The following is a 288,358-nucleotide window of genomic DNA, read 5'->3' as shown; positions in this document are numbered from 1 at the left end:
TTTTACTTACCTTTTGTCTTCTGCATTCTCCTTACCATTGTCTCCTGTTCTCCCCTCAGACTCGTCCCCCAGAAACAGTCCCACGGACCCAGCCCCAAACCCCATCTCTGCAATAATAATTAATAAAGGCTGGTTTAAAGTACTTCTTCCTGCCTCTATGTATTAATGCTCATGGGTAGCCTAAATGGGTTCCATTCAGACCTTAATATTAAGTATTTTACTGTTATATGTCAACAAGATTCAACAAGACATTTTCACCTGGCTAGACCCAATGTTTAGATTTGTTGTGGTATTTATGCAAATTAGACAAAATAAAGAAGTGTGAAGTCCGCACACTGAAAATTACTGCTCCAAAAGAGTTTATTCAAGCAACGTTTCGACCCTCAGGTCTTCATCAGGCTCAAGACTTCACACTTCTTTATTTTGTCTATATCATTTAGTTATCCTGCACCTGCGCCCAATCTGGGTGTTTGGGATGTGCACACCATTTTTGTATCTTTGATTTATGCAAATTAGCACATACGTAATTAGATTATGCACCGTTTGTCCATGTTAACAAACAATTAAAAAAAACTTGTAATACATTTTTTGTTTGTCTTGATGTAAGTAATCAACTCAGTAATTTTCATGGTGATATCTAGAGGTTAAAATGTTTACCCTATTCACGTAAGAAAAAGAATGAATAGGCGTATGAATAGGCTATATTTGGGTCTTTTTCGAAACTTTCCCCTAATGGGATTCTTCTGGGCTTTTTTTTCCTTACTCAGGACATATTGAGGATACAAACACAGTTGAGTTTGCTTCTGTTGCAATTTGTTCAAGGTTGACCCCCATTTTGGCTTAAAATGACTGGACTAAAGATGGCGAGTCGGCATCGTCTAAATCTTTGCAGCCGAGACTGACACAGAAAACACTTGTTTATTAATAAACATTTTAAATGTCTCCTTGCTATATTTACTTTTGCCGGCTCTTTGTCGCAAGCTTTATGCGTCCGCTAACTAATTGAATATTTGAAAATAGTGACTCATCCTTATTTTGTACCAAGCCATTTATGTTTGTTCATATTGTTCAATAAAGTTCTTGGTAAAAAAAAAGAAAAAAGAAAAGAAGAAGCTACTGAGCCTAGAGAATCACCTATTGCGGCTTTAATAAGAAAGGAAAAAAGTAGAATAAGAATCGTTTTGGAATCGGATCGTGCATGACTCTCGGAATCAGATCGGATCGTGAGGTGCCTATTCCCACCCCTACTGTATAGACCTTATGTAGCCCCGCCCTTTTTCAGCACTGCGCTCGTTGTCTTTTGTCTTCCGGTCTGTATTTTCACAGCGTTTTAAAATCTTTCCGGTCTACTGACATTTGTTAAGACATCTGCTTTAAACATTACAATCCTCATGATAACTTTCGTTAACTTTACATTAAGTAAATCCACTTTAAAAGCTAATTACTCCTGGACAGAAATGCCATAGAGATATACAGAGCGACCGCAAAAACGGAAGTTCAAAGACAATATTCTAAAGATGACTGCATCCTTGTTTCTCTGGCACATAAGGTCTATACTATGACTTATTGCTTGTCTTTGTTGAATAATACAGAAGATAAAGAGATAAAAAAAGAATCGCGTATTAAAAAATCGCAATTGCAATTAGATTATTTTCCAAAATCGTTCAGGCCTAATCAAGTCAAAAACAGATCTGCACTAATACATTTCAGAAACTGTGCGCATATTAAATGAACTTCTGGACATAAATATTAGATCTAAGACTTTAGTAAACCTTGAACAAAGCTTTACTTCAAACCCAAGGCCTTTGGTCTGGTATGCTCATCTATCCATCTCTATTTTATTCTGTGGTGACCAGATATTTCACTGGCTGAGAATTAACACACACTAACAGCAGCACAAACTGTTCCTGTCTAATAAACAACAATATATTTGACCTGACCCTCTGAACTGTGTGTCGCTGGTGTTGGGCGGCTGCTTCACAATAGCAAGCGGATACCGTCCAGATAACACTCAATGTTTTTTCAGGCAGTACTACTGCTGTGTTCTTTACGTAAGGCCATTACACACATCTAAAGAGTGGAGGATGAAACAAAACACATAAAAGAGCTCGACAAAGTCGTGAGCGAACGCAGGACATTTGCAGCCGGTTGGTCCAAAGAGGAAAATGATAGTGAATGATAATGTCAAACATTTAGTATTCTGTATGTATTTAATATGCAGCACTTAATGTTTCAGTTCTACCTCAGAGGATGCTGTCTCTACAAAACAAAAATGAGTGGAAACGTCTTTGCCATCACAAGTGCTTAATAACATTTTTGAAATATATTAAAATAGAAAACATTTTAAATTGTAACTATTTTACAATATTATATTATTATAGCATATAAACAAGTTCATGACGTTCCGTAAGATCACACACCACATGCTATTACATAATAAGCATGGGAAATTTCAAATCAGTTTTTGATACTAAATAACAATAACAGCTGGAAACAGTCCCTGAAATCAGCTTCCTACCCAAGATACCCATGATCTTGTCAGTCTCTGTGGCTTCCTCGAACTCCACTCACTAGCAACCAACTAGGTCAGGCTAAATTTAGCCATAACACACAAAGGAAATTAGCCCCATATGGCAGTATTGCTTTTGACTTACACTACTCAATGACATTCTCACTACTCAAACACATAAATGTGTGATTAAACTCAGCCTGAAATCAAAATTTACCTTCTTTTTTTTAATGCACATTAATGCTTTCATTGTGCACAAACACTGCACGAAAATTCCACAGAAAACCAATGATAACCATAATGATAACTTTATTAGCGTCTGAGGCTGCGCTCTGCACAAAGAGGGACACTTCAGATGCGGATTTTAAAAAGACAATGAAACGGTATGTAAACAGTACACTTCCGTACGTGTTTTCATCAAATTATATGGTATATCATTTGTTGACTAGAAGCTGCATTAGTGGAGAACAGCATTATGTGTGACAAAAACACACGCAAGTCCGACCCAAATGTTTAATGTCACGATCGTTACAATCTATTTGCATTAGTTTATATCCAGTCACTTTTATGCATTCGTTATGCAGCGAATTTCCATATTTAAAGCTAGCATCATGAGAAAGCAAACTATTGTCACGCAGCCGACAGAAACATTTAAACAAATCAGAAACGCATTCGATTTCAGTTCTCTTTTATCGTCACTGTAATACATATTTTGTTATTTTGATTAGATAATCATCTAGTGCTCTAAAATAGAGGCAAATAAAGTGTGAAAGTATACATATAAAATATATGCGTCTAATTTCAATGCTATGGCTTTTGTGTATTTATTTAAAGATGGCCATCTTTAAGCATGACTGTTCGGATTTATATGAAATCGTAAAACTTAAAATTTTTTAACATATTATAGTTATCGTCTTTGGTTTAAACTGGCTTTTTCTCCTCAGAGGTGCCCAAATTATTGTGCATTTAAAACAAAAACACCACACCATGTTTCCCATTTCCCACCATTTAAATACAGCTAACACCTGTATTATGCAGAAATTTCTCTAGAAATTATAGTTTAAATGTTTATTTGATTGATGATTTGAAATGCTGCTGATATTTGATTAATAAAAAATTATTTCTAATTCTTTATCTATGCATGACTCTCTGGTCATGTAAACACCCACAGACTGTAATTTCTATCTGACTATAAATGCTGCTATTAAAGGGTTATTTTCAACTTAATGTGTTTACTGCATCTGCACCTCATAGTAATTAGTATAATTTTGAGTCGTCCATCAGTTTGTAAAAACAAAAGACAAGTGGGTTTACAGTAGCACATTAATAATGTGTACAAAGTTACTAAGCAAGCCACAGATGCGTGAAACAGAAAATAACCTGCAATCTTCCTTTAATTCCTTGTTGACTTTGCCAGTTAGAGAATGAATTGAGCTTTGAAACTTGAGGCTGAGTCTCACTACAAACTATTACATACAATAGAAACAACAGGCTTCTGGAAGTCTACTGGTGGTGATAATGATCACTGAGCACAGCTGTGCCTGTGATAATAACAGTCACTGAAGTCAGCAGGAAACCGTGACTCCATTACGGATTCAGTAGTGTTTTATTATCACTGCACATGATGACAAATAAGCAGCAAGTGTGAAATCAACTTGACGTCGGTGTGGTGTGACTCATCTATAATGGACTCAATCCATTATAGGCCCTACATCCATAATGTGACATATATCCAAGTGAAACAGGATATTCAATTTAAAAAAATTAGAATAAGGTTATTACATTTTGATGGAAGACAGGTATTTTACTTTAGATTTATGTGCACTGATGAATTGCTCACAGATTGTATGAGGACTTACTGAATAATGAATACAACTTGTTAGATCTATAGAATTCTGTCCCCATTGGCAGACATGTCTGTTGAGCGTATGAATGCAGTGATCTCGTCAATGCAACTCGATTTCTGCACTTGACAATGCTGTCGTCATAACTAACAGTGCAAACACGATGTAGGCTAAATTAAAGATTAATTGTGCAGTGTAGACAGCGTCATTGATTATAAAGGGAATTTTGGCCAGAGTCACTGATACTCGCGCTGTGTGATTGACAGCTCCAGCAATTATTGGGAGAATTATTTGACCACTTTCTATATATCATTTAATCACAATTTAAATAACAGATTATTTTCATGCTACTAATGCTGGGTGGTATGACCAAAAATACGTATCACGGTATTTTTCAAAATTATACCAGTTTCACGGTATATGACGGTATTTTAAGCACGGTATATGACGATAATGTTAACCACATTTTCTACTGATTGAGATTGCCTTAGAATGCCCTATTTTACTGTCATGAGTGAATACTGTAGAAAAAATCCACACTAGTATTAATACAGGTTTGCAAGGCTGTATACAAAGAGGTGCCAGTAGGAGGCGCTTTAGCGGCAGAAATAGCGGTTTCCCCCGTAACGACTGTACACAAAGCAGCGCTCATAAACGCTGCTTTAGCAGGAAAGATAAAGAAAGATTGATAAATGAAAATAATATTGAAACTTTCCTAAAGAAAGTTCCCTTCAAAGATACATTACATAAATAAAAACACCCGTGCCGCGTTTTGACTTTGAAACGTGCCGTGCTCATGTTTATTCAACGATGTCAATGCCAACCACAAATAGATTGTCCAAAAGGCTGTGTTGATATTGTGAACCAATGTATGGGAAACACTGTAATATAATTTGACAGCTATCAATTATAGTTTAACCTATCCATCTTCACCATCAGGCACCATCGGTATGAACCGGTATACCGCCCAGCACAATATGCTACTAAGAGAAACAATGTGAAGTTGACGCATAAACAGCACGAGACAAAGAACGTATGACGACATGAACGAGGAATTTTGAGTTCTGAAACTTACAGAATGTTTTTATAGTACAACGACCTCTTCAAAAGATCAAGGAACATTTGATTTCTCAATTCATGACCCCTTTAAATGAACAAAAATGTCCTTCGATGGACACAAACAGTTCCGTATATCAATTACATCTGAGAAAAGACAGTCAAAGACTCAATGTTCTCTCAGAAGTGTAGTTTCCTGCAGGGTACCGGAGTAAAAAATACAGTTGTTTGTGAAAGAGTTTCCCAGCATGAGCGCTCTGACCTTTTTCCTCCCCAGAGAATAGAGACAATACTGAGGCATGATCAATGGAACAGCTCTAAGCGATGAGCCCCTTTCCTTTACAGGTAAAAAGCTAAGAAAACAATCAAATATAAACAACAACTGTGTTTTCTGTTCGTTTGTTTTTGAGGGGTGGGAAATTATTTCCTATTCTACCTTTTCAAGAATTGATTCATCAATGCAGTTTCAATAAAATGTCACAAAAACATGAACGCTCCACAAACTCCTAAATGCCACCTGTTCCAGAATGACATGCCAACCAGCAGGAATGCCCACAACTACCTGAGTACTCAGAACTGACAGCGATAACTGAATATAGAGATACACAATTCTGGACAAATTGAGAATGACGTGTTTTTAATATAAAGATTGAAATTACGATTCTGAATAGACAACTAAACAAAATACATGTAATTTAATAGAGGTTCTGACATAGGGCTGGGCGATATATCGCATGACATTGTTAGGCGCATCTTGTCAGTAAAGCCGGTTCCTTGATTAGTAGTAAATCGCCATCACCTGCTTTCAGATGGAGCGGCATTTACAACACAGAGCCGTAGTTAACTGACAAGCTGAGCCATATCGCATTAATTATCGCGGACGTATCGCCTGCGATAATTAATGCGATATGGGTCAGCTTGTCAGTTAACTACGGCTCTGTGTTGTAAATGACATCCAGACTATCTGATCCTTAGAACTCAATGATAAGTATAACTGTAGGTCATAGGCATAGGCATAACAGTGAAATTTTAGTTTTTAGTTTTTTTAGTTTTCTAATTACAGCACTTAGTGGACAAAGCTGAATTTAAATATCATTACTCCAGTCTTCACAATATGAAAAATTTCATTTCACGATAAAGATATATATCACAATATAGTTATTTTTTTATTAAAGATATGAACAAAAGCGAACTAAAAAAACAGGACAAATACAAGGTACGTTTTTTTTTTTGTTACAGAAAGAGTATTTAACATAGTAAAAAAATACTACAGAAATTGAATAATCAAATGTAAAAACTTTTTCATTCTAAAGTGTCAATAACTTTAGGTAGTACAGTGCTACATGGATTTATTTACATACCGTGCTATAAATTATATTATGGGTATAAGAATCTTTTGGAATCTCAGAATTGGAATAAAAATGATCAAATGAAAAGTTTTCGGTTTTTATTAAATTTCTCCTTGAAGCCATTATCCATCCTTATGTATAAGAATAAGGCCTTGAATCCTTATGTATAAGAAAACCTCTGTCCCAATTGATTGATTTTAAATACAACTCATAGGTGTAATTATTATTTTCTTATTATTATTATTACATTATCCCATGTTATTGTTTTACTTCATCAGTCAATACATAATATCTAAATACTTTATATTAAACTACTTTATTTATAATAAATTACATTTCCTGACTTTAGTTTTTTAGGATATTGGTAATACTAGTTATTGTTAATATTTGTTCCCTTGGTACAGTTTTGCCATGTCGGTTTATTATGTTGCACTTTTAAGGGGCTTGTTTTTTTTTGTTTTTTTATACCTGGCAAACCTGAATCACCAAGGAAGAGTTCCGAGAGCAAAAAACTTGAAACAACCCTATCCATCAAATGAAGATCCTCAGGAAAGGATAAACCTTTTAACATTACCTTTAAAAGTTACTTAAACAGCCTGGCTGAGTGAAACGCGAGGGCCTCTTCCCCTCGGGGGGGAAAGTTCATATAGTTGCCATTAGAGAAAGTGAAGTAACTTCGGTTACAGCAGGGTGCTTGATGAGAAACACTCTTTTTTTTTTTTACATGTCCAGGATGTCCGAGACAACAACAAAAAAGAACCATCTTAATGTGTATGTTTATCAAATAATGCTTTACTGCAATGGATGGATGGATGGAAGTCGAAAACACATTCGCACAACCAAAAAGACCGCCTGCTCTCCGCCTACTGACCTTATGTGTAAACGTTATGGGAAGCATGCTAGCGTCAGCTGAAGACTCAAGTTCGGTTTCAAGACATTTTTTTTTACCAAGTACAATGTTCTTTCACCATTCCTGATTTCGAGGTAGAGACGAAAGCTGCTGCTTTCCATATGTTTTACCGCCATCTCCAGTCACGTTCATATGTAAATTGCATGATCTTATTTAGTCTATTAGATCGAAAGATCTGAAAAAACAAAACAAAAAAAAAACATACATTTACCAGCCCATAGACCCTCCCCTCAAAGAAATCAGGACAGAAGTGGTTGAAAGTGGACAAAAGAGACATATTAAAACACTATACAGGAATTTGTCTTCCTCGTCTACTTGTGATCGGATCAACCAAAACGCATCTTAATACCAGGTGAAAACAGGGCCTAGGCCTAAGCCTCAGCATGTAGCTAAATAAATTAAATTGCATAAAAATGTAAGAAATATTACTTAACAGATCTTGACTGACACTTTCGAGCTTCACAAAATATGCAAAAGCACATAAAAAATATAATAAAAGTAGTCTATGACTTGTATGTGTGCTAATATTCCAATGTTCACAATAACATGAACAACATGAGGGTGAAACAAAATTATTTTTTCATAATTTTTCTACACTTTGTGGAAAATAACATTTGAAAAACCATGTATGAATGCTTAGAAAATCCATCAAACATTGTACACCATTCATGCAACTTTTCAAATACTACCAACATATTATGGTTTAGTAGCACTAATCACAATATGCAAATAGTGAATCAGTTACAAAGTTCATAGGGTTCTCAAAGTGTCTTATGCTCATGACTAATGCTGGGTAGTGGGTACACACCAAAAGATTTTGTACATCTTATAAGACACACAAACAGATTTTCAACCAGAGTCTCGACTGTGAACACAGGAAATCTCGCAAAATCTGGCGAGACTTCAGAATAAGCATGGCGGAAAATATATGCAGGAAGAAATTGCGATGATAGTGTTTGGAATGATTTTCACAGAAAATTCACTGGAAAAAAAGAAAAGTCTGCTGTCCACATCAATTTCATGTGCCATGTCCACGCCATGACTGAGTTTGTTATGCTTCCGTCTTCCATCATCTCGCTTTCTGATTGGATATTGTTTCGTTTCACGTGATAATCTCCAGAGCGTGCGTGCTCGGTAATTGTCCTCGGGGTTCCCCCCACACATCAGGATTTCTGATTTTCAACATGCTGAATATTTACGATTCGCGATCGGGGCGGCTCCGACGTTCTTCCGAGAAGGTTCGGACACTCTTAACACACCTCACACCAAGGGAAAATCTGATAAAATAATCTGTAGAATAGCTAGGATTGTCGGAAGGGGGGAAATCGGCCCAAAATCAGCCTGATTATCTTTTGGTGTGTACACAGCATAAGGCACTGAAGACAGAGCAGAAAACAACTCTTCAATCCAAAACAGACTGTGCGGGCCATATAAGTGGTTTACATTCCATTCAATAACTCTGGTAACGTCTGGTCTCAACCATCTTCAGGAAAACTATTACTGTGCCAACAGACCGTGGGAGCTCTCGCTAATGTGAGTAATAAACATAGATCAGCCTCGTAAGAATGATGTTCCTCTACAGGAGTGGGTGCTCGGATCGATAGGACATAATCAATAATGAATGTGGCAGTAACAGAGCTGAAGACTTGTGTAAACATCTACCAGTTGGTCTCATTTCTGTGAAGAGGAACTGAGGACTGTGTGTTCCCTGTATAGCGTGCGTCCTGGATTTCACAGCTGGTTTATGATACTAATTTGTGCTGAAGAAAACAAATTATGCTTCAACACTAATTTGCAGTTTGTTTTTTTGCTGCCACACAAAAAAAAAGACAACTATCAAATTTGAGACTCTGTAATAAACGGCAATGGACATCTTGGCTGATATTGAAAAACTGTATTTGTGTCTTTCTATGCATTTATACTTTTGGAATGGAGAAGAAAAATAACTGCTGTATGACCTCCAGAAATTGTACAGAAGGCTGCAATCTCCTCGGAACAGTTTTCAATGCAAAATGAAGAAACAAAATTCTTTGAAATTGCTCTGGATAAAAGCATCTGCTAAATGCATGTAAAAGCATAAAGAGGCAGCCATTAGATTTTCATTTCCATTCATGTGTGAAACTACAAAACCAACTAGGCAGTGAGTTGCCTGAATGACTCTGGTCGACTGTAAGGAAGGCCTGTATAATCGGCTAGTTTCAGGTTCTCCTGACCCTGATATTTATATTTCAAGTTGTGAAATGAACCTTGAACATCAGTGGAATGAACTGTTTTCATACAATTACTTAGAAAGTATCATGACATGCATTAAGGAGCAAACCAAGAAATATGAAAGCAAACCATGGTTCTCTGAGTAAATGTAAAAGTGGTTTAAAAAAATGTAGGTTTCATGCTTTTTTTATCCATTATTATGTTATGAAAGATATAACAGAAGGATTTGATATACCATGCATTTAACACTTTATGCAATATGCGTGTAAAACGTAAACATGGCCATAAATGCCATTCCCGTGCTATGCAATGCATCTGTCATTTGCATATTAATGTGTTTTTGATGCAGATGTATATTGATGTAGAATTTCTTTCCCTATTCACTTGTTGTGTCTCCAAAATGCCTGATATGCCATGATGTAAGTCCTGGTGTCCTCTACAGAGGTCATGTATGAAATCGATGCCCTGTTTCATAACAGAAAGCCATATTCTGATTTGAAACCCCATAACACTTTCCTAAAATGCTGATTTCTGACAAAAAAAATATATATATTTAAATGATAATTACAAAATATCATCATATTTTCTGTACATAAGTTCTGTACATTTGGTCATTCAGTCATTTTTAAAGACATCCAGACTTAAAACTGGCATGTACGCCCTCCTACGTACTATGTAATTTTTACCGGTCCAATCAGCAAACAGAGGGAGTGGCTGAGGTGACGTTGAGGTCGTGCGCTAGTTTGAGTTGTAGGGTTACGTCATGACCAAACGTTAGCGATTGGTTATGGCAGATCCAGACTGGCTTTGGGCAAATCCAATAGTTTTAAACTTTAACAGAGTACCCGCCTTCAAGAAAGTTAACGCTTGTCAATGGAAAGTGGCCAGACTCTCTGTACAACTGAAATGTATGAGAGTCTGGTAGGACCAGGCTAATGTTGCCAGGGAAATTCGCTAAAATAAAATGTCCTCTACAGAGGCCAGACGTCTATTCCTAGGTCTCGGGGGGGATATGGGAACAATTTGAACTTTGATTCTTTGTGATCTTTCCTTCTTTTTTCCATCTCCTCTAATATCTGCATGTGTAAATGTGAAGGGTTTTTCCTGAAACTTTTTTAAGTAAAACCTTTCTAGTAAAACCTTTGCACCTAACTTATAGATTCAACAGCAGTGAGCCTTTTCGCCAGGTTTACATAAAGCTCATGAAATCACACACGCCTATCCCTGTTTCATGTTGACAACTGGTTACTAAGTTACTCTGATCCCGGTGTATTGCTTAACCGGGAAAAATCCCTCCTAAAACTCATTCACTCTTAAAGGTTGAGTTCAGCTTTCCTGTGAAACAATCTCTTGAAAAGAGCCATTGACACAAGATGCATTTAATTCATACAGCGAGTTGATGAATATGGAGAGGATAGAGCCTTTGGGAAAAGAAAAGAAAATTATAAACAAGCTCTAGCCTGCCCAGTTCTTATCAGCTATATATCTGTTTAAACAATGTCAACTAATGACAACTAGTGAACTTTGTATTAGAAGAAATAGACTGAACAGCCAACCAAGGCAGTTTCGATGCTGTCTATCAGCTGTGCATGCAGGGAACAGAACTTGGATAACCAAAATATTATTAAAATATGATTATCTTCAACACCACTTATTCATAGTTAAAGTGCTTGCTTACATCTCCAAACTAACAGATTGGTACTGAGCAACATCTCAGCTGAATATCTAAATTTCCCTTCATGCGTTTGGATTCTCTTGCATTTCTACCATCACAAAACCTGTAGGTGGTTAAAATGTGTTGCTTTCATCCATATTCAAAAATCTGTTCTAGTGCGCTGGTCATTAAAGACTAAGGCCCCGTTTACACGATGGGAAAACGCAGATATTTCCCTGCGTTTTGGCCTGTCATTTACACGAAAACGCCGTTTTTATCCCAGAAACCGATTATTTCTAAAAACTCCGGCCAAAGTGGAGATTTCTGAAAACGCCGGTTATGTGTTGCCGTGTCAACTGGGAGAAACGGGGTTTTAGGTTCTCAAACGTCACATTATGCGCCAGAAAATGCTTACGTCATGAACCTCGCGCCATGTCTGTTGTTTTGAAAGGAACAGGAAGTCGCTCGTGCTATTCCTTGTTGTCGATTTTGAGGATTCTGATTGGCTTGCATGGCTTTATCCTTCTCCCACTGCCGCCCATAGGTTTGGCATAGTTATGATGGCGCTCGACAGTGGGTTGATGTAAACGACAACTTTTTTGAAAACGATGTTGTGTGCACGATGTTATTTTTGAAAACGGAGGGGGGGAAATATTTGTTTCTCTAGATACCCGGCTATGTGTAAATGTGGCCTAAAACACAGGGCTTTATTATAATGGCCTTGTACACAAGCAGCAATCATCCCATTAAAATTACTTTAAAAACTGAGCTACACTCTATATACAAACAGCTTTCTACAGCACACAATGGAAAATATCCATTTAAAGATGCCAAAAGACAAGTGTCATAATATTTTTAAAAACTGCTGCAAACCTGCTGGCGGGCACAGCGTGGGGCTCCAAAACAATAAAATGAGAAACAACAGCCACATTTGGAGATTAGCGTTGGTGAGCCTATGCATGCCACACAAAAAAAAAAATCTGTTTTGTTTAGTTTATGACTGGAATGATTATTATCTAGCTTGTGCGATAACGTGGCTTATCATAACAAAGCACAATGGCCAACAAGGAGCATCAAAATATATCAACATTGACTAGACAGCTCAAAAAGATTAAACAATATCCTGATATGAAATAGGCCTATACTGAGAATAAACGTACAAACAATAAATCTCTGATTCATAGTTGCACAAAAACTATAAAACTACTACTTAAAGAACCAACAAAGTAGTTTCCCACTGTAATATTCATTACATTTTCACTGTGCTGTATGTATAATTAGTGTTACCTTGTCTTTTTTTGATGTGAATTTAATAATATGATTCCCAGTGGGCACAAACTCAACAGATTTAACTTAACAGTGCCCTGTTGGTTAGAGAGTTTACTTTTTTATTCATTATTTTTTGTAACAATTTATTTATTTGTGAAAAATGCTGTAATTGGATTACAGAATCAAGAAGTTATACCGGCTTTATATCGGCCACTAGTTCTAAGTATTAAACTGATGGAAACCAACTCACTGCGGTACACGCGTGTGCACAGAAAGCCGCCTCTCAGACAGTCCGCGATCCCGAATTCAGTTCTCTTTCGGTGTTTATTACACTCGAACAGTCAAATACACACACAGTTGTGTCAAAATTCCTGTCTTGGTGAGTATTCATGTAAACACAGTTGGTTTTGTCTTAAGTGAACGTAAACAGTTGGGAAAGAAAGCAGATGAGTGTCAATAGGATCTGTGCATTAGGTCTTAAAGTGACAGCAGCCTAATACAGTAAACTGCTGCTGTCTGTCAAACAACAAGATAAAGAAACTCACTCACTACTCTTGACTGAATAACTTTTGTAGCTTTATTTTGAATCAATGTATATTTAATTCATGTGAAGACTACGCAATGTTTTAGTTTTACATTTGTCTGTTCAGTTTTTGTATCGAATAAAAGAAAAAAATATCATAATGTAACATAATTCTGACTCCCTGATCTCAATTTTTGGATGACACACTACAGGTTTTAGATCAAGTCAGGCTATATTATGCACGCGACGTAAACTGATTGCAGATTGTGAAGTGTTATGAATTAAAGCTTATGTTATGGTTTCAGATGACTGCAGTTGTAAATTACAGGAATTACAGTAAAGCATCAAACCACTAATTTGAGAGGTACAGTTGAAGCCTAATGATGCAGAACCACCTACTACCTGAGTTATGGCAAAACATTAATCAAGTAAAGAGGGATTTGACAGTTCTCCCAAACAAACACATGCAGATACACTGAATGTCTTTATTTAAAAAAAAAAAAAGAGGATACTAAACTCAGAATGGCTAAACATAGAAGGCTACTCACAGTCTCACACAGAAGTGAAAGTGTACAGTCTGAATGTGCCTACTGTTGGGGGTTTATCCAGCTGTTAAAATGGGATGTCTTTTTGAGAGGCAAAACAGCTGGGCTTTATTCATTAACTCTATAACATTAAGTGATGCCATATTGTGTGTTTTGTTTTTTCTTTGTTATGTCATAAAGAACCACTTACACAGTAAACAGCATTTGCGTAATGTAAATATTAAAATTGCGATGAAACAGAAGTAGTTACAGATCTTTTCCACCACATCGTGCCGTAAGCCCGAAAGTAGCGGATTATCGAAAAAGACAACTTCTGTGCATCGGTTGTTGATTGGATTGTGAGATGTGGGTGTTGCACTCAAAAGCGGAGGCAGATGAACACGGGCATGCAGGGGTGGGGCTTAAGCGCACTAAATGACTGGTGAAGTCCTGCAAACATCGCCAGAGAGAAGTTAGCCGTTTCACCGGAAAAGATTTAGTTATGACATTTTTATCATAAATTATGAGGTTGAAATATTAAAAGTGAAATATACATGGATGAATCATATTTCTTAATCAGAAATTCAGCAAATTTTAGATAGGGTAAAAAGATAAGCTCAATTTTAATTTCATGCCAACTATTGTTTCTAATAAAAATGATTACTCAATATATTAATATTGGCATCCTTACACTTTGGGCCACAGGTTTCAAGCACAATAAAATTGAACTCAGTAAGTGTTTTGTGTACGCTTAAGCTGGATCTTAATACTCATATCATTCTGACTCTTAGAAATATGAAGTTTGTGTAATGGCACTTCACCAAATCTGTTTGTTTATCTAATGTTTTATTCATTTTCATCTGTATTTTTTTTTTTACAGATTGTTGATCCAATTGTGACTAGTGACAACTAAAACTAGTACTAGTAGTTAAACTAGTAACGTTCAAAAACTTCTAAATAGAAATCACAATAATAAAGTGAAAAATGTTACTAGTGACAACTGGGAAACATACTCGTGACAAGTCCTCAAGTATTAATGGAACTGATACTGGTAACTACTTGAAAAGGTAACAAAAACATCTCACCACAGAATGGATCAGGTGATATCAACAAACACTATATAATTATTGTATACATTTCCTACTAGTAACAATAGCTAGTGGGTATAAACAATAGGATAGTAGCTTGTAGGACAGAATTAGTACTAGTATGTACTGAATAAGTCTTAGTGACTATTAAATAGATACTAGTAATTATTGGAATAAGTAGGTTAATAGTATTTTTTTCTTTTCTTCAAAACCTAAAACAAAAATGAACACTAGCAAGTTTTAAGGAATACATGTCCAAACGGTTTGCCATTGACCGCCTGGTCACACGTGACATCATAATAAAAAATGACATCATCATCACGCAACATGAGTCGTGATAACATCTCCACACTTCAGTTCTTGGGCATCCCCTATAGATTTTGATGATTATGATAGTCATAACAATACATTCAACACTTATTAATGAACACAATTACCAATTTCATTTAAGCAGGCCTCACAACAGCAAGCTGCGAGAGAATATGCAGACTAAAAGCTGTACAGTTAGGCTACATCACAATGAGCTGAGATATATATCAACAAAAGCGTTGATACAAAGTTGACAAATATTCAGATATGAAGTCAAGCGACGTTTCTGCCGCTCTGATGGGCCTCTTAAAGCACAAACCCCAACCAGACCACTTCAGATGACAATACATGAGTGCTTTCTCCACGGTCATCTGTCAAACCCCTCATAACTTAGGTATTAGACTATAACATAAACAGTGTAATAACTCGGGCGTCTCCTTACCTGACTCGCTTTGTGCAGCTGCTTCTTAAACCCCGCCACCGACATCCTCAAATAAAATGAAACACGAAGATAGATGACAATAAAATCTTCACGGGCAAAAGATGGTGATCCAATCCTTCAAAAAATCACAAATATTAATATTTTTCAAACGCTTTCGGTTTATTTCACCGCCGCTGGAAGATGGACCTGCATTTCGCGGTGGGGTTCTTTTTCCTCACTAACAAGTGCTAGTCGGTTATGTTTGTTTCGAGGATTGTGATTGGCGGAGAGGCGTATACGTCACGGCAGCATCTCGGAGAACCCCTTTACGAACAAAAACACTATATCAGGGTTTGACAGAAATAAGAAGAACCTTCAGCCGCTCCAGGAAATATGCGGCGACTCTACAAACCATTCTTTGTAGGCACTGATACAGAATCCAGACTATTATGTAAATATCTGCAATTGTGTAAGGAACACAGAGAGTGTGTGTGAAACGAAGTAGTTAGTGACTCCCAGCCCTGGTCCTGGCCAGTACTGCACATTTTAGATGTCTCCCTCCCCAATCAAACACATCTTATTCAACTCATCAGCCTAAGATAAGAGAGACATAAAAAAGTGCAGTGGGGTTACTCCAGGACCACTGTTGGGAGCCACTGATTTATTGAATTCGAGTACCGGTACCCGCAGAGCATTAGCAGCGATCCGCTGCCCCCTGGTGGCACTTCATGAACCCTACCGAGAGAACCGAGAGGGTTGGAATACATTGTGAACAAAAATAGTTGCATAGTGTACCTTTACATTTGTAATGATATTTCACAATATTAGTGTTTTTACTGTATTTTTTATCAAATAAATGCAGACTTCAGTCTGACTTCCAGCCACAGCCCTATATGAAATCAACTGAAGACATTAAATCTCTCAAGATCTTAGCAGAGGAGGATTAAACAACTCCACAAACAGCATTACCAGCTTCACTTATTGTGTAGTCAATTTATAAGCACACTTGTTTATTTTGTAGTCACCATGATGGTGGTAAGTGTTGGCTTTAGTTGGGCTCAGACATCAACAATCAGCATTTTAATCGCAACAAAAGGTGACACTCAAATGAAAAACATCATGTCACAATGCATGCTACCTCTACAGATCCCACCATGCATTGCAGCTTACAGCTATATTGTCTTATTTTCTTGTATTCTTACCATGTGCTTTGTTGTTGTTTTTGATGTGACTTTTAGTAGCTTGATTTGTGATGTTCAGAATTGATCTGTTTTTCTGAATATTTTGTGTGTGTGTGAGTGAGTGTGTGAGTGAGTGAGAGAGAGAGAGAGAGAGAGAGAGAGTGAGAGTGTGAGTGTGAGTGTGAGTGTGTGAGAGTGAGAGTGAGAGTGTGAGTGTGAGAGAGAGAAAGAAAGAAAGAAAGAAAGAAAGAAAGAAAGAAAGAAAGAAAGAAAGAAAGAAAGAAAGAAAGAAAGAAAGAAAGAAAGAAAGAAAGAAAGAAAGAAAGAGAAAACTTACAGTATCTTGAGATGTTTTGTGAATAGCATATATTTAAAACCCAAATGACCTGATAATGTCAACTGAACATCATGCTGTAAAATCAACAAGGTGAAATCTATAACACCTCTCCTTCATAACCAGAGAATAGACTCTGGCCTAAAAGCCACTAGATACACAACCATCAACACCTGATCATATTTTTCCTTGGCTATTAATGCCATAACAAATTCATCTTATGGACAAGGTTATAGCAGCCAGATAAAAATTATAATGTTAAATAAATCAAGAGTCAAGAGCCCAGCTAAAGCAAACACTGATCATGATCATGGTAACTTCAAATGAAATATTTTCAATAAATCATCAACATCTAAAACCTCTGTTATTTCTCATTAAGTACTTGTGATTATGACAGAAATAAAGTCAAACTGGTTAGTAATAAGTGAAGCTGGTAATGCTGTTTGTGGAGTTGATTAATCCTCCTCTGCTGAGATCTTGAGAGATTTAATGTCTTCTTTTATCTTCAGTTGATTTCCTCTAAGGCTGTGGCAGGAAGTCAGTTGTTTACTGTAAAATATCACAGTCAAATTTACCAAAATTCTGTGAATTACTTTATTTGATTTGATGTGTTTTTGCACATAATTATATAGTGGAGATCTGTTAGTGTTTAATGTTCTGTTGGGATTTAAAGGGTTTCTGTTGAGTTTTGTGGGCCACCATTGTGTTGAAGAGTAGAGCCTGTGCTTCTGTCCAGGATGAGCAGAGAAACAGTGTTGATATGCTGTGTGTTGCTTTCTTTAAAGGCAGTGACTGTGTAGTTGCTGATGCATTGATGATCTTTTTGTTAAGTTCTTCAACTTCAACGTGTGTGCTGTTGTTAACTAGCAGGATTTAGTTAAATTGATGTTTCTAGTTAACCCATTTAAGTCTTTATGTTAGTGGACTCAAATGAAATAAGCTCACAGTATAAATATTTAATGGCAACTGACCAATCGATTTCCTCAAATGAAATGAGTTATCTCAGGTTTTAATTCAGTGCATTGTTAATAACAGTAACATACTTTAAAGATTACAGTAAAGAACTGTAAATTCACAGCTGCTCGTTTTGCTGCTTTTACAGGTGTGCAGATTATGTTTTACAGTGCTCTTGTAAATTTACAGGCTTACTGGCAACCAAAATTTTTACAGCGTAAGAGACTTCTTTCAAAAACAGTAAAAAAATCTTAGCCCAAAAATTACATATTATACCCAAAAATTCTTCATACAGTGGACTACCAGTAAAATGTATAAAAATTTAGGACCAACAATTATTCAGACACTTTGACCTGACCATGTTTTGCTTAAATGTTTTTTCTTTAATTGCTAATGCGACAAAATTAAGCATTGCTTGGTAATTGGTTGACCTAAATTGGTATTATCTAATTGTACTTAAATTTAACAGCTGACAGCTATTCAACTTAATTCATTTGTGAGACAGTCTAACAGAAGGATGACCAAAACCAGTGAAATATATATACATTATAGTGCATATTTTTTTATAGAGTAGGCCTATCTATTAAATAAAGTAGGCCTATCTATCTATCTATCTATCTATCTATCTATCTATCTATCTATCTATCTATCTATCTATCTATCTATCTATCTATCTATCTATCTATCTATCTATCTATCTATCTATCTATCTGTTCAAAGTGAAAGTTATTTTTGAGAATGTGACTTTTTCTAGCCTTATACTTCTAGCCTGCAGCTTCATAAGTTCACCACTAGATGTCGTACATATAGTACTACAGTAATAGTTTTCTCTAGTAGGCTAACTATTATTCTTAATGGGTTTCTGTCTGTCTCTTTTTCCCATATTCATCAGCTCTGCCCCTGTGTAAAATATGTGTTTCATTTAATGCTAATTCATTCATATGTAACACAGCATGATCCTTCATTTTATCAACAATTTATTTGTACTTTATATTGGCCATTAGTGGTTGCCCTGCTCTTCAGATATCGGTATTGGTATCTATAGGGCATTGAAAAACGTATTAGTCAGTCATTAAAAAAAGTTCACTTTGTTGGATGAAAGTTGTCTGCATTGTGAAAAGACCCGTATGTTTTTTTTGGGTTTTTTTTACCTTTTTGAAGAAAGTATAAAGTGGCATTTAGTACAAACTAAAAAGTAGGTCGCTTTTGCCATGCAATTATACAACCTGGATTAGGATTTAGGCACCAAAGGAGCGGCTAGTGTACAAGAATATAGGGTTGTGCTGTCCCAGGATTTCCCAGGCCTGCATGTTCAGGAGTACAGGATGAATAAACCTAGGAATAACATTGCTGTTTTCTCCAAGATCCACAAAAATATTGCCTCTCATAGAAAGTTTAGTGGCCCAGGCCCAGAGATGAAAGTCCAGCCACTATTGTCTCACGCTGCTGCTTTTGTGTAGCTTTTTTGTTTGTCAATCAGGAACAGAAAAATCCCCAGTGAAAACGAAGAAACCTTTAAAACCAGCCCATGAATAACTGCGAATGACTTAATTGAGTTTATCTACACTACTACTTGTAGTTGATTTGAAATAAATTTGAAATAAATAGTATTTGCAAATGCAGTCAATGTCTTAGGCCTAATAGTTAATAGTTTTGCTGTTTGTGGGTTAGTCGATTCCGTAACATGCTGTGTTAATCGCACGATGAAACAAATCCAAAATGAATAGTTTTTATTAACAAATCCAAATAAACATGCAGGAGATCATGAGCAGATAACTATCAAACACAAACCACATTAGCATAAACGAGAACTGATCATGAGCAACAGAAGCACAGGACTATAATACAGGGATTGAACAAAGGAAACCAAACTAGACACAGCTGAAACTAATGGGTAACAAACAAGGACATATGCAGGAAAACAGGAACAGAACAAAACCAAATACATACTCTTGACAGTGTTGTCTTATATCTTTGTATTTTCCCAGACCTTGTATAATGTTACAAAAAATGCTTGTGGAGAAAATGAAAGGGTTAAAATGTTTCCAGAACCAAAGCCATTGACAAAATAAAATAAAATAAAAATTGAGTATGATGACTCTCTATTTGCTCTGCTTATTTCTAAATCTTTGCAAAAATGTATCTCATGCACAATGAGTATTTGTATACACTGTTAGAAAAATCTGTAGAAATTACAGTATTACTGGCAGATACTTGCCAGTAACTTACTGTAGATTTAAATGTATGTTATTTACTGGCAACAATTTGTTCAAAATTAAATGAACATTAAACATTAACAAGTCTTTATCTTTACAGAATAAAACTAAAATAACAGCCTCATGCAAAGCATTCTGGGAACCAAAATCTGAAGGAAAAAAAACAGAAAAACGTTGATGAAGATTTCTGGTTCCCAGAATGCTTTGCATTAGATTGTTATTTTATAGTTTTATTCTGTAAAGACAAAGACTTGTTAATGTTTAATGTTCATTTAACTTTGAACAAACTGTTGCCATGAATAACATAAATTTAAATCTACAGTAAGTTACTGGCAAACAGCTGCATAACTACAGCAAATTTTTTACAGTGTATGTATTAAATAATTATAGCTTTAAAAGGATTCATTATTTCTTAGTGAAACCGTTGGTTTCATTAAATGTAATCCTTTTGTAAATACTTCTAATTTCCAAGCCCTTTATGGAAGGCGGTGCCATGAATAGTAGTGAGAAAAATTTAATATATTATCTCAATTATATAATGAGATGATGTTACCGTTGCGTCAATTATGTTGTTTAGCGATCACACCTTAAAATTATCCACTTTTACTACTTCAAACAAACTGGTGTGAATTAGAAAACATGTCCTGTTATGGTTTACTAATGACCGACCTAAAATGCTTTGTCGACTCTTTATCATTTTACCCTTCACTACAAGACAGTACGATCTGTGACTTCACTTCACACTCTGTACTTTTTTCTTTTGTCATAATGCAAAGCTTCTGAAACAATTCTTGGATTGTGAAAGAACTTTGCTCAAGCTAAATTTCTTAACTACACAAGGGAATATATGAAGATGCTACAAATATGCAGGAGGGTAAAAAGTACAGTTTTTTTTTTTTATATATATATATAATAATAATAATTAAAGCTGCAAGCAGCATTTATCGGGGTTCAAGCAGTTAAGGCCTTTAAGGCCTTTAATCACACAAGCATCAAAAGACATTACGTTTTATTTAGCAAGCATTTAACAACTGCCATCATAGATGAAAAAGTCAATTTACAGCCAATACATGCAGTTTGCCATAGGAAATCTATGGTTTTAAAGCGTTTTTACAGTATATATTTTATTTTATTTTATATATTTTAGTTATAGCACCTTTTTGCCTGAGTCTTCTTACAGTCTTGCCTGATCTCCACCACTGTTATTAGTAGTACTCAAAGTGTGCCTATATATATATATATATATGTGTCAAATTTGTTGTAAATATGTAATTTTGATAAGGAGTTTAGACAATTATATTCAGTGGCGTAACGAGCCAACACCGGCCCTTAAGTAGGATTATCAAGGCGGGCCCCTTGATGACGCAATTGATGACATTGATGACGCAATGTCCGCGAGTAGGCTACCATGAATAGGGCAGGATATGATCATACACAGCATATAAGAGATGAGATGACTAACAAAATCAGGAGGAGCCTACGCTCACCAAAAAAACAACAATAAAAAAACACTGGTGACAGCGCACCATAACATTGTTAGGCCTAGGTCCAAATATGTAAAAAAGATGCTTTCTTACATTATAGCGGGATTTTCCGGGCTTTCCTATGTGCAACTGCAAAGTTGTCGATTAGATCAGGATTGTGCGCACGGGCATTGTCAATTGACCCTTCGCAGGGAGTTTGATTGACAGGCGATCTGACTAATCATAATCCTCCATTTTGTCCCACAAAGCAGTCAGGAGAGTTAGTAGATTAACTTTGGAGGATTTAAATTTGAAAAACAAAGTGTACTGACGTCTTAGCACTTTAAAACAACATTCCTTTTATGTTCATTCATGTTTATTTTAATGCTATAAATTAACTAGAAGGAAGAGATGATCGGTTCACGAGCAGCTTTAACTGAGCCTTGAGTCTACAGCGATCTGTCAGACACATTAAAGAGTCACAAAACGGTATTTATTGTTTAAATGACTCTAAAAAATGACTACATTTGAAAGGTGAGACTTTTGGCGCTTTTCCATTACCAGTACCAGCTCAACTCGACTCGGCTCGGCTTGCTTTTCGCTCCGTTTTCCATTGCAGATAGTACCTCCACAATAGTACCTGGTCGTCATAGCGACGCTGCAGGAAACTGCCGTGACTTAATCTTCTACGCGAGATACATCCGCTGTCACACACACAGGACAATGGAGGAAATCAAGTGTATGCTGTTTTTGGATGTTTTTGTTTTTGCTGTTTTTTATTCAGGATACTCCGTCTGGCGCGTGAATAGTGACGATTCTCTCTGACCAATCAGCAGTCTGCCGTGTTTTCACGTCACATTTTAGTATCGCCTCAGCTTGCTTAGAACCTTACCGGAGGTGGTACGAAAAAAAGTACCTGGAAGCAGGTACAGGCACAACTTTTACACAGTGGAAAACCAAACAAAGCCGAGTCGAGTCGAGCCAAGCCGAGGCGAGCTGGTACTGTGTAGTGGAAAAGCGCCATTTGTTTCATATCAAAAGTACTTGTCTGTCAGCACGCAGTCTCCTCTCTGATCTGCAATGTATTTTTCACTGCGTGAGAACTTGGTGTGGTGTGAGAGTGGCGTCGCTTGTCAGACATAGCAACAGTAAGTAAAGTGGGCGGGTCTTTGCGAATGGTCAATGACAGTATGGACGGGGATTTGCCACTCCCAATTCAAAACAAATTTCATCACAATCCATCATTGTTCGTTTCAAACATGTGAGAGCATCAAAATGATCCATGGGTGAATTTTTTTTGTCAGTTCCTATCATAAGTTTAACATTTTGGCATTATTGTTTAGCTATTTACCTATGTTTTCAAATTTCCTTTGTTTTTTTGTTGTTGTCTCGATCGGACTAACGGCTTTGAAGATAAACAATTTTTTAAAGCTCTAAATGACACTTACAAAAACCATAAAGCGAAACCTGGCATGTTTGGTATTGTTGGACTCGGCAAGGATTCAGGAGTCTTAGGAGGTCACTCCTGTGAAAAAACACTGGCTTGAAACTTTATTTATTTTATTTTATTTTATTAGTTTATTTGTCAGGGACAATGTACAAAATACATTAATCTTTCGAAAAGATGTTTTGTACCAGAATTAGCGAAAGCTATTTTCCATCTGTAGTCCCCGGGCAGGTGCACAATATTAAAACATTAAATAAATTAAAAAACGAATCAAAAAACCATAACATCCTAAAATATATACAACATAGTCAAAAACATTTACTTCAATATTACATTTGTAGACTTTAAATGAGCTGATGCTGACACAGCTGGTTATCAATTATGTAATTTTTTAAGTTTCGAGAGAAAACTTCTAAGGCTCCTTCAAGGCATTGTGCCAATGACGTATACTTGAGTATGAGTTTTTTTAGATACACCAATGTTCTCATAGACTATTATGGCACCCTGGACAAAGACACTGCGTGCCAATTTTCAGTAGACTAACAGTTGGGTGCGCTTATAGCTATTTTCATGATTTTTTTCACTGTTATAGCGCAACCAAGTGGCCAATTATCACGATTTTTTTCATGCCAACTCAGATTGAGCTTATGAACATGTGTCCCAAGTTTAGCGAAAATATCTCTTTCCGCTCACAAGTTATAACCATTTTATAGTGCCACCAAGTGGCCAATTGTCATGATTTTTTTTCACATGACCTCAGAATGAGCTCATGAACATGTGTCCCAAGTTTTGTGAAAATATCTCTTTCCGTTCACAAGTTATAACAGTTTTATAGTGCCACCAAGTGGCCAATTGTTGCGATTTTTTTCAAGTGATCTCAGGTTGAGGTCCGGAAGATGTATCCCAAGTTTAGCAAAAAAATTCCTTTCCGTTCACAATTTATAACCGTTTTAGTAAAAGTGGCCCTGGTGCCATCAAATATTTTGGTTCCCCTTATCGACCGTTAATTGAAATTTAGAATTTTTTGGATGATTATTGATTGTCAGACTCCAGAGAACATTCTTGCAGTGGTTTGGTTCCGATCGGGCCAAAAACCTAGGAGAAGTTCGCAAAAATAGGTTTTTCAAAAAAATGCAATTTACTCGAAATTGGAGCCTGAAGGGCGAGCAAATCGGAGATAGCCATTTTGTCCGCCTTGAGCCAAGGATTCCAACGATATAAGACACTTGATTCTGGGACAAACGGTCTAAGAGTTATGGGCGATTTTGAACTTTTGGTTGCTGTAGCGCCACCTATGGGCCAATCGGGGTCATACTCTGATAGGTTGTCCCCAAATTGAGGCCTACCATCTGGCCAGGTTTCAAGTCTCTAGGCCTTACGGTTTGTCCTGCACGATGCGTTTTACGAATCCTTACAATTACAATAGGGTTTCAGCATTTCATGCTTGAACCCCTAATAAGAATGAAGGCTTTTTGCCAGTTATAGCGCCACCTATGGTCCGATCTCCATGAAACTCTGCATGCTTCCTCGCCATGTTCGGACACATATGCTCATCAATTTTGGTGAAGTTCTGAGTTTTCATTTGGGATTTATAGGCTTTTTAGTGTACTTTGCCACGCCCCTTTTCTAAATGACCCTGTTACAGCCACCCACATGCCAAAGTTCAACTTTTTTTCGATAATTATTGATCTAGAGAGTCCAGAGAATTGTCCTAGACTGGTTTGGTTCCGATCGGGCGAAAAACCAGGGACTAGTTCGCAAAAGTAGGTTTTGGACAAAATGCGACATAGCAGAAATTTTTCCCTGCCTACATCCAAATCGGAGATAGCCATTTTGTCCGCCTTGAGCCAAGGATTCCAACGATATAAGACACTTGATTCTGGGACAAACGGTCTAAGAGTTATGGGCGATTTTGAACTTTTGGTTGCTGTAGCGCCACCTATGGGCCAATCGGGGTCATACTCTGATAGGTTGTCCCCAAATTGAGGCCTACCATCTGGCCAGGTTTCAAGTCTCTAGGCCTTACGGTTTGTCCTGCACGATGCGTTTTACGAATCCTTACAATTACAATAGGGTTTCAGCATTTCATGCTTGAACCCCTAATAAGAATGAAGGCTTTTTGCCAGTTATAGCGCCACCTATGGTCCGATCTCCATGAAACTCTGCATGCTTCCTCGCCATGTTCGGACACATATGCTCATCAATTTTGGTGAAGTTCTGAGTTTTCATTTGGGATTTATAGGCTTTTTAGTGTACTTTGCCACGCCCCTTTTCTAAATGACCCTGTTACAGCCACCCACATGCCAAAGTTCAACTTTTTTTCGATAATTATTGATCTAGAGAGTCCAGAGAATTGTCCTAGACTGGTTTGGTTCCGATCGGGCGAAAAACCAGGGACTAGTTCGCAAAAGTAGGTTTTGGACAAAATGCGACATAGCAGAAATTTTTCCCTGCCTACATCCAAATCGGAGATAGCCATTTTGTCCGCCTTGAGCCAAGGATTCCAACGATATAAGACACTTGATTCTGGGACAAACGGTCTAAGAGTTATGGGCGATTTTGAACTTTTGGTTGCTGTAGCGCCACCTATGGGCCAATCGGGGTCATACTCTGATAGGTTGTCCCCAAATTGAGGCCTACCATCTGGCCAGGTTTCAAGTCTCTAGGCCTTACGGTTTGTCCTGCACGATGCGTTTTACGAATCCTTACAATTACAATAGGGTTTCAGCATTTCATGCTTGAACCCCTAATAAGAATGAAGGCTTTTTGCCAGTTATAGCGCCACCTATGGTCCGATCTCCATGAAACTCTGCATGCTTCCTCGCCATGTTCGGACACATATGCTCATCAATTTTGGTGAAGTTCTGAGTTTTCATTTGGGATTTATAGGCTTTTTAGTGTACTTTGCCACGCCCCTTTTCTAAATGACCCTGTTACAGCCACCCACATGCCAAAGTTCAACTTTTTTTCGATAATTATTGATCTAGAGAGTCCAGAGAATTGTCCTAGACTGGTTTGGTTCCGATCGGGCGAAAAACCAGGGACTAGTTCGCAAAAGTAGGTTTTGGACAAAATGCGACATAGCAGAAATTTTTCCCTGCCTACATCCAAATCGGAGATAGCCATTTTGTCCGCCTTGAGCCAAGGATTCCAACGATATAAGACACTTGATTCTGGGACAAACGGTCTAAGAGTTATGGGCGATTTTGAACTTTTGGTTGCTGTAGCGCCACCTATGGGCCAATCGGGGTCATACTCTGATAGGTTGTCCCCAAATTGAGGCCTACCATCTGGCCAGGTTTCAAGTCTCTAGGCCTTACGGTTTGTCCTGCACGATGCGTTTTACGAATCCTTACAATTACAATAGGGTTTCAGCATTTCATGCTTGAACCCCTAATAAGAATGAAGGCTTTTTGCCAGTTATAGCGCCACCTATGGTCCGATCTCCATGAAACTCTGCATGCTTCCTCGCCATGTTCGGACACATATGCTCATCAATTTTGGTGAAGTTCTGAGTTTTCATTTGGGATTTATAGGCTTTTTAGTGTACTTTGCCACGCCCCTTTTCTAAATGACCCTGTTACAGCCACCCACATGCCAAAGTTCAACTTTTTTTCGATAATTATTGATCTAGAGAGTCCAGAGAATTGTCCTAGACTGGTTTGGTTCCGATCGGGCGAAAAACCAGGGACTAGTTCGCAAAAGTAGGTTTTGGACAAAATGCGACATAGCAGAAATTTTTCCCTGCCTACATCCAAATCGGAGATAGCCATTTTGTCCGCCTTGAGCCAAGGATTCCAACGATATAAGACACTTGATTCTGGGACAAACGGTCTAAGAGTTATGGGCGATTTTGAACTTTTGGTTGCTGTAGCGCCACCTATGGGCCAATCGGGGTCATACTCTGATAGGTTGTCCCCAAATTGAGGCCTACCATCTGGCCAGGTTTCAAGTCTCTAGGCCTTACGGTTTGTCCTGCACGATGCGTTTTACGAATCCTTACAATTACAATAGGGTTTCAGCATTTCATGCTTGAACCCCTAATAAGAATGAAGGCTTTTTGCCAGTTATAGCGCCACCTATGGTCCGATCTCCATGAAACTCTGCATGCTTCCTCGCCATGTTCGGACACATATGCTCATCAATTTTGGTGAAGTTCTGAGTTTTCATTTGGGATTTATAGGCTTTTTAGTGTACTTTGCCACGCCCCTTTTCTAAATGACCCTGTTACAGCCACCCACATGCCAAAGTTCAACTTTTTTTCGATAATTATTGATCTAGAGAGTCCAGAGAATTGTCCTAGACTGGTTTGGTTCCGATCGGGCGAAAAACCAGGGACTAGTTCGCAAAAGTAGGTTTTGGACAAAATGCGACATAGCAGAAATTTTTCCCTGCCTACATCCAAATCGGAGATAGCCATTTTGTCCGCCTTGAGCCAAGGATTCCAACGATATAAGACACTTGATTCTGGGACAAACGGTCTAAGAGTTATGGGCGATTTTGAACTTTTGGTTGCTGTAGCGCCACCTATGGGCCAATCGGGGTCATACTCTGATAGGTTGTCCCCAAATTGAGGCCTACCATCTGGCCAGGTTTCAAGTCTCTAGGCCTTACGGTTTGTCCTGCACGATGCGTTTTACGAATCCTTACAATTACAATAGGGTTTCAGCATTTCATGCTTGAACCCCTAATAAGAATGAAGGCTTTTTGCCAGTTATAGCGCCACCTATGGTCCGATCTCCATGAAACTCTGCATGCTTCCTCGCCATGTTCGGACACATATGCTCATCAATTTTGGTGAAGTTCTGAGTTTTCATTTGGGATTTATAGGCTTTTTAGTGTACTTTGCCACGCCCCTTTTCTAAATGACCCTGTTACAGCCACCCACATGCCAAAGTTCAACTTTTTTTCGATAATTATTGATCTAGAGAGTCCAGAGAATTGTCCTAGACTGGTTTGGTTCCGATCGGGCGAAAAACCAGGGACTAGTTCGCAAAAGTAGGTTTTGGACAAAATGCGACATAGCAGAAATTTTTCCCTGCCTACATCCAAATCGGAGATAGCCATTTTGTCCGCCTTGAGCCAAGGATTCCAACGATATAAGACACTTGATTCTGGGACAAACGGTCTAAGAGTTATGGGCGATTTTGAACTTTTGGTTGCTGTAGCGCCACCTATGGGCCAATCGGGGTCATACTCTGATAGGTTGTCCCCAAATTGAGGCCTACCATCTGGCCAGGTTTCAAGTCTCTAGGCCTTACGGTTTGTCCTGCACGATGCGTTTTACGAATCCTTACAATTACAATAGGGTTTCAGCATTTCATGCTTGAACCCCTAATAAGAATGAAGGCTTTTTGCCAGTTATAGCGCCACCTATGGTCCGATCTCCATGAAACTCTGCATGCTTCCTCGCCATGTTCGGACACATATGCTCATCAATTTTGGTGAAGTTCTGAGTTTTCATTTGGGATTTATAGGCTTTTTAGTGTACTTTGCCACGCCCCTTTTCTAAATGACCCTGTTACAGCCACCCACATGCCAAAGTTCAACTTTTTTTCGATAATTATTGATCTAGAGAGTCCAGAGAATTGTCCTAGACTGGTTTGGTTCCGATCGGGCGAAAAACCAGGGACTAGTTCGCAAAAGTAGGTTTTGGACAAAATGCGACATAGCAGAAATTTTTCCCTGCCTACATCCAAATCGGAGATAGCCATTTTGTCCGCCTTGAGCCAAGGATTCCAACGATATAAGACACTTGATTCTGGGACAAACGGTCTAAGAGTTATGGGCGATTTTGAACTTTTGGTTGCTGTAGCGCCACCTATGGGCCAATCGGGGTCATACTCTGATAGGTTGTCCCCAAATTGAGGCCTACCATCTGGCCAGGTTTCAAGTCTCTAGGCCTTACGGTTTGTCCTGCACGATGCGTTTTACGAATCCTTACAATTACAATAGGGTTTCAGCATTTCATGCTTGAACCCCTAATAAGAATGAAGGCTTTTTGCCAGTTATAGCGCCACCTATGGTCCGATCTCCATGAAACTCTGCATGCTTCCTCGCCATGTTCGGACACATATGCTCATCAATTTTGGTGAAGTTCTGAGTTTTCATTTGGGATTTATAGGCTTTTTAGTGTACTTTGCCACGCCCCTTTTCTAAATGACCCTGTTACAGCCACCCACATGCCAAAGTTCAACTTTTTTTCGATAATTATTGATCTAGAGAGTCCAGAGAATTGTCCTAGACTGGTTTGGTTCCGATCGGGCGAAAAACCAGGGACTAGTTCGCAAAAGTAGGTTTTGGACAAAATGCGACATAGCAGAAATTTTTCCCTGCCTACATCCAAATCGGAGATAGCCATTTTGTCCGCCTTGAGCCAAGGATTCCAACGATATAAGACACTTGATTCTGGGACAAACGGTCTAAGAGTTATGGGCGATTTTGAACTTTTGGTTGCTGTAGCGCCACCTATGGGCCAATCGGGGTCATACTCTGATAGGTTGTCCCCAAATTGAGGCCTACCATCTGGCCAGGTTTCAAGTCTCTAGGCCTTACGGTTTGTCCTGCACGATGCGTTTTACGAATCCTTACAATTACAATAGGGTTTCAGCATTTCATGCTTGAACCCCTAATAAGAATGAAGGCTTTTTGCCAGTTATAGCGCCACCTATGGTCCGATCTCCATGAAACTCTGCATGCTTCCTCGCCATGTTCGGACACATATGCTCATCAATTTTGGTGAAGTTCTGAGTTTTCATTTGGGATTTATAGGCTTTTTAGTGTACTTTGCCACGCCCCTTTTCTAAATGACCCTGTTACAGCCACCCACATGCCAAAGTTCAACTTTTTTTCGATAATTATTGATCTAGAGAGTCCAGAGAATTGTCCTAGACTGGTTTGGTTCCGATCGGGCGAAAAACCAGGGACTAGTTCGCAAAAGTAGGTTTTGGACAAAATGCGACATAGCAGAAATTTTTCCCTGCCTACATCCAAATCGGAGATAGCCATTTTGTCCGCCTTGAGCCAAGGATTCCAACGATATAAGACACTTGATTCTGGGACAAACGGTCTAAGAGTTATGGGCGATTTTGAACTTTTGGTTGCTGTAGCGCCACCTATGGGCCAATCGGGGTCATACTCTGATAGGTTGTCCCCAAATTGAGGCCTACCATCTGGCCAGGTTTCAAGTCTCTAGGCCTTACGGTTTGTCCTGCACGATGCGTTTTACGAATCCTTACAATTACAATAGGGTTTCAGCATTTCATGCTTGAACCCCTAATAAGAATGAAGGCTTTTTGCCAGTTATAGCGCCACCTATGGTCCGATCTCCATGAAACTCTGCATGCTTCCTCGCCATGTTCGGACACATATGCTCATCAATTTTGGTGAAGTTCTGAGTTTTCATTTGGGATTTATAGGCTTTTTAGTGTACTTTGCCACGCCCCTTTTCTAAATGACCCTGTTACAGCCACCCACATGCCAAAGTTCAACTTTTTTTCGATAATTATTGATCTAGAGAGTCCAGAGAATTGTCCTAGACTGGTTTGGTTCCGATCGGGCGAAAAACCAGGGACTAGTTCGCAAAAGTAGGTTTTGGACAAAATGCGACATAGCAGAAATTTTTCCCTGCCTACATCCAAATCGGAGATAGCCATTTTGTCCGCCTTGAGCCAAGGATTCCAACGATATAAGACACTTGATTCTGGGACAAACGGTCTAAGAGTTATGGGCGATTTTGAACTTTTGGTTGCTGTAGCGCCACCTATGGGCCAATCGGGGTCATACTCTGATAGGTTGTCCCCAAATTGAGGCCTACCATCTGGCCAGGTTTCAAGTCTCTAGGCCTTACGGTTTGTCCTGCACGATGCGTTTTACGAATCCTTACAATTACAATAGGGTTTCAGCATTTCATGCTTGAACCCCTAATAAGAATGAAGGCTTTTTGCCAGTTATAGCGCCACCTATGGTCCGATCTCCATGAAACTCTGCATGCTTCCTCGCCATGTTCGGACACATATGCTCATCAATTTTGGTGAAGTTCTGAGTTTTCATTTGGGATTTATAGGCTTTTTAGTGTACTTTGCCACGCCCCTTTTCTAAATGACCCTGTTACAGCCACCCACATGCCAAAGTTCAACTTTTTTTCGATAATTATTGATCTAGAGAGTCCAGAGAATTGTCCTAGACTGGTTTGGTTCCGATCGGGCGAAAAACCAGGGACTAGTTCGCAAAAGTAGGTTTTGGACAAAATGCGACATAGCAGAAATTTTTCCCTGCCTACATCCAAATCGGAGATAGCCATTTTGTCCGCCTTGAGCCAAGGATTCCAACGATATAAGACACTTGATTCTGGGACAAACGGTCTAAGAGTTATGGGCGATTTTGAACTTTTGGTTGCTGTAGCGCCACCTATGGGCCAATCGGGGTCATACTCTGATAGGTTGTCCCCAAATTGAGGCCTACCATCTGGCCAGGTTTCAAGTCTCTAGGCCTTACGGTTTGTCCTGCACGATGCGTTTTACGAATCCTTACAATTACAATAGGGTTTCAGCATTTCATGCTTGAACCCCTAATTTAGGCTAATAGTTCCCTTAACTGTAGAAAACACTGCCAATGAGCATGCAAAACCATTCAATTGCCACTTTCATCTCTGACTCAGACGCTTACTGTTACACAACAGAATGTTCCACAACATTAACAAGTTCTGGAAAACCTTGCTATCCACCATACGTCATATTCTACTACTGACTGCGAAACTGGATTGACCAATGTTAGGAATGAATAAGTGATAGTTTGGATAGTCAGCACTTTATAATATCACGTTTCCAGTGGCCATGCAGAGATCATGTGATATGATCATATGATCCACTGTACTGTTATCATCTTACAGCATTGTTTTGGCACAATAAAAGTTATGGCACATATTTAATGGCACATAAAAGTGCCAATGCCCGATAAAGATACTTATAATGTTACAAAAGATTTCTCTTTAATAATAAATGCTCTTCACAACTGCTTTCCACATTGATAATAATAATAATAATTAAAGCTGCAAGCAGCATTTAGCGGGGTTCAAGCATTTAGGGTCTTTAAGCACATAAGGCAGTTTAGTGAGTTGTCTGAGTTTTTGTTTAGGATTTACAGGCTTTTGAGTGTTTTTTGCCATACCCATTTTCTAAATGATCCTGTTATGGCTACCCAATGGGTAAAGTTAAAGTTTTTTATATAATTAATAATCTAGAGCTTCCAGAGAATTGTACTGCACTGGTATATTTCCGATCGGGCGAAAAACCTAGGACTAGTTCGCAAAAGTAGGTTTTTAACATAATAGCAAGTATTTAATGAACAAATTGATTGACAGCAGTAGTTCTTGAGGCAAAGTTGTTCAGTATGAGGAGATCTATCAAATGATATGCATCACGTGATTACATAGCCGTAAAACCTGTTAGCGTCAACTAGTGGCTGATTTTTCAAAATTCTTACAGACCTCTAGGGCCACGAGTCGAACATGCCCATCGAGTTTCGTTCTGATCGGCCTCCGTTAAGAGCAAACTAACAGCTTTGAATTAAAATGGTGAGGTATCCTGTTGTAAACATCAACCATGCCTGTTGACAGTTTTGTGGGAAGGGAATGAAAAGTTCTCAAATCCACAGCACAGCCTCAGACATAACATTTATATCCATGATCTGCCATTTTCACTATTGTCCTTGCTTGCTTCTTCACAATACCTGCAGATCTTCTGATGATTCGGCTGTGCAGGTCCACATTAACACTGCCTGGCCTAGAACATGGACTGGAAAATGCAAATTTGGGGGGTATAAATATTAATGATCCTGACTCCAACGTCACAGTCGGTGTTATGGTGGGATTCACTCATTTTTCAGCGGTCTTTTGCAAACAGGAGATTTACACAAGAAGGAGGAAACAATGGTGTTTGAGGCTCACGGTATGTCAGTTCCATGTCCAGAACTCTTATCATTCAACTATGCCAAGATAAATACAGTTTTCAATTGTATGGCACCTTTAAAATAGATGATTAGTAATGTAATGCTTACTTGGAGTCTGAAATGGCTTTAACAAAAGAAGAAAAATATTCTTAGATTTCTGTTCATTCTAATCATGTACAAATAAAGTAGCACAGTAAGATTACATTTATTTGAATGCATTAGTGAGTGTGTGATTGTGCTGTGTGTGCAGCGTGTCAATACTAAAAGTGAAGGTGTAGTTGATATCTTTGGTGATAATATCTGTAGTAATCATAAAAAAAAACACTTAAGAAATAAAGAATTAAAATTACAAATAATATTCTATTAAGATATGAGTTACAATAACATGATTTGCAATAGTAATAATATCAATAATATATGCACAATACACACAGATTAGACTATCAGGTCTGTGTTTTACAAAAACATTAGTATTGCAGCCAATGTGAGTCTGTGGGATTTATAAACAGACAAAATATGATTTGAAATGTTATTTTAATGATTTTATTAAGTTTAAACAATATTTCAAATGGAAAAAAAAATTAAAAATAATATTTTAGTGAGCAGAATGAACCAATGAGTGTTCTTCTTCTGGTGGTTAAAATGTAAATGAAAACAATAATACTTAAACAATAATACTTAATACACTAACCATGCTTGAACACACACATGCACACACATTTTGTTGTAGATGGAGATATTTAAAATAAAAGATAGGTAACAAAATGATAATTGCAAATCTCCTCTGTATAACACCATTTTCAGATTTCAAATTAATCACTGAGAGGCAGAATTGTTCAAACTGAGAGCTCAGTAAAAATGAAGTGATAAACTTTGACAAAACATGACTGTGTTATAATAGGTGATTTTCATGCAAGTAATTTGATATAGTCCAAAAACTAATGCAAAAGCACAGATGAAAATATTTTATTAAGTAGAATGTCCTGCAGAGGGCAGTAGAAGACCACTAATTGACTCACTTTCATTTGAAAGACTTTTTTATCCACCAGTAAAACAAAGCAGTTTCTTCATGTTCTTTCCATTAAGCATGCTTACACACACACACAGACACACACACAAACCCACACACACACACACACACACACACACACAAAGACAAATATGTTTTCAATGTTTTTAGGATGTGATATTGTGAAAATATCTTCATCTCCTCATCTTGAACAACTTTGCCTCAAGAATCACTAATGTCAATCAAACCGTTCATAATCATAATAAAAAAAATAAAATATATACAAATATCATAATAAAAAAAAAAACATAATAAAAAAGATTGCTTCTTAAAGCATTTGTTTATTTCCAATACTGAAGCGAATTAAAAGATCATGCGTAATCCTGCTGCTCCCTCTAGTGGACAACAGTGGTATTATAGCTTACATTTTACAGTTGAAGTGTTTGAATGAATGGGAATTTGTTTTTTTACTTATATCTCAGGAACCAAAAGGCGAAAAATTCTGAAACTCAGAGCATAGATAGTGCTTGAGGAGCCCTGTTGAATGAGACCATCAATGTGTTTTTGGGCGATTGGGGCTGGGAGTTATGACTGTTATAAGGCATATCTGTTCGGGCTATTATCTCTGGAATGCCCAGGGCAAATAACACCACATTTGAATCGAAGCTAGCCAAGGACGCGCCCTTTCCAACGAGCTCTCACACAATGTTCGGGGTGGTCTGGGTCGGGAGCAATGGCCGTTCAAAATCGGGGGTCCCGCGGATTCGCGATGCGCGGGGGGCGCGCTCCCGAGGCCCGCGACGACACGTTTCGATCAAGAGCCCGGAGAGGTCCTCACCATCAAAATTTGAGCGCGCAACGACTTTCCGTTTTCGAGTTATGAATGGATTTGTATTCGGGGGCGTGGCTTAAATGCCGTTATACTTTCGTTTCATTTCATTCATTTACTTTCGTCCATTTCCATATCTCAGTGTAACACAATTGTCAATAGTAATACTCAATAGATGAGTTTTGACAAAATGTGATTGTAAATGTTAAAATAATGATTTTAAAAAGTCTAAATATGAATTTTATAACAATATTAGGGAGTAGTATGATGAAATGACAGCAGGGGGCAGTAAAATACCACTTATTGGCTTAATATGTCATTATATTCATATAAAATCACCTTTTGAAGAAGTTAAACTTTTTTTCTGATAATTATTGATCTAGAGAGTTCAGAGAATTGTGCTGCACTGGTTTTGAACATTATGATATGAACATTATATGATAAAAGATAGAAGACATCATTTACAGCAAATACAGGCAATTTACCATAGGAAATATATGGTTTTAACAGTTATAGCGCCAACTATCGTCCGATCTCCATAGAATTTTTCATGCTTGTTAATGATGTTATGTCACATATGCTGACCAATTTTTGTGAAGTTCTGAGTTTTTATTTAGGATTTATAGGCTTTTTAATGTATTTTGACACGCCCGTTTTATAAATTACCCTATTACAGCCATCCAAATGCAAAAGTTCAACTTTTTTTTGATAATTATTGATCAGGAGAGTCCAGAGAATTGTCCTACACTGGTCTGGTTCCGATCGGGCAAAAAACCTAGGACTAGTTCGCAAAAGTAGGTTTTTAACATATTAATGAATAATTAATGAACAGTTTGATTGACAGCAATGGTTCTTGAGGCAAAGTTGTTCAGGATGAGGAGATCTATCAAATGATATGCATATTGTGTGGATATTTGTAACACCACGTGATTACAGAGCCGTAAAACTCGTTAGCGCCAACTAGTGGCCGATTTCTTTCAAAATTCTTACAGACCTTTAGGGCCATGAGCCGAACATGCCCATTGAGTTTCGTTCCGATCGGCCTCCGTTAACCTTGTCTAATAGGTGCTCAAACTTCGTTGGCCGATGGCGGCCATGTTTTTTGAGATACGCCAATGTCCTCATACACATACATGGCACCTTGGACCAAGACACTGCATACCAATTTTCAAGTCAATCGGACTAACGGTCAGGTGGTTATAGCCTGTTTTATGTTTTTTTCATTTTATAGCGCCACCATGAGGCCAATCGTCGCGATTTTTTTACTGTGACCCCAGAGTAAGCTCATACACATGTGTACCAAGTTTGGTGAAGATACCTCATTTATATCGGGAGTTATAGCCATTTTAGTAAAATAGGCCCCTCCCACAACGTACGTTTTGGCGCCCCTTAGCGACCGTGAATCGAAATTTCCACTTTTTTTCGATAATTATTGATATTCAGTCTCCAGAGAACATTTCTGCACTAGTTTGGTTCCAATCGGGCAAAAAACCAGGGACTAGTTCGCAAAAGTAGATTTTTGACAAAATTCAAAATGGCGGAAAATCTATCATGGCGGAAATGAAATCGGAGATATACGTTTTGTTCGTCAGGCATCCAGCTTTCCAATGATATAAGACACTTGAGTCTACGACATACGGTCTAGGAGTTATGAGCAGTTTCGCGCTTTTGGTTGTTATAGCGCCACCTATGGGCCAATCGGGGTCATAATCTCTGAACCTTTCCTCGATTTTTGTACTACCATCTGTCAAAGTTTCAAAGTTCCAGCTCTTACGGTTTGGGCTGCACGATGCGTTTTACGGCAGAATAATAATAATAATAATAATAATTAAAGCTGCAAGCAGCATTTATCGGGGTTCAAGCAGTTAAGGCCTTTAAGCACAAAAGCATCAAAAGTGATTAAGTTTTATTTAGCAAGCATGTAACTACTGACATAATAGATGGAAAAGACCATTTACAGGAAATACCATAGGAAATATATGGTTTTAAAGCTTTTTAGCAGTTATAGCGCCACCTATGGTCCGATCTCCATAAAAATTGGCATGCTTGTTAATGATGTTATGTCACATATGCTCACCAATTTTTGTGAAGTTCTGAGTTTTCATTTAGGATTTATAGGCTTTTTAGTGTTTTTTTGCCACGCCCCTTTTCTAAATGACCCTATTACAGCCATCTACATGCAAAAGTTCAACTTTTTTTTGATAATTATTGATCTAGAGTGTCCAGAGAATTGTCCTAGACTGGTCTGGTTTCGATCGGGCGAAAAACCTAGGACTAGTTTGCAAAAGTAGGTTTTTAACATAATTACGAATATTTAATAAACGGTTTAATTGACAGCATTAGTTCTTGAGGCAAAGTTGTTCAGCATGAGCAGATCTATCAGATGATATGCATTTTGTGACGATAAGTGTAACACCACGTGATTACAGAGCCATAAAACTCGTTAGCGCCAACTAGTGGCCGATTTCTTTCAAAACTCTTAGAGACCTCTAGGGCCATGAGTCGAACATGCCCATCGAGTTTCGTTCCGATCGGCCTCCGTTAACCTTGTCTAATAGGTGCTCAAATTTCATTGGTCGATGGCGGCCATGTTTTTCGAGATACGCCAATGTCCTCATAGACATACATGGTACCTTGGACCAAGACACTGCATACCAATTTTCAAGTCAATCGGACTAACGGTCACGTGGTCATAGCCGTTTTCATGTGTTTTTCATGTTATAGCGCCACCTAGTGATCAATCGTCGCGATTTTTTTACTGTGACCCCAGATTGAACTCATACACATGTGCACCAAGTTTGGTGAAGATATCTAATTTCATTCTCGAGTTATAGCCATTTTAGTAAAATAGGCTCCTCCCACAACATTAATTTATCACCCCCTGGCGATCAGGAATCGAAATTTCGACTTTTTTTCGATAATTATTGATATTCAGACTCCAGAGAACATTTCTGCACTATTTTGGATCCAATTGGACAAAAAACCTAGGACTAGTTCGCAAAAGTAGGTTTTTAACTAAATTCAAAATGGCGGACAATTTGCATACAGGAAATGAAATCGGAGATATACGTTTTGACCTTCAGGTTTCCAGCTTTCCAGTGATATAAGACACTTGAGTCTACGTCATACGGTCTAGGAGTTATGAGCAGTTTCGCGCTTTTGGTTGCTATAGCGCCACCTATGGGCCAATTGGGGTCATATTCTCTGAACCTCTCCTCGATTTTTGTACTACCATCTGGCAAAGTTTCAAAGCTCCAGCTCTTACGGTTTGGGCTGCACGATGAGTTTTACGGCAGAAGAAAAATAATAATAATAATAATAATAATAATAATAATAATAATTAAAGCTGCAAGCAGCATTTAGCGGGGTTCAAGCATTTAGGGTCTTTAAGCACATAAGGCAGTTTAGTGAGTTGTCTGAGTTTTTGTTTAGGATTTACAGGCTTTTGAGTGTTTTTTGCCATACCCATTTTCTAAATGATCCTGTTATGGCTACCCAATGGGTAAAGTTAAAGTTTTTTATATAATTAATAATCTAGAGCTTCCAGAGAATTGTACTGCACTGGTATATTTCCGATCGGGCGAAAAACCTAGGACTAGTTCGCAAAAGTAGGTTTTTAACATAATAGCAAGTATTTAATGAACAAATTGATTGACAGCAGTAGTTCTTGAGGCAAAGTTGTTCAGTATGAGGAGATCTATCAAATGATATGCATCACGTGATTACATAGCCGTAAAACCTGTTAGCGTCAACTAGTGGCTGATTTTTCAAAATTCTTACAGACCTCTAGGGCCACGAGTCGAACATGCCCATCGAGTTTAGTTCTGATCGGCCTCCGTTAAGAGCAAACTAACAGCTTTGAATTAAAATGGTGAGGTATCCTGTTGTAAACATCAACCATGCCTGTTGACAGTTTTGTGGGAAGGGAATGAAAAGTTCTCAAATCCACAGCACAGCCTCAGACATAACATTTATATCCATGATCTGCCATTTTCACTATTGTCCTTGCTTGCTTCTTCACAATACCTGCAGATCTTCTGATGATTCGGCTGTGCAGGTCCACATTAACACTGCCTGGCCTAGAACATGGACTGGAAAATGCAAATTTGGGGGGTATAAATATTAATGATCCTGACTCCAACGTCACAGTCGGTGTTATGGTGGGATTCACTCATTTTTCAGCGGTCTTTTGCAAACAGGAGATTTACACAAGAAGGAGGAAACAATGGTGTTTGAGGCTCACGGTATGTCAGTTCCATGTCCAGAACTCTTATCATTCAACTATGCCAAGATAAATACAGTTTTCAATTGTATGGCACCTTTAAAATAGATGATTAGTAATATAATGCTTACTTGGAGTCTGAAATGGCTTTAACAAAAGAAGAAAAATATTCTTAGATTTCTGTTCATTCTAATCATGTACAAATAAAGTAGCACAGTAAGATTACATTTATTTGAATGCATTAGTGAGTGTGTGATTGTGCTGTGTGTGCAGCGTGTCAATACTAAAAGTGAAGGTGTAGTTGATATCTTTGGTGATAATATCTGTAGTAATCATAAAAAAAAACACTTAAGAAATAAAGAATTAAAATTACAAATAATATTCTATTAAGATATGAGTTACAATAACATGATTTGCAATAGTAATAATATCAATAATATATGCACAATACACACAGATTAGACTATCAGGTCTGTGTTTTACAAAAACATTAGTATTGCAGCCAATGTGAGTCTGTGGGATTTATAAACAGACAAAATATGATTTGAAATGTTATTTTAATGATTTTATTAAGTTTAAACAATATTTCAAATGGAAAAAAAAATTAAAAATAATATTTTAGTGAGCAGAATGAACCAATGAGTGTTCTTCTTCTGGTGGTTAAAATGTAAATGAAAACAATAATACTTAAACAATAATACTTAATACACTAACCATGCTTGAACACACACATGCACACACATTTTGTTGTAGATGGAGATATTTAAAATAAAAGATAGGTAACAAAATGATAATTGCAAATCTCCTCTGTATAACACCATTTTCAGATTTCAAATTAATCACTGAGAGGCAGAATTGTTCAAACTGAGAGCTCAGTAAAAATGAAGTGATAAACTTTGACAAAACATGACTGTGTTATAATAGGTGATTTTCATGCAAGTAATTTGATATAGTCCAAAAACTAATGCAAAAGCACAGATGAAAATATTTTATTAAGTAGAATGTCCTGCAGAGGGCAGTAGAAGACCACTAATTGACTCACTTTCATTTGAAAGACTTTTTTATCCACCAGTAAAACAAAGCAGTTTCTCCATGTTCTTTCCATTAAGCATGCTTACACACACAGACACACACACAAACACAAACACATCCACACACACACACACACACACACACACACACACACAAAGACAAATATGTTTTCAATGTTTTTAGGATGTGATATTGTGAAAATATCTTCATCTCCTCATCTTGAACAACTTTGCCTCAAGAATCACTAATGTCAATCAAACCGTTCATAATCATAATAAAAAAATAAAATATATACAAATATCATAATAAAAAAAACATCATAATAAAAAAGATTGCTTCTTAAAGCATTTGTTTATTTCCCAATACTGAAGCGAATTAAAAGATCATGCGTAATCCTGCTGCTCCGTCTAGTGGACAACAGTGGTATTATAGCTTACATTTTACAGTTGAGGTGTTTGAATGAATGAATGGGAATTTGTTTTATTACTTATATCTCAGGAACCAAAAGGCGAAAAATTCTGAAACTCAGAGCATAGATAGTGCTTGAGGAGCCCCGTTGAATGAGACCATCAAGGTGTTTTTGGGCGATTGGGGCTGGGAGTTATGACTGTTATAAGGCATATCTGTTCGGGCTATTATCTCTGGAATGCCCAGGGCAGATAACACCACATTTGAATCGAAGCTAGCCAAGGACGTGCCCTTTCCAACGAGCTCTTACACAATGTTCGGGGTGGTCTGAGTCGGCAGTAATGGCCGTTCAAAATCGGGGGTCCCGCGGGCTGGCGATGCGCGGGGGGCGCGCTCCCGAGGCCCGCGACGACACGTTTCGATCAAGAGCCCGGAGAGGTCCTCACCATCAAAATTTGAGCGCGCAACGACTTTCCGTTTTCGAGTTATGAATGAATTTGTATTCGGGGGCGTGGCTTAAATGCCGTTATACTTTCGTTTCATTTCATTCACTTACTTTCGTCCATTTCCATATCTCAGTGTAACACAATTGTCAATAGTAATACTCAATAGATGAGTTTTGACAAAATGTGATTGTAAATGTTAAAATAATGATTTTATAAAGTCTAAATATGAATTTTATAACAATATTAGGGAGTAGTATGATGAAATGACAGCAGGGGGCAGTAAAATACCACTTATTGGCTTAATATGTCATTATATTCATATAAAATCACCTTTTGAAGAAGTTAAACTTTTTTTCTGATAATTATTGATCTAGAGAGTTCAGAGAATTGTGCTGCACTGGTTTTGAACATTATGATATGAACATTATACGATAATAGATAGAAGACACCATTTACAGCAAATACAGGCAATTTACCATAGGAAATATATGGCTTTAAAGCATTTTAACAGTTATAGCGCCACCTATGCTCCGATCTCCATAAAAATGTCCATGCTTCTTTAGCATGTTATGTCACATATGCTCATCAATTTTTGTGAAGTTCTGAGTTTTCATTTAGGATTTATAGGCTTTTTAGTGTATTTTGCCACGCCCATTTTCTAAATGACCCTATTACAGCCATCCAAATGCAAAAGTTCAACTTTTTTTCGATAATTATTGATCTAGAGAGTCCAGAGAATTACCCTAGACTGGTCTGGTTCTGATCGGGCAAAAAACCAGGGACTAGTTCGCAAAAGTAGGTTTTTAACATGTTTGCGAATATTTAATGAACAGTTTGATTGACAGTAGTGGTTCTTGAGGCAAAGTTGTTCAGCATGAGCAGATCTATCAAATGATATGCATAATGTGACAATAAGTTTAACACCACGTGATTACAGAGCCATAAAACTCGTTAGCGCCAACTAGTGGCCGATTTCTTTCAAAAATCTTACATACCTCTAGGGCCATGAGTTGAACATGCCCATCGAGTTTTGTTCCGATCGGCCTCCGTTAACCTTGTCTAATAGGTGCTCAACTTCATTGGCCGATGGCGGCCATGTTTTTCGAGATACGCCAATGTCATCATAGATATACATGGCACCCTGGACCATGAGACTGCATACCAATTTTCAAGTCAATTGGACTAACGGTCAGGTGGTTATAGCCCTTTTCATGTTTTTTTCATGTTATAACGCCACCTAGTGTTCAATCGTCGCGATTTTTTTACTGTGACCCCAGATTGAACTCATACACATGTGTTCCGAGTTTGGTGAAAATATCTAATTTCGTTCATGAGTTATAACCATTTTAGTAAACTGGCTCCGCCTCCTGCGAACGTTTTGACGCCCCTTAGCAACCGTGGATCGAAATTTCAACTTTTTTTCGATAATTACTGATAATCAGACTCCAGAGAACATTTCTGCACTGGTTTGGTTCCGATTGGCCAAAAAAACCCTCTACTAGTTTGCAAAAGTAGGTTTTAGACAAAATTCAAAATGGCGGAAAAATTTGCATACCGGAAATGAAATTGAAGATATACATTTTGTCCGTCTTGAGACAAGGATTACAGTGATATAAGACACTTGAGTCTGTGACAAAGGGTTAAGGAGATTTAAGCAAAACCGTGATTTTTTTTGGTTTTTGGCACTATAGCGCCACCTATGGGCCAATCGGGGTCATACTCTCTGAACCTCTCCTCGATTTTTGTACTACCTTCTGGCCAAGTTTCAAGTCTCTAGCACTTACGGTTTGGGCTGCACGATGCGTTTTACGGCAGAAGAATAATAATAATAATAAAAATCAGTACAATTACAATAGGGTTTCAGCACTTCGTGCTTGAACCCCTAATTAAAGCTGCAAGCAGCATTTATCGGGGTTCAAGCATTTAAGGCCTTTAAGCACATAAGCATTTAAGACATTAAGTTTTATTTGGAAAGCTTTTAACCACTGAAATAATAGATGGAAAAGACCATTTACAGCCAAAACAGGCAATTTACCATAGGAAATATATGGTTTTCAAAGCTTTTTAACAGTTATAGCGCCACCTATCGTCCGATCTTCATGAAATTTTACATGCTTGTTTAGAATGTTATGGCACATATGCTCACCAATTTTCGTGAAGTTCTGAGTTTTCGTTTAGGATTTATAAGCTTTTGAGTGCATTTTGCCACGCCCATTTTCTTTATGACCCAATATACCCATGCGAAAAATGCTAAAGTTCAACTTTTTTTTGATAATTATTTATCTAGAGAGTCCATAGAATTGTCCTAGACTTGTTTGGTTCCGATCGGGCGAAAAACCTAGGACTAGTTCGCAAAAGTAGGTTTTTAACATAATTACGAATATTTAATGAACGGTTTGATTGACAGCAATAGTTCTTGAGGCAAAGTTGTTCATAATGAGCAGATCTATCAAATGATATGCATTTTGTGACAATAAGTGTAACACCACGTGATTACAGAGCCATTAAACTCGTTAGCGCCAACTAGTGGCCGATTTCTTTCAAAATTCTTACAGACCTCTAGGGGCTTGAGCCGAACATGCCCACTGAGTTTCGTTCTGATTGGCCTCCGTTAACCTTGTCTAATAGGTGCTCAAACTTCATTGGCCGATGGCGGCCATGTTTTTCGAGATACACCAATGTCCTCATAGACATACATGGCACCTTGGACCAAGACACTGCATACCAATTTTCAAGTCAATCGGACAAACGGTCAGGTGGTTATAGCCTGTTTTATGTTTTTTTAATGTTATAGCGCCACCATGTGGCTAATCACCGCGATTTCTTTACTGTGACCTTAGATTGACCTCTTACACATGTGTACCAAGTTTGGTGAAGATAACTCATTTACTTCTGGAGTTATAGCCATTTTAGTAAAACTAGCTCCGCCTCCTTCGAACGTTTTGGCGCCCCTTAGCGACCGTGAATCGAAATTTAAACTTTTTTTTAATAATTATTTATATTCAGAGACCAGAGAACATTTCTGCACTGGTCTGGTTCCGATCGGACAAAAAACCTAGGACTAGTTCGCAAAAGTAGGTTTTGGACAAAATCCAAAATGGCGGAAAATTTGCATACCGGAAAGGAAATCCTTGAGGCCTTTTTTGTTCGGCTTGAGCCAAGGATTCCAATGATATAAGACACTTGAGTCTGTGACAAAGGGTTGGTGAGATTTAAGCAAAAATATGCCATTTTTTTGGTTTTTGCACTGTAGCGCCACCTATTGGCCAATCTGGCTCATATTTTGATAACCTCTCCTCGATTTTTGTACTACCATCTGGCAAAGTTTCAAGTCTCTAGCACTTACGGTTTGGGCTGTACGATGCGTTTTAGGGGAAAATAATAATAATAATAATAAAAATCCTTACAATAACAATAGGGTTTCAGCACTTCGTGCTTGAACCCCTAATAAAAATCAGCACAATTACAATAGGGTTTCAGCACTTCGTGCTTGAACCCCTAATAATAAACATTTCTTAAACAAATCAGCTATTGGAATGATTTCTGAAAGATTGTGTGACAGTGAAGACTGTAATGATGCTGAAATATGTCAAATGTTCTTCACTCAAAAAAAAAAAAGAAGAAAAAAAGGTTGTTAAGAATTGATCACTAAAAGGTTCTTGTTCTTCATGGCATCACTGGGGGAAAAAAACCTTTTGCAACCTTTATTTCTAAGAGTTTATATTGAAATCAGTGTGATATATACTAGTTATTCTTCAGGCATGAAATCAGAGGGTTTTTTTTTTGCTCTATTGCGCAAAAAAAGCCCTATAATCCGATGAACATGACTGTTGTTGAGTCAGCGAGATACTCAGATACTCCTGACATCCTGTGTAGCATCAGGCTATTGAATCCAAACCTCTTATTACATACCACTAACACGTGCAATACTGAAGCGTCTAGACGTTTTTCCTTCCCCTGTATGTTTATAGGACTGCAATTTTTGGTCATTTTAATACCCAGCACTTCCAAAGCATGTCATTAATGCTTCTCAAATATAGGCACTAGCGAAAAGGAAAACTCGAATTATTGTATAGAAACTTTTGGACTCCTCTTGTTGCTGCATGTTTATAATATTGGATATCAGAATTTAACTCTAACTCTGATTTGAACTTTAAGTTGGGGGGCACGAGAACTTTAGATAAAAAGTATTGTGAAGCAGTTTTCACTGTTTTAATAAAATATGAGAGGTTAAATTAAAGAAATATTAATTGTTTTTACTCTGTAAACCAGTTATAGGAATAATAAGATCTTAAAAAGCAAATTTGTAGTGCCTTGAATCTCTAAAGAATTTAATTTTGAGGGGGTTTTATTTATAGAGTTTTTGTAATTATTTATTTTAGATTATGATATTCTCTATGTTGTAGATTATATATATATAGAGAGAGAATATTATAATAATATATATATATGTTTATTTAATTTTTTTTAGTTGTTATATATGAATGTTTTTCACATTTGTCTTGCCTGGCTTTATTTTGGGGTGGATCCTGTGACTCGTACGTGTTGCGTCATTCAATGACTCTGCTGTACGTCATACAAATACTCCTGCGCCACTGCACTTGAGTTCATAATCGTTTCAGCCACGAGGACGGACTGAAGGTTACCTGCTTCAACAGTGCTTGAACGGCAACCGAAAATCTGTCTTTTCGCTTTACCATCAACCAACTTCTTTGATTCCACTCATTTTGTTTTCGGTCAAAATCGACAATTTGGTTTTAAGACGCTTGCTTTAAAAAAGAAAATCTACGCGAACCGGCGTCGTTGACCATCTTTACGAATAACACCATTTCAAAGCAGTAAAACATACTAAAAGGTAAGTCTTCCATCAGCATCAACACATTTATTCATATATTCAATTCAAATGGTTTATTTTTGTTTTGATACACGAATAGCCTAACTCGCTAGGCATAGATAGAGATTGCTGCATCCATCACTAGCGGGCGTTATGCTAAGGCGCCATCTTTGTTTGTTTTGTTTTTTTATCGGTTTAGTAATGCATGGAAAAAAGAATTTAATGAAATAAAACTGGATTAACTTCGACTGCCTAATTGTCGTTCATCTGAATTGATGTAATGTTTGTAAAGGCCACAGTGTTCTCAAATGGCCGCCCCGTGTATATGACTCCTAATGTATTTTTATGATGTTAACGTTACCATTTTGCGTTTGGTATTGCGTGTGTAACGTTAACGTTATAGATTGGATTTGGAGCATTTTTGTTATATTCGCCAAAGATATTCAATAACATCGAGCAATTTCTTTAAAAAAATGGTGACGGTACTTTCCAATAAAAGCGGGTGGGGACTTCAGTGTCCCAATGTGTACAACGTTAAATAATTTTACACGATAATATTGCACGTCTTCTGGCGTCATGCGAAAGAATTGGTTAAATGTTTGCTAACTTTGGGCATTTTTTTTCTAAATAAAAATTTAAAAGCTGTAATTTCACAGTTCATTTTTGCGTGCTTAACAGCTGTTTTCGATAGTTGCGTCACAATCTTTTGTTTTCACGGCTAAAATGTAATTATTGAGGAATTGGGCACTGCTCTTTTGATGCAATGCAAGTGGATGGGGACTGGCGTTATTACCATCCAAAACGCTCAGAAAACGGTTTAATGTTCCCAGGCCACAAAGGGTTTTTCCTAATCCTTTATTTAGTAAACATACTTCCAGATTGTCTAGTTTTTTGTTGAATATGTTGTATGAGGAGTTACCCTTGGCCAAATTTCAGATGCGTTCATTCTCAAGATGTTTTTTGAAGGTGTCATAATTATAGGTGAGTTAATTATAGATTAGACTATGTACATTGGCCAGATCTCTTGAGTAGGTGAGACTGGACCAACAGGCCAAACCTTGAGTAGAATTATCTGTGCCATGCAGTCATGTGCTTTTCCTCATAACAAACAAATAAGAGGGCTAAAGATTAACACCACCTGTCCTGAGAATGCAGACCTGCCAACCTGTACACATTTTGCGTAGCGGATATACGCATTTTGACTTCAAAGTACGCTGGTACGATTTGTCACTTTAAACTACGCAAAAACCTGGTGACGCCTCTGTGCACGCGCAGTCCTCAAATCAAGCAACAGCAAAAGAAGAAGAGTTCGACCAATCATAGCGCTGGGTTCATTCCCCAAATAGCAAGCGGGGATGATTGATAGATGCGTAAGGCCTATCATTAAAAAGAGACTGAAAATCGGCACCAATAAAGAATCCCGTTCGATCCCCCTTCCACTCCCGCGGCCGCCGTATGACTGATTTCATAAGCGAGGACAGTAGGCCTACAGTACTTCTCCTGAAGGTAAACGGCCTGAAGTCAATGTGGAAAGTTTATTGTTGAGTTAACTTAATCTTATGGATTCGATGATAACACATTTCGCATGGATTATCTTAAAATACTGTTAAGTTATTCATGGTCACTCAGAAAAGAGGAAGACATCATTCAGTCATGCAAATAATAAAATGCTCAAGTAATGCTGAACTATAAATCTTGAAATCGCTATGGCTTAACTTTGTGATTATGAAAGTGCTGTGATTTATGGATTAGCCTAATGATAAGCGCGAGCGATGAGAAACAGGCGTTTATTTATTTATTCATTCATTCATTCTCAGTGTTGAGAAATGTATGTGTTGCGTTATTTTATTAATTATAGCTAAAGTACCTAATTATGTTACATTTTTAATTTGTATGAAAACTAGCGCGTTAGTTACTTATGGATTAAAAAGTACCGTTGTATCAGTGTTGCGCGAGCTCTTTCACAAACACGGACACGCACACAGAGAGAGAAGATCATTGTAAAATGAAAATTGACTGGCTAAGTTTAAATTGTGTTCTTGTGAAGAAAAAAAAAAAAATGTGCACGGTTGGCAGGTATGGAGAATGTATTCAATTTCGTACAGCATCTTACAGAGTTGTGTGACTTAAACACCTGCTGCTGTGCCTGGAACAGACAATAGACCCTATTATTAGTGGGTTTGCGGTGAGCAACGATGCGTGGTAATGCAGAAGTTGATGATGGAGAGACTACAATGTGTTCGTTAATTACAGGGATGTCAGTTTTTTTACCTTCTACAATCGAAAGATTTAATCTGTGTCCTCTCTTACAGAAACATGAGCTCTCAGGTGCGACAGAACTTTGAGGAGGCCTGCGAGGCGGCCATCAACCGTCAGATCAACATGGAGCTGTATGCGTCCTACGTCTACCTTTCTATGGTGAGAGTCCAAGGCCATTACAACACTTCATTCCCATTTGGAGTAAAGTATAGTGTTCTAGGTGAAAGGGATGGTGGGAAGGAGCATTGAGTTCAGTATTTGAATGAACTTTGCTTGAAAGTTTGGTCAATGATTCATTTCCTTTATTGCTAATTGTCTGTTCTGATTGTTTTATTTCTCTCATGCAGTCATACTACTTTGACCGAGATGATCAGGCTCTGAACAACTTTGCAAAGTTTTTCCGCCATCAGTCCCAAGAAGAGCGCGAACATGCTGAGAAACTGATGAAGTTTCAGAACCAGAGGGGAGGGAGGATCTTTCTGCAGGACGTGAAGGTACGTCTGTGTTCACGTGATAGCATTACAGTTTGGCAGGACACAGAGATAGAGGAGTGAGTTGGGGTGGGGTTCTTATCTTTAACCGACACTGACTAAACTTCAACTGACAGTAGGCATGTTTATTAAGCTGCGCTTTGCCATCGTGAGAGATTAAAAAGCATAGTGGGCAACCACAAATGCTCTTAGGACCGGGCGCTGTGACGTTATATCATGTGATTGGTACAGATTTTGTAATAACACTTTATGATGATTGCATGAGTTGCAAGAGGGCAGGGCTGATTTATCAGTTTCATTGGTAATGCAAAAATGTTAGTTCACGTGAAATGCTTTTAGGAAGTTGGCTTGGCATCTGACTAATTGCCATCACAAGTTTAAACCACATTTTGTCTATTGTTTAATCTATATTTGTAAAGCTGCAACAATTATTTTGATAATCTTGTGATTTATTTCTTCGATTAATCAGATGAAAAAAAGCTTACTTAAATGATTGACCGTAATTAATAATTAAAAAAGACTGATTTTAAAATCCATTATATACAAAATTTTCACATACTGCCCAGTGTTTTCCTCCAAGCAATGTGCAATTTAAAGGTAGGGATGCACTAGGCCTGGGCGAAAAATCGATTGAATGAATTAATTCGAATTTTTTGTTGCGGGCGATTTAAAAAATAAGTAAATCGAGTTTTTGTGTAATGATCATTTTGGTCGCATATGCTCCTGAAATTTAGTCTGCGAGCTAAAAATATATTTGGGAGCATTTGTGCGAGTGCAAATAATGGTTGTGGTGCAACCTGTTTTAATTTCTCTAAAAAAAAACGTTTGCAAATTACTTCACAGTGTGTACCTTATGTGCGCTGATATATAAGCACGAGAGAGAGCCCCGGTCGCGCGCGCACTCTCACGTCTTCAAACAACACGAGCGCTGTCTTGCTCTCTCTCCCTCGCGCATATTAATCAAAATCAATTGACACGATAGAAAAAGGAGGTTTTTTTTCTCCTGAATTACAGCGGAGTGTGAATTGTGCTAAAAAATAAACTGCTGGGATAATCACACAACTTGGCGGTTGGCAACCGTCATGTCCGATTCGCGAACTAATGACTAATTTGAACCGATTCACTTGAATGAATGGTTAAAACAACTGATCTGTCTAACACTGAACTCACGAGACGTCTGAATCGGTGTATAACAAATCGGTAACACTTTACAATAATGTTCCATTTATTAAATTCTAGTTAACTACATTAGTTAACATGTACTATTAATAAACTGTACATTGTTAATTTGTTAACCATTGTTAATGTTAATTTCAACATTTAGGCTAGGCTACTAATAGCCTACATTAGGCTATTGAAGTGTTTTTTTATGTTAACAAATAAAATAAAATAAAATAAAAAAACACTTCAATAGCCTAATGTAGGCTATTAGTAGCCTAGCCTAAATGTTGAAATTAACATTAACAATGGTTAACAAATTAACAATGTACAGTTTATTAATAGTACATGTGTTTATTGCTTTCCTTAAGTAGGGGGGGAAATCGGAAATAAATCGAATTAAAAAAAATAAAATCGGAAATTTTATTTTTAGGCCATATCGCCCAGCCCTAGGATGCACAGTATATTGGCCACCGTATCGGCCGATATTTGTTCATTTTAATGTTATCATCGGGCCGTTAAGAAAATTTGGCCGATATATTAAAGCCGATAAATGGATTATTTCCTTCAGCAGGAACGCTTCAGCTGCGCACTGTTCACCATGATGGATTTGAATTGCTTTAAATATGCAAGTCTGTCATATAGCCTACATAAAATTATGATGAGAACATTATAATTGTGTGCTTGGGACATGGCCTTAAATGGTGAGACTTTTTTGTTTTCGTAATCAGGCTCTCAAATTATATAAAAATGTATTTATCGGCTAATATATCGGTTATCGGCTTTCAAACATAGAATTATCAGTTATTGGTATCGACCAAAACTTTCAAATCAGTGCATCCCTAATTTGAAAGCAATGAAAACGAATATAGGCAATGTGCAATTAAACATTTTGTGAGCTTGCAGGCACTTGCAGCCCATGTTGCAGGCTGACTTCCTAACATGTATAGATAAGGATACAACTGTGACATGTTAGGTATGCTGACTATGCTCTGAGAAAAATGTGTCAATGCATCCGTCAAAGCAAAATTTTCTCAATTAGAAATAGTGTCACGTAAGACCTACAATCCAAACTTTCCTGCAAATTTGACCTAAAACTTAATGCATTAAAGGACGTTTTAGGCATTATATATTTGCATCTAACAAGTTCCGCAAAAAAATTTAAATTAAATGAGACCATGTATTTCTCTGGGTTATGTAAAAATACGCATTGCTTTTTTTAAATGCATGAATTAACATCAAAAATATATATTTTATTGTGACGCTGTTACTACATTTATAGGTACTGTAATATAAGATTTTGCTCATGCCACTTTATCTTTGTGTTTGACAGAAGCCGGAGAAGGATGAGTGGGGAAGCGGCGTGGAGGCGCTGGAATGTGCCCTGCAGCTGGAGAAGAGCGTCAATCACTCCCTCCTGGAGCTGCATAAACTGGCCTCTCAGCACAACGACCCTCACGTGAGTGTGACACCTCAGAAACCAATGCATAGACCATTTCAATCACAAACTAAACCTAATCCAAACGCACCCTTTTTGTTTCTTGCAGATGTGCGATTTCATTGAGACACACTACTTGGACGAGCAGGTGAAGTCCATCAAAGAACTGGGCGACTGGGTGACCAACCTGCGCCGCATGGGCGCCCCCCAAAACGGCATGGCAGAGTACATGTTCGACAAGCTCACGCTTGGCAAGGAGAGCAGCTAAATGCCCTGTCCAATTCCTTTGCTGATTAGTTTTGCTATAAGCCCTACATACCATCAAACTTTATTATGTTGTTTGACTGACTGGTCAACCTGTGTGTCCAGTTATTTAAGCAGAAAAACCTCTAAGCTTGTTTTGCTCCATAATGCTTTGCTGTTTAAAGTTGCACGTCTCATAAGCCATTGCTGTCTATATCTGTCTCCTACCTGCATGTGCTGTGTGATTCGTCAATGAAATTATGCTCCATATCAATAAAACAGAAACCTCTGGGATCTGAACTTGACTTGTGACTCTTAAGTGTTTCCAGGCTTTGATTTGAGCCCTTTGTGAGCATGTTTGAGTTTTTTTTTATGGAAATAGATGCAATTTATTTAAACTTAAATTAGTTTTCATTGCATATTTGAATCTATATTGAGTTATGGTCTGAGGGCAGGAGTTGTAAATAGTGAGTAAAGTAGTTTAAAAAAAAAAAGTGTGAAAGAGTTAAATGTGTTTGTCCTGTACAGTAAGAACCAAAAAGTTAATTTCTTCTGGTTTTAGGCTCTATGCATTACTGTTCAAAAGGCTGCATTTATTTGATTAATAATATTAGTTATTTAGTAGTATTGCTATTTAATAACTTCTACATTTGAATATATTACTCATTACTCTTCAGTGTCACATGATCCTTCAGTCACTTTACATCTTAATACATCCTTGCAGAAAAGTATTACTGACCTCAAACTTAGGTTGACAAATTTTCATAGCTGTAGCAGTATCTTCCTTTCAGTTTACTCCTGTGTGGGTTTGTTTTCTACATGTCACAATGTGACTCATAATTTGCAAACATTTGTATCAGGTTTTTATTTATGGCTAATCCAGTGATTAAGGTTTGATGGTGATATGTGACCAAAGTCGTCACAGTCTTAGGTTAGCTATGAGTAGACTCGCATTGATGCAGTGAATCTTTAGACACCCATCTGATCCAATGTTGTTTCAGTCCATTACAACACTAAGTTTATTAAAAAGCCACTTATATTACATTTAGGCCTAGTTTCACAGACAGGTTTTAGATTAATCCAGGATTAGGCCTTACTTAAATTAGGACATTTAAGTAGCTTTTATAAACACGCTTAAAAAAAAAAAAAAAAAAAAAAACTATACTGGCATCCATCTTGAGACAAAACAATGACGAGACATATTTTAAGATATGTCACTGCAAGTTGCACCGCTCAAACACGCATTTTAGTCTGGGATAGGCTTAAGCCTTGTCTGTGAAACTATAGCAGTGTTGAAAGTGTTAATATTTCAGCCAGATCTGACATTTATCTGTAGTCATTGCGTCAAAAGAACAAAAGTGGTTGAGAAGGAAATAAAAACGGGCTACTTCTCTTTTCATAAGAAGCAGGTGTTATAAAACCTGAGTATACACTTCCTCTTCTATCAACTGTCATTGATATAAAAAGTAAACGATGCATTTATATCATGTAGAAAAAACAATGAGCGGTTTCTGCAGACCAAAACTGACACAAACTATCCATTTGAAAGTGTTTCAGTTAATTGTGTAGGCCTACGTCTTTTGTTCCAATACAAATTATTCATTTTAAACCATTGCTACCTCAATTGTCAATTTCTGGCTTTAACTGGTCAGTGTTTATTCATTCATTCGGAATTAAAAGCTAATCACATGATGAATCCCATTTAGTGACTAAGAACCTTTGAACACGAAGTACAAGACTAAACATGACTGAATAATGAATTCATAATCCAGATTGTCAACAAAACAGATACGAGGAAGGCAGGATTAGAACGTGGTGAAACAAGAACAAGAGTTTGATCCAAACCTGTATTGCGTCTATGTGCTTGTCAAGATGAACTTGCTAAAATAAAAAAACTGCATGTCATCGTGAGCCCTGCTTTGTTACACTGATTATATATGCAATCTATTTTTACGCTCATTCTTACAGACAGGTTAGTGTCTTACTTTTAAGGCCATGCACATGCAGCAGGGAATAGCAGATTAAAGTATTGGTTGGTTAAAGTATATATTAACTATACAACTCTGTATTTGGATTTACCAATTTTATCAATTCACTCAAACTCTTTTTTTTTTCTTTTTTTTTTAAGAAAAAAAACAAAAAAAGGTCAAAAGTAACAGTATAAACATTTATAATGTTACAAATGATTTTATAAACGCTGTTGTTTTAAACTTTCTATTCATCAAAGAATCCTGATTTTTATTTATTTTTTATCATGGTTTCCAATAAAATATTAAGCTGCACAACTGTTTTCAGCATTGATAATAATAATAAGAAATGTTTCTTGAGCAGCAAATCATATCATTTAAGAATGATTTCTGAAGGATCATGTGACACTGAAGACTGGAGTAATGATGCTGAAAATTCAAATTTGCATCACAGGAATAAATTACATTTTCAAATGCATTCAAATAGAAAATAGTTATTTTAAATGATAATAATCGCTGCACAATATTGCTGTTTTACTGTATTGTTGATCAAATAAATGCAGCCTTAGTGAGCATAAGACACTTTAAAAAAAAAATTAATATTATTATGACCGACCCCAAATTTTAGTAGGCTAGTGTAAATAATTAATAAAATCTGATACATTTTAGAAAATGTTTGAAAATTAGTTTTTGGTTAGAATGATAGTTCTTGTTAGGGATAGTTCTTGTTTTTTTAAATAACTCTTTTGTACAATATTCTTTGTCATGCATTGTCATTTTCATTTCTGTTTTGGTAACTGTAAACTAAACATGTGAGCTGTTGTACGCTTGTGAGTTAAGAGTCTGAATTTGTTGTTTAGCTAATAATTGATTTATTATCTGACAAAACAATCTTATAAGGTCATAGCCCACTTTTCTGTGTGGGGGTCAACTTTATCAGTTACAGGTATAATGAAGATTTCAATGCTTTTGCTTTCAAAATGTAAAAATCACACACACACACACACACACACACACACACACACACACACACACACACACACACACACACACACACACACACACACACACACACACACACACACACACACACACACACACACACACACACACACACACACACACAGTCACACACACATGTCTGGTTTACTATCTTTGTGGGGACTCTCCATAGACGTAATGGTTTTTATACTGTACAAACTGTATATTCTATCTCCTTACACTAACCCTACCTCTAAACCTACCCATCACAGAAAACTTTCTGCATTTTTACATTTCCAAATAAACTCATTCTGTATGATTTATAAGCTTGTTTACCCATGGGGACCTCTATTTAGGTCCCCACTGTGGCACGAGTCCCCATGAGTCTGTGTGCATTCAGGTTGAAGTCCCCACCGGGATAGAAAAACAGGTACACACACACACACATATTTACATGTGCAGACATCTGGAATTTCCTTCTCCCGGAATGTCCTTTATAAAGATGTTTCAACAGCCATGAGAGCTGGAAGAGACAACAGTAAAGAAGTGAAACTGAAATTATTTGCATGAATTTTAAACTTCAGTCAGAAAAGTTTATACTAAAAAATTAAGATTTATAATATTTATATTAAGTTGAATTACGTTACAATTATTTATTTTGATTAAACATTTTTATAAGCACTTTATACCACAAAACGAATGCATTTCCGCCACACTACACTTCCTTTGCATGTATTTAATTATGGTTTCATTTTGTAATGTACATCTAACTATAAAGGTTGCACAATTTGCAGTGTCAATATTTTTGACGAATTACAATTGTATACCACAAAACTATTTGCTTTCTGCCATACACACTTCTTTTGCATCTTTTAAATTATTCTTTATTAATAATAAGAATAATAAGAAGAAGACAAATTACATTTTTATGGTTTCATTTTGTATTGTACATCTCAGTATGAAGATGACAAAGTTTGGAGAGTTGCATCTCAGAATGCTTTGTCTTCTGACGCAATATCTGAAATATAAACAGTTATATTTCATAAATTCTGACTTTCCCAGAATTAGAGCTGCCCGATTTTCCTAATGCAATCTGGCGCATCACAGTTGGGAAAATCCATGCCCAGCCCAGTCCGAGGCTTATAAAAATGGAGCTGGCTGCATGAAGACATGATGTGACTGAACTGAGCAAACCAAAGGTAAGAGACTGTCTACACTCACCTCTATATTAATGCAAATCTAATGTCTATGTGCAGGGATCACACTTCTCTTTGAGTGTACGATAAGTTGCTAAGGATAAAAGCATTTTCTAAGGATTGTCCAAATATGTTTATGTGTTCAGCTCTAATCATGAAGCTCATTCTTGCTGTGCTGGTACTGTTTTTGGTGGTTGGGACCCAGGCGCAGTGGTACCGCTTCCCAGGAGAAGCCGTTCAAGGTCACTTATTTTTCCTTTAATAGCACTAAGTTGAGTCAAACTGTAGGCATATTTGAACCATTTTCACTGTGTCTCGTAGGTGGGAGGGACATGTGGCGAGCCTACAGGGATATGAGGCAGGCCAACTGGAAGGACTCAGACAAGTATTTCCATGCACGTGGGAACCATGATGCTGCAAACAGAGGCCCGGGAGGCAGATGGGCATCCAGAGTCATCAGGCACGTACAAAATCATACTAACTGTGGCAGATTTGATTACTCGACTCCTGATAAACACTTAGATATTTCTCCCTCTCTCTTTTGATTTTGGGGAATTTTGAATCATGATATGTTAATGATGTGTGCAGTGATGGAAGAGAGGCTCTGCAGGGTCTCAGTCGCCACGGCAACTCTGATTCTGCAGCTGACCAGGAGGCCAATCACTGGGGGCGTAACGGTGGAGACCCCAACCGCTACAGGCCCAACGGCCTTCCCAAGAAGTACTGAAAACAGAAAAGCTCTCAAATCATCAGTGCCTCCAGGATCTTTTTTTTTCTAATTTTTTTTTTTTCTAAAATTGCTTGGTTAAATTTTGCATGACAAATATAAAACTAACACTCTCTTTTAACATCTTGACGATTATCATTCATTAAAACTGCATTTATGACAACAAAAATGTAATCTTTAATGTCGCATTGATTTGACTGTTTTGAGCATCATTTAGTCAATGTAACATGTTTAATCACGTCTGATTAAAGAATGCAACTTATTCATGTGTATGTCTATTTTCATTGTTGTTTTGTTTTTTTATTTGCATTTAGCAGTAATGCATATGACATAAATACAAATTTGTCCTCAAAAATGGTAGACACACACACACACACACACACACAGCCATGAGAGCTGAACTTCATATGTCACTTCAACTAAGCTCGTTCCACCATAACACGGGCAACAATTCTCATTCAGAAAGCATACAGTCAATTTATTTGCCAAAGACAAGAAGTTATGTGGGAAAAAAAATAATAATTCCTGAAGCAATAATTACAAAAACAACAAAAACAAAACATCAGCAACATGTAGGTCTATAATAAAGCATTAAAAAAACATCAAAAACATGTAGTCCAAAATGTGCCAGGAGGCCTTTTTGTGTAGTTTGTTCTCCCCGTGTTGACTTTGGTTTCCTTTGACAATCCAAAGACATACAGGACAGGTGAATTGGAAACTGTAAGTTTGCCTGTAGGTGTGAGTGTGAATATGAATGTGTGTGTGTATGTGTGTGTGTGTGTGTGTGTGTCATCCATGTGATGGACCACCACCTGTCCAGGGTGTTTTCCTGCCTATGACCCGAGACGCTGCAAGACTCCAGCCTCCTCACGACCCAATATTTTTTTTATTTATTTTATTATTATCATGCAATAACAAATACAAAACAACCATAAATGAGCAATAAATGAACATATAAACAATACACAGAAAAAGAGGGTTACATTACATAAACATAAAGAATATTAAGCTAGCTTAAATGATTGACACCAACGTAGAGTCTTACAAGCAGCAGAGTTTAAAAATGAAAAAGGAAGGAGTTTTCTTTGAAAACTTACACTTGTGAATATAAAATTTGGCAAGAAAAAGTAATGTTGAGAATAAATTTAAAATGATAAGGGTCTACTTTCATAGAGTCACCAAAAAACACAATTTTTTGGCTTATACAAAAGTTTACAGACATATATCTTTTAACAAAATTTGAAAAGTCAACCCAAAATATTTTGCAATACATACATTCCCAAAATCTCTCTGCCACTCGTCTTTCCCCACTAATGTGTCTCATTCACGTCACTGGTTGTTTAAGTTGGAGCGCCTCCAGCTGGTCACTCAAGCACACTGTCTGTACACGAATCCACCATGAATATATTTCATTACTAACAAATAGTACAATTCTGGTTTCTTTTAAACCAGCCCTTCACGACTATTATAAAAGAACTTACATTTTGTGTTAATTTTATTTCATTTGGTAACATATTCCCAAGTTTTAACTCATAATGAAGGAGGGATAAAAGTGTTTTAGTTCTTAAATGCTTAAGAAAAGTTAGACTTTATGAACACATGAAATGCTTCATATTTAATATGTCATTCTATGTTGTTTGATGCTCTTGTCTGATGTACTGTTGCACTAAAACTTCAAACTTTCAATAAAACTGAAAGTCAAAATTATTTTGCCAATGTATCTAATAAAAGTGAAATCATATATTATGGAAAGTTGCAAACACAATGGTTTGCTTGTGTTGGCTACATCTGACTGCAGGCATCTGGAATTTCCATGTATTGGGATGAGTGCTTACTCTGAAAAGAACAAACTGTTTTAATATTTGGGAGTGTAAACAGCAAAATTCCATACAAAAGCAAAACTGAAATTAAGGTAGTCAATGATCTGTTTTGAATCATTTCATAAGGGGGAAAAATACCATAAATATTATGGCAAGCCGTTTTAACATTTAATCCTTAAAACCTACTAGTCTCTATTTTCATGCTACTACTTATTTTTTAGATACTAGTATCTAATCCATTAAGTACTAGTACTTATTCTTTAGGTACTAGTGCCTATTCGTTAGATACTAGTACCTTTTTAAAAGATACTAGTAGCTATTCATTCGATTCTAGTGCCTATTATATTGGTACCAGTACTTATTTATTAGATACTAGTGCTTATTCATTAGTTACTAGTACTTATTCATTAAATTCTAGTGCCTATTAAATTGGTACTAGTATGTATTTATTATATACTAGCACTTATTCATTATTGCCATAATAACTATTCTTTTGTTACTAGTAACAAATTATTATTTTTGCCATTGACTTCTATGGGCATCTGCCATTCAGATATCAGTTATTCAGTTCTGACTAGTGTGTATTCCAATTGTGACTAGTACATATATATTAGATAATAGTAGTTATTCATTACTAGTACTTATTTTTTAGATACTAGTATCTATTACTATACTAGTATTTATTCAATAAATACTAGTACTAAGTCATTAAATACTAGTACCTATTAAATAGATACTAGTACTTATTCAATATATACTACTTATTTATTAGACACTAGTATCTTTTGTAATTGTTACTAGTAACTATTCTTATTTTACAGTACACAACTGCTTTTTTACTCGTCGTGTTATGACTAGTCAGAACGGCCACTGGAGAGTTCAATTAAAAATCTTACTAGTAACATTTGGAATAAATACTAGTATCTAATAAATAGGTACTAGTATCTATTGAATAAGTACTAGTAGCTAAATAATAAGAACAAGTATCTAATTAATAGGTAGTATCTAATGAATAAGTACTAGTATCTAATGAATAAGTACTAGTATCTAATGAATAAGTATCTAATGACTTAGTAGTAGTATTTATTGAATAAATATCTAGTAATAGGAACTAGTATTTAAAAAATAAGTACTAGTACCTAATTAATAACTACTAGTATCTAATAAATACGTACTAGTCGCAGTTGGAATACATACTAGTCAGAACTGAATAGTTGATATCTGAATGACAGATCCCCATAGAAATTAAAAATTTGTTACTAGTAACAAAATAATAGTTACTAGTAATAATAATAGTTATAATAGTTACTACTTATCAAAATAAGTAGTAGCATCTAATGAATAAGTACTAGTATTTAATGAATAAGTACTAGTATCTAATAATAAATACTAGTAACTAATGAATAAGTACTAGTACCAATTTAATAGGCACTAGAATCTAATGAATAAGTACTAGTGTCTTTTTAACAGGCATTAACAGATTTTTTAGATACTAGTATCTATTACTATACTAGTATTTATTCAATAAATACTAGTACTAAGTCATTAAATACTAGTACCTATTAAATAGATACTAGTACTTATTCAATATATACTACTTATTTATTAGACACTAGTATCTTTTGTAATTGTTACTAGTAACTATTCTTATTTTACAGTACACAACTGCTTTTTTACTCGTCGTGTTATGACTAGTCAGAACGGCCACTGGAGAGTTCAATTAAAAATCTTACTAGTAACATTTGGAATAAATACTAGTATCTAATAAATAAGTACTAGCATCTAATGAATAAGTACTAGTATTTAATGAATAAGTACTAGTATCTAATAATAAATACTAGTAACTAATGAATAAGTACTAGTATCTAATGAATAAGTACTAGTACCAATTTAATAGGCACTAGAATCTAATGAATAAGTACTAGTGTCTTTTTAACAGGCACTAGTATCTAATAAACAGTGGTGGAAAGAGTACTAAATAATTGTACTTAAGTAAAAGTATTGCTACTTAAGTAATAATTTACTTGAGTACAAGTAGAAGTACTGAAAAATAATATGACTCAAGTAAGAGTAAATAGTTTGCTTAAAAACTACTCAAGTAACTACGTTACAAAGTACTTTAGTATTATTTTTCTATTTTTACCCAAAATGGGGAGATGATAGCGATATGGAGCGCTAAACATTCTCATGTCAATTCTGTTTCATTCATACTGGAAGCCCAGTACACACTGATTCATACCTCGCGCAGAAAGTCCACAAGTGAGATTCATAGAATGATTCACTTACGGCGTTTCAGGAAATGCCAATATGGATATAATAACATGCAAATAGAGACATTTGACTGAAGAAACATGAAGACAAACAAATGATAGTGATATCTTAGGTATTTTCATAAGAATGATGTATGTCTTTAAAGGGATAGTTCACCAAAAAAGGAAAATTAGCCCCTGATTTATTCACCCTCAAGCCATCCTAGGTGTATATGACATTATTCTTTCAGACGAACACAATCAGAGTTATATTAAAAAATGTCCTGGCTCTTCCAAGCTTTATAATGGCAGTGAATGGCTAGAGAAAATTTGAAGCCAAAAAAAGTGCTCCCATGCATGATAAAAGTGCTCCACTTTTACTCCAGGGGGTTAATAAAGGCCTTCTGAAGTGAAGCCATGTGTTTGTGTAAGGAAAATACCCATATTTATAACTTTATAATCTAAAATAACTAGCTTCAGCCAGACGACCGACCATACACATCGATTTACGGTGGAAGACTAACCCCTGACTCGACGCACAACGTATATATTATAGAAGAGGAGCTTCAGTTTGTTGCACCCAGCAAACAAGGGACGTCCCCCGGACGTTTCGAACGTCCCCTCAGGGTCCGCATTAGGTCCTCTTAGCAACGTTCCCAAACGGACGTTCGGAGGACGTCCACATTAGGTCCGCTTTGTAACGTTCGCTTTCGGACATTCTAACGACGTCCGCATTTGGTCCCCTTTGTAACGTTCGCTGTCGGACATTCCAACGACGTCCGCATTAAGTCCCCTTTGTAACGTTCACTGACGGACATGATGACAATTAATACTCAATTATTCTGTTAAATAAGGCCTTAATAATAATTTTATTGTTTTAAAAATGAATAAAAATGTCACCATGTAATTGTTTACATTAAAATATTTTCCACACCATTATTATATGGGCCATTCTACAGAATTGGTGCAAACTGCTGTTCCTCATCCAAAAAACACATTTGAAAAGCATTTAATTATTAAAATCTTAGATGTTTACTATAAGATCCTTCAATTATCTATTGAAACCCACAATAATATTTAAGATATCAGTAAGCTTTATATATATAAAATAATCATTTATGGGCTACTTTCAATTAGGAGGTGGCTATCCCAAACCCTAACCCCTAAATTTCAACTTGTGAAAATGATATTGAAAAAAAAAAATCCATTCTTGTTTTAATATATATAAATATTTATTTTATATTTTTTTTTTAATCATGAAACTTTATCTAAAAAAAAAAAAAAGTGTCCTGCATTTTCATGTCACTACCAAAACAGTGAATGTTGTAGTCCATAGAGTGCCGAAGTTATGACGTCACTTTGTAGGCTAAAACGCGGAAGTGAGTTAGCATTTTAGCACTTCCGGTTCCCTCGCCCTAAAGTCTATGGTTTTTTGAATGGGTTTTTGCTAAATCGGCTGAAATAAGGTCTGTGGTTAACAAAGCCTCTAAATATTTTCACGTTTTGATCTATGACATAAAACACACCAGTTATAACCTGCTTGTGATTTTTTTTTTACTTTATTGTGTTTTAAAAACGGTGGTTGCTAACAAGTTGCTAAAAGGGACTACATCCTTTGGCGGAGACTTTAGACGTCATCATGACCAACAGGAAATCTCTCACTAGCCTGCGTTTCAAAAATATGAAGGCTACAAGAACATTTCATCTCCTGAAGGAACTGTGTAATTTTTAATTTCCCCCTTCTATATATTAATTCATATGTTATTATCCTCTGGTCTGTACATGTCATTTTTTGTTGTGCAGGTTGCACAGTATTTGTAGTGTTCTCTGTACATATTGTCCTGTGCATTGTTCATAATAAAGTTCGTTACTATGGAATGCCAAAGCTGCCAATATTAAAAATAAATAAATACATAAATAAATATACAAATAAATGTAAAAAAATAAAAATAAAATAATAATTATATAAATATACATAGAAAAGCAAAAAAACGAAAATAAATAATTATTTATACATTTATTTCCTTATTTATGTATATATTTATTTTTTTCCATATTTATTTATTTATTCTTTAATTTATTTATACATTTATTCATTTATACATTTATTTATTTATACATTTATTTCTTTTTACATTTATTTATTTCTACATTTATGTATTTCTACATTTATTTATTTCTTCATTTATTTCTTCCTACATTTCTTCCTGCGTAGGGTAATGAGGAGGGGGTGGTTTACCCAGAGCCCGTCTACGGAGAGCCTACCCACTCCCTATAGGCTCTATGTACCGAATTTTGGTTGTAGTACCACCAGAGTTCCACTGGGGGCGATCGCCATGAGTGCAAAATGAATGGGAGTCAATGGGGCTAGACAGCTAAATTTGTCTCTTTCACCCGATTGCCGTTGAGAAATCTCAGATCTGATTGTAGATTTTCCAAGTTCAACATGGGTTTTAGGTCGAAAGTTGAACGAACGAGTACTTATGTCCTTTTGATTTCTTACAGGTTGAGTTGTTGTTGCCCATAACACGCTAGCATTTTGCTAATGAACGCTGATTGGTCAGTGAAGGACTGATTACGACCAAAGATACCGCTTGATGGCATCGTGTCATCCGCATCGGGACCAGAAACAAACAAAACAAACACTCTTCTAGCACGTGTGTTTACCTGTGTGAGCTGTGTTGTCGATGCCTCGAGTGAAAAGAAAGTGCAGAGCGCGAACGCACCAGAGTGAGTGAAGGATTGCCGTTAAGCAGTATCTCTGGTCGTACATGTGTATGACGTCATTGACACTTTAAAACACTTTTTAAAGCAAATAAGTGACTCAAAAAAATCTAACACCCAGCAATGTGTAATTTATTTGCATCTCCTTTCGAATACAACATTCAAATTACTAGACAAAAAATTATATCCTGAGAAAAGTGGATTTTTATTGGTATAGCGCCATAGACCTCCATTCATTCTGCACTCGTCCTGTGAGCGCCCTCATATGAAATCAGAGTGGAACTGCAACCAGTTCAGAAGCCGGAAGTGCCAAAATTTAGCATCATCCTGCGTGGAATGGGTTTCTTGAAAAAAACTAAAATCTGATCCGTGGTTTTTAATAAACAAAAAAAGGGCTTTGCGTTTCACATTGTTTCTTAATCCCCTGGCATTAAGAGAAATGAACGATATCGACATTAATAAATGAACAACAGAGAACAGTTATTAACAAGAATCAGAACAAAGGCAAAAAGTCAAAATTGACTAATGAGAAGAAATTTGAAAAGAGCAGAGCTTATGTGACCATTTAAAACGACCAAATTGAAAGGTCCAGCTGTAATAGGACGTAAACTCAAATGCCAAAGTGACAGTTAATAACAGTCACCTTTTCAGAAAACAGTTATCACACGAAACACTGATGGAAATTCACAAAGTAATCTCCACCCCTTCAATAAACGCGCGCGCTCCGATGTAATAGGCAGTTTTTCCAGCATCCCTCGCGTCTTTTACTCGCGGCCATAAAGTCTTCCGTCTTTCCCGGTCTGCTGAAGTCAGATCCTCTGCGAAGTGCAAGCAAAGAGTATAGAAGCACAAGAGGCGAAACTCAATAGAACGCCCCATAGCAACAGTTGCTCCCATGACTTGACGGCGCGGCCGCCATTATGGACTGAAAACTGAAGGAAAACGCCGAAAAATAAAGGGAGTCAATGGCACTGAAAAACTTAAAATAACAAAAACTTAACATAGCTTAATTTTTTCTGGCCGTCATATCTAAATATGAAAACAATTTAAAATACATTAATGAGGATGACCGACGTTAAATGACGTTAAATGACAGAAAATATACGTATATGTGTTGGTTAGGAAAATAGTATTTTGGGACAAAATATTACTATAGAAGTACTATAAGACTACTATAGAAATACTATAGCGGCTCTAGGATATTATAGAGGTATTACAGAACATAACATAGCCTGCTGCTGTGATGTTCTGTATAGCCTCTCTATAATATTTTTAAGCTGCAATAGTAGTCTTCTCGTACTTATGTAGTATGTCCCAAATTACTATAGTATTCCTATAAGATTACTATAATATTTTGTCCCAAAATACTATAAATATGAAAACAATAATAATAAAAAACATTTATTTTGTCCCAAAATACTATAAGATTCCTTAGTACTTTTTAGTAAGGGTATCCCCACCGAATCGGCTTCATTAGCCTACCACTTACGGTTTGCAAAGATACAATTATAAAATTACTGCAAAACTTTAATCTATTAATATTTATGTTCTATTATGCATTTTCCTTGTTATATGACTAACAGAAATTCATGAAATAATATATGCTCGCTTGTCTATAGGCAGATACACAGTAATTAGATATAAGTAATAAGATAGTTATTCAAATGTTGATTTTGAAATTAGTAAACATCACCATATATATGATTTGGAATTTTTTTTATAAATGAACATTTCTAAAGACAGTTAATATTTTACACTGTAAACGTTTCAATGGCAAGAAAAAAAAACTATGAATGTCCTATTACAGGCGGAAAGGTACAAAAAAGATGTGCAATCCAGCAAGTGCACACATGAACTAATAACACCTACTAAAATGGATTTTGCCATTGACTGGCGCTAACGATTCCAGCAGCTTTCAGTCCATAATGGCGGATTCGCCTCCGCAGCGCCATCTACAGACTGTTACCCATAACACAACAGAGTTTCGCCTCTTGGGCTTCTATACTCTTTGGTGCAAGCTGTTATCTTTAAGAAACTGGGACTTCTTGGCAGCTCTCCATAAGGCATCGCGGACAACCCGTGAGGTAAACTGCATGATGATGGCGCGAGGTCTCTTGTTGTCGCCTCTCCTCCCCAGCCGATGCACAGTGTCAACGACGTCAGGGTACTTGCTCTTGGTCTCGGGGTAAGTCTCGCCGCAGATGCGAATTACCTCGGATCTGATATCTTCCTTGTAATTTTCAGACACCCCAAACAATCTCAAGTTCCACCTGCGAGAGTATCTCTCTAGATCAGAAATGCGTGTTTCACAGGTGTCCGTGAGACGTTCTTGTGCTTTAAGCCTGGTATCTACATCTTTCACATTCTTCTTTAGATCTTGTACTTCGGCTCAAACAAAATCGACCGTTTTCTTCAGCCCTTCTATCTTGAGGGCATTGGCGCTAATCATCCCTTCAAGTGCGTCAGACCGAGTATTGATCAATAGCCGCGTTTCCACTGTCGGGCCAGGGCCGGGCCGTGCTAGTGCGTGCCAGGGCCAGTCGCGTTTCCACTGTCACTTCCGGGGCTTGATCGGGGCTTACTCGGGGCCAACGGCCAGGATTTCTGGCCCGTCGAATACCTTGGGCCAAAGCGGGCCAGCTCGGGCTAGAGGAGTGGTTACCAACAGAGGAGGAGTTTACCGTTGGGAGACGGCAGCGCCGGATGATTCTGTCAGCATTTAAGACTTAAAAATAAAATAATTTAAATCGCGTTCATGTTTGAATGCCTTCTGTTTGTGATGCAAAAGACGATGCGCGCTAGCCGTTACCATAGTAAACATAGTAAACGCTTGAAGATACGCATAGTAAAAAAAAAAACATAGCGAACGCTTGAAGAAATCAGACCAATCTTAAAGGCTATCACAGTCATGTTTTTATTTTATCTGTCATAGCCTATACGTCTCGTCTCTTTAAACCGGACTATCAAAAAATAAAGTAACTTTCTTTTTTCGGGAGCTTCCTCTGTTTCTCTGACTGAAAATATCTGTATGGGAGTCGAGAGAGTGCTAAAGCTCCTCGGTCGTATGGCATATATTTGTAGAAATTATCATTTTTTCTAAATGTGATGTAAATATGTCCTGTAACTAAGTTACCAGATAAAGAAACAGACGCGACTGAAAAAGTAAGTGTGTCCTCTTTCTTTTGTGAAATAGACCTAACGGTAATTTATTTCTGAGTGACTAATGTGCCATTTTTACATAAATTAATTCATTATGATCAATGTATCACTTTTTATTGTAAACCTGTGGTAAAACATCGATGCTTGGGTTTTAAATATTCAAGTAGCTGCTAAACAAACAAACAAAAAAAAAGCTAGCAAACGGCCGCTTTTATCGTGTTTGTTTTCAACGCTGTTTCCAGTGATTTCTGATTAGTTTTCTTATAAAACTTCCATTTGTTGGTGAAATGATGGGTTAGTGTGACGTTGTCTCAGAGAGGCGTGTTACGGGCGTGTTTTAGTGAAGCGCTGTGGAGCTTCTGGCCCGACAGAAACGCATGCCCGGTGCTATTGGCCTGAGGCTATTAGCCCGGCACGGCCCGTTTAAAGCCCTGGCCCGGCCCTGGCCCGACAGTGGAAACGCGGCTATTGAGGAGAGTGTGGAAATAACGGCAGAATCAGCCTGCTCATCTGGATTTGAGGGTTTACCTTTCTTATTGACAGGTGGCTTGCTTGGAGTGACAGGGAGCGGGGTCGCGTAAAGATCTGTCTCTTTTCCATCAGGAGAAACATAATCGTGGACATCCATACGAACGTCGACAATATCAGCATCTAATCGTTCTTTACGTTTTTCAAACTTTGGCATGTTTGCAGCTCGTGTAATTTGATGTATAGATAACTGATGTAGCAAAAGTAAAAAGATACAACTGGCTTTTCTAAAACAGTAAAGTTTGGTCAGGAGCTCTGGAAACTTCGTCTTACTAAGGCGCCATCTTGAACCCTCGAGAATGTCTAATATGGCGAGAAGTTTCACTCTCAGTACACTTCCGGCTTCTGAACTGGTTGCAGTTCCACTCTGATTCCATATGAGGGCGCTCACAGGACGAGTGCAGAATGAATGGAGGTCAATGGCGGTATACCCCTCAAAATCCACTTTTCTCAGGATATAATTTTTTGTCTAGTAATTTGAATGTTGTATTCGAAAGGAGATGCAAAGAAATTACACATTGCTGGGTGTTAGATTTTTTAGAGTCACTTATTTGCTTTAAAAAAGTCTTTCAAAGTGTCAATGACGTCAGAATGCTGACGTCATTAGCAGAATGCTAGCGTGTTATGGGCAACAACAACTCAACCTGTAAGAAATCAAAACGACATAAGTACTCGTTCATTCAACTTTCGACCTAAAACCCATGTTGAACTTGCAAAATCTACAATCAGATCTGAGATTTCTCAACGGCAATCGGGTGAAAGAGACACATTTAGCCGTCTAGCCCCATTGACTCCCATTCATTTTGCACTCATGGCGAGCGCCCCCAGTGGAACTCTGGTGGTACTACAACCAAAATTCGGTACAATAGGGCTTAATAGGGAGTGGACAGGCTCTCCGTAGACGGGCTCTGGGGGAACGTTCTAAAATAACAGTTGCCTTGAAAAAACTCACTATGGGAGTCAGTTAGAATATTAAAATTAAGCGTGAAAGGGTTACTATATGCATAATAAACGACGCTGGCTTATCTTTTTTACTAAGCAAGTTATCAGTGTGTATTGTTCATTGATGGTATAAAGTTAAGCCCCCTTAACAATTTCACATGCCCCTCAGTCATTTCATCCTGCAGCCGGACCTGCCCAGGACATTTTACAAATCCAGACAAACGATGTTCTACGGCCATGTCCGGAATAAAGAGTAGCCTATCCATGTCACACAGTAAGATTTAGGATTTATATACCTCGCAGTCACAGACCGCATCAACATCAGTGAGCTATACTTATTGTATTTCGCCACAGGGTGTCACTGTGGCCTCAACCCTTCGCCTTCGCTTACTCTGAGCTCGATTGCTATGTCTGAGGTAAACCACCCCCTCCTCATTACCCTACGCAGGAAGAAATGTAGGAAGAAATAAATGAAGAAATAAATAAATGTAGAAATACATAAATGTAGAAATAAATAAATGTAAAAATAAATAAATGTATAAATAAATAAATGAATAAATGTATAAATAAATAAAAGAATAAATAAATAAATATGAAAAAATAAATATATACATAAATAAGGAAATAAATGTATAAATAATTATTTATTTTCGTTTTTTTGCTTTTCTATGTATATTTATTTATATATTTATTTTATTATTTATTTTATTTGGCAATTTAATAGCATCTAAATGCAGCAACATCGGTAGATGGCTAATCTGCGTTCTTAAATTTGATGAACAGTACATAATTTTAGTCAACATCTATGGGTATAATAATCTCACACATAACAAACAATTGATCTTGGAGGCCTCAGAGGTTATTAAAAAATTTAGGTAGCCTACACTTATCCATCTGCCAATATAATTATGGGGGGGGATTTTAATATGGTTTTTAATGAATATCTGGATAGATACCCTCCCAGGGGTAAGTGCAATTCTCAAAACCCTATTCTATCTAACTTCTGTAGTACTCACAACTTATTAGATCCATGGCGTCTTAAATACCCTGACACCAAACAGTACTCCTGGTTCAAACCGAACGATGTGACAAAGTCCAGAATTGACTTTTGGCTAATTTCTGCTACTATGTTGCAGATGGTCACTAGCTGTTTCTCATCAGCCGCTCCCCTTACGGATCATTCTGTTTTAAAAATTATTTTCTCACCACCTGGACTCAACTATAGAAACAAAGGCTATTGGAAATTCAACTCTAGGTTACTGAATAATAAAACATACTGTGATGGCATAAAATGTTTAATTGCAGAAACTAAATCTGAATGTTCCTTAACCTCATACGTTTCGAGATGGGAGTTTTTAAAATGTAAAATTCGGGAATTTTCTATTCAGTTTGGCAAATCCTTCAATAAAAGTATGAGAAACTGAGCTAAATTTGATTAAAGAAATTAACAACTATTGTCTGAAAGCATCACTATCTGACGGGGATAAGCAGAATTTATCAACCTTGCAAAACAAACTTGATGAAGTTTTTCTCATAAAGGCGGAAGGGGCCTATGTTAGATCTAGGGCCAAATGGATGGAGGATGGTGAGAAGAGCACGTCATATTTTTGCCGCTTAGAAAAAAGAAGACAGGAGAGGAACTCAATTAAAACTTTATTGATTAATAATCAGTTATGCTCTGACCCAGTAAACATTGCTGATGAAATTGTCTCCTTTTATAGTAAGCTGTACTCCACTATGTTTTCTAAGAATGACTCTGACCATTTTTTCAAACATATTGAAAATTATATTCCCCATATAGATGAGGACTTTGCAAGGTTGTGTGATTCTGATGTCACTGCTCATGAACTCGAAAAAGCCGTGGAATGCCTTTCTTTGAACAAATCCCCGGGTTGTGATGGTCTAACATCCAACTTTTACCGTCATTTCTGGGACTTGCTTAAAGAAGACTTTATTTTAATGTTAAAAGAGGCGATTGATAATCTATTTTTTCCTCCCACAATGAAGCAAGGAGTAATCACTCTAATCCCAAAACCTGGCAAAGACCCCAAAATTTTAGATAATCTTAGACCTATTACTTTACTGAACACTGATTATAAAATTATTACGCATGTTTATACTAACAGATTAAAATCCAATTTAGACAAAATTATTAGTGACTCTCAATCTGGCTTTATGAAAAATAGATCGATTCACAACAACATTCGCTTTTTAGATTATAGTCACTTAATAGAAGACGATGGATTTATTCTTTTTCTTGATTTTTACAAGGCTTTCGATTCGATTGAACATCCTTTCATTTTCCAATGCCTTAAATATTTTAGATTCGGGGACAAATTTTGTAACATCATTGAATCTTTATATGATAATGCAAACAGCTCGGTCTCATTACCAGGGGGTACTACGCCGAGGTTCTCTATCAAACGGGGAATCAAACAAGGATGCCCAATATCTCCTTTTCTGTTTATTATTGCCACTGAGATGCTATCTATTTTTGTCAAAACCTCGAATATTGCTCCTTTAAATGTGTTGGGTAAACCCATAATCATAAGCCAATTAGCGGACGATACGACTGTTTTTATGAAACATTTAACAGAGGTCCCAAAGATAATAAAAACCATTGATATTTTTTCCAAAGCCTCAGGACTCAAACTCAACCTGAACAAATGTGAACTAATGCCAATCCATCATTGTGTATTAACAAATGCATACAACATTCCCATAAGGACAGTTGTCAAATATTTAGGTATACATATTTCCAAAGATGTCACTGTAAGAGAAAGCAAGAATATAAATGAGGTATTGAAGAATTGCCAAGCTAAACTTAATTCCTGGATGTTAAGAGATATCAGTTTACTGGGCCGAGTTTTTTTGACTAAGATGGAAAGTATCTCGAGGTGTATTTATCCTGCATATTCTTTAGCTATTTCTAGCAGAGCCGTGAAAAAGATTAACCAAATTAATTTTGCTTATATTTGGAAAAGAAAAACCCATTATATTAAAAAAGCTGTAATGACCAAAGAATATAAATATGGAGGTTTACAAGCCATAGATTTTGATTTCATAAATGGAACCTTGAAAATAAACTGGTTAAAGTCCTTTTTAAGTAATGAAAATTTTTGGTTTCATATTCCTAGAGAAATTTTTAAGAAATTAGGTGGTATTGATATGTTATTAAGATGTGACTTCACCATTCAAAAATTGCCTATTAAGCTATCCCTTTTTCACCAGCAAGTGCTTTTATATTGGAAAATGTTGTACAGTCATAATTTCACCCCACACAGTACACCAATTTGGAACAACAGATACATCCTGATTAAAAACAAATCAATTTACAATAAGGAATTAATGGATAGAGACATCTGGTCTGTGATTAACTTTATTGATGGAGAAGGTTGTATAATGTCCCATGATAATTTTTGTTTGAAATACAACTTGAATATTTGCCCAAAATTATTCCATTCTATAACTAAAGCAATTCCTGCCACTATTCTGGGCCTAATTAAGGGAAACCTTTTAAACTCTGTGACTGTCACTCCCTGTCTTCCACGTCTTTTAATGGGCGGTTGTGACTTTGCATCCACCAAATTCCCCAATAAAATAATCAGAAGTCTTTTTAATGAAATCTCCTATCCAATGTTTTCTTTCCGAAACTCCATAGCTAACTTCTTTTCAAAGGACATTATATACTCTCTAAGAACCAAATATCTTAAATTCCCCATCTCTCCAAAATCTAAAGAAATGCATTTTAAAATTCTAAATGGTATATATCCTTCAAATGAATTTCTACATCTGAGATTTGGCTTTGACACAAATAGTTGTGTTTTTTGTAAAGATATAGAAACCACAGAACACTTATTCTTCCAATGCCCTTTCATAGGTGCTTTGTGGACTGACATTCATGACTGGCTCCATTCTAATATCCCCCTAGATCCCTTTACTCAGAATGATATTATTTATGGTATTATCTTACAAAACAATGATTTAGATTTTTTGATTAACAATGTCCTGATTCTTAGTAAATTTTACATACATAAATGTAAATACAGGTCGATTAATCCTAAGTTTTCTGTTTTTCACAATGAGTTTATTTCTTTTACTAAAGCTTTAAAGAGAATGAAATGCAAATATGCAATTAAACTTGATAATTTAATTGATAAATATGACTTGCTGAACAAGCCCTAGCCCCTAAAATGTTTCCTTAGAATGTTTTCTTACAATGTTCCTTATGATTGTTAAAAGATACACTATTTTTGTATTGTCTTTTATTTGTTGCACCGTTCTGTTTCAAGGACTAGGCTACTACTGAAACTTCATGCCACTTTGTATTGTAAATGGAACTTTGTCAATAAAGTTTGATTTAAAAAAAAAAAAAAAAAAAAAAAAAAAAAAAACTTTCTCTCTATATAGGCTTGTTTGAGATGCGCCTTGCCTCGCCTGAAATGTAGTCGAGAGTAGGCGGCTGCAGTGAGAGGAGGAGTGAAAAAAGCGCAGGCAAGCCGGACAGATCTCTCTTCTCGTAGTGGATCATCATCTGACACCTGCGAAATCAAAAGGCTTGTTCGACTTGAACCGGCGCTGCACAGACCGATCGGTGAATGACATCAAAGTACCGCGAGAGCAATTCAAAAGCATAAGGAGCCGTCTACTTTCTATTCGCTCTCGCGGTACTTTGATGTCATTCACCGATCGGTCTGTGCAGCGCCGGTTCAAGTCGAACAAGCCTATTATAAACGACCGCACTCGGACACATTTCTAACCGGCATGCATCTCGCGCTGATCACCGGTGATCGATTCTGCGCAGATTTTGCTCATCTCAAACAAGCCTAATGGCTCTGGCGCACTCTAAATACAAGCATGCTGTAACCATAGTAACCATAGTAACTTTGATCTGCTTGAACACATTTTAATCGTCTTTAATACATGATTGATTCCGAAGGATAGATTAAAAGACCCGGTAAATTTTTTTAAATAAATACAAAATTATTAAAAAATAATAATAATTATCAATAAATTCAATTTTTTGAGATCCGGGGCTATAAAAAAAACATCCGGGGCTCTAACGACGCGCCTAGATGGCGGTCCATCACAGGGATGACACACACACATTCATATTCACACTCACACCTAACAGGCAAACTTACAGTTTCCAATTCACCTGTCCTGTATGTCTTTGGATTGTCAAAGGAAACCAAAGTCAACACGGGGAGAACAAACTACACAAAAAGGCCTCCTGGCACATTTTGGACTCCAATACTGCACATACATCATTGTAGGCTACTACATGTTTTTGATGTTTTTTTTAACGCTTTATTATAGGCCTACATGTTGCTGATGTTTTGTTTTTGTTGTTTTTGTAATTATTGCTTCAGGAATTACTTTTTTTCCCACATAACTTGTTGTCTTTGGCAAGTAAATTGACTGTATGCTTTCTGAATGAGAATTGTTGCCCGTGTTATGGTGGAACGAGCTTAGTTGAAGTGACATATGAAGTGTTCAGCTCTCATGGCTGTGTGTGTGTGTGTGTGTGTGTGTGTGTGTGTCTACCATTTTTGAAGACAAATTTGTATTTATGTCATACATATTACTGTTAAATGTAAATAAAAAAACAAAACAACAATGAAAATAGACATACACATGAATAAGTTGCATTCTTTAATCAGACGTGATTAAACATGTTACATTGACTAAATGATGCTCAAAACAGTCAAATCAATGTGACATTAAAGATTACATTTTTGTTGTCATAAATGCAGTTTTAATGAATGATAATTGTCAAGATGTTAAAAGAGAGTGTTAGTTTTATATTTGTCATGCAAAATTTAACCGAGCAATTTTAGAAAGAAAAAAAATAATAGAAAAAAAAGATCCTGGAGGCACTGATGATTTGAGAGCTTTTCTGTTTTCAGTACTCTTTGGAAAGGCCCTTAGGCCTGAAGCGGTTGGGGTCTCCACCGTTACGCCCCCAGCGATTGGCCTCCTGGTCAGCTGCAGAATCAGAGTTGCCGTGGCGACTGAGAGCCTGCAGAGCCTCTCTTCCATCACTGCACACATCATAAACATATCATGATTCAAAATTCCCCAAAATCATTTAAACACCCCTTTTAAAATGCTGCTGTTTTATTGTAGGGTGAGAGACAAATATCTAAGTGCTTATCAGGAATCGAGTAATCAAATCTGCCACAGTTAGTATGATTTTGTACGTGCCTGATGACTCTGGATGCCCATCTGCCTCCCGGGCCTCTACTTGCAGCATGAGAGTTCCCACGTGCATGGAAATACTTGTCTGAGTCCTTCGTGTTGGCCTTCTTCATATCCTGGTAGGCTCGCCACATGTCCTTCCCACCTGAGACATGGTGAAAATGGTTCAAATATGCCTACAGTTTGACTCAACTTAGTGCATGTCTCAAGTTAAATGGAATTATTAAAGGAAAAATAAGTGACCTTGATAGGCTTCTTCTGGGAAGCGGTACCACTGCGCCTGGGTCCCAACCACCAAAAACACCACCAGCACAGCAAGAATGAGCTTCATGATTAGAGCTGAACACATAAACATATTTGGACAATCCTTAGAAAATGCTTGTATCTTTAGCAACTTATCGTACACTCAAAGAGAAGTGTGATCCCTGCACATAGACATTAGATTTGCATTAATATAGAGGTGAGTGTAGTCAGTCTCTTACCTTTGGTTTGCTCAGTTCAGTCACATCATGTCTTCATGCAGCCAGCTCCATTTTTATAAGCCTCGGACTGGGCTGGGCATGGGTTTTTCCAACTGTGATGCGCCAGATTGCATTAGGAAAATCTGACAGCTCTAATTCTGGGAAAGTCCGAATTTATGAAATATAACTGTTTATATTTCAGATATTGCGTCAGAAGACAAAGCACTCTGAGATGCAACTCTCCAAACTTTGTAATCTTCATACTGAGATGTACAATACAAAATGAAACCATAAAAATGTAATTCGTCTTTTTCTTCTTATTATTCTTATTATTAATAAAGAATAATTTAAAACATGCAAAAGAAGTGGGTATGGCAGAAAGCAAATAGTTTTGTGGTATACAATTGTAATTCGTCAAAAATATTGACACTGCAAATTGTGCAACCTTTATAGTTAGATGTACATTACAAAATGAAACCATAAATACATGCAAAGGAAGTGTAGTGTGGCGGAAATGCATTCATTTTGTGGTATAAAGTGCTTATAAAAATATGTTTAATCAAAATAAATAATTGTAACGTAATTCAACTTAATATAAATATTATAAATCTTAATTTTTTAGTATAAACTTTTCTGACTGAAGTTTAAAATTCATGCAAATAATTTCAGTTTCACTTCAGTAGTTGATAAGACGGACCTCCTGTCAAAAAAATGATTGATTGACAGGTGCCCCGCCCCTTCCGGTGACATGTCCCGCCCCTTACGGTGACAGGTACCCGCCCCTTTTGGCATAGGGTCAAAGGGATCAAAGAAGATAAAATGAGATCAAAGGAGATCAAAGGATCAAAGGGGTTTGGCAGTTAGTGTTGACTTTTGATTGACAGGTTCACAGTTAGTTTTGATTTTTGATTGACAGATTGTCCCCTCCTAGCCCTTGATCATGTTTTTGACAGTTAGTATTGACCCGGTTAGCCCTTGATCATGTTTTTTTGACAGTTCGTTTCGGGTTTTGATGCCTTTTGAAGCCTTTTGATATGGACAGAAAGTGTTATAACAATATGTCATGGTATCTGACAGAAAGTTGAAGTCTTTTGAAGTTGGTATAATAATAACACATCATGATTTGGACAGAAAGTCTGATTGTTTGAAGCTGGTATCACACACGATCCTCCCTACATATTCCTGAGCGTATCCGAGGTGTCATGTGAAAACTGATAAGGGAAAAAACTGTGGAAGTTTATGTCACACAAACGTTGAAAAGACATTCAGTTCTTTTAAAAGAATATAAATGATTATAAAATAAAGATCTTACTAAAACCTCACACCAAAAGTTTAAATAAAAAATTGCAACGAGTCTCTCAACCAGAGGCCCCAGCTCGTGTGTATGTGTGTGTGTGTGTGTGTGTGTGTGTGTGTGTGTGTCACAGGATTCCCCCCTGCCACCCTTTGCATTTGAGCTCTGACATCTGAAACGTGCTGTTCAGACACTGTGATTAAACAAGTCATACAAAAAAAATTAAAAATTCTATCCTTTAAAATAATGATCGTGCCAACTAAACTAAAGTTGAAAAAACATACTGTTCTCATGCTAATTTAACTAAGGTTGAAAAACTGTGGAAGTTTATCTCACACAAATGTTGAAAAACCATTCAGTTCTTTAAAAGTGTATAAATGAAATGGTTATAAAATACTAAAATCTTCTGAAACCAATTCTTTCAGTTTTAGATGAACAAAACAAAAGAATAAAATCCATCCGGCATGTTTAGATAACTAAAGGGCCTCTTTTCACACCACCTGTTTGACCTGCGGAGCTTTCAAAAAGCACCAACCAAAGGGTGTGTGTGTTTGTGTGTGTGTCTGTGAGAGAGTCACACAAATTATATCAGGTGCTGAGTTTAGTTATAAGAAGTATAATCTTAAAAGTTTAAATTATATCTTTTAAAAACAAAAGACTGTTTAAATAAAATCTTTAAAGTTTGAATACATACACATCTTCTATTTACCTTTTAGAAGATTACTGTAATGATTTTGTGTAACGGTTATTAAACAATGTCTGTTCAAAAACTGTACTTAGTCATCTTAAATCTCATTTATATGAAAAGATTCAATCAGCATTTTTTTTTTGTCCGTGTGGAGTTTCAATTTTGATGGCTTTCCATAGCCATGATGATTTTTGTACCGTAACAGCCCAGACCCTTCAGGGATAAACTACAGTGTGAAAGGAATGTTCCAGACCCTCACAGTAAAGCTAGTCTGCGTTCCAGAGTACATCCAGAGTTTTATACTAAATTCATTTAAAAGTTCAAATTAGATATTTTAAAATTAAAAGATTGTTTAAAGTTTGAATACATTCATATCTTCTATTTATCTTCTAAGAAGACTTATGTTTGATATAAATGATTTTGCTTAAATTTAACCTACGGTATTATTTTTACTAAACAGCGTCTGTTCAAAAACTTTAGATTGTTGAAAAACTGTACTTAGTCGTCTTAGATCTTAGATCTTTTGACCATACAACATGTTGTCAACGTTTGTCACAATGTTTTGTTTTTAAGAAATCCAAGGACTCCACATTGCCCTTATTTACACTAAGTTTGTATCATTGGGAAAATCACCACACAATTTCAGAGACGCGATGTGCCTCTGTGGTCCGTGGCGCAGCGCATCCAGGCATGGTATGGAAATGGTTGCCACCTCGTGGCTCGGAGTTGATACAACATCCTATTCACAGCGAATTGAGCGAATATTTAATTTTACTTGTCTTAATTCAAAGCATGATCTTACCGGTAGCTATGATCTATCACACGTATAAGATGTATAAGATCATTTTTACTTGTAACTCCCAAACTATCCTTAATCAGTGTGGAAACACACAGGGTGAAACCCCTTTACTGAGAATATACAATCGGTTATCTACTCAAAATATATGTAGAAGTTTAAATCCGGTGTTTGAAATCTGTCTGGTGGCCGTATGAATAGACTTTGGGGAGAGCTGATGATACTATAGCAGGAACCATGCCCTTTGACCTCCTTGATTTTGGAGGCTTTTTTGTTAAAGATTTCTCCCATCTAGCGGTGAAATTGTATTTTGCATTTTAACGAATAGTGCTCTCTAGCGCTTCGCTTTTCAAATGCGTGTTGCAACTGCGGTAGCCGTTATGTGCCAAGAAGCTATGACAACATGTCTTCCAATAGCACATCACAGAGTTTAACTATACATGTTCTACTGTTATGCTGCCTATATAATGATTTACACAACCAAGCAATGAAAAAAGCTTGTCATTTTGACTTACCTGTCGAGAAGAAAGCAGGCAACTTCCCTTTCAAAGTCTTTCTCCTCCATTAGCTCTTTCCACCTGGGAAAAGCTATCCCGATATTTATTTGCATCCCGATAAATAAAATGTTTGCTTTTTGGCCACGAGGATTCCTTCTCCTGTGGCTCGGCACAAGTATGATCCTGCATTATATTGTCCCGCGCAGTGCAGCCTTTCAAATTTGCCGGGGCAGTGACAAGCGCATCTCACTGATCTCCGTGTCCGCTTCAGCCGGTCTCAGTCAGCCGGCTCTGAACGAACACGCGTTGAGGTAGGCTAGTGCTTTTTGTCCCTCTCTGCCATTATAGTTTTTCAAGATGGCGGAACGACATGGAAGCTTCCATGGACTTACCCGCCCCATGTAAATAAAGATAAGAAATGTTTCGCTTCAAAGGATAAGTCAGATCATTGGCAGAGGTCATTGTACACCCATGAGGACATATTTATGAATAAAGACAATGATTTTAGCTAATAAAATACCATTTTTTCAACCGAGCGAATCTGCACATGAGAGGCCTTCAGAAGTCATAACTTCAGGGGTAGGTCAGTTGGCGAAAACACTGCATGTGTAAAAATCAAATACGTTATTACACTTTTCAAAGGATAATCTAGCTTTAAAGTTAGAATTAAAAGTAACCAAACATATCTGTTGTGTTCTGACACAAGGCCATTAACTGGTTCTTTTTGCTTTATAAATGTATTTTGCTTATTTCAACAAATATCAACCTGATAAATATGGACTGAATACACGATTAAACAAGATAATCATGCTACCCAATACGTCTGACACAACATTTTTAAGAAAAAACAATGTTTTAAAATTCAACTAAACCATGATACCAGATGATTTTTTGACAGTTTTCGGCATAGTTTCAGGCATAGTGCAATGTTCGAGAAAGCTAATATTGTTGTAATATTTGTGAGGTCTCACTCACAAGGCACAACTTTGTGTTGGCTGATCCAGACATAGCTTTACTAAAAGAAAATATTATGGAAGTCATTGTACTGTAATTGTAAACCATATTTTATTTATTAATATTATGGCTTCATGTTGATTTAAAGTTTTTTGTTTGTTTGTTATTAACTAATACCTTTATCTTTTTAACTAACACTTTAACATTCAGCACAAAAGTAAAGAGATGTATGAGCTAAGGATGTTCTCTGACCCCAAATAAACAGATAATGGAATGTTCACAATACAGTAAGATATTCTCCTACTTAGTATGTGTGTAAATAGTTGTGCTTAAATCTATTTTTACACACCATAGTGATGCAAAGTTCCACACCCTATGGATTAACTTTAAAACATAATCTTATTCTTTATCTTTAAGATTCAAAAGACCAAATCACTAAACCATAAAAACGATGATGGTTTTATTACTCCACTAAATTTAGTCATCTTGTTCAGACGACACTGTTTCACATTTTGTATGTTGGACTGTATGTGTTTTAGGTGAAGACGTTTCTTTGAGAGCCGTCAACATTCAGTGTTTATAGAAATAAATTAATGACGATTAAGAATTTAAGTGATAGTCTTTCTGTTTGAGAACTACAGTGATACTTTGTTTAGTGCAACTTTCCCTCTATCTACGAATCACACAAAGTATGAGTAACAAATTTACACTTAAACTATTACAACAGAATCACATCTGACTATTGTACCGAGAGATGCATATTCATCAAAACTTGAAGCTGTTAAACAAAGTTCCACACTTTGGTGAAACCTGCAGATAAAATTGCACCAAAAGTAAATTCTAGAGGTCAACTGGGTTAAAAGTAAATGCATCATCATGAGCCATTTAAAACAAATACAGAAAAGCCATTATAGTGATCAGTTTTTGAATGTCTGTAATTGACATCTTGTTTCTTTTTGTTTTTGTACAGTTTGCAAAAAGTATATAGTCTCAGAGCGTGGTCAAACATGTTCATATAGGAATGTATGAAAAACATGAAAAACAAAAAATATACTCATACATAAATATAAATAACATACACAAATCATTTCTTGTGTGTATTCTTCAATGATGTAGAATTAGTATTATTATGCTGTCGTTGTGGAAGGTTGTTAGGCTGTTGATTTGTCATGTTTCCAGAATATGTTTGAACGCTCAGCGTTTGAACGTCACCATCTGTTAAAAAAATTAACAATTAAATACACAACCAAAACCATGTAAACATTATAGTAAAGCTTATTGAAGATTGAGAAACATATTGACTACTAACAAAGTAAATTATAAATCTTTTCCTACATTTGATAATCTTTTTTCTGATTTTTTTCACTATGGACTTGATCCTTTTTAATGCTGTTTTCTCTCCATATTTATTCTGTAGTTCCTCTACTGTGTCTTCCAACCTTCCTGTTGTTCTTCTCCAGCTGTGTTAACCAAAGACAAACAGTTAGAAGAATAAAATGTATGTACAATAGCAAAAATAAAGTTGGTCATTAGTTGTTAGGGTCAGATACACCTGCAGACACATTCATACACAGGAGCCGCTGAGAGCGAGTTCCAGCTGATAACGGTCATAAAGTGCGAGATAAGGTGCAAGTAGCTAAACATTTCATATTTGACAGAAATGTTTTGAGAAATGTTACACAACGACAAAAATAATCAAGGCAAACTAATCAACTTTTTTTTTATTTCACCAGTTTGAACTTAAAATAGGCCTATATAATACATGTGATTTAATGTGAGAGGAGATGAAACAAATAACAGCCTTTTTCATCATATTAGGCATAAGATTAATAATGAATGTGTACATATTGTGAATTAATTTAATAAACATATTTACCTAACATCCATAGCCTTCAGTAAATTAAGGCTAGACAAAGTTGGCTTAAAAAAAGGCTTAAAAGTGTGGGGCTCAAAAATAAGTGTCATTTGGAACTCTTTTATAGTTATTTTTTATCAAAAAATATGTTGATAATGATTAAAAACTTAAGTGCCCTTCGAAGGCACCATTTTAGATAGTTTGGCACGAAGGGATTGTGTGTCCATAGGCTAGTGAGAGAGAGCGTCTGGTGCTCAGAAATACATTCTACAATGATATGTCTTCATTAAATGTCTGTTTTTTATTCTATTCTTTAATCCACACATAAAATAGGTTTTTATACCTGCTCAAGTACTTCTTGATGAGTTTCTTCTGTATTAAACAGCGAATCTTCTCAGTCAGATCGTCGCAAGATCTCAGGAATCCTCTCACACTGCTCGTGTTCACGCGCTCCATCGCTGCACTTCCGTCATATGCATATGCCTTTAATCCTATACAGCTGTTTAATAATAATAATAATAATAATAACTTTAATTTATGTAGCGTCTTTCACAGAACCCAAGGACGCTTAACAAACAACAAGAGAAGGGGGATAAAGAAGAGAGAGGTGTGAAGTCAGGGGAGCTAAAGCCCATAGGCCTCAGTGAAGAGGTGTGTTTTAAGCGATGACGACACCCATATTCAGCCCCTCCAGTGGGGTGAGGGGGCGGACCCCAATCGCTGTCCTGATAAATATTTCAGGACATCGCACGCTCTAGCTCTACTCTAGCTCTACTAGCCGCGGACTGCTGCGCTACTGCATCATCTCATTGATCAAAAGTTGAAGGACTGTCAAAGCCCGCTTCAACATTTGCCTGAACCTGACGCAAACTACGCTCCTGACCGAAAAACACAAACCCTGGACGTCTGTACTGCAAGGACTCACTCAGGAGATTTCAGGAACATTCCAGGAACGAAAAGCATCTTTCTTTATCGAATAGTATTCGAAAAGCTGAAAAAATGGCGACGCAAAACCTGATGGAGAACGACTCCCCGTTGAGTTCTGGCGATGCGGGGCACAAGTATCATCCGGCGTGTGAGTGCGCCACGGGCAAAGAGTGTCCTTTAAGAGCTACGCTAGACTCTATGTTTAAAGATCATTTTAGAGGCCAAATGGTTGGCTTGATGCACAGGATCATCGATGATGCGTGTGGTATGAAAAACGATTGTGCGCAGGATACCAAACGTGTGACAAATCTCAAAAATGAAATGGATGTCGTAAGAGGCCTGACAAAGTCATGGACTGATGTAACGGCCATGTTTTTTAACGGTAAAGAGCCGAACTGCGTTCGTGTTCTGACGAATTCGAAATCACAGAGATACTCGCTATTTGCACATTTGTAACGGATCTCTGTGTGTCACTGGTGTCAAAAAATGCAAAAACTGACGTTGGTGAATTAGTTGAAAGTCTGGTCAACTATACCCTAGAGCAAGACATGATAGCCTGCAGAGATTTTCTATTCTGGTTAGACCATCTGTAAATGGCATTATTGTTTTACTTTATGTACGTAATACCGATCTATCATTTTCTTCACTACTTCAATGTATACTCGAAAGTATAATGTTGAAATAAAAATTTCTGAATGAAAAAAATGTCTGAGCTCATAAAAATAGTATACATAAAAATAATAATATTTAGAATAATTAAATATTTCAATATTTCAATATTTGTTTTCTGCATTTTAATTACTGTATTGTAACCCTGAATTAAACACTGTATTCAGTTGTTTGCCCGCTGTGTACAGAACAGAAAAAAAGGACATTTTGTGGTGTTGAACAAAATTTGATTTTCTTCTTAGCATCGGTTCCTGCATCATAGAGGGTATTTAATAAGTTTAATAAGATTATGTGTTCTGTCATGGACGACTAGACACTAGTCATGGGATGTCCAGCAGAGAGAAGGGCTTGAGTGGACACGCCCTGTGGTCACATTTTTATCCGCCACCGCAAACCTCCTGTCGTCCTCTCACTCTGCCTTTTCCCCCGCTTCGCAACGGAGCCATCCTACAGCTTTCCGCCCCTGCGACAGCCGTAACATTGACCACCACGGCATCCATTTCAGTCCAAATGGAGGAGCAGGTGGGTTACTTAAACATGGCATTCAGCAACCTGGCCCTCTCCAGTCCCATTTCCTCCTGTGGAGTTGAGGATATGTCTCACCAGTGACCTCCGACTTGTCACAATCCTGGCATGCGTCGGGAACAGGAACGCCTTGACACCTTTCAGAATTGGACTCTTGCTACAGTAACTCCAGCTGAGCTTGCCAAAAGTGGTTTCTACTACCTTGGCCAGGGCGACAGAGTGGCTTGCTTCAGTTGTGGAGGCCAGCTTAGCATTGAGCGTGACAGTCACTCATTTCGGTCTTTTGTCACGCACTCCCGCCACACATTGTATTTCTCACGCAGAAAAAAATATTTATAATATATTTAATATGCCGCAGCGCCCAACATTTCTCTGGCCGCGCCGCTCTCGCTATGGAACCGGCAGGATTCAAGCGCGTCTCCCCTGGAATTCTTTTTCGAGCCTGCCACTTACCAGCCAATCAAAAAAAGAAAGGGGCTCCACAATAGCCAATCAGAAAATAGCACTATTGTATCTGGGTAAGATTTAACGCAACAACCAATAAAAAAAAAGCATATCCTGGAATAATTATAATTATAATTATAATTATAATAAAATAATAATTTTATTAGCACTAAATAAATTAAAGTGTATTGCATAGTCGATGTTATACACTACAGGCCAAAAGTTTGGAAACATTACTATTTTTAATGTTTTTGAAAGAAGTTTCTTCTGCTCATCAAGCCTGCATTTATTTGATCAAAAATACAGAATTTTTTTTTTATATTGTGATATATTATTACAATTTAAAATAATTGGTTTTCAATTTATTATACTTTAAATTATCATTTATTTCTGTGATGCAAAGCTGAATTTTCAGAATCATTACTCCAGTCTTCAGTGTCACATGTGACATCCAGTCTATCACATGATCCTTTAGAAATCATTCTAATATTGTGATTTATTATTAGTGTTGGAAACAGTTCTGCTGCCTAATATATTTGATAAATAAAAGGTTAAAAAGAACTGCATTTATTCATAATAAAAATATTTTCTAATAATATAAATCTTCTTTACTATCACTTTTTATCAATTTAACACATCCTTGCTGAATAAAAGTATTGATTTATTTCAAAAAAAGAAAGAAAAAAAATTACTGACCAGTAGTGTATATTGTTGTTACAAAAGATTTCTATTTTTAAAACTCTATTTTTTTTTTTTTTTTTTTTTTTTTTATAAAGTATCCTAAAAACGTATCACAGGTTATGAAAAAAATATTAAACAGCAGAACTGTTTCCAACTTTGATAATGAATCATCATATTAGAATGATTTCTAAAAGATCATGTGATCCTGAAAATTCAGCTTTGCATCACAGAAATACATGACAATTTAAAGTGTAATAAATTGAAAACCAATTATTTAAAATTGTAATAATATATCACAATATATTTTTTTTTTCTGTATTTTTGATCAAATAAATGCAGGCTTGATAAGCAGAAGAAACTTTTGGCCTGTAATGTAGGTCACTTTTAAAATCATGTCATATTTTATAATTATATCCTGGCCATGGATGCATTAATCATTGCATTTGTCTTTCAAAGATGTCAGGTAAAAAGCAATTAAGCATCCTCTCATTCGCCCTGAGAGGAAAGTCCCCTAAAAAGGCCAGGTTATAGGATGCTGGCCCAGAGAAGGTAGAGAAAAGGGTAGGCCCATTAGAGGAGGAGACAGAGGAAGAGACAGTGCAGGTGAAAGGCAACAAGTCCAAAAAGGCAACAAACATTTACAATAAACAACACCAGTCATTCTCTCTCATTCTCTCTCTCTCTCTCTCTCTCTCTCTCAAATTGAATAAATACTTTGTATTTGAGCAATTATTAATAACAACAAAAACACTAATAATAATATTATTAATGAAACACCCCCACTCCCGTGACCCGTCCAAAAAATATGCCAGCAAAATAAATTCAGCAAGAAATGCATCAGTATGCTTGCACCAGAACTGTTGTATTCAGTAACTTATATTCTGCATTTATATTTTGAATTTGAATTATATAAATTAATTATAGAGATCGATTTTTACCTTTGAGCCCCAGCGCCTGCCTCTGAGGAACTATCTGCACGTCCCTGCCGCAGTCGGTTTGCAAAATATCTTCATTGTTTTGTCAGATATTTTGATTTCGTCTGAAAATATGCAGAGAAGTGTGTGTGTGTGTGTGTGTGTTGTTGTTGCTACCGGTAATAAACTAAAAATAATAGGCCCACAATTGTATTAATCAATAAATTAAATGAAATTGTATTGAAAAAAAGCAACAAAAAAAAATATTAGGTGTATTTTTTTTTTACCGATGCTTAATTACGCATTAAATTCAGGAAGGCTATTGAGTCGCTGTCCTCAGTGCCGCAGAAAAGCACTGAAACGGAGATGAAGGGGAACCCATTTGTTGTTGAAAAATTTTTTTTTTTTGCTTATTTTAACTGGCCCATCCAGTTTTCTGGAGGCCCACCTACAATCAAAATCCTGGCGCCGCTAGTGTTGGTCGTAATGATGATGTGAAGTGCTTTTGTTGTGATGCTGGACTCAGATGTTGGGAGTCTGGTGATGATCCATGGGTAGAACATGCTAAGTGGTTTCCAAGATGTGAATACCTGTTGCAAGAAAAGGGCCAAGAGTTTGTTCATCAAATTCAAGCAAGACTTCCAAGACTATTTGAACAGTTTTTGACTAATGGAGACAGCAACTCAAGAGAATTTGTGAGAGAACAAGAGAACAATCCTGTGGTGAAGCAAACCGTTCAAAGCAAAATCTTCGCAAGTGGAGAAAATTACGAAACCGTTCAAGAGTTGGAGTCTGATTTACTAAGTGCAGAAGATGAGAAGAGAGAGGAGGAGCGAGAAAGTAATTTTCTTACTTTTCTTAAGAAACATCATCTTGCCATGTCACAGCACCTAAAAAGTGTGCAGAGCTTAATGGACCATCTTCTAGAGGAGAACGTCATCTCACAGAAAGAGTATGGCATTATTCGTAACTGCACTACAGTCAAGCAGCAGACAGGGCAGCTCATTGAGTTAGTCCTGTCGAAAGGAAATGCAGCAGCAGAGGTCTTCCGCAACTGGATCAAGAAGAATGATGTCTACCTGCTAAGAAAACTGATGGCCCAGACAAATGAAGCTGCATCACTGAGTCAAGATCTTTCAGACTTGCCTATAGAGGAACAGTTAAGAAGACTTCAAGAGGAGCGCACATGTAAAGTTTGCATGGATAAGGAAGTGAACATTGTCTTCATCCCCTGTGGTCACCTAGTTGTGTGCAAAGAATGCGTGCCTTCTCTGAGCAAGTGCCCCATATGTAGAGGATTGGTCAAAGGCGCTGTCCGTACTTTCCTATCATAAAGTGAAGATATTCATCATCCAAATAACCGTTTTTGGATTTGCAAATTTATATTTAACTTGATGAATAAAAACAATGATACAACAAGTCATGCCGCCAGAGAGAAGTTTATTATTTTCACTCAATCCAGTTACAAAATCTGATTAAACATTACACGTTTAAAACTTATGCATGGGTGAATTGTTCACCATAAGTTCTGTAACAAACATTTAGAAAGTAGTTAGGATGTATTTCATTTTGCGCATGCTTTAAGTTAATTTGACCAACTATTAAGATGTTAAAATTAAAATCAATATCGCATTAAACGCATCATTACCGAATTCAGAGGTGTTTAATAACTTCAATAGTTATCAAGCACCAGCTGATTTAAGTTTTTCTTCAAACAAAAGTAATTTTCTGATAAATCATCGTACACCTACATGTGTTTTGTTGTATGCACAGATTTTGAGGGTCCTTGTCCTTGTTTCGCGGTATTTTTAAAAACATAGAAACAGAGAACCTTGTGCGGGATTCTATATCCGCATAAAGGTTAAAATATAAAATATACATTTTAGCGCTATTTAAAAACTAGGACGGTATAATAATATAATGTAAATGTCTCACGTGAAGATGATGGTTTAAACCATCATTTTATCAAATCAAGCCAATTCATGCGAATACTGTCGTATATGAACAAAGAGAAGACCTAGAGTTCACTAACATTACAGCTAACTGTAGGAAACACATATCCGGGGGAAAGTGTAAAGAAAGCGGCATACAAAACATTACAATCACACCCCGGCAATACGATAAGTGTTACGCTAGTGATGTTAAAAATGAAACCGTGGTAAACAATTTCAAAACAGGGTGTTTCAGAAGAAATGCAAACAAAATCAAAGGTGTCCAAAATGTTATGCGCTAATATTTGGTCTTGTTTCAGAGTCGGTATGCTCCGGTGAAAACTATGTGACTTGTGTGAAATTTGATGAGGCCGAGAACACTAGCGCTGTTAAACATGCGGTTCAATAACAATGTTCAATATAAACAAGAATCCGACTCTAATGCGACTGTGCTTGTTTCACATATAACTGTTGATTGTTAGATATAATAGTTAGATGATTTATCTAACCATTGCAATTGACGATATGTTAAAGGGATAGTTCACTTTGAAATTAAATTTTGGTATGTTTTAGCTTACCTGAAGGGCATCCAAGATGTAGGTGTCTTTGTTTCCGCAGTAGTTTCAATTTTGATATTTTTAGGTCAAACCGTTCTTGTCTGTCAGTCATATAATGCAGGTCTATGGTCACTGTCTCAAAGAGCATGCACAAGTCCAAATTAAAACAATTCCCCATCGTCCAAATGAAACAATTCCCCATCGTAAGTACACTTTGATGGCCTAAGACACGAAACGAGCGGTTTGTGTGAGAAAACGAACCGTATTTATATAGTTTTTGCCTCTTGAACAAAGCCGCGTCCAACTGATCTGACGGCGCGGGCGGGTATAGATATATACACTGATGTCGCCTTGGCTAATGAACTGCAATAGCGAAGGCGACATCTAGTGCTAGTGTTTCTATACCCGCACGCGGGCGGATATAGATATAGAAACACTAGATGTCGCCTTCGCTATTGCAGTTCATTAGCCAAGGCGACATCAGTGTATATATCTATACCCGCCCGCGCCGTCAGATCAGTTGGACGCGGCTTTGTTCAAGAGGCAAAAACTATATAAATACGGTTCGTTTTCTCACACAAACCGCTCGTTTCGTGTCTTAGGCCATCAAAGTGTACTTAAGATGGGGAATTGTTTCATTTGGACGATGGGGAATTGTTTTAATTTGGACTTGTGCATGCTGTTTTGAGACAGTGACCGCAGACCTGCATTATATGACTGACAGACAAGAACGGTTTGACCTAAAATATCAAAATTGAAACTACTGAGGAAAAAAAGACACCTACATCTTGGATGCCCTTGAGGTAAGCTAAAACATATCAAAATTTAATTTCAAAGTGAACTATCCCTTTAAAACATTTGGCATTATGCCGAATAAAAAGAAGATCATAAAAAGAAGAACAATTATTAAGACATAAAACACAACGTCTGTTTTCTGGATCGGGCCTAAAAGACCGATGCCTAAAACTCAAAGTATTGGTGGACAGAATAAAAAATGAATCAACCCTCCTTTCATGTAAAAATACCACATATCAACTGTGATTCATTAGCTTAACTGTTGTTTAGTGACACACACACACACACACACACACACACAAACAAACAAAATAACTGTGTAATAATAATAAAATAAGTGTAATAGTTTACGAGTTTGAAGTGTAATAGTTTTATAGGTAACAGAAAAAACAGCAATACTCATCTTTCACGTCGATGTTTCGTAGACATAGCAGAACGATTTTCTAAAAGAAATATGATTTGTTTAGTCTTAAACACTCTCGTGAAGGACCGTCATTTAATTCTCTTTATGCAAATATTTGTTCATGTTTTTCATACATTCCTATATGAACATGTTTGACCACGCTCTGAGATTATATACTTTTTGCAAACTGTACAAAAATAAAAAGAAACAAGATGTCAATTACAGACATTCAAAAACTGATCACTATAATGGCTTTTCTGTATTTGTTTTAAATGGCTCATGATGATGCATTTACTTTTAACCCAGTTGACCTCTAGAATTTACTTTTGGTGCAATTTTATCTGCAGGTTTCACCAAAGTGTGGAACTTTGTTTAACAGCTTCAAGTTTTGATGAATATGCATCTCTCGGTACAATAGTCAGATGTGATTCTGTTGTAATAGTTTAAGTGTAAATTTGTTACTCATACTTTGTGTGATTCGTAGATAGAGGGAAAGTTGCACTAAACAAAGTATCACTGTAGTTCTCAAACAGAAAGACTATCACTTAAATTCTTAAAAGTCATTAATTTATTTCTATAAACACTGAATGTTGACGGCTCTCAAAGAAACGTCTTCACCTAAAACACATACAGTCCAACATACAAAATGTGAAACAGTGTCGTCTGAACAAGATGACTAAATCTAGTGGAGTAATAAAACCATCATCGTTTTTATGGTTTAGTGATTTGGTCTTTTGAATCTTAAAGATAAAGAATAAGATTATGTTTTAAAGTTAGTCCATAGGGTGTGGAACTTTGCATCACTATGGTGTGTAAAAATAGATTTAAGCACAACTATTTACACACATACTAAGTAGGAGAATATCTTACTGTATTGTGAACATTCCATTATCTGTTTATTTGGGGTCAGAGAACATCCTTAGCTCATACATCTCTTTACTTTTGTGCTGAATGTTAAAGTGTTAGTTAAAAAGATAAAGGTATTAGTTAATAACAAACAAACAAAAAACTTTAAATCAACATGAAGCCATAATATTAATAAATAAAATATGGTTTACAATTACAGTACAATGACTTCCATAATATTTTCTTTTAGTAAAGCTATGTCTGGATCAGCCAACACAAAGTTGTGCCTTGTGAGTGAGACCTCACAAATATTACAACAATATTAGCTTTCTCGAACATTGCACTATGCCTGAAACTATGCCGAAAACTGTCAAAAAATCATCTGGTATCATGGTTTAGTTGAATTTTAAAACATTGTTTTTTCTTAAAAATGTTGTGTCAGACGTATTGGGTAGCATGATTATCTTGTTTAATCGTGTATTCAGTCCATATTTATCAGGTTGATATTTGTAGAAATAAGCTAAATACATTTATAAAGCAAAAAGAACCAGTTAATGGCCTTGTGTCAGAACACAACAGATATGTTTGGTTACTTTTAATTCTAACTTTAAAGCTAGATTATCCTTTGAAAAGTGTAATAACGTATTTGATTTTTACACATGCAGTGTTTTCGCCAACTGACCTACCCCTGAAGTTATGACTTCTGAAGGCCTCTCATGTGCAGATTCGCTCGGTTGAAAAAATGGTATTTTATTAGCTAAAATCATTGTCTTTATTCATAAATATGTCCTCATGGGTGTACAATGACCTCTGCCAATGATCTGACTTATCCTTGTAAGCGAAACATTTCTTATCTTTATTTACATGGGGCGGGTAAGTCCATGGAAGCTTCCATGTTGTTCCGCCATCTTGAAAAACTATAATGGCAGAGAGGGACAAAAAGCACTAGCCTACCTCAACGCGTGTTCGTTCAGAGCCGGCTGACTGAGACCGGCTGAAGCGGACACGGAGATCAGTGAGATGCGCTTGTCACTGCCCCGGCAAATTTGAAAGGCTGCACTGCGCGGGACAATATAATGCAGGATCATACTTGTGCCGAGCCACAGGAGAAGGAATCCTCGTGGCCAAAAAGCAAACATTTTATTTATCGGGATGCAAATAAATATCGGGATAGCTTTTCCCAGGTGGAAAGAGCTAATGGAGGAGAAAGACTTTGAAAGGGAAGTTGCCTGCTTTCTTCTCGACAGGTAAGTCAAAATGACAAGCTTTTTTCATTGCTTGGTTGTGTAAATCATTATATAGGCAGCATAACAGTAGAACATGTATAGTTAAACTCTGTGATGTGCTATTGGAAGACATGTTGTCATAGCTTCTTGGCACATAACGGCTACCGCAGTTGCAACACGCATTTGAAAAGCGAAGCGCTAGAGAGCACTATTCGTTAAAATGCAAAATACAATTTCACCGCTAGATGGGAGAAATCTTTAACAAAAAAGCCTCCAAAATCAAGGAGGTCAAAGGGCATGGTTCCTGCTATAGTATCATCAGCTCTCCCCAAAGTCTATTCATACGGCCACCAGACAGATTTTAAACACCGGATTTAAACTTCTGCATATATTTTGAGTAGATAACCGATAGTATATTCTCAGTAAAGGGGTTTCACCCTGTGTGTTTCCACACTGATTAAGGATAGTTTGGGAGTTACAAGTAAAAATGATCTTATACATCTTATACGTGTGATAGATCATAGCTACCGGTAAGATCATGCTTTGAATTAAGACGAGTAAAATTAAATATTCGCTCAATTCGCTGTGAATAGGATGTTGTATCAACTCCGAGCCACGAGGTGGCAACCATTTCCATACCATGCCTGGATGCGCTGCGCCACGGACCACAGAGGCACATCGCGTCTCTGAAATTGTGTGGTGATTTTCCCAATGATACAAACTTAGTGTAAATAAGGGCAATGTGGAGTCCTTGGATTTCTTAAAAACAAAACATTGTGACAAACGTTGACAACATGTTGTATGGTCAAAAGATCTAAGATCTAAGACGACTAAGTACAGTTTTTCAACAATCTAAAGTTTTTGAACAGACGCTGTTTAGTAAAAATAATACCGTAGGTTAAATTTAAGCAAAATCATTTATATCAAACATAAGTCTTCTTAGAAGATAAATAGAAGATATGAATGTATTCAAACTTTAAACAATCTTTTAATTTTAAAATATCTAATTTGAACTTTTAAATGAATTTAGTATAAAACTCTGGATGTACTCTGGAACGCAGACTAGCTTTACTGTGAGGGTCTGGAACATTCCTTTCACACTGTAGTTTATCCCTGAAGGGTCTGGGCTGTTACGGTACAAAAATCATCATGGCTATGGAAAGCCATCAAAATTGAAACTCCACACGGACAAAAAAAAAATGCTGATTGAATCTTTTCATATAAATGAGATTTAAGATGACTAAGTACAGTTTTTGAACAGACATTGTTTAATAACCGTTACACAAAATCATTACAGTAATCTTCTAAAAGGTAAATAGAAGATGTGTATGTATTCAAACTTTAAAGATTTTATTTAAACAGTCTTTTGTTTTTAAAAGATATAATTTAAACTTTTAAGATTATACTTCTTATAACTAAACTCAGCACCTGATATAATTTGTGTGACTCTCTCACAGACAGACACACACACACACCCTTTGGTTGGTGCTTTTTGAAAGCTCCGCAGGTCAAACAGGTGGTGTGAAAAGAGGCCCTTTAGTTATCTAAACATGCCGGATGGATTTTATTCTTTTGTTTTGTTCATCTAAAACTGAAAGAATTGGTTTCAGAAGATTTTAGTATTTTATAACCATTTCATTTATACACTTTTAAAGAACTGAATGGTTTTTCAACATTTGTGTGAGATAAACTTCCACAGTTTTTCAACCTTAGTTAAATTAGCATGAGAACAGTATGTTTTTTCAACTTTAGTTTAGTTGGCACGATCATTATTTTAAAGGATAGAATTTTTTTTTTTTTGTATATGACTTGTTTAATCATAAGTGTCTGAACAGCACGTTTCAGATGTCAGAGCTCAAATGCAAAGGGTGGCAGGGGGGAATCCCGTGACACACACACACACACACACACACACACGAGCTGGGGCCTCTGGTTGAGAGACTCGTTGCAATTTTTTATTTAAACTTTTGGTGTGAGGTTTTAGTAAGATCTTTATTTTATAATCATTTATATTCTTTTAAAAGAACTGAATGTCTTTTCAACGTTTGTGTGAGATAAACTTCCACAGTTTTTTCCCTTATCAGTTTTCACATGACACCTCGGATACGCTCAGGAATATGTAGGGCGGATCGTGTGTGATACCAGCTTCAAACAATCAGACTTTCTGTCCAAATCATGATGTGTTATTATTATACCAACTTCAAAAGACTTCAACTTTCTGTCAGATACCATGACATATTGTTATAACACTTTCTGTCCATATCAAAATGCTTCAAAAGGCATCAAAACCCGAAACGAACTGTCAAAAAAACATGATCAAGGGCTAACCGGGTCAATACTAACTGTCAAAAACATGATCAAGGGCTAGGAGGGGACAACCTGTCAATCAAAAATCAAAACTAACTGTGAACCTGTCAATCAAAAGTCAACACTAACTGCCAAACCCCTTTGATCCTTTGATCTCCTTTGATCTCCCTTTGATCTCCCTTTGATCTCATTTTATCTTCTTTGATCCCTTTGACCCTATGCCAAAAGGGGCGGGTACCTGTTACCGGAAGGGCGGGACGTCTGTCACCGGAAGGGGCGGGGCATGTCACCGGAAGGGGCGGGGCACCTGTCAATCAATCATTTTTTTTGACAGGAGGTCCATCTTATCAACTACTGAGGTGAAACTGAAATTATTTGCATGAATTTTAAACTTCAGTCAGAAAAGTTTATACTAAAAAATTAAGATTTATAATATTTATATTAAGTTGAATTACGTTACAATTATTTATTTTGATTAAACTTATTTTTATAAGCACTTTATACCACAAAACGAATGCATTTCCGCCACACTACACTTCCTTTGCATGTATTTAATTATGGTTTCATTTTGTAATGTACATCTAACTATAAAGGTTGCACAATTTGCAGTGTCAATATTTTTGACGAATTACAATTGTATACCACAAAACTATTTGCTTTCTGCCATACCCACTTCTTTTGCATGTTTTAAATTATTCTTTATTAATAATAAGAATAATAAGAAGAAAAAGACGAATTACATTTTTATGGTTTCATTTTGTATTGTACATCTCAGTATGAAGATTACAAAGTTTGGAGAGTTGCATCTCAGAATGCTTTGTCTTCTGACGCAATATCTGAAATATAAACAGTTATATTTCATAAATTCGGACTTTCCCAGAATTAGAGCTGTCAGATTTTCCTAATGCCATCCTGCGCATCACAGTTGGGAAAATCCATGCCCAGCCCAGTCCGAGGCTTATAAAAATGGAGCTGGCTGCATGAAGACATGATGTGACTGAACTGAGCAAACCAAAGGTAAGAGACTGACTACACTCACCTCTATATTAATGCAAATCTAATGTCTATGTGCAGGGATCACACTTCTCTTTGAGTGTACGATAAGTTGCTAAAGATAAAAGCATTTTCTAAGGATTGTCCAAATATGTTTATGTGTTCAGTTCTAATCATGAAGCTCATTCTTGCTGTGCTGGTGCTGTTTTTGGTGGTTGGGACCCAGGCGCAGTGGTACCGCTTCCCAGGAGGTCACTTATTTTTCCTTTAATAGCACTAAGTTGAGTCAAACTGTAGGCATATTTGAACCATTTTCACTGTGTCTCGTAGATTGGAGGGACACGTGGCCAGACAGGGATATTTGGCTGACCAACTGGAGGAACTCAGACAAGTATGTCCATGCACGTGGGAACCATGATGCTGCAAACAGAGGCCCGCGAGGCAGATGGGCATCCAGAGTCATCAGGCACGTACAAAATCATACTAACTGTGGCAGATTTGATTACTCGACTCCTGATAAGCACTTAGATATTTCTCCCTCACTCTACAATGAAACAGCAGCATATGTGTTTAAATGATTTGGGGGAATTTCGAATCATGATATGTTAATGATGTGTGCAGTGATGGAAGAGAGGCTCTGCAGGCTCTCAGTCGCCACGGCAACTCTGATTCTGCAGCTGACCAGGAGGCCAATCGCTGGGGGCGTAACGGTGGAGACCCCAACCGCTACAGGCCCAGCGGCCTTCCCGAAGAGTACTGAAAACAGAAAAGCTCTCAAATCATCAGTGCCTCCAGGATCTTTTTTTTCTATTTTTTTTTTCTTTCTAAAATTGCTTGGTTAAATTTTGCATGACAAATATAAAACTAACACTCTCTTTTAACATCTTGACAATTATCATTCATTAAAACTGCATTTATGACAACAAAAATGTAATCTTTAATGTCACATTGATTTGACTGTTTTGAGCATCATTTAGTCAATGTAACATGTTTAATCACGTCTGATTAAAGAATGCAACTTATTCATGTGTATGTCTATTTTCATTGTTGTTTTGTTTTTTTATTTACATTTAACAGTAATATGTATGACATAAATACAAATTTGTCTTCAAAAATGGTAGACACACACACACACACACAGCCATGAGAGCTGAACTTCATGTCACTTCAACTAAGCTCGTTCCACCATAACACGGGCAACAATTCTCATTCAGAAAGCATACAATCAATTTACTTGCCAAAGACAACAAGTTATGTGGGAAAAAAAGTAATTCCTGAAGCAATAATTACAAAAACAACAAAAACAAAACATCAGCAACATGTAGGCCTATAATAAAGCGTTAAAAAAACATCAAAAACATGTAGTAGCCTACAATGATGTATGTGCAGTATTGGAGTCCAAAATGTGCCAGGAGGCCTTTTTGTGTAGTTTGTTCTCCCCGTGTTGACTTTGGTTTCCTTTGACAATCCAAAGACATACAGGACAGGTGAATTGGAAACTGTAAGTTTGCCTGTTAGGTGTGAGTGTGAATATGAATGTGTGTGTGTCATCCCTGTGATGGACCGCCATCTAGGCGCGTCGTTAGAGCCCCGGATGTTTTTTTTTTTTTTACTAGCAAACTCTTGTGTGCCATTTGAACTTGTTTTTTATTTTTTTATTTAGTCAGTTCAAATACAAAAACATTTCAGTACAATGCAAAAAAAAACAAAATGGTTACAAAGCATTGATAATACAGCTCAAAATATTTAACCAGAAAAAAAAAAAAAAAAAAAAAAAAATTATAAAATAAACATAAACATAAGAACAAATACAAAAATATAAGTATAAAATATCAGGGCATTTATATGTATTTGAAAAGCTTTAATATTTGTATTGTTTTTATAAGCTTTTTATTTTGTGATCTCATGTTTAAAAGAGTTTCAAAATATATTGTTAGATCGGTGTTATAGAAGGCAATATAGGAGGGTTTCTTTTGAGTTATTCTAGTCTTATGAATATAAAATTTCGCCAAAATGATAAAAAGATTAACTATATAATTTTGTTTTTCAGAAAAAAAGGGGTTTTGGAAACAAAGTAAAATGTCATAAGGGTCTAAATTAAGACATCTGTTCAATTTTTTTGTCATATCTATTTTAAAGTCAGTCCAAAAAGAAATAGAAAAAGGGCAATATAAAAACAAATGTTCAATGTCTTCAAGTGATGTGTTACAAAAAGTGCACTTATCACAAACAGCGTGAATATATCTACTAATGGTTGCATTTACAGGATAGCATCTATGAATAATTTTGTACACTACTTGTTTGATTTTATTAGAAATAATAAACTTATAGGGCATAGTCCAAATGTTGCGCCAAGATATACAATAAGGTTTAAGCCACTTTGATTTACATGGAGGACTGGATCCAACATTAAAGGAGTTTCTTATAAAGTTGTTATTAAAACCTTTATCAAATAAAGAAAGACCATTTACAAAGAGTTGAGGATTTTGTAAAGATGTATTATTGATATCTACATCTGAGAATTTGTTTAATATTAGTATGCCATTAGGAATAGCCTTAATTACTTTGTTAAATTCTTTTTCATTTACAAATAAACCATATTTTGAAATGAAATTAGGGTAAGTGTAAAATTGCCCATTTTTGTCAATTAGTTGGCTAACAATTAGAATGTTGTGTTGGACCCAATTCTCCATGTACAAAGATTTTTTATTATGAATGATATTACTATTGTTCCATATAAAACACCTACTGGGAGAAAAATTGTGTTTGTACAAAAGAGACCAGAAAAGTAATGTTTGTTTATGATAGTTAGCTAAAGCAATTGGAAGTTTACCGGTCATATAAGGACACTGCAACAAAAAGTTTAATCCCCCAAGAGGATGTTTTTTTTATAGCCCCGGATCTCAAAAAAATTAATTTATTGATAATTATTATTATTTTTTAATAATTTTGTATTTATTTAAAAAAATGACCTGGTCTTTTAATCTATCCTTCGGAATCAATCATGTATTAAAGACGATTAAAATGTGTTCAAGCAGATCAAAGTTACTATGGTTACTATGGTTACAGCATGCTTGTATTTAGAGTGCGCACCAGAGGAGAGAGCCTGAAAGAGCCATTGGTTAACTTACAGCTTTAGGGCTTGACTGTCATTGTTGTTTGTGGCTTCTGGTGGTAGCTATTATGGACATTAGACACTTTTTAAAAAGTAAAATAAGGAGTCATGCACGATACGAGGCGGATGAGCGGCAAGAAGAGTTATCTACTGGCGCCGTTCCCTCATCATTAAAGCCCATGTTGCAGGTTAGAGTACCCAGTGAGCCAATGTATAGAAAAATAATGTAGGAACTAGATTTAAATATAAACATATACTTATAAAACGCTATTTAGGCTTCTGGAGTCGTTTTTGTGAGGAACATTTTACTTCCGCACGCACAAACTCTCCACGCGCATACTTATATGAGACGCGAGCACACACACAAACTCGCGCACATACTCAATGAGACGCGAGCACACACACATAATACCTTAAAGATGTGGAAAAGTCGATCAAAAGTGTGGGTACATTTCTCCAGGCTCGATGCCAACAGCTCGCGATGCAGTATTTGCGGTAAAATAATTGCTGCAAAGACCGGTAGGCTACTACGACAAATATGATGAAGAATTGACAGTGCACGGAGTAAACATAAGAGCAGAAAGTTGCTCTGTCTTCGACTGGTAAATGAAGAGATACCTTGTTGATCACTCTGACAGTGTTAATATTGCAATAAATAATAACCTACTGAATAGCCTACACTGCCGTTCAAAAATGTGTTGGTTAGTCAGAATTTTTTTTTCAGTAAGGATGCATTAAAGTTATCAAAGGTGACATTAAAACGTGTAATGTTACTAAATATTTCGTTTTTAAATAAATGCTGTTCTTTTGAATTTTTTATTCATCAAAGAATCATGAAAAAATGTTGGCCTATCATAGTTTCCAAAATATTAAGCAGCAAACTGTTTTCATATTTCTGAAGGGTCATGTGACACAAGTAATGATTTTGAAAATTCAGCTTTGACATCACAGGAATAAATTACATTTTGAAATATATTCAAATAAGATTTTAAATTGTAATACTACTGTAGGCTATTTCACAATATTACAAGTTTTACTGTATTTTTTTAAAAATCAGCTTTGGTGAGCATCAGCTCTTTATAAAACATTTTTTGTTCCTTTGTGCACTGGCTAAGGAGCATGAGTCAAACTGAAAAAATAAAACCAAAGTTTTTCTGAGGTAATGTGTTATGTAATCTTGTTAAAATGGATTTAATAAAATTGGTATCGAAAAAAAGTATCGTTAGGAACCGGTATCGAAACTGAGGTATCGAAATTGGCATCGGATCGAAAGATTTTGAACGATACCCAGCCCTAAATTGTACAGATTATTATCATCATGTATCAGGCAATAGCAAAGCTAGTATTTAGACCCTTACCTGCATGTGTTGTGTGTGTCAGCCATTAGGAGACAGTTTCCAGAGGAAGAGGGACTTAATAAAGGCTTTGAATTAACCCATTTGGTAACGATGAATAAAAAAATGATCACAATCACAACTGTCTTACTGTATAAAAACTTATGTAGAAACAGCCAACACAAACATTAAAGTCGGTTTGTACAGATTGAAAATGAATTATAGAACATAATATTTATAATAATTAAATAATATTTATAATAATAATAGTAAAAAGTGTCGGCTGCAGACTAATAACAAACACATAAATGCATTACATTACAAGTTTATGTAGGATATCATGTTAATGAATTAAATTAAGACAAGGCACATTTTGTAAAACAGATGTACAATAAGTGATCTCTGACGGATCCGTGACCGTCCTGTTTCCTGCCGGCGGCCGAACCACATGCTGATGGCGGACCGTCATCACCGGGCGACCCGATGAAGGAGCTGGGACAGTGTGCACATATCGCCGGGATTATAATCATTCGGTCTATAGTGAACGCTACACACTACCGCGTTTTTCAAAGCAGAAGCAGAAGTGAAGTCCCGTCTCTTACCCGGCACAAAACGCACACTGGCACGGAAGATTGCACCGTCCTTTTTCTTATTCGGAAACCTGTGGACTCCATGTCCTGACAGGCCATAATTCACAATCATTTACCACGACGATGATTAATTGAAATACAATAAGGACAGAAAACACACTGAATCATGACCGCTCCAACTGACTACCAACCTATCTCTGCACTGAGCGCGAACGCAGAGCCAAACGACTACCTCATGTGACGTCATATGACGCGATGGTGAAAAAAAGCGCTTTTTCAACACGGTCAAGGAAACGGTCACGTTTTCTATTAAATTTGTGCCCTTATGTCTTGCAAAACAATTTTGAATCCTGCATTTACTTTTCATATGGTATTTTCATACAAGGTTATATTAATAAAAAAAAATAATAAAAAAAAAAACCTGCACCATGGGCTTTAAGCTCAGCTCAGTGAAGGCTCTTTAGCAAACCCTGGTCTAATTTACCTAGCCCTGTACTCACTGTGGTATTAATGCAGAACATGATGTACTGTATATATAAAGTACGTGGGACCTTACTATTTCGCCTATAGCTAATCCATTTTGTGAGCCATAATCCGTTTCTCGTGAAGAATGTATGAAGTAGCATACATCTGGGTAGGGTTGCACCAGCCGTTCGTAAGTTCTTTCTTAAATTGGAACGTAAAGTCCACACTAGAGGCTTAGTAACTACTAGCTAGTTTGTAACTAACTCTGTACTTTATTCCGTTGCACCATTTGTTCGTAAGCCAGAACGTAGCTAGTAGGTCGTAAACTCTCCGTAAAGTAATGCGTAGTCGCATAATATGACGTTTAGCCTCGATGATCCAATAGCAGCCTTCAAATATTTGAGCAGATGTTGTGTTGAAATGGTGTGAATTTCAGTTTATCCTTCATTCTTTTGCCTCACGTTACTAACGGTAAAAATAAGTTTCCATTAAATACGATACTTGATCATGAATAGCAGTGTTTTTATAACATTCAGAAACTGTATTTGAAATGAAATGAATATAAGGATCAATAAATAAATATTGATACAAAAAACATACGAAATTACGTTTATTGATTATGACTGATATTTGACATGCACAACATGGACAGATGCACACAGCGGCGAGCTGTTTAGGACGGGTTCGTGTTAAAGATAGCCGCTAACAAAGTAATCTTTTCACATAATGTTCTCTCTCTTAAAATGTAAGCGAGTGTATATGTCAGCATAAATAATCATATATGTCTAAAGAATTGAAGTCTGTCAGGTTAAAGAAGAGCTTATTGATGCAGTTCAGTCTGTCTGATATTTTATTCCATCCGTTACTCCTGATCGGAGGCTGCCGTAAATATTTAGTTTATACGTAGAGTTACGCTTCAACTAAGTTTAATGGTGCAACGCAAAAAATTATTTAGAAGTGCGCAAGTCGTAACTTAGTGTCCATTTACGTCAAAACTAGGCTAAGTTATAACGTACGCACAGGCACAGCTGGTGCAACCGGCCCCAGATTTGGCGATTGAAACACGATGTGTAAATTAACGTTATTCCCCACAGATGGATAGCTAGATATCAGGGGCCGTATTACAGGAAGAGTCTAAGATAGGATTTTCCCCAATTGGTATTACCGAAGCAAATACTAAATAACTTTAGGAATCCTATCTTGCTTCATCCTATCTTATTTAAGGTTAGGAAATCCTAACATCGCTAGCATCAACTTTTCTGTCTGATACCTATACCATCCGATGTCACTTTTTTCATCTCGCGAGCTAAACGGCTTTTAATCGCTGTTTTGCCGCCGTTTTTTTAATGAAACATACACTGAAAATGTAGAATTAACAACAACTCATTCATTGTTTCATTCCTATCATTGAACTTCAAGTCAAATGACTATGGTGTGTTCACACCGGACGCGAATAGCGCGTCAGGCGCGAGTGATTTCTATGTTAAGTTAATGCAAAGACACGTAAAAAATTCCTGCGGCGCGGTAGACGCGAATACGCCTCATTCGCGCGTATTGAGCGTCTGGCTCGTTAAGCGCGTTATGCGCGAATGATTTAGTTAGTGCTATTTGTGCATTCATGCGTTTGACGCGAATTCGCGTCTGCCGCCCGAGTTGAAAAATTCGCGTGCGTCAATTCGCGCCGCGTTAACCAATCAGGAGCCTGCTTGCTGCTGTCACGTGGTGAAGTGACACAGTTTATAATGTTATATTATGTTTGGCCTCAATAAATTATTTTGTAATATGACTAAAATGCCTGGTGTGGTTCTAATGCACAACAAAGCAAATCTTTCACATAAAAACTCGATTTTAATATATGAGAGATACTCATTTTGTATTGAATGCTATTTATTCCATATATATTCTAGATTATATGAAACATTATTATTTGAATGTAAAGACAACAAACACTTAATGTATAAGAAGAAAAAAAAATCACAGGACAGGTTTCACTTTTGGAGGCTGGCTCCATTTATTATCAAAACAAAAATAAATGACAGATTAGGTGGGTGCGGGCGAGGGTGAAAGAGCAGCCATGTAAACGAGTTATTAAACACTATCTGGTGGAAAAGTAAAAATGAGGACAGCTTAACAGTTCCTAAAGTTAGGAGAGTTTATTTAAGATTTTACAAAGTTAGGAAGCTTCTGTAATACACTTTTCCTATCTTAAGTTAGGAAAATATCTGTAATGGCCTTATTCCTAAATCAGTTCCTAACCCTTATTACCATGATTACCAAGCAGTTAAGATTGCCCCAGTCTACCATACTATACTTTTAATAATAAGCAGAAATGTCAAGCGAGCAACAAGTCTTTGATTTCTAGGAGCAAGGTGGGCTGCTGCTTATAATATTCATGTATTATTTATTTGTGTTTCTGTGAATAGCTGTTACAGTTCTACAAATAAAGCATTCTATCTTTTTACCTATCATTTAAAATGCTACAAAAAATGCACCTGAATGCACGAAATGAAGTGTTTAATGCCCAACGTTTCCTGGGGGAGGTCCCCCAGACCCCCCATTTATATTATTATTGCTTATTATTATGTGCCTATGCTATGAGTAGAAGAAGTAGTTACCAAAAGCGGGGGTGGGTGGGTGGTGGGGACTGGGCTAAGCCCCCAATGTATCAAGACCCTAGCAACGCCCCAGGGTGTTTTCCTGCCTACGACCCAAGACGCTGGGAAAGACTCCAGCCTCCTCACGACCCAGTAGCAAATACGCTTTAGCAAATGTATGGAATATATGGGTGGATGAACTACTGTGAGGGTTCTAGTCCTCCCTCTCTCTGCCACTCGTCTTTCCCATAGACAGTAAAAGAAATGGACACAGCGACCCCATTGGAACTCAATTGAGACAAGTGAAGCCCATTTTTAGCGATTTCTTAGCACTTCCTTTCCTGACGCGCAGACTCAAACCGAGCAAAGCGTTACACGGACCACGTGAGCAACCCGTCTGTCTTCTAGTAGCTGTGCCAAGAGAAATCTGAATCATTCCCTTCCGAATCTTGCAGAGACGGAGAGTGTGAGTAGGAGCTGTCCATGAGCTGGAGCAGGAGCAACTTTTGCTAGGTATTCTGATTAATTATATTGTCATTTTGCCTCCATGTCCCCCCGATTGCCCGCGAGCTTCTCCTCCCGTCCATACGGTAATCTCTCTACTGTGCGACAGAGAGTCGCGTGGTTATGATGCAATCGTTAGCCTACTTTTACAAAAACTGCTTCTACGGGGCCATAACATAAGCTACAAGGTAATGGAGCATTTTATACATTGTCGTGTTTCTTTAGAAATAAATAATGGACAAATGGAGTCTTTAAACGCCTCAGATGTAAAGTTATTCGCTGTCAAAGTGACGCCAAAATGAATGGGAGTCAATGGGATGCTAACTGCAGGTGAAGTTCTGCTACAAGATGGCGGCACGCGGCCGACTTCAACTTCCGGTCGACTTCCTTCCCCCCTGGTCTTTCCCCACTAATGTGTCTCATTCACGTCACTGGTTGTTTAAGTTGGAGCGCCTCCAGCTGGTCACTCAAGCACACTGTCTGTACACGAATCCACCATGCATATATTTCATTACTAACAAATAGTACAATTCTGGTTTCTTTTAAACCAGCCCTTCACGACTATTATAAAAGAACTTACATTTTGTGTTAATTTTATTTCATTTGGTAACATATTCCCAAGTTTTAACTCATAATGAAGGAGGGATAAAAGTGTTTTAGTTCTTAAATGCTTAAGAAAAGTTAGACTTTATGAACACATGAAATGCTTCATATTTAATATGTCATTCTATGTTGTTTGATGCTCTTGTCTGATGTACTGTTGCACTAAAACTTCAAACTTTCAATAAAACTGAAAGTCAAAATTATTTTGCCAATGTATCTATTAAAAGTGAAATCATATATTATGGAAAGTTGCAAACACAATGGTTTGCTTGTGTTGGCTACATCTGACTGCAGGCATCTGGAATTTCCATGTATTGGGATGAGTGCTTACTCTGAAAAGAACAAACTGTTTTAATATTTGGGAGTGTAAACAGCAAAATTCCATACAAAAGCAAAACTGAAATTAAGGTAGTCAATGATCTGTTTTGAATCATTTCATAAGGGGGAAAAATACCATAAATATTATGGCAAGCCGTTTTAACATTTAATCCTTAAAACCTACTAGTCTCTATTTTCATGCTACTACTTATTTTTTAGATACTAGTATCTAATCCATTAAGTACTAGTACTTATTCTTTAGGTACTAGTGCCTATTCGTTAGATACTAGTACCTTTTTAAAAGATACTAGTAGCTATTCATTCGATTCTAGTGCCTATTATATTGGTACCAGTACTTATTTATTAGATACTAGTGCTTATTCATTAGTTACTAGTACTTATTCATTAAATTCTAGTGCCTATTAAATTGGTACTAGTACGTATTTATTATATACTAGCACTTATTCATTAGATACTAGTACTTATTTCAATAGTGACTATAACTATTCTTTTGTTACTAGTAACTAATTATTATTTTTGCCATTGACTTCTATGGGCATCTGCCATTCAGATATCAGTTATTCAGTTCTGACTAGTGTGTATTCCAATTGTGACTAGTACATATATATTAGATAATAGTAGTTATTCATTACTAGTACTTATTTTTTAGATACTAGTATCTATTACTATACTAGTATTTATTCAATAAATACTAGTACTAAGTCATTAAATACTAGTACCTATTAAATAGATACTAGTACTTATTCAATATATACTACTTATTTATTAGACACTAGTATCTTTTGTAATTGTTACTAGTAACTATTCTTATTTTACAGTACACAACTGCTTTTTTACTCGTCGTGTTATGACTAGTCAGAACGGCCACTGGAGAGTTCAATTAAAAATCTTACTAGTAACATTTGGAATAAATACTAGTATCTAATAAATAGGTACTAGTATCTATTGAATAAGTACTAGTAGCTAAATAATAAGTACAAGTATCTAATTAATAGGTAGTATCTAATGAATAAGTACTAGTATCTAATGAATAAGTAGTATCTAATGACTTAGTAGTAGTATTTATTGAATAAATACTAGTATCTAGTAATAGGAACTAGTATTTAAAAAATAAGTACTAGTACCTAATTAATAACTACTAGTATCTAATAAATACGTACTAGTCGCAGTTGGAATACATACTAGTCAGAACTGAATAGTTGATATCTGAATGACAGATCCCAATAGAAATTAAAAATTTGTTACTAGAAACAAAATAATAGTTACTAGTAATAATAGTTATAATAGTAATAATAGTTACTACTTATCAAAATAAGTACTAGCATCTAATGAATAAGTACTAGTACCAATTTAATAGGCACTAGAATCTAATAAGTACTAGTGTCTTTTTAATAGGCATTAGTATCTAATAAATAAGAACTAGCATCTATGAATAAGTACTAGTATCTTTAAAAAGGTACTAGTACCTAAAGAATAAGCACTAGTAGCTAATGAATAAGTACTAGTACTTAATGGAATAGATACTAGTATCTAAAAAATAAGTTACTAGTAGCATGAAAATAGAGACTAGTAGGTTTTAAGGATTAAATGTTAAAACGGCTTGCCATACTAAAATTATTTCACCTTGGATTCACATCCTGATGAATGGCACTAGCAACATCAAGATCATGGGTTTGATTCCCAGGAATGCATGACCTGATCATACATGTAACTTGAATGCACTAGTCACTTTGGATAAAAGTGTCCGTCAAATGCATTAAAAAAAAGACATATTCAGATATAAGCTGTTCAGTTATATAGATTAGATTAGATTAGATTCAACTTTATTGTCATTACACAAGTACAGGTACAAGGCAACGAAATGCAGTTTAGGTCTAACCAGAAGTGCAATAGCAGCAAGTGCAGGATATACAGTGGTTCCATAAGTGCAGAACATGGATATGTACTGAATAAATATAGAGTTGAATACTATTATAAACAAAAATTTACAGATAGATTGTCCTATGAATATAATATACAGATAACTATTACTGTGAACAGAATTTACAGCTAGATATGTACTGAATATAATATACAGATGGCTATTACTATAAACAGAATGTTTACAGATAGATATGTACTGAATATAATATACAGATGGCTGTTACTATAAACAGAATGTTTACAGATAGATATGTACTGAATATAATATACAGATGGCTGTTACTATAAACAGAATGTTTACAGATAGATATGTACTGAATATAATAATATACAGATGGCTATTACTATAAACAGAATGTTTACAGATAGATATGTACTGAATATAATATACAGATGGCTGTTACTATAAACAGAATTTTACAGATAGATATGTACTATGAATATATATACAGATGGCTGTTACTATAAACAGAATGTGAGCATAATTTCCAGATGGCTATTACTATAAACAGAATTTTACAAATAGATATATGTATAAGTTAGGCTAATGAGCAGTATAACAATGGATTTAAACTAGTGCAAATAAAGTTTGGACAGAAGCTATCCGAGTGAAAGTGCAGTGGAAAGTAATTGCATATTACAGTTAAGGTACGATATTGCAATGTATATATAAACAGTCGGTACTGTAAATAAACAGTCGGCAGTGCAAATTGAGCATATTCCAGTCAAGGTAGTAGTGCAAGATGCATATGTAAACAGTTGTTACTGTAATAACAGTCAGCAGTGCAAATGAACATTATAGTATTGCAAATAACAAATGGTTTATAATGGTATATTATATGGTAAATATATATATATGTAAATATATAAATATATATATATTATATGGTATATAATGGTAAATATAATGGTTTGGATTAGAATAGACAGCTACATGTACCATGTTTTTTGCACCTTTTCGATCCTAAGTAAATAATCATGTTGGACTCTAAGACAACTGACTTCCCAGAAAGAGTTATGCAACACAGGAATCGGCCACAAGAGCCAAAACATTTGCATCACATAACACCCTGGAAACTCCACGTCCAACCCATGTCCAAGCACAAGCCCATTATGGTCAATGAAAAACCTGACTCAGCAAAAAGACAAGATTAGAAACTGCCTCAACACAATGTAAGGATGCCGTGCATGAGAGGTTTTTAGTTTACAATTTATGTGCAAAGATCTAATATATCTATATGGAATGTGAGCTTTTAATATTTTTTGCTGAGGGAAATATTAGACTAAGGATTATCTTTTTTTTTTTTTTTAGTCTCAGGCTCGCAGTCATGAAGCTTTTTATAATCAATGTTTAGCATAATGTGTGTGTTTTAAAAAATTTCATGTCTTCAACCAGTGGGTTTTTGCATAGAAATTACTGGAGGAAAAGTTCTTTGAGTGGCATCAGATTCAAAGCAGTGAAAATGTAACTAGATTGTAACTAGTGTATTGGTGTGTGATAGTGGAGTACAGATTCTAATCACTCATCCTACTCCACATTATAAACATTGAAAAAGACCTTAAATTCTGAAATGAACCAGGAAGCAAAAATCATTTTGTAATAAACTTTATTTTGGTCCCGAGGAGACAGATTAGTCAAAGAGTCCGAATCCCATGTCATCTTCGGATTCTTCAGACTCCTCTTTCTTCTCTTCTTTCTTCTCCTCCGCTGCAGGAAAAAAGAAAAGGGATAAAGACGTTAACAACATTACAGGACCTAAAGGAAACCAACCAACACTCCACCCTGAGCAGTTCACATTTATTGATATTTCATAGTACTGCCCTTAATATCATCTAAAATATGCCAATAAAATATCAAATTTAAAGACAATGACAAAACGTTTGTTGGTTGCAAGAATGATCAAGACATTGAGAAATACTTGCAACATTCACAATAGATAAATATATAAATGCAACCATAATAGTGTTTATTTAGTGAAAACATACTTCGATTACTTTCAGCAACTTTACTGTTTAGTTACTTTAAACATTTTGAATCTACTTGCCTATAATTGATATTTGTCATGCTTTTAGCATTTATATGCTAAAAAGTTGTGAGCTATACTGTCAAATGAGAGAGACAGGGTAAAATAAGGCACTGACCTGCAGGGGCGGCAGCAGGTGCTCCAGCGGATGGGGCGGCAGAGCCGGAAACGGCTACAGCACCACCGGACGGCACGCTGGCCAGCTTACTGAAACCTGACAGACGGCGACAAACAAACACACACACTGAGACATGCTCAAACTGATCCTGTACCTTTGTTTCTTATCCAGGACACTCTGCAGGGTTCCCATGCACTCTTTGACCAAAATTTGTTTGCGATTACTGGATAAGGTTTTTTAGAAAAATATCTAAACACTCAAATCAATTCCTATGAAACTATTTTAAAGCTGGAATTTCTCTTAAATTATTAATATCCTCAAGGTAGAATAAAGTGCTGTACAAGACAATTACATAAATAAAAAAAAAGCCTACATAACACCCAAACGTACAAACTTAAAATGCCAATGAAAATAAGTCTTACAGGTTTCACCCAAAAATGAAAATTGTTACTCATTGACGGCTTAAAACGTTTATAAAAAGACTGAAATAAATCCATATGAATCCAGCAGTTTAATTAAAGTCTTCTGAAGAGACACTAAAGCTTTATATGATGACCAAGCTTAATTTGGCTTTTACGTAGGGGAATATACACGGCAAGATGTGCAATAAACGATTTTAATGCACGACACGGAGGCAAAGAACCACCCGATGTGAAGTGGAGTGCATTTTAATTGTTTAACGCACAGTTAGACATGAATATTCCACTTATACCATGGTCATTGGCCAGCATTGACAAGTTAAAGCTGTTATTGGTGTTTTCAGAACAATATTTGACCTGGAAAAGTAAAAATGACGGTTATTTTCATTTCGTTGGATCTAACATTATGCCCCCTTTAAATCAGACTGAGATGATCTTAGTGCCGTAAGATCACATTTATTTGAATGAATTATAGCATTTCAATTAATTTTAGAGAGAGAAAGAGAGAAATATGTATCTGTGCAGCATCTTTCCTCTTAATAGTGAAGCTACGAGATTCAAAAACTGATTTTACCCCCTCGTTGCTGAGAAACAATGTAGCGCAATTCAGTAGTAAAGCGATTTTTTAATTAATAAAAGTTGCGTGCCAGCTTTTCTGTGCTCCTGAACGTTTGTGTGGGTGCACAGTGCAATCTCCAATCACTGTGTGCTTCAACGAAATCAGCGCATTAATGATTACAATGATTAAACTGGCTGGAAATATCTGTGCATTAAACCGTTTTAAATGCACACCTTCGAGCCAAACAGAATTGAGTATTCAGACAGACCATGGTATAATCACATGTAAACACTGACCAACATGAACAGAAGCTCAACCGTACTTGCTTGATGCATGAGAACAAACCTCATTGGTTCATGGGTAAGCTCAAACATATTGGTGTGACGCGATAATCTAGTACGGCAAGTACGGTTGTTCGCTGGTCAATGTTTATATGTGATTATACCAAGGTCTGTCTGAATACTCAATTCTGTTTGACGTCAGAGTTTTGGGTGAACAGACTATAAATGGGAAAAATATCTGCGTTTCGAATTAACGAAAATCTTATGATTTGGAAAGGCATGAGGGTGAATATTGAATGTGAAATTTTTAGGTAAACTAACCCTTTAACTCTGCTTTTATAAACATCAATATAGTCAGCGGATTTGACATTCAAAACTTTTTAAAGCTTTGAAATAGTTTTAAAACGCCCCGATATTTGTTCAGGTTTTCCATGACCATGGGAACCCTAGCCTGGACTTAAACATATCCTCTCAAGTCCCTCAAATCTGTAACACTATGCTACCAGTTTAAAACAACCAAACTTACCTTGGACAATCACTTCCTCGACATTTTTGCCATTGAGCTCGGACACAACCTACAATACAGAAAAGTCAACATTAAAGACAAGCTGAATGTATGTAGTCCTTTACAAGCACAACATTTGATCCCGTCTCAGCGTTCATGCGCAGTTTTATGAATAGGTTTACCTTGCTCATACGAGTATCATCGGCTTCAATGCCGACGCTCTCCAGGATCTTCTTGATGTCACCTGTGCTGGGACTATCTTTGCCTCCAAGGGCAGCGAGCAGGTAAGCAGCTACGTAACGCATCCTACATCAAATAAAGAGAAATTAATGCATTAACATATAGAAAACATTAACAGTTTTGAACTGAATAATGGTCATCATTCAAAAATATTTGACAGCTGAATGCCCCAATAATGATTTTTTACATTTAACAAATTTAATTATAGTAAACATAACTTCTGAATGTAAAGGAGTTAATTTTACACAATATTTATTCAATTCATACGTTTAAAAAAACAAAAAAGTGCATCACAAATGTGTACATAAAACCTTAACTTAACAATATTTGAGTTCTTCTCCTACTAAAGTGATGCATATTAAAAGAATAAGAGGACATTTAGTGTTTAGTGTTTAGTTTAGACATTGTTTAAATAAAACAATGGCTCACACGCCATCTTTTACTACATCTTTACATTTCTTTTACTACTCTTTTGCCACATGGCCGAGTGAATTACTGCTAACGTTAGCGTACTGAGTATAATACATCAATCTGAGCTCCTGTATTATATCAGTCTAGCAAATGAAGGACTGAGGATCTTTATTGTTTCAAATACATTCATCATTCGCTCGTTTGAACTTTATGTGTGCTTGTTAAATCGGTGCTTTTATTCACTCACTTTGCGGAGAGAAGAAGACTCGCGTGTTCACAAGCGGGCTCGTGCAAGCAGAAAGGAAGCGGAAGGGTGGCGAAAACCGGAAAAACGACACGACCGATGACGTCACCTGTGAGGAGCGAATCGAAAGGACGAAAAGCACGTCAATCACGAGGTTGAGGGCGGAGTCTCTTCTCGTTTCCCCCCTTTTTTTCGGATGAAACCCTATGGATGAAACATTATGTTTATTTAAACATATTACGCTAATATTAAAAACGTGTAACTATAAAATTGTCTGGTATTTTTATGCTCAATCACTGAACTATAATAGTGTGGCCAGTTGATAGCCTATGACAGGAAAATTTGCCATAAATTTGCTGTTTGTTTGCTGTTTTAGGCTATATCATCGTTTACATTTAGGAAACAAATAATTTTAAAAATATTATGGAAACTTTCATAACTTTCAGAGAAATGGCAGAAAAGCACAGCCTGATGAATTCATGTCCTCTAGGTTGGTCATTGTTTGTGGAGTTAGAGTGAGAAGAAAAGTATCATGTTGTTTTCCTTCTAAAAGTCCACAGGACAAAATTAATCTGATAAATTCCAATAGGCTATATTTCGTTATTATATCAATTAAATCCTTAAAAGCAAAAATTTACCATTGTAGTCTAAAACATGCCAGCAGAGGTCATTGTTTATCAACATCCTACTCGTGAGCATGTAAATCAAAAGTGTAGGACTATTACGCAAAATCACAATTAGGCCTACCTGGACAACAGAGTCAGAAAATAACTTATTAATTATACTTATTTTACTTTTAAATAACTCAAATGTCAAAATGTTTTCCCCTGGAAATGATTTTCATAGGTAATTTTTACCTTTCTGAGAATAATATTTATGAAAACACTGTAGGTAAATAATGCTCAAAATAACAACATTATACTAGAATAGGCTACCATTTAAACAAATGTGTTATTGTGTTTATCACACACACACACACACACACACACACACACACACACACACACACACACACACACACACACACACACACACACACACACACACACACACACACACACACACACACACAGCTTTTTTAGAATATCAATCTACCTTCATTGTATGCAAAAGAACAGTTAATGCATTCTCCCTAAAATCTCATTATTTTGTTTTACAGAAGAAAGAAAATCATACAGACTTGGAATGAATAATTAATGACAAAATTTCATTTTATGTGAACTATTGTTTTAATTGCTCATGCAAGTGCGTTAGAAAATCATCATGAAAAGGTTTCTGATATAGAAAGATTGGTAAGAATGTGAGTGTAAAGAGTACATCAGACTGTCTGATTTAGCACTGATGTCAATGTGACATGTGGATTTGTGAATAATAGTTCACCCAAAAATTACATTTCAAAAATGAAATGAAATAATCATGTTATTTTAACCTAGATGACTTAATGATTTTTTTTGACAGGATGACCTGACTGCTCTTTTCAAAGATGAGATACCTTGAACAAAGTACAATAAAAAATCTTACAAGAATGGTTCTCCACAGACTATAGGCCAGACAGAATACAATGAACATGTTATGCCAAAAAATATACATATATGCAGAGATAACAAAAAAAGTAAAAAATAATAATAAATGTCCATACAATGGAAGTGAATTGTATTCAGAGATAACAATAATGATATTCTATATAATCATAATTATAATTAATATAATATATAATAATTGTATAATAATTATGATGATAACAGTTATAATAATCTATGCAATTAAAGTGAAATAACTGTCAAAAATGAAAATAAATGAATAAATAAATAAAAACGTTACTTGTATGGCTTTATAAAAGACTACGTAAGACTATAATAAATGATGAAAGAAAATTCATTTTAGAATATTTATTTTTGCACGGATTGTTTTTGCATGTTGCACAGATACACCAGTAGGTGGCGACAAGTGACCGTCTTGAATCGATCATTATTTCAACCGATTTATTCAAATTAATTCATTCAGGAATGAAAACTGTTGACTCATGCCGCGTTCCAGGCAACCTGTAACCCGTGTTTTTCCAACTCGTAACTGGGAGTACATCGATCTAGTACGAGTTCACGGGTGGGAAGTCACGGGTTTGACGCACTTTCACGGGTATAAGGTTGGAAAAACACGGGTTACAGGTTGCCTGGAACGCGGCATCATTCCTTCAACTCACCCGTTCAAAAAAGCCGATTCGGTTCAGAAATCGAGTCATTGAACTGTTCACTCAAACGATTCGTTCAAACCCACTGAATCATCCAGAAACAAAACACCACTACTGTGTTTTTGTTCGGCTGTGTTTTGGGTTTGTTTGGAACTATTTTCATTGACAGATAGAAAAAATTGAATGTTGTGTGTGTCTGTGTCTAAAATGTAAGCCAGTAGCCTACAAGTCTTATTTATTAAATTGTTGCATAAAAGCAATATTGCACTTTGATACTCGGTATCGTGATGTTTATCCGAATGTTGCTGATGTTTTAGTGCACGATGAGATGTAAGACACCCATGACATGAGACTTGAGGAAAACTGACTTCACACAACCACAAAAACTATGGAGAAAAGTCACGTAAGTTCTGATAAAAACTCCTGCAGCATTTGCTTGCAGATATTTTATCCAAACACCTTTATAGGGGCCAGTATTGAATCAAACTGCAGCAGACACAAATAAGAAATTGAAATGCATTAATGCTTCTTGTGAAAGTAAAAGCAGAGAGAACATTGAAGGCTAATGTTTTAGGGCTTTGCTCTCATCTTCTCATCTTCCCTCCCAGGTCTTTTCACTCTCTGTGTCTTCTTTGAACACCCTTATTTACTTTCTCTCTTTCCTGCCTTGTACACTAGCAGCCTCTGTTCCTGTAAGTCTTATCAATGGCTGGTTTTGGGTTTCTGAACATAATCTCTCAATGGGATGCATTGTGGAGACTGCCTGTGGATTCAGGATAAATGTGAGTATGCTGGCTTTGCCAGAGTTTTATTTGTCACATCATTCAACAGGCTTGTTTTAGCCGTAGTGCACAGAATAAAAACCTCAAAGCCTTTACCCAGAAGAAAAACACGTCGCACAGAGTTGCTCGTTCATAGCTCAGGAGAATTAATGGAGTTCTCAGTTGGGTTTCCTGTAAGTATCAACTTGGTCTCAGATGTTTCTCCTATAGTTATTTAGGATTAATAAGAATAAATACTGAGATGTTTGTATGGAGCTGTAAATGAATATATGACTGTGAATAGCAGCTCAGATCAGTTGGTTTTAAATGGAATTAGATGAGAAATTATGTATAATATTGAGATTATTGACATTTGATTGCAGTCTCTTGGCAAATCTGAGCACTTGTGAGATTCATAGGTCTTTTTCTCAAAGGAAACGGCTGGTTTCCTTGCGATCTCCATTTAATTTCCTTGCTGTCTTATTAATTTTTTCTTTTCTTTGTATTGGTTTAAAAACTATTTTTATATACAGAAAGTGCCTCTAAAAAAAGCTGCTTTTGGGAAGTTTTTGATTTGTACTTTTCAAAGAGTCATTTTAAAAGTCACAAATCCTCAGTTGTCAATCATATCTTACAAATGAAATGCGGTGTGCATTTCGTGAAACCAGTGTTGCTGTTGCCATGTTTCTGTTTGCTTGTAAACTGGAGACATTTTAGGCTGTTGAGAGGAAATTGAAAACTGATGCACAAAATGTCTTAAATGAACCTGCATTTGGTGACCCAAGTTATGATATGGTTTAGATGATAGTGAACTCATTCTGGTTTTGCATATCTTAATTGGCTCAAATCCCATGTTCTTTAGAGAGAGAACTATTAGGTGAGTTAGATCAAATATTAGCTAATGTTAACATATAATTAAAGTTTTAGCCAGTTCCTCTAACTCAACTAGTAGACCATGGCTCTCCTATTGCAAAGATCTTGGCTTTGATTCCCAAACATTTATAGCTTGAATGCATTTTTTCAGTCTCTTTGAATATTAGCATCTGCCAACAGATTTGTAACGTGTAATTTATGGGAAATACTTTAAGTTTATCAATAAACACAAGGCAGTATTTGGTCCGTTCTGAGTGCTAGCTTTATATTATAATAATAATACTATAATATATATTAAGTATAGCTAATATTATCTAACATTAAGGCTGAATATTTTATGTTATTGGAACCGTTAATATGTTTATAAGTTTTGTTATTTCATGTAATATTTAATGTTAGAAAATAAAGCAATAACACAAATCATTCAGACATATATTATAGTAATATTTAGTTTGACCTCCTCAGTGTTATGATTCTGTTTAGTTTCATTGTGTTTTGGTTTCGTCCCAGGTCCTGTTTTCCCTGTGTTCCCGGTCATTATTAATTTCCATAGCTTCTCCTTAGTTACGCCGGTTTCTGTTCCAGTTCTGTTCCACCCTGTGTGTTTTAAGCCCCTGGTTTTTCTCAGTCGATTGTCTTCATTGTTCCTAGTGTTCGTTAAAAGTTTTGTGAATCATATATTCTCTCTGTAGATACAGCTACACTAAGGTGGAAAAACTAAAAAGTTTTGAAGGTTAAGCTACACTTCTTTTCATATTTCAGAGTTTGTAGAATATTTTCCACTAGGAAAATCCACTAAGTTTCCACTAGGTGTATTTTTCATGGTGTTTCTGGAGAGTATACCAATAATTCATGTGGATTTTAGATTCATAACTCAGATTCATCTCTCACTCTCTCTCTCTCACACACACACACACACAGAAACAGAGGTAGGCTATTATTATTATTATTCATAAAAAGCACAAAGCTTAAGGTTGGGTCAGGCGAGTATCAATGAGCAGAATTAGGACGTATTTAACAAAAGCAAGATCGTCACATGTAATTTTTCCATTACACACACACACACACCTTTGCTTTTATCAAGCTTTCACACACCACACCACCTCTAGAGAGATCCTCTGAATACAGAATAGAGAATCAAGCACATCCTGTCATTGTCTCTGAAATTATTATTTTGATTCTTACTGTGCTGTGTTTTCACTAATGGATAGTACAGGCCAGAGTGAACGTGAGCGGCTTTGATGGCATCTGTGCTGCTGTCACAGTGCGTCTTTGAACCTGCATCCTGCCGCTCTAAATCATCTATTCCCTGACTTTGTTGCACATGGTTTTGAAGACCAGAAAACATTGTGATGTTTGTAGTGTTTTCAGCAGTTGCCATGGCCACAGAAACTCCATATCCTTGAGCATTTTACAGTTACATGCAGCACTGGAAAATAAAAATGAATAAATAAATGAATAATTCTCAGTATTTTTTGTCTTGTTGTCCTGTCAAAGAACATCCCTAAAACAAAAATACATCAAAAATAAATTTACCCACAAAGCATATTTGTATGGGTTCATAAGGTTTGTTTTCTTTAATATATTAATTTCACTTACACTGCTTTTTTGTGTTATATGTGTGTGTGTGTGTGTGTGTGTGTGTGTGTGTGTGTGTGTGTGTGTGTGTGTGTTTTAATGACCAATAAGTTCAATTAAACCATCGAAATATTGTATATTGTTTAAATATAAGGGAAGAACAAAACACTAAACTTGTTATTATATGACAAAATTATTTGGTTATTATTTTATTTTACTATGCAAAGAAAAACGAAATGCTCACAGGAAAAAGCATAAATTGACTACAGTATAATCTGTTATTAATATTTTGTCGGTTCTCTCTTGTTTTTGCATGTGTTCATACATTTTTGTCCAGGCTGTCCTACAAACAAATTTGTCACAATTTGGCATGTTTCATTGCATTATAATCACAAATAAAATATTTGATTTAAAGCACAACCACGAAATATGCTTACAAAAATGTAAAAAAAAAAAATTTCAATAGACATCACTTTTGGCCACTACTGTAAATGGATAAAATCTTACGCTAAAATACAGATTAGCAGCATATAGAGAAAACGAAGTAAACACTAGTAACACATGAGATGACGCCTGATTGGTTTGATACTAATGTTTATTGTGATGTTTCTAGGAATTATGAAGAGAGAGTCTGTAAAGCAGCCTGAAGTTCGGCTCATCTCCATCTTCTCTCTGGTCGTGTTGGACACCCCTGCAGCTGAGTACATACTGCACAACCTGGAACAGGAATAGAAATGTGCTGGACTTCAATATCAGCCACTCCTGATTCAGTTTCCATCAAGTTTTTGACACTCAAAATATGTACAAATGTAATTTCATAAAATCTGCTCTGTGACATTATTGATCGCTTTGTCTTCAGTTTAAATGGCTGGAAAGCAGATAAGGTGAGTTTTATTTATAGAGAGAAATGGCCAATACTCACTGTAGAGTAAAAATAGTTGGGAACCAGAACTACACAAGTACACAAAAGCAAGATAGTATTTTAACATGGAAAAAAATGATATGCTTCGCCTTTATTATGATTACTGTGATGTAACGGACCTCACAACTCCACTGAGTGAAGGGTCAAATATCTATGCCTTTAAAGGAACACTCCACCGTTTTTTGAAATAGGGCTTATTCACCTTCTTTCCTACATTTAGATAGGTGGGCAAATGCATTTTTGTCTCAGTGCATGCATTGTTTTAGTTTGACAGGGTCTGTGCTAGCTTAGCTTAGCATAATGAATGGAATCCTTTGTTGCCAGCTAGCATGTCCTGAGTAAAAGTAATATAAAAAATAAAAAAAAAAACTTAATTACTTCTTGTGGCCTGCGTATTCACAATGAGTACAAATAGCGATGCAGATTAACACTAGGCGATTTCCTATGCAGATATTGACTTGGGACTATATTAGGGGGAAGCACAGGCGAAGCACTGCTACTTGGGCGCAGAGATATCACGCCCAAGTAACAGTGCTTCGCCTGTGCTTCCCCCTAATATAGTCCTTAATATATAAGTCAGTATCTGCCTAGGAAATCGCCTAGTGTTAATCTGCATCGCTATTTGTACTCATTCTGAATATGCAGGCCACAAGAAGTAATTAGGTGTTTTTTTTTGTTTTGTTTTTTATATTACTTTTACTCAGGACATGCTAGCTGGCAACAAAGGATTCCATTCATTATGCTAAGCTAAGCTAGCACCGACCCTGTCAAACTAAAACAATGCATGCACTGAGACAAAAATGCATTTGCCCACCTATCTAAATGTAGGAAAGAAGATGAATAAGCCCTATTTCAAAAAACGGTGGAGTGTTCCTTTAAATCAGATGTGTTAGTCAGATAGCTAACAGTTTGCCTATTCTCATTTCTGAAACACATATGAATTTGAGATTGTGTAGCTAGATGCATTTGTTTTGATGTTGTTGATTTGTGTAGAGTCGGGCCATTAGCTATTGCTACTTGATCGGACCCTTATGAATTACTTTTAACTGACATCTTATTTAATTGTTTGGATTTTGTTGAATTAAACCAGTTAATTTAGATGTTTAAACATTAGCACTTAAGTACGGATATTTCAGTAATTAACATGTGGCCTTTGAACACATAAAAAGGTGAACTCTTTTTAGATGGCATGGTTTCTATTGTACACTAGATTAATGTGTAATGTTGTTTCAGCCTGCCTGCTAAACTCATCAATGGAGGCATTGCTGGATTGATTGGTGTCACTTGCGTATTTCCGATTGATCTGGCAAAAACACGCCTCCAAAACCAGCAAAACGGATCTCGCATCTACACTAGCATGTATGTTTTACGTTCCTTTCATCGTCTGAGCAAATGAATGCCTGTGCTTCATGCATATAATGTACATGTGTGTGGATGTGTTTCATTCACAGGTCTGATTGTCTGATAAAAACCATCCGATCAGAAGGATTCTGTGGGATGTACAGAGGTGATCACAATGTCATACTGTTTCACAATGTATATGTTGGTTTACATCATTTGGAAGTGTTCATGCTTTGGAAAAACTCCATCATTTCTCCCCTTTTCTTCTTAATATATATTTCCTTCACACTTTTATTTCTAGGAGCTGCGGTTAATCTGACTCTGGTAACTCCAGAAAAGGCCATCAAACTGGCTGCCAATGATTTCTTCAGACACCAGCTCTCCAAAGATGGGTGAGAATAAAAACACTTTTACATACATGTGGGGAAAACAACAAACATAACTTAATTTCTTATTTAGAAGCTTAAATTAGAATTTTGCAATTTAAGAAATTAAGATACATTCAGGAATTTGCAACTGCATTAAATTTAAGCGCATTCACAATTCTATTCGGAATTTATATAATTATTAATCATATTTATATAATTATATTACTATATTCGGAATATGTAATATTATATTTATAATTTATAATAATAATATTACTCGGTTAGCCGTCTTACATTTTAACCCTGTCCATTTCTAAGGGTCGTTTTTTAGATAAATTTCTCTATTAAAACTTGTATAACATAATATTCTTAACTACAAATAAGCAATTGAACATTTCCACATTGTTCGACACTATAGTCTATGGGGTAAATCATTACACAGTTGACATAATTTGAGAAGAATACTTTTGTTTGAAATAACAAGCAAAACTATCTAAATAAAACGGCCATCTTTCACAACATATCTAGGTTTTTAAAGGACTTTTCTGCTAAATTTAATCAGAAACGACAAAGAATTCATCAAAGAATGAAAATAACAAAAATATCAATACAAAATACATTGTTTGGCCAGTATAAATTGTAATTATAAAATGCATGTGACAACTTGAAACAACCTGACATTTATGAAATTACCCTTTTGTACAATCAAAGTTCAACCTTTCAGAATAAACCTTCATAGTTATAGTGATTCATATTCATTTAAATGAATTAATTTGCTCATTTGCATGACTCATTTACAGGGAATGTGCTCAGCAGTGGGACGTAATGGAAGTCTCATAACTTATTTAACAGTTGCACTGATTTAGAAAGAGGAATGCTCATTTTTTAATTTATTCTTTTTTGCTGCGGGCATAATGTAGGCTGGATGAAGTCTCAGATCTACGTCTTATTTTTTAAGGGAATGAATCCACTGCACCGCTGGATTTGCGCACAGAGTTTTGAAAACAGAGCTGATCTGATAAAAGCCTTCCATAGGCTTCTGCATTATAGATAGAAATTGCGGTACAACTCAGTACACCTTGAATACCTGGAGCTGGGTGAGCATCTCCGTGGTGACTAATAGCTAGACTGCTAAATTATTTATTAATGCAGTCCAGTAGACTGCAATGAACAGATAAATTATTCAAATAAATGTGTGTGAGTGTGTGTTTGGGTGTGTGATGTCATCACACAAGGTAAGGGTCTGACCCCAGAGCTTCTTGTTTACAGAGGAAATGGGCTTATCGTCATCTTAAAATAATGCTCCTTCCTTCTCTCGCCCTCTTTATCTTTCTGTTTTTCTGGCTCTCTCCCAGACAGAAGTTGACATTGGTTGGAGAAATGTTAGCTGGCTGCGGGGCGGGCACCTGCCAAGTTAGTCACTCTCTCTGCTGCACTCATATGACCCACATTTCTCACACACACACACACAAGAAAGAAAGAAAGAAAGAAAGAAAGAAAGAAAGAAAGAAATGTGTGCCACCTGACTAGAGAAAACAGAAAAATGCTTTTGTCATCCATTTTGCAAAGTAGGAAAGAAAACTTCAATACCCATAATGCACTGGGCATGTTGCCATCCAAGGCCACTCCCACCAGTCGTCTATGGATACGGTTACCAGAGTCAAATACTGCCTTGCTTTAGTAGGAAATACTTCTTAGCAACCTTTAGTCAAAATTTTAAAAAGGAGTGAGTTTACGTTCGGTTTCCAGTGAAGGATCCAGCGGCTAGAGGCTGCAAAGAATCATAAATGTGGATAGAACACTGTGACGGAAAATCTGAAAACTATCCGTGTTTGTGGTCAACTTTTCAAAATGGATGACCACGAACACCATGTTTAAGGCCAAACGGAGGGAAAAAACTGAAAGAAACTGCCATCGCGTATACATGTAAGAAAGCTGTTGCCATTCCATTTTTACCATAATGCTGTTTATAGAGTAGACAAAGTATGATACAATATTCAGTGATAAACCTACTCTTACAATAACTGTTCTGTTAATAGACCTGTCTATTATTAATAGATTATAATAGATAATAGATTAATATTGTTAATAGACTGTCCATGGGCGGGGATACAAAAATGCGGAAGTACAATCTGTAGTTTTCACCTCACAAGAGCCGTGGAGCTGTCAAAATAAATGTGACTTTTGCTGAAAAAAACTATAAATATAATAAAATTTCTCGGCCCAGAACATTGCTCATTTACATATACTACTGAGATTGTAACAATACAAAGTGGGTTGGAAATGAATTATTAAATTGAATTAAAATGAATTATATTAAACCCTAAACATTCCTTCAGTCTTACTACCAGTACCTTAACTAACTTCTGTCTCTATGCGGTCTGTGTTTTGGCAGGTGATTGTAACCACTCCTATGGAGATGTTAAAGATCCAGTTGCAGGATGCCGGCAGAATAGGTAAAGATATACAACTTTCTGCCATCGTTGACACGTCTCTTGTCCACTGATAGTGTCTTGTAGATGAAGGGTAGGCATAATGCCATGCCTGTGCATACCATTTCTGCAATATGTGTAATGTGAGCAACATACAAAATGTCTGTATGCACGGGATACTGGATGATATACTACTTTTGGCAAAATGTGGCATGCACAACAGAGCAATAATGTTGCATCCCACAATGCAATGCACTTAAAATGACCTTGACCACAATATCAACTGTACGTTATGACAGGACACCACTTGCCGAATTAAACATGAAATGTGGACATGTGTCAGCATTGTAGCATAGAACAAAATGAAACCTTGCTACATAGACTTTATTATGTTATTTATATATACTATTTATCTGATCAAAAACACAGCAAAACATATTATGATATATTATGACAATTTTCTAAATCACTGTTTTCTATATTTTAAAATGTAATTTACTCCTGTGATGTAAAGCTGGATTTTCAGCATCATTACTCCAGTCTTCAGTGTCACATGATCCTTTAGAAATCATTCTAATATGCTGATTTGCTGCTCAAGAACATTTTTTATTATTAATGTTGAAAGCGGTACTGCTGCTTAATGATTTTGTGGGAACCGTCATACATTTTTTCAGGAATATTTGAAAAATAGAACGTTGAAATGAACAGCATTTATTTAAAAATATATATATCTTTTTGTAGTATTATAAATGTTCCTACTGTCACTTTTGATCAATTTAATGCTAAATAAATAGAAGTATTAATAAAAAATCTTACTGACCAAACTTTTGAACAGTAGTGTATATACTGTGGAATTAGTATGATTAATATGCTATTCTGAACATAGCCAATGTTTCTGACAGAGGCCCAGAGGAATCTAATTGGCCGGCATGGCGGAAAAGGAAGGGCTAAAGCGAATGCTGTTCGGAAGTCTCCTACAGCTCTCCAACTCTCTAGAGATCTGCTGAAGGACAAAGGCATCACTGGTCTCTACACGGGACTGGGTGCCACTCTATTACGGTAGTCTGACAGAGTCACTCAAACTGTGGGACGCTTTCAGTCATAATGTGCTTTCTCTCCATCCTTTGTCTCACAGTGGCGAACTCTCTCTCTTTCTCTCCCTCAGGGATGTGCCCTTTTCCATCATCTACTTCCCACTGTTTGCTAACCTGAATAGCCTAGGCAGGAGGAACACTGATGGTTCAGCTCCATTTTACATCTCCTTCCTCTCTGGCTGTCTTGCAGGCTGCACTGCAGCTGTTGCCGTCAACCCTGTGGACGGTGAGATGATCTACATTGTATGAAATGCATTTAATGAGATGCACACTATGGTTCAAAAGTTTAGGGTTGGTAAGATATTGTAATGTTTCTGAATAAGGTTTCTTATACTCAACAAGGCTCCATTTATTTGATCAAAAATACAAAAATAAAAATAGTAATATTATCAAAAATTATTGCAATTTAAAATAACTATTTTCGATTGGAATAAATTTATAAATTATTCATGTGGTGGTAAAGCTGAATTTTCAGCATCATTACTCCAGTCTTCAGTGTCACATGATCCTTCTGAAATAATTCTATTATGATGGTTTAATACAGAGAACAGCAGTTATTGAAAGTAACAATTTTTTAACGTTATGTCTATGTTGTTACAAACATAATTGCTGAATAAGTATTAATTTCTTAAAAAACAAACAAAAAAAACAATCTTGCTGACCCCAAACTTTTGAACAGTAGTGTATGTGAAACAACTAGAAATACAGTTTCACATTGACCATAAAATTGAAAGGAGCCAAAATCCAGGATTGGGTATAATCTACAAAAAAAAAAAAAGATAAGGAAATGTTGGAAATGTGTTCATTTAGTTAAATCTTCAGTGTTTACTCCTCACAAGATCAAGGCTGTTTTCCTAAATGTAGTTAGCTGCTTTTTTGTCCATGGCCTACAGCATCTTGAATGAAATGGAATCTCGTAAGTGACTGATTTGGGACACTCTACATATAGTACCTCCATTCATTATACAAGTAGCACTCCTCGCATGCAGTACACAGGAGATCTGAGTTGATTTCAGTCGCTAAGCTAACAAGACATGACAAACATAAAAATACATTACACACAAATATCAGGTTAAAAAACCTCTCTTCTTAGATTAAAATCTTTCAAATTTAGTTTTGTCAGCCAATATATTATATTGAACAATTGCATTTGATATTAAATCCATAAGGGGCACAGTTTACCCCGGTATTTACCCCGGTCTTACACCCAAACAGTTCAAAAGTAATCTTAGAATGAAAAACAAATCAGAAAAGATTGGTATGTGTGTAATAATGTGTGACACTATTATGACAAAAACATTTATTTTTCATATGTCAGTAAGCCAATATCAAAGTGATTGCATCTCAGATTTCATTTCAGCACTTAATTCAGTCAGGCAGTGACTATTGTTTAAAAACATACATAGCGGGAGCCTAAGTATCTCAAATGGCAAATGTGGTATTAAGAAGTTTACCTTTCCCTGCTAAAAAACCCTAATAATGTCAACAAACATTACAGCATGTCAAAAATATATTGCAATGCCAGCATAGCTATGTTTACATGGACATTTTTCGTTTGTGTTTTCAAACATAGTGTTTACATGAACGCTAAATAAAGTGTGTTTCCTTCTCAAAAGCAAGGCTGCGTCCTAGTGAGGTTGTGTCCTTCCTATATCAGTCTTTCTGAGACTTCTTAGGAACACGTTCCCACCCTCCAAATCTTAATATCAACTGAAAACATTGTTTGTGTCTTACATTTCATAATGAACTCAGACAAGCTCAGTGCCGACTCGTTTTTTTGTCTGTTTATTTTCGTGAATTGGAATATGTGCAAAGGATCGTGGGTGATTGAAGGACGCGAAGGATGCCTTCCATTGATCCTTTAAATTGAGACGGCCTTCAGCGGCGCTTAATGATGTGGCAGCCGAGAAATCCAGCCTTCCGTTCGAGAAGCACCCTATATGTCACAGTCACACACAAATTGGAATTGATCTTTTGACATGTGCACACTGCACAAATATACAGAGTTTCCCACCGTTGGCACATTCTAACCATCCTCAAACCATTTTTTTGTTTTCTTAGTTTTAAAAAGCAGACCTAATAATTATCTATTTTAATTATAATTGATCTATTGCATTAGGAGACGACGAGCACAAAAGGCGTTTTGCCCAGCTGCTTATATTAATCATAATCAAGCATTAAAAATGCCCCTTCTCGCACCCCAAACAAGACGTCTTATGGATGAGAGTCCTAAGCAACTTAACTTTACACTAAATAATATATCTCCTTTAGCACACAGTATTTTGAGTGATGATAGTAATAGGGGCGCTACCGCTTACATTTGCTAGCAGTTCAATACTAAGTTAACGAAGAAAAAAGTACAGTATTTACAGATGAAACTGACCTACACTTGAAGCCCTGAACAGGTCAGCCTAATTTTGCTGCTTCTTCTTGGAGTGCTTTCTTTTTCTTTGTCCTTTCCCTCTCTGGCCATTGTCTGTCCATCATCGGATGCTGCTCGTATTTTCTGTTTAACCGTTTGGCTGAGGCGTAAAGTCGAATCGTAGCCTTGCCAGTCAAGACTAACAGATTCATGATTTTATTAAAGGAGCCGTATGTAAGATTGTGGCCAAAACTGGTACTGCAATCACTTTCAAATTACTGTAGAGCGGTGTATCCATAGATATCATATATAAACGCTAGATGTCTTATGGCGCAGTCACTTCCGGCATCATCGTTCGGCCATCTTGTGACAGTGCTCTGTGCATTAAGGTGAATGATCAGCACGCACACAAATCCTCTTATCTCGCTGAAATCTTGACGGATTTACAAACGGTTTGGTTTCTTACAAACGTTATTAACGTGGCTATAATTCCGAATGCTTGAACATGTATGTTATAATTTTTCATATGTATGCAGTGTATGTATGCAGTGTCATAACTACATCTCTGACGTTTATAACAAACCAAACCGTTTGAAAATCGGTAGAAAAATGAGCAAGTTATGGTTATTTAAAAGTACATGCACCATTGAAGTAGTGAGCGAGTACACTGTGGCAAGATGGCCGCCACGTGCGGACGTCGACCTCCATTGGCCAGCAGTGCGCACGAGACATCTAGCCTTTATATATGATATCTATGGGTGTATCCCCTCCCCCTCCCTACACTTTAGAATAATGGTCCGTCATTAATAAGTAACTATGCAGGAAGTAATGCAGGACTAATGAGTAGGCTAGTACATTAACACTTCAGCTACTACTATTAGCTAATATAGAAACAAGCTTAACTAATCAGCAAGTAATATCAAAGTTAGGAGATAGTTCCTTATTAGATAATTAATAATTACTGAATGAGATTTTCCTCATTATTAACTAACTGACAAATTATAGGCCTAAGTAACATTATGTGTGTCTGAGATGTAATCAGTAATCATTTTTACTCTGAATATAGTCATAATGCATCACTAATTACCCAAGCTAGTGATCTGGACTATTATTTTAAAGTGAAAAACATCTTTTTCACTTTAAAGTAATGGTCCATATCACTAGTAGTCCTTGAAGAGTGAGGTACTTGGCATTTTATGACCATGTTCTGAGTAAAAAAAGACAATCTTCAAGTTCCTCTAATTATTAATTACCTAATAAGGAGCTATCTCCTAAATGTGATATTACTTACTGATTAGTTAAGCTTGTTTCTATATTAGTTAATAGTAGTAGCTGAAGTGTTAATGTACTCCTCATTAGTCCTGCATTACTTCCTGCATAGTTAATTATTAATGACGGACCACTGTTCTAAAGTGTTACCCAAGGACTAATGGGACAACGTTGTCCTGCAACACTTCACATATGATGAGTGGATGGAGAATATTAGATTGACACGTCATTTATTACACTATATTCAACATCAACAGCTAGTTCCTCTCGTCATACGTCATTACGCCATTTCTACATCATTGCACATGCGCAGAACGTTTCAGTTTGGGTTTTCAATCTGATCAAGTGTTTACATGTCAACCCCTTTACAATCTGAATGAAATTTCAATCGGATTTGGCCTATTCATTCCGATAGACCTGGTTACATGTGACTTTTTTTTATTCTGACTGTGCTACTAGTCTGATTACAATCAGATTATTAGGATCAATGTAAAACTAGTCTCTAATAGAAGACAGAATTTTGTGAATGCAAACTAATCATCTGTATGCGTGTGTGTTTGTGCTGCAGTGCTAAAAACCAGGCTTCAGTCTTTGTCCCGTGGATGTCACGATGAGACTTACAGCGGAATGAAAGACTGTATCCGGTAAACTGACGCTAACATACAAGTTTAGTTTCCTCCATCACACAAAAAGTCTTCCATCTTTTTTTATTCTCTGAACATCTCTCAATCTTCCCCACAGTAAGATTCTCCGTCACGAGGGTCCCTCTGCGTTCCTGAAGGGGGCGTACTGTCGCGCACTGGTCATCGCTCCGCTGTTTGGCGTCGTGCAGGTGGTTTATTTCCTAGGAGTCGGGGAATTTGTTCTCGGCCTCCTGCATGGACAAAAACACTGAATCTTTACTGTGGATGGAGCCGCTACTTGTACAGCTACTTGTATTCAAACCGCAGCAATAATAATCAAATGATAAATTGTTATACACTGAATTTTTTTTATTCATTTGAATAGAAATTCACAAAGAATTACAAAGAATCTGCTAGTAACACATTGATTTGAATGTAATATTTTGTAATAATAGTAGAAGGACGGAAATAGTATTTTCTTGTAAAATGTACTCCAGTCATTTTTGTTTTATTTACAACTTTTCAAAAAACAACAGAAAAATGTTTACAGTGTAGGTTTGAGATCAGCATTGAAAACCAGGTTCAATAATCAGTCTATCAGTACAGATTGACAATAGCTCTGAGCTAGTGAGCTGCCTGTCTAGACAGTATTTTAGCCTGATACCTGTCACTTTTTATTGACTTTTTCCCTATGACATATTTTAGTAATCATCAAAAATTAGGTATAATTTAAAACACTCAAAATTGAACATTTCATTACCATGAAAAACGGTACTTTAAAACCTTTTTGGACTATGGATTTAATTTTCTAGCAATTTTCTTAAAAAAAAAAAAATACATTGTGTAAAATAAAAATGTTTAGTTCAGTACATTTGCTTGACTTAAATGTAAACTTTATTACACTTAAAAAAATTTTAAGATGCTTTCACTTCTGCAAAAATCTGTTGAGTGTCTTTAAAAAGAGACCAACCGTATTCGAAGGTCTTTATTCCAAAGCATTTAATAATTACAACCATTTAAGTTAATTTAATGTTAATTTAATTCAAAACTCCTGACACACATTTGAACACATAAATAGAAATGATTACTTTTATTCAGCAGGGATGCATTAAATTGATCAAAAGTAATGGTAAATACATTTTTAATTAGGGCTGCACGATATGAGGAAAAGCTGCGATGTGCGATAACATTGTTTAATATTGCGATGACGATATGACTTGCGATAAATATTCAAATTTGAATGTTAGCTATACTGTTCCCATGTCTTATTGCTTTAATAGGTTCTTTGCGTGATAGGTCAAACGTTTATTACCTGCCTGGTTTAGATTACACGATTTTGGCACGATCCGTTTGACGTAGGGTGACATAGGGTGTCATGGGGATTCGTAAACGACAACGGGCGTCGGGACGCAAGATTCGATCGTTTCATATCGTATAGTGTGTCATAGTGGGCGACAACCTACCCGTCCTGGAGGGCCGTTAAAAAATGAAACATGCTTCTGTCCGATGCTTCACGACAGAAAGACTAGCATGTTTCATTTTTTAACGGCCCTCCAGGACGGGTTGAGTAAGTGAGCGAGAGTGAGCGCAAGTGAGTGAGAGTGCGAGCAACAGTGAGTGTGTGTGTGCGCCAGTGAGCGGTGTGTGTGCGTGCGCGCGAGTGAGTGAGTGATGGACAGTGAGTGTGTGTGTGTGAGCGAGTGAGCGTGAGTGAGTGAGCGAGGGAGGGAGAGTGTGTGTGTGTGTGTGCGTGCGTGCGTGCGACGGCACGCGATGACTGGTCGGAAAGCAAAGTGTAGTCTGACATGTTTCTTGTCCACACACAACAAGATTTTAGTAGTCAAAATCGTGTAATCTGACACCGTGACTATCTTAACAGACACAAAAATCTTGTAATCTGAACCAGGCATTTATTCATCGTGTCAGGCTGTTGCAATGTGTTCATCGCGCGAGTTCATATCGCGATGACGATGAAAATTCGATGTAGGCCTATCGGTCAGCCCTATTTTTAATGCTACAAAATATATATATATATATTTCAAATCAATGCTGTTCTTTTGAACTTTCTATTCATGGAAGACTCCTGAAACAACAGTTGCTTCATATTTTTGTGAAAACATTTTTCAGCATTGATAACAGTAATAAATGTTTCTTGAGCAGCAAATCGTATTAGAATGATTTCTGAAGGATCATGTGACACTGAAGACTGGAGTAATGATGCTGAAAATTCAGCTTTGACATTTAAATTTTAAAATGTATAAAAATAAAAGTTTTCCAATTGTAATAATATTCACAATATTACTGTTTTGCTGTATTCTTGACCAAATAAATGCAGCCTTGGTGAGACTTCTTTCAAAAACAGTAAAATTACCGTACAGACTGTCATTTTAATAATAGTATACATCTTCAGCCACAGAATATTTTCCATTTAATTTCTGATTATTGCAGATTTTTAAAAGAGATGTCCAGATTAAGTCATTTATGGACAAATGAAACATTTTAATTCATGTTCAAATGTTCTGCGAAATGAGAGAGAATGATTCTCTGTAGTATGAAATCTGTGATTACGAAGCGTTTTACTTTTAAGCTTGTTTTTATGATTAAGATCAAGCACAGCGGTTTCCTTCGTGGAGCGTTTTATTGAATTGTGTTTACCTTGGTCTTATCAGAATCAAAAGAGACAAACAGCTTTCTTTGAGCTTGTTTCTGTGCATAAAGGATGGTAATGTGCCACACACAAACACACACCTAAAACAGATTATCATCAAAACGGATTTTAATTGCACTCTATACGAAATTGCTGCTTAGGGTTAGAGGTTAAGAACAAACCCTGAGCAGAATATTTGAGGAATATTAATACAGTTCAGCCTTGCAAGCACTGTACAGCGAGAGAACGCAGGAGATTGTGGGCAGACATGTTGCCAACCACTCAAGCAAATCAAGGTGGCAGGAGAAATGCATTGATTGCTGGGTATGTGATTGTATCTGCAGGGGCTTTAGATCACATTTAGTATTCTGAGCACAGAGCCTTTTCCCATGGCAGGCTTTTAATAGCTTTCACGCCATACTGTCCAAAGGGACATTTTGAACTATACACCGGTCGCTATTTTCATCTGTGCACTGTAGTGGCCGTCTCTCTATTTCATTCTAATCTCTGCCATCTCCTCTCTGCTCTAATCATACCTCTCTGGCCTCATCTCGGAAAAATTTTCTATCTCCCCGGTGGCCGCTGTGATTGATTTTTGTGTGTTTTGTGCGCTGGAAGTATATTTCGTCTCATAGTATAAGACAGAAGTGGCGGAATCACAGACATATTATGGGAGATCCGTTTCATCTTGATATCATAGTCTTGAAATGGCCGTGCTTGAGGCGCTGATTGCGAACTCGCAGGAAGGACATGCGATGCATGGACAGCTCTAATAACTATGTTCGTGTCTTTGTCTGTGCCTTTGGGAATATCTGTCTGCCGTCTACATTCTCCTCTGATTTCTGCTCATAATGAAGCCAGACCTTTTTATGTGCAGCCAGTGAAGTCACTTTGTAACTGAGATGCAATAGAGACGAAGGGGAACAGTGGGGAGTAAATCTTCACAAAGGGGCTTCAGAAACGCTTTTTTTTTTACTCGAGTGCCACCATTTTTTAGAATGGCGTTGAGAGGGGGACGCTGCAAAAGACGTTGAACACGAGCACAAAGGTCAAAAAAAGCGGCCACATTTAGCAAATTCCACAGACAAAATCCAGTCATTTCAATTGGAAACGACGCGTTCGGGAATTTCACACAAATTTTGCATTGGGTTCAGTTGGTAATGTGAATTTGCCTCGTTGACCAATAGAAAGCTGCTTGTTTCGAAAGTGACTTCTGTCTGAGTTGTGCTTCACACATCGCCACATCTTTGACAAGGGACTTTTTTCCCTGCAAAATTCAGCTATTGTGATTGCATCTATAAAAAAAACAACAACAACAACAACAACAATTTAAGGTATGTTATTTTCCTCAACACTGTATAATCAACTCCGGACTAACAAAGACACAAAAATAAGCACAAAAAAACATACATTTATGTAAACCATAGGGGCAAGACTGAAGTCAGTAATCAACCACTCAGAAGAGCATCATCATTTGTTGCTTGCAATGTTGTAAGGGTGGATTTCCTGCAGGGGTTCAGTCTGCAAGACTGCCGTATGACTAAAGAAAAGTTATTAGCAAGATGGTAGAAAACTGTACATTTCTTGTCTATTACCACCCACTGCTACTTATACCAACGACGGAAATAAGCGCAGTTACAATAGCTTAATATGTGGGAGAGCGTTGCTATAGAGAGTGACAATATTGTATTGCAATAGGTAGCAATTCAAAGTCAATACCAAATCAAAACTAGTTAGCGCATTATTTGTAATTGAAAAGGTTTAATGACAAAATATGGTTATGGTTACACTTAAAATAGTTACAAAATAGATGTATGAGATGATAACTTATACCATTAATTGTACCCAGCATATATGTAAAATGTTACCTGAGAGAGAGAGAGAGAGAGAGAGAGGAAAGAGAGTAAGAGGAAAGAGGAGGTAAAGAGAGCCAGAGCACCCAAGAGACAGAGCAACAGTTACAATCTTCTTTTATCCTTTCCCTGACCATGTGACTAAACCCCAAATGTGAGACGTTCAAGCTGACCAATCAGATAATTACAACTTCCCCCACTGTACTAAAGGTGTGACAATTCATAGACCCCTGAAGTACACACATCTTGGCTTACAGGCCTAGATCGCTATCACCTCTGTGCATTTAGGAACTCCAAATGGTCCATGAGGTAGAAAGAGGGGGTGGAAAACAGTAAAGCAAATGTCTTTGTTCATTTCAAATATCTTGGATTATTTTCAATCCTACAAATGTGAAATGCATTGTTTAGCATTACATCACTTTATGGATCCTATGAAGTCAAGTCACCTTTATTTATATAGCGCTTTATGTGTAAACACGAAAATAATGATCAGTGATGCAAACAAAATTCAATTCTCCTGTAAAGCAGCTTTAAAAAAGACAATAGTGTCATTATTCACACTGTAAAAAATTTGTAACACTCCCAAATCAAAAATTTAAATTGACCAATAACATCTAAATTTTTCAATTGGCCCAAGTGAAATTCTGTAAATTCTAAAATTAAATGTACAGATTTTCACTTGGGCCAATTGAAAAATTTAGATGTTATCGGTCAATTGAATTTTTTGATTTGGGAGTGTTACAAATTTTTTACAGTGCAACTGAAGTCAGTTCAGTTACAGTTTATAAAACTATGAAATGAGTTAAATTCATGAAGCAGCTCTGGAGAAAACAGTGATGCCATCATCCAGCTGAGTTCAGTTCTTATCCAATAGTGGCAGTGCAGTGAAATCTATAATATTTCTGAATATTAAAGGATTAGTTCACCCCAAAATGAAAATTTCCTAATAATTTACTCACCCCAATGCCATCCAAGATATCCATGTCTTTCTTTCCTCAGTGGGAGAGAAATTATGTTTTTTGAGGAAAACATTTCTGGATTTTTCTTCTAACAATGGACTTCATTGGTTTCCATGGTTTGTAAGTCCAAATCAATGCAGTTTCAAAAGTCTTTGAAGTGTTTAAACGGGCTGTACGCGATCACAGCTGAAGAAGAGGTTGTTATCTAGCGAAACGATAGGTCATTTTTACCTTCAATAGTTCGGATTGAGCTGATCAACAAACGGACAGGGAACTACATCATCACGTTGAAAGGTCACGCCGGCGCCGGCAATACTACTATTCATATTCATCAGAATGTTATTCATATACTATTCATATTCATATTCATATTCACTGAATACTATTACTATATATATAATAGCAAACAATACTATTTGAACTATCCTCCTACGTACGGTCGCAGTGTAAACAGTGGGGCTGTACTTCTGCTGGCGCCGGCGTGACCTTTCAACGTGATGATGTAGTTCCCTGTCCGTTTGTTGATCAGCTCAATCCGAACTATTGAAGGTAAAAAGTCTATATTGTTTCGCTAGATAACAACCTCTTCTTCAGCTGTGATCGCGTACAGCCCGTTTAAACACTTCAAAGACTTTTAAAACTGCATTGATTTGGACTTAAAAACCATGGTAACCATTGAAGTCCATTGTTAGAAGAAAAATCCAGAAATGTTTTCCTCAAAAAACATAATTTCTCTCCCACTGAGGAAAGAAAGACATGGATATCTTGGATGGCATTGGGGTGAGTAAATTATTAGGAAATTTTCATTTTGGGGTTAACTAATCCTTTAAGTGTCCCCAACTAAGCAAGCCAAAGCTGTCAGTGGCAAGGAACTCAAACTCCATCAGGTGATCTTTTGGAGAAACCAGGCTCAGTTGGTGAGCCAGTTCTGGCCAAATAACATGGTGTGATTATGATTCCAGGCTGCATCACAAGTCAGATTGTAGATTGATATTCAGAATGTTTCATTCAGCTCCTTCTGCTTGAAGATCGGCCAGCGTTTTGTAGAAGTAGGGTTTGAAGCTGGCCATAGGGGTCTGTGCAGAGGACTGTTAGGGCTTTAACCATTTTGTTTGTACTCTACACTTTCTCACATTCACTGTACACTCTCAGAAAAAAAGGTACAAAAGCTGTCACTGTGGCGGTACCTTTTCAAAAGGTACACCTTTGTACCTAAAGAGTGCATTTAGGTCCCTCAAAGGTACATATTGGTACCAAACGTGTACATATTAGTACCTAAATGGTACATATTAGAAAACTTTTGAAGGGTACTGTCCCAGTGACAGCTTTTGTACCTTTGTTTCTGAGACATTGCCCAGTTATTCTATTAATACAGAATTTCACCTGAATCCGTAAAAGCAATATGTCGGCAACAATGTGATGTGCAGCATGCACTGTGTGCGCAAGGTGAACCGATCAGGAGATCAAGGCTGTACAATTACCCAGACCCTTGTGCTTGATTACCCATAAAAACAGTGTGAGATGAAAGGCACGCTTGTTGACTTGAGTTCAGAAGCAACCAGCGAGGCAGCTTAATGAATATTCCCCTCAAAAGGAGCGAGATATGAGCTCTGTTCCAAAACCTAGTGAGCTGCCTTGCTGTTTACTGTCTACATAGACAGCTGCCTTCTAAGGGGCTGTTCACATGTTTTTACTTTGAAAAACATGAGACGTGGGCAGCAGAATGGAAAACGCAAGGTCTTCAGCTGCATTTTGACCTTAGGGGCAGTTCACACAGAACGTGTTTTTGCATTAGAAAATGCAGTCTCAAGACATTAAACTTATTTTAACTTGAGCGCCACAATTTTTAGAACACATATTGTGCGTGAGACACTGCACAAGACACAAAGCGCAAGCACATTGGTCAAAGAAGTCCATCTAGCACTTGTTTGCATAGAAATGCAAAAATGCGATCTGTGTGAATGGTCCTGTAACAGTCACCAGCTGGAGTGCCCTTGAGAGCCACCAGAGGGCACTCCACATCAGACTATTGTCATTCCATCACAAACTACATCTCCCATAACTCTCTGCCTGGACTTTTCATCCATTATCATATTCACCTGTATCTCATTATCTTGTTTAGCTCACCCCATATAAGCCTGGTTCACCCTATCACTCACGGCGAAGTCTTGTTTAGTGTTACACTGCAATTCCGAGCATTCTCCCTGGTTTCATGTCTCTTGGTTTTTGGATTTCTTGCCTGTTCCGTGGATTACTCTTTTGCCCGTGTTCCCTGCCTTGTTGTGTTTGTTTGTATGGTCTGCCTTCCTGTGCTTGACCCTTTGCCTGTGTTTGATTACGATTCTGGATTACTCTTAATAAACTGCATTTTGATCCTCAACTTTGTGTCGGAGCAGTTCGTAACAGGTCCCTTATTTTACCTTGAGCACCACAGTTTTGAAACGCAGCGTCATGCGTGAGACGCGAGTACAATTGTCAAAGACATCCGTCTAGGGCATGTTTACTTAGATAAACAATGGAAAAGTAGCATAGTGGACTGCAAAAACGTGATCTGTGTAAATTGAGTACAAAAATGCATTGTGTTTTTTAAAAGTTTAACTGTGTGTGACCATTTTTAGAACACGTGTCATGCATAAGATAAAATTAAACTAAATAAAAACTACATTTTCAAACCACAGAAACATTTGGTAAAATATTCAATATTAAATTAGATTTAGATTAAATTAGATTTAGAATTAGATTTATCTATTTCTTTTGACTATGTCCAGTATTGAATAAATTGTATTTATTTACATTTGGCAGGTGCTTTTATCCAAAAGTGACTTACATTGCATTCAAAGTAGGGATAGACAATATATTGGCCACCATATTGGTATCGGCCGATATATGTTCATTTTCATTGTTATCGTTATCAGCCCGATAGGAAAATTGGGCCGATATATTAAAGCCGATAAATGATGGATTATTTCCTTCAGCTGAGACACTACAGATGCGCACTTTTCGCCATGATGGTTTTGAATAGCTTGAAAAATGACTGGAATCACTTTGAAAAGGCAAATACAGTTAAGTGCAACATGCAAGTCTGTCATATAGGCTACATAAAATTATGATGAGAACATCATTATAATTGTGTGATCGGGACATTATGAGACTTTGTTTTTTTTTAATCAGGCTAATATATCGGCTATCTGCTTTCAAATCTAAAGAATTATCGTATCGGCCAAAAATGCCATATCGGTGCATCCCTAATTCAAAGTAGACACTTTATCAGTTCATTTCAGTTCATAACACTTTTGCATTGTCTTATGTGCAATGCATTTTGGATTTGGCAGAAACAGGGTATCTTTAAAGGCTGCATAATTATACCACCTACAGGGCGTTTTCATGTATAGAGATTCCTTAACATGCTGCCCTATGTATGCAGCTCACTAGGTTTTGAATCAAAGCCATGGAGGATGAATAAAATGTGATTTATTCAGAGAGTTTGAAATGCTAAAGTGAAAGGATTATGGGTAAATGTCAAGGATGTTGACACAAATTTGACTTGAGTTTAACTTAATGGATTTTACAATAGAAATTTGGAGTCAAGTAGGTTGAGAAAGCAAGTCTGAGTTAAAAAGAGAATGCTAAAACATCAGTGTTTTTGTTTATGCATGCGTGTGTTGTGTGTAAAAGAGAGCAATACAGACAGACTGATGTAGGAGTGATAGTGTGATATCAATGCGCCAGTGGCAATGACAAGAAGCCAGCATATCAGGTTCTATCTCATTTAGGTGTCCAGCTACTCTAACTCAAGGTTAAGCCCCCAGCAGATGCGCGCACACACACACACACACACACACACGCACACACACACACACACACACACACACACACACACACACACACACACACACACACACACACACCCCCAGAGGCCAGTGAGATGCCAAATGATGCCTGATGCCTTTATTTGTTTTCCCTTTTCAACATTCTTTATGCAAAAACAATAATTTGTAGCCAAACAGTGTTATTTTAGGTTTATTAATATGCTGAATTAGTATTTATTTTAATATTTGTAGTTTTTTGTTGTTGCAATTTCTGTAGTTTTAGTTAACGATAATAATCCTGCCTTGAAAATAGAATGGAATTGCAATGCACACTTTACTCTAACTGATCTCTAACAGTGTTTACAGTGCAGACTCATCATGGAAATGATGGTTCTCAGATTGCAGTGGGAGTTTATGAAATACATATGAATGCTTTTACTTGGTCAGGGGGAAAATACATTATGCACAAGGACATAGAGATACTCAAGGCCTTTCAAGGCCGTTCAACGTTCTTATTGAGTCTTTTTGCACAGAATCCACATCAATTATTAGATTTAGATTCCACTGATCTAGACAGACTGTGTCTGAAACCAGAAAAAATGCTGCCTTGGCAGGTAGAAATGCTTTAAGGCATGTCTGAGTCCTGTGCCGGTTTACTAAGGCCAGTTTCAGAAAGCAGCGTAGATGCATCTATGATATTCCACAATTCTGTGCTTACAGTTTGGCAGAATAGAAATGGCATCTGATGATGAAGTGGTTAAAAGAAGTCAATTAGTTTATACAGTAAATGCAATGTGCAAATTATAAAATAATTTCTATAAAACATCAACTATCTGAAATACTCTTTAAACATAAAGATTTAAAACAAGTTTTTGTCATATAGCCTATACTTATTATACGTATATTTATAATTCAGTGAGATATCTCCAAAAATATTCTGTAATTCTGTAAGGGTTATAAAACCAAAACCATAAACATTGTTTTAATTTGAAATAAAATTAAAATTTGATTTAAATATAATTGCACTCAAATAAATAAAAATATATATAAAACTTAAACTTTTATTTCAGCTAGTTCCAAAGGCAACATTGGTCATTTTTGTCTTCATTATTATGTACTAAAATAACTGAAATAAAAATGAATAAAAACTAGCCTTTATCAACATATTAAAAATCTAAAAAATAAAATAAAATAGAAATACAACAAAATTACAAAAACTTTAAATTAAAATGAAAAAAAATAATAAAAAAAATCTAATAAAATTGACAAAAACAACAAATTTAGGCTACTAAATCCTAAACTAAAATTAAAAGGGAAAATACATAAATAAAAACTAATTCTAAATATTAATAAAAACTATAATAGTATCTCAGTGATACTAAAATAACAGATTCACACCCTGCGTATACAGTGAATGTCCTTTTTAAATTAAGGCATGATTCCATTTCGATTGCAAAAATAATCATTATAGGCATTAATTATGTGCTTGGTATGTCTAAAGCTCTCTTGAATTTGTTCTAGATCATTCTGGTTTGGAAGCCTGTCTGAAACACATTTCTTTTAAGCGGTAGCTTTCTACAAAAACACCGTCTGTTTCTTCTCTGACTGACTGCAGCATGGCTGCTGTTCCCTCACTGTTTAGAATTATAATGCAACTCTAGTGAAGATCCTCTAGGGGGCGTCAGTATCACTGGGTTTCATTGGAGAATCTGAACTAGCAGTCGTGAGCTGAGAGTCAATTAGTTTGTTGTGCTGTTTTACCAGCTGGGAAAACAGATTGTCTCAGGAGACACACAGTGTAGTGTGCTTTCAAGATGAGTCTGAGTGATTTCATAAAAAGAGACATCTCTGAGTGTTTAGGAGGCACAGTGAGTATGATGGCACTTGGATGCAGGTAATGTTGTCATCAGCACATCAGAAGGTATAATTAGCATAAGCAGCTGTCAATCATCCACCTAGTGCAGATGCTAAATAGCTTGCGAAAATCAGCGGGAATGGCAAAACACTGGCTAATCACACGCAGCGAATACCAAATTGATAAGCTTTCAAGGTAAGGTTTTTAAATCTCGCTTAATTTTGGCTATTCTGTCAAATCATGTACAACGTTCTCAAAGCTCTACAAAGTGCAGATAAACTCTTTACTGGAATCACTTATATTAGTGATAGCACAATTTATATGAATACCTATAGTTGTTTATGAACTATGTTATTTGGCCAATTCAGAATGGGTAATTCTGATTATTTATATTAATAAATGCACATTTTTATTGAACATTGTCATTTATATAATATTGATTATGCTGCCATTGGATAAAAGCACCAAAAAAAATCATTCCGACAGTGTTTTTACTATGCCTGTTCAGGGGGTTATAAACTAATGCACGAGAGACATATTTCTTATAGTGTAAGGGTCAGAAGCAATAAAAAATGTAAAGTCATTATGAAATGGAAGCTGCGATAGGCTTTTCTTCCGTATAGAGTGGTTCAGGTATGACGTCACTTTGTTGGCCAATCGGCAGTTAGCATCTTGACAAAACCCAATAGGCTTTTTCCATAGGCTCTTGGATTTTCGCTAAAAAAAAAAAGCTCTGTGATCAACAGTTTTGTCCATCAAGATCATATTCACAGATGAACACAACTTTTATGAAGTTTAAAGCCTAAATGCAGTCGCCAGAAATAAAAAAACTAGGCTATAAACGAACTACACCACAGTCCCATGACTCACCGTCACAATCACTAAGCCTCCGACAACTCTTTTAGTTTTTATCTAAAAACATTTTCCAAGAAACTTTGAGTTAGAATAGTTTATAAGAGCACAATTATGAGCTTAACGAGGCTGTAAAAGCCGAGCTGAGCTTATCTTTTCGAGATGATGACGTTTAATGATGTTCCCCAGTCCCATTTAGCCATTGGTTAGCAACCGCCTTTTCTAAGACACTTAATAGCTTTAAAAAATCAGTGGGGTAATACTGATGTGTTTTATGTTCTAGAATAAAACGTGAAAGTGTCTTGAGCTTGTTCACCACGGACCTTATTTCAGCCATTTAACCAAAATCCCTTTTTTTTTTAAAAAACATTGACTTCGGGACGATGGAACCAGAAGAGCTAAAATGCTAACTCGTTTCCGCGGTTTGGCCTACAAAGTGATTTCATACCTGCACCAATCTATTGCGACGTATATCCGAGTGAAACAGCTTCTCGAACAAGAAAAAATGTAGGGCGGGACTTAATTTTGTCCATTGGAAATTGATTGGATGGTTGTGGTTTGCTATTGGTGGATCTCATATGAGTGACAGGTTGTCCCGCCCTCACACCAGAAAACATCATTAGAGAAGAGATGTTGCTGCAAGAGGGAGGGGAAAGATGTGTAAATCATTTATAATGAATAAAATACTGCAATATTCCATAAGAATAAGAATGGTCAATTTTGATTTCATGGTGACTTTAATTGTTTTATTGTACCACCTACATTTTTAGTGTGGGAGACCCAGTAACCATAAAACTCACAGGTCCTTTTGTAAGATTAAGAGGTAAATGTTGCCCAACATAAAGTGATACAAGAATCAGGATTCATTCTTGAGACAGCTAAAGTCTTAAGTGTAATAAAACTGACAGATATGAAAAGAGATCAAGACTTCAAAAGGGTCATCAAATATGGTTAAACAGCAAGCTTGAAATATAAAAAGTGAGATCATGAATGAACACCAAACTGCGAGTGGCCCAGCTGAAAAGCAGTCAGATTGGAAAATATAACAAGGCGAAGAACTGTGAGCCTCGCAATGTAAGTTACTTGGATAGTAACCAAATGCACGTCATGTCAAAGTTCAAAGAATATACAGGTCAAAGGTATGTGTGCAACATATATGTAATATGTCATGTATTCACACAACATACAAACAGAACACTTCATCAAATGTCAAGAAGTTCATTAACTTCTATAGATATGCTGAAAGTATGAAGAATTCATTTGAGAGATTGAGAGAGCAAGTGTACAAGGTTAGATGATTAAATGCTAAAATCATATTAATTAGCAAATGAAAACACAATAATGCTAACACATCACTTAAATTATTATATTACAAAACACCCCCAAATATGCCATAACCATCACAATATAAGCAAATCATTTATTCTTCAGGTGTCTGCATCTGGTTGAATGGCAAACATTAATCGGGTGATGTCAGGTGAAGTTGGGAGGGTCATATATTTCTTTATTCAATATCCAATTATTGCAAATTATCGGAAACATTTGCAATCATAGTGCTTGATGTATGAATTGATTTGATTGGCTGATGGGAAACGTTTATTCAGCTGCTGTCCCATTTTATCTTGATGACTTTTAAGAGATATTTATGATTTATCTAAATCATATTTATATTAGGCTACATGATTGCAGTATTCATATAGCTAAGTGCACATGTGCAAAACATTTACTGTGAAGCCATATTAGAAAACAAGTGTAACACATTCAAAGATGTATTTATTCACAATGTACTGTACAGATTCACTGTTCTGTTTTACATATACTAATAGATTTCACCATTTTATCAGAACACAATGACTTTTGGCATTTAAATGGCTCGGGCTTAAACACGTCCCAATTTACTCGACTTCATCCACACAAACTGAGATTTTAGAGCTCGTGCCATCAGCTGACGGTGACACGGACGCACAACTCACCACTCCTTGCCCTCATCTCTCCCTTCAAACCTTCTCTCTGCCACCTCCCGAATCAGCCGAATGAGAGGACTGGGAAAGAAAAAAACAAGTGAGTGAAAGAAAGAAATAAGCTGGGAAGGAGAGAGAGAGAGAAAAAGAGAGAGAGAACGCGCGAGCGCGGTGCTCCATGGTCACTCGCCCATTGGCAGCTCGAGAGCACATTTTGGATTCGACTTTTTCTTGGAGGGGACTTGGGGAAGAAACAAGCGTTTGTTGGCGTGCCAAAGGCGAACAGCCATGCACCTGAATCGGGAGGACGAGGAGGGAAAAGGTGAGATACTTTGGTGGATTCCGCTCGTTTGTTTTCAGCCAGAACGCCCGCCCTTGAACGGCAGACGATGTGGCGGCACCCGGTACCGCTCGTGTACGGGTCAGTACCGTGTCATTCCGAATGCATTTCGCTTCAATTTGTCCTCAACTGCAAACTGTCAGTTGCCGTACGTGCAAACAGGTGCAACCAGGTTTCTCTATATACATTCGTTCGCGTTTGGACACATTTACAGCACCTGTTGTTGTGTTGTACCGTGAAGGTAAATACATTTACCTTGGTGCCTTTGAGGGAGTTGTCATCCATGCACGCGCAAGGTCATCATCTCTCATCACATAGTCATGATAGGGTATCTGCGCGTGCGTTTATTGTTCCGAGTGTGCGTGTGCTCGTCTTGTCCATTGTATGTGCCAAACATGTATCAAAAGCATTTTGCTCACTTTTTCGTATGCAATTGAGAGAAAGTGAGGATGGGTCATTAGGAGGACGAAGGGACATGGACATGCGTTGGCCTCTGCTCTGCCCCCTCCTGTTGCGCGCCACGAGATTTGTCAGGTGGGAAAATTACGATGGTCAATTGTTATGTGTACAGACAGAGATTTGTTTGGAGAGACACCGTGGCAGAAAAACAAGCGTGTGTTGCAAGACGTCAAAAAATAAGGCACTGATTTGTGATGCGAGATGCCAGTTCAGAAATAAATAATATAAAAGCCTATGGTTTAACCCTTGAATGTCAGGAACATAAAAATACCTTAGAAAATGAATTTATGGCTATACACCAATTCAGTCATGACGTCAATTTGTTGACCAACCCGGAAGGCTAAATGGGCTGGAGTATACCCTTGGGAATTTCCTGTGGGTTTTTAGAACAGTACTCCTATATAGTTTATCCCATTATAATAGGCTGCAAGATATCCAGGGTCAGTGTTCAGGACATTTAGATGATGCCAGAGTTTTTGTAATATTTCCCTCAGACACTGGACCCCTCACTCAAAAAAAAAACAAAACAAAAAAAAAACACATACACGTTAATTGTATTTGTACTTTATTTTGGGTCAAGTTTAGTTTTCAGTTATTTTTTTCCCCTCAATATGGTACCTGTGGTCATTGCTGGGTAACCTATTTGGCGACATATAGGCAAACCAATTGGAGGCACAAATTTCATAAAATTGTATTGATTTAATTCTTGTCTGATGAGAGCTGTTACTGTATAGACGCCTACAAAGTGTTTGCCTTGACAGTATTTCAGAAATCATGTGTGTCCCACATTTTCTGTGGGCTGTTTAGAATCAAAGCTACTGAGCGATGCCTGATTTGTGAATGAATCACTCCTTTGAGTCGATTCTTTTCAGTTAAAGGGATAATTCACTCAAAAATGAAAATTCTGTCATTAATTGCTCACCTTCATGCCGTTCCAACCCTGTAAGACTTCCGTTCATTTTCGGAACACAAATGAAGATCTTTCTGATGAAATCTGAAAGATTTCTGTCCCGCCATAGACAGCTACTCAACTGCACTTTGACGCTTCAAAAAGTTCATTAAGAGATTGAGCGGTTTTGAATTGAGCGGTTTAGTCAAACTTTTCTGAAGAGATACAATCGCTTTATATAATGAGCAGATTGAATTTAGGCTTTTATTCACATATAAACATTGATCAGCGAACATAAACAGAAGCCCAACCAAACCAGCTTAATGCATGAGAACAAAACTCTTGCTGAAGCTCAAACGTGCTGCGTAACACAAGAATGAACCTCATTGGTTCTTGCTGAAGCTCAAACGTGCTGCGTAACACAAGAATTAACCTCATTGGTTCTTGCTGAAGCTCAAACGTGCTGCGTAACACAAGAATTAACCTCATTGGTTCTCGCACGTCAAGCGAACATGCTTGAGCTTCTGTTTACCACAACTGATGAGTTGATGAATGTTTATATGTGAATGACTGTTCATCATATAAAGCGATAGTGTCTCTTAAGAATATTTGGACTAAACCACTCAATTCATATGGATTAGTTTTACGACCTCTTTATGAACTTTTTGACGCGTCAAAGTATAGTTGCGTAGCTGTCTATGGAGGGACAGAAAGCTCTCAGATTTCATCAAAAAGATCTTCATTTGTGTTCCGAAGATGAACGAAAGTTTTACATTTTTGGGTGAACTATCCCTTTAACTGTTTAAATTTGTGAGCAATTAGCATAGTGATGTCTGATTTGTAAATGGATCATACTTTTGACATATTTCTTTCAATGACCCCGTGTCCATATTTTATGGTTTTTGTCATTTTGTCCCACCCAAATCTTAAAGTCGGCATGAAACAGAAGTTGCTATAGTCTGTTCTTTCCTATTGTGATGTATATCCAAGAACAGCTTCTCAAGCAAGAAAAAATGTAGGGCGTGACATGATTTTGTGGTGAATTTATTGGATGGTTGGATGGTTTTGGTTTGCTATTGGTTGATCTCATGTGAGTGACAGGTTGTCCCGCCCTTACGCGAGTAAACATGTCATCAGAGAAGAGAAGAGATGTGACCAGTCCTTAGCATAATTGAGTCAGGTGATCTTCAGACTGCTACATGCAGAACAGAAGGGATTTTGTATTCAAACCTGTTAGCCTGTAACAGCAGCGGCAGCTGTATTTCAGCAGTGCGTTTGTCTTGACATTTAACTTATGTTTCTTGAGCAAGGGACATTAATCAGGAACATACAACCTGAGTCTGCAATGACTTTGCTCTTGCAACTTATTTTTTGCAAAACAAAACAACAAACAAACTAATGAAAAACCAACTTAAAAAAAACATACCAATAATATTTATAATTATCTGGCTTTAGCTACTGTTCAGAACCAATATATATATTGTTATGGAAATTGGATTATTAATTTAATTATTTTAATTTAATTATTAATTCAACATTTAGAGTAGAAATAAAAAAAGTGTTGTGTCTCAGGGACATAATCCAGTTTAATATGAGAAGAAGCTTGGGTGGGGTGGGGTGGGGTGGGGTCGGGGGGGTGATATGACAGTAGTGGATAATACCATGTTCCCACAGTTTTATCATAGTAAAAATAACTGTAGTTAGTAACAGCTATGAGCATTACTATGGTATTTTTTTGTAAGGCATGTTAATTTTATTAGAAGTTGTATTAGCGTTGTGGATGTAATCGGCTTTAGCTCGTCTTAATGTGAATTCAGCTGGGAATCTCCTGCTGAATGTATTGCCAGAGATGTCATGCTGTACTAGACAAAAAAGCAGATTTTGTAAGCACTGATTTGGGAATATCCAGTTGAAGAAACGCTTAGCCCAAGCAAGTGAACAGAGATGTGTTATGTTTTAAAATTCACCATATTTTTAAGAATTAAGATGTTATATAAAATCACAAGTGGTGCTCACTGTAGAGCCAAATGATGTCAAGCTTTACCGATTGGCTCTGCAGTGAGCAGCCTCTCTAAAATTAGGCAAATTATATATTAACAAACCCCTCTAAAAACCTTTATATAAAATTAAAACACTCGAGAGGACCTATTATGCTTTTTTACATTTTCAACTTTCTTTAGTATATAATTGTGCTGTTTGAGCATGAAAAATGTCTGCAAAGTTACAAAGCACAAAGTCATTCCAAAGGGAGTTATTCTATATATTAGTAGCCTAAGCACTGTTTCTGAACTCCCTGAAACAATTTTTTTTTTAATTGTTTGTCAACATGGACAAACGGTGCATAATCTAATTATGTATGTATATGGTATTTATGCAAATTAGCACATATGTAATTAGATTATGCACTGTTTGTCCATGTTAACAAACAATTAAAAAAAACTTGTAATACATTTTTTGTTTGTCTTGATGTAAGTAATCAACTCAGTCATTTTCATGGTGATATCTAAAGGTTAAAATTTTTACCCTATTCACGTGAGAAAAAAAATGCATAGGCATATGAATAGGCTTTGGGCCTTTTTCGAAACTTTTCCCTAATGGGATTCTTCGGGACTTTTTTTTTCCTTACTCAGGACATATTGAGGATACAAAATCAGTTGAGTTTGCTTCTGTTGCAATTTGTTAAACCTTTTTTCATAAAATGACTGGACTAATTGTAGTCTTGAGTTTTCTTACGGAATCGTGGTGCAAGTCATAATACTGAGCAAGTCATAAAAATGGTTGGCCAATCACAACACACTGATCCATCTGACCAATCAGAGCAGACTGCGTTTTTCAGAAGGAGGGGCTTCATAGAGACCAGAACTAAATAGACGACTACTGACTAATGGGAACAGAGGTGCTGCAACAATGTAAAATATGTGGAAAATAATGTTTTTTTGAACATTTAAGCATGAAATCCTATTCTGTTAGACTAAAAAACAAACAAAATCAAGACTTTATAAAAGGGCTTAATAGGTTATCTTTAAAGTGTAAAAACAAAACAAAAGCAAAAAACAAGTTATGAAAAGCCAAATAGCCCCAAATCTCAAAATTGACCAGTGCATAAAAAAAACCTAGTTTTTGCCTAGTGTCTTGCCATAAAAGAGAAAAAAGACATTTAAAAAGAAGAAATGCTGGTATTTGCCATGGAAAACGCTGACTAGGTGAGCTGGATGCCAGTTTCACGACCATGATGACGGTTTTAAGGACAGCTGAAGATCAAACTGACAGCTCAAGGATTCCCAGGGGTTTGCACAGAGACCTGCCCAGTGGTGGTTTTGCAGTGCTGCTACATGATGAATGATAAGAATGTATATAAGACACTGACAAGGGTTAATCTTTGACAGAGGCAAGATTTCAATCACATCAGATAATTTCACACCCCTTAAGCCATCCCGTCTGCATGCGTTCAGACGTCCTCACACGTGACCATGCGCTCTAATTCACCACGGAAACTGTGACGCTGCTCTGTATCTACTTTTTTAGAACCCTTTTCATGTACACTCAACCCAAGCACACATTGTTTGAAGTTTGTTGGCGATAACAACAGTTGTTTCAGACGCTGATAGCAGAAGAGCTTTGACATATTGCGGTGTCTGTATGCGGGGTCGTTTCCTGGATTGGATCTTAATGTCATTGACATTCCTGGTATGTTCTGATGTTGTAGCAGCGGTATGATAAGACAAACACAGTGAGAAGGTCAGCTGGCGGCCACAAAGCGGATGCTGGATGGGTTGGCGAAGGACACCTCTGGACGGAGCAGGGAGAAAGTGGAGAAATGCAACGGATGTACAGGTGCATTTGGAAGCTCGCCAATCGCTTCCCCTTAGATTGGAGTGACATTGTGAGTTTGTAATGCTTTTAGCTCGCGTCAATGATCACTGATGGCCAGGGTGGGATCAGATGACGCGCCTACATTTAGAGCAGGATGCATCCTGTATGAATTTCTGAATTTTTCAATTTCTTGAGAATATAGGAGTTTAATGAAAGTTGCCAGTGTGAGAGCTCTGTTAACCCTTCTTTGATCACCAGACCCGTCTCAGACCAGGCTTCTGTTTCCAGCTTATTTGAAAGATAGATTAACTGACTTATTTTTTTGCAATCGACAGCTTTACCTCAAAAAATAATGTTGAATTGTTCCAAATTTTCATAAAAAAAAATGAAGCAGCAAAAATAGAGGCTACAATGGGGCACTTACAATGGAAGTAAATGGGGAAAGTTTTTGGAGGATTTAAAGAACTAAAATAACTAAAACTATATAGACATAAAAGAGTCAAAAATGCATAACAAAAGTACCAAAACTTTAACTAAAATTAAAATGAAAAGAGAAAAAGATAAATATAAAAGTAGTTCAAATTATTAACAAAAACTATAATAGTATAACAATAACACTTTCAAAGCAGCTTCACATAATAAAACAGGAATGTTGCAAAGTTGTAATGTTGTCAATGTTGCAAAGTTCTTCATTAATTATGAAACAACTTCAAAGGCATCTCTACAGAAGAATACAGTGTCATTTTTCTGCTCAGTTCAAGTTGTGTGCTTTCATCTGATAGTGTTGGTACAGATCGCTCAACATATTTTCTGGTTATTAATTGTCTTTTAATTGTCCTTTAAAAGGAGAAATAGGCAAGAAATTATTATAATTTTATAATAGCACTAAATGTTTTTGGGGTGGCATTTGAACTGTAAATCTGTTCTCTTCATTTGTACAGTTGTTTTAGGGTTTTAGGGACCAAGTTGTGAAATGGATTAAAACACAGAAAACACACTAAATTCATGTTAACACTCATATTGTTTACATATCGTGGCTATTCTATTGAAACAGTGGGTATTTTAATGTTTACGGATTGGCCCTATATTTTTATTTTTTACTTTATAAAGAAAAAGAGGGAAGAGCCAAAATTAACCCTTTCATGCATGAATTATGACAACCTCAGTCAGGATTTTTTTTCCTATGTGTTTTTATTGCTCTTAGGACATTTTTTACAAATTTTTCACTTGTCCACTTGAGTGGACAGCATGCGGTTATGGTTTAAACTGAAGATATACTGTATTAAATATAAGACAATAATCAAACAGATAAAGTATGTGAATTTAACAAACTAATCAATACAATTATATCAAATCATGTGAAAACTATAAAATATATACAAAAAATATAAATGCGAAATATTGCAAAGGCTTCATACAACTTAATACAAGTTGCACATCGCGTATCTTTGATATCAGAACATGAGGACGTGATTCCATCAGAATTTTCTACAGCCTGTCAAGGTACAACTGTGGAAACCACTCAGATGCTCCCTCCAGTGCACCAAAGTATGGATATTTACCCTTATTAGCTGATAATTCTGATTATGTTCAAGATGGACATGCACATTTCTATCATAGCCCTCCTCTGAGAAAACCTAGCGATACGTTTTTTCAATCTCATCTGAAATGATCAGTGTTGGGGGTAACGCATTACAAGTAACATGCATAACGCATTCAGATTACTTTTTTGATGTTACAAGTAAAGTAATGTGTTACAAGTAACATGCATTACGTAATCAGATTACTTTTTGATGTAACGAGTAAAGAAACGCATTACAAGTAACATGCATTATGTAATCAGATTACTTTTTGATGTAACGAGTAAAGAAACGCATTACAAGTAACATGCATTACATAATCAGATTACTTTTTGATGTTATGAGTAAAGAAACGCATTACAAATAACATGCATTACATAATCAGATTACTTTTTGATGTTGAGTAAAGAAGCACATTACAAATAACATGCATTACGTAATCAGATTACTTTTTGATGTTATGAGTAAAGAAACGCATTACAATAACGTGCATTACGTAATCAGATTACTTTTTGATGTTATGAGTAAAAAACGCATTACAATAACGTGCATTACGAAATCAGATTACTTTTTGATCTAACAAGTAAAGTAATGCATTACAAGTGTCATACATTATGTATCACATGACTTTTTTCGATGTCAATGAAAATTACATTCTAATAATACAAATACATTTATTTACAGTAAAAAAAGTCACTGCAGATTAAGTTTTTAAGTTTTAAGTTTCAAAAACAATATTCACATTATAATTATGAAATTGTAGCTGAAATATAGCCATTGATGCATGACGTCCACTACAGTGGACATGTGATTAATCAGAGTTCTCTTACGAGAGGTTCTCTCGTATTGCGTAAGCTAGCTTACGCTGCGGGAAAGTCTCCTTTCACGAGATACTGAAGCCAAAAATTATCCTAATTTTTTAAACTTTGTCAACGCAGTGCGGCAGCCTGCAGACCTAGGGCAAGCGAGTCGCGTGCCCATTGGCTGCTCTGCGGCAACTGCAGCAGCCTATGGCTGAGCCTTGCGCGTGACGTCACGTCCAATGAGCGCGCTTGGCGCGCTTAGTGCGTCACAGCCCGTCATTAGGGGTGTGGCTTAGAGTATATAAGCAAGGAACAGAGGCTGCTTCGCTGATTTCTGTCTCTTCAGCGAAGCTCTTCGCATCGCTGATCTCCGAGGAAGCCGCCGTTGAATCCAGCGACCAGCACGCCGAGGATCTCAGCCTGAGGACGCCGGCCGCTCGCCGCCTTCAGCCTTCCCTGCCTGCTGCGCCATCCGGCCTTATATCCTTTTCTGCTCTGTTTTGTGTGTGTGTGTGTGTCCGCCGCGACACACTTGCATCTAAAAGAGCGCGAGGCGTTGTTTCAAATGCCTCGCACATCCTGTGGCTCGTGCAGAGCCTCGCTCAGCGACGGAGACCGCCACGTGCTGTGCGCTCTCTGCCTGGGTTTTGACCACGCTGTTCGCGCTCTCTCCGAGGGCGGCTGCGAACAGTGTGAAGATTTACCGATGTCGACCCTACGGGCTCGACTCGCTAAATTCGAAGACACTCCATCTTCTCCGGCCGCTTCTTCCGGGCCACGAAAGAAAAAACGTCGCTCTCAAAGGCCGCCGGAACTGGACGCTACAGCTGAGCGCTCGCCGGAACCTCTCCCGCGAGCCTCGCTCTCTCCTTCCCCCCCACCCTTCTCCGACGCGCAGCGGCCGGCCACTGCCCGCACTGCCGTCGCCCTGGGGGATGATGCAGATGATGCCGCTGACAGCTGCTCTCTGCTCGCGTCTGACAGCGAGGAGTGGTCGGGCTCTCACCGCTCCGCCCCCTCTACTATGGAGTCTTCTCGAACCCGCGCTAGTGTTGACGCAGAGCTTCTCCGCCTCCTCACTTTAGCGGTCGAGAGAATGGGACTGGATTGGTCTCCACCTAAGGAGCCGGAGCCCAATCGCCTTGACGGGTTTTTTCTGCCTAGCCGCCGCCCTGCGCCTGCCTCTAGGTCAGCACCCTTCCTGCCTGAGCTCCACGCCGAGCTCTCTAAGTCCTGGAACGCTCCGTTCTCCACCAGACTCCGCTCGCCAGTCTCCTCGGCTCTCTCCCAGGTGGACGGAGCCGCCGAGAACGGCTATAACGGCATCCCCGCCGTTGAGGATGCTGTGGCAACGCACCTTTGCCCGCCGTCTGCTAGATGGCGCTCAAAGTCTGCCCTGCCGTCTAAAGCCTGCAGGACCACCTCAGCTCTCGCCGGCCGCGCTTTCGCCGCCTCCGGCCAGGCTGCTTCCGCCCTGCACTCAATGGCTATTCTTCAGATCCTTCAAGCCGACCTCCGCCGTGAACTGGACGAGAAGGGCTCGGATCAGTCTGCCTTTACCGATCTCCGCAGCGCTACGGATCTCGCGCTGCGCGCTACCAAGACCGCTGCTCAAGCCATCGGCAGATCCATGGCCGCGCTCACCGTCATCGACAGACATCTATGGTTGACGCTCGCGGACATGAGTGAGTCAGAGCGCGCTGTGTTTCTGAACGCACCACTCTCGCCCACCGGCCTCTTTGGCCCTGCGGTCAGCGGAATTGTGGATCGGTTCTCTGAGGTACAGAAGGCGTCGCAGGCGATGGACCTCTTCCTGCCCCGCCGTTCGAGCTCAGCCACAGGCCGCCCTCAAACTCAGCCTCCTGTGCGCAGCTCTAACCAGCGCTCTTCCAGGCCCCCCAACGCTTCGCAGCGGCGCCAGGGCAATCGCCCCAGGTCGCGCTCGACCAGCCGTCACAGACCGCCGCCCCCACGGGGCCCGCGGTCCAAGATCGCGTTGAAGCCCGAGCCCGCGAAGTCCTCCTAGCATCCGCAAGGAGGAAAAGATGGTTGAGTCCCGCTACGGCCGGACCGCCATCAAAACGCACAGCTCTGTCAGTCCCCTATGTTCAGGCTACTGCAGCAGCACACACCGCAGCCAACGAGCCAGTAATTACACTCGCTCGCCTGCACACAAACGCCGTTTTCACGGCGACCCAGATAAATCTCAAAAAGAGTATAAGTGCTTTAAGTGTAGAAAATGTGCCCACACCCATGTGCTCACTGCTTCACACAAGTGCAATCCCCATGGTAACGCGCCCAGAGCGCTCTCTCATAAAGCGGCCTCACACCGCTCGAGCACTAAATGTAGTAAAAGTGCCCACACTTCCGTGCTCACAACTACTCGCTGCTCGCTCTGTCACTCAGTTACCTCAAATTGCTACGGCTCAAGCCGCAGGGGTTTTAAGTGTAGAAAAAGTGCCCACTCCCGTGTGCTCACTGCCTCACACAGACCAGGTTCCCATGGCAACGCGTCCAGAGCGCTATCTCTTAAAGCGGAAACTTTCCGCTCGAGCATCAAGTGTAGGAAATGTGCCCACAGCCCTGTGCTCACACCTGCCCACTGCCCGCTCTGCCAGACAGGTTGCAAACCTCATAAAGCCCCCAAACACTGGCCGTGTCATAAGTGCATATCCCGCGCCAGCTCACGAGCACGCGCGCCCACTTTCAGACACCATAATCCCCACGCCGCCCTCGCGCCTGGGTTGTTTGACAGCAGTTCACGCTCCATCGTCCAAGATCGAGCTACTAAATTCTGCACAGTCGGCCAGCCCTGTTCTTCTGCCCTCGTGTCCGAGCATCGGCGGCGCGCGCGCCGCCCCGTCTTCTCTGATACAGGTTCCCCATCCCGCGCAACGCGGCGATCTGAACCCAGAGACCATTCGACCCCTAGCTATGCATGCAAAAGCATGGGAGGCTATTCAGGGCGCGTCAGAATGGGTGCTCAACACCATAAGACACGGTTATTCGCTCCAATTTGCTCGTCGCCCTCCGCGCTTTCTAGCGCAGACGGAAACGAAAGTGAGTTTGGAAACAGCACATCTGCTTCAAGCAGAGATAACAAAGCTGCTGCGAAAAGGGGCCATAGAACAGGTGCATCCTTCTCTGAGCGAGTCAGGCTTTTACAGCCGTTACTTCCTCGTTCCCAAGAAGGACGGAGCATTAAGACCTATTTTAGATCTGAGACATCTGAACAAAGCCCTCATGAGACGGCCGTTCAGGATGATTACAACCGGACAGATCCTCGCGCAAATTCGCCCAGGAGACTGGTTTATCTCTCTCGATCTGAAGGACGCTTATTTCCAGATCCAGATAACTCCCCGTCACAGGCCATTTTTGAGATTCGCCTTCGACGGTCGGGCTTATCAATACACAGTCCTGCCGTTCGGCCTGTCTTTAGCACCCCGTACATTTACGAAATGCATGGACACGGCTCTCGCTCCCCTGAGGAGTCAGGGAATGCGAATTCTGAACTACTTGGACGATTGGCTCGTTCTAGCGCAGTCAGAGACAGAACTTGTGTCTCACAGAACAGCGCTACTCGACCACCTGGAGGTTTTGGGTCTAGCGGTCAACTGGACAAAGAGCTCGCTCTCGCCCCGGCAGTCGATTTCCTTTCTCGGAATAGAACTGGACTCGGTGGCGATGACGGCCAGATTGACGGAGCAGCGCGCGCGCCGCATCCAGCGCCTCGCTGCATCCTTCAAAGAAGGCAACCGGGTTCCCCTGAAGGCATTTCAGCGCATTCTGGGGCATATGGCCTCAGCTGCAGCAGTGCTTCAGTTGGGTTTACTGCGCATGCGCCCGCTTCAACGCTGGCTGAGAACGCGCGTATCCCATCGAGCCTGGGCGACCGGCGGCTCGCTAATCAGAGTGACTCAGGTCTGTGTCTCAGCCCTGCAGCCCTGGCTAGCAGCCGAATGGTATCACACGGGAGTGAATATGGGAGTGGTCTCACACCGGAAAGTTGTCTCTACAGATGCGTCCAACCTAGGTTGGGGAGCGCTCTTCGAAGGCAGACCGGTCTTTGGCCACTGGTCAGACCAGGAGAATCTCCTACACATAAACTGTCTAGAGATGCTCGCGGTCGAGAAAGCGCTCATGCACTTCCTCCCTTTCCTCCGTGGTCACCATGTTCTAGTCCGCACGGACAACACTTCAGTAGTGGCCTATGTGAACCGCCAGGGCGGTGTCAGATCAAAGCAACTCTGCGCCCTGACGGAACGCCTCCTCGTATGGGCTCAGCACTCTCTGCGCTCTCTGAGAGCATCGCATGTGCCTGGCCATCTGAACGAGGGCCCCGACAGACTGTCCAGGGACAACGTTCCCCCTGGGGAGTGGTCTCTACACCCTCAAACAGTCCAGTCGCTGTGGCGCCGCTTTGGCAGAGCGAAAGTCGACCTCTTTGCGTCAATAGACAACGCACACTGCCCAGCGTTCTTTTCAAAGAGCGAGGACGCGCTGGCCCAGTCTTGGCCCAGCGGCCCGCTATATGCGTTTCCGCCAGTCTCTCTGCTGCCTCAGGTCATCGAGAGAGTCAGGAAAGCGCGCCACACAGTGCTCCTCATAGCCCCGTTCTGGGAGAACCAAGCTTGGTTCCCGGAACTCATACAATTGGCAGACTCAGCCCCCTGGCCGATTCCGGTGCGGAGAGACCTTCTCTCTCAAGCCCGCGGCTCGATTTGGCATCCCCACCCAGAGCACTGGTCTCTGCATGCGTGGAGCCTCAACAACTACATGCTGATCTACCAGAAGGGGTGATGAACACGATCATACAATCTAGAGCCCCCTCCACGAGGCGGCTCTACACGTCTAAATGGTCTGTGTTTAACAAATGGTGCACTACCAAAGGGCTCAATCCACAGACATGTGGGGTCTCACAAGTATTGTGTTTCCTTCAAGAGCTACTGGACGCGGGCAGGTCCCCCTCCACGCTCAAAGTCTATGTCGCGGCCATTTCAGCGCTCTCTGTGTCAGAGCCGGGCCGCGCATTAGGAAGGAACGAGTTGGTCATCCGCTTCCTTAGAGGAGCGAGGAGGATGAACCCCCCGCGACCCCCTTCGGTTCCTATGTGGGATCTTTCACTGGTCTTAGACGCACTGAAAGCACATCCCTTTGAACCCTTAGAAACTGTGGATATGAAATACCTCACGCTCAAAACCGTTTTTCTGATAGCACTGTCTTCAGTAAAACGTGTGGGAGACCTTCACGCGTTATCCACTAACGCTGCGTGCCTCGAGTTCGGACCTAATGACTCTAAAGTTATTCTCAGACCGAGGCATGGGTACGTCCCAAAAATTTTGGGCACTCCCTTCAGAGCGCAGGTCATTTCCCTTTCAGCCCTGCCGATTACTGGCTGCGAGGCAGATAGTCACCTCCTCTGCCCAGTTAGGGCGCTGAGAAGCTATATTTCGCGCTCCGCCGCCTTCAGGCGTTCAGAGCAGCTTTTTGTTTCGTTTGGTGGGCGCACCAAGGGTCTCGCCGCCTCGAAGCACACTCTGTCCAGATGGATAGTCGATGCTATCGCAGCTGCTTACGCATCTAAAAACCTGCAGTGCCCCTTGGGCATTCGGGCACACTCCACCAGAGGCATGGCCTCATCGTGGGCGTGGTCCAGTGGGATTCCCATTCATGACATTTGTGCAGCGGCGGGCTGGGCCTCCCCCTCCACATTTGTTAGGTTTTACAACCTGGATGTTCCCGCTTTGCAGGCCAAAGTGCTATCAGTCTAAGTCTCGCGTAAGCCAGCCCACTGTCTGTGCGCGGGCTACGCTGCTGATTTAGCTCTACTGGTTGAGCTACACTGTATGGAAGTGTTAGTTGGACCGGCTGTGCCGCTCCCTGCCCCATATTATGTGCTTGTGTACTGTGGTATCTGGCCGCCCAGCTCCGTTTCGCGTTCCCTGGGCTTCCCACGGGATTCATTCAGGATGCTGGGCGCGCGCACGGCGTTGACAAAGGTGTTCCCGCAGCGTAAGCTAGCTTACGCAATACGAGAGAACCTCTCGTAAGAGAACGTACTCGGTTACTAACGTAACCTCTGTTCTCTCTAGAGAGGGAACGAGTATTGCGTAACCCGCCGTGCTCTCGCCACGAGCTCATTTTCGCTTCATGCGACAGAAACCAGCGAAGCAGCCTCTGTTCCTTGCTTATATACTCTAAGCCACACCCCTAATGACGGGCTGTGACGCACTAAGCGCGCCAAGCGCGCTCATTGGACGTGACGTCACGCGCAAGGCTCAGCCATAGGCTGCTGCAGTTGCCGCAGAGCAGCCAATGGGCACGCGACTCGCTTGCCCTAGGTCTGCAGGCTGCCGCACTGCGTTGACAAAGTTTAAAAAATTAGGATAATTTTTGGCTTCAGTATCTCGTGAAAGGAGACTTTCCCGCAGCGTAAGCTAGCTTACGCAATACTCGTTCCCTCTCTAGAGAGAACAGAGGTTACGTTAGTAACCGAGTACGTTTTCTCTCAATCTAAAATCAAAACGTGGAAAATTTGACTGTGATATGACTCATTAGATATTCTAATGATATACTCATTAGAAATTGCAAATTCAAGAAAATGCTTTTTTAATAGCTGTCCACTGTAGTGACCACTATGCGTGAAAGGGTTAAGGCTTTTATTTATTAATCTTATACTCTTAGTTTTGACAAGATCCAAAATAACAACTGAATTCAGCATACTAATGCCATTGTGAAGCATATGTCATTTGAAGCAACAGTCAGAAGTTATTTCATTACATAGTGATTGATTTTGATTTGTAAATAAAAGCATTTTATTTGAGATGCAAAGGGGAAATTAAAGAGGCTGTGTATAACAGAAATAAGAACAGGGCGTCCCTCACCTGAACGCGTGGCGTACCAGCGGTGCCACATCATCCGCTTCTAGTGTAGACACTAGACATGTCAATTATAATTGGAGCAATCTAGTTTTATGCCATCCAGTTGTTTTACTTCAGTTTTGAAAACTATGTGATTAGTACATTATCCCGCTCCGACAGCCACTTTTTGAGACGCAGGTGTTTTTTCTAGCACACAATGTAATATATTATCCACTGAAGGTGAGTTGAAGTGAACCCAGATGCAGTTAAACAAATACAAAATGAACAGAGCTAAGATATGACATGAACTTGAGCAGACTTAAACTTGACATAAACTTAATCAGACATGATTAAGAACATGAACCTTGAAACAGACAGCGAGTCACATTTAACAATACACAACAAGGAAACATGGCAAACATGAGGGCTTAAAGGAATAGTTCACCCAAAAATTAAAATAATCCACCTCAAGCCATCCTTGGTGCATATGACTTATTTCTTTCAGCCGAACACAATCAGAGTTATATTAAATAATATCCTGGCTCTTCCCGGCTTAGTAATGGCATTGAATAGTTTCCGAGTTTTTGAAGCTCCAAAAAGAGCATCCATCATCCATTATAAAAGTAATCCATACGACTCCAGTAGGTTAATAAATGCCCTTTTGAAGCGAAGTGATGTGTTTTTGTAAGAAAAACATCCATATTTAAAATGTTATAAACTATATACTGGCTTCTGGCAATGGTGTGTTCACAAAAGAGTTTCGGCAAAAGAGTGACCTTTTCTAACCAGAATGCATTGCGTTTGACAGGCATGTCCGCATGGCGCCACATTAAGTCAAACTCACCTAAGATAACAAGATAATGAACTAATGGACAGGAAACAGGTGTCACATGACAGGAAACACATGACTACATGACATGAACATCATCAACCGATAAACATGACAAAAAAACAAAAACAGACTTGACACAAACCTGTTTTTTTTTTAGTTTTTTTTTTAATTTAGCGGAATGGGCCGAAATGGGCCCTGGCCTTTGGTGTTATGTAGATGTAGAGTCCCATCTTTGTCCACTTAAGGGGCATTCACACTGGAGGAATGTTTTTATAGCTCCTATAACTATTGGCGGAAGGATACTCTCTTTTTGGTGTGCTCACACCGCAGGAACTGGGAATGATTTCAGTTATAGGAATTCCTTTTGGGGGGGAATAAATTAGCTCCTACTTCAGAGTAGGGTCTAACCGAGCACAATAGGAACTACCAGTGAGGAAAGTGTATGTCGATTGAACACATGCCATATGAAACACTGGCACCGGTTATTTTTTAAAAACCGCATGACCCATGGACATGGAAAACAGCGATAAGATATAAACATACAGAAAGCTAATGTTAACGGCATTTACCTGTCACCATTGTCTGCGCCGTTCTGTTCTTTTCTCAGCCTCGATGATATGTAGCACTGCAAGTTGTTGAGATTTCATCTCTCAGCCCTTCTTTTTTCTCTTTCAGTCGCATAACTTATACGTCTACAATCCATCTCTACTATCACGAAACCCACGACACTCAACAAAAACACAGCTCCGATCACGGCGTCCTCCATCCTCGAATGCCGGGCTTAAATTATGTCGGCCGGTTTACTTCCCTTCAGAGTTCTTGCTGGCAGTTTAAATGCTACTAGGAAAATGGCCCTAGGGGAAAATTTAGTTCTCGGGGGACCGCACTGGCTAGTTCCTATAACTGAAAACCCCTTTGCAAGGTGACTGACAGACCTCCAAAGAAACATATCATAAAGCTCTTATCACAAAACCTTCCAGCCCTCACCGGCCCTATAAATCTACAGACATCGCTGTGGTTTAAGGTGCAGTTGTTGCAGTCATCAGTGGTTGAGATAAACCTGCCTGTCTTGCTCAGATGCTGAAAGACAAAGACGACAGATGAGCGCGAGAGACTGGAAGGAAAACACAGAGGCAGGTTGACCTTGTAGTTTGTACACATCACGTCTCTGGGTAATTGCGTGTTAATGGCTGTTTCCAGTCCTGTTGTCAAGGGTCCTATTAATATTTCATTCAGAGACAGTAAACGAGAAATGAATAGCTTGAGTAGTAGCTTTACTGACACATTAGAGTGACGTGAAAGAAAGCACGAGTGGTGAGGGACAACCAGACAGACAGAGCGAGGTGGAGATAGAGACAGTGATTAGTCAGGTGCTGTGAGGAAAAGCTGTCTGAATATATATTTTTATCCTTTAATGCAACTTGCGGTGGCTGTGCTAGAAAAGTGAGATTCAGCCCAATTACTTTTCTGACTAACAACTAAAATGTCAACACAATTTAGTAAAGCATTATCGTACACAGTTAAATCTCAGATTTAATGATTTTTCCCTTGTTTATCCCAACTTTTGAGCGGAGAGATTTAGCTATACACTGATTTATATAATCCAGGGCTGCGTTTCCCAAAACTTGGATCTTGTAGACTAGGGATTCCCAAACCTTTTTGTCAGCCGAACTTCTTTGACTCAAAATATGAGATTTTGAATTACTATTTCATTAATTTAACAAAATTTTTTTTGTGTGATTTAATTTGTATCTTTTCATCATCTTACAACCCCCCTCCAGCGATGCTACTAAGTAGCATAAAATTTTATATTTATTTGTTTACCTGCATACAGTGTTTAGTATTAATAATTTACTAATATAGATGTATTTTATGTATTTTCATTTTAATGAAAGTTTTAGCCATTTTGTTATGTTCAGTTATGTTCAGTTTGATTTCATTGTCCCTGTCTTCTGTTCCTGTTTAACCTGCTTAAAACGGAGAAGTTTTTCCTTTGAGTTTTCAGCATATAGACGACATCATTGTCAAAATGATCCCCATTCTCACGGATTCGCGAATTAAATGCTGTATTTAATGCTAACCCTAACCCTAACCCTAACCCTGCTGCCAGGCCATTAGATGGTCGATGTAACACTATAGACTAAACACGTAATACGCATGTGCATGACGTCATCGTCTTCAGAGATTCACGTTTTTTTTTTGTTTACACGGAGACCGGTTTCAAAAGTTTGCGTTTTCAGGCACCCAAAATGCCGTTGTCGTGTAAATGAACGGCCAAAACACATAAAAGTTTTTAGTTGAAAACGGTGTCGTGTAAACAGACCCTTAGTTCTCTAGTGTTCCTTTGTTCTCATTTTCCCACCACTAATTAGTCTCCTTGGTTACTCATTAATTAGATAGTATTCAGTTCGTTATCTTGTTATAAGCCCTTCAGTACCTTCTGTTCTGTCTGGCATAGTTTGTGCATACACACTGTTTCGTTGAGTTTGTACCTTTGCGGATTTCCTGAGTTTGCTGATTTGAGTAGGCACAAAGGATGAAATAGTAGCGTTCATCTTCATCGGGCTAGAATGTGACAGTTATGTGACTTTATTTTTATTAGTTATTCTTTTTTTAATTATTTCTATTTAGCTTTTTATTTATTATAATAAAAAAAAAATATTTATTTTTTTTGTCAGTTTGATTTTAGTCATTTTAGTACTTCATCTTAAAATTATTTAATTTTACTTTGCTGCCAAGGCAACATTTCAAAATTTTCCATCTAAATATTTATATTTTATTTCAGGTGTGCTTCGATCAATAATTATACTTATAATAGTTTTAGTTTTAGTCAACAATAACAACATTGCATGTCATGATGTGACCATTAACTGACATTAATCGTGAACATGTGAATGTGTTATGTTATTGAAATAATATTAACTTCAAGTAAATATTTCAGGTCAAGAGGTTTGGCTGACAAAATTCAGTTTGGAAATCCCTGGAATTGTGTATAGCCTAGTTGCTTCCTTAAAATCCCAAAAGTGCAATCAGAATTGGAACCAAAGAAGGAAAGTCTGATTCCTGTCCAGTTATTTTTTTGGTGAATGGACCTTTTCAGGGCGTAAACATTTTTAGCGTAAACTTTGACATTGGTTACCTCCTTCCCATACAAATCCATTTAATATGATGTTCTCTGAAGGACACAGCGGTCAAATGCAGTTCACTATATTCCTCTCATTCATTATCCAAGAGCTGGGCCTCTGGATCCAAGGATGAAGAGGATGAGAAAGAGAGAGATCTCAGGCTGAGTGCGTACATCTGTGTGTGTGTGTGTGTGTCCTATTACATAACTGTCTCTAGATCAGTTCAGTCACACTGAGAGTCTGGGATGCGTTTCCGTACGTCGGCAGACTTGGCACAGCCCAGTTTCCCTCTGCTTTGTTGAGCTCTTTATCTTCTAAGCAAGCACGTCTGTCGCCTTCCTTTTGTCTTTAAAGTTTATTTCTAGTTTTTATGGTGAAAATAAAGATCACCATCACTATGTCAGAGAAAGCATGGATGTATAATGATAGTATACAGAAAGGCATTACGGAAAAGGAGACATGAGAATATTCATATTGGTGGACAGGAGCAAGGTCATATCCTGAAGCAAATGTGAGGGGTGTTTGTTTGTGGTCACAAGGGTGTTCTGGGTGGTTGCACAGGTTTTTGTGTTTTATTTTTGTTTTACATGTTAATTTCCATAGGAGAAACGGTGCTGGATGAGTTATGTGCCAAAGTTTTGGTTAATAATTTTAAGGATTTGTACAAATTCCCAAGCAGCAATGATAATGATGATGCTTGGCTTGGCAAATGTCATTATTAATTAGGCTTAATGGATCTTAAATGAATATACAGTAGTCAAGATTTGAAGTGGATCAAAACCTTTCATCAAAGTTATACATGAATTTTGAACAATACTCAACTTTTTTTGATCCACTTCAAATGTTGACTACTGTATTTGCTTTGACGATAACATTTATAGAAATGAAAAATGCCACACTGAGACTTGAACTGTCAACATGTTTGAGAGGTGACATAAATGAATCAGAGTTTCTGAATTAATTCATTCACAGAAATTAATCAAACAGCTCTAATACCGTTTTTGCTATTGCAATATCTGCCTTATAATTTCTAAATCTTGAGAAGACTGATTGAAATTAGTGATGGGAAGTTCAGATCATTTTACTGACTCTCTTGTTCGATCTCGTTCATCAAAATGAACAAATCTTTTTTCGAGTCATTTAGTTCAATTAAGGGGCTTTAAATTTTATAGTTTTAACAGGCAAATTCCCCGAACGCATCCACCAACGCAATCTTGATCATATTCTGAATTAAGAAATCATTATTATGCAGTCAAAAATAATTTACAGGGAACATGAATAATTACTTTACCTTCCAAGTCTTTCGTTCATTTGTCACGTGACAGACGCTCATCGTTCATGAACGACTCATCACTAATTGAAATACTAGTCGAATGCTGCAGTCTTTGGAAACCATGATGGTTGAAACGAGGTAAAAAAAAAAGGGAGATATCAGACGGGGATATTGGAGAAAAACAAAAATAGTGATGAATGGAATTGGAAAAGAGCAAATTATTCTTCAAAGCTTCAAGCCATATGAGTGGCGTTTTGTCTTCATGTCAAGAGGGAAAGAATTTTGGAGGGAATGAAGGAAATAGAGCAAGTGGGACTCTGAAAAAGGGGATTGATGGTGTTTGGAGGCACCATGTGAGAGAGGGAGAACCACTGAATTTGCGGCTGAATCAAGCATTTGTTTTGGAGAGAAATAAGGATGTACTGTCACCCAGTGAATTCAGTGTCATAATTCTGCATACTGTAATATCTGTCTGTTTTTGAGGTCATTTGTCATATCAGTAACGCAGTAAATATTTGATGAAATTCAAGAATGAATGAACATCTGTCAGAATGACAGAATCAACACAACCCCCTCTCATTCCTCATTGAACTGACAAACTGTTAGCTCCGCATCTAAACCATTGCCATTGGCTGAGCCAGTGTTGCTGTGCAATTCTAGTTGGGATACAATGTTTAGATCACGCTGTTTATACTTTTCAGGGGAATCAACCCTGAATCAAAAGTCGTCACGAAATCAAAATTGACTCTATTTACTTTGTTAGCGCACATTAGTCTTGTGGTGAACAATTAATCCATGCAAGTTAATACACAGAAAAAACGTTGTTTGTCGTGGTAATCTTTAATCAAAATCAGAAAATTTGCCTCTGCTCTGGAATGGCGTTCCTTATCTGATGACGTCTCAGTTTGACGGCTTGGGTAGAATATCCATAAACACTCCTCTCCAACCGTCATACTGCTATGAGCGAGGGATGGAGAAGAGGTGTGCTAAAATAAAATGCTGCCCACTGTTAAATTTTCCGTTTCACTTGGAAATACGTCACAGGGGGACTTTAAAGGAATTGTTCGTCCAAAACAATTCTAATTTTGTTGTTCAAAACTCATATTACTGACTTTCCTTTGCTGCTCTTTTTCCATATATGTTTCAAGTTCTCTTTTTGTAAGGAACTGAATGAAAATCTTGTGCTCTCCCTTAGCCATCAAAGCTCTTATACTCTTAAGTATTATTGGTTCTCTTGTGTCTCATACTCTACTGTTGAAAAGTTTGGGGTGTGTACGATATATATATATATATATAAATCAAAAATACAGTAAAAACTGAAATATGATTACAATTTACTGTTATCACATCATTAAAAATGTAATTTATTTCTGTGATGCAAAGCTGTTTTTTTCAGCATCATTACTCCAGTCTTCAGTGTCACATGATCCTTCTAATCATTCTAATATGCTGATTGGCTGCTGAAGAAATATTTCTTATTATCAATGTTGAAAACAGTTGTGCTGCGTAATGATTTTGTGAAAACCATGATACAAAATTTTTTCAGGATTCTTTGATGAATAGAAAAGAAGAGCAGTTTACCTAGTGAATAAGATTACTAATCTGGACAATTTTTCTGGATTAAATGAAGACAGAAATTTCATTTTTGTGGAAATGATTCCTTTAAACGTAATCCATTCTGATGTTGGTAAGGTCTGTGAGGATTCCAAGCTATGGGCTTCAAAGTATGTGTAAATCCTTTGAATGGAAATTAACCCGGTCAAGCGAATGCTTATCTGAAAACCAGGCAGGAGGAGCGAGAGCAAGAGAGAAAAGAAGAAAGTGTCCGAGTAGAGGTCAATAGCACAGTTTGGTTGGCTTGCAATTATGGGCACTTTGTTCATTTCACACAGAAAGCAGTAAGTGACACATGGCCTTGACACAAGGAGCATATCAAAACACTCATTTAACAAAACATACTCATTTAAAATAAAGCAAAAGGTCTTACATTTATAACACCATTAGTTGTCATTTTAATGAGCTGATTTGCTGCTTAAGAAACATCATATTATGATCAATGTTGAAAACAGTTGTGCTGCATAATGTTTTATGGAAACCGTGATTTTATTCAGTTCAAAAGAACAGCATTTGAAAGAGATGATAGTCTTTTGTAAAAATGTAAAAGTCTTTACTGTCACTTTTGATCAATTTAATGTATCGTTGCTGAATAAAAATATGAATTTCCTTCACAAAAAAAAAAAAAAAAAAACTTTAACAATTTTAATTCTGCTGGATTATCCCGAAAAAAGTATTTCCACGTGGTTATGAATACATTTAAACAATTTCGTTGAATTTCCAGAATGATTTTTTTATTTATTTTTATATTTATGTCTTTGTCAGGCTATTATATTCATACCATGATATTTTGGTTATGTCACCCGCTCTTATGACAAGCTGGTACAGTGGACCGGAGCGCTGATCAATTCACACACACATATATAGTGAAAGACAGATGCACACACTCACCCTTGTCAAGGAACAGATGGTGAGACATCTATTCTCAGACAGACTGGCAAGGTATACGAAACACAGACTGTGAAAGTACAAGACACGAATGCTTGCCCACACACACATCACATAGTCATAATGATTTTTATACTGTACAAACGGTATGTTCTATCCCCTAACTAACCTTACCCCTAAACACAACCCTCACAGAAAACTCTGCACTTTTAAATTTTCAATAAAACATCATTTAGTTTGATTTATAATGTCATTAATGTATTTTTTTGTCTCGATAACATAGGGTTTAGCTGGACCGCACACATACACACACACACACAAATTCAGGCAGTAATGAATTCAGGTAACATCACTGAGTAATTGTTCATTTTTATGATTATACAATTAGTTATTAAAATAACTAATTGTATAATCAAACTCAAATCAAAAACTATAATCAAACTCTGTGTGTATGGTTCAGTATTCCTTATTGTCAGGGTGTGGTGATTGTCAGAACCAAATTGCTTACCACAGCTATGCAGACGACACACAGATCTGCTTAGCCCTATCGCCTAAACGATTACAGCCCCATTGACTCCCTGTGCCAATGCATTGATGAAGTCAACAGTTGGATGTGCCAAAACTTTCTTCAGTTAAACAAAGACAAAACTGAAGTCATTGCGTTTGGAAACAAAGATGAAGTTCTCAAGGTGAACGCATACCTTCACTCTAGGGGTCAAACAACTAAAAATCAAGTCAGGAATCTCAGTGTGTCACTAGAGTCAGACCTTAGTTTCAGTAGTCATATCAAAGCAATAACTAAATCAGCATACTATCATCTGAAAAATATTGCAAGAATTAGATGCTTTGTTTCCAGACAAGACTTAGAGAAACTTGTGCATGCTTTCATCACCAGGGTGGATTATTGTAATGGACTCCTCACTGGCCTTCCCAAAAAGACCATAAGACAGTTGCAGCTCATACAGAACGCTGCCGCCAGGATTTTGAGCAGAACCAGAAAATATGAACACATCACACCAGTCCTCAGGTCTTTACACTGGCTCCCAGTTAGATTTAGGATTGATTTTAAAGTATTATTACTGGTATATAAATCATTCAGTGGCCTAGGACCTCAATACATTGCAGATATGCTCACTGAATATAAACCCAACAGATCACTCAGATCATATCAGCTAGAAATACCAAGGGTTCACTCTAAGCATGGTGAGTCCGCTTTTAGCTATTATGCCAGTCGCAGCTGGAACCAGCTTCCAGAAGAGATCAGATGTGCTCCTACAGTAATCACATTCAAATCCAGACTCAAAACACATCTGTTTAACTGTGCATTTACTGAATGAGCACTGTGCCGCTGTTCGTCCGACTGTTTGTACTGTACTGTATTTTATTTTATTTTTCTAAACTGTTTTAATTATTCTTATTTCTTTTTATTATTTTAATTTCTTCTATGTAAAGCACTTTGAATTGCCATTGTGTATGAAATGTGCTATATAAATAAACTTGCCTTGGTGCAGAAGAAGACAAGAAGACGAGAGGGCAAAAAGGCTCCAATACAAACTTTTACTAAATAGCAATTCCAACAGGTACAGGCAGGCAGGATACTCAAACACTAGTACAACAAATAACAGACATCGGCCGTTTCTCAATACCAAGTACGCAAACTTCGGACTTGCGTCCTTGGTAGTTCGGACTTGCCAAGTTCGACTCAGGAGAACGAACTCCCGAGGACGCAAGTCCGGTTATTCTGAAAATGGAACAGCAGCGTTCTTGATCGCGTCACTCAGCCTCGCTCTGGCTACTCCGGTCATCTCTTTATGTATATTTTAGGCAACAATAAAACGAAATATGGTATAAAATACAACTCTGCCTCTTTTCGTCAACAATAAAATGAAATATGTTATAAAGCACCACTCTGCCTCTTTTCATTAAAAAAAATCTTAAACATATTATAGGCCACATAAATGTGGTTCAGGCAAACGCGTACATTAATTATCTTCACTGCATATATTTATAACAACACGAAATATAAAACACAACCCTGCTTCTTTTTGTTTTTATTTTAAAAATATGAAACTTATTGATCATTAAAACTGACATTTAACAGAGACAGGGTTGTCTCATTTTATTTTATTATACATGTACATACAGTGAAGAGAATGCACTAAAATAAATATAAAAAAAAATATTCTATACATTTAAAAATATATAAAATAAAATTACACAACCCTGTCTCTTTTCATTAAATGTCAGTTTTAATGATCTTTAATTGTAACGGTCACCAGCTGGAGTGCCCTTGAGAGCCACCAGAGGGCACTCCACATAAGACTATTATCACTCACAAACTACATTTCCCATAACTCACTGCCCGGACTCATCATCACTTATCACGTTCACCTGTACCTCATTCACTGATTGCATTCACCTGTGTCTCATTATCCTGATAGTCTCAGTCTATTTATACCATGTTCATTCATTCACTCACTCACCGCGAAGTCTTGTTTAAGTGTTACACTGCATTTCTGAGCATTCTCCTGGTTTTTTTGTCTCTTGGTTTTGGATATCTTGCCCTGTTCCCTGGATTACTCTCTTGCCTCTGGTCCCTGCCTGTTTTGTTTGTTTGTTTTGACTGCCTGTCTGTGTATGACTCTTGCCTGTACATTGGATTACCCCATACAATAAAGCTGCGTTTGGATCTAAACCTTTGTGTCTCGGAGCAGATCGTGACAATAATATCCAGTATAAAAGTATAAGTAGCCTAAAAATAAGCTATACAGTGAGAAATAAAGCAAACAGTTCTCTAATAGGCTACAAAGTTAAAGTTAAATAGCCTAAATATATAAAGTTGTGAAACTTCACTTTGCCAATACGATTTGCCAGGGAACAAACTATAGATTAATGAGACCAAAGATTGACTTATATACAAGACGAATTGTATCATGTTTAACCATTAGACTAGAGACATCAGAGCCAGCGGCAAACATCAGAAGGACTAGCCGAGGAAAAGCTGTTCCAGTCGGGGTTAATGAGCGTTGAACGCCCGGTGTTCGCCTGGATCTCACAACTCCAAAAACGTCAGATGCATTTTTCAAATAGGCGCTATCTTTATAAATAAACCACAGATTTGAGCTTTAAACAACTAACTTCTCACCTGAAACACTCTTAAAATTACATTTTGTGACACAATAACAGCAGTATTTTGATATTACGCGGGGTTTCTCCTCTGCTATTGACGCTTGCTGGTTGGTGCGACATGCATTCTGGGATACCTGGCTGTCTCAAGTCCGCACAAGTCACCTCTCTATGCATCCTCGGTAAAAAGGGTGGATCAAGAACACATCCAGGGATTTGAACTGGACTTTGCTAGATGCAAACTTTGAATTGGAACAGTACTTGGGCAGCGACTGATGACATTTCACAAGTACAGACAAGAACGCATATTGAGAAATGGCCAGCAACTGACTGAACTGAAGGAACTTAAATACTAACACAGACGAACACTGATTAACTGAACACAGGTGATATGGATGATGATGATGAACTAGACACAGGTGATACAACTGAACTAATAATGACAGTGAAGAAGACACATGACGACAGGCAGACAAGTCCAATGAAAACAAACTAAACAGAACACAACTGTGACACTTATGTTGTGGGGACATTTTTTTTTTTGTCCCCGTGCATGAGGAAAACAGCATAGTACAGTTTTTTCAAATTGCTTACACACAATTTCTGAAACTATGGTTTAATTTCTTGAAACTCTACACACAAAACCACAAAACACGCACACAACATGCAAAACATCAGACATCTCTTGCAAAAGCAAACATATCATTCAAAACTATTTTAACTCTTCCAAAAATTGTGTTTTTGCATAGTAACTCACACATAAACATAAAATGATTAGCCACATGCACGCCAAACTACACACGGATGTGAAAAATGTTGTGTCTTTTGCTTGTTCAGTGTGCAGTGGAATGTACAGGAGTGTCACACGTGCATGAACACACTGTATATACAGTATGCACAATTGATGAATGTCACAGTTATTGAACTGAACTGAATCAACACTGAAGTGACTTGAGCTGAATATTGACACTATTGGCTTGTTGGCCAAGCAGCCTCTCAGGCAATTTTGAATTTGTTACTATTGTGAAGCTGCTGTGAAACATTCTATATTGTAGCTTGTATGTACATAAAAAAAAGAAAAAAGAAGAAAAAAGAAAATAAAAATATATAAACATATACATACATGTACATTTACACTATAAACAGAAATTCAAGGGGGTAAAAATGTCTTTCTTTCTCAAAACTGAGTTTTGATTTCTATGTGATCAATTTATGTATAAGTGTTTTCACACATGATCATTGGGTGTAGGTCATCAGTATATGAGTGTGGCATGTAGAGAACTGTGTTTAGAGTTTTGCAAAATGTTTGCAGACTTGGTCTGAAGATTCAGTATATGAGTGAATGGTTTCACTGAGTGGGCCTCATGTTCCACTTTTAGTGTCTACGCAATTTGAAAAAGCTGTAATCATACTAAATGATGTTTTTTGAACATGTAAAAATGCAGATGGGTAGGTTTAGGGATAGGGTTAGAGTTGGGGTAAAGAATAGTTTGTACAGTATAAAAATCATTATGTCTATCTCTAAACTCTTAAAACTTGATTACCTTTTGGTTTACTTCTGTGGGAATGAGACCATCATACAACTCGCACTGAGACATTTCAAATGATACCAAACATGTATAGCGTTGTATGATATTTTTTCACATTAAACCTTATCGATTTTTGGGTGAATTTCAGATGATCTCGGCATGTGGAGAGAAGAGATAAGGGAAGAGGGGGTGAAGGGAAAGAAATGTAAATTAAGACAATACTGATGTGATTGCGTCTCTGGTTGGGATGCTAATTTTGAGAGTAGAGGTCAAATGTTAATTTCCAGAAAAGTCCTTTGTTTTCTCAGTGAGTAGCACTTTCTGAGTCTAGACAGTCTGGCATCAGTCTTACTCCAAAAGGTTCTTTTACAACGAATGCTGAGATAATAATGTAATTGTTAGAGGTTGCTTATAGCTGTAGAAACTTGAGTAAGTGTACAGAGCTATTACATTTAAGGATAACTGTTGCCAAAATACAACCTAGGGTCTTTTTGTTAATCTACCCGAGGCAAACTTTAATTTAAAAGCATAATTAGAATGGAAACGCCACTTTTAAGTTTGACCGTATTTTTGTTTTCAGTCAAATTGCCTTTTGAATGGGAGTGCTTGGGGCACTTCTATGATAGCATCAAAAATCGCTATTTTTAAAACACTAAGGCTCGACAAAACATGAAACAGTGCTCGAAGTATCACCAGAGGCTCTACACATGACCTCCAGCATTGACAACATTGTTTGTGTACACAGAGTTTACTAAAACTAGCACTCCCATTCAAAAGGCAATTTGACCGAAAATGAAAATACGGTCAAACTTAAAAGTGGCGTTTCCATTCTAACAATGCTTTTAAACGAAAGTTTGCCTCGGGGTAGATTAACAAAAAGACCCTAGGTTGCATTTTGGCGACAGTTATCCTTTAATGTTGACTGGCTTGCTCAGAAAATGCATTTTAGGAAATTTGATGAGAAATGTTAAAGCTCAAATTTCTTTACAGACATTGGAAACTTGGCAAATGTGGGTATGTTTGAAATGTTGTTGAGATCTCTTCTTGAAAATGTACCGCTCCATTTCATCTAATTGCTCTCCAGAAGAAACAATTAGAGGTATTAACAGGATGCCATTTGTGGTTTTACTTTCCTAGGCGTGTCTTGAAATTCAGTGGTATTCAGTTGGTGTGGGTTTTAATGGTTTTCAACAATTAGTATGGGGAAACTATTTGTAAAAAAAAAAAAAAAGTTTATTCAGCAAGGATGCATTAAATGGACCAAAAGTGACAGTAAAGACATCATCAAAATATCCCCCCCCAAAATGGATCTTGTTTCCACAAAAATATTAGGCAGTTCACAACATTGATAAGCACCAAATCGGAAGCCTTGATGAGCAGAAGAGACTTCATTCAAAAACATTAAAACGACCTACACCTCAAACTTTTGAATAATACTGTAAATCATTGTAACCATGCTTACAGTACATTATAATGCTTTAATGGTACATTAAAACACATGGTTCACACCTATTTTGATGTCTTATGCATAATGCATTATAGGGGTGGTTAAATTTACTTGTGCAATTTGCATAAGAAGACATCATTAAACGTATTGTTCTGACTCAATTCTGACTAGATAAGCTGTGTTGGAAGTATTTGTTAAATACAGATAAACACACACCTGTGACCACACATTCTGTACTATAAATGCATGTTAAACGTTGCTTGTTTAAGGGAGCCAGTCTGTCTATGAATGGACTTCATGATGCAATTGTCTGCTCAGCAAACGGTTATGTCCTGGCGTCTTGGATTGTAAACAAATGTTTGACTCACGTGACATTTGCAGGAACGAGAATGAGAAATGACAGCACATATGATGATGGCTAAGAAAAGGTTCAAACCTCTACAAATATATCATCTGACTTAAATGGTTGAATTTGTGCTGCTTTTAAATGCTACTTGTTGATAAGCCACATGATTTGAGGGCTTATTCAGGTTGATGGATGGATGGATAGATTTTTTTCTTAACAACAAATTTCTGTTTGTTTTACAGTAAAAAGCAAGATAACTATGTGTTGATGGGGCATTTATAGATTTTTACATGCTAAGACATACATGCTAATTAATTTTGTTGTTGTTGTGTGTATATAGATAACATTGGGACTGAATGAAGCCATTTCAAGCAACATTGGGGATATTTCACCACTGGAAAGATGAATGTGTATTTAAATTGGGTCATTTTATGTAGTAGAAATGTGAAATTATTTTCGAAGTTGGTGCCTTCTAGACTGAGAAAAGCCAGAATTTTTTTATTTTTGGCTCATGTGGATGAAAGACAACAACTCCCAGAATGCACTTGCTTCGCTGCCCTATGAGGCCACTCCCAAGCCACGCCTACCGGTTACAGAGGGTAGTATTGTAAGAAATTATACAACTAGGCTACTAGTTGAAACTGAAAAGACGCCGTTTTATCGTGAGATATGTTGAAATCATGCGGAACAAGCTCCTACTACTGCCTGTAGTCTCTCGTCTCCGGCCAAAAAGCCTCCGATGACGCAAAATGACGTCATCAGAGGTTTTTTTCCAGACACACAATGCAGAAATCTCTCGTCTCAGGGGGACATGAGGGAGGGAAGCACGGTCATTCGAAAATACTACCAGGTTTCTACTGATACAAAGCTTAATGCTGAAGTATCCCTTTAATATTATACTTCCTTGAAAAAGCCAAAGACATCAATTTGGTACTCCCATCCATGAGTGCTGCAAACATGTAGGCTACACACACAACCTCTGTTGCTGTTGTGGTTCCCTGAGGTTCATCAGTAGTCTGCTCACTGCTGGAACACACTGCTTATCGTCTGCTGCTTGCTTTGCCACTGTAAAACAGGGTGGTCTACAGGGAGACCAAAACAACCTTTCCTTCTCCCTCCACCTCCAAGTTCTCAATTCTCTCTCCTCCTGCCTTGTGAATTTAGTCTCTCTCTGTCTAGCATTCACAATACACAGTTAAAAAGCTACTTAATTTTGAGAAGACGTAAAGAGAAAGGATGTTGCTTAGGACAGCTACAGTACTCGTTCTGTAGGTCTGTCATAGTGATATTTTAGATGTGAATGAATCTTAGATGTGAATGGACTTTTGGTAATTTCAACCCTTAATATTATAGTAATGTACCAACTGACAGGGTTTCCTGTATGCTTTATAGTTTGATATGTAAACGAGTCCAAACGAATCGATATCGAATCAAATTGAAGCAAGAGCTTATGAATCAGAATTGATTTGTAAATTATGTGTCAACATCCAGCCCTAGTAAACAAACTATATACTCTAGAGTAGTATGTTAGTATGCTATTCCTGATCATAGCCCAATAATTGGAGTGTGTGTGTGTGTGTGTTTGCTGGTGCATGTTGAGCCACATGTGCACAGTGTAGAGGATGTGGTGGAGATCTGTGAAAGGATTGCGGATGCTGCTACCCATTGAAGATCAGTGAATTATTCAGCAAGAGGTTTTTTAAGGACTCTACAGATTAAACCATAAAAAAGCATATAGCTGTTATGTGTCACCACAGAGTACTGGCTCTGTTAGTGAGATGTCTTGCTGTCTATTGCCTTCTAAGACAGCATCCATCCTGAAACAGAACCTCAGAAGTGACGGATTTGAACAGTAATATGCATACAATTTTGCATGCATATTGGGTAAAATAATCAAATTTTAACTTGATTTTGAACAGTTATTGCCGTTGAATGAATTATACATCCTAGATGGAATTTTTTCTGCATCGCAGTGCATTCTGGGAATGTCTTATGCATTAAGGAGAAATGTGATGGTGCCTCAGAATTTGCCCTTAAAAAGCTTAAAATCTTAAAAGGCAGCATAATCAATTTGATGACTTAAAATGTTGCCTATTTTAAGGCAGCTTTGGAACTGAGACATTATGGTATGAATGTGGATCTTGCAATTTGTCATGATTAGAGGAAGAAGAAAAAAACTTACACCATTTACCTGGAAATTAAAGTTAATAAATTATATTGTGTTACTGATTGATTTAGGGCTAAACTGTTATAAAAGGTATGGAAGTTTGACAGAAGTGGAAATGACCTTCTAATCAGGCCGAGAGCAGTCTGCTGTGAATAATAAGCCTATATCTGCTGCACACAATGTGTTCCCTCGTGCCTGCCAGGGTGTTTGTGTATGTTTACTGTGTGTGTTTGCATATGTGTGTTGTGATGCATGTGCGTTTGATGATGTGTTTCGCCAGGGGCTAAGGTGCAAATAGAAAAAATAGTCAGATTAAGCATGTGTTTTTTTAATTCTTTAATTTTTTATGGCTGTGAAAGTGAGAGAGAAATGTGAGGATATTTTGGGCTAAAAATGGCCCTCATAACCGAATAATTTCCCTACAGGCATGCAGTGACAGATAACATATGACTCGTAAGCCCTAGACGCCAAATGAGGTGCTGGTGAAGAACACAGCATTCTGATTGGCTGACCAGTACGTGCCCACTTATGACTGGTTGAACAGTTGTGTGAGGTCACATGATCAGTGGCAATCGGTGTTATGGATGGACGCACCAGTAGTTGTATTGTTGATATGGCATCCAAGCAGAAAATAACTGGTAATCTTTTATTTTTAATTAAATTCTAATCAAATCATTTGTACAGTTATTTGAATTTGCAATAATATTACAGTTTTTTTTTTACTGAATGTTTGATCAAATTAATGCAGCCTTGGTGAGCAAGAGAGACCATAAGAGAGACCTCTTGGTAGGTTGAAACGTAAGTCTGAATACGATTGTCAGACAGCAACAAATCAAGTCAAATGTTATTGTCATCATAGTCGAATCTCTAGAGTATCAGCTTTTGCCAAGTCATAGTCATACACCCTTCAAATCAGACTCAACTAAGTTAATGTGTAATAGTGTTTAATATTGTAAGGGGATTTACAGTCAAAGACCCAGAACCAGATATGATGAATGAAGACCCGGAGTCAGAATTATAATAAATTAAAGAAAAGAGTTACTGAAGATAGTTTGCAGTTTCATCAGCAGAAGTCAGCTTCAAGACTCACAAGGGAGATCGTAGGCCGCCCCGCTTACATTTACAAAGATCACAGCAGTTATACCCTTCACCAATGTCTAAGCTACGTCCTTGCTTCAGGTTGCAGTTTCTGAATGGCTAAGAAATAGATAAACACATATACAGATAGACGGAAACATATCTCCATCGATTATGCAGCTGACACTCGGACCCTGAAGTTAGGCACGTCGTGACCTTCCAGGTCGCAGATTTGGGTTACTGGGCGCCAGCGTGTCCAGAACAACAACTCAGTCCATCTCCAATAATGCCAGTGGTTCCTTAACCTGTAACCAAGATGACTAACACACACACCGACACACAGCTTTTCCAAGGTTGGATTTGGCCAGGCTTTAACTATAAACAAGGAGAGTCGTCTCAAAACATCAAGAGGATGCATTCTTCCTCTCAAGGAGAGCTACACTTTAGTTAACTGGAAAATAAGGCTTTAACAAAGAAAGGATCCCTTAAACTATTGTCTTCAGTGGCCCCAATATGTTTTAACACGTTGAAGACCTTTCTCAAACACAAAACAAGTCCCTATTTTATTTCTGGAAGCCGGGCTAATAAGCAAGCACTTACTGCATTCATATATCAAATACTGACATTAAAGAATACATGAAAAGAACATTTCAGTAATCACACTGGTAACTTCTATAACAAAGTAAAATCTCCAGAGAAGTCATTCAACTCATTTGTTATTTAGAAGGTTTATTATTGATTAATACCTTGATTATAATCACTCATTACATATACATTGAAGCAGCAGTGGATTCCAAAATCCACACCCTTCAATATGATCCAAACAGAAGCGTTAGTCGTCAGCACATCTGTCCCGGAGCGAATGACAGCTCCAGTTCATCTCTCAGCGGATGGGCAGTGGACGCTGATTCCATGGCTATTGTTCATGGAACTTTCCTCTGGTTTGTGATTACTCAGCAGTGATTCACAGGGAGAATTTAAATGCCAGCACTGCTCCACACGGTGGCCTCCGGCACGGTTGTTTCGGCCCTGGAGTCAGAGAGGATCAGCTGGCTGCCGAACAGAAGCCATGCACTTACTGAGTGGAAGCAATATTTTGTCTATCTATCTACACATTATACGCTGGGACGGGAGTGGGCGATTAATCAAATTTGATTTTACGATTTTGGCTTCCAATTATTATGAAAACCAGATCATCAAGATAAAATGCCTCATTTATTCCATTTTGTAATGATGCTCTTATTGCTTTTTCCCCTCCCTAAATAATTTTTTTTTTTAGTAGGTTGTATAATTGCATGACAACAACATAGTTATCTTATTTATTTGGATTAAAATAAATTTTGTATGTAATATTTAATTTTATTTATTTAAATGTTTATGTATTATATATTATTTATTTATTTATTTTTAATAAATTAATCTCATTTTTGTACATTTTATTTTTTATTTTATTTAAAAAAAAAATCAGTTATATTATATTTATAGTTATAGTATAGAAATATACTACCAAAAAGTTGTTTTTTTCTTAAAGTTCAATAAATTCATGATGTTTTTAAAGTTGATGAATAACCGGGTTACATTATTGACCAAAATTATGATGATTTTTCACCCCACAATCGAGCAGCCTTATTATACATATTGTATTTGTTAAATTACTTTCATATACATTTCTGTGAGTATCTGTCTGTAAACGGCAATTTTAACTATTAGATTAAAAAAAATTGACTTTCAGGGAAATTTTCTCTTCTGTATCTCTTCATTTTAAGTGTACTTCTGTAAATATAATTTGACAATCTACATAATAAGCTCAACCTAAGTTAAGTTCAGATTCATTATTAAAAGAAATTCTTGAAAAAATCATTATATTTATACAGTTGTATATACAGCACACTATATATACTTATATATACATACATATATTTATATTTTATATTCAGTATAGAGATTTGCACATAATATCTTTAATAATATGTGCAAATCTCTGTACTCTTGTAAGTTGTAAATCTCTGTACTCTTGTAAGTTCTTCAGTCCTTGTTTCACAAGTTACTCAATACTCAGTGTTATATTATTTAGCACAAGATTTCTCACGTGGTTTCAGTTTTATACTGAAAATCAGTGAATATGTGGATGGACTCCAGTTGAAACTTTGCCCATTAATTTACTGATCTCTAGCTAAATCTCATGTTTCCAAATTTTTGAGTCGGCTTTTCTGTTGTTGTGTGAGTGTGTGCTCAGCACTGGGGGTTCATTGCCTGAGACTGTGTTCTAATAGAGAGACGGGGTAATGAAGTTAGATAAATGCCAAGAAATGATGCTTAGCTCCAGGTGAGGCTTTAATGTGGTCATAATTAGACTCGTTTTATGACTCTGGACAATATACATATCCTCAAGCATTATGATTTTATAACATTTGCATGGAACTAAATTGAAGTATCTTCAGTGACATGAAGCCTCATAAAATGCAAACGTCCTGAACTTCCCTTCAATTTAAAATCATTTTGAAGACCAAAGTGACTTGTGTAGGTTGTAGGTGTTCTCTGCATCTCTTTATTAAATTCTCAGTTTTGGTGCATGCCAGCAGGGGCGTCGGACTGGGGGTAAAACCGGTACTGATTACCAGGGCCCCAAGGGGAGAGAGGGCCCTTGAAAAGTCTGGACTACATTTTGTATACAAAAAAGTAAAGACTATCTAAGGTCTCACGGTCCCAGCCCTTGCTAATGCACCAAATGGTTTAGTCCATCTGCACGTACTTTGTTTATTTTAGTTAGTTGAGCATCTGGTGGAGCGCAAACTTCTGCTGAAATGTCTTTCTCAAAGAAAGCCAAATCAGGCCAACAAAAAAGAAAGGAAAGACAGGAGTAGGAAAGAAAACAAAATGAGGGGAAACAATTGGTAACTGACTTATTTTCAAAGAAAGGTGAGCACAAACTAGAACTCGAAATCTATAGTGCTAAACTGCTTGAATATCTCTGCGATCGTTAGTGCTAAAAATGAACTGAGACAACCCATTGAAAGAGCAGAGCATACACGTTCAGATGATCATTTGGTTGTACATGTAATCTGAGGTAAAGGCTAAATAAATAAACTGTAGACTAACAATGCTGTTTGCATACAGCACACCATTATAATAGCCTAATTTGTAGGGATTAGAAAACTGAAATGGTATTTTAAGCTGTTTTATAGCCTATGTTTGGTGTTATATACACAAAAAAATATTGTAATATCATTTAGCTTTTGAGCAACATGGGGGCCTATCAGGACTGCATTTGCATAGGGCCCGGGATCTTGTGCTACGCCCCTAGAGCCGCAGAACATTAAATAAGTGAACATAAAATGATTTTACATTTACATTGTTAAAAATGGACCAGACAGTTTCTGTGCAGAAAATTACATAAGCAATGAACAAATCACAGATCCAATGCACAGGATGACAGATTCACCCTTGCTGTCTGGAATAAGTTTTGTCAAAAATCTCTTGTAGTTCTGACTAAAATTCTAGCTGTGTTCTTATGATCATGTATAAATGAAGACCTAGTGCTGTATGGGTCTTTCCTGTTCAGTTTGTTTTCATGTCCTCATCACATTTTAATGCATTTGATAAAATATGAAACAATATCAAGCCATTTTTTTGCCCTTTTGCCCTTCAGGATACCTGAACAACTGATAATCTATTCAGGACTATTACAGGCATTTATTTGTTTTTTTGTTTTTCCATCATGTCAGTCTTACATACATAGGCACACATACACACACACTTATACTTTAGATATATTTAAAGGTATCTGTAAAGGCAAAGAAAAAAATTCAATCTATTTTAAATCTAGTTCCTTAAATTCAAATGCAATACTGATGTAATGTTTACATACTGTTGTTTAATATTACAGGCATTTCTTCATTTTTTTCTAATAGAAATGTTCTGAGATATTTATATAGCTTCCCATCATGTAAGTCTTTTGTACTGTATCTTTAACAAAAGCCAGTTCTTTAATGACATCATCCTCCAACAGACCCTTATTGTTAATTTTGTATATCAAGTTTAACTGGCTAAAGTCAGGTTTCTAATCATATGTATGAAGGTCTTTCCCTCTCAATCAGCAGCAGATATAATGACTTCAACTTCAAGTTAAAATCATTACCATATAATTGTAGACAGGGTTTGCGTCGCATTAAAATATTGACTTAAATAGTGCTAATATGCTACTACAACTTTCTCTGTTAGATCCTGCGTTCAGCTGTGATTTGCAACTGAATTTGGTCTCTATGTCCTTTGATACCAGCACGTATTTTCACACTGTTAGTCATGCTAAGCTAACTCACCTGTCTGTTGTTTTGCATGCGGTGTCTGGGCCAATTCAGAAGCAATTTAGTGTTCAGAGAGTTTCTTACATCACAGAAAGACGTGATTATCCGTGCCCACATGGATTATTATTATCATTTCACGCTGTGTGTTTTGCCGAATGGTTATGATAATTGGTGCACCATGTGGTGGGTGAAGAATGACGTTGATTTTGAGAGTTTATTACAATAATTCATTTCTGAGATTAGATAAATGTCCTCTTCAAGATTCAGAGGTATGATGTTGAGTGTTTTATCATGATAATAATATATAATTTGGAGACTGAACACTCACTGGTCTCACCGTCACGAACACTCAGTGTAATAGAAGCTTATGCTGCAGATACAATAGGAGGGGCGTGATCTGCAGCCATGGTATAGCATCGTAAAGATCTGGTTAGTTTTTTCTTTTTGTGTGTGGTATGCCATACTGCATTACGAAAAGATGTTCATAGCTTTACAGTAGCTTTCCACATAAGGGAGTTTAACAGTGAATTTGCAGTATTATGTTTATGCAATATATTGGCCAATTTTGGTGAGCCCTTGTGAATTGTAGCGCCAGTTTCCTTTTCTCGGCTGACAGGAGTGGCACCCGGTGTGTTCTTCTGCTGCTGTAGCCCATCTGCTTCAATGTTCGACGTGTTGTCCGTTCAGAGATCTCGGATTGTAACGAGCGGTTATTTGTGTTACTGTACCTTTTAATCAGCTTGAACCAGTCTGGTCATTCTCCTTTGACCTCTGGCATCAACAAGGCATTTTTGCCCACAGAACTGCCGCTCACTGGATATTTTTCAAACCATTAAACCCTAGAAATGGTTGTGCGTGAAAATCCCAGTAGATGTCTGAAATACTCAGAATAGCCCGTTCAGCACCAACAACAATGCCACGTTTAAAGTCACTCAAATCAGCTTTCTTCCCCATTATGATGCTCAGTTTGAACTTCAGAAGATCATCAGAATTTAGATGTGCTGTGATCTTGTCACTCAACTACCGCTCAGCACACATTAGGCAGGTTGGACAGCACCATCCAATGCACGATAACAGAGATGTCATAACCTATTCAAATATTTACTTACATTATTGTTATTATTATTATAATATACTTAATATATAATATACAGCGAGAATCTCTTGAGTGGCAATAAGAGACGTTTAAAGCTCACAGGCTTCCGTACGCCGTCTATCCACGGATTTTTAATGGTTTGATTCTCTAAAATCTGCACTCTATGCATCTTCGGTATTTGATGGTTGATGATGGCAATATAAAATACACACCATATATTTAACATTTAAACACAGTATAAACACCATTTTCAGCATACATCACTTGCTGACTAAGAAAACTGTTGCAAAAAAAAAAAAAAAAAATTCCTTAAGTATTCATTCTAATGTCTTCATTTGGTACTTCAGAAAGCTTTTTTAATCTTTAGCACAGTTGAAAAGGTTGGTCTGTTTAATGTAGTGTGGAAACGGCAGTACAGGGTCGTTTTTCAGTTGCTGAAGTATTGAGTACACTTGCATTCCTTAAGTTACTGTACACTTTCAACTCAAATTTTGGTTAAGAAAAAATGGCACGTTTCCCCAATCCCTAGAATTAGACTATTGTTATTTTGAGAAATTGAGAAATGAAGGCTATTCCACGCAGTTCTGTTTTGGGAGAAGAAAGCAGAAATGAATAGGCTATATAGTGCAAATAATCAGTGCAAAAACATCTTCACATTATGTAACCCAAAAACAGCAATGCTAATAAACCAGAGAGTTATGACTGCAATGGGCAAGAACATTTGTGAGCTCTGGCAGAGAGGGAAATTAATTAAAACGAAGAATTGGAAAATTGTGCAAATAGAGTCAAATGGTCTATTTTTATTGTGCTTGTTGTCCTGTTTGAGCTTACATCACTTTATCTACTTAAATCTGGGTTTTTCATTTCATGGACACAAGCAGATGCTCTAACATCTCATTTTGTTTTTCATTTTTCATAGAAAATAAGTAAATAATTTATGGTTTAGGCAACATAAGAGTGAGTAAATGATAATGAAATTGTAATGTTTTGTTTGAACTATCCCTTGAAGCTAAGGCCTGTCTGCCACTCTTCTGAGTTTCACCTCTGTTGACTTTGAATACAAACTCTAGGATGTTTAATGAAGTGTCTCAAAGGAAATCCGTCTCTGCTATAACTGCATAAAAGGCATTAATATTTATTGCACTTATTGTTTATAACTGACCTGGTTGAGAGCTTTTCCTGGCAGCGTCTCTCTATTGCACTGTTAAATGCTAGGTGCATTGAGTGTTTACAAGTTTAAAACTTATTCAGTTTTTTTCCTCATTCTATAAGGATGTATAAGGAAGTTTAATGGATGTTGATAGAAGCAGCTGGCTCTACATCTGTAGGTTTACATCTAGTCTTCAGGCCCTGAAGGGCCTTTGAGGAGCACAGGCGTGCAGACAGCTAAAGGACACATAAGAAACAGACAGGCATAGGATGGTCACCCCGCTCAGATGTATTTGTGTTGCAGTATCTTTGCAAAGCCGTCACAGTCGCTCAATCAAAATGCTGCTAGACACATGCACACAAATGCATGCATTCCCAGTGGCCACCATGCCAATAATGAAACCATAAAACAGTGACAGCTAAAATGTGTTATGCAGTTGAAATTTTAGTGTACTATTTTTTTTATTTTTTTTTTTACCACAGTATATACATGGTGTGACACAAAAATTATACAGCTGAAGAGCTACCAGTGTAGACAAAGTAACTGTTATATAAGTTACACTTTCTCAGTCTGGCAAACACTAAATTGATTGGGTGGCTTTATGCTACTTTAACTGTCTTCATGGAAACCGTCATGTTTACAAGTGTTATTGAATACCTTTTCCAGGTTAATGGAATCAAATCTTTGAAAGAGCTTTGTTTGAGGCACTTAGACTATATACGAGACTGTACGATACTATATTTAAGGCGAGACACTACAGGTGAATAGGGTAACATTTTTAAATAATAGATATCAGCATGAAACTTCCTCAGTTGATTACTTACACAAGTATATAAAATAAATGTATTACAAGTTTTAGAAATGTGTATGTTTCATTATGCAAATTAGGCATTATCTCATTAAATATGCACGATTTTGCATATATTTTTGGTAGATAGATCTGAACATATGATAAAGCCAGGTGCAAAATATTTTTTTCATTTTGTTTACACACAAGATGAAAATAAAAATTCAGAGGGATTTCAGGATATATGCTTTACCTAGGAAATCAAAATATACTGTCCAAAGCCTTAAAAAATCGATTTGCGTCATATTTTTTTTATTAAAATGTAACATAAATCAGGCCAGGAATGATTTATTAACAAATCCCTCTGAAAATATCTTCAGAATACTGCTAAGTGTATAACTGGAAAGTTTGGTGTACACAGGTGCTACAGGCTGAGATGTTTGTACTGGAGACTGACAAAAAACTCATTTTGAGAAACCGGCAGTTAAAGATTTAAATAGCTCTAAATGAAATTCCGTCGTTAGCTTTAAATCCCCGTTTGGACATTCACGATTGGTTACTGATAGAAAGGAAATGCCCATATTTGGGTTACATAGCGTTGTGCAGGAGACTCGGAGCTTTACAACGACACCGGTCATGACAGACTTCAGTAAACAGACGGAGCTCGACGTGTCGTGTTGGAATGCTAACTTCTTGGTAAATTCGGGAGAAACTTACTGCCGCAAGTAAACAAAATGTAATAAAATAAACATCTTAAAGGGATAGTTCACCCAAAAATGAAAATTCTGTCATCATTTACTCACCCTCAAGTTATTCCAAACCTGTATGAGTTTCTTTGTTCTGCTGAACACAAAGGAAGATATTTGGAAGAATGTTTGTAACCAAACAGATCTCGGTCCCCATTGACTACCATAGTATATATTTTTTCCTACTATGGAAGTCAGTGGGGACCGAGATCTGTTTGATTCTGTCATTCTTCCAAATATCTTCCTTTGTGTTCAGCAGAACAAAGAAACTCATACAGGTTTGGAACAACTTGAGGGTGAGTAAGTGATGACAGAATTTTCATGTTTGGGTGAACTATCCCTTTAATGTATATTTTCAACGTTTTCTTTATAGCAGCTTGAAAGAACACATATTGAAGGAGTAAACTAGCCCAAAATCTCAAAACTGACCACTGCATGAAAAATCGATGTTTTTGCCTGTGTCTCGCCTTACACACACACACACACACACACACACACACACACACACACACACACACACACACACACACACACACACACACACACACATATACATATATATATATATATACATATACACATACACATACACATACACACACACACACACACACACATATATATACAAATTTTGTAGATAAGATCAGATCAAGAAATGTATGCTTCTGGTCACCAATGTAGCATTTAATATAAAAAAGGTCAAAAACCTCGAGAAGTACTATTACTATGATAAGTACCCAATTGAAATATCCCTTGTCAATTGTTATTTTTTTAGCATCAAATTTGACCTGTGATACTAAAGCACAACTTTCACCTGTCGCATTACTCTCAGTACTCCTGTCGGATGGACATACATTCTGATAACTGACACTATACACATTTTCTGCATTTATTCCCCATGTGTTTTCTGTACGACTGCAACATTCGAATGCCTTTCCAGTAAGCAACCATCCAGAACACACTAGCAACATGCTAACAACCACTCAGAACATCTTTGATGCTCTGGCATCTTGGCGGTGATCTTTGCACAGGCGAACACCATTCACATTTTCCACAGACAATTTAACATCCAGTGGTAACACTCTCACACCCTCGGGGAGATTGTTTTTGATTTGACAGATGTGTGCTCATGTGTTCACTAAACGGTCCGTCAACGCACACTTTAGAATTGTTCGCGGTGCTCGTGAGGGAGCAGATGTGACTTAAAGCCCTTCTGAAAACACTGATTTTTCAGCAGTCACAGTGATCGGTGGGATAGGTTGGGATATCAGGGATAAACAGCCAACAACCATCTTTACGTCCCCTTCCGAGTGTCCCGTCTCAGGGATGTGCTTTGTTTTGAGTCGTTCCTTCAGCTTCAGCGGTGATAAACGAGCGGTACCTTCCTCTCAACAGCCATTCGAGCCGACCGAGAAATGGCATTTGTAAACATTCCAGTCTGTCTCATTCAATTCGAATCAGTTGAAAGGATGTGTCCTCAAATTCCACATGCAATGCATCATCACGACATCTCTTAAACTGCTCGTGACAGGCTCGGATTCTCCGAATACAGCACTGCTGGTGTTATTTCCTCAATTTGCAAGAACGCCCCGCTTCTTCTGTTATAATTGAGCCACTAGCCATTATATGAATATGGTGAAATGTCAGAACTGATTGCTTTTCCATAACAGTACTGTAGGTTGATGCTAACAAGGTACAAACAATCATTTTTTTGTATATTTTAAATCGGTGGTTCTTAATTTGTCTGTTCTGAAAACAATGCTAAAGGCAAACAATTAAATGCAACTAACTAACTGTGCATAGATAGCCCTATCCAATGTCTTATATCTATGTATATATATAAGACATCTTTGAGCTTTTTCTCCTTCCTTTTAAAATCCTTCCTTTCTTGCATGTTTCTTAGTCACTTAGTCAGTGATGCCCACTGAAAGCTACACAAATACTGTATATCTGCTGTGGTATAGCACATTTCTAGCATATGGTAATTCAATCTAAATGTGCTATTCCACAGATATACAATATTTGTGCAGATTTCTGGTGTGACTTTATAGCCATATTGCAACTCTAAATGAGCACATCATAGAGACTAAACAACAGTAGGGCATTTAAAACACAAACACTCATTATATTCTTCCGAAGCAAGTATTTCCAGCATACAGCAGACTGAAGGCATCAGGCTTTACTTTCCCTCTAATTTATTTCCTCCATCCTTCATTCTCATTCTGTATTCTGTCACTCAAGTGGCACTCAGTGTCTCATCTGTCATACTCCTTCATGAGCTCTCGCTCGCTCCTGTGTGTCCTCTGCCCACATGCCTCCTGCTCTTAATTCACTCTCTTTCTCTTTCATCCCCTCGCCCTCTTCATCCTCCACTCCCAGCTGACCTTCCCACCCTCCTCCATTCTCAACAGCACTTACTGTCTTAACTTCAGGCCTTTTCATCTCCTCTTCCGTCCTGCATCAACTCCTCTCTCTCACCTTTCCTCCTGATATTCCCATTCCCTTCCTTCTACTTCTAGAGATAATGTTTACTGCCTCCTTTTAAACAAACCAGGTCCAAGCTGGTTTGGTGCTGGTCTAGCCATTGGATTAGTATGGGGTTCGTCTGTACACTCTCACAGTCCATAAAAATAGCAAACGCCGACTGACATGATCAGTTCTGATTGGCTGGCTTTATGCAACTTCCGGGTGTGACAGCTTTTTAGTGATTTAGCACTTTTTGCACACTTTATATATAATCAATTCAGAATTTGTTTTTCGTGCTGCTAAGAGGGCAAATGGCCACACACACGCTGCAAAGTTTTGGATGTGACATCCACATATAAATGCAGGATTCACACAAAATTACATATAACCATAGCAAAGGGCAAACAAATTATGTCAAAATAGATTTGCTTTAAGCGATGGAAATGAAGACTAATAGAGTAATATAAAAATATACAAAAATTCATATCAAAATATTTTTGAAATGCTGTTCCAGTTATTTGTGAAAGTATTGAAGTATTAAATCTCTCACTGTACATTGCTATTATTGTTATGGGGATGCTTTCGGCACTTTACTAGCGCACCCTCACTCATTTCAGAAGCGTCCACAGTGATTTCATTCTGGAACCGGGCCTAAAATATTCATCAGCTAGAAATGACTATTTGTGAGTGCACACTCATTCATTTCATTGCTCTGTACTGTATGTTAACTACTGTCTTTTTTGTGGCTGTTTCTGGAGAAACGTCTGAGACAAAGTTAATAGTTAAAAGACACAATTATTATTATTTTTTGAAGCAAATAATGACAAGTCTTGAAAATTGATTTGTCAAAAGGTGTGGGAACCTCGAGGGCACCAGTTACAGGCCTTTTTGATACGCATGTAAATGATGGAGCCTCCCGGCCACTTGCTCTGATGAAACAGCTCGGGATAAAGCCGGCTGTAAGTCACACTGGGACGCTGGGCTGTGTTTGATTAGCTTACTTTGTCTGAATGAACGGGCAGCTCTGAAGCACAACCCGTCACATATGCATGAATAAGGCATCCAAGCGAGTCGCCTGCCACAGAAGCAAGATGTGTAAAATGCCGTGTGGAGAAACTGAGATCATTTGGTATCAAATGTATCAAGTTTTGCTTATGTATCAAGACGGCGAAAGCTTCACTGGTATTGTAAATAAACTTCAAGGTGACTGTACGCTGAAGCAAGTAAATCTAATGTCACTTCACCTTTGTTTTATTTTTCCCATTCTTTGTTTTAAATTTTTAATTGTGGGTTCCGTTTTAATGGTCAAACTCTTTACAGTCAGAAAGCACATCTAATCAATTGAATTCATAAAACTCATAACAATAATAAGGCTCTATGAAATGTGTTTTATTTATTTGTGTTTAAATTTTTCTGGATTCTGTGTTTTATGATTGTATACACATTTATTGTGAAAAACCATGGTTAATCAATAAATCCATAAAACTTCAAATGAAAGTGTAATCAAATGAAAATGTACAATTCCTTTACTTTTTTGACAGTGCTGCACAATAGTGTGGTATTCCTTAAAAATAATGCTTTTCATAAATTGGATTATTATTGTTATTACTTTGAGAAGCACATATACTGTATAAAACTAAGTAATATATTTCTGTCATAATTTCTTCAAGTAAAATCAAACTTTTATTTTGGCGGGATGCAGTGAAGAACAGACCGCATGAGTTTCAGAAGAAGTCTCAAACAGCTCCGATTTTTTAAAGATATTGAAGTAATAAAATATATTTCAATTTCTCATTAAATTATTACAAGACCAAATAGTTCATTTATTCAATTCCTCTGTACTCCTACTGAATTATGGTAAAAACGTCTGAGACAAAGTTGATAGTCGAAAGTCGAACATAATTAAGAACTCCATCATGTCTCCTGAGCTATGAACAAGCAAATGAAAAGTACCTCTGGGAGGCCAGCAGATACTAATGGACAGAAATTTAAGACACTTCATTTTTTATTGTCTGAAAGCTAGAAACATTAGCTTTAATGAGTAGAGGACTCATTGCCATAAGGACACTAGGACTGTGGCGTAATGTCAGAATGGCTTAATTGGCTAAATTGTTCGATGATTTGCTTTCAAGATCCAGCAACACGAGTCATGATCGTACTGTTTTCCCTGTGCGGTGCAGGAAATCACTGGGAAAGCGGGACGATCGTGACTCCTGGATCTTGCAAGCACGAGAACAAGTGTGTACGTGACCATAGATTTCTAGAACTGTATCTTTATCGTTATAGTTATTGCCCTTGGTGTGACCAGGTCTTAAGTCAGTTTTCAACATTGTGAAAGGCACAAGGTGGCACAAAATAAGCACAAGGTGTAAGTTTGGACATGTTTGTGTGCAGGAATAATCTGGCTGTACGTGTCATGACTACAGGAGGCCACAGCAGGGCTCCCATCTGGCCTCTTCAGGGGTCCTGAACGCAGAGATGCCTGGCAGGTTGCCTCTAGCTCAGAATCTAGCAGTGGTTTTGCTCTATAGCTGCATTCACACAGCTGCCAATCCACTATATTCCATTTCTACTCTGTTTGGAAGACACTTTTGTTTATTTCATGGGCACATTTGTTAGTGTTTGTGTTTCCAGGGAGTTGAACCCATGGCCTTAGCGTAGTTGTGCTGTACCAGATACACTAGCTAAAAAAAAAAAAGTTATAATGTTAAGACAGTTTGCTTACCATATTCCATAACCAAATTTCAAGAGCAAGTTGATATACTTGCTTTACCTTTTGTGTTGTGGTTTGTAATGAAGTAAAATGATATAGTTTTTTAATTTGTGCACTTTTGGACACAGTGCACTTTCATTTATGCACTTTTGGACACAATGCACTTTCTTTGGACACAGTGCACTTTCATTTATGCACTTTTGGACACAATGCACTTTATTTGGACACAGTGCACTTTAATTTATGCACTTTTTCTTCATCTTTGAGACCAAGTTGTAAGAATCTGTGTTTCTGGGTCTCACATAGAGACGAAAAAAGAGATTTCAGGTCAGATGTTTGTCTGGTTAAAAAAAGTTTTTTTTTTGTTTTTTTTTTTACCTCCAAGAACTTTATTGAACAATAACCATAAATGGCCTGGTACAAAATATGAAATGTCTTAATCAGACAACAGACAAGCATCACAGCATAAGCAAATAAATATAAATAAATAAAGAAGTAAAATAAAGCAATAAAATAAAAATACATTCAAGTAAATAATAGATAAATAAAGTATCAGTAGCTTCTGCAGCACGAACACAAGTATGAAGTCCGCTGTTGTTGTTGCTGTTATGTGACTTAGCGGTGTCTGACTACGGTCAACACGTGGGGTGATGACATCATCGTTTCACAAAATATACGCATTGGCTGTAGGCTACACACGAAACCGCAAGGGCATCATTGTCAAATTTATCCACTTCAAAAAATAGTGGTTTCAGGCACCCAAAACACCGGATCCGTCTGGACGAAACGCCGATACTATACAAAATTTATTTTTTCAAAATTTATTTTTTCAAAATGTATGTCTCCGTGTGGACAGGGCCTGAGGTATGTGTGTGCATTGCATGGGAGTTTGGGAGTTAAAATGAATAATTAATTAAATCATAAAAATATCAAATTAAAATAAACAATTTTAATGTAAAAACAATAAAAAAAAATGTTGCTTGCATGTCATGATGTGACCATTAACCAACATCAGAGAACCACATCCGTGAACATCCAAATGTGTTACATTTTTGAGATATTAACTTAAAATTTCAGCACATACTTCAAGTAAATATTTTAGGACAAATGGATTCAGTTGACAAAAAAGTTTGGGAATCCTTAGTTATTTTAAAAACTGCCTTAACAACATGCAAAACAGTACTCGTTCTGACTACACGTAATTTAGTTCAAATTCATCTGCCTCATTTTCTGTGCAGATGTGAGTTGTAATACGTTTATGTTGTGGAAATGGCTGATTCATATTATATTTTGTTTATACTTTAAGTACTTGAGTACTTATACTCAACTTGGTTCCATTGTTTGCTCATTTTTCACTTTTTTCTCAAATCATTTTTCATGTTTACATCAACAATATGTTTTAATCCAGATTGTTCAAGTGTAGTCACTGTGCATCTTTTTTTGTCCCGCCTTTGTAAATGAAAATTTTTGTCAGTGATTTTATTGATGAGATAAACACTGTGTTTGGGATGGGACTGTTTGTTTGTTTGACCAGTGGCAGATGGGGCAAGTGTTTGGGAATCCTAATAATAATAATCCCAAACGTAGCAAGACCGTCCAGGATCAAGCTATGGACCTGTGACTGTTGAAATCCCAGCAGGACATTTTGCTTTAAAAATAGATGAAGTTCTCTGCCATAATACAATCATAGATAGAAAGTATCTTGTAATGGAAAGTCGGATCGCCCGGGCCGCTGTACGGTTCCGTAGCTCGGTATTACATGATCTTTGATTGGCTCATCCTGATTGTCTTTATTGGGTCAGACGTTTCTCACCGAGCAGGCCCTGGCAAAGCATGTGGCAAATTACATCTATTTCATCACCGCAGAGAGAGTTTCAGATCGCTCGCCAGATTGTTATTATAAAGGCAACGTGTTCCCAATAACCTGTCAGGAGAAATAAATGGTGAATAAATAAAATAGCAAAAATAGCAGGCTGCTTTACACTTCGTCTTTGTCAAATATGAACGGGGAAAAAAAAAACATTTGGTTGCTCCAGTTTTTTTTTCATCTCTTAATGACGGAGAAATGCTGTTCCTCATATAGACGCTGAGTTGATGACACCAGCAGCCAGCACCAGACAGCTGGATCTTTGGGGAGCGCGCCGGGGCCCGAGTTAGCCTAAATAAGCCTCTTGACGTGCTGTGCAGCCATGAAGGGCTGTGAAACGTCTGTAAAGTAGGTTGCTGGAGACCCAGAGAGCCTCTCACGCTGTCGCCTGGGTGGTACCCGCTTCTGCCCATCTGCGTGACCCGGTGTCAGGGTTCGCATTTTGGACCTGGTCCTTTGCCCTGTGAATCTTCCTGGTCTTTAGCAGCCAGTAAAAGAGCTATTCCCGCTGGCTTTTATCTAATTTTCTCATTTTGTCTGCAGTCTGCTTTTTTTTCTTTGATCAGATCAAAGAGGGCCCTGTTCTCACTGTAATTTAGCTGGTTTAAGGGCACTCACATCATTTGTTGATACGTGGTTTACTAATAGCTTCCCTGTGTTCCTGCAACAGTTGTTGCCTGAAAGCATTTTTCTAAAATGCACTATGTAATGTATTTCAACCACTACACTTAAAGGTTGATTAGACCATAATGCATTGTATTTATAATAAGTGAAGACATTTGGATATGATACGGTATGATGTGATACAATGATACAGTACTATCTGAAATGGCTTTGTGTGTGTGTGTGTGTGTGTGTGTGTGTGTGTGACTTAAAGTAGAGATATTATAAAGTAAATATATCTATAAATCAATTGATATAGATAAATCCTTTCGTTCAAAAGTTTATGGACTGTAAGTTTTGATTTTTCTTTACTTATAGCCTTTATAATGCATTATAAAAGTATCCATGGATTAATGGATTAATAATGTCTTGCAATGCACCTTAAAATGCATTGAATGGTCTCATGAATAACCACAGTTATAATACATTATAATACACCTTTAGAAAGTATAATGCATTAAAAGATGACAAACAACCAATTTCAGATGTAACAAGTAATCTGTTGATATTATAATGCATTTTAACTTTGGTTACAATTATTTATGAAAATATATAATGCATTATAACATACATTATGAATGCCTTTATAATGCATTAAAAGCTTGGTTGCCGGATTCTTGAATGCTCTCCAAGGCTGCACTTATTTGATCAATAAAACAGTAATATTGTGAAATATTATTACAATGTAAAATAACTGGTTTTCTATTTTAACATTTTAGTTAACAATTACCTAAAGATAAGTGCATAGGAGAGAAGAAAGTCAAAAAGTCAAAAATCAAAAAAACTAAAGGAAATCCCCCACACTATCAATACTAATCGATACAAAAATATTTATTAGCTAGTAAATATTAATAAATAATCAATATTTTTTCTACTTTTTCCAAATATTGATAGTGTGTGTAAATTCCTATTTTAAGATTCTTTGATGACTGGAAAGTTCAGAAGAATAGCATTTATTTTAAAATTGAAATAATTTGTAACATTATACATGTCTTGTAACATTATATTGTCACTGATAAATATATGTATTAATTTTTTTTCTTTAAAAAATCTTGCTGACCCCAAACTTTTCAACAGTAGTGTAGTTACAAGACAAGTTTGAATATCTTGAATATTTATTGTTAGTCTATTTTTGTTTTTATTATTATGAATGCTCATCATAGTTTTGGATCATAATTAGTCATAAAATCCTTGTTAAACACTGCAAGTGTACTGATGATGGTGGGGGTTCAGCTTTAATTAAAATAAGTCACGGTTTTCATGCAAGATCATTTTCATCATGTGCCCTGTAATATTTGCTATTATACAATATAATGTAAAGCAGATTGAAACAATATGATGTGATATGATAGACCTAAAAAATATGGATTTAAACTTCCATATTCAGTGCAACACTAGCTGTGTGTGCAGTATAATAGATTAAAAACCATTTGAGGTCGCCCACATTCCTCTTGAAAAGAATTTCTTCATATTGTTTCTCACGCACTCTATTTCTATAACGATACCAAGAATCTTCTTGTTTGATTTACCTGCTGTAGTTATCTGAGATATTCAATAAGAGGTCTCTAGGGGGCTCTCAGACAAGCGTCTAGACGGTGGGTTTTCAATGACAAGGGAGTTGAAAGCCTATTTTTACCACCCAGAATGTGCAACTATTGTGTGATTGGGCTTATTCCAAAAATGCAAATGTTTACCAGCAGACGCTGCTCGTGTTTGGGATGCAGGCCTAATGAGTTTTAATCATTCGCCCTTGTTATTCTAATAGTTAGTGTGGCTGAGGGAGGGAGATACACTAGATGGGTAGATCCTGATAGATATAGCCATGTGAAGTAACTCTTTACCCAAAGAAACGGTTGTAAACTGTAAATTGTTTTGGGTGAACAAATCCCTTGAAATCACTTTAAAGTGCCCCTATTATGCTATTTTAAAGGTTCCTGATTTAGTTTTGGAGGTCTCTTACAATCGGTTAACATGCACCCAAGGTAAAAAAAAACTATTTCATTTTCTCATAAGATACACTGCACATTGCAGCATCACTTTCTCAGAGTGTCTTAAACGATTCGATAAAGGATTCAAGCCTTGTCCACACTAATAAATTTTTGTTTGAAAATGCATCTCTTTCTCTTCCGGTCACACTAAGATGGCGTTTTTGTCCTGCGAAAATGAGCTTTTTGAAAACGCTTTCCCAAGTGGATGAATTTGAAAACTGCATTTTCACACTGTGTGGCCTGAGATGACACTTATTGAGCCGATAGATATGTATGTTTGCATTTGTGCCTGTTATGTGCTATTCGCTTTCACACTGTTGGTAAAGATACCAACTTTGTACATTCTTCATATCGCAGTCCTGCAAAGATGACAGAAACTTTACTCGCAATTGCTGTTCTGCAGCAAAACATAAGAGCAGTTCAGTGAATGGTGAGGTATTTTGCTTAATAAAATGATACTGCCAGAAGAACAGCATGATAAATTTATTATGTCTAATCCATCTGTATCATCTCAGTGAGCTTATATGAGGTTTTTCTCATTCGCAGTAAGGTGAATTTAGCATTTTCCGACGTTTCAGTGTGGATGAGAAACTTTTGGAAAACGCTTGAAAACGCTAGTGTGGACGGAGAGAGTCTACTCTGCTCTGATTGGCCAGATGGCCCAGTCTGTTGTGATTGGTATGGTGCTTATAGCGTGTGTCGGAAACGAAACGTCCATTACCATATCTGAATTTCAGCAAACAGTTCAGTTCGAGCCCAAGTCCTCATCCTTTGGAAGTGCATTCAAAGTGGATTTGCTTTGGCAGCGCAGAAAACAGCATCTTCTCGAAAGGTCGACAACATGAACCAATATGAACCAACTTTGAAGCCGGGTAAAAGTAAACGTTGCTCACGGGCAGCCAATGAAGAACATAGGTGGACATTATGCAAATGTGTTACAAACCTACATAGGTTCATGCAGGAAGTAAGACTGGAATTACTGACAACTCGTTTCAAGCAGTTCAGAATCACTTCTTTATTTTGGGAGACAAAAACAACATTTGTCATGCACTCTGATCTTTGAAACTTTGCAGACCTTTTACATTCACAAAATGCTATATTACATGCTACATGAAAGGTAATATCCGAAAAAGCATAATAGGAGCACTTCAGATAAACAATCATGCGTCTACTTGGGGTGTAACAGTTCAAATCACTCACAGATTGGTTTTAATCACCGTTCTAGGGTCAGGGTTTCGGTACGGTTTGGTATGTGCTATGTTCAGGGAAAAAAGGACTACTGTCAGAAAATAAGAACAAATTATCAAACTACAAGAAACAGCACAAATAAATACAATAGAGCAACGATACAAATTAAATAAACTGCTTTTCAGGTTTTTCAGGTATCTAACAGTAGTTATCAGGTACAGAAATTGAATAAGGTAATTAAATGTAAAACAACATTGCATATAATCTTCACTGTATAAATTAAAGATTAATCATTATTAAAGTTACAAAAGCTATTCAGTCAAGAGCAGCGCGTGATTTTCTTTTTCTTTTGTTGTTTGATTAACATTAAAAACACATACAGAGAGCAGGAATATTAGGCTGCTGTCACTTTAAGACATCATGCACAGATCCAGTACACTGATACTGATACATTTTTCTCAACTGTTTACATTCACTTAAGACATAACCTAAGGCATGTCAATTTTTGTGTGTATTTGTTCGTTCAAGCACAAGACTTAAAAGAGAACTCAACATTTTCTGTGTGCGTGCTTTGGATGAGTGCACAAATCTTCAAAATTGGCAAGGCTTAAATGAGTTTAGTTTAAACACGGATAGCAATGTGTATCTTGAGCGGTATCAACACACGGGTGATGGCGCGTAAATGACTGGTAATATAGAGCATACGACACATGCACTGCACAAAGTTTAGGAGAGGCCAGAATGCGTATCCATCGACAGAAACATACATTAGCCTAACAGACTCTCTCTGTCTGTTTTATTTATTTTCAACAAACCATATTATAGATACGTATGTGTCATCAGATTTGAGATGAACCGCGGTGCAAGTGCTTGCTGAACCGTGGGTGGAGAACGGAACAGTTGGTTTTTTTACAGAGAACCGTTACACTGTACATCATCAACTACCCATCTGTTCTTGTTTGACTGGAATTCATCCCTGTCTATCACTCAGTATCATTAGGCCTGTTCAGAAGTCACATCACACATAAGTGAAGGATCTACTCTCATGGCTTTGCTTTGAATCTGACCCACAAATAATCTTGTCAGTTATTTGGCACAACCCTGTCAGAATTCCTCCCAACATTGAGAAATGTCCGATGAGACGGCACGGCCCCATTTGTCACACGATGCCATGACCCAAAATGCGCCGGGCCGCAGGGATGTTATTATTTGGGCCAGTGTCTCAGACTTTATCAGGAGGATTTTCTCAGCATTATTTACAGGTGAGCAGTATATACTGTACTATAGTACTATATACTGCTCGACCCTGTTCCCAAATCACGGGTCAGAGACCAGGGTTGTGTGCCACACAGAAATTAATTGAGAATGCCTTTTAAATTAAAATGTATTTTTTCAATTTGAGTTGAGGTAGTATTGTAATTGGATTTTGTGCGCGCTTGGCTGCCGCTTCACACTGGCTTTTTGTTTTGTTAGTTTTTGTTAGTTAATTTTTTGGCATGGTAGCTGTTCCCGTTTTCCGTTTTGAAGTCGTGGAGTTTGCACTTGTTTGGTCTCTGTGGGATTCGAGATGCGAGATTCGCCGTGTTGCTTGGTGTACCCACTTCATGAGGGACTACTCTGGTGTTACACCATTTTACTCTATTGCTCATTCTATAAGGACTGTATGGTCGGACATTTATGTATATAACTAAACATTTGACTCAGATTCAATGACTCAGACACCACAATAAAATTCATACTTTTATTCTGCAAGGACACATTACATTGATCAAGAGTGAGAGTGAAGACATTAATAATGTTACAAAAGATTTCCATTTCAAATAAGTGCTGTTCTTTTGAACATTTTTACACTTTAGACCAGAAAGGGCTTCTCGCCTTTCACGGTACAATGAGTGTTGCCAACAGACCAATAAAAGTGAAGAATTCCACAGGTGAATGCACATGCCTAAAGAAAAAATTATAATTTCTGATCACTATGTCTTATACATATCTACTGTACCCCCCCCCCCCCCCCCCATCCGTATTTGTGTTGTTTACAAAAAAATTCCAAACAAAATACATGCACTTGCTTAAAATAGCTTAAAAGAGCTTAAATCTTATGCTTAGAAAATAAAAAAAGTCGGTAACACTCTTATTATTCTGCACAGTTTTACTTCTCCAGTCAATGTAACTTGTTTGAAGGGTGTTTAGATGTTTTTACTGGAAAAATAAGACATAAATGCTAATTGAGAAAGTGATTTTTTTGCGCAGTGGTCAGACGGTCTCTTTCTGTCTCAGTGGGCATCTGTAAATCAGACTTTATGCAATGAATCAAATGTCTGGCTATGCAAGACTTACAGTATAAGCTGATAACATTAAATAAACGGAGAGAAAAATTCCCAGAACCTCAGGACTTTCTCTCACACACACATTTATCTCCTTTTCCACCTCTCACTGTAATTTTCCTCATTTTATATATTTCTTAGGGGCATTATAAAATCATTTATCGTGCTCCCTTCCGCCCCCTTTCTGACAGAACCTCTACGGTTCTCTTTTTTTCTTCCACAATATATATTATTCCCTCTTTTCTTCGCCTTCTCAGTTACCGGATTACTGTCAACTTTTCTCTCACATTTTTTATCTAAAGTATTAACCTTCCAAACCTCAACACCCGTTTCAAAAGAAAAATAAGAACGTGCCGATCTCTTTCTTACCGAAGATTGCTGATTTTCAACGCCAGATCTCCTCACCTCCCACCTAAATCTCCTCACCTCTAAATGTCTCATGCTGTGACTCAGACTTCGACTAAACCCTTATGGACTCTAATGTCACGACAGGGTCAGTGCTGTTGTATTCGACCAGACCGTTGTATTTCACATGTTTTACTCCGTTTAACTGGATTACACGCCTGCTGCCCCTCTCTGTGAAAATGAATCTATTTCTGAGCAGCTGCCTGTGTTTTACTTCACCACCCATTCTTTACTTCTGCACCATAAAATTAAATCAATCTCTGTTTGTCAAAAAAAAGTTTATTTACCTAATAAAAATTGCCAATGAGGCAGTACAAGACAAGTCAGTTCAATCAAATAATGAATTAGATGTGCCCCCGTGCCTAATATACATCCATTAGTGTAGTTTAGTTTTGTTTACTTGACCTTTATTAATATATTATTATAATATAATTTATTTTTCTTCAGGATTTTGTACTTGATACCTTCATCACTTGTTATATTAGCTATTTGTTCTATTATTTTATTATAAAGCATTTTCTTTAGAATTTTTACTTTTACTTCTATTGATATTTTAAAAATATTTTTTTATATTTTAGATGATTTTTTTTAAGAATGTTTCTTTAGGATTTTTATTTGAGATCTTGATCACTCATATGCTATTTTCATTTATATTATATATATATATATATATATATATATATATATTTTTTAAGCATGTTTCTTCAGCATTTTGTGCTTAAGACCTTCAGCACTTGTACTCTTTTATTATTTTCTTTAATTTTTATATTATTTTCTTTTCTTTTATTATTTTTTTAAAGGGTTATTACACCTAAAAATGAAAATTCTGTCATTAATTACTCACCATCATGTCTTTCCAAACCCGTAAGACTTTCATTCATTTTTGGAACACTATATGACGATATTTTTTATGAAATCTGAGAGCTTTCTGTACTCTCCATTGGCAGCTATGCAACTACCACTTTGACGCTTCAAAAAATTCATAAAGCGATTGTAAAACGAATTCATATGAATTGAGTGTGTTACGCAACACGTTTGAGCTTCCACAATGAGGTTTGTTCTTGCACGTCAAACGCCTACAGTTAAGCTTCTGTTTATGTTTGCTGATCAATGTTTACACGTGAATAAAAGCCTTAATTCAATCTGTTCATCATATAAAGTGATCCAGTCTCTTTAGAAAATTTTGACTAAACTGGTCAATTCATATGGATTAGTTTTACAATCTCTTTGTTAACTTCTTGAAGCGTCAAAGTGGTAGTTGGATGCACTGTTAATGGAGGGACAGATATCTTCATTTGTGTTTCGAAGATGAACAAAAGTCTTACAGATTAGGAACGACGTGAGGGCGAGTAATTAATGACAGAATTTTAATTTTTGGGTGATCTAAACCTTTAAGGGTACAACCTAAATGTTTTTATTTAATATTTATTTAATACATTTGTTTATGGTTTGTTGGATATGTATGCCAAAGCTGTGAGTCACATTGCCTTACAAACTAAATAACCACTCATTTTAGCAGTGTAACATTTAGTTAAAATGTGTGCATAAACTGTTAAATATGTGCCCCCTTTGAAATGCTAAATGACCCCTAAAGCATCGACAGACTTAAAAAACTGAACACATTTTCCTTGCTCTTATAAGCTCTGTTTCTAATTGCCACACAAATAGCATCCTGCACTGGAGACTCGACTTTCAATTTATTCCAATAGAGTTTGATGTTAACTTATTAGCAAGCTATTGACACAACTCAAATTAAATAAATGTGTTTGCATTTACAGCAACTTAAGTAATCATGCAGTGTTAACACGTTACCTTTGACAGCTCTAATTTTAAGGAATTGTCTCTCCACAGGTTCTTTGTCTCTGAGTGTGTTCCTAGTATCATTGGGATTAACGGTGTGTGTTGTGTGGCTGGTGGCACTATGCGGGATCTGTGGATGGTGCCAACGCAAACTGGTAAGTGATTTCACTTCCTGCACAACAAGAAGTGTACAATGTCTTAAATTGACATCTGTTGGTGTGTAAGATTACGTGAACAATAGGTAGTTGGCTTTTGTAGTGCCTTTTTAATGGTAGTAGTGTCTTCTGTTTAATGGCTGTTTGTCAATTACAGTCTGACAACAATCAATGAACATCTCAAAGATTATACATTTACATTATTACATTATTTTTCACATATTTTACATTATTACAGCTCCCCTCTCTCTGTCCTGAACGCGTTGTTTTCAGTGAAGCCCCTCCTTCCGAAATACGAAATGTGCTGTGATTGGTTAGCTGGCCCAGTGTGTTGTGATTGGCAGCGTTTAGCATGTGTTCGGGAAATGTCCCGCCCCTCCATAACTGTGAGTTCTGCTCTAGTGTAAATATAAAGGATGGCAGCAATTTTAAACCATTCGAGCCCGATTCAGACCCTGACAATATTAACAAACAAGAGGATCATACAGAAAGGATTTCATGCACAGACTTTGCAAGCCCAGATTTCACAGGACGTTTCAGAGTGGTATGTTTTTCTCATACATTATAGGTACAATGTTATCCACCATTTAATCATGATATTTTGTCAGAAAACTATGGTTATACAAACAGTAATCGGTCTTACAAAAGCGAGAGCTTACAAAAGCTATTGTAAACAACTCTATATCAACACTAATGTTGGCTAGCAGGCGAGCGTAGCAACAACATAAAACTTATTAGAAACTATTAGAAACTTATCAAAAACTAAATTAGAACTGTTAATAGAAAATAACAACAGATTGTACCAAAGTGGAAACTACTCAATTTCAGAAAAAGCTTTTGTGTGTATAGCCTGCATTGTGGTTCTGGAAGCTGTCCTTCATGTGCAGTGCACAGATAAGAATCGGGATTATAATGTTCAGGAACAGTGTTTAGAATAAATGTTACCCATTCTAAGTCCATCTTTCTGAGGAAGGTCAATCAAATGAGTTGTGGAAAAAATAGCAGCAGCTCATCCAGGCCTTGTCCGCTTTTCTGTGTATTCCGTGGGTGAGGAACATTATGACTTCATAAAGCCCGGGAAAATCGCGTTTTAGTACGAGGTGTTCGTTGTAGTTCTTGGAAAGTGGATTCTGTTAAGTAAAATATCCTCTTTGGAGACTTTGAGCTAACTTTGACTAACCTTGCAGATCTTTTTTATGCACAAACAGCAACATTGCAGATTAACTAAAGTTTAAAAAGTGAAAAAGCATAATAGGACCCCTTTAAAAGGAGTATTGTTAGTATTGCATGAGGGGGGTGGGTGGTGGTGCATGTCATTCCCTCGTTTGTGTTTACATCAGACATAGATCCAGATTGCCTTTCAATAGCTGCAAATCTTATTTTCTGTCTGGATAATTAGGTGTTGAGCCTGTAGTTTTCCCGTTCAGCCTTAGCATCTGCAAAACAAGATTTGCCATTCAACTCATGCAAAGCAATTCAGCACAAGGCGGCCAAATGAGACTGAATCATGAGGGAAGAAAGAACATGTATTAAGGAAAAAAGAAATAATTAGTCTAAATGATTTATATATAAACATGAAAATGTGATTACAGACCACTTTTTGATTAATAGCCAGTTGATAAATAATATCCACATACAAATGAATCTCCTGTGCTCAGTTTAATTAAATAACCCTCTTCCTAAAATAAACGGATCACATATTACTCAAAATGAATTAATTACCTTTAACACATTTAATGTGTCACTTGCTTTTTTGCCTAGAAGAGAAGCCGAATGTGAAGGCATCGTTTCACCACCATTCCTAATACAAATCCACGCTTTTTTTCATTCATCAACCAGGAGGGGTGATCGGTTTTGAGATGGTCAGCACAGGCCAGACGGAGGAAGTGAAAGGAAGGAAATGAGAGGAGGAGTGAGAGGCAGACGGGAAGACTGCAGGGTGGCTAAAAAGAGATTTCAAGCTTTAATTACACTCGGTAATGGCTTCCCCACCACGTGCCCGGCCTGCGGGCATCTAACGTCTTACTGTTATTACAATGAGGGATTACAAACTCGCTTCTCATTCTATTCGTCACATTTTCATGTGCAGTTTTTGCTCGTCCTCTTTTGCTGTTTTCATACTTAGTACTTAATGTTTCAATATAAACTAGAATTTTATTGTCCCCTCCTCCTCTGTTTTGATACTGTATTAAGCTGTTCTTAACTGCGGTTAGGTGAAATGATTTGCAAAATTCTTTTTTGTCATCAAAATAATGGTGTTTTCACACTAGAGCTTTTGGTGAGGACCAAGTGCTTCATCGAGGTGAACAGCTGGGAGCGTTGTCCTAGAAACTATGAGAGTGGTTCTGCAAAACCAAGTGTGAAAACAGCCACTAAAAGCTGTTTATCGTTGCAAAATGTATTTGTAGGATTGACTTCCAGATGTGTGAATCCCATAAAAACATGGGGTTAAAAAAGGGCCTATAGTTGAAATTTCTTCAACTATGAGCACTTAAAGATTCCCTGTGGTGAAAATCAAGTTTTTAATGTTGTATATATGTCTGTGTGTTGTTGTTTTTATTATCCTTTAAGACAAACCATGTGCGAATTCATCAGTCGACGCCATTGCTGAGTATTTTCTCTTGAAACTGCAGTGTACCAAAGACAGTCTCAAAAATGTGTTTGAAACCGCCTCTGTTTCCTACCATCACAAACATGTAACCAATTCCCTCAACGTGCGAGGATTTTCCACACAAGGACACCTTTAAGAAGGGACAGAAAAAATCAGGTACATATTGCAATATAGCGGGTGAATTGAGTATATGATGTATATTAAGATGTTATGATGAACTATATGCCTTTCTATTCTGTTCAAAGCATTTCTAAGGATGCTAATTTTTAGAAGGCAGCTGTTTGACTCTGAGATGGCAAACGGGAACATGGCTTGTGTAACATTAGTAACACATTATTAGCTGTTTGATAATATAGTCAAGCCTAAGGCTAATCATATAATTATCGTTGTGTCTGAAGTTGTCGAGAGCATTACATGAAACTCATTACCATTCTGATACACCAACTTGTAGACAACCCTGTATAATTCACTCTTCCTCTTCTTCTTCTGAATCAGTTTCTGGCTGAATTAAATTTCCACTTGCCATTGTGTAGCATTTACTACAGCTGACCAAGTGGATCAGGTAGTCCGAGCTGCTGTGATTGAGTGGAGTTATTAGTAGACTAATTTGCATATTCATGGCTGATGAGTTTTAAGGGATAATATTATTGACTGCAGGGGAACTTTAAATGTATTTTATTTCTTTATTAATAATGTTCAACGGTGGACATACATCATTTTCTATGCTGGAAATTAAAAAAATATTAAGTTTTTGCATAATTTGGCAATTACAGCTTTAATATTTAATCTTGTCTTTTTGGTAAACAAGTTAAACATTTATAAAACTAATGATGGTTTTTCGTATTTTAAGGTTGAAAGTAATGCAACTTAAAAAAGTAGTGAAGGAAATAAATGAAGGCATGTCATGTTTCTAAAACAGCTTTAAATGTGATGCAGTTTTTTTATACTGTTGTAGAAATATTAATATTTTGAATTTGCTTTCATTTTAAGTTTTAGTTGTGTGCTTTTGTCATTTTATTAGTTTATTATTAGTTTTTTATATTTTTACTTTAATTTGTTTCAGTTTTAGTAATTTTAGTACTTTGATATAGTTTATTTCAGTTAGTTGCAAAGGCAAAGGCAATACTTCTAATTTTAGTTTAAGTATTATCTATGTTTCTTAAAGGTATAGTGGAGGATTTTCTTTTTCCGGGTGGATCATCAAGACTATTGGTCCTGCTAGTTGTCAATCATTCTGGTGATATGTTTACGTAAGGCCGTCATACGTGCTCGTCCCTAGGTAGTTTTCGCTTTCTGCGCATGCGCACTTTCAGGTGTATATGTGTGGTGAGCTACGGTTTCAGCCATTCATTGAAGCTCGCCGTTCTCACCGGGTTTTTTCAAAATGTCTGAGGGTCGCAAGAGAAAAAGTGTCTACGAATTGTATGACAAGAAGAGAAAGGCCTCTGAAGAAGCAGGTAGAGTGTTGCGCATGTGCATTTTTTCAAAAAGTGGAGAGGGCGGTTCTTTTCTAAAATTCGGGAAAATCCTCCACTATACCTTGAATTTTTTTATTTCATTTCAGCTTTATTTCAATTAACAAAAACGATTTTAATAGTTTTAGTTAACATTAACAACACTGGCGTAATGTTCATGTTTCAAAAAGTAAAAAAAAAAAAAAAAAAAAATCTGTAATAATTAGTTGTAATAAAACTCAACCTTGTGGAAATAAAAGTGCCTGTAGTAGAAAAAAACACCCAATTATATTTTGCTTAAAGAAAATGATGGTTGTTTTAGGACCACTAAGCATTGGTCTGGTATTAAGATGTGTTTTGCTCGATCAGATCACAAGTAGACGAGGGAGACACATTCCCGTTTACACCTGGTGTTTTAATTTGTCTCTTTACTTCTGCCCTGATTTCTTCGAGGGGAGGGTCTATGGATGAGTAAATATATGGGCTTTTTCAGATCTAATAAAAAAGCTCACTCAATTTACATATGAACCAGAGATGACAAAAAAATACACGGAGAGCAGCGGCTTTCGTTTCTGCTCTGATAGACACAGGACCACGCTAAACACTGAGCGCGTGTTTGAAATCAGAAATGGTGAGAGAACATTGTGCTTGGTAAGTTTTTCATCTTCAAACCAAACTTAGGCCTGTAGGCGGTCTTTTGCGGCTGTTCGAACACATTCGACCAAGTGACCATCTACACTATGAGAGCAATCCAGTCAAATACATTTTCAACTACTTCTAGAAGTGGTCGAAAGTAGACATGCTCAAAACGTTTTTAACACCTGTATTTAGCGTTGTCTACTTGTGAAATCAACAACTGGCTGAAGACTTGAATGTGTTTTACTGCAGGTTTTAAAAATCCAGTCTCACACCGTATACCCACTCTTAACATCTCTCCACACAACAATTAACACCCCCTACCCCCTACCCCCTACCCCCTCCCTCCTTCTGCTTCTCAGCCTGTACTTAAGATCTGTGAGGAGAATGTATGCTGGGTCTTCAGGAAACAGAAGATAAAGAAAGCCAAAGGCCCAGACGGTGCCTCACCAGCCTGTCTAAAAGCCTGTGCTGACCAGCTGTCATCAATCTTTAACAATTCACTGGAGCTGTGCAAAGTCCCCTCCTGCTTCAAACACCCCACAATCATCCCTGTACCCAAGAAACCAAAAATCACAGGTCTAAATTACGACAGACCAGTTGCTTTGACATCTGTGGTTATGAAGTCATTCAAGAGACTGGTGCTAGACCCTCTTCAGTTTGCTTTTCGAGCAAACAGGTCCGTGGATGACGCAGTCAACATGGGACTGCACTACATCCTGCAACATCTTGACAAACTGGGGACTTGTGCAAAGATCTTGTTTGTGGACTTCAGCTCGGCTTTCAACACCATTAGCCCAAATATCCTCCTGACTAAACTAACCCAGCTCTTTGTACCCACCTCCATCTGTCAGTGGATCCACAGCTTTTTGACAGATAGGCAACAGCTAGTGAGAATGGGGAAATTCATGTCCAACACCTGTACAATTAGGACTGGCGCCCCCCAGGGGTGTGTGCTCTATGAATGACTGTACTGCAAAAGTACCCTTTGTCAGGCTCCTGAAGTTTGCAGATAACACTATAGTTGGGGCGAGCAGGACGAGGCCGAGGGCCGTGAGAGAGCGGCGCGAGGCCGGTGGCGTGATTGATGAGCGACACCTGCGCGACGTATCGGTCTTGTATCTCTCACGGAGGAGCGGAAGCATAAAGGAGGAGCGACGACGGTATATGTGACAGCAGTCGTCCGTGAATGGCTGCTGTCTTTTACTTTCATTTTGTATTTGTTTATTTAACGTTTATTGAAGTCTTTGAATGTTCACCGGTTCCCGCCTCCTTCTTCCCACAACCTTGCTACATTGGTGCCGAAACCTGGGAAGGAGGAGGAACGCGCTGTCAAAGAGCCCTCGCCGCTGTGGGAAATCCACGGTGCCATCAAGCATGGTGAGCAGAGTTCGTCGCCATGGACGCTCGAGGCGGTGCGCTGGAGTGAGTTACCGGGGGGACGGACGAGCTCGCTGCCGGCCGCCTGGGTGCTGGAGGGGCGGCTGCCGTCCGTGAGGGAGCGGAGGAGTCGCCGCTGTCCGCCGTGTGCCGGAGCCTGCTGCCATCCGGCATGATGAGGAGGAGCAGGGAACGGGGGACTCCTGCCGTCTGCCCATATCCGGAGGAGCCGTCGCTTTCCACCCGGCGGCGGAGGAGTTTCGAGCCATCCACCGAGGGCTATCCAGCGCCACCGCCAGGCACCGCGGAGAAGATCACCGAGGACCAGATGGCAGTGTGTTGTGGGAAAAGGACCAAGATTTATTTATTTTTTCCTCTCTCGTATCTGTCGCTCCTCATGCTTCCGTCTCCTTTTCTCTCGCCTCGTCTATCCATACCCCCAGGTGCCGTGGCCACCGTGACTGGTCCCCCCCGGAGGGGGGGGGGGGGGGGGGGGGGGGGCGCAGTCTCGTGGGTACCCCCCGGCCTGCAAGGGGCGATGGGGGTATGTGGCGAGCAGGACGAGGTCGAGGGCCATGGGAGGACGGCGCAAGGACGCACCGGTCTCGTATCTTTCACGGAGGAGCGGAAGCATAAAGGAGGAGGGACGACAGTGGAGATCGAGAGAGGCCAGACCAGGATTTATATTGTGTTTTGTTATATGTGACAGCAGTCGTCCGTGAGTGGCTGCTGTCTTTACTTTCATTTTGTATTCGTTTATTAAAGTCTTTGAATGTTCGCCGGTTCCCGCCTCCTTCTTCCCACAACATCTAACCTTGCTATAATAGTCATCGCCTACATCCACAATGGTGACTAGTCTGCATAAAGACAGGAAGCTGGTGCAGTCATAACAACCTGGAGCTGAACACACTCACAACTGTGGAAATGATTGTGGACTTTAGGAGAAACCCCCCAAAACTTCCCCCAGAACTTTCTTGTATGACAGAAATGAGAATGTGCTTAATTGGCAAGAAAATGTCACTATGCAAAATACTTAATTGTTCTACAATAGGTTTCATTTTGTTTAAGCAAAAAATTTGTTTTTTCTTTTATTAGATTCACCTTTTCTAACATCACCCATGAGTTCTTATGAACCAAACCCCTTTTCAAACAGACTTTGGCCATTGCATTAGGATTAATGTTGTTCTTACAATTAAAGCGGCTGTGGTCAGTCTTTTGATCAATAGCAGAAGAACAACAGATCCTTAATGAGTGAATAAGCTGGGATACGTTATGTAAGGCTGCACAGCGAGAGTCTCCCTTTATGTTTCTCATACCTCATACTGCCACGCCGCAGGGCTCACTAATGATTCATATGTTTTTTGCCCACAACACCCCACGCTTCTCTCCACGCCGACAGACTGCGTGCTTTCTCCTTCTCCTCCCAAATAGATTTGACAGTGCTGGGTACTCTCGGGTCAAGACTACTCTTCTCCCTGTCTGATCCAGTTCTGACTCTCTGAACAGAGGGAATCTGGAGAAGTTGATGCTTTGCTTGAAAGAACTCTGTTGCCAGAGATGAAAGATCTGTGTCATACGAGAACGAAAGTCTCACTGAAGTTGATTTTTGTATCTGCTGAAATTATTTTACTCCATATTAAATGCTGTACAATCATACAGCCCTCCATCCATCCTCCTTTCATCCATCCATCCTCCCTTGATCCATCCATGCCTTCATGGTTACTTAATTTCGGTTTGTGCTTATTATTTTTTATACATCCATCCATTGTTCCATCTATTGTTTTATCCATCCATCCATCATTCTATCTATCATTGTATGTATTGTTCCATCCATCATCCATATTGCTCTTTCCATCCATCCATCATTCTATCTATTTTTCCATCGATCTATCCATCCATCCATCGTTCTGTGCATCCATCCATCCTTCTATGTACTGTTCCATTCATCCATCCATTGTTCTATCCATCCATCCATCCATTATTATATCCATCCATCCATTGTTCTATCCATCCATCCATCCTTCTATGTATTGTTCATCCATCCATCCATATTGCTCTTTCCATCCATCCATCCATCATTCTATCTATTTTTCCGTCGATCGATCTATCCATCCATCCATCATTCTGTGCATCCATCCTTCTATGTATTGTTCCATCCATACCGTTCCATCCATCCATCCATCCATCCATCCATCCATTGTTCTATCCATCCATCCATCCATATCGTTCCATCCATACATTATTCTATCCATCGTTCTATTTATTGTTCCATCCATCCGTCCATCATTCCATAACATATCATATATCATTTCATGTATCATTTTATATATTACATTTATTTAGTTTTATATATTACAACAGTTTCATGTCCATCTTTTTTTTTTTGTCTAACACTTTCTTTCTGTTGTGTCTGAGGGGAATAATTTTTCAATAGTAAATTGTGCGGATAAGATGAAGGTGAGAAGTGCAGATGTGATGAAGGAGATTTTCAGCTCAGAAGATCTGAGAATAAAGCACTCTTAACATGTGACAGACAGTGTGAGGGCCGAGTTGGACCTGTTGTGAGACTACCACCAAGAGACCACCTGTGAAAAATCTTCTTCCCCCCCTCTATCATATTTCTCCTTGCTCATTCACCTTTTGTGATTGTAAATTCTTTTTGAAAACCTACCCCTTACTCTGCCTTTGCTGTTTCTCTTCCCTTTTTTATTTCCCCTTAAATAAAAAAGGGGGGGGGGGGGGGGGACCAAAACAGAAACAGAACATTATTTATTGAGAAGTTGTTCTAAAAAATACATAAACCTGAGAATATGTAATAATCTCTAAAATTACCCTAATTTCTGCAACAAAGATTTTACGTTTTTTAAGTTTAAGTAATTTTAAGATCTCACTGGGGTTATATTGTTCAATCTAACAAGCAAAATTCAACTGTACAGCCTTACAGATTCATTTTGTATCTTTTAGCACAATCTTTAAACTTTAAAACAGTGTAGCCTGTAAAGTTGACCTGCGGTTTTAATGAGCAGGATAATATGCATGAGACCAGTTATTCTACATTAATTTTAATTGTTCTCCATTTAAATGGACCTTACATCAGCTGAACTACATACGAATCAGTTTCCAGTTCTGCATGAACTTTTAACATTTCAAAAGGTCTTTCAAAGGCAGAACTGGTGAGTTACATCTCTTATGGATGTGTAACAAAGTTTTGCATAATTTTAATTTAAGGATGTAGAATAAAGATTTAATAAGGTCAAAAAAAGGTCATAAAACTTCTGTAAGTGTAATTCTTAGTACGTTTCATCTTAGTACGTTTCAATACGTTTCATCTTTATCTGTAAATGAACCATAAACATGTTATCATACACACCAAATGGGGTAGTTCAAGAGACATAACATTTGCATTCCAAATATTAATATTTCATTTATATACTGTATATTTCATTACTTTGATCAATTTTATGGGGTTTTACATTTTATGGGTTATGGTGGAAGATCATGCTCTAATTTATTCAATATAATTTGTTAATATTTATTTTTATAATAGTTTCTAATACATTTCTAATTTATTTATTAATATTCATCTTTAAACCAAGGTTATTCAAGTTAATTCAAAGTAAAACATTTAAAAAATGAAACATTTTAGTTTTTTTAAATAAATGTTAACTGAAATAAAATATATAAAAAACTTATTTAACTGCTCTTAACTTATTCTACTTTATAATTTTCATTTTGTTTAACTTGATGTACTAAAATAACTAAACCTGAAATAGGAATTAAAAACTACATATGCATATTTTTAAAAAGTAATGAAAAATCACAAAAACATTTAAACAACTTAATATAAAAACCAACTAATTTAAGATGTTCACAAAAAATATAATAGTATCCCAGTGATGCTAACATAACACCTCTGTGAACATTTATCTGTGGTGCTTATTCAACGGTTAAGAAAAACTGTATTTTACATCTCTGGAAAAAATAGGCATAACTAGTCATAATGAATGATGCACCTCTCCTCTGTGACTGCAGAATTTATTTGACTAAATTCCTGTTCCTGTAATTCCGATTCAAATTCTACACTAATTCCACATCCTGTGGGGCGTGGCACAAGTTCTAACTCATGTCTCCTGATGTAAATGAGTGCGCTTGCGTCGCAAGTCACAAGATGTTTGTACCTGTGTATGAACACAACTGTTTCGCTTCCTTTCTTTTGTTACTATTCATTACATCGGTAGACAGATCATGGCAGAGGAGCGATTGCATGTTGGCAGCCGTCGTAATTTAAATGCTTGAAACTGGCAGGCTATTGCTGTGCCCGGGCCAAGAAGCTGCTCTTTCTTCCTCCCATTCGGATCATTTATCATCTCTTACACAACTGCTGGCGGCTGATGGCTTTCAGAGGACTTTGTAATGAATACTCCACCTGCAGAATCACTTTGAGATGGATTGGCCAATCAAGAGATGGTGGGGAGGAGTGCATCTTTGACAGACAGGAAATGATGTAATTAGCCTTTATGTAATTGCTCGAATCGATCAGTAGAGTTGTCTCAGTTGTCTGCCAATAGCACAACTGTTTGCATATGGTGTATTATTGATGCATATGAGTGTTTTGTCAAGCTAAACTGTAGTCCTCTGGCTTGAATGTCCATTGAAAGGAAGCTTTTCAGTTTTAGGGCATGCAAGTATGCATGTGCGTCTTTATGTGTTTACCAGGGTCAGAAATGAACTTGTTGAGGGGAATTGATTCCCAGGGGAGAATCTAAATCTATTTTTGTATCAACATAATCTTTACACTGTAAATGCCCAACCTTGGCATATGTATTTACTGCAATACTATGAAAAAAAATCATTACTTGTTGATTTTGATATTGTAATAATGATTATCAATGTCAATTAATGGAATGTACAAAGCACTTTTGTGTTTGGGGAAACTTTTTGCCCTCTTATCTTGAACTTGGGTGGCACTTTTGTACATTGTATTGACATTTTTGCGCCAAGTGCCTGTTCATTTCACACTCTTTTGCTTGTTTGTATTTGAGTCTCTGAGTCTGTATTTAACAACTTTACCTAGATAGCATTCCTAGGCATCACAGTCATGTTCAAGAAAATGTCAACTTTTGCAACAAACTCAGATGTAGACATTCGTTTGTGCACTCTCAGAAAAAAAGGTACAAAAGCTGTCACTGGGACAAAAGGGTTCTAATATGTACCATTTAGGAACTAATATGCACTCTTTAGGTACAAAGGTGTTCCTTTTGAAAAGGTACCACCCCAGTGACAGCTTTTGTACCTTTTTTTCTGAGAGTGGCTTTTGCTGATCCAATTCACTGTATTCCAGATTGTTTGCAGACTGACCGGCTCTTTCGACATCTTGAAAGCACATCTTATGCCTTCCGATCTATCAAAACAGCTTCTCTAATGTGTAAACACCCCGAGGGTCTCAGACTTGTCATTAATATCTGCGTAAAAATCCTCTATTTGGCTGTTGTTGGTGCGCATTAGCTCTATCAGTGCATCTATCATACTTTACTGGTTAATTAAACCGTGTAACTTGCAGCAATTGCACAGAATTTGCTGAAATATGCCACCTGACCAGATGATATCAGGCAATATTCTATTTCCCATCCATTTTTGGTTTTTGTCTTACATTTCTGTCTCTTTCTTTCTCTCTGAAGGGGATGAGGAATAAGCCGGGGGTGGAGACAGCGGGGACCCCAGACTCGGTGTCTGTGTCGGGGAGAGGCCGAGGAGAAAATAAAGCCATCAAGTAGGTGCCTCCTGCTGAGATTTAACTATTGCAGTTAATGTCTTGGTACTGAGTGGAAAACATTACTTCGTAGGCTGAGTTGTATGTGCTGGACTCAGAATAGAACTAAAGGGTCTGTGTTCAGATTGGAATACTGCATACTGCAAAAAAAATCTGTAATTTCATGCCAAGGTATTGAAAAAAGAAAAATCCAGGTCGCGACAACCGCATTTACAAAATTTCGATCCAGTTTGTACTGAACTGAACTAGTTGTTAAAGGAGAACTCCGGTCAATTTTAACATTGAGCTCATTTTTTGGTACATTTGGAGTGCTGTCAGTACAGAGAACAACGACAAAAATCGGTGTTGCCTACACCGTGTTATCCTCGTTTTAAAATTTGCACCCTGTTGACTTCAATGGGGCAAGTTTTAAACCTGCTTTTAGCCTCTTAACATCCTTGATGTGTCATTACAAGTGCACAGGTCATGTGAGTGATTCCTTCGGAGTGAACGCGGGTGAATCTGACTGCAGTAGATGTGAAAGAAATATATAAAAAATGATGTTTATTCAGCCAGCGCACATACCTGTATTTACATCCTGTTTTCGGTCGAAGTCCACAGTAATCGATTGTCGAGTTCACGCGCATAGGTTTAGTACCTATGATCACGCGCATGAACTCGACAATCGACACTGTGGACTTCGACCGAAAACAGACACCGAAAACAGGATGTAAATACAGGTATGTGCGCTGGCTGAATAAACATCATTTTTATTCATATCTTTCATATCTACTGCAGTCAGATTCACCCGCGTTCACTCCGAAGGAATCACTCACATGACCTGTGCACTTGTAATGACACATCAAGGATGTTAAGAGGCTAAAGCAGGTTTAAAACTTGCCCCATTGAAGTCAACAGGGTGCAAATTTTAAAAAGAGGATAACACTGTGTAGGCAACACCGATTTTTGTCGTTGTTCTCTGTACTGACAGCACTCCAAATGTACAAAAAAATGAGCTCAATGTTAAAATTGACCGGAGTTCTCCTTTAATGGCATATACATTCTGTCATGAAACTATAGATGGCACTGGCTGATAGGTCCTTAACTCATCTTAACTAATCTGCTTGCAATCACATCATTCTCTATAGGGCACAGATGATTGGCTCCTGCTGTATCATTAGCCAATGAGCTCGCTGCTCAACCTTCAAATACTGGTTAGCATTTGTTGTAGCAGTGCAGTGTGCTTTCAGAAACTTTGGTCATATCCATTACCATGCCAAACACTCCAAGAGTTGTCATGACGGAAATGTAAATATGCATCAGGGATGACTCTTCTTGTATGTGTGTAGTGCTTGAAAATCACAGGGATGAGCCATGACGCATTCATGTTGCCAGGTCTTGCTAGAAAAGAAAAACAAACAGCACAAAAGAACAAGCCCATAATAAACCAAGATAAATCCAAATGCTTCATATTGAAAATAAGACCAATATTGTGACTCGCATCTGCCCTCTTTAATAACTCTATATACTTGATCGTTTTATGAGCCAACCCCAAACAGCAAGCCTGAAAATGCTTATGATAAGTGGACATGGCAACACTTCATTACAGAACATAATGAGTCTTTGGTTACTGTAATATTGCTTTGGTCAAGAATAGCGGATACCAAACATGCGCGACACTAATGTGACATTGCTAACTGTGTAAATGATATACATACTCTACATTTTTAGACATTTCATAACCCATGCTCATTTGTAATTTATTCAGGAGTGTTCATTTATATTTCTAGTTTCAGAAGTGTTACATTCGATTCTCACACCAGCTGTGGTATTTGTCGTGGTCAATACTTTGGATAACACTGGCTTGCTGTTTGCAAACATCAGAAACCGAATATGTTCTCTTGTTCTGGCTAATGCCATTCTGCCATAATAATTTCATATTTACCATATGCTATGTCAATGTGCATACTTACATTTCACATACTGTGCAGCGATCACAATACGGCCTCAATATGGCAATGAATTTTACTTGACCTTACATTTTCAAAGCGACGAATGAAGCAGAAATTTTTATTTTCTCTTTAAAAAACGTTGCAAACTATGCAAAATGCAAAAAAAACCTGTTTTTATTTCTGAAATTTTTGAAATCTCTTAATTAATCATGTAATGTTGTGAAATTAGTTTACAACAAAGTAGCATACTACCATTTGAAACATTTATTGTTTCACATACTTTGTAAAACAGCACTGTAAGAATACAGTGTATCGCTTACTACCACTTGTATAGGGTTGTGCAGTAAGCTGGGACAATACAAGTGCTGCAGATTTAAATTGGTTCATGTATTTTGGCTTATGGTGATAATTAGCTAATATAATTTATTAATTTAGTCATTGGTGTAGAAAATTAGCTCAAAACGAAAATATGAATAATTTATTATATCTTGTTATAATTAATTATAAATATTTGGATCAGTTAATAGAATTAACGTGATGTAGTTGAATTAATATTACAATCAATTGGTGGCCACAGAAAAATGACTCTTTCTTAACATGTAGCTGTGATCGCATCATTAAAGGGACGTTGATTTACAAGCAGTGACCAGAACCAAAACTCACATGAATGTGCCCAAAAGTTGTATTTAACTAAATCACGAACATATAACTAATCAAAACAATCACGCATACATGGGTAAAATGGAAAGTGAATGAAACTGGAAACAGAAACAGGGGAATGAAGCTGTGGAAAAGAGTCATTTAACCATCTGAACAGAGCCATCAGTTTCTTATTTCAAAGCACCTTGTTAACAAGGGGTCTCCCGCTTATACTAAACCTCTGTTTAGTAAGTTAAATGTGTGATACTTGCAATGCCTTTGCCGTTGAACTAGCATCCGAATGCAGTCTCGGGAGAAAGTCTTGATGGTGTTGAAGTTGCAATTGATATTTTCCACGTTGAATGAAGAAATGATAATGATCTTGCAATGTTAGCCTGACTCAGTCATTATCAATGAAGTTACAATAGGTGTAATTCAAAGCCTGTCCGGATGTCAGTCTGTTCACACGAACAGCAACCAGAAGAAGGAAGATCAAAAAGATGAATGGAGAGGGTGCCCTTCAGCTTCCACAGAGGTCACACCTCAGGGGCTCAGGGAGCCAATGATAACTTAAACTTTCTGAGGTAAAGCTTACGACCCTTTGTCTTTGAGCATGGGGTTTTGCATATTTTACTGGAATTGGGTGTTGATGGAGAAACCTTTAAAGATTCTTGTAATATTAATATGTTGCATAGGTTATTACATAACCTAACATAATTAACATATTACATAAAGGATCATTAAAATAGAAATTCATAGATGCCAAACATGGTGTAGGTGAGGTTACATTAAGTGGTTCTATCATAAAGCATGCATAAAATGGTATACAATACAAAAACACTATAAAATACAGTAATAATCATGCACACAATGTCCTGGAGATATGCATGTTCATTCATAGAAGATTTGCATATGCATTAATGGAAAGAAATCCTTTTTTTGGGCCTTATGTGTCTTTTCCTATGGGGAAACTCTCCCCAATAGTGGTCGCCCGATATATATAAAAATACTGTAATAGGATTGCAGAATCACAAAGTTGCCATTTTAAAGTATAAGCATGTTTATTTTAAAGATTTATTTTTGAAATTTATTTTCATAATTATTTCGCATTTATAAAATACTAATTAAAATAAATATAAATAGTATATATTTATATTATATCGGCCACCTTGCTCTCTAAGTTATTGGCATCGACCATCAAACAAACAATATTGGTCGACCACTACTCCCCAATCCTGTGAGGGCGTCGTAAAACATTTTCTGCTATGGTGACCAGAGGCCTGGTTCTGCCTGGGTGTTAGTTTCTGTTCTGGGATAGTTCACAGAACTCGAACACATAGTTTGCTTGTTGGGAGAGAGGGTTTGCTGAATTATTCATTAAATATAATGAATAATTGTGTGTCTGATTGGTCCAGACACTACATTGGTTTAGTAAATTCCCATTACCTGATACGCAAATCCATCCTGCCTATTCAGTGGTCTACCTACCATCTGTTCATATTGAGATATCAATACCATTACTTCTACCAAAGCCAAAATATTAGTATCAGGCCAAGCCTAAACCTTATTTAATTCTGAACACAGCCAGTGATACTGAGCAAACCTCAGGAATAACCTCAAAGCACTTAAAAAAAAAGAGTAAGTGTGTGTGAAATGATGGCTTTCACACACTTGACGATGTTTATCAGGTCAGCAGAATGAAGCTGGTCCACTTGGAGCACTTGCTCTGGTAACAACTGCAGCCTGAATATTAATCAGGCAGTGCTCTAATTAGACACCAATGCATCTCACAGCAGATGGATACTGTTTTTATATCAGTACAAGAGGCCAGACTGCTAATCACCTGTGACCGCACAAGGGCACGGAGAGACAATCCACTGCACATTTCATTGTGTTCTTCAGACTGCGAATGAGACATTACTTTTCTTTTCTTGAAGTAGGATTGGAACCCACAACAACAGTGTGGAACGTTTGCATGCATCATACAATACTTAAGTGTATGTAAGTCTTAGTGCAATGTTAAAATAAAACAAACAAATATGATTTTGAGAAAACTTATATAATCATAATGTAAAGGATGAAAACCAATGTAATGTTTTTCATAATGAAATGAAATTGTTAAAAAATAGTTAAATTGAAAAACTTTGTAATAATAAAAAATGAAGACCATTCAGGCATTTTGCATTATTTTCATTATATACAAAACTTTGTTCTCAAAATATTTTTTTTAAAGTGGCACTAAAACACCATTTTAATTTATTTTCGTTTATATTAAAATATTTTATTGTTTATTTCTCCTAGTAGGACCATTAGAGCAGCTTACAGCACCAGAAATGAGCCAATCAGTGAAAGGAAATATGATGCAATATAGATTTGCTAATTTTCAGCATTAAAAGATCTGAAAAGTAATATTTAAATAATATATTATGTGAAAATTACTAAATAATTTGACATTCATGTGTTGTCTATATGTATGTTTGCATGTGTCTTAATGTACCCCTCTGTGTGTGTGTCCTGGTGAACCCTACATTATGGGGACAAAATGTCCCCACAAAGATTGCAATATCCAAAATCCTTGTCCTTGTGGGGACATTTTTGGTCCCTGTGAGGAAAACAGCTTATAAATCATAAGTGATGTTTTTTTTTTTTTTGAAAATGTAAAAATGCAGAAAGTTTTCTGTGATGGATAGGTTTAGTGTAAGGGTATAGAATATACAGTTTGTACAGTATAAAAATCATTATGTCTATGGAAAGTCCCAATAAACATGAAGACAACTTGTGTGTGGTCCTGTAAACCCTACGTTGTGGGGACAAGGTAATACTAGAAATCTTTGAAAATAGCTTATAAATCATACTAAATGTTGTTTTTTGAAAATGTAAAAATGGGTTTTCTGTGAGAGTTGGTTAGGGGATAGAATGTACAGCTTGTACAGTATAAAAAACGTTGGACCACCTCCAAAATGTTCAGAGTTCTATTATCATATTAAATGCCTGCATCAACCCAAATTAAATATTAAATGGTAGATTCATTTATAAGGCTTAGAGTTTTAATAGAGACCGATCCGACATTGTCAGAACAGATGAAACCACTAAACATCACAGCTCACCGACTGGCAGTGTCACAGGCCAGTCCGTTTGAAAATATACTTCATAACTTCTTTCTGACGTGGATATCCTGGACCTGGAATTCAGAAAAGTATGATTTTAGAGAGTTTTTTATGCATGATACATTTAATTTGTTTTGAATTATCTTATCATGTGGTTTGCAGCCATCCAAGTAAAAATCTGAAATGAGATGAAGTACCTTTCATTTGTAAAGTATTTACTGGATTAAGTTTTACTTAACTTACATAAAACAACTATATACTGATATATATCATTACTATATGATTTCATGCCGCCCACCGCTAATTAGATGCCTTACCTCTGATATGATTTTTTCTGTCTTGCTTCTGTTGTTCTTATAGTGATTAGAAGTTTGTTGCTACTGTAGGTTATAAAAGACTATCATCTGTGAGTCAGAGCGAATGTAATGACAGCACAGAATACATATGACTTTGTGCATGATATCCATCTCAAAACCCCTTTAATCTCACCCTCAGAGCTATTTTTACATCATCTCTTCAGTTCAGAATTCTTTTACTTTTTCAAGACTTTATGCCACTTAAAAACACAGGAGCTCTGGAACGATGTTAGACAAGAGAAACCTTTCCTAAAAAGTCTCTCTGTGACTGAATCTTTCCACTCTGCCAGTTACTGTAGTTTTACACCAGTGTTTTCTCTCTCTCTCCGGGCTGTCTGTCTATCTGAACTCTGTATTTCCACTCAGTTTGACTCATTGTGGCTCTTTCTCCTGTCTTTCTCTTTGGCTGCAGTGATCTAGACAGGGACTTTTGGAATAACAACGACAGCAGTTCTGTGCAGCAGCGCTGGAGCTCCTATCCACCCAAGGAGTTCATCCTCAACATGTCCCCCTACACCCCTTATGGAGACCCTCGCCTCACGCCCAAGTGAGTCTTGGTAACGGCTGGTAAGGGACCCCTTCTCTCTGTGCAGGGCTGTACTGAAAGGGGAAGTCCATTCAATCCTCTCTATTGTCTTCCATTTCAGTGATCCTCTTTAGCTTACAGGGACTTATCTGTGTCTCATGAAATCAGATGTCACAAAACAATGTCCGTGGTCATATTTCACCCCCCCCCCCCCCCCCCCCCCCCCCCCAAAAAAAAAAGTTTGCATGAAGAAAATGACTAAATGTTTTTAGGACTATTCAAACGTTTTGCATTATTTTTACGATACTTTTAAAATTCTTGTTACTATAATACAAAAATACTAATATTAATATATACATTTTATTATTAAAATAGCATGCAATATAAAAATGCTATATATACATACATACACATATACATATATCATCTAAAAAACAGCTACAAATTTTTTTTTTTGTGTGTTTTGCAAGCCATAATAGTAATGTGCTGGATTTTTGTGTTTTTATCTTTATAAAATCAATGCAACAAGTAATGATTTGTAATTGATTTGGCTTTTTTAGCATTATTTTCTTGACAATTAAGCTAATTTAAATCCTCAAATTTCCATTACTGTAATGAATTTTTTAAAATAAATAATATGTATATATAATACATCATAAATATTACTATTTTGTATATATATATATATATATATATACATACAAACAAAGATGATATATACACTATAGAAATAATAACAATAATAACATTTGTATGGAAAATGTCATTCATTGTGAATGTGCTAATGGTACTATAAAAGGCGTTATTTTTTTAAGACAGAAAAAGTTGATGACTTGCTTTAAACATCTTACTACTTTAAGGTCAATTTGCATGACCCACAAAGCACACCAAAAGGCAAGCCATATTTCCCACTGACCCCATCTGTAAGAGCTCTGTCTAGGGCAGTCCTTGTCATTTTCTGTGTCTTTTTATCATTCAGCGTACAACACAATCCAGACTGAAACGAGATGAAATGTCCAATCTTTAGGTCAACCCATCACTCTCAGCGAAACGTGGGTTGAGTTCCACAGAGGGTAGTGGGGTTCGCTTCAGTCTGCCGTTTCCTTGTGAATTAATTGCTTAATTGAAGTCATTATCTTGGAGGGAAAGTAGTCTTTCTGGATTAATTCCCAGGATAAATCAGAATCTAATTGATAGGAGACAGATACAGACTGCAGGTCCCTGCACTTCTCATCCACATGGTGATAATTACAGTCTACATTCCCTCCCACAAGCACACACTCATAACATCAGTGTGTGTTCAATATATGATCAGTAAGATGTCTATTCAGTCATCCACTGAATAATTTATTTATTTTTTTCTTCCCTGGCCCCTGAAAGTTGGTGGTGGTACCATAAAAGCAGTCTATATGACTACTATATGCTATAAATGGCATGTGCCACAATCTATAAATCATGAATATGTGGATAAAAAAAAAACTGCATTTTTTTTTTTACGTTTTCTGCACTGATTTTGACGAACTTTGTGATAGATATACATTCCCATTCTGTGAATATTTCTGCAGGCACAGATTCAATGTGGGATTTCCGCGCTTCCACCGCTCTCAAATTTCATTCGCAAATTTCATTTCGGATCCCGTGACGGATCTTGATTTGGCAAGTTTGAAAAACACATCTGCAAATGAAGTTTGAGAGCTGCGATGGGAAGATTAACGATTTATATTTTGGTCTGTTCCTCACACAACGCTATCATGTGACTTCAGAAGGCTTTAAATATAGCACATGAGTCACTGTATGCATTACTGCACAATAAATAGAGTCTTTAAACAAAATAAGAGTTAATGAGAACAAAATAGTATTTTTTTTGAGGTGAACTGTTCCATTAAAGGACTGATGGATTGCTAAAACACTTCTCAACCCCCTGTTCTCTACAGCCCTGCCAGCAGCACCAATGTTTCTAACTGCTAACATTTCACCTCCAGCCCATGGATGGCCTCCATGGAGACGGACAACCCTCAAAACCTCTGACCTTTGACCTGAGAGGTCTAGATGCATTCAAGAATCTAGTCCTGATTGAAGTTGAGGGTTGACCGTTAGCTCATCTGCTGTGTTGCTGTGTTTTTTGTGCCTTTATGGTTGTTGTTGTGTTTCGTCTCTCCAGTCACCTGTAACTTCCCCTTTGTAGTTTGAGTCTCAGTATGTACCTGTGTGACACAGTTTCAGGAGTTTACACCAAAACATCTTCACATGATTTGAGATCTACTTCTGATGGCTTCTTTAATTTCAGTTTTCACCAGTTTTTCATTATTCTTTTCATAGTTGCTGTTTAAGAGAATTTATTTTACAGGACATCTTACTTATTATAGTCATCTTATATTTACTTAATGTTAACCATATAAAATAAATTAGTAGAAGCATTTCCGTGTCTATTATTATGCTCTTTTGTACTTAAAGGTGCATTCACACTGACAGCGAATAAATCGATAAAAGTCGCCCAGTTGCTGTACTGTAGGGTAGCTAGTTATTTACAACTCTAAATAGTCAGTATATCATTCTTTAAATATATATATATATATATATATATATATATATATATATATATATTACAAGGTTGCTAATTTGTTAATTTAACATAATATATATATATATATATATATATACATATTATTTTCTTTTTATTTTTTTTATTTTTTTTTCTACATTTCTAATTTTCGTTTAAGTTTTTAAAGTTTTTTTTTTCATCTAGTATTTATATTTTATTTTATTTAATCTTTAATTAAATTAATGACATTTTTTTTTCATTTTTTTTTTATTTATAGTTTCAGTAAACAATAACTGGTGGAAACCTGGCAGTTTGCAGATCCCCTTACAGAGAGCAGTGAACATTTTCCACCATTTCTGTGAATTATTTTGATTTTGATCTCTTTGATGCTGACCAGTCACTGCAAATCGCTGCCAGTGTGAACACCTTTAATAAGGAGATCTTTGAAGACTATAGAATAAAAAGTGACAAGATTAAGAGACACTACTTACAGCAGTCAGCAACCTTGTCATCTGCTTTAACAAATGTCAAGGCCCTTCTGTTCCTGTCCACCCCCTGAGGTTGATGCACAAATGTTGCGTTATGGGTCATCTGTGTCTTAAGTGGCTGTCGTCGATCTGTTGCCGTCTATGCTAGTCACGACACCTGTGTTTGAAGTGTTAACCTTTAGTCTGTCTCTGTCGTCGCTGTGTAATCAGTTCTTCTGTCACTGTACTGTCCATTTAGTGAACGTCAGTCCCTGTCTCACTTGAAGGGAAAGCAAGAATGATTAATACATGATGGGAAACCCAATATGATCTAGTGGCCTTATACAGTGTGTAGTGTACTGATAGAAATGAATGATGTCAAAATATGAATGTGATCAAATGTAGTATTTTCCCAATTATACATACACTACCTTTCAAAAGTTTGGGGTAGGTAAGATTTTTAAATATTTTTTTGAAAGAAGTCTCTTCTGCTCACCAAGGCTGCGTTTATTTGAACAAGTAAAAACAGAAAAAATGTGTAATAGAGTTTCAATTTAAAAATGTAATTTATTCCTATGATGCAAAGCTAACTCTTCAGTCACATGATCCTTCAGAAATCATTCTAATATGCTGATTTGCTGCTCAAGAAACATTTCTTATTATTATCAATGTTGAAAACAGTTGTGCTGTTCATATTTTTGTAGAAACTGTGAGACATTTTTCCAGAATAGACAGCTCAAAATAACTAGATTTATTTGAAATAGAAATCTATTTTAGATGTTTTTACTGTCACTTTTGATCATTTAAATGCATCCTTGTTGAATCTTATTGACTCCGAACTTTTGAATTATAGTGTGCAAGTGATTTGAATATCATGTAGAAGTGGGGCTGCACGATTTGGTAAAAACATAATCGTATTGCAATTATTTTGACAAGTACTGTGATTTGAAAGCCAAAAGAAAAGGGTATAAAATGTCATGAAACAGCAGCTCTCATGTTAAACAGCACGTGCAAAAACTGCAAACCAGCACACAGAGGATTTTGTCTGTAAATTAAGCTGTGTATTGAACACGCTCTGCTGATGATAGAATGAATTACTCTTCACGCTGAACTTCTCTTCTTCTCTCGTTCAGTTGACCCAAAAGTGCAGTGAATGAAATCCAACTCAGCTTTCTTAGAATTCACACAGCTTTATGCTGGAAAAACATCTTAAACCAGCCTAAGCCGGTTAGTCAGGTCTGTTGCAAGGTTTTAAAAGTGTTTTGCTTTTCAGAAATGTCAGGCTAGCAGACCAGCTGGCCGCCCGGCTTAGCTCTGCATTATTTTAGTGTTATTTATCCACTATTATAGTATTTATTCATATTTTGAATTAGATTTTGTTATATTTTCATATTAGTTTTAATTTTTTGTCATTTTGTTATGTGATTTGTCATTTTTATCCAACCTATTTCACTTTATTTTTATTTCAGTTTTAGTCTTTAACTTTAACGAGAAATATATATATGAAAAATGTTTTGATAATGAAAAAAAATGATTGTATATAAAAAGAAAATATGTTTATTAGTTTTTAGTAGTACTTAAAGGATTAGTTCACCCAAAAATGAAAATTCTGTCAGTAATTACTCACCCTCATGTTGTTCCAACCCCGTAAGACCTTCGTTCATCTTCGGAACACAAATTAAGATATTTTTGATTAAATCTGAGTGCTCTCTCACTCCTCCATAGGCTTCTAAGACATTATAACTTGCTAGCCCAGAAAATGTATTAAAGACATCGTTAATATAGTCCAAGTGACTCAATCTTAAGTTTATAAAGCGACGAGAATACTTTTTGTGCGCAAAAACAAACAAAAATAACGACTTTATTCCACTTTTCATTTCCTTCTCTCTGGGCCTCGAGTCTTTTCACGTAGTGTTTAAGCGTAGCGCGTCTGTGTTGCACGTCACCACGTATCACACACATGACCAGCGTCGCCCAATAGTGAGCCTACGTGGTGACGTGCAACACAGACGCGCTACGCTTAAACACTACGTGAATCAAATAAAAAATATCTTAATTTGTGTTCCGAAGATGAACGAAGGTCTTACGGGGTTGGAACAACATGAGGGTGAGTAATTACTGACAGAATTTGCATTTTTTGGGTGAACTACCCCTTTAACAATAACACTGGCTTATCTACAGTGTGCTGGGAGACTAGCTTAAACCAGATTAGGCCAGCAAACTTAGTGTCACGAATCAAGAAGAAGAGAATCAAGGTAACCAGGACACAACCAGGACACAAACACGCTCAGAATTGACAAACAAACACTAAACAAGACTTCGCAGGGAATGAGTGTGAAAACCAGGCTTATATGGGGTGAGCTAAACAAGGTAATGACATAGGCCCTGTCCCAAAAGAAGTCTGCTGTGGAGCTCGCATCAGTGCAGGCTCGGCAAAAGTGCGCATAGAGGGCGCATATCGACCGCAAAGGAGGCCTAAAATGACAAATGGGACACTCTACGGTCTCACGGACTTAACGGACACGCGCACGCGGCAGCCATTGTAAGTCCACAAGGCCGAAAGTGCATATGAAGTGTGCCATTTGGGACAGGGCCATACAGGTGAATGTGATCATGGCTGATTAGTTTAGGCAAAGGATTATGGGAAATGTAGTTTGTGGATGTGTGGTGATTGTCCGGGTTGGAGTGCCCTCTGATGGTTATCCCGGGCACTCTCGCTGGTGATCGTTACACTTAGGCTGGTTTACGCGTTTGTATAGGGCAGTCCACTTGAATATTCAACTGAATAATACAAATTTCATACAGTAAAACTGGAGTAGTAATTATAAAACTTTTCATCCTTGCTCATGCATATTAATTACCTAGAGAGTCATAAAATCATGAGAGTCATAGTAGTCCTACCTGATTCACTAAAAGTCTGGATGTTGGTAAAAAGGCGTTTACTATAGTAAGATTGCCGCTTGCAGTCATTTGGCAGAGGCTTGGTTTTACGGGGCCATTTTATATTCTGTCAGCTATATTCTGTTCTATAATTGTAGCCTTAAGCTGTTTAAAAATCACTCAGGGCCAAATCGTGCAGCACTATAGAGAACACTGAGGTGTACAATATTTTTATCTTTCAATCAAACTCTCGCCCTGAAATTTATTTGGCTTCTTGCAGGGACAGTCTATACATAAATATTACTTTTCTTAAGTGTGTGACATAGCAAACATAGGATGCAATTCCAACAAAACCTGCCTTCCTTTAACTGTCCGCCCATGTTCCCTGTAAATCAGCCCCATCTGCTTGCTCTCTCAGCACCCGAGCGTCTGCCCCCTTCAGACCCCTACCGTCTAGGTTCCCGTTACACCTGCTTGCTTTACAGCTGGGACTCGAGCGGGTTTGTTTTCTACCACTGTTCCTTATTGCTCTGCCCGAAGGGTTCTGAACAATCTGTTCCTCTTCCTTCTGTCTGAATCTTTCGTTCTTCTTCAAACTCTCATGTCGTTTCTGTTCTTGCATATCTCCTTATCTCTCTCTTCCCTCTTTCAGTGGATCGCTGGAGAAGGGGGAGGTGGGTGGGGGGGCAGTGGGGGGTCCCAGTCGCAGTGACAGCTGCATAGGCGCAGGGACCAGCAAGTCCGGGAGGTGGCAAACTGTCCAGAGCCACCTGCACTCCGGCGGCTTGAGACCCAACAAGTGAGTGTCAGAGGATGACTTCTTTTCCTTTTGAGAAGTTTGGGGCAAGAACCAGCACAATGGTTTAGTTAAATGTTGATGGTTTTGGGGTGTGAACGATTCTTTTGTCATTTTGAAGAGATTTTACCATGCTCTTTTCCATACGACTGTGACCACGACTGTCAAGGACAAAAAAGCACCATAAAAGTCGCCCATAGTCTTAAGATTGGTTGACATATATTTCGCAGGTTTAATGAAATGTCATTGGCTCGCACATGTGTTGTGCACTACCTTTCAAAAGTTTGAGGCCAGTAAGATGGTTTTGAAAGAAGTCTCTTCTGCTCACCAAGACTCGTATTTAAAACTGTAATACTGTGAAATTTTTTTGCAATTTAAAATAACCGTTTTATATTTGAATACATTTTAAAATGTTATTTATTCCAGTGGAGCAAAGCTGAATTTTCAGCTTCATTACTCCAGTCTTCAGTCACATGATCCTTCTGAAATCATTCTATTCTGATTTACTGCTCAAGATTATTATTATCAATGTTGAAAACGTTTTTTTTTTTTTTTTCAGGATTCTTTTATTAACAAAAAGGTAAAATGATTAACATTCATGTTAAATAGAAATCTTTTGTGACATCGCTGATAAAAAAAAAAAAATCTTTCAAAAATAAATTTTTTACTGACCCCTAACTTTTTAATGGTAGTGAATGATATGTGTGCGAATTAACAATGACATAATTACCATTCCTTTAAATAGCAAGCATTTGCTTATAAATGCATGCAGTAAAAATGCATGCAGTCTTTTTTCAGTTTCACATCACACCATTAAAAATAGTTAATTGTTTGATAAAGTGAATCAGTGTAAGATTTAAAATAATAGACCAATCAGTTGAATTTGGGGTTGTGATGATTACATTTCTATATGTTTAATTGTTTATATTAACGACAGTGTAGGAGAGATGCTCCTATAGACATAGCTTTCTGTTCATTTGCATTACGCTCCTGTTAGGCTAGCTGTTTTTGAGCTGTGTGAACGGCCCCTAAGTGATGACATTTATGACATCAACCTGTCAATCATTCCTTTCAAGAAATGAACCATATTTGATTGTTTTCAATGCAAGCTGGCTGGGGGTTTTATCAGATAAGCTTACGACTAACAGATATGATAGCCCCGTCATAAAGAAAATTATGTTATGATGTCAGATGCTTCACAAAAATTATTATTCATTTATTTTGCATTAGTGTGCAGGTAGGAAGTATCAGTTTTATATTTCTAAATAGTCCTTTAGCAAATATAGTAATTAAAAGCACATTAAAACAATATTAAATTCACAATGTTGCTTAATTTGATCTGCCGCATAATCATCATCTCGCCCAGGCCTAAAGTGGGCTTTATTGTGTGATCATCAGCATTTTAAAAATGGAGAGACCTGAAGTTTAGAACATTTTGTTTCACTGATGAATGACTCTTAAAATCATTTCCTTACTTTGTTCTTTTCTATTTAGTCACATATCTTTCAGTCCTCCAAAGCTGTTTCTCTCATTTCATGTTTCTGTCCAATCCCATCTTCAACCTATAAATGGTTTCTAGAGTGGTTTCCCTTCCCCTCATATATTTCTACTTCTCCTCTTGCACACACACATCCTCCATCAGCGTTTCTAGCACCTGATGTCTTGAAGCTTTGTAATAACAAGCGACTACAGGTTTCTGCTAAAGCCTAATGATTTACTGGAGGACTCTGAGAATCACCAACACTGCTCCTTCAACTCTTGTTTGGATGAGTGCAGATGAAAATGTTCGTGTTTGTCAGGATTGCTTTGAGAGTTGTCATGAGAAATATTTTTCTTGACAACGGAGGTTAGGTATTTCCTCACTAACCAAATATTTAGCACAGTGAAGGAGAACAGTTAAAGGAATAGTTCACACAAAAATGAAAATAGTTTAATCAACTTCATGCTGTTCCATAGCCTGTTTGGCTTTTTATTTTTACTTTGTTTATTTTTATTAAATTATGTTTATTATTATTATTTATTATAATTTTTATGTATTTTCTTTATTTAATTTTTTTATTTGTATTTTTTTGGCCACTATTTTCCTTATAATAAAAGTGGAGTAGATAAACAGTATTTTCTTTCTTTTTTCTTTTTTATTGGACTGTTCCTTTAAGGTGAGACTAGCAAATACATTGATTTATTAAACTTAGTTTTAGCCATGAGAGGATAAGATCCTTTATATCTTTCCAATATGAAATTGCCCTGCGTTACAGAGGATGTGACAGAAGCTTTATTAATGTGATGTGCACTGTTAGCCACTGAATATTTTAAGTTCATCTGAAGAAGTACTGGCCTAAAATTGCCTAAAATTGGTTTTTCGAGCCCGGTCTTTAACAAAGCGTTTGTACTTTAATGTCGAATTTCACACAGTCAAGTCAAGTCAAGTCATCTTCATTTATATAGCGCTTTTAACAATGTAGATTGTCTCAAAGCAGCTTTACAGAGATAAGCGTATAATTTAAGGTAACAGAGATTGTTTCGGCTTTACAGCAGAGTTAAGTTATTTCCATCTAAAGTTAGTTTTAATTGATTTGGTTCCGTCGCAATGATCATTTGTTATTAAATTAGGGGCCGCTAAGACGACACCATTCTCTCTACACAGACTTTAAACGCGAACCTGTGAGAAACGCTGATGGCGGTCACATGCGCATTTAGAATGGGTTCTATAGTTATGTGCGTTAGAATATACGCAGGTTTGGAATTCCCTACAAGCCAAGCCTAAACAAAATACTTGTCTTTCCTTATAAATTTTGATAAGGAATTTTATTTTATTTGTTGCTTTGGGGTAGGACCGCAAGACGAATTTTCCCGACAACGCCTTATCTGTAGAGTGGTAGTGGGATCCTCCATAGGGAGAGACTAGTTGGCACTTCAGCACTGCGTTGTCATCGGTCCAGGTGAAGGTCCTTCGTCAGATCTGGATACGGCCCGGATCCGGCAGGCTGCAGGAAAAACCTTGGGATAAACACAGACACTAAAATTAGCGTAGATGCCATTCTTCTCATGATGTAACGAGTACATCAGGATTTTTGGGAAGTGTTCCCGGTTCCGGCTGACCTAATCTATGCAGCATAACATTAAATTATAGAAGTCTATAATGTATTATGTGAAAGCTAGGTCAAAGAGATGTGTCTTTAATCTGGCTTTGAACTGACAGAGTGTGTCTGCTTCCCGGACAATGGTAGGAAGACTGTTCCAGAGTTTTGGTGCTAAATAGGAAAAGGATCTACCGCCAGCAGTGGATTTTGATATTCTAGGTATAATCAACTGGCCGGAATTTTGAGATCGTAATAGACGTGACGGACTATAATGCGTTAAGAGCTCGCTCAAGTACTGCGGAGCTAAACCATTCAGTGCTTTGTAAGTAATAAGCAATATTTTAAAATTTATGCGATGTTTAATAGGGAGCCAATGCAGTTTTGACAGAACTGGGCTAATATGGTCATACTTCCTGGTTCTGGTAAGAACTCGAGCTGCTGCGTTTTGAACCAGCTGTAGTTTGTTTATTAAGCGTGCAGGGCAACCACCTAGTAGAGCATTACAATAATCTAGCCTTGAGGTCATGAACGCATGAACTAATTGTTCCGCATTTGTCAATGAGAGCATATGACGTAATTTAGATATATTTTTAAGATGGAAAAATGCAGTTTTACAGATACTAGACACGTGACTTTCAAATGAAAGATTGGTATCAAAGAGCACACCCAGGTTCCTAACCGACGACGAAGACTTAACAGAGCAGCCATCAAGTGTTAGACAGTATTCTAGGTTATTACGTGAGGAAGTTTTTTGTCCAATAATTAGAAACTCTGTTTTTTCAGAATTTAGAAGTAGGAAATTACAAGTCATCCAATTTTTTATATCCGCTATGCATTCCGTTAATTTTGTGAATTGATAAGTTTCGTTAGGTTTTGAAGAAATATAGAGCTGAGTATCATCGGCATAACAGTGAAAGCTAATGCCATGTTTCCTAATGATATCTCCTAAGGGTAGCATGTACAGAGTGAACAGCAGCGGTCCTAGTACTGAGCCTTGTGGTACGCCATACTGAACTTGTGATCGATGAGACATCTCTTCATTTACTGCTACAAACTGATAACGGTCAGATAAGTATGATTTAAACCATGCTAGTGCATTTCCCGTAATGCCAACATAATGTTCTAATCTATTTAAAAGAACGTTGTGGTCGATGGTGTCAAACGCAGCACTAAGATCGAGTAACACTAATAGAGAGATACAACCACGATCGGATGATAAGAGCAAATCATTTGTGACTCTAACGAGAGCTGTCTCAGTACTATGGTACGGTCTAAATCCGGACTGGAAATCCTCGCAGATATCATTTCTTTCAAGAAAGGAACACAGTTGTGAGGATACTGCCTTTTCTAATATCTTTGACAGAAAAGGTAGATTCGAGATCGGCCTGTAATTGACTAATTCTGAAGGATCAAGTTGCGTTTTTTTAACAAGCGGTTTAATCAAAGCCAGCTTAAAGTTTTTTGGTACGTATCCTAATGACAAAGACGAATTAATGATATTAAGAAGAGGATCTATGACCTCTGGAAGTATTTCTTTCAGTAGCTTAGTCGGTATAGGGTCTAACATACATGTTGTAGATTTAGATGATTTAATGAGTTTAGTAAATTCTTCCTCTCCTATAGCAATGAATGAATCAAATTTTTCCTCAGGGAGACTACAATGCACTGCCTGATGCGATACTGTAGTAGACGGTTGCATAGTTATAATTTTGTCCCTGATATTATCAATCTTATAAGTGAAGAAGTTCATATAGTCATTACTGCTGTGCTGCTTGGAAACTTCGGTGCTTGAAGCTTTATTTTTCGTTAGTTTAGCCACCGTTTCAAATAAATACCTAGGATTATGTTTATTTTCTTCTAATAGGGTTGAAAAATAAGCAGATCTAGCAGCTTTTAAAGCCTCTCTGTATGCAATCGAACTCTCTTTCCATGAAATGCGAAATACCTCTAGTTTTGTTTTCTTCCAGTTGCGCTCCATTTTTCTGGCTGCTCTCTTAAGGGCCCGAGTGTGCTCGTTGTACCACGGCGTTGGACTATTTTCTTTAATCTTCTTTAAGCGCAACGGAGCAACTGTGTCTAAAGTGCTGGAAAAGAGAGAGTTAAACGTTTCTGTTGTAATATCTAGTTCTTCTAAGCTATCTGAGATGCTGAGATGATGAAACTGATTAGGAAGATTATTAATAAAGCAATCTTTAGTAGCAGAAGTGATAGGTCTCACATATTTGAAACACGGAGTCGGCTTTGCAGCCTTGGCTAAATGCAAATTACACGAGACTAGATAATGATCTGAGATGTCATCGCTCTGCTGCAGAATTTCAACGGCATCCACATCTATTCCATGTGATAATATTAGATCTAGAGTATGATTACGACGATGAGTAGGTCCTGACACGTGTTGTCTAACTCCAATTGAATTTACAATGTCTTTAAATGCCAATCCCAATGCATCTTTTTCATTATCGATGTGTATATTAAAATCACCAACAATTAGTAATTTATCTGCAGTCAATATTAATTCTGATAGAAAGTCCGCAAATTCTTTGATAAAGTCTGTATGGTGCCCTGGTGGCCTGTATACAGTAGCCAGCACAAATCTCAAACGTGATTTATCGTTTACACTATAGATTTTTACATTAAGCACCAATGCTTCAAAAGAATTATATTTAAAACTTGATTTCTTAGTGGTTTTGAAACTATTACTATAGATTACAGCAACACCACCCCCTTTGCGTTTCAGACGAGGCTCATGTTTATAACAGTAATCTTGCGGGGTTGATTCATTTAAAGTAATGTAATCGTTTGGTTTTAGCCAGGTTTCTGTCAAACACAGCACATCTAGGTTATTATCTGAAATCATATCGTTAACAACGAGTGCTTTTGAAGTAAGCGATCGAATATTCAGCAACCCAAGCTTTAGCATTTGCTCATCTGTATTATAGCTGTTTTTTATTTGTTGAACATCAATTAAATTTTTAACCTTAGTTGGGTTTAAACGTTTTTTGGATTTCCAAATTCGGGGAACAGACACAGTCTCTATATGATGATAGCTAGGTGAAAGAGGCTCTATGTGATAGGATTTATCTGACCTTGGTGACGCGAGGCCGCTAGCAGACAGTCGGTTAAGCCAGTCTGTCTGCTTCCTGACCTGAGCCCCAGATTGTCATGTTTGAGCTCTAAGACTATGAGCCATATTACTAGAGAGAAGAGCAGCACCATCCCAGGAGGGATGAATACCATCTCTTTTCAACAGGTCAGGTTTGCCCCAAAAACTTTTCCAATTGTCTATGAATTCTATATTATTAAGCGGACACCACTTAGACAGCCAACCGTTAAGCGAACATAATCTACTAACTATCTCATCACTCCTGCGAACAGGAAGGGGGCCAGAGCAAATTACAGTCCTTGACATCGTACTTGCAAGTTCACACACCTCTTTAATATTAATTTTGGTGATCTCCGACTGGCGGAGTCGAACATCATTAGTGCCGACATGAATAATGATCTTAGAGAATTTACGATTAGCATTAGCCAGCACTTTTAAATTTGCTTTGATGTCAGGCGCTCTGGCTCCCGGCAAACATGTGACTATGGTGGTTGGTGTCTCTATTTTCACGTTCCGTGTAATAGAATCGCCAATAACTAGGGCACAATCATTCTCAGTGGGTGTTTCACTGAGCGGGGCAAATCGATTTGTTATGGTAATCGGAACGGAAGAGTGGTTTTTAGATCCGCGACTAGAGCGATCCCTCACTGTCACCCATTTGCCCGGCTGCACGGGCTCTACTTCAGCCAGAACCGACTCATGTAAAGTGTGCACTATTCTATGCGCATCCAAAACATCTAAAGCACTAGCACTCTTACTATCCTCAATTAAAGTTTGGATGCGTGTTTCTAATTCTGAAATCTTCTCTGTCAACCTAACTGTCTCCTTACATTTATCACATATAAATCCTATATTGTCGACAGAGAAGCCTATACTAAACATGTGACATGAAGTGCAAGTGACAATAACAGGACAAGACATTACTCACCGTGTTTGTTGAGTGATTCTTACTCACCTGAGCTTTTTATGAACTCAAAGGCGCGGACGCGCGAGAGAAAAATAAATAAATAAAATAGCTGAGCGCACGGGTGGCGCGTTAACAGGCTAGCGAATTACTAGCGTGTTGTGCTAGTAGTACTAATAACAAAAGCTAGCGATGTCAGGTTAATCTGAGATGTTGGGTAAAATGTAGTAGTATAAACAACTAGAAATGGTAGTAAAATGATGGTTCAAAACAAAGAAATATATGGCTAAGACGGAGCTTATCGCACCGAATCAAACAAACACACTCACAGCAGGCAGCGAGGCAGACAGGAGCAATCGATCAGACAGCAATCGATCACAGTATTCATGTCTGGCAAGGGCTAGAGGCTAGATGAATCCAACCAGAAAAACCTTTCTTTTTCCCCACTAAAACAATGATGCTTCTTTTGGGGAGCTGTATTTTTTCATTCTTTGACGCTTTCTTTTGCCTCTGTGTTTTCTCACTTTGATCATTGCTTCGACTGAGTCCGCAGCCCCCACACACTTCTTTTTCTTCCTTGCTTTCAAAACCTATTTATAACACAGAACTGAAGCAGAGATGAGAAAACGAGTAGATGAGGAACGTAAGTTCCTTAATGACAGCTCGAGCTGCATAATGGGTGTAAGTGCAGGGTGATATACTGCATTGCATACATGCGCATATTTATATGTATATGCATATATATTTATATGTATGTATGTATGTATGGAATCGTATGATAAAAGTCATGTGTGAAACAAGTGCCGTCGCAACATGCTTGTGGCATAATGTGATTTAAAATAGGATATGTTCATGTACCAACTTCCTTGTCAGAACAAAATTGCTATCAATCAATCAGATTTTAGCGTGAGGGTTAATCTAAAGACACATGACTCACTTCAAGCCTTCAGTTCAACTCTCAAAACAAGAGCCATGCGCTGCTTTGACGTCCAGGTATTGTGCTATTTTACTATCAGTCTTTACAGTTTGTTACTTTTTGTTAATGAAACAAGAAAAAACTGTAATGGAAATCCAACATTTTATTGTAAATATAACAACACAGTGCTAGAAGTTAAAAGGTAGGAAAAATCATAACTAAACCACAAATAATGCTTGTTTTTTAGCCCTACGTTGTGTTGTACAACTCAACGTATCTGTTTTTTATTATTTGTGTTGCACCGCCCATGATGTATCATGCAAATTGCCTGGTAATCATTAGCTATACTTCAAAAGTCATTGCAGAAATTGTTTGAAATTTGAATGTCATTTGCACGCAGTGTGGCTTCACTCCATAATGCATTGGGGAAGTTTGACATGAGTCATGTAAAAGGGCCTGTAGGGCTGGTTTTGGGCTATAACCATAACCGTTACTTAAGAGTTATGGTTAAGGTTCAACCCGATCTCACGGGAAAACATGTCTTCCACCAGGTGGCATTTTCTATAAAAATGTACGATTTTTAGAAAGTATTCATGAAGCTAACCCCACCGCTAAATGTAATGGTCACTGGGGTATAAGCAGATTGTATGAAAACATACAAATGTGATTGTACAAATTAGCCACTAAATCACTAAAATGTAAAATATTTTTATAGTTTGAGAAAGAATGACAAAGGATGTTGATCCAGGAATACGTCCTATTTGGCTAAATCATGTCATGTCCTGTAGTAAGAAATGCCTACTCACCAACTCTAACAATCATACTAGCTTTCCACTGTAACATTCAAAAGACAGTCACAGAAGTAATTCTTTCATTTAACTCATCTACATGAATTCATGTCCATTAATGCGCCGCTGTTCCTTTTGCAACCTTGAAACGTGTATAAAAAGTGTAGTGGCAGAGTTTGAGTTATTGCTGCTATTCATTCCCTTCGCAAATACTGTCAGTAGGGACGCCTCCCTTGAGTACCGTGCGAGAATTACAGCACTGGGACCTTGATAAGGGTGTGTGGCGCTTAACCCTGGTGCAGTCAATCCTCCAGTAGAGCATTAGCATCAAACAGAACAGCTCAATGGGACTTTACACTAATCAGACATGATGCAGAGCAAAGGAAGCTGTTGGGAAGGGTTGAATGGGTAGAAGTGATAATCGAATTAAGATATTGAAGACATAGAAACACAGTAGATGTAGAGAGATCTTTAGTGGGAGGAAGTTGGGTCTACAAGACATACTCCTTCATCAGGCCATGCCACAAGAAAAGCAATTACCCCTTTTCCATTGAAATGGTGCAGGTGCTCGTCCCGGAGGAACTGTGAAACTTGTCAGAACCGGTGTGGCACAAGATCCTATCCTTCTTGGACTTTATTGTGTTTTTTGTTTATAGGTCTTGCGAGTTTTACAAACATATTTTATGACATCTGAAGTTGCTACAGTGAGCAATTTAATTATGCAACAAATAAATCAAAACCGTTTTCTGTGGTAAAAATCCAGTTCAAGATTGTCCAGAGGCTCTGCTACCAGCACCATCAGTGGAAAATGGGTGAATGCGTGTGTTAGTTAATGTTGCACATTTTGCTAATGTTGCTGCCTAACTTTACTCTCTTTTTCTTCCCTCATTCCCTCATTGTGCCTTTTTCCCCCCAATGGACATCTTAAAATGTCTGTTCCTTCACGTTCTCTTACCTTTCCCTCCCTCCCTCCCTCAACTCAATGGTCTTGTTTGTTTCTCTTCTGTGTCCCAACACTCTTCCTCATTATGTCGTCTTTTCTTTCGTGTCTGGCTTCCTCTCCCTTGTCCTTTTCGGTCTCTTTGGTCTTCATTAATCGTGTCTACCTTCTCTTCCCTTTATCTTGTGACTTCCTTTCTGTCCCTGTTTCTCGTCTTCGTCTCGCCCCACAACTTGGCCCCTTTCGTATTATTCGGTGCCAGTTTTGGGGACCCCTCTCTTTCCACCACCTCCACTTTGGAGCATATCCCGTCCTCAGCAGCCCGCCCCAGGCCCCTGGTCAGGCAGCAAAGCCTCCAGCAGCCCCTAACCCACCAGCCCCCTCCAGGCCCCAACGACCCCCCAGCCACCTCCCAGAGTCTGGGCCAGCTGCACACCGGGCCCGTGGGTGGGGGCCACCGGGGGGGCCCGCGGGGGGTGCGTGGTAGCCCGGCTGGGGCAGGGGCGTCCCGCTACAGGTCGGGTGGAGGGGCACGATCGCGGTCCAATCCTGGAAGCTTTGACCACGTGATGGGACAGATCCGGACCAGAGGCATGGACGTCAAGTCATTCCTGTGAGTATCAAATACCAATCTAATCATTTAAAAAAAAACTTTTCTTACCGTTATTATAACTTAATGTTAACTTTCATTGTCCCTGTAGCGCTTTATTAGCTTTATTGCCTTTTTTCCAGATCACATATTTTAGCAATCATCATAAATAATCATTCGAAAGCTTAATCACTTAAAATTCATCCTATGAAATAAGTTGTGAAATTGGACGTTGCATTACCATGGAACTGGTGCTTTAATTCCTTTTAGCTGGCTCAATATTTGTGATATCAACTTCAAACATGGAACACAGCTTTATTAGACATATGACTTTGATTTTCTAGCAATTATTTAAATAAAATTATTTTGTAAAATATACATTTTGCATAAAACATAAACTTCTATAACCTTTTTACACTTTCATTTTTTGAAGCCGCTCTCACTTTTCAATAATCTGTTGAGAGATACCGACCTTAAATCTACAACAATTTTAGATCAGATCTACTTATGCTCAAATGGGGGTGACATTTAACAGCTTAAAGGAACACTCCACCGTTTTTTCATATTAAACTATGTTATTCCCTTAAATAAGACGAGTTGATACATACCTCTCTCGTCTCAGTGCGTGCACTCAATCGCTCTGGCGCGCGGCGACACGGCACGTTTTCCCTATTTAAATACAGTTACACGACCAAGTATGGTGACACAAAATAAAACGTGGCGCTTTTCTAAGCGGGTAAAAAGGAAAACTATAATGTATGGCGGAATAGCACTTGGGAGCACTTCGACTCGGCGCAGTAATATCATCACTCCTGAATCACTTCTGTCATTAGAACCAACGTGACTTTTTACTGCGCCGAGTCGAAGTGCTCCCAAGTGCTATTCCGCCATACATTATAGTTATCCTTTTCACCCGCTTAGAAAAGCGCCATGTTTTATTTTGTGTCACCATACTTGGTCGTGTACTTCTGTAACTGTATTTAAATAGGGAAAACGTGGAGGTGTTTGGTCGCTTCTAACTTAATCTCTGTTTGGATCCTAATGAATGAGTGGAGTGTTCCTTTAAAGTTGAGACCACTAGTAGCGCCCCTAGTGGTATCAACTGGAATCGCAATTATAATCAGAATTTCCAAGTAGTCTGAGCTACAGTAGTTAAACTGCACACTAAACTGGGAATGGAGAAAGTATGTGTTACACACATACTTGTTATGATGTCTTCAGTTTTAGCAGCTCATCCTCCAAGTTACTTCATGCATGTGGTACTCCTGACAGTTGTATTGGATGCAGGGTGTCGAACAGAGGATAATGGTGGAGTTATTTTAATAATCCGCTATATTATACACTGTAGAGAACCCTGTGATTGAAGCTGAAGTTGGGCATTCAAAAAAATAAAAATAAAGAGATGAGAGATGTAGCCTATATACAGAAATTGTATATATAGTATTTTACCCCGTATAAAACATTATTTTGCATAATTTTTATTCAATATTAGATTATATTAATTATAGAAATATTTTTACATTAAATAAAACATTTTAAATGAAATTTTTCATTTTTCATTTATGTAGCCTATTTACAGAAATTGTATATATAGTATTTTACCCCGTATAAAACATTATTTTGCATAATTTTTATTCAATATTAGATTATATTAATTAAATATTTTTACATTAAATAAAACATTTTAAATGAAAATTTTACATTTTATTTGTTGAAAACAAATGTTAATTTACTAGCCAAAGCTATTTAAATAATAAATATAGACAGCACGCTGTCTCGATTTGTTGTAATTTCTTTTTAATGAATTATTTATTGTTTTAATTAATTTAATTTATTATATCTTTTAATTATTTTTCGTCCAAAAATAACTTTTGACTCAAGTCATTTATTGCTTGATTTAAAGGTTACTTCCTATTTATTGCGTTATATGTCAATGTTTTGTTTGTAAAAGAGTTTTTTGATTCTCTATGACTGGATATTGTGCAAAAAGGTATAGCAAGATATAGCAATATGGTATTGTATTGGTTGTTGTATTAGTGTTTGTTGTATAAGTATTAATTGTATCAGTGTTTTTTTTTTTTTTTTTTTTTAGGGACTGTAAATAGTCCTGTTTCTGGAGCCCGTGCATGTGCTGCTGGTTGTGTGAATATTCACCATCTTTACATCTGTCTGATGAGCTGCAGGTTGCTACACCACTCACTTTATTAATGCTTCCATAGTAACTTCTCTATTTCTAATAAATGCAGAATAGGATTGATGTTTTTGCCCCCAAGCAAATCCTTGTAATATCCGTGTCTTTACTCGGATGTTTTTACTCTGTTGAAAAGACCAGTTCAAACCAGAGTAGATTTAGATGATGGTTTACAGTAGGTCTGTCTGGTGTTGAGACAATTTCTCCCTTGTGTTGGTTATGCTAGATAGGAAGCCTGTTGGAGACACACCACATATGTGTCTTTTGAGCAGGACTGTGTCCCATCTGATCATGCGATGTCCTTTCTTTACACTGTCACTTGGTCATGCTTGATTCATGACTTCTCTTCCGCACTGTTGCTTGCTCATGCCTGCCCAGGCACTTTGTTTCTCGTCGTGCTCTGTCGCTTTACTCATGCCTGATTGCGTCCTGTCTCTCTCTGCGCCCTTCTGTCTCTCTCTCTGTTTGCCCATCTGTTTGGTTTGAGCGTCTTCTTCATGGCTCTACACCTGTCACCTGTGCACCGCAGGGTGGAAGAAGAGCCAGAGGACGTTGATTATTCAACTGTGTCTATCTTTATCTTTAAGCGGACACAAATTTCGATCTGCGTCGTAGAGGAGGGGAACCTCTTTACATAATAGATGAGTGTTTATCCACGTCTGAGGCCCTGTTTACACCTGGTATTAAGATGCTTTTTGGTCGATCAGATCACAAGTAGACAAGGGAGACACATTCCCGGTTACACCTGGTGTTTTAATTCGTCTCTTTTTTCCACTTCTGTCCTGATTTCTTTTAGCGAAGGGTTTTAGAAGGAACTGCACTTCTACATCATTTATTAATCTTTGTTCATTTCAACATTTACTAATACATTATTAAAATCAGAAGTTGTATTTGTTAACATTAGTTCATGCTCTGTGAAGTGACATTAACAAACAATGAACAGCTGTATTTTTATTATCTAACTTTAATAAAGATTAACAAATGCATTGCTCATTGTTAGTTAATACATTAACCACACCATGGGGTGGTGTGGCGCAATGGATAAGACACATGCCTTTGGTGTGAGAGACCCGGGTTCGAATCCACTGTGAGACACCAATGTGTCCCTGAGCAAGACACTTAACCCCTAGTTGCTCCAGAGGCGTGCGACCTCTGACATATATAGCAATTGTAAGTCGCTTTGGATAAAAGCGTCAGCTAAATGAATAAATGTAAAATGTAAATGTAAATTAACCAATGTTAACAAATGAAACCTTATTGTAAAGTGTTACCAATAAATGAACTTCTTTCTTTACTGCTGTGGAATAGTGGTGCAGTCAACACTGTATTGTTAGAAGAGCTGAACCTAAGCAAAGCCAAGAAAATCAGGTCTTAACAACTAAATCAATTATCCAATATCTTTCATGAAACCCATTCACTTATGTAAATACAGAAAAGAGAAAAATGAATGAATGAATGAAGTAACTGCTTTTCTATTATCTCCGTGTTTACAAATTCAATTCTGTGCGTGTGTTTGTGTGTCTGCAATCTTACACACAAGCTTGTTTGAGTGTGTGGATCTGTACCAAGGTCATTTAGCAGTTTACAATCCCTATAGGTGATTGTGTGTGTTTGTGTGTGTGTGGTCAATGGTTTAGAAGTCAGTATGTGTTCTCCGCTGGCAGATCAACTCTACACAGCATTGATCTCCTGTCCTCATCATCATTACTAGCATGATTAACTGTCAGAGAGAAGTGGAGAGAGAGAGAGAGAGAGAGACAGAGAGACTCAGTCTAAGGAAGCAAGTATGATTTCCATTTGGTCATAGAGAACTTTAGAGTTTCTGCCTTTATTGTTGCGGGAACAGCGAAGAGCACAACTTGTGCTCTACCTGCCAGACAACATCTCCAACAGAAAGATATTTTATCCTCCCTGTTTGTTTACACTGCCAATTAAAAGTTTGGACACTTGAGTTATTCTATTATTATTATAACTATTATAATTAGTTCTAAATTATGTTATTCTAAAAAAAAAAAAATACTAAGAGTATGAATATTGGTGGGTGTGTTGGTAGTGTAAATGTTTGAGGTGTGTGGATCTAATTTTGCATTCAATAAATATTTGTGTGCCACACGTTTCAATTTTAATCTCAAAGTTGAAGGTTTGGACACATTTGTGCAAATTTATGTTTCTCATGATTGTAAAAGCATTTAGATGTAAAGGTTTTTGCTTTTAGTAGAAATTGTGCATGAATTCATTTATTTTATTTTATTTTATTTTATTTTATTTGTGAGCAGAGCTGTAATCTATACAAACAAGAAGCCCATTTATTTATTTATTTATTTATTTATTTATTTATTTATTTGTTTATTTATTTATTTATTTATTTATTTATTTAATGCTCTTCATAATTTCTATTCTTCAATTTTTATGGTGTAATTATTTTGATGACTCTTATCCTAAAATGTTGAAAATGGTAATAAAATATGAATATGGGTGAGCGTGTCCAAACTCTTGATTGGTAGTGTAAATGTGTGAGGCGTGTAGATTTAATATTTGTGTGTCACAAGTTTTGATTTTAATCTCCAGCACAGTTAATATCCTTTAGCACACTGGTAATAATCTTTCACTTTACAGGATTGTGTAACTGTAACTGGCTCCAGCTCTAATTCCCTGATACCATGATTGTCTGACAGGCAATTAAGCTCGTGCCTGCTCAGGCGACGTGAGTGATTTGTGCTGTATAGCGCCGGAGCCGTGAAGCTCTGGCCTCATGAGTGCTGAGGTTTTACTCTAGTGGACTTTAGCAGTGCTGCGATTTATTGATTTCAACGTACACAACAACAAATCAGTGGTGAACAGATGAATATATTCTGTGAATATAGACAAAAGGGAAGCTTACAATTATTATTTTTAAGCAAAAAAAGATAGATGTATTTGTAATTTATAAAAAAAAAAAAAAACATTTGTTTTAATACATTTTTCGAGTTTTATTTCATACACACACACACACACACACACACACACACACACACAAAAACATTTATTTAAAAAATTGTTGCAAAATTTTATTTGAAAAAATAGTTTTATTTTTAAAAAATACATTTATTTAAAAATATTTATAAAAATACTGTGTATAAAAACATTTTTAAAATCCAATTTAGCCTACATAAAAATGTAGCCTATATTAAAATATTACTTTTCGGCAGTTTTTCCATGCATCTCTGCCCTTTGTTTCTATTCAAGTTTACCAAGAGCATTTGGTGTGCAGTGCTCAATCAATCCTTTGATATGATGCACACGGCCCTGACCACTCTTGCTATCTGCAGATGAAATCAGAGAGGAGACACGAATCTCCCTTTAGGACCCTGCTGTGAATTTGAGCCGATGCCTCTTGTGAAGGCCATTTACAGCCCTTGTAAGGGTGATGTTTAAGACTCACTGTAATCGATAAACGCGTGTGTGTGGGCTTAATGCGCTCCTGTGTAACACTGATTCTGTCGTAGCCCCCAGTAAAGCATGTTTTACATGCCAGTCTGCCAATTTCTTTATGAGCGTAAATCGTTATAAAACCTGTTGATTAATGAGAGAAGGGGGCAAATTTGTGGTTTAGAGAGAAAGATCCTACCGGATAATGTATTGCTCAGAGGTTAGTCTTTCATTCTTCAGGAGATTTAATGGAGTTCGCAGTTATGTTTCATATTGGTGTCAACTTTGTTTCAGAGGTCTCTCCAAAAATTCTTTCCTAGATCTCTATTTTTTGCATGCATTTGCGTCTTTGACAAAGCACAGTTTGAGACGTTATAGAGCTCTCGACTGAAGTTCTCCATTTGCTCTCCGTTTAATCTAACTGCAGACTCATTAGTGACTTTCTCTGCAATATTATGAGACATAATGGTGATCTCAATTGTTTCATTTAAGCATTAATGTTGTCTCAGTTGTGTCTTCTAAAATTACTGCATTTTATAGCAACAGAGCATTAAAGCTACACTGTGTAATTTTTTAAGTTGATTCTTCGAAAAAAAACACTTTGTTCTTTCAAAATGATATGTGCTCATTAATGTGTAATTACTTCTACCAACTAATCAAGTATTCTCGTAAGCGTCGAATCTGCCATTTAGAATACATACGAGCGAGTCGCTCAGATGGCGGAAGCCATGTTGCGCCTCCATCTTGAAAATACATTAGCCAAAGAGGGACATACCTGGAAATTCAAGCTTTGCCTTTCGCGTTTTTACACTCAGTGGCACCGTGACGAATGCGAGGGGGAGAATATTTGCGACTCCTGGCAGATAATACGGCCACCGTAGGAGTTAAAACGCCCTCGGAATAAGAGGGACTAGAAAGTAATATTCAGTTGGTAGTCATAATATACAATTTCACCGCTAGATGGGAGAATGTGTAAAATTACACATAGCGCTAGCTTTAAATGTGTAAATGTGGACAGAGGATCTCAGATAACTGGAAAATTTGAGTTCATGTTAAAATCTCTGAGATTTGATTCCAGACTCTTTTCGTCTAGAAGAAGCATTCAAAATACTAGAGAGAACTCCTTTATGATTGACAAATCCATTGGACAGAAGGGGGGGAAACCAGTAAAAAAAAAAGTAATATTGTAAACTATTATCACAATTTTTCTACAAACTGTTTTCTGTTTGAATATTTTAAAATGTATTTATTTCTGTGATGACAAAGCTGAATTTTCTGCATCATTACTTCAGTCTTCAGTGTCACATGATCCTTCAGAAATCATTCTAATACGATGATTTGATGCTAGATAGATAGATAGATAGATAGATAGATAGATAGATAGATAGATAGATAGATAGATAGATAGATAGATAGATAGATAGATAGATAGATAGATAGATAGATCAATAGATAGATCGATAGATAGGTTATTATGCCAACATTGTGTTATTGTACTAAACATTTTTTACCTTTCAGGCAACACTTTGTCAAGGCAACATCCAAGTTTATTTTGATAAACTTTCATTTCTAGTTTGTAATGGGTTCTGCTCAGCACTTGTTTGATTCTGCCTCTTTGTTTTGTGACAGAGAGGGGAAGATGGTTGTGCTGTCCCTCGCGATCGGATTGGCTGAGCAAGATGACTTCGCCAACCTTCCAGATCTACAGGAGGTACCAGCGAACCAGGAAACACCTCCCACTGACAAAAGGTAATGGCTTGTTTCAAACATACAGTTTACTTTCTAAATGGGTGTCAAAATAAAGGATTTGTTAGTGTTTGACAGTTTGCCCCTGCTGGTAGGTGCAACTACACCATTTGGGGGGAAAATATATTTCTCCATTGCTGGGCATTTAACCCTATAAATAATTTGATACACAAATTTCTAAGGCCTTTAAATTGTCAACATGATCAAAACGTTGCTGAAAAACCTGTTGTACACAATCTATGCCTTTTGTCATCTGATCGATTATTCTTTTTTTCAAGTAAATTTCTTGAATTTCTCTTTCCTCCTGCTTATTTCTCAAACTTAATTGAATTCAATCACTCTAACCCAAATGATCTGTTTTCTGTCATTCAGTCTGTTGTTAATCCTTCTGTTAACACACTGTCTGTTGCCTCAGATGCTCTATGTGAAGGCTTCCTAAGAATTTTTATTAACTAAACCACTAACTTACGACTTAGTGTCTGCCCTAATTTAACTGTCCCCCCAATCTTGACACCTGCTTCTGCTTTTTGGGAGGTTTTTGATTCTATCAACCTCCAGACACTGAAGGATGTGATTGTCAAGCTCAAACCTTCATTTTGTCCTAATGGTATCATTCACCCGAGATTTTTAAAATGAATCATTGATTCGGTTGGGCCAGGTATGGTATATCTTATCAACAAGTGTCTCAAAACGGGTTCTGTTCCTGCCAGTCTTAAAGTGGCTCCTCTGCTCGAGAAGTCTTTACTAGATCCTTCTGTTTTTAAAAAAATTCGGCCTTTCTCTGTCTCACCTTTCATTTCTAAGCTATTGGAGAAAATTTTGCTGGATCAACTCCAACATTTTTTGTCAAATAATTGGTTTTTCAATCTGATTTTAGGTCTGCTCACAGCACTGAGTCCACCCTCCTGAGAGTGTTAAACGATATTTACAGTGGGTACGGAAAGTATTCAGACCCCCTTAAATTTTTCAGTCTTTGTTATATTGCAGCCATTTGCTAAAATCATTTGTTCATTTTTTTTCCTCATTATTGTACACACAGCACCCCATATTGACAGAAAAACACAGAATTGTTGACATTTTTGCACATTTATTAAAAAAGAAAAACTGAAATATCACATGGTCCTAAGTATTCAGACCCTTTGCTCAGTATTTAGTATAGAAGCACCCTTTCTAAAAGAAGTCTTTTTGGGAAAGATTTTTCACACCTGGATTTGGGTATCCTCTGCCATTCCTCCTTGCAGATCCTCTCCAGTTCTGTCAGGTTGGATGGTAAACGTTGGTGGACAGCCATTTTCAGGTCTCTCCAGAGATGCTCAATTGGGTTTAAGTCAGGGCTCTGGCTGGGCCATTCAAGAACAGTCACGGAGTTGTTGTGAAGCCACTCCTTCGTTATTTTAGCTGTGTGCTTAGGGTCATTGTCTTGTTAGAAGGTGAACCTTCGGCCCAGTCTGAGGTCCAGAGCACTCTGGAGAAGGTTTTCGTCCAGGATATCCCTGTACTTGGCCGCATTCATCTTTCCCTCGATTGCAACCAGTCGTCCTGTCCCTGCAGCATTTGCATTTTAAGGTGTTTTGAAGGCCAAAAAAAGGGACAACAGTAGCTTTAAAAGTATGTCAGTGGGCAGTAGAATAAAGTACTTTATCAGATCAGCTCTAGGAAGGGTTCTGGTCGTCCCAAACGTCTTCCATTTAACCTTGGCCAGATCTGTGCCTTGCCACAATTCTGTCTCTGAGCTCTTCAGACAGTTCCTTTGACCTCATGATTCTCATTTGCTCTGACATGCACTGTGAGCTGTAAGGTCTTATATAGACAGGTGTGTGGCTTTCCTAATCAAGTCCAATCAGTATAATCAAACACAGCTGGACTCAAATGAAGGTGTAGAACCATCTCAAGGATGATCAGAAGAAATGGACAGCACCTGAGTTAAATATATGAGTGTCACAGCAAAGGGTCTGAATACTTAGGACCATGTGATATTTCAGTTTTTCTTTTTTAATAAATGTGCAAAAATTTCAACAATTCTGTGTTTTTCTGTCAATGTGGGGTGCTGTGTGTACAATAATGAGGAACAAAAATGAACTTAAATTATTTTAGCAAATGGCTGCAATATAACAAAGAGTGAAAAATTTAAGGGGGTCTGAATACTTTCCGTACTCACTGTATCTCTCTACTGATTCTGGAGATACTGTGGTTCTTGTTCTCTTAGATCTTTCATCAGCTTTTGATACCATTGACCACCCAACTCTTCTATGTAGACTTGAGTCTTGGGTGGGTCTAAAAGCTTCTGTACTGAAATGGTTTCAGTCATACCTGTCTGACAGAAAGTTTAGAGTAAAGATGGGTAATTTCTCCAGCACTATGGCACCTCTGACCTGTGGTCTTCCACAGGGCTCTATTTTGGCTCCTTCTCTATTTTCTCTATACATGCTACCTCTGGGCGCTATTCTAAGGAGTCATGGCGTATCCTTTAATTTTTACGTGGACGACATTCAAATTTATATTCCAATCAAGAGAAACAACCCTGCAGCGATGAATTCTCTTCTGCGATGCTTAGAGGAGGTTAAAGCATGGCTAGCCCAAAAGTTCCTCTTCCTAAATGAAGACAAGACTGAGGTCATTGTTTTCAGCCCAAATGAAAACTCTGTGTATAAGGCCACATTTACACATAGCTGGGTATTTAGAGAAACGAATATTTCTCCCCCTCCGTTTTCAAAAATAACATCGTGCACACAACACCGTTTTCAAAAAAGTTGTCGTTTACATCAACCCGCATAAATACGCCGTCGAGCAACATCATAATTATGCCAAACCTATGGACGGCAGTGTAGGGAGAAGGATAAAGCCATGCAAGCCAATCAGAATCGTCAAAATGACAACAACGAATCGACAACAACGAATAGCACGAGCGACTTCCAGTTCCTTTCAAAACAACAGACAGCGAGATTCATTTGTGTGGACAGACAGCGAAGCAAATGCAAACAGGCCAAAACCGTTTGCACAAAAGTAAAAATGAGTTCCACCTTAACAGCATCCATGATCAAATAGTAGCCAAACAAACTCTAAACATAGGGCGCTCACATGACGTAAGCATTTTCTGGCGCATATTGTGATGTTTGAGAACCTAAAACCCCGTTTCTCCCAGTTGACACGGCAACACATAACCGGCGTTTTCAGAAATCTCCACTTTGGCCGGAGTTTTTAGAAATAATCGTTTTCTTGGATAAAAACGGCGTTTTCGTGTAAATGACAGGCCAAAACGCAGGGAAATATCTGCGTTTTCCCATCGTGTAAACGGGGCCTAAGTCCAGAGTTAGAGAGTCTATCGGCTTTTAAATCCCCAGGGGTGCGGAACTTAGGTGTTCTTGTTGACCAGCCTTTAAAATTTGACAAACAGATCTCATCCGTTATCAGTTCCAGTTTCTACCAAATAAAATCAAAGGCTTTCTCACCCTGAACACTCTGGAAATGGCTGTCCATGCATTTATTACGTGTCGGCTAGATTACTGCAACTCCTTATATTGCGGTATATCAAGTTTTCAAATTGCTAGTCTTCAGTTAGTCCAAAATGCTGCGGCCAGACTTCTACATAAGTGTTGCAAATATGACCACATCTCTCCGATTATCAAATCTCTACACTGGCTGCCAGTTCGACAGAGAATAGATTTCAAAATTCTATTGTTTGTTTTTAAATCTCTACTTAGCTCCTGCCTATCTCTCTGAACTTGTCCATCCCTACACTCCTTCCAGAAGCCTAAGATCCTATGACCAGGCTCTGCTGGTAGTCCCTCGTGTTAGACTCAAGCGTAAGGTTTCGCTTATTTGTGTTTTATGTGTTGTTATGCAGGTCTTACTATATTTTAATCTGGTTGTTCTGTAAAGCACTTTGGTCAGCCTAGTGACTGTTGTAAATGTGCTAAACAAATAAAGTGAACTTGAACTTGAAGTAAAGGGCCTTTTAGTATAATTGTATATTATTAGCAACTTAGGTTTACTTGGTTGTCCAAAGATCATTTTCTGAAAAAATCACATTAAAAAGTGATTAAATATGATACATCTGGCTTCTGAGGAACATTTATTTGTTCATCTCAATCAATCATCATTTTATTGCATTGTTTTGTCCCCCACAATAAGAATTACAGACTTTGATCATAAAACTAAGAATTTAAATATCATCTTACATAGACATATTATTGTAAGATATAGAGTGACAAAAGAGTTTTTACTCTGTATAAAATGTAAAAAAAAATTACTCTGAGTTTGAGCTCCATATTCTGCATTTAATACTACTGTATATGAGCCATAAAAGCCTGATCAATTACACAACAAAAACACATATGCAAACTTTTTTGTAGATTGTTGTACCATTGCATTAAAAATACTTTTCAGACCATTGTTTCATATTTCAGGCTTCACATGGTTAAGATCAGTGCATTATGATGAAAAAATTGTTTTGCAATGCCAAATATTTAATTATCTTATAGTAGATGTTTTACAGCTGACTATTCTTTTTAGAGGGATTTTAAAAGTGTCAAATGGACGTGAAAGTGACCAAAATCAACTGTTAGTCATTGTTAGTAATTCAGAACTGCAAGTTCAGAATCACGAGATCTGTTCTTTGTCAATCAAGTGCTCAATCCACACAAGCTCATCACAAAATTAATGGTCGTCCTTGTGTAGCTCAGCCGGTTATCAATCACCAGTGAGTTTACTCCCTCTGCTCGCAACGTTTGACTTTGTCTTAGTGTTAGAATGGCGCTTGCCATATGCAGAAATAAGAAACAAATGTGGCTTTCCTGGAATTTGTTGGTTAACATCACAGAGGTGCTAGAAATATTCAAATGGGTTCATGCTAATGTTGGTTTTTATTATTCATGTGAGTAATCCTATTGAGTTTTTTGGTTTGTTTGTTCTTGTATCCTCGTCTGGGTTATTTGGTCTGTCATTTTGAACTTTTTTGCTATCATCTTGCATTCCCTTTGGTAGCCCTCTCTCTCTCTCTCTCTCTCTCTCACTCACTGTGATCTGTGTTTCAGTGAGGTGTCGGCATCGCAATGGGGGTGTGCTCATTATAAGAGAGTGTAGTCCCAACTAAAAATACACCCTCCTCCGTCTAGTTGAGACACGTATCATGCACACGCACACACATACATAGTTCTGGCTTCTGCCGAGAGAATAAGTCTTGACTTTTTAAAACCACATCAACCCACACAAATACACACACAGCACTTTATAATCAGACACACTCAGGAGTTCACAGTCTCTCAGCTTCAGACTAGTTAAACTGGAGTGTAGAAGTCTACAACAGGACGGATTTTTTCCATCCAACTCCAGCAAGTTTCATTCCGAAGGCACCCGGGAATTTTTACTTCGTGTCCATCTGCTCTCAATTTATAATCATTTTCATCCCGTCTGCTCAAACAAGGTCCATTCCTGCAATCTGCCATGATCAGGGAAAACCTGGAAAAATTAGGTGGTTTTTAAATGGTAATTTCCAGGAAAAATCTTAAATAATAAGAATTTTTATAAACAAATAATTAAATATTTATAATTTATAATATTAAATAAATAATGATTTATAATATTAAATAAATAATGATTAAATAATTGATCATTATTAAATTATAATAATAATAATAAAGATTGTAATTAACGATAATAATAATCATTATTATTTTAATACAGTTTTAAAACCATCAAAGAGTCATAAAAATTTTGTTTGCTCCAAAAATGTTTTGAAACACCCCAGGCAAAGTGAGGTTTTTGGACAAAATCAGCATACATAATTTCTTGGTATAAATGTATAAATATAAAAATATTTTATATGTTGTAATTAATAAAACAAATTTTGCATAAATGCATAAATAAAATTGATATTTTCCATGTTCTATTTATAAAAAAAATTTGTCCAATAACATTTGTTTTAATAGTTTGTTTTCACCTTTCAAGGCAAATTGAAAAAATAATTTATGCTGATATTGTCCAAACCCCAACTTTGACTTTCAAAACAGTGTTTTGGAGGCACTGTATATTAATGCATATTAGAGTAGCGTGTTGTTCCTTTTGCTTTACCTCTGTTCAAATAAAGCAATAAGCCGTGCAAGAAGCCGTGATTTACAGTGAATTTAGAACAGCTAAGGGGCGTTGTTAGGCATGACGCGGAGCGGATATTCATTTTAATATTTATTTTATTCATAAAATAAACACCAGCAACAAAAAATATAACGTTATAACACATTTATTCCTCCGCCAAGCAATGTAGTTCCAAAGAGGTTGCCAAGCAATACATGCAGCAACAAAGAATCACAAACGGCAGTTGCGCAGTAATACTAATGTAATGCGGTCACAGGTGTATGTTTGTTGAGTAATTTACAATGGCTTCGAACGTGGCTCAACCAATCAGAATCAAGGACCGGAACTATCCGTTTTATAATCAATTGTCAGTGTCATTCACTGTATGTGTGGAGTTATATTTCTGTGATATAGAGTGTTCCAAATCACTCACTTTTAAGGTTCCATTTCAGGATGCTCACTTAGATGGCAGCTGTCTTTAAAAAGGTTAATATAACAATTTAAATTATTTAAAATATTGAATAATTTTAACAACCATCTGTGAACAACATGTTGTTCGCTGAAGATTTCAGCTTATTGACCATCTCTGCTTCATAAACTTACCTCTTGTTGTTCCAAAACCAAAGATTTTCTTTTATCAGTGGAATGCAATAGAAAGTAAGATAATTTAGATATTAATTGGGTCTAAAATAACATTGGACCCCACTGACTTTTTGTAAGGACAAAAAAACAAAGAAACCTGAAACATTTTCACAATATCTTCTTTTGCATTCCACTGAAGAAAGAGAGTTTGAAACAGCATGAAGGTGAGTAAGTCATGGCAGACGGTTCATTTTTGCACTGTCCTTTTAAAAGAACTGAAATATACAGTTTAAAAAAAATGAATTCACAGAAATGTGTCTCAACAACACTACAGGGAACTATGAACATGTTTCTCATACGTTTCATTGAAAACCTAACTAAATAACAACCACTCTCCTGCCGACAACGGAATACCTTCCGCATATGAATCATAAATTTAGTCCCACTACAACAAATCTATTGTGGTCCCACGAGAATTGGTGAGTGTTTGGAAGTCTTGACTAGCTCCATCCTGCCTCAGTGCTTTTTCACAACAGAAAGTGTGTGTTAGGAACCAACTGCCCTCAGCTATTGTTTTCCACAAACCTATGAACAAGCACAGTCATTTATTCTCGAAGAAAGTTTGCCTCTCGATGCCCTGTCTGTCTGCCTTATGTTGACGTATTAGACTCCTTAAAGGAGACACACTAGCACCACTACACCCAGCGGCCTGTGGTGACACGGAGTGAGATGAACCAGATGAGATCCATGAGATCATCACTGGGACACGCCCACTTTTAGTTTCTGTGTCCAATCACGCTGAAGAATGACTGTGTGTTGTGACACCTGTTCTGAGATTCTAAAGATTCCAATCTCTGCTCTGAGATTCTAAAGCAGCACTCAGTCAAACAAAACTGTTCTGAACCCTTTTGAGCTGCCTTGTTTCTTACCGTCTACTTTCTGACTGAAATAGAACCTCATAACTGGCTGATGTGGGACACTACATGGGAAGCAACCTTCACACACATATGGTCAAACAGTACTTTTGTTATATTCATTAAGCTCCAAGCTTGGAGGTAAGGAAGTTTTTTTTTAAAGAAATTAAAGGGTTAGTTCACCCAAAAATGAAAATTCTGGCATTAATTACTCACCCTCATGTCGTTCCAAACCATTAAGACTTTGTTCATCTTCGGATCACAAATGAAGAGCTTTCTGTACTCTCCAGAAAGCTTTATATGATGAACAGATTGAATTTAGGCTTTTATTCACATATAAACATTCATCACTCACACATCAGTTGTGGTAAACAGAAGCTCAAGCATGTTCACTTTGACGTGTGAGAACCAATGAGGTTCATTCCCGTTTGTTACACAGCATGTTTGAGCTTCAGCAAGAACCAATGAGGTTCATTCTTGTGTGTTACGCAGCACGATTGAACTTCTGTAAAAACCAATGAGGTTCATTCTCCTGTTTTGCAGCACGTTTGAGTTTCCACAAGATCCAATGAGGTTCATTCTCGTGTTACGCAGGACGTTTGAGCTTTCGCAAGAACAAATGAGGTTCATTCTCGTGTTATGCAGCACGTTTGAGTTTCCACAAGATCCAATGAGGTTCATTCTCGTGTTATGTAGCACGTTTGAGTTTCCACAAGAACAAATGAGGTTCATTCTCGTGTTATGCAGCACGTTTGAGCTTTCGCAAGAACCAATGAGGTTCATTCTCATGTTACGCAGCATGTTTGAGCTTCAACAAGAACCAATGAGGTTAATTCTCGTGTGTTACGCTTCCGCAAGCACCACACTGATATTTTCAATTTCACAATAATACTATTTTTGTTGTATTTCTTATCAAACAAATGCAGCCTTAGTGAGATTAAGACACTTCATTCAAAAATATCTTACTAACATCAAACTTCTCAGTGGTACTGTATATTAGGCTGATTATAAATTGTAGAATTTGGTTTGAAATAATATAAAAAAAATTAAATAAACAAATAAGCAAGCTCTGTTAAATATCTGTGCAATCCACAAACACTCAAATGCAAAAAAAGTCTTTCTTCCTGTCTTTCTCTTCCGCTGTCTCGCGCTCTGTTTGGGTAGGGAGCCTGTCAAAGCATCAGACTGTGATCAAAGCTCACCCTGGCCCTCCGGGGCCCGTCTAGAATGGTCGCCATGGAGAGTGTCCTTGCTCTACTAATAACTGCCTTCAATCATTCCACTCAGTAACCAGACCACTGTCACTAGGGCAACAGCAGGGTCACACCCACCCAGCCCCTGGCCTTTCAATGAGCTCCAGTGGACACGAGAACACATGATCATATAACTCATAAAACCACACTCTTTGTTAATCGACACAGTAAAGCAGGATGGGAAAGTGTTGCGAAGAAAGATCTTTCAGTTTATTTAGTTAGTTACTCCCCAACCCTGGTATCCATTACAGTATATCTTCCTGTCTCTCTCTCTCACACACAGCTCATAAAAGCCTACGTCATATTAAAAGAGAAGTGCGAGCCGAACTCTGTGTCCTCTGAGGATAAAAACAGAGAGGAAGAGTGAGTAACATCCTCTCAGACGGTGTCTTAACCTGCTCCCCTGATACCCGGGCTCTTCATCAAAGCGCTTGTGCTCTCCGTGTTAAAATAATCATGCTTCTTTACGCTCTCATCCTTCGCTGTTTTTCCTCCGCCCTCCCGTGGCCCAGTTTGAAATGAATCACGGTGTAACAGCGCCCCGAAGCCTCTCCATCGACCGCCGCCACTCCCCAAGAGCTCCACCGAATCAATCTGTTTGAAAAACAAGCTATTCATCAGCATAACTCCGTGACCATATCGCTCGCGCAATATGAGAAATGCATCTGTATCAGTATCCACCTGCCACAGCTCAATTATATATTTCCATTATATTTTCCTGTGTGAGCCACTTATGAGTATGATTATAATAGCAGAAAGCTCATTCAGATGATGTGTGCTCATGAGAGGAGAGCCATATTACGTTTATGGATCGGCATTGAGTAGCAACGGCCATTTGGGTTTGTGCATCAAGCAGCGCGGCATCAGATGTAGCCTGTACAGCCAGTGGCCCCTACTGAGTGTTCATGCATTTGGAGCTTATTAGAGAAATAGTTAAAGGGGTAATTCACCTTAAAATAAAAATCAAGTCATGAATTACTCCTGGAGTTGTTCTAATGCCGTATGCTTTTTCTTTTGTGGACCGTAAAGGGAGAATTTTAAAAGGTGCTCTAAGCAATGTCGCGCGTTTTTTAGGCCAAACATTTTTTTGTCACATACAGCAAACATCTCCTCACTATCCACTAGCCTGTCCCCTGAACACACTATAAAAAAACGCGGTCTCTGTAGACAGCCCAGGCTCCACAAACAGCAAGAAAAACAAACTGGCCTAGCCTGGACCACGAAACATAACAAACAGTGTTCCAGCCAATAACCGACAAGAGTGATTTGGCGGTGGGGGTTGGGGGGTTAGTGCGTGTGGACATGAAGGGGGGTGTGTGGGGAGTGGAGGAGAGAGAAGCATGAAGAGGAAAGTTAGCTAGAGGAGAGATGTCCTAGACAACGACAACGACTAACGTTAAAAAAAAGTATTCTTGAGAATTTTTATATGGCTGACACACGACCAAAGAGACGACGCTCCGATGAACAAATAACAAAGAATCGGGAAAAGAGGAGGAACGCGCGAAGTCCCAAATTTACATTGGAAAAGCGTTCAAAAGTTGGCAAGAACTCCGCTGGCAGAAGGGCTTCCAATCCGACATTCAGGTGGCTCTATTTTTGCTGGACAGGTCAGGAAGGGGGAGGGGACGGGATGAGGAGGGGGGAGGGTCGAGCTAGCCTCCGTTTTGTTTGACAATACTTTGAACGTCAACAAGAAGTGACGTCACCCAACATCGCTTAGAGCACCTTTAAAAGGTTATGTCCTGCTCGCGTTCGTCCATATGGCAGTGAATAGCGACCAGCATCAAGCTTTTTTAAAAAGACGCAAAATAGATTGATCCAATGTGACACGTGTAGTATTTTGCTGTGGAGGAATACGACATAAAATTTACGATATGAAATTTAATGATAATCCTGGGGATGATTAGGAGGCCATGATGGACAGAGGCCAAGGGGCATATTCGGTCAGGATGCCGGGGTTAAACCCCTACTCTTTTTCCGAAGGACATCCTGGGATTTTTAATGACCACAGAGAGTCAGGACCTCTGTTTAACATCTCATCTGAAGGACGGTGCTCTTTGACAGTATAGTGTCCCCGTCACTATACTGGGGCGTTAGGACCCACAGAGACCACAGGTTGAGCCCCCCTGCTGGCCCCACTAACACCTCTTCCAGCAGCAACCTGGTTTTCTCAGGAGGTCTCCCATCCAGGTACTAACCAGGCTTAGCCCTGCTTAGCTTCAGTGGGCAACCAGTCTTGGGCTACAGGGTGATATGGCTGCTTCAGTGCACGACTACAGGACGTGTGTGTTTGTGTGACTTTGTGCAGTTCACACAATTGAGCATTATGCTTATGCAGTGATATGATTTATGAGGATTTGAGCTACAGTGATGGACTAATGCAGGCAGTTTGGGTAATGGTTAACCATTGGTTGCTTTCTCAAACAATGTGTCCTAATAATTCGTTACATTTATATAGCGCTTTTTCTGAGACCTCAAAGCGCTTTACATATGGAAGGGGGGAATCTCCTCAACCACCACCAATGTGCAGCATCCACTTGGATGATGCGACGGCAGCCATATTGCGCCAGAACGCCCACCACACACCAGCTTACTGGTGGAGAGGAGACAGTGATGAAGCCAATCAGTAACTATTATTATTCATTATTATTAATGTACAATAAACATCTTAAAATAATACAATTTCTGTTCTTTTAAATAATAATTATAATGCTAAAAAATTAATAATTAATAATTCATAAATAATTATGAATATTTTATGTTTTTGTTGTTATTACTAAAACAACAGTGTGAATGCAAAGTTGACTGAGACAGTACACAACTGAAGTTAACTAAAGAGATTTGAGTCTTCAAAATTCAAGTACAGTGTTACTGTAATTACATTTTTGTTTTACTGTATTTCACTTTGTAGTTAGCAACAAATCAACTTTTTATTGTAAAAGTTGATTTGTTATTCATCCTGGCATTATAATATCCACCTAGTATGATGCTGACACAATGATCTACTGAGTTGGTGTGTTCCTGTAGACATGTGTGGTTATACTCTGATGATGTAGGTAAAGGAAATGAGGTATTCTAGCCAGAAACCTGGGCGGCACTAGTCTCAGGCCCAGACGACCGCCCGTGGACCACATGCAAAGTGTCCGTGACAGCCAATTAAAGTCATTTATACAGCAACAATCAGAAAGGGCAGCAAAAATTTCACAGAAAAATCTATTTTATGGCGTTTGTCAGAAGTGTGGCTTGTGAGAAAAGAGCTGCCTGGTTTAGCCTGGGTCTGTGTCTGTGGAGAGAACGAGTAAGAGAGAAACAAACGTTTCCTCTTCAAGATGTCCCTGAAGTGGACCCCTCGACTGCATCATGACATAATGGCTTTGAAGTGTTTTAAGGTGTGTCGTTTCCCAGTTTGCTGTTCCTGTCATGTATTTTTGTTTGTCTGTGGTGCTGGAATCATTGCAGCGGAGACGCACTGATTTGTACACGGGAGGCTGGGTACAAGTGATGATCCCTAGATATCCTGCTATTGTTGAGCAAACTGCAGGTAGGATTTAGGAGTATAAGAGGATAAGAACAAAGGGTTGATAACACACATCCTTTTACTATATTGGTTTCTAATACTAACTGGTTTCATTGATACTGTCTGAGCGATTTAAAGGGAGATATCACCCACAAATGGTAACCTTGACATAATTTATTCACCCTCATGTTGTTACAAACCTGTATGACCTGTATATTAAAATAACCATTTTCTATTTGAATAGACTTTAAAATGTAATTTATTCTTGTGATGGCAAAGCTGAATTTTCAGCATCATTACTCCAGTCTTCAGAGTCACATGATCCTTCAGAAATCAATATAATAGGCTGATTTGCTGCTCAAGAAACAGTTCTTATATTAATGTTGAAAACAGTGCCGCTTAATATTTTTGTGGAAACCATGATACATTTTTATTCAGAATTCTTTGATGAATAGAAAGTTTAAAAGAACAGCATGCATTTGAAATGGAAATCTTTTGTAATCTTATAAATGTCTTTACTGTCACTTTTGATTTATTCATCCTTGAGGAGTAAAAGTAATTTCATTGTATGTGTGACAGAAGTGGCCAGAACATTCCTTGCGTTCACCTTTTCGGTTTTATAGAAGAAAGAAAGTCATACACGTTTGGAATGACATGAGGGTGAGTAAATGATGATAGAATTTTGTTTAATTCCTTTAACACTGTCATAACTTTGGACTCTCACAGTTTTAACTTAAGTGATATTAAATGTCGACACTTTTGTCTGCTTTGGCAATCCGATCATTCATTTCGAAGATTAATGAAGGTAAAGTATCCAGCTTACAGGAGATCAAACATAGATTTCATGAAAACTGCCCACACATATCCAGTCGGCCCCTCTCCAGGAATCTTCCTCACTGCTGTCCTCCTCATTGTTGCCAGATTCACTGCTGTGTGTCATTTCAGAGCAGAAGCATCGTGCTGAGACGGACAGCTTAAGTCACTGTCAGACACACACACATGTTTCCCTATTTCCCTCTTGCGTTCACACATACACATACGTGCACAGATAGCGATGGAAGCACTGAGCCAGAGAGGCAGGGCCGGGCTGGCTCAATATCATCCTCCTAGTGATATGGAAATAAAGACCGGCCAAGCATGACAGCATTGGGCTTAGTGAGCTTGTGCCTACACACACACGCGCGCGCGCAGGACATAAATACAGCTTTAACAGTAACACTCTCCGGCCTGTTTGGCGACAGGGTTGACGGAAGAAGACGGGTCGCTAGGCTACATGGTTCAGAGCTCCGCCGGTGCGCAAAGCATATGTGTCCGACAGGTCATCGGCATCTTTTATAAGGGATAATGGTCTGGTGCACTGGACTGTATCAGTCTAGGGTATACAACGAGCTCTGTTACATCATTCACAGCTTTAGTGCTGTAGATCAGCCGTTTTCAAACTTTTCGGCACCTGTATATGTGTAAACTGTGTGAGAAAAATTGCAAGTGTGATATTACAAAGGCAGAATGTTTCCTAAATAAAAAAAAATGTTTAACTGTCATTGTACTAAAGCCGAAACAAATGATTACAAAATGATCTGCAAGATATGTATTTTGTATTGTTGACAGCATTTTTTTTGGTCCTAATTTTAGAGTAATATTAGCTGTTTAAATCTGATGAAAAATATTTTTAGCTTAACTGAAATTTATGTCCACAGTACTTCTCACAATAAATATTGTTCCAAAGTAATTTAACAGAGAATATTGCCTTGAAACCCCAGTGAGCAGCTAAAGGCGACCGTGGCGAGGAGAAACTCCCTAGAAAGATCCACAACAGAAGCACAAATGCAAACTGTTCTCCTGATACATGAATTATGTATTTGTGTCGAAACGAAGCATTTTACAAGACTTATTTTTACTTTCAAAGTTTGGGATTTTCAAAAGAATAAAAAGTACAGTTTTTAATCTTATTTATCAGATTTTTTAGAAAGCATGCATTAAATAAAAAATAAATAAACTGTACAAATCGGATAATATTTTTGTTAAACAGAGCAAGTTCAATTTGTCAGCCTGTAAAATCTTTTTTTCCTCTCTTAAAATTTGTTGTGTTATTTATTACTGTATCCCCATGGAAGCTTGTTTCCGCCACAGACTAAAACATTTTAAAAGATATTTGCGACTTTTTATCTCACAAATTGCGAGTTTATGATGTCAGAATTGTGAGATATAAAGTCAGAATTGCGTGATATAAAGTCGTAATTGTGTCTTATAAAGTCAAAATTGCGAGATATAAACTGTACGTAAGTTTGTTTATATCTGGCAATTCTGCCTTTAACACGCATTTGCGAGTTTATATCTTGCAATTCTGACATTTTTTCTCAGAATTGTGAAATATAAACTCGCAATTGCGAGTTATAGGGCCCTATCATACACCCGGCGCAATGCGGCACCAGGCACGACGCAAGTGTTTTTTGCTCTTTTCAGCCCGACGCAGTTATCATTTTCACGTCCTGCGCCATGTTGTTTAAATAGCAAATGCATTTGTGCACCCATGGGCGTGCTGGTCTGAAAACGAGGTGTGTTCAGGCGCATTGTTGGCGCGTTGCTATTTTAAGCTAACTGAAATGGACTGAGCCACTGACCAACACAAACCTGGTCTAAAGTCAATGTTGCAGTATTTATTTATTTTTGTTGTTTAAAGGGCGCATTAGTAATATGCTCCTATAGGCGGGTGCACAACGCGCATACACTCTGTTTATTACACACACATGCAGCAGCACACAAACATGCGAAATATTAAAAATAAAAGGATTACAATGTAAAAGATTATTATTGTGTACATAAAGATATGGTGGAATCCGGCGTGTCCCGTAGATGGTGCGCTTTAACTGCACGCACGAGCAGATCCGTTTCCTCGCTAGAGAAGCGTTCAGTCTTTCCGATTGCAAAATCCGCCATGTGAATTCTGCCATGGCGCGAGCGCAATGAAAGATGAGACTCTGATTGGTTTATAGTATGTTACGCCCAAAATACACCCAATACTAATTAAGAGAATAGGGACAACCCTTTTAGACGCCGACCATTTTTCACGTAGTTAAACTAGCAAAAGTGGATTCGGACACGCCCTAACTGCACTTGCACCCTGCGCTTTAGACCATGCGCTTAGATCGTTAAAATAGGGCCCATAAAGTCCAATTCTAAGGGAAAAAAGACTGACCTTTTTCCTCAGAATTGTGAGATATAAAAAAAAATCCACTTTTTAACATGCAATTGCAACTTCATATCATGCAATTCTGACTTTATATCTCCCAATTGCGTGTTATAAAGTAACTATAATTGTGAGTATCCGAATTGTGAGTTTATTTCTCGCAATTGCGACTTTATATCACGCAATTCTGACTTTATAACTTGCAATTGCAACTTTATATCACGCAATTCTGAGGAAAAAAAGTCAGAATTGTGATATAAAAAGTCGCAATTATCTTTTTTATTTTTTATTCTGTGGCGGAAACAAGCTTCCATAGTATCCCACTTAATTGCAGGTTGCACCTGGACGATTAACCTTGTAATAAAAAAAATAAGAAGAATTTGTATCCGTTTAAGACAAAATGAGTGAATCTCTCAAAACCTTTTAAGAACATGTCTAGGTCATATTTCACCCCCAAATTAAAAAAGAGAGATGGGAAATAGTATTTTTCTTAAAGAAAATTAGCCCTATTTTAGGACATTTTTACACAGATATTGCAAATACCATTCTCTTTACTGCAACTTAAAAAAAAAAAAATATATATATATATATATAATGAATATTATTGGTATTGTTTATATTGGTGCTGTATTACATTAATTAGAAATTGTATGGAAAATGTGCATAATAGTCATGAAAAAAATAATTCCACAATGTAAAAAACCTAAGTGGACCTAAAATAGGCTTCATTTATCAATTCTATCCTTTCTTTTTTATGAAAGAAAATTAAATGTGACCCGAGTATGTTTTCATGTAATTCACCCTGTATCAGGGTTGCCAGGTTTGTGTAACAAAACCATCCCAATTGCTATTCAAAACTCACCCAATCGTGTTCCACGGGTAAAAATTGCATTCTGTGTGTCACATGTGTGTTGGTGTCAAAGGGCGTTTAATTGTGGAGGAACATAGACAAATTGAATTTAAAATGAGATGTGCGGCAGCAGCTGTCCAGCTAACTAACAGTGATGCGTGATCAAATGAAAACAGCAGACGAGGAGATGTCAGTCAGCGGCGTCTGCACCTGCTCTCTGGACACTTTCATCCAACACCATTTAATAAAGGAGATGGTGGCCACAAAATTATACATAAAATTTGACGCACAACAACAGCAGCACATGGATGTGTCACTTTTGATCGATTCTGGGTAGTTGACTGGGTGTGGCTGCTATATGGATGCTAGGGTGTTCTGGGTGGTTGCTAGAGTGTTCTGTAGATGCTAGGGTGTTCTAGGTGGTTGCTAGAGTGTTCTGGGTTGCTCTGTGGTTGCTAAGGTGTTCTGGGTAGTTGATATTGGATGCTAGGGTGTTCTAGGTGGTTGCTAGAGTGTTCTGTAGTTGCTAGGGTGATATAGGTGGTTGCTAGAGTGTTCTGTAGTTGCTAGGGTGATAGAGAGTTCTGGGTGGTTTATCTGTGGTTGCTATGGTGTTCTGGGTAGTTGATAGGGTGTGGTTGCTATTTGGATGCTAGGGTGTTCTAGGTGGTTGCTAGTGTGCTCTGTAGTTGCTAGGGTGTTATAGGTGGTTGCTATGTGGTTGCTAGAGTTTTTTGAGAGTTTGCTTTGTATTTTCTAGGGTGTTCTGGTTGGTTGCTTTGTGATTGCTAGGGTGTTCTAGGTGGTTGCTAGAGTGTTTTAGGTAGTTGCTCTGCGGTTGCTAGGGTGCTCTGGGTGGTTTCTAGGGTGTTCTAGGTTGTTGCTTTGTGGTTGCCTAGGGTGTTCTGGGTAGTTGCTAGGGTGTGGTTGCTATGTGGATGTTATGAAATTATACATAAAATATTAAATAAAAAACTTGGACACAGTCATCTCTGATAATAGATCACTCTAAATTGTAATGTAGACATGCATTTTCTGTGAAGCTGCTTTAAAACAATGTATTGTGAAAAGCGCCATACAAATAAATGTGAATTGAACTGAATTGAATTGAATTGAATTTGATGCTAGGGTGTTCTGGGTATTTGCTAGGGTGTGGTTGCTATGTGGTTGCTAGGGTGTTCTGGGTATTTGCTAGAGTGTAGTTGCTATGTGGATACTAGGGTGTTCTAGGTGGAGAGTGTTCTGAGTAGTTGCTAGGGTGTTATAGGTGATTGCTGGGGTGTGGTTGCTATGTGGATGCTAGGGTGTTCTATGTGGTTGCTAGGGTGTTCTGGGATGTGGCTGGGGTGTGGTTGCTATGTGGATGCTAAGGTGTTGTGGGTGGTTGCTAGGGTGTTGTAGGTAGTTGCTCTGTGGTTGCTAGGGTGTTCTGAGTAGTTGCTAGGGTGTGGTTGCTGTGTGGATACTAGAGTGTTCTAGGTGGTTGCTAGAGTGTTCTGGGTAGTAGGGTGTCATAGGTGATTGCTATGTGGTTGCTAGAGTTTTCTGAGAGGTTGCGTTCTGGGTTGTAGTTGTGTTCTGGGTGATGGCTGGGGTGTGGTTGCTATGTGAATGCTAGGGTGTTGTAGGTGGTTGCTAGCGCATACGCGATTCATTGAAATTTTTTACGGTTATTTTCAGTATCGTTTTTTCCGATTAGCAGTTGCAGCCCTAGAAATACTACAAGCAGTATGATGGAATGCTATTCTGAACACAGCCTTACACGGTGTTCGATGCATCAAGGTTTCAATGACTATCCTTGGTTTACACCAAATTCAGAACATGGTTTCTTTTATGTGTTTAGTGTTACGCTTTTCGCCTAATGAAAGAAACGGGAGTCAAACTCTCCACATATCATCCCATCATCAAGCAATAATGTGGTTTAGCACCAGTGGATCCAACAGCTCACTCATATGTGTCCGGCTTTCAGTTCTCCACAGGCGGTTGGATTTTCATGCGAACATCATCCATCATGCAGCGACGGCTCTGGCGTCTCTCCTCCAGTCTGTCCACATGTTGACAGTTTAGCTCATGCATCATGCACATGTGTATCAACACGCCTCCACATTGTCATGCTCATCTCTCTCTCCATCCCTGCCTCATATGTTCACTGCTTTCATTTCCTCCCACCCCATTGCCCCAGCCTTCCCTTCAGTCATCCATCCTGGTCTTCTCCTTCTTCTTCTTCTTCTTCTAAATTTATATTATTTTCTCCCATCTCACAGCACGTTGCTACGTGGCGCATTAATATAGATTTATGTTGATGTGTGTCAGCTATTTTACAGTTTCAAATGTGACTCATTCAACCAGAAAGTTATCTGGCGCTTTTCATGTCAAATCAACCAAATTTCAGAAACTTCCCCGTTTCAAATTTTTTATTTTGTTAATGTTTTTTCTGTAGAAAGACAAACATCATGCAAGAAGAAAGAATGTCATGAATGTTTAATGACTGATTAATCCACTAATTTGTAGAGGAGGTCAAAATGACAATTTTCACCTGAGATTTGGAGCCAAATTACAGGGGGGTAAAAATAACTTTAGAAAGATGACAGCTTCATTATTTTATTTTTACACTGAGATTGGTAGGTCTATTAGTAAAATCTGCTAACGGTGACAGTTAAAAAATGGGAAAAAGCACTTCTTGTGCACTCTACAAAACAGTGGATTACTCAGTAAATATACATTTATGACATAACTGAAGCAGTTTATTCAAGAATTTGTTAAAATTCCAGCATGAATAACAATATATTGTGAAAAGTAGAGTGATATAAAATGAGGTGTACACTGATATAAGGTTTTTGTCTGTGCTGTATACTGAAGTGGTGTCTGTTGGCATGCTGAGTGGCGGTGAGCTGTCAGGCCACATGAGTGTCAGGCCCACGAGCTGAGGAACGTTTCATCTGTATCTTCAGTTCAGAGCAGGACACTCAAACATCTCTGAGGAAACAAACACACATATGTACACAGTGTACACTGATACAGTAAACACCTCATTAGTTTACTTCTACTATGACAGTTACAAATAACCTGCCTGACGGCCACAAAAACACACGGCCAGTTTTATATACTCTGTGTAATATGTATTAATCATAAACTACATTCATTGACTGTCATATACTTCTGTGATAGATTCTGGCCGTTTTCCAGTAGACTTTTTTTTTAAAGAAATTCATTTTAATTAATAATATTAATACTTTTATTCAGCAAGGATGCATTAAATTGATCACAACAACACAGTAAAGACCTTTATAAAAGATTTGTATTTCAAATAAATGCTGGTGGTTGTTGTTGTTTTTTTTACTTTGTATTCATCAAAAATCTTGAAAAAAAATATATGATGGTTTCCAGAAAATATTAAGCAGCACAACTGTTTCCAACATTAATGATCATAAGAAATATTTCTTGAGCAACAAATCAGCATATTAAAATAATTTCTGAAGGATCATGTGACACTGAAGTCTGGAGTAATGATGCTGGAATAATTTACATTTTTTACTATAGCACTTCTTTTTTTCTTTTTTTTACTGTATTTTGATCACATAAATGCAGCTTTGGTGAAAATAACAGACTTAAAACATTTTTTTAAACATCAGTAGTGTATTACATAACCCTTTTTTAAAATAGTGCTGTGAATTAGGTACTTTACTAATAATAAGCTATTTCTTTTAGGTACTTTACCTATAAAAGTTATTTTTATATTTATTATATGTCTTTATTTTTCTTTTTTCTTTGGAACTTGATGAACACAAAATCAGTTATTCATTTCAAATGATGAGATCGTCTCGTGGCCGTCCCATCTCAAACTCTGGGCCGTTTGTTGTGTCCCGAACCAAAGAAACCCCCAAATTAGTAACGAAACCCAGTTTGTCAACTGGTTTTGGTTAAGTAATGCATGACACATGCATATTAAGTAGTCATGTGCTTAATGAGTCTCCATTGCTGTATGTTTTACATTTACAGTTGCGATTCCAGGGCTGTCCAGGACTACATCCAAAATCATGCTCTAGTCCTGGAGGCACCTTTTCACCCTTACTGTGGTGTAGGTAAGGTGAACAGAGACCCTGTTACATGGATTCAATTAGACAGCTGGGCCAGATCGGGCCACTGAGCATGTCCAGGCGATCCCACTGCGGACTGAGAGGAGAAAGGGTTGTTGTAGAAGAAAGCAAAAACAAAAGAATCTTTCTAGATTTATCTGTAGTAAAGAAAGACCTGCTGAAAGAGCAACATCTGAGCAATAAAAAGGAGCAACAGAAGACCGACCAAAAGGACAAAGTCTAGTGTCCAATGAAACATCTCAGTGATTTTTAACCACAAAAGCCAATGGGGATGTTTCTAGCCTTTTGTTAAAAATATCGCTTTGATATTTTGGTCCAAGGATGAGAATGAATCCCCTATTCTATTGCAAACGCCCATGTGTTTAAAAGCTAGAATATTCTTTTTTTTTAATACACCAAAAAAACAAAGCGCTTCCTCCCACACACATCCTCAACACTTCTTCACCATCCACACAATTATCAGCACGATTTGCTGCTCTGAAGAGCGTTGGCTACTCTAATGATGCTCTGGTTTGTTCCTCTGTTTGTCTCACCCACTCTCTCTGACATTTGTTTCAGAGATGATATCGCCTTTCTGCTGTGTGGCCGAATTGCCAGTAATGATGATGATAATTGCAGACTGATTTACTCCCTTGAATTAATGATTGGTGGGTACTTGGAAGCATTACTTCAAAGTAAATGTCAGGAAAGCAACATTTGATGAGTGGCCAAATGTCCCTGGGACTTTCACGGCCTGGTTTCGGTATGTTTTTGGAGCAGTCTTTAAAAGGTGCTGACAGGCTCTGAAATTAACTTTATCATACCAGCCAATGGCAGAATTTAGGGTTTGTTTCTTTCTTTTTTGCTGTGATAGTGAGATTCTGCTGTTCTTCTTGTACATTTGCGCTGTTTTGGAATGATTGTTTGAATGCATTTGCTTACTGGATCTTTGGACTGAAAACTTTTAAGTTTACCGGCTTATAATGTTCGGATTGCAAAGAAGCGAAATCGGGTTAAAGGGTTAGAATAGAAGTCGACTAAGATAGCCTCGTTGTTAGCGTGCCGACATATAGCGCAACTAAGCTTCCGGCAACCCGAGTTCGATTCCCAGCGCAAAGTCCTTTGCCGATCCTGTTCCCCTCTCTCTCTACCCCATGCTTTCCTGTCAAAATCTCTACTGTCCTATCCAATAAAGGCACACAAAAAAAACCTTCCTCCTAGGGTTACAGGTGCTTGCTCAGTTTGATAAAATCCCGACTCTCAAGATCATCTATCTGCGTGATGTAAATTATGTTAATGACGTAATTTTGCGTGCTTCATTAATTTATTTGCATTATTTACGCTAAATTATTTTAACACATGAAGGATTTTTAATTAATTGCATGTGTTAACATGTTAAAGGATCCACTGGAAAGATGAATGTGTATTTAAATTGGGTCATTTATGTTGTAGAAATGTGAAATTATTTTAGAAGATGGTGCCTTCTAGACTGAGAAAGCCCAGAAAATGTATTTTTGGCTCAACTCCCAGAATGCACTTGCTTCGCTGCCCTACGAGGCCACTCCCAAGCCATGCCTACCGGTTACAGAGGGCATTATTGGATGAAATGATAAAACTAGGCTACTAGTTGACTCGAAACTGAAAAGACGCCGTTTTATCATGAGATCCCCCTATGGGCGGGTTGAAAACATGCGGAACGAGCTCCTACTACTGGCTGTAGTCTCTCGCCCCTGGCCAAAAAAGCCTCTGATGACGCAAAATGACGATTTTTGCGTCATCTGAGGTTTTTTTCCAGACACACAATACAGAAATCTCTCGTCTCAGGGGGACATGAGGGAGGGAAGCACGGTCATTCGAAATTACTACCGGGTTTCTGCTGATTTCTACTTTAACTCTGAGTCCTGCAGAGTTTAGCTCCAACCCTGATAAAAAGTCCCCTGCCTGTAGCTTTCTAGACTTTGAAAACGCATCCTTTTCTCTCCGATTTGGCCTTCAGTCCACACTTTCGCGTTGTAGGTAATGGGTACCTCCAACTGTCAAAATGGAGGTATTTAAAAACGATGACGTATGGTTAGTCATGTGATGCATATTGTACCAATAGATATCATGTTTATACCGGTATTGTGAAAACGCTAGTGTGGACGGAGAGCGTTTTTAAACGAAAATGCTGTTTTCAAATGTATCCCGATACATGTAGATGAAGAGACTTTTTGTCTAGAAGTTTTTTGCAAATGCCGCCAGAAGCTGAGAAGAGCTTGATCTAACATCAGAACAATGTTATCTCAAAGCTCCTGTATCTGTCAGACACTAAAAGCTCAAAGTGAGTTAATAGCAGCCATGCGCTGATGTTGTTTTGTTGTTGTTTTGTAGAGAGATTTAGTGCTCAGATTTCGATGGAAATGATGCTAGGCGTGTCACGTGTGCATGTGTTTTATTTTTGTGATTCAGGCCTCAATTAAAGCCTGGAATTGAGATGAAAGGGCTAGTTCAGCAAAACCATTTACTCTGCTTCATTTTTTTTTCAAATCTATATCATTCTTTAGTGGAAAATGTTTTCCAGTTGTTGTTTTTTATAGGGCTTATATACATTTGTAAAATGAGTACCTGAGGTTGATGATCAATATTTTCTTGAAGGTTTAGTGCCTCCTTCACCGACCATTTGTTGAATTATTGTAAATATTTCTAATTGCATGTTTTCTATCTTTAAGGGTTTCAGACTATTTTGTCTCTCTATCATTCTTTCAGTGTTAAGCATTTAGAAAATGGCACTGTCATAATGTCGGGCTTGTTCTGTGTGTTTTTGTGCACAACACAGGTTATAAATAATCACCCAGCTGGCCATCTCCTGTCACCCAGAGAGGCTTACGTCAATCTAGACCCAGACTGTATTTTGTACCTGATGTAATTGTCATGGTACAATATATTCACATTCCTGTAGGTCACTTTGGTAAGAAACCACCCGCCAAGAAAATGAATGTGAATGCAAATGCAATCGTTTTGTGTTGCTTTTAGTCTAATGTTGACCTTAGTATCACAATAGAACCCCTGAAACACTCTCTCGAAGGTTATAACAACCTAAGCAGAGTGTGCTAATTAAAATCGGATGCTTACACAATCTCCATCCAACCCTGCGGGAGACATTAATACAGTGAAAGCTGATGACCTCCTGATCTTCCACCAATGGAAGGAGTTTAGATATGAAAACCTTAAGTAATAAAGGCTGCATCTCTTCCAAGTTGCCCTACAGATACTCGTTCATGGTTATGTAAAAATCCACAGGAAATCTTGGATATTGCATAATTGATATAGTGGGAGGAAACTTATAGGGACTTGGGATGTGCAGCTAAATATGTGTCTTGGAAAGTCTGAAAGGAACATTGTCAGTGGGCTATATGTAAGAATTTTCATGTATTAATCGCTTTTTGTATCGCAAGAAAGCTTGTAAAGAAACGTACAAAAATGAGACCTTCCCCAACTTCCTGTAGGTTGTCTTCAAAAGCCTGTAGACTGATTTTTATGTGAAGGACTCCCGGTTTCGCCAGGGAAATCCAAAGGATGTGACATTGCAGCAACAAGGAAACAGGATCTCTATGCAGCAGTCTTTAGTAATCATAAACTTTAAATTTACAGAAATGCTCAGCAGATTAGGAAACACAGGACAGAACAACCAGGTCAACATCGACGACAGACAACTAGACAGCACAAGACTCAGACTTAAATACACAGGTGATAGGGAGGAAACAATTAGACTGATTAACAAGCTAATGAAAGACACACAGCTGAACCAAATGAACTAATGAAGACTGTGGTCATGGAAACAAGGAGTGGCGGGAAACTGAACAAAATGAACACAGAAGGAAGTCCAAAAACAAACAGACATGTAACACTCACATAGCCAGATCTAGGGTACATTTACACGACAACGATATGTTTAAAACAAAGACGTTTTTCCTTTGAGTTTTCCGCGTACAGACGACATCATTGACTACGTTTACATGCAGCCAATATTCGGGTTATGGTCGGGTTAAGGTCACTATTTGGGTTTCTGAAACATTCGGAATAACCCGTTTACATGCGTGAGCAGAGAGAGTTACTCCTGTATACATGGAATTTGTAATCAATTGGCAATATCCCGATGTAAACGGCGACGCACGTTTAGCGTCTGGACGTACGGACAACCTTAAGACGTAAGATTCTTCTTCCTGTAGCCTATCCAAAGTCAACAACAACAGCAGCAGCACGCGGATAATGAATAGTTCGGGGCAGATAGCGATCGCCTTTGTTTGCGCTTTCCTCCTCGCTCCAAAAGTGTGGTGCTGTGCTGCGTCTCGCCATGTTAACCTCTTCTTCTTGTTTACTTCCGGTATACTGCACGCGGGTTTTTGTATGCGCCGTCTCTACTCAAAAGACCAAGATTCCTTGCGAATAGAACATGCGCAGAACACAAATCAATGTTCCTTTTGATGGGGATATGCCGATACGCGTTTACATGACCAAATATTCGGGTTAGAAAAGGGGTACCCCAGGGATAATATCCGGGTTTTTAAAAACCGGGATATGAGCATATCCGGGTTTTTGCCGGTGTTTACATGGCCGTGCGCGACCGGGTTATTGCTAATATCCCGGTTTTGAACGGGTTATTGGCTGCATGTAAACGTAGTCATTGTCGAAACAATCCCCATTCTCACGGATCCGCGAAAACGACAAAAAAACCAGTATTCTGCTGCCAGGTCACATCGCAATGATCAAATGCTTTCTTATCTGCCGCTTTCTCACTGCTGTGTGAGCATTTTTGTGTTGTGTGTTTATTTTGTTATTGAGAGTAAAGCGCGCAGCACATAACGTCGCTCTCAGCCGTGTGGACGGTGACGGGATGTTCGCTGTATTTCCAACTTTTTACTTCTAAGCGAAGAACGAAAAAGAATTTTGCGATGAGTATATTGGGGCCTTGAATCACGTTCAGTCTCTTGTACATTGAGTGTGAGCATGAGCAATATGTTGCTGGCTGCAGTTCACTTAACGGCCACCGGCGTCACTAATAACAAGGGTTTCTGTATTCTACAGTATCCCGTTTAATGCACACTCTTGGTAATATAATTTATATTTGTATGTTTTTCGAAAAAATAGCTATTGAGGCAATGTTTTAGGCCAGGGCCCCATCTAACAAATATATGATTGTATATTTGTTTTTCTATTGTGATGTATATCTGAGTGAAACTGCTTCTCGAACGAGAAAAATGTTTTTGTGAAAAACATTTTTCATAAATAATTTGTGATGAAATCAAGTTATATTAATATTATCCTGATTAATTCAGGTTGCAAACTCTTAAAGGGACAGCTCAGTCAAAAATGAAAAGTCTGTCAGCATTTAAATCATCATTCAAAGTGTTTTTCTCCAAAACACCAAAACAACATTAGATCTCATTAACTTCCATTGTTTGGAGGAAAATATAAGTTTGGAAAAACGTCAGGAATAGTAAATGAGAAAACTCTTTTTTTTTCTGTGTGAATTTTTCTCTTTAATTTGGACTTTTAAGGATCCAGATAAAGTTAACTACATGTAGGACTGATTGATCTGAGACTTTTTAACGATTTTCTGTCATGTCACTCTGAACATAAGGAGATGGTTTCCCAAGCAGCTTTTATGGTCACTTTTAACCCCTCGGACACTGACCGTGCCGTACCAGTCATCGTTACAGGGAGAGGAAATTACTCTTGCAGGATTTCTCTTACGGAGACGAATTCAGACAGGGTGTTGAAGAAATGATGACTGTCGCTGTCTTCTGTGTATGTGTTTATGGATGAGTGGATCATCACTCTTCAGACGGTGTGTCTGTCTTCCCCTCCATGAGTCTGCCTGTCACTCTCAAGCCAGCGATGAGCCATATCTCCCAGCATTCCACACACCAAGTGCTCTTGCCATCTCTCCAGCCGTTGCCGTGCCAACAGCACTTGTTTCTTCTCCCTTTCTTTCCCCGGGGACAAAAAGTCAAAGGCGGCTATCCGTCTCCCCCCTCTGGCAGCCATATAACTACAAACTCATCATAGGTCTATTAGTGCTGGACTCTTTCAGTCCCACTGTGACTTATAATAACCGGAGGGGCGCCATTACTGTTAGCACACATTTGGTCACCGTTTTTTCTATATAGTGTGTCAGTAGGGTTGAAAATCAAGAACCGGTTCTTTTTAAGAGCCGATTTCAGTTTAAAAAAGAAATGGTTCTTGAATGTGTACACTTATCATTTTAAAGGAACATGAAAAACATTTCTCGCATTCATTTGGGAATGAATTGTTTGCTCGAGTCTAATTTTTTATAATTATTGAAGCATGATCGTACTGAATCAAAGGTCATTTATTTTATGATCACATCCAGCTAAAAAAATCTAACTACAACCATTAGTGTATTGTGGTTTTTAAGGTTTGTGACTGTAATTCAGTGTAATTTTGGACTGGTTTGTTATGACAGAATCTAGTTACAGTTACACATTCAGAACTGAGTTTTGTTTGTATAGATAGATAGATAGCACAAAACATACTCAATAATGAAAGAAAGGAAATTAGGAACTTAAATACACCATGATGATCGTGAATGAGTGTCCATGACAACAGATTAGTGGCGGGAAAAGGTCAGGAGAGAACAAATTAACACAGGAAAACAGGTGACCAAACATACTGACAGAAAACGAAATCATAACTAAGGCAACACGTGACAATCGTCTTCATCTTCAGCCAATCCGTGACAAATACATAAGCACTCACTAGGTTTTGGAACAAAGCCTATGTTTGTCAGAGCAATTCACTCTAGGTTTTGTTTAGTATAGTTAGGGCCAATTGCTTCCTCAAAAGCACCAAAAAGATCATTAATTAAGTCATCATGGACCCGGTAAGTTCATTGAAAACCATTAAGAAACGATTAGGCCCTAAGTGAAATTGGAATATGTAATAGAATCATTAAATTCATTACAATTCCCATCCTTAAAGAGTCCGGATGGGAGTCCCATCAGGATGATTTTCAGAGTCCATCCATCCACTGCTGTTTTCTCTTCAAAATTCATATGTTAGACTCTTTTGCTATGATTATAATCTTGTTTGTGCTTTGGCTTTCTTTTGATCTGAAAATTCTTTAACAGGAAAAACACCGTTTTATCTCACTGTTTTCCCATCCTTTTATCTCCTCGCTGTTCTAAACTGAGTAAATACTGAATGTAATGCTTTATAGATACTTGCCTCACAGCACCTTCTTTGTTGTATCTTTTCCTCATACACTTAATCTCAGTTAAAATATTGTTGGCTTCACTTTCACTTCATTTTTCACTTTCACTTCATTTTCTTGTTCTTTGTCTTGCCTTTATTATTGATTCCAAATCTCCACAGAACTGTAATGGTCTTGTATTACAATTGGATTTATTACAATTACAAATTTTATTACATTTTTTTGGCTTCCCAGTGAGGGCAAATGTCTGATTGTACATCAATGTGGCATCACTCAGGCTCTGTTCCAAAACCTAGTGAGCTGCCTTGCTGTCTACTACCTATATAGGCAGCATCCATAACTGAAATGAAACCTCATCAGTGAGTGATTTGGGACACTATACAGTGCTATGCATAAGTTTAGACACCCATGCTAAAGTTGACTAAAAAGAGGAATAAAAAATCATCTTTTGGAAATTGAACTTAATGCCTTAATTTAAAGAATTAGGAAAAATCCAACCTTTAAGGACACCAATTTTCTTTGTGAATGAATAATGTATCATAAATAAATAAATGTTCTTCCTTAAAATACATGGTGCATAAGTGTGTACACCCCTATGTTAAATTCCCATAGAGGCAGGCAGATTTTTATTTTTAAAGGCCAGTTACTTCATGTATCCAGGATACTATTCATCCTGATAAAGTTCCCTTGGCCTTTGGAATTAAAATAGCTGGTTATTTATGATTTTATTTCAGTTAGCCTAATAGCTGGTTTGATTTGCATTGAGAGATGATCTTATGGAAAGTACTCCATGCCAATCTCTAGGTATGGTGAAGGCTATGTGATGATGTGGGGCTATTTTAATTCCAAAGGCCAAGGGAACTTTATCAGGATGCATAGTATCCTGGATCCATGAAGTAACTGGCCTTTAAAAATAAAAATCTGCCTGCCTCTATGGGAATTTAACATAGGGGTGTCCAGACTTATGCACCCTGTATTTTAAGGAAGAACATTTATTTATTTATGATACATTATTCATTCACAAAGAAAATTGGTGTCCTTAAAGGTTGGATTTTTCCTAATTTTTTTAATTAAGGCATTAAGTTCAATTTCCAAAAGATGATTTTTTATTCCTCTTTTTAGTCAACTTTAGCATGGGTGTCTAAACTTATGCATAGCACTGTAAATGCAGAGAGATTGCTGTTAGCTTTTTGCTAAGCTAATGGCACAGTTCTCTAAGCATTTATTTTTATTTTTTTTATTTGATTAATCTTTTTAGAAATGCTTTTTGTATTTACTGAATTATGTTCAATATGTCTTTCATTTAATCCACCGTTAAACAGCTTAATAGTCCTTGAGCAAGATGTTTAAGAATTCATCCAAAAAATACGATAATGTAATTTAATGATACATACAAAGGGTCATATTTGTGATACATACAAAAGTTTAGGGTCATTTTTTAAAAAAAGAAAATTAATACATTTATTCAGTAAAGAATATAAATTGTTAAATTGATTAAAAGTGGCAGTAAAGTATTTTACATTGTTTGTTGAACTTTCTATTCATCAAAGAATAAAAAAAAAAAAAAAAAATTGTGTCTCCATTTCCATGCAAATATTAAGCAGCACAAGGGTTTTCAATATTGATGATAATAAATGTTTCTCGAGCAGCAAATCAGAATATTAGAATGATTTCTGAAGGATCATGTGACTGAAGTGATGATGCTTTCCATCACAGAAATAAATTACATTTTAAAATATACTAAAATAGAGAAAAGTTATTTTAAATTGTGATAATATTTCACAATATTACAGTTTTTACTGTATTTTTCATCAAATAGCCTTGATGAGCATAAGAGACTTATTTCAAAAACATTTTTAAAAATCTTATTGACCCCTAACTTTAGAAAGGAAGTGTATCCTGCTTGCAATACATTTTATTTTAGAATATTTTTAATTAATATAATAAAAATATTTGCTCATTTTGAATGGCTGTCATGGTGGTGTTGTTACAGCCTCTACCAGCACGGTCTAACAAGGCAATGTTTCCCAGCCAAACTTTAGCCAAGTAAAGCAATGGACGGCTCACAGGTCTCCATTGCAAGTGAAGTAGTAAGATAGGAGAAAGTATTTTAACGCTACATGCTATAAAAGCGACACTTTTCTCTTGTGGTTCTTCCTCAGATCTAATAAACCCGGAAGCAGCCCCAAAGGTCAGACCCCAGATGAGAGCAACCGCCGGACAGACGCGAACTCTTCCGTCTCAGACCTGGCCAACTCCGTCACGAGTGATCTGGTGATGGTAATGTGAACCTGTGGCTGTGGACTGTTTTCTTTTTGTTTTGCCTCTCTAAAGCAGCACTAGATTTGATGGGAATCCTTTAAACACAGGGATGCATTGTGTGTAATTGGTGCGCTCCGTTACTGCAGTCAGTCACACAGACAGATGTGTCAAAGGCAACTTACCTCTAAAAAGCCGGTAATTAGAACTGGTACAATGTGCTGAAGGAACCGCGGATGACGGCCTTCACAGGGTCCGTGTGTCATTACGTGGGTGGTAAGGCGTTTTTAAAGAGAAGTGATGAGGGCTAATGATGGTGCTTCCTCTTTAAGAGGGCGCCTCTCGCAGCTTTGAGTCCCACTGGGGGGGATCCAGGCATCGGGGCATGGCGTGTCAAATTAAGCCCAACTTTCAGCCAAGGTCCTGACACGGATGGGAGTTCATTAATTCGATATGCCGCTGCTTGTCAGACCACTTTAAGTGATGGATTACTAAGGTGTTTGTAAAGACCACCAGCTAGTCCCTAACTTTTCGCCCTTCACCACATATTAATGTTAGAATATCACAACTCGTTGAAAAAGTATCCCGCCATAATTTTTGTCTCAATGTTTTGTTAATCATGTTTAGGCGACAGGGTAGTCCGTTACATGACTGATTCAAAACAATAGCTACTAACTAACATAAGTATTGTGAAGCACGACTCACAGTTGATTTTGAGTGAGCATGTTAGCATGCTGTTAATCTAACTGTGATACTCTCATAAGCAAACAAATACATAACACAAATATTATTATGAATGATTGAACTGGTTCTTAAAAGTCATGAATCAGATTCAGGGGTACATTTACATGACAAAATTTTTTTTTCGTACAAACATTGCCAAATTGATCCCTTTTCACATCTGCGCCTATGACTAAAAACGCTGTATTATGCATGCCAGGCCAGTAGTTGGCGATGTCACTTTATAAAGAAACACTACGTGCCACTGAACACGTAATATGTATCCACCTGATGTCACCGGTTTCACAAATTCACGTTTTTGTAGTGTCAAAAACTTGCACTTTGATTTCATTTTCGTTTTCAGGCCCCCAAAACACTGTTGTCATGTAAATGAACAGCCAAAATGCATAAAAAGTTGTATGTTTTTAGTTGAAAATGATGTCATGTAAACGGCCCCTTAATCTTATTTTACTATTATTTATATACTAGTATTTATTAATATTTTGAATTAGCTTTTATTTTTATATTTTCAGTTTAGTTTTTTCACTTTTCAATTTCAGATTTATGTCGATTTAAGGACATTATTTTTAATAGTTTTATTTTTATTTTTAGTTAACAGTAACAACACTAAACAACACTTTAATTAACAATAACAAGACAGCCAGCGAACACTAATATTTATATTCTATTTTGTTTCAGCTTTATTTCAATTAACACTTTTTTTTTTTTAATAGTTCTAGTTTTATGTAACAATAATAAATATTGTCGAATTGCACTGGTTGTGCTTTGTTTTGTTTTTTTCATACAGTCAGTAAAAACACAATAGTTGGTGGTGTTAATTATTTGTATTACATTTTTTTGTCTTTTATTCCATCGTGAAGATAATATATATTTTCTTTAACTTTGCTTCTAGATACAGTTATGGTGAATGACACACTGCAATATGGTTTTGGTAATAATGATTTAACGTAAAGCGATTTAAAGCATCCGTTTAATGACAATTTTGTCCACTTTGGTTTGTAAGTTGTCCCCAGGATCTGAGGAAGAGGAACACGAAGGACCCGTGTGCGAGAAGTTGGGACGCATCCAGTTCAGCGTGGGATACAGTTTTCAGGACTCCACACTAACAGTAAAAATCCTGAAGGGTCAGGATCTTCCTGCGAAAGACTTTTCTGGAACTTCAGACCCATTTGTCAAACTCTACCTTCTGCCAGACAAGAAGCACAAACTTGAGACCAAGGTCAAAAGAAAGAACCTCAACCCTCATTGGAACGAGACCTTCCTATTTGAAGGTCAGTGTGTTTTTACATCTCACTACATTATTATGTATTTTGAATTCCTCGTGTAGCCAGACTTTTGACTCGGCATAAAAACTAAATTCACATCACAGCTAAATGTTGCCCAAGTCTATATATTTTGTGAAAAGCCTAAAAATCTTTTTCATGTTTTTGAAAATATAGTAAAAAAAAGTAATATTGTGAAATATTATTACAATTGGCTGGTTAGCATTGACTTGTTAGACCCTGCTGTAACAACACCACCAAGTATTTTTATTATATTCATTTAAAATTTTCAAAAATAAAATGTATTGCAAGCAAACATACACTACCATTCTAAAGTTTAGGGCGAGTAAGATTTTTAAAATATTTTTGAAAGAAGTATCGTATGCTCACCAAGGCAGCATTTATTTGATCAAAAATACTGTAAAAATGTGAAATATTATTACAATTTAAAATAACTGTTTTCGATTTTAATATATTTTAAAATGGAATTTATTTCTGTGAAGAAATAAATCATTACTCCTGTCTTCAGTGTCACATGATCCTTCAGAAATCATTCTCTGGTTTCCTGCTCAAGAAATCGGGTTTGCAACAATTACCTCAAACAAATGTGTTAAACCAAATTAAATAAATGACAGTTTATATATTAGTTCTTCTTCGCAATTGTTTCCCAGCGCAAACAAAAGGCTCTCCAGTGTTGTATGCAGTATGCATCAGATGGTCAATGAACACCCTGGAGCCGGTCCACAGTATTTTTGGACCCCATTGTGAGCTGTAAATAATTTTGGCTAAAATTATCCCCCTCTCATTTCTCTCACAGGGTTCCCATTTGAGAAGGTGGTGCAACGCACATTGTACCTGCAAGTGCTAGATTATGACCGTTTTAGCAGAAATGACCCTATAGGGGAGGTGTCCATCCCCCTGAACAAGATGGATCTGGCCCACATGCAGACCCTCTGGAAGGAGCTGAAACCCTGCAGCGATGGAAGTGTGAGTAGACCAGTGTGTCTCTGTACTCAGTTACCTTTCAAGCATTATGAAATCTGAAGAGCTTTTGCAGAGTTCTGCAGGGGCAGGAGGAAGGAGCCAAAGACACCAATGCAGGAACAACAGATGCCAATAATAGTCAAGGAAAAGCAGAGATGAAGTGACAGAATGGGGTCGGCTAGGGAGTAGGGAAAGGGACAATACAACATTAATTGTGCAGTGGGTTGATTATGATGTGCAGAGCTTGTCATGCCTCAAGTAATGACACACTGGGTGCTGTCAAACGTTTTAGCCCTTTTACACAAGAACAAAAGGGGCACAAATGTGTCGTTTGCACAGAGGCTTTGAAGTTCTCCTGAAAGAGTTTTCTGGCGTGGGGCGTCCAAAAGATCACCCACAGATTCATTGATTCCGGTGTGAAAAGTCCATCGCCTGTGATGTAGTTAGTGTTTGAAGCTGCAGGGTTCCGACTACAACTTCATAGTTCATTGAAATGGTCCTGCCGTGTGACAAATCAGTTGTAATAAGTACAAATATTTCATGAAGTCACTCCATTGGTATTAGGTGAATAGAACTTAGTAATAGGCAATATATGGTTCAGATTATTAATCATCTGATATATGATGATTTTTAGTTTTTTTTTTTCAGCCAAAGCTTGACCAAATATCACAGTGCACATTTTCATTTAAAAAATTTAAGCTATTGAGTGTCTGATTTGCATTTGCATTCATTAACTTGTACAGTATATGTGTATATAATCTATTCCCACGAATTTTTTAAAAAGTTTTTAAAAAAAATTTTTTACTGAATCTAATAATACATATATTTAACTATTCAAAATATGTTTTGGTCCATCTCAGGTAACTTTATTTAATTTTTACAAGGTTTTTAAGTGGAAGATGGATGCATTTTTCTCAGTCCTGTTACCAAAACTAATCTGACTGTCATGTCTTTTAAAAAGCATGTTTAATAAACATATATTTATTTATTATTATATATTTATTATTTATTCTAACGGGGACAGGTAGACACAAAAAGAGATGGTAACAGAAATGATAAATCTGAGACACGCTATACATTGTGTGAAATAGATATATGATATATGAAATAGATGTAATGAGTGGAATAACAACCAGAACACGAATTAAATATCCTATGAAATATACATTATTATGTATAATTAAATATATTTAATATGGTGTTTATGGTATACCATATAGTGTGATATATACAATAATGTTAAATAAAAATGTAAATTAGATAATAAATTATTGAAAAAATACTTTCAAAAATTACAAAAATAAAAAGAGGTTTGGGTTTGCCTGGTTATTTCACATAAAAAAATTGGGACCTCATATGAACCATCCGCTTGCGTGACCAATAAACCGGTCCGGTACTGACCTTACTGTGTTCATTTCTTCAGGGGAGTCGAGGAGACCTCCTTTTGTCTTTGTGTTACAATCCCACTGCCAACACCATCACTGTGAGCATCGTCAAGGCACGCAATCTCAAAGCCATGGACATCGGGGGAACATCCGGTATGAACATACACCCATAAAACCTCATAGATGAATCATAAATATAACCATATAGCTCAGCTGCTAGAATATTAAACTAGCACACCATCATGTGTTAAATTCTCACAGGACACACTGTATATGAGTTTACCTTGAATGCACTGGAAGTTATTCTGCAAAGCATCTGCTAAGTGAATAAATGCAAATATAATATAGTTATATTCTGTGCATGTGGGATTTCTGTGGAAATTAAGTGTCCTTGTCAAGATGCCGTCTGCACAATAATTATCTCAAATGAAATTTAGAATTCATCACAGGAATTCTGATTCCCTGAACGCAACTCACTGTGGACTGTTGCCTGTTTGCGTGCGTTTCAGACCCCTACGTCAAAGTGTGGCTGATGAACAAAGATAAACGAGTGGAGAAGAAGAAGACGGTGGTGATGAAGAGGTGTTTGAACCCAGTATTTAATGAGTCCTTCCCCTTCGATGTCCCCGCTCACGTCCTCAGAGAGACCACCATCGTCATCACAGTCATGGATAAGGACAGACTGAGCCGCAATGATGTCATAGGCAAGGTGCGATGTCACGGGGACATTCACACACATACACTCTGGGGCTGGGGGATAAAACTACATTATAAATTCATATATATATATATATACACTGAACAAAATTATAAATGCAACACTTTTGTTTTTGCCCCCATTTTTCATGAGCTGAACTCAAAGATCTAAGACTTTTTCTATGTACACAAAACATTGGGTCCCCCGCCACATGCAACATGAGGTGATGGTCGTGGATGAATATCCAATACAGTAAAACTGCACATTTTAGAGTGTCCTTTTATTGTGGCCAGCCTAAGGCACACCTGTGCAATAATCATGCTGTCTAATCAGCATCTTGATATGCCACATCTGTGAGGTGGATGGATTATCTCAGCAAAGGAGAAGTGCTCACTAACACAGATTTAGACAGATTTGTGAACAATATTTGAGAGAAATAGGCCTTTTGTGTACATAGAAAAAGTCTTAGATCTTTGAGTTCAGCTCATGAAAAATGGGGGCAAAAACAAAAGTGTTGCGTTTATAATTAAGTTGTTCAGTGTATATATATATATATATATATATATATATATATATATATATATATAAATTGTTCAGTGTACATATAAATTGTTCAGTGTATTATACATATACATATATACATATATATTTATATGTTGTGTTGCGGTTTTTCAGTTTGTAACTTTTTTGGTGTTGGTAAATTTTATGGAAAACACAATACTTATTTTTTCCTGTTCTTGTTTCTTCCACCTTCTTCTTCTTCTCTCCTTCTCTTCTTTTCATGCCATATTTGTAGATCTATCTCTCATGGAAGAGTGGCCCAGCAGAGGTAAAACATTGGAAAGACATGATGAGTCGTCCGCGCACTGCTGTTGCCCAATGGCACGCTCTCAAAGCTTGAAGGACCCGCCCACCAAAAGTAAACAACACCTTCAAAACCCTGTTGATATGCACAAGTTTAAACACGGGTACCAAAAGCCATCCAACTATCTTTCTTTCTCTTTCTCTCTCTCTCTGTCTCTCTTTCTCCCTTCTCAATTTTTTTTCCTGCAGTTTGTTTATGGAGATCCTTCCTTTATTCACTGCTTTTATTTTTTCCCACCAAAAAGAGGCTAAGCACTGCCAAGAAGACTGGGAGAGAGAAAGTCTTGCGTAACTGAGAGAGGTAAACAGACTCGTCTTCCTTGAGAAAAAGTTTGACAACTCGACTGTTCTCTGAACAGCTGGACCGCGGAACAGGGTGACTTCTATCAACTTCAATCGCTGAACTTGAAACGGCTGAAAACAATCTCCCGAACAGACCCCTATATTGCCATTTTTGTGTCTCACCTCCCTCGTGCCATCCCTCTGAGCGTACGGAAAGATCCGGAAGGATCGCAACCACAGTGCAATACCTAGTTGAAGGAGGGATGAACTTGTTATGTATTGGACTTCGTCACCTCTTGATGTTTTTTCTCGGAACAGTGTAGAAATTCGTTGGAACTCTTTGTCGTCTGTATGTACTGTGGGTGCTGTTATGTGACAGAAAAAAAAGAGGTCTTGTTAAAAAAAATGGGAAAACATACAAATTTAAGCTCACTTTAATTAACTGGATCAGTTCAAGTACATAGGGGAAATATGTTTAAACAATTTTAGGACATTCCAATAAGTGTATAAAACTAAATATGGACAAAAAACGAGAATTGTTAGTGGGTCTACGCAAGTACTTGAATGCTTGTTGTTTCTAGCCATGTAAGCTTGATTTCATGTATTGTACAATTAAGTCCCATTTCCACCTGGTATTAAGATGCATCCACTTGTGTTTGGATTTTGTCAAGCCCCTCCCCTCTTATTTTGTCACATTCTACATCACTTGAGCGCAAAGTACTGTGCACAAATACGACTGAATGAATGAATTATGCTGCTTACGAGTGATCTGAAAAGGAAATAAATGGTAACAGGGATTTCAATTGTTTTGGTACAACATAGTGAAGTTTGAATTGAATGTTTTGGTGGGCTTTTTCAAAACATGTTCAGTAATGCTGACGCTTTTGTGGCTGTCTGAACGTATTTGACAACATGAGCGACTACACTACAAAAGCAACCTGGTTGAATGGGTCAAAAGTAGACAAGCTCGAAACGTTTTAGACCCCATTTATACCTGTATTTAGCGTTTTCTAATTGTGATCAGATTGACAAAAATGCATTTTAACATCAGGTGTAAACGGGGACTTAGTAACACAATGCAAGAACGTGTTGAATTCTCAGTGTTACCACTAGAGGCGCTATGGTATGGTTTCTCTTTATTGCCGTAGACATATGAAGGGAGCTCTTCCCTTGAAGTTTGTTGCCACTACAGAACCCAGCATAAGGGTGTGTTAACACCGAACCTGAAGATACAAAACTTGTATGACGCATATTTTGCGACAGAACTTAAGGAACATCTAAAACAATGCCGTGTGCTGGGCTAAATGCGCACATTTTATGTGCGTACGTACATTTGATGGTATTTTTACCAGCTGAGAACTCATGAAGAGCTCATAAAATGTGTAACAATACCAGGAATTCCTCCGTTACACACACAAACGAAGATCTGCTCGAAGTGTAGGCTAATATAGGCAACGTAGCTTCTATGATGAGAAGAACCAGGTATTCTTGAGCATTCTTTCCTTTTTAGGGTCGCATCTTGTGACATCACGTCCTGTTTTGGGTTAGTTAAGCTGTGTTTGGTCTGTGTTGTGCTCATATTTCCACCACAGTTCATTTGGAAGTGCACAGAGACCCACATTTTCAGGGCTCTCGGTCCGCTTGTTTGGTGCACACCAAGATTCGGATGGCAGCGTTTACACTTATTCAAATGAACCGCACTAACAGAGCAATCGCACCAGAGTTCATTTTAATGGAACCAAAGCTGCAAAATGTGAACACATCCTAAGTATGTCCATCAGGATGGCACACTTGCAATGCATTGGCCAAAGCATTTGTGTACTTGCGTAGACTAGAGTACGTCGCTAAATTTCTTCCAAAGCAAAATGAGATAGACAAGAAAAGGAGTGTGCGTTTGAAGCGTGTGTCGACATATACGCCTTTGTTGTAGAAACAGAACCACAGAAATCCTTTTATCTAAACTGGCATTCCTCATGTAATGTACACATCTTGCAGAGGATTGCATCAACCACTTAACCAGTATGCAATGACACTGCCTATGTGAGTTCAACGCTGCCAAAACGCTGTTCATTTCTTTTCATTTCCAAAAGGGCTGAAGAAGTTCCCTCCAAAATAAGACGTGCAATTTAGAACTTAACTAAAGAAAAAGAGCGGAAGCAGAAAATATAATGTAAGTCATGTGATTGTTTGTGCGTCTTTGACTTGGTGTGTGTGTTTGTGTGCGTTTGTTGCTGTCTGTATTTGTGTATGTGTTGATGGTTGGATCATACGATTGATTCCTTACAGTACTTATGCTGCCTTCAAGTCTTAATGCAAAGTTTGAGACATCATAATTACAGCAGGATTTTGGCTGGAATAAAATTGACACAAACTTAATAAAAAATTTGCAACAGCATAAAGTCAAATACACAAAAAAAAATGGTGTAGAAACTATTTAAATTAAACAAAATGTTGATGAAAGACTGAAGTAATATTTTCTTGAAAAAGGTACTCCATGTAATAGTTGTTTTATTTACAACTATTTTTTTTTTCCCAATGTTGCAGAGGTTCCGTCCACATATTTTTATGCAAAATTTGGGATATTGCATTAAATTATTGAATGGAAGCTTCAAAAACTCAACTGAGGAGGATACATTTTTATTCATTACGAAGGCATGAAACTATTTACTAACATTTACTAAGTAAATTATTAGATATGCATCAGAACATTCATCTAGTATTTATTTTTATTTAATTTATTACATTTAAGAAAACTTATAGTTCTATTATTTTTGTGCCTTTTTCACAACTTTTTAGTAATGATTTTGTTCTCCACTATTTTTGTTCAAAATTAGTTTTGCAGTGTTCACTTTTTGGGCATAAATTAACTTGGATAAATGTGTGTAATTGATTCTATTGAGCAGGATTTCATCGGGTAACTTCATGGAGTATTTGTTTAATGAAGACCTAATAATAAATAAATCTAATTGAAATAAATAATGAATAATTCAAATAATGATCAAATAAAAAAACACTTAATATACAAAGTTTACCTGCATATCATTTGAAAATTAACCGGCGTCAGAGAACCCATGAACATGCAAATGTGTTGTTAAATTATTGAAATGTTAACTTAAAATCTCAGGGGATACTTCACGTAAATATTTTAGGTAAATGAGGGATAAACTGACCAAAAAAAGTTTGGGAATCTCTGCTTTAGAGAATGATGTGCAAATGCAGTTTAGTTCCACAAGCTTGTCAGCTCATAAACCGGTTAATAAGTAGTATTTTGTAGCAAGCTTTTTGGTTATTCCTCATGAACAGTGCACAAAATGTGTGCCATCAACATTCACAATTACAGCTTATTATGATGGCAATTAGCTTCTGGCATAATTCTTGAATCAACATGCCCTCGACTCACAAAGTCTGTGCTCAGTGAAAATAACTACGCTAATTGCAACATTGCGATCTTATTCATACGGTCTCATCTCGCAAACACGATCATTCCAACATGACTTGAAGGCAGCATTAGCCTAGCGTCGAGGTTAGTATAATGCGAGTTATAAATGGCAGGCCTGCAGGATATAATAGCAATACTATCACATTTTGTTTTCCGAAAAACATTTTGTATGCTGCGTTTGCTTGGGATTTCTGTCGCCTCTTGATGTGTTACTTATGTAACAGAGAAAAGGCAAATATAGAAAGGGAAGGTTTCAAATTGTTACCATGTCAACAGTTAAATTAGGAGAAATATCTATACTTATTATAACAGACTACAAAACTTCATTGAAGAAGCAAACTCCTTACTTGAAATTATAAGGCAATGTACTGTAGATAAGCAATATTTATGTACAACAGTGAAAACATTTCTAGGTCAATGTAAGGGTTAACTTCAGGGTTAGGACATCCGTTCATATTCGTTCGACTTGAAGCACACATGCATACACACACGCAGTCCTTCAGTAAGTGAAACATCCATCACTTTTCTCCCCTCCATATGCATGTGCTCTCGGTGTCAAAGCAGACGTTAGACGTGAATATCACTGCCAGACGTTTCTCGCAGCTTGTCCTCCCCCCTCGACTAACACGCTGTGACAGACGAGTCCTCAAAAGACACAAAGAGAGTGGGAGAAAAGAGTTCAAAGACCAAAAACAGACCAAAGTGAGAGCAAGACCTAAAAAAATATTAGTGTACTTTCTCAGTCGTTGAAGGTGGTTTAAAAGGAGTAACTAAAAGGATGGATGAAAATGACTGTGAATTATTTTATTTGGACTTGTAAGCAGGGGCGTCGCTTGAATTCATGGTTGATAAAGAAAGCATCAATTGATAAAAGATTTCTGTTACATGTTCTTCTGAATTTTTGTCATTTGTTTTCTATTGCGTCATACTGTGAAGTCTTGCCCATAGTGCAATCTTATTGGTCCAAATCTGGCTTTATTTAACTTTTTATTTCAAGAAATGTTCTGGATACAGGAATGGTCACACTTTATATTAGGCGTCTTTAACTACTATGTACTTGCATCAACAATAAGTAATGTATTTATTGTGTTCATATTGTATTGCAAAACACTTTTGCTGCTAAGGTTAGGGACAGGTTTGGTGGTATGGGTCGGTTTAAGGGTGGGTTAAAAATATAATTATATATGTAATTACAGCTGTAATTGTGTGCAGGTAAAAGATAAGTACAACGTAAAAACATGTATGTACACAATAAGTGCATGGTATCAAATTATCAATTTAAATGTTAGTACATAAGTTAAAGACACCCATTATAAATTGGGACCCAGTTAATACAAATACAATTAATATTGACAGCATTTGTGGCATAATGTCAGTTACAATTACACTTACCAAGTATAATTGGCTAGACAATAAATGTAAAAATACGCCTTATATTAATAACTAGACGTTCATCCACCTAGAAAAGTAGTCCCACTTTAAAAAGGACAATTTAGACAACTTTGCAGATTTTAATAATCAGTATTTTTTTTATTAAAATGTCCAGGGCTTTTAACAAAAATACAAGCACATTTTAAAAGTTCTTCACCCTAAATAACTGATTTGTTTTGAAGTTTACATTTTACTGTACCTGTTGTTGTTATTATTATTAATACTAAATTCAAATGTTTATTCATTTAAAGATCAAAGCTGATTTTAAAGATGATTTTACCACATTATATCCCAAATGTTGTTAACAGTTTGAACTTATAGGCCTACTGAACTCCTAACATGTCTTTAAACACCAAATATTTCCTGGTTATTATTATTATTATTTATTATATTTATTCACAATTTTTTGTAATAATAAAAATTATAAACGTATAGATGACTACATTTACAATCAAAACAAAAACTTCACATTGTGCCCCATGTGAGTTGAACTTATACTTATATTGGCTATGATTGCATCTCATTGCTTAACATTTTCTTGAGTGAAAACAAATTGTCATTGGAAATTTCCCAGGTTTCGACGGTCCTGCTTTTAGGATGCACATTTTAGTGAGTTTTGCTTTGCGTGTTGAAAATGACGAGCACCTGACGTGAAAATGAAATAAATGCACCGGTGAAGCGGCATGCTTTGTCTTGTCTCGTCTAGTTCTGTGACTCACCGCGGTGAGGCGGCTAATGTGAGCTTGTCTGTTATACTGTCGTATCCACAAATTTCTGTTCGAATTAGTTTCTCAGCTGTTGGATTGCAGATGTTTTGGCCTAACGAAACAAAATGCCAAACCAGGTTTGAAACAACCATCATTAATGGTCACGTCTGTCGACACAGAGGCAGTTATGGACATCAGAATGAGGAGTCGGAACTGAACTTTGATGTGTGTGACGACAACCCATCTAAAGACGTTGTGTGAACTTGTGTGTGTGCTTGTAAAAAATAATGTTACCTGGGGAGTTTTGACGAAGACCCCTGATGTTTCTCAGCATCGCTGTGGTGTGCACAATATGATTTGACATACTGATGTTTTATTTTGGCATAAATGTACAGTGTAAATAGATGTAAACCTGTATATAAAAATGAAACTGACACGTTTCTTGGAGTCTCTTGATTTATAAGTTGAGAGAATGAGTTCACTTTGCTTTAAAAGGCAGTCACGATAGTAATTCTATGATAGAATGGTTTTTGCTTTACCTTTGACTTGCTTTTGTTATTGTATGATTTGATTTTATCTTTGCACAGATCTAATGTTCTGTAGGGTTTGAATAGCCAAAAAAAAAAAAAACTTTGTTCTGTTCAAGAAATTCTGTGTGTGTGTGTGTGTGTTGCAATGTTCCACCACCTTTTTCCGTAAATCGACTCTTGAGTTCTTCTGATTAATTTACAATGACCCAAAGTGTAACCCCTCAACAGTGCTACCAGCATCTGAAATGAATCAAGAGTTTTTGTCTGTCTTTTGTTGAAAGAGAATAAAATTGGTACCAATAAACGGAAATTGGTGGAAAACACACCTCACCTGTCCTCTCTGACGCACATCAGAAGTAGAAAATAACCTCAATAGGAAAGCGTTATTGCTCAGAGGTTGCAATTTATGTGGACATTATTACCTAAAGAGGTCTTCGTAATCTTTTATCAAAATGAAATAACTTACTTTGCACCTGAAACAACTTTCCCTTTCATCTTACATCACAAGTTAGTTTTAAACTCTTCTTCTTCAACCATCTGATGTCATTCTGGTATTATAACAGTCACTTTTCACAATTCAGTCGATGGGTAGATGGATAAAATCAAGTTAAATCTTACATTACGTGAATATTCTTTTGTTTTATTTGGAAATTCGTTCAATTATGGATATATAAAATGGTTTGTGAAAAGCATTTCACCTCGACTGTCTAAGATGTTTCTCCTGGAATTCCTTGGGAGACATTCCGTAAAAGTAGGCACAGGTGAGACAATAGTTGACTGAGTAAGAGGCCGTTCACTTAAAATGTATTTTTGTGTTTTAAAATGAGAGACGCAGGGCAGTGGAATAAAAAAAGCAAGTTCTAGAATAGAGTTAAAGTTGAACTTCTTTTAACTTGAACGATGCATTTTTTTGGAATGCTGTGTCAATGCACCCTTTACACATTTCCGGGATTCTCAGAAGTGGAAGACGTCATAGTTGGGTAAACTTCTGTAGTGGCGAACTGGAACTACAAAACATTTTTGCATTTCCATTTGCCCCAATAGAAAAAAAAAAACACTATAGCATTTATATGACTTTCCAAAAGAGGAAAAGAAGAGAGAGATTGATTCCATTGGTCAGACGAGAGGAAGATGTCAAATTTGCCATCACTCCCTCAGTCGTTGTATTACAAACACAGCAGTGTTAATGAGAAGATATCAAGAAGCGGCATGTGTAACCTGGGGTTCAGTGTACACTATATTTCCAAAAGTATTGAGACACCCCTCCAAATAATTGAATTCAGGTGTTCCAATCACTTCCATGGCCACAGTTGTATAAAATCAAGCACCTAGGCATACAGACTGCTTTACAAACATTTGTGAAAGAATGGGTCGCTCTCAGGAGATCTGTGAATTAAAGCGTGGTACTGTAGGTTGCCACCTGTGCAATAAGTCCATTAGTGAAATTTCCTCACTACTAAATATTCCACGGTCAACTATTAGTGCTATTATAACAAAGTGGAAGCAGTTGGGAAAATACAGCAACTCAGCCATGAAGTGGTAGGCCATGTAAAATCACAGAGCGGGGTCAGCGCATGCTGAGGCACACAGTGCACAGAAGTCGCCAACTTTCAATAGCTACAGACCTCCAGACTTCGTGTGGCCTTCAGATTAGCTCAAGAACAGTGTGTAGAGAGCTTCATGGAATGGGTTTCCATGGCCGAGCAGCTGCATTCAAGCCTTACATCACCAAGCGCAATGCAAAGCGTCAGATGCAGTGGTGTAAAGCACGTCGCCACTGGACTCTAGAGCAGTGGAGACGTGTTATCTGGAGTGACGAATCACGCTTCTCTGTCTGGCAATCCGATGGACGAGTCTGGGTTTGGCGGTTGCCAGGGGAACGGTACTTGCCTGACTGCATTGTGCCAAGTGTAAAGTTTGGTGGAGGGGGGATTATGATGTGGGGTTGTTTTTCAGGGGTTGGGCTTCGCCCCTTAGTTCCAGTGTAAGGAACTCTTAATGCTTTTGTGGGAACTTTTTGGGGATGGTTCCTTCCTGTTTCAACATGACTTCGCACCAGTGCACAAAGCGAGGTGCATAAAGACATGGATGAGTGAGTTTGGTGTGAAGGAACTTGACTGGCCTGCACAGAATAATGGCAATGTACATCCAAAAGCTAATGTATTTCCAATGATAAAAAAAACAATCAATATGCAAACTTCAACAAATATGAGACAAATTCTGCTGTAAAGCACCTCAAGGCAACAGTGTCATTGTTATATAGTTTTATACATATAGTTTTGTTCTCATAGTGTCAGTCAAATCAATAATATTTCTGATTATTTTGTGTTACCTACAAAAACTTGATTTTATCCATCGAAAATGTATTGGATCATGAAAATTGGGTGTCCAAAACAGACTGGAGGCAGGCGGTTAGAAGAAGTAAGAACAGTTCATGATGTCAATCAAAAAGGAACGCCGTTTAAGAGTTGAACAAATGCATGTTATTCCGCAGACACTTTCTTCTTTCTTTGGAATAACGCGGACTCATGAATTATGCACAATAAGACCAAGAGCATTTTGTCCATTTTGATTTCATGTTGATTTTAGGTGTGAAACGCAGCTTTTCACATGGAGGAAATTGACAAAAGCCTGTGTTTACCCATGCGATCACTCACGTCATGTTTTGTGAGCGCTAAGAGGAGCATCAACACAGTTTACACCAGTCAAACAGGCAAAGAGTGCTGCATATTTGTGGATAGAGAGGAATAGAGGAGCAGTTTTGAGAGCATGGGCAAGCGATGAAATACACCCGTCACGACTCAAACACAGACCACGCACATGCTCGCCGCGGTGGAGGATGACAGGAACATGTCAGAGAGATGTGTGGGCGAACGGCACATCCACACACCAAACAAGCTGGCTTTCTCCATGGATACTGAACATTTATGTTAAGAGTTTGCGCACAAGATTGTGTTAATTTTGTTAGTGCAGAAGTCTAACTTGTCTTGAGTTGACGCCCACCAGCTGATGTCTACAGCTCCATGAAGACGGCAGCCTGAAACCTTGGAGACGACGTTCAGTTTGGAAGTAGCTGTTATTATTGCTCATATGTGGGTTTACTGATTTGAATAAACCATTAAAACTGGATCTCACCCAAAAATAAACATTCTGTCATCATTTACTCATCTTTATGTTGTTCCAAACCTGTATGACTTCCTTTCTTCAGCAGAACTTGAAAGAAGATATTTTGAGAAATATGTTCTTCAAAATATCTTCTTTTTCTTTTGCAAAGAAAGAAAGTCATAGCCTACAGGTGTGGAACGACATGATGATGAGTAAATGATGAAAGAATTTTTATTTTTTTGGTGAACTATCTCTTAGCCTACTTCCAATCTGTGGCTTTTCAAAGTAATCTGTTATATTCTGTTATTTTATTTATTCATATTTGTAATTTTAATTCTGAGCTGCAGTCATTTTATGAGCTTTTTGTCATTTTTACAACTTTTTTTATTTTATTTTTTTTATATATAATTTTTCTTTATAGCTTTAAATTATTTTTCAGTATCTAATAGATACATTTTATTTCATTTCAGATTTATTTCAATTAACAAAAATGATTTTAATATTTTTAATTAACAATAAAAACACTGGATATGTTGCCATTTTTGTTGGCAGACAATGAAACCACTTTGACAATTAGACAAAATCCTTTATTTATAAAATTCTTTGAATTCTAATAAAATGCTTTGTAGAATAAAAGTCTCCAATAGCATTTACTATAAGTCATGGCAACATGTTTTCCATTAAAAATGATTTATTTCAACTAAGGTTTTAAATAGTGTGATTAAATGTCCAGTAAAGATTTGATACACTGTGAAACCGAATAAGTTGGTAAAACTCAAAACATTTAAGGAAATCAGGTGCCTCAAATTTTTTAAGTTAAGAAATTAAAAGTTTAAGTAAGCAGAACTGGCAGAGTTTTATTTTGTACTTACACATTTTAACTTCACTTGCTGTATGAGTGCAGCATTATAAAGGTTTTATTTGCTCTCAAATCAAGCTGCATGCACCACTTGTCACCATGATGGTAACTATCCTAAAACCAACATTAACAGAAATTCTTCTAAATTAGCATAACAAAACATGAATCACTACTAAATCTCACACTTAACATTAATCTTGCACACACAAAAAAAACCCATTATATTACACTTAATTTTAGCATTTACTCTCCCTTTCAAGTGCCATCGGCAAAGCACACTGTAAAAAATGATTTTTTTGGTGAAGTAAATACTACTGAAAAAAAAACAATGTAATTTTCATGAAACCGTTAGTTCAGGCAAGAATTTAAAAAACGAAGTAAATTCCATATCAGTACTTAATTCAAGCGAGTAGAAATGAAAGCGTAAATATCAACTCAATAAAATTAAGTAAAAATGACTCAACTTTTCTGATACTGGGGTTCCCATCATGCACTGGACCTTAAATAATTAATGAGGTTAATTTTTCACTGATTTCCAGCTGTATTTACACTGTTTTATCATTGCTTTTGTTGTCAGGATTAGTAACTTGCCATTTTGTGACATTTCGAGTACATTTTCTGCTCAAAATGACACATTCAAACACAAAAACGATCCATCAAATGTTACCGTCATTGTGTATTGTCTACCAAGTATTGAGGTCTTTGCATTCACATGAGGCTTAACATCTGACATGCTATAATATAAATTACTTAGATAATCTAAGTAAAGCACATACTATAAATGACTGGTATAATTCAATATTATTGTTTGAGTGAAATGTAATGCAAAGTAAATTTCAACTAAATAGATATTAATCAACCTTTTACTAGCCAAGTTAAAGTTACTTATTTTCTTTGTTACTTTCACTTAACAAGGTTAAGTAAAGTTTACTTAATTCCATATTCCAAGTAAATTTTACTTAAAGATTTCTAATTAAAGCTACTGATAAATATGTTTAGGTTTTTACTTGGCAAAGCTTTGTAAATTTACTAGCATTTTCTGAGTGGAAAAAGTTGCCTAGCTTTTTTTAAGTAAATGTCACTCCAAATTTTTTTCAGTGCATGCTGGGAAATAGACATCCCAGCCGTTTCAGTTAAACTTAAGTTTGTCTAAATTAAAAGAAATAATTTCATAAAACTCAAAACACTGAAACAATTCAGTTTACTTAAAATATATTAGTTCTGTGAACTTGAAAGAAAAAGAAAGTGCTAAATACTCATAAGAGTTAATTTGGCTGAACTAATTAGTTTAATTTAAGTTTGTCCTACTCAAACCAATTAATTATTTTGAGTGTTAGGGTTTACAGTGAAAAGCTTATTTTCAGTTGCTGAAAATAAGCTTTTAAGTTGAAAATATTGCCATCGTGTCCAACAATGTTCCAACAACTCACTAATCCTCCTCCACTTGTCGTTATGTTAGTTGTATACAACTTTTATAGAAAAGTTAGTTTGCCAGCATTACAGAGTATCTATCACAAGTACACCACTTCTCATGATGGGGTTCACTAACAAGAACAATCATCGCTCAAAGCTTCAAGAAACCTGCAGTCAGATCTTGCGATGGCTGGCACTTCAGCGGCAGGTCTCACAGGTAATAAAGCAGCTGAGCACTTCATGATTGAAAGCAAATTCACATCATTTCAAACTAAGAAAGCTCAAATAGATCTCATCTCTCTAGTTTTACTCTGTTGTAAGCAGGGTCATGCAGGGTCAAATGAAATCCACCCATTCTTTATTACATGAAACTTATCATTCAACACCATTTTGCCGTCAATGAGATCAGTAATGTTGCTAAGATTTAAGAATCATGGATATGCTATTATAGGTTTTGGTCATTACTTATTTTTATGTTTTGTTCTCACTTTCATTTTAGTTAAAGTTTTAGTAATTTAGTTGTTTTTGTCATTATAGTTTTTTATTAATTTTCATTTTAGTTCTTAAACTAAATGAAAAATGTTACCTTGGCACTTTGCTGAAATAAAATAAGTTAAGTTAAATGTTCATTTTATTTTTCTGGTTTTAGTTTTAGTTAATGATAATAATCCAGTATCAGTAACATGCATGTTCTGTTTTGGTTTAGGTTTAATGTGTTTTGGTTCTGTTTCCCCTGTTCCGGGTTTTCCATAGTAAGTTTCCTTGTTTGTTAATTAGTTCTGCGCACCTGTTTCTATTCAGTTGATTACTGTCCTTTGTATTTAAGCCCTCAGTTTCCTTTGTTTCATTCTCCGGCATTGTTTATGTGTAAGGTTTTATTTCCTGAGCTTCTTCCCTGTGACTCTCCTACGTGGAATTTATTATTAAAGACTCCTTTTGTTATCCTTTGTGATCATGTAAATTGTTCCTAAAATTATGAGGATGCAGCTGTCAGAACATTACCTTTAAATAACACTCTTTTTGTGTCAAATTTTTGTATGGTTAGCCAGGTGGGCTGCAGTGTATATGTCTTCAGTGGTTATAATAGGAATGTTTGCAGTGTTGGACGTGTTATGCAGCAGCTCTGGCCGGCTCCGTTTCTCCTCATCTCCATAGAGACAGATGGCAGAGGTCAGTGAGATCACGCAGCAGGCTCTTTCAATGCTATATAAAGGCAGAGCTCACCTGTGAGCCAGGTATCACACAGTCTCTCTGTCTGAGGTGTGTGTGTGTGTGTGTGTACCGGGTGTCTATCAGTCTCTCACAAGAGCAAATCTGAGTATGTCCTTTAAAAGACAAAGAAGTCTCAGATCATGTTCTTCACAGTGAAAAAAATGTTAAAGACAAACAAGTAGCCAGGATATTACACTGTACAGTATTGCTCAACTGGCAGGTCAGGACCAAAGGCTCAAAGATATGTTATAGCATTTGTCCATTCAAACTTAACAGTATTTGGCTGTCAATTCATCAGTCACTTGTCTGTTATGCTTTATTCTCAAAAAGGTTTTGACACTGAGCAAAATGAAGCTATATGCAGCAGTCAAGATGCACTGAATCTCATTGATGTTTATTTTTGGCTGGTAAATCACACTTCTTCTGTACTTTCTGCATTTACAATGGTCAGTTTTCATATTCAGTCTTTGTCATGTTAATAATGTTGCATTTTGTCGGTCTTATGCAGATTATGGTAATAATAATAAGTTTAAATATCTAAGTCCTGTTTGTGAACCCAATGATTATAAGGACTTTTTTTCTTTACATGTATATGATAAACAATGTGCTGTGTCAAGCTGATGCCCAATGTAAAACCCACTGGTACAGGACAGTATATCCATTCAAGATGTCTTTTTTCTTTTTTAGGGAAATAGTTTTATTCAGTAAGTGTGAATTAATTTGATCAAAAGTGACATTACAGACATTTACACGTTACAAAAGATTCCTATCTTAAATGCTGTTTTTTTTTTTTTTTTTAACAACTGTTTTCAACATTGATAATAAGAAACGTTTCTCGAGCAAATCAGCATACTAGAATGATTTCTGAAGGATCATGTGACACTGAAGACTGGAGTAATGCTGCTGAAAATTCAGCTTTTCTTTTTTAAATATATTAACATAGAAAACTGTAAATTGTAATAATATTTCACAACATTACCGTTTTTGGTCAAATAAATGCAGCCTTAATTGGTGAGCATAAAATCTAACATTCAAAAACTATAACTTTTGAAAGACAGTATATGTCTGCCTTTGAAATTCAGAAACTCTCTTTATC

General features: G+C 37.4%; 8 protein-coding genes and 1 long non-coding RNA gene across 11 annotated transcripts in view; 5 read left to right on the top strand and 4 right to left on the bottom strand.

Moving 5' to 3' along the window:
- sh3gl3a (SH3-domain GRB2-like 3a) overlaps window positions 1-15,917 on the bottom strand; it is a 37,791-nt gene extending 21,874 nt beyond the window's left edge. For both annotated transcript variants that reach the window (XM_084405740.1, XM_084405741.1), the window contains exon 1: window positions 15,689-15,917. In XM_084405740.1, the coding sequence (XP_084261866.1) occupies window positions 15,689-15,733 (45 nt within the window). In that variant the 5' untranslated portion in view covers window positions 15,734-15,917. The remainder of the gene's footprint in view (window positions 1-15,688) is intronic.
- Window positions 15,918-45,696: 29,779 nt separating this feature from the next.
- On the top strand, window positions 45,697-51,879 carry fth1a (ferritin, heavy polypeptide 1a). Its single transcript, XM_084405511.1, has 5 exons — window positions 45,697-46,011; window positions 48,303-48,408; window positions 48,597-48,743; window positions 51,232-51,357; window positions 51,446-51,879. The coding sequence occupies exons 2-5, from the start codon at window positions 48,307-48,309 to the stop codon at window positions 51,602-51,604; spliced, it is 534 nt and encodes a 177-aa protein (XP_084261637.1). The 5' UTR covers window positions 45,697-46,011; window positions 48,303-48,306; the 3' UTR covers window positions 51,605-51,879.
- LOC311288223 lies at window positions 48,596-50,709 on the bottom strand. Its single transcript, XR_014626902.1, has 2 exons — window positions 50,359-50,709; window positions 48,596-49,348 (listed from the first exon to the last, which is right to left on the bottom strand). It is a non-coding gene; the product is annotated as an uncharacterized lncRNA (long non-coding RNA).
- A 3,969-nt stretch (window positions 51,880-55,848) lies between the features above and the next one.
- LOC311288220 (serum amyloid A-5 protein-like) lies at window positions 55,849-56,726 on the top strand. The gene is made up of 3 exons (XM_084405512.1): window positions 55,849-55,965; window positions 56,045-56,183; window positions 56,312-56,726. The coding sequence occupies exons 1-3, from the start codon at window positions 55,854-55,856 to the stop codon at window positions 56,448-56,450; spliced, it is 390 nt and encodes a 129-aa protein (XP_084261638.1). The 5' UTR covers window positions 55,849-55,853; the 3' UTR covers window positions 56,451-56,726.
- A 16,779-nt stretch (window positions 56,727-73,505) lies between these two features.
- LOC311288222 (serum amyloid A-5 protein-like) lies at window positions 73,506-74,827 on the bottom strand. Its single transcript, XM_084405515.1, has 4 exons — window positions 74,556-74,827; window positions 74,317-74,412; window positions 74,080-74,218; window positions 73,506-73,916 (listed from the first exon to the last, which is right to left on the bottom strand). The coding sequence occupies exons 2-4, from the start codon at window positions 74,402-74,404 to the stop codon at window positions 73,778-73,780; spliced, it is 366 nt and encodes a 121-aa protein (XP_084261641.1). The 5' UTR covers window positions 74,405-74,412; window positions 74,556-74,827; the 3' UTR covers window positions 73,506-73,777.
- An 18,933-nt stretch (window positions 74,828-93,760) lies between these two features.
- On the top strand, window positions 93,761-94,857 carry LOC311288221 (serum amyloid A-5 protein-like). 2 transcript variants are annotated; one of them, XM_084405514.1, is made up of 4 exons: window positions 93,761-93,860; window positions 94,004-94,087; window positions 94,167-94,302; window positions 94,458-94,857. In XM_084405514.1, the coding sequence occupies exons 2-4, from the start codon at window positions 94,012-94,014 to the stop codon at window positions 94,594-94,596; spliced, it is 351 nt and encodes a 116-aa protein (XP_084261640.1). In that variant the 5' UTR covers window positions 93,761-93,860; window positions 94,004-94,011; the 3' UTR covers window positions 94,597-94,857. The 2 variants fall into 2 exon arrangements, with proteins under 2 accessions (XP_084261640.1, XP_084261639.1); XM_084405513.1 differs by lacking the exon at window positions 93,761-93,860 and having other exon boundaries at window positions 93,884-94,087; window positions 94,458-94,856.
- A 12,036-nt stretch (window positions 94,858-106,893) lies between these two features.
- rplp2b (ribosomal protein, large P2 b) lies at window positions 106,894-110,208 on the bottom strand. Its single transcript, XM_084403694.1, has 5 exons — window positions 110,108-110,208; window positions 109,392-109,515; window positions 109,231-109,279; window positions 107,446-107,541; window positions 106,894-107,011 (listed from the first exon to the last, which is right to left on the bottom strand). Exons 2-5 carry the CDS (start codon window positions 109,512-109,514, stop codon window positions 106,935-106,937), a joined length of 345 nt encoding a protein of 114 aa, XP_084259820.1. The 5' UTR covers window position 109,515; window positions 110,108-110,208; the 3' UTR covers window positions 106,894-106,934.
- Window positions 110,209-116,122: 5,914 nt separating this feature from the next.
- slc25a22b (solute carrier family 25 member 22b) lies at window positions 116,123-126,737 on the top strand (the record flags this gene model as incomplete). The annotated part of the gene is made up of 11 exons (XM_084404317.1): window positions 116,123-116,205; window positions 116,364-116,388; window positions 117,655-117,785; window positions 117,878-117,933; window positions 118,069-118,159; window positions 119,491-119,548; window positions 120,531-120,591; window positions 121,470-121,626; window positions 121,733-121,887; window positions 125,861-125,936; window positions 126,034-126,737. The coding sequence occupies 11 exons, from the start codon at window positions 116,123-116,125 to the stop codon at window positions 126,185-126,187; spliced, it is 1,047 nt and encodes a 348-aa protein (XP_084260443.1). The 3' UTR covers window positions 126,188-126,737.
- A 13,121-nt stretch (window positions 126,738-139,858) lies between these two features.
- Window positions 139,859-280,984, top strand: syt7b (synaptotagmin VIIb). The gene is made up of 13 exons (XM_084404275.1): window positions 139,859-140,173; window positions 195,568-195,671; window positions 207,431-207,522; window positions 213,968-214,102; window positions 230,760-231,110; window positions 238,315-238,434; window positions 268,255-268,372; window positions 270,096-270,363; window positions 271,172-271,341; window positions 272,762-272,876; window positions 273,233-273,432; window positions 274,217-274,339; window positions 274,474-280,984. Exons 1-12 carry the CDS (start codon window positions 140,140-140,142, stop codon window positions 274,319-274,321), a joined length of 1,812 nt encoding a protein of 603 aa, XP_084260401.1. The 5' UTR covers window positions 139,859-140,139; the 3' UTR covers window positions 274,322-274,339; window positions 274,474-280,984.
- The last annotated feature ends 7,374 nt before the right edge of the window (window positions 280,985-288,358 follow it).

The sequence above is a fragment of the Rutilus rutilus genome (assembly GCF_951802725.1).
Source record: "Rutilus rutilus genome assembly, chromosome: 3".
Lineage (NCBI taxonomy): Eukaryota > Metazoa > Chordata > Actinopteri > Cypriniformes > Leuciscidae > Rutilus > Rutilus rutilus.
Note: the sequence above shows the minus strand (reverse complement) of the source record. Positions and strands in the feature narration are given on the sequence as shown.

Bases quoted from the DNA above. Each gene is read 5' to 3' on its own strand.
- fth1a (XM_084405511.1), top strand. From the start codon at position 48,307: ATGAGCTCTCAGGTGCGACAGAACTTTGAGGAGGCCTGCGAGGCGGCC. The intron at 48,744-51,231 runs GTACGTCTGTGT...TGTGTTTGACAG, and splicing joins TCTTTCTGCAGGACGTGAAG to AAGCCGGAGAAGGATGAGTG. The intron at 51,358-51,445 runs GTGAGTGTGACA...TGTTTCTTGCAG, and splicing joins CTCAGCACAACGACCCTCAC to ATGTGCGATTTCATTGAGAC.
- LOC311288220 (XM_084405512.1), top strand. From the start codon at position 55,854: ATGTTTATGTGTTCAGCTCTAATCATGAAGCTCATTCTTGCTGTGCTG. The intron at 55,966-56,044 runs GTCACTTATTTT...TGTGTCTCGTAG, and splicing joins CCCAGGAGAAGCCGTTCAAG to GTGGGAGGGACATGTGGCGA. The intron at 56,184-56,311 runs GCACGTACAAAA...TGATGTGTGCAG, and splicing joins TGGGCATCCAGAGTCATCAG to TGATGGAAGAGAGGCTCTGC.
- LOC311288222 (XM_084405515.1), bottom strand. From the start codon at position 74,404: ATGAAGCTCATTCTTGCTGTGCTGGTGGTGTTTTTGGTGGTTGGGACC. The intron at 74,219-74,316 runs GTCACTTATTTT...ACCATGTCTCAG, and splicing joins CCCAGAAGAAGCCTATCAAG to GTGGGAAGGACATGTGGCGA. The intron at 73,917-74,079 runs GCACGTACAAAA...TGATGTGTGCAG, and splicing joins TGGGCATCCAGAGTCATCAG to TGATGGAAGAGAGGCTCTGC.
- LOC311288221 (XM_084405513.1), top strand. From the start codon at position 93,988: ATGTTTATGTGTTCAGTTCTAATCATGAAGCTCATTCTTGCTGTGCTG. The intron at 94,088-94,166 runs GTCACTTATTTT...TGTGTCTCGTAG, and splicing joins GTGGTACCGCTTCCCAGGAG to ATTGGAGGGACACGTGGCCA. The intron at 94,303-94,457 runs GCACGTACAAAA...TGATGTGTGCAG, and splicing joins TGGGCATCCAGAGTCATCAG to TGATGGAAGAGAGGCTCTGC.
- rplp2b (XM_084403694.1), bottom strand. From the start codon at position 109,514: ATGCGTTACGTAGCTGCTTACCTGCTCGCTGCCCTTGGAGGCAAAGAT. The intron at 107,542-109,230 runs GTAAGTTTGGTT...GCCGTCTGTCAG, and splicing joins CGAGGAAGTGATTGTCCAAG to GTTTCAGTAAGCTGGCCAGC. The intron at 107,012-107,445 runs GTCAGTGCCTTA...TTTTTCCTGCAG, and splicing joins ACCTGCTGCCGCCCCTGCAG to CGGAGGAGAAGAAAGAAGAG.
- syt7b (XM_084404275.1), top strand. From the start codon at position 140,140: ATGCACCTGAATCGGGAGGACGAGGAGGGAAAAG. The intron at 140,174-195,567 runs GTGAGATACTTT...GTCTCTCCACAG, and splicing joins GGAGGACGAGGAGGGAAAAG to GTTCTTTGTCTCTGAGTGTG. The intron at 238,435-268,254 runs GTAATGGCTTGT...GTTCTTCCTCAG, and splicing joins ACACCTCCCACTGACAAAAG to ATCTAATAAACCCGGAAGCA.